General features: G+C 39.9%; 5 protein-coding genes across 6 annotated transcripts; all 5 read left to right on the forward strand.

Moving 5' to 3' along the window:
- Positions 1-41182: 41182 nt before the first annotated feature.
- On the forward strand, positions 41183-148899 carry ldb2a (LIM domain binding 2a; the record flags this gene model as incomplete). 2 transcript variants are annotated; one of them, XM_083890689.1, is made up of 8 exons in its annotated part: positions 41183-41343; positions 65708-65810; positions 106920-107092; positions 120327-120449; positions 129076-129159; positions 134373-134496; positions 139413-139549; positions 148669-148899. In XM_083890689.1, exons 1-8 carry the CDS (start codon positions 41212-41214, stop codon positions 148897-148899), a joined length of 1107 nt encoding a protein of 368 aa, XP_083746815.1. In that variant the 5' UTR covers positions 41183-41211. The 2 variants fall into 2 exon arrangements, with proteins under 2 accessions (XP_083746815.1, XP_083746816.1); XM_083890690.1 differs by having other exon boundaries at positions 139413-139543.
- Positions 148900-154745: 5846 nt separating this feature from the next.
- tapt1a (transmembrane anterior posterior transformation 1a) lies at positions 154746-175012 on the forward strand (the record flags this gene model as incomplete). The annotated part of the gene is made up of 15 exons (XM_083891055.1): positions 154746-154953; positions 156847-156977; positions 159010-159128; positions 159928-159960; positions 162618-162780; positions 162883-163018; positions 163491-163588; positions 163797-163866; positions 164629-164709; positions 165775-165884; positions 165999-166058; positions 166189-166257; positions 166380-166456; positions 167615-167784; positions 172889-175012. The coding sequence occupies 15 exons, from the start codon at positions 154746-154748 to the stop codon at positions 173230-173232; spliced, it is 1869 nt and encodes a 622-aa protein (XP_083747181.1). The 3' UTR covers positions 173233-175012.
- A 5503-nt stretch (positions 175013-180515) lies between these two features.
- prom1a (prominin 1a) lies at positions 180516-269110 on the forward strand (the record flags this gene model as incomplete). The annotated part of the gene is made up of 27 exons (XM_083891762.1): positions 180516-180762; positions 215722-215780; positions 216800-216826; positions 224422-224627; positions 244041-244161; positions 245344-245407; positions 246145-246234; positions 249360-249589; positions 249684-249758; positions 250406-250469; positions 250695-250854; positions 251339-251491; positions 252317-252440; positions 253493-253596; positions 254210-254294; positions 257180-257326; positions 258768-258839; positions 260318-260410; positions 260846-260863; positions 261697-261750; positions 261829-261909; positions 261993-262061; positions 262827-262916; positions 263518-263633; positions 265936-265959; positions 266431-266499; positions 269041-269110. The coding sequence occupies 27 exons, from the start codon at positions 180516-180518 to the stop codon at positions 269108-269110; spliced, it is 2712 nt and encodes a 903-aa protein (XP_083747888.1).
- Positions 269111-274851: 5741 nt separating this feature from the next.
- fgfbp2a (fibroblast growth factor binding protein 2a) lies at positions 274852-275502 on the forward strand (the record flags this gene model as incomplete). The annotated part of the gene is made up of 1 exon (XM_083891421.1): positions 274852-275502. One exon carries the CDS (start codon positions 274852-274854, stop codon positions 275500-275502), a length of 651 nt encoding a protein of 216 aa, XP_083747547.1.
- Positions 275503-279279: 3777 nt separating this feature from the next.
- fgfbp1a (fibroblast growth factor binding protein 1a) lies at positions 279280-279918 on the forward strand (the record flags this gene model as incomplete). The annotated part of the gene is made up of 1 exon (XM_083891449.1): positions 279280-279918. One exon carries the CDS (start codon positions 279280-279282, stop codon positions 279916-279918), a length of 639 nt encoding a protein of 212 aa, XP_083747575.1.
- Between the last annotated feature and the right edge of the window lie 5119 nt (positions 279919-285037).

Raw genomic sequence — 285037 nt, forward strand, 5'->3', positions numbered from 1 at the left:
GTGTGTGTGTGTGTGTGTGTGTGTGTGTGTGTGTGTGTGTGAGTGTGTGTGTGTTTTCCAGTGGAAGTGGCTTTAATCAAGTGGGAGTTAATACTCGGCAGATGAACACTACATACACTGTTAAAAAAAAAAAACATAAACGCACAAAGTTGGAGCCGAGCTCTTTAGTATTCACGCTGCTGCTGCTGCTGCGCCACCGCCGCTGATTGCCGAGCGTCCGGGCCTTTTCACCTTGGAAAATGCAAATCTCCACAGCAGCGACATCTGGGAAGACATCAATTTAAAAGTTGGATTATTATGACGAATAGATTATTTTACAGCCCCTACCTATCCTGTCTTTGCACAAAATGTTGTTCAGCCAAGCCGAGCCGTATATTTATTCACCCTCGGTGTGGAGCAGCATGCACATGAACAGACTACAGGGCAGCTGCTGGGCCGTAGTCTTAAACTCCACTATTTCTCCTGGCCGGGCCACAGTTCCAGGGGACTATATGGCTGTTGACAAGCACACTGCAATAAATCACCATGCCTGGGATTAATAGGAAAGAGCAAAGCACCCCGGCTCACTGTTGCTGATATGTATTTATTCTAGGTGGCATAGCAATTCATCTCACTGTGTGTATGTGTGTGTTTGTGTGTGTGTGTGTGTGTGTGTGTGTACAAGGGGCCTGAGGCAAATTCAACATGTCTATGCATACATTACCTCCCATGATGCCAGCACTATAGAGTGATTGCCCATGGGGATCAAGTCAATGTTTATCACAGAGAGCGTTTCAACTGATCAAAGATTACCGCTGAGACACAGAGAGCGCGTGTCGTCTCTTCCCGCTTCCACTCAGGCAGATAAGTTGTCACCACTATTGTTTCCCTGCGATGTAAACCTATGAGGAGGCAAATTATTTGTGTGTCACAGGTGCAGCGGGGCGCTAAAGAGAATTTATCCGGGGCTTGCTCTTCTTTAAAGCTGCAGCTGTACATATGTATGTATGCTTTTCACATCCCATCAGCACAGGCTCGACTGTGAGCGGGCCCCTAAACGGAGGATAAGTGATTTAAATAATCTGATGTCTCAGTCACAAGCGAAGAGTCGCATCAGGTCGACGGGGGACCACTGGGAATATGAGGAGAACATCTTGATGTGTGTTTTGATACGGTTTTCAGCTGAGAGAATGTGATAATAACCGCATGGGAATAGTTATGTTTCGTTAACTGTGCCAGTTCTCATTCTCATGACCTTTGATATATATCAGGTCACATCACATTATCTGATTATGCTTTGTCTTATTTTTAGAGCACCTTTGAGGTTCCTGAAGCTGGAGCGTGACCATCAGGACATGCAGAGATTATAATCTGACATTGGTCCCAGCAGCAAACGCATGTTTTCAGGAATAGCACGCAGCAGGAGTGAGGTAGGCATTTGAAACTTGGTGTGAAGATGTGTCGTGCCAAGGCGCACAAAAAAGTAATTTTGAGTCTTTGGCCATGTCGAACAGGGAGTCCGCAATTTTGGATTTTGTCCATAATCTACTGCCTTTCAGAATTGTATGTGGTTTGAAAAATCCCACAAAACTGCTTCTCTTCTTTGCGTCATGTCAAAGTATTTTCCATTTTCCCGCTGCACTGGTTACAACACATTAATGCCTATATTTTATGCGTGCAGCTGCAGTTTCAATCGTTTTCAAGATTATATAAATTAGCATGCACACGTTTTACTCGGAAAACCCACAAATGTCACTAATCACATGAATGAAAGCTCTGTTCAGTTCATTTAAGTCAGGAAATTATTCACCACCCTGAAACTGTGGAAGCCAAATGGCACTCAGCCATCGCTAATTTCGTTATTTACACCTGTGTTTCTGTCTTTTTTTGACCTGTTCAGACAGGTTTATATAAACATCTATGTGAAAACAATAAAATACAGATTAGCAGTACACTTCCACAGTGATTAAAAGTTATTCTGCTACAGTTTCTGCTCAGTAGAGGATATTATTGTTCCATTTCTGGAAGTTTTTAGTTCTCAGATAAAAATACTGGTCACAGACGCATGACTTCTTGAAAATGCGTCATAAATTGTCACCTTGCTGTATTGTACTGGCAGGATACAGAGTATGGAGCACAGGAAGGTATTAAAAAAGGACTTGCACCACAACTATACAGAAAGATAGAAAATAGAACGTAATCATATTAATAAACAAAATGAATAGTTTTTCAACTACACTTGATTCCTCAATCCTTTATTTTTCTGATTGTCCTGAATAAATATCTCCATTTTCTCTATATTTGGCTTAGTAGCGTGGATAAATTAAAAACAAATAAAACCAGGTCGCGAGGAGTTGATTGATCCACCGTCGCTTGTTATGATATTTACTTTCACATTATATGGAACTGAAAAATGTATTATACTTAAACAAATTGGCTCTCTCCTCTTACCCCATCCCCCGTCTTTTTTAATTAATCCTGTCACAAGTGTCGCTAATGTTTGAATTCCCCCTCTGTGCAGCCTATTATGTTAAATACAGCACAAAAGAGTGTTTTCTGCACATGGAATTATGGAGTTCTTACAGAGTGTGACCACACTGTAACCGCCTTTCTCTTCACCCTAAGACCACGCAGTCACATATTATCTTTTAATGTTATTGAGAAAAACAGCCAAAATCACAGTTCTGTGCAGAGTGATGATGGAAAGAGTCTGTCTGGCTCCAGAGATGTTTGCAAAATCCAAAAATCATAAATCTTCAAGGTTACTACCTGCTGGCTTACATACATACTGTACAGGCAGCATAATGTTTCCCCTTTTTGGTCTTTATTTGATCATTAGAACATGGTAAACCACAAAGTTTAATATGCAATGTACAGAGAGTGGTGTTAATTTGAGGTCAAACCAGCTTCTTGCTTATTATTTTCTCCTTTAGGCTCAATTTATCCCTATATTTTCTCCTCATACGCGCTGTAGATATATATTGTTATTTTTTAAATTCAATTAAAGCAGCTGTAGGATAAACACGACGTTGTCATGACACAATATTTAAACAGGTAACTGTTATTGTTGATGGTATGTTTGTCATTTCTCTCCGCACGCTGCACATACAAAACCATTTAACAGATTACTTTTCACACAGAGAAGCTGTGATAGCATTAGCTTTATTGACAGTGGATTGAGGCTTTCAAGCACAGGGCTGTCTGAGTGATTCATTGTGTGTGTGTGTGTCTGTGTGTGTCGGGGTGTGTGTGTGTGAAGCAGGGAGAGGAGCATGCAGCAGCACTGGCCAGTCTGGCTGCTTATAGATGAAAAACCCCCGGAGGTGAATTTCCTGATTGAAGCCCCCACACACTCTCTCTCTCTCTCTCTCTCTCTCCCCCCCCCTCCCCAACCCTCCATTCAAATCCAGGCAGCTCTACATGTGCATCTGCATGTGCATGTGGTTTCACTTTTGTGTAGTGTTGCTCACCGTGACAGCGTAGGTACATGCATGTTTGTCGTGGGCGTGCACTTTGCTCGTTTTGTGCAGTTATGACGCTGGAAAGCAATCGTGTGACATGTTTCTCATCATATTTTTCATACCCTTTTATATTAGGTGACTAAACGCTCACTCTGTCGCTTGGTTTTTGTGCGTTTTATTAAGGCCCGACTTGTTGGAATTCCAGGAATTGATTCAGTTTTGGGCAGAGCTAGTGAAAATGTTATATAAAATAGGTAAAAATGGTGCAAAAATGTCCATCGGGACCATGGCCTCAACTCAAGCGGAAGTCCGACATTTTGAATTTGGCATCCCTCTTTGGCAATTTTGCACGTTTATTACATGAACGAACTTGTCTGGGTGCGATAATCATACCAACATATAAAAACTAACATCCTTTTCTACTAGACACATCGAAGATGAAAAGCTGTCAAAAGGGGTATGGCCGTGGAAGCCACCGGGATTTTGCTGTTTTTCGTCCATTCGCCACAAAACAGGAAGTGCCATGTAACTTCGCCGTGCATTGACCGATTGGCTCAAAACTTTGTATGTGACACAAGAGACACAGCCATGAAATCACCAGAAACTAAATCAAGGGCATAGCGCCACCTGCTGGCAGCATAGTGGTTGCAAGGGCCAGCACTAACTTTCTTTTTCAGCGCCGGCCCAAGCCTGTATGGGGATTCGGGCCCCCCCTCCCACCACCTCAGAGTAGTGAGTGCTTGACTATTTTTGAGACAAATATAACACTGTGTTATTTACACCAAACCAGTGTCACTCTTGTTATATTTTTTCAACATTAGGGGGCAGTAAAACCCCAAAAAGTATTAATTTGCACTTTTGTAGTGTGGTGATGCTGAACTTGATTGACACAAGTAAATCAGTTTAATGACTGCTTAAAAAAAACAAACTTAGAACAGATGTATACTAAATGACCAAATGTTCAACTTCAAAATAAACCACATAACATAATAATGCTCCAACACTATTTTGGTATCTAACTAGATGTTAAGATTTATTTAATATGCTATCATGCACATCATTTTTGGGGCGATCAGGGGCCTCCAAGCAGCTGCTTAGTTTGCTCGTGCCTTGGGCTGACTCTGCAGTGAGGTCGTCCTTGTATGCATTGCAGTTTCATAAAATGCTATATAAATGAAGTTGAGATCACTTTAACTGCTACATCTGCATATATTGTGCACTAGTGCTTTTATATATCGTCTTCCGTGTGCATGGCATGTGTATGTCAGTCTTTCGGTGTTTTCTGAATGCATATCTCTGTGTGTTTATGCATTGCAGAGGTTATGTCTGAGATGGCGGGGCGCCATGTGGAAGCCATTCAGACCTGGAGCGGCAGTGAACATGGAAGGTGAGCCCAGATGGTAGTGGTTATCCCTTGGCTGCTCTGGGTAACCTGACCTGCAGGGGAGGACCCCTCTGCCTCCCAAGGACCGGCCGCCACATGTGTTGCGTGAGAGTAAGTCACCCAAAATTCAGGAACCGCCTCTCGGCTTCCTGGCTGCCTGTTCTCATAGCTGAGGCTGTTTTGTGTTTTTTTTGTTTTTTTTTAAACCGAGGATCTAAACCAACAAACGGGATCAGACGGGGGGAACAGTTCAGGGACGGAACCATGAGGTCCTGTTATTAAGAGTCTGATTTGTGTGTTTACGTGTAGTGAGTGGACACATGCTTTTTACCTTTAACCCTCAACAACATAAAGAGCTTTAAAGCACATAATAACATTAACATAAAAGTAATTGAAAAGAATGGAAATGCTTTTTAAAGAAAATACTTAGTCTCGTGTTTGTACTTGTAGCCACTGGTGTGTTTGTTTTGCAGTTGAAGATGAAGGTATCCTCAGCCATCGCTAATTTCGTTATTTACACCTGTGTTTCTGTCTTTTTTTGACCTGTTCAGACAGGTTTATATAAACATCTATGTGAAAACAATAAAATACAGATTAGCAGTACACTTCCACAGTGATTAAAAGTTATTCTGCTACAGTTTCTGCTCAGTAGAGGATATTATTGTTCCATTTCTGGAAGTTTTTAGTTCTCAGATAAAAATACTGGTCACAGACGCATGACTTCTTGAAAATGCGTCATAAATTGTCACCTTGCTGTATTGTACTGGCAGGATACAGAGTATGGAGCACAGGAAGGTATTAAAAAAGGACTTGCACCACAACTATACAGAAAGATAGAAAATAGAACGTAATCATATTAATAAACAAAATGAATAGTTTTTCAACTACACTTGATTCCTCAATCCTTTATTTTTCTGATTGTCCTGAATAAATATCTCCATTTTCTCTATATTTGGCTTAGTAGCGTGGATAAATTAAAAACAAATAAAACCAGGTCGCGAGGAGTTGATTGATCCACCGTCGCTTGTTATGATATTTACTTTCACATTGAGTATAGTATAGTATACATCTGTTCTAAGTTTTCAACAGTGAGATAAAATTGCTCCAGGCTCCGCTAACCGAGACTTAAATTACCATAAATAAATAAATAAAATAACAATAAATAAAGAGATAACTATGTAAATACATAATATGCAGTACAGTTGTGCAATGCCTGCAGGAACTAAACACTCATTCACTGTGTAGACACTGGTCCGTGTCATGATTAAGGTGTTATTCTTATTATTATTATTATTATTACCATTATTCCTCCAAATGAATCACATTTTTGAGCACATGAACATACCCCAAAAATCTGCAGCCGCATTGATCCTGGAGAAAATCTACGTGTGAAAAGGCGTGGGCTAAAAACTGACGCAACAAAAAGCTTCTATTAGATCATTCGGTGTCAGGCTTTAGTACGTGAACGTTAGTAGACACACACGTTCATTAGGTTGGGGCGGTCAAACAAGTAAATGTGGGCCTGTGGTCTCAACCCAACAGGAAGGCCGCCATTTTGGATTGAACACCGACTCGGACACGATCGTTTAGCACATTTGGAGTTTGTTCTTCTCTCGAAATGTCTCCACCGTCTTGACCACTTGACAATGTGATTAAGAGCATTTCTCCTCATAGTTTCCTTAACAATCCAATGTTGAGTTGGATTCAGAGGTTGTAATGGAGTGTTTGTTTACACTGCTGACACTGATACATCTGTTGTTGCAATCCCCCTGTTATGACATACACAATAATGTGATTTAATAACAATAATAGGAATTTCCCCCTCCCATGAAGACCAGTTACCTTGTTTTGACCCATAAAGAAGTCAAAATGTGCAATCCAAATATCCACCACACACCGTGATCAAACCAAAGTAGTTGTAATGGAAAAGAAGCCTTTATTATCATTGTATACTTAATGCAACTAAATTGTGGAAAGATACTTTTAAAAACACACATAAAACACTTCCAACCATAACGCAATAATACAGACTAAATACACTTACGTTCAAAAGTTTTGGGTCACTTGGCAATGTCCTTATTTTTGAAGGAAATGCACTTTTTCAGTGAATATAACATTAAATGAATGTGGTAAGCGACTATTCGAGCTGCAAAGGTCTGTTTTTTAATGGAATATGTACATCGTTGTATAGAGGCCCATTTTCAATGTTCTAATGGTACATTGTGTTTGCTAATCACGTTAGAAGACTATTGGATGATTAGAAAACCCTTGTGCAATGATGATAGCACAGCTAAAAACAGTTTTGCTGGTTCTTTGAAAAAAGGGCAAAATTATTATTTGGAATACAAATCATTATTTCTTATCTTGTCAAAAAATTGTATAGGTGACCCCAAACTTTTGAACGGTAGTGTATAGAATAAATCAAACGATATTAATTAGATAATCTGTCCTTACATACAAGATGATTTTCAGCACATAAATTCTTCTTCTTCTTGTGTCAAACCCTTCACACTTCGCTCGTTGAAAGGCACCACAGGAAGTAACACAATTTTAAAACACTTAAAAAAACACCACACATTTCAAGTAGATGAAAGCAGCCGTACATTTAAATGTAAACACATGTTGTAGAAGAGTTAACACTTCACGCACACGTCCCATTAATTAATGATTGCTCTTGTCCTTTTAATCAGCCGTCTTTGTCTGTTAACGCGACGCCATTTAAAAACCATTCAGTGTATTAAAACATTCATTACATGCCGTATTTGTACATAATGAAGACTAATGTTGTAACATTTTCCATGTTACAAGAGAGTTGGGTGTTTTGAGCTGTTACCACTTTGGCCTCTAGATGGCACTGAGTCATAAGTGAAGGACGTGGCAGCATAATTAAAAAAAAATATATATATATATATATATATATATGTGACTGATAATTTTTTGATTTAATGAAATGCCCGTCACGCAGACAGTTACTCAGCGCAGGCCTGACGTGGACAGAGAGTTTATTTATTTAAAAAATAAAAAAAAATAAAACCAGGCAGCGTCAGGTCCAGTGTCTCATGAGATCAAGGCAGAGCGAGATGGTGCTCAACATCTGCTCAGTGAGGGAGAGGTGAGCTTCTACTGGAAAAATCCATGTCAATGAATAAATGATGGGCTGATGAGAACCTGCTCCACATATTCTTTCAATGCACACACACAGTAAAGAGTGTGTGTGTGAAATTAGAAAAAAACTGCATAGTATAGTTGCAAAAACACATAGAATATAATGAAACACAGGGAACAAAAATACAGAGGCTTCAATGTCTTTGCAGTGTTTTTGATTTGTGATTACACGCAAAAGTTACGTGGGAATGTGTTTTTCTTCCCCTGCTCTGTCAGGAACGTCGCTCCCGCTGTAACGACAGCCTCTGACAGCAGTGGCTCGCTTTGCACAAAGTTTCTGTCAAAACTCTGCTGCAGCATAGGCTGGATTTTATAGAGTTTTCCTCTTCCCTGCACATACAGCAGCGTGCATGCGTGTGTATATATATATATTCTGACATTATTTCCTGAGCACTCAGAAGGACACAGTGACACACAGCACATAGTCTGAGTTTTTCAGGGAAGTTTTCAAATGATTTTACAACAAATCCCCCTCTGCTTTTCAGTCCATGTTTACGAGCACGCATTCAAGGTCTCGAGGACTTTTTATTTGCCATGTGAATGAAGATACAAGGTGAAAAACATGCACACAGAACAAGGGATCGGCATTAAAAAAAGAAAAGAAAAGAAACCATAAATAGTTAAATAAGCTTTTAAAAAATATATGAATAAAATGAAATATGGAATGAAACGAAGAACGAATCCAAGTTACCAGAGTGAAATCACAGTCGAGAGAGAGCGACCTGGATTGTGTTTGGTCTCACCTGTGCCATCTCCACGCAACAAAAGTTTCTTTGTGTTTTATGTTTTTTTTTATTGTGCATCCTTACACCGCACTATTGATTTGGTGCACACATATTCATGCTGTTGCTACACAGTTATGAAGTCATATCTCAATATCTGTATAAGTTCTTCTTAGGAACACACACACACAGAAGTGTCATGCACAGTACCTGATTTGGCCACTGGGGGGGATTTGGGCTTCTAATTGCCTCTTGGACAAATTTTTGACATGAGTCGCTGGAAATTTTAACACAAATCAAATGAACAAGTCTGTTTCTAATGATTCGAATCTGCACTACAGTAGAATGGACTTACATATGTTGTATTTCCCAGTAAATCTCTTTAGTTCTACTACAATGAGTCTTTCAATTGGACTCATTAATCCAGAATGTATCTGTTTTTATCGCTTTAGATGAGTATAATGAAGCTGGTCTGTTCCTTTTTCTGCAGCTCTTTTAATTGTCTAATGCAGTTGTTCTCAAACTTTTTAAACTGACAAGGTTCCAAGCGAGCTGAGGCGATACTAAAATGTGACGTTGTCAGACTGCCGGCCGCTGATTGGTCAGAGAGTGTCGTCACTGGAAGAGTCATGAGCGCAAGAATCAAGCCGAACTGTAGATCAGTTAAAAAGACTTAACAATCCTGAAAAAATGCGTTAATCTTCAACATTTAGCAAAGGAAATGTCTAAATTCGCTATATTTAACAGAGGAGTCAGGTGTATGAGCCGAATCACAAGCTGTTCAGTCGTAGTTCAGTTCAGACTGCTGCCCGGTACTGGACAAATCTTTTTTAATGAACTGATTCTAATGATTCAGTTACACCGAAAACTGCTTTGCTCATCAATAGTTTGTGTCGCGTAGAAAACATCAACACAGTTTGGAGTGTAGCCATGCTACAACGCCCCCGCCCATGTTGAGGAGGAGCTATAGTGATGGAAAACGACGTGACTGATACCAAGCCGGGTAGAGTAGAGACGAGAAGAGCTGGAACGGTATAATGGAAAAGCGGCAAAAGTAACAGCATACGGAAGACAGGTTTACAGAAAGGTAAAAGGTTTGTTATGTGATCAGTTACTTGGACAGTTCAGTTCCTTTTTATTGTATTTATTTAAAATTAGTGTCAAATGAAAGGCATTGGTGACGTTAGAGGGAAACTGTCAGGATAGAAGGAAAAAAGGTGGATTAGGAAAAGTTGTTGTTTAATGACGACCTCAGTGTGACGCTGAACATGGAAGCAACCTTTTTGATGTCTGCAGCTTTTTCTCCCCTGAGATGAACCTCACCCTCACCCCCAACTCCCATCATTACACACTAACCCACACACCCTGGATAAACTGCGAGAAGAAAAAGAAAAGCATATCGTTAATACAGAGAAACATCACCCGTGCAGTCGCAAGACTTGTATTTTTTCTGCTTTTTGAATTATTTTTTTTGGCCTCTGGGCTCCCAGCATGCTCCCTAACTTTGTATGTTCAATATAAATAAATAAGTAAATAAAAGAAAAATACTCACAGCAACAAGAAAATACAGAAGTATCTTTATAAAAGTGAATCTGCAGTCCTGCACTTTTCAATGTTTATCTCATTTTTAGTGAGTCAGTTGTCAGATATCTACGAAACAATTTTTTATTAATCTGATATTTAGAGATTATGATTAAAACTTCACACATCAACAGGTCTACTGGTGTGCGAAGTGTGTGATGTGGATGACAAGCTCCAGATTAGACACAAACATGGACCTTGAGAGTGAGATTAACCGACAACACTTTTGCACACTTTGTGTTACCGTAATTACGCGACGGTTTGTGCTATCAGAGCCAAAGCCAACGCGTGGTTATTACGGTGATTTCACGACAAAGCCAACGAATCAGCGTCTATGTCACCAGAGAGTTGGAAAAACACCTGTACTTACTGTAGTTTCCATTTTGTGGCCTGTTTTTGGACATTTGAGACAAATGTTACTTTAAATATGTTTTATACAGTTCATATTTCAAATTTAACACAAAATCTGGTGTTTTATATACAACTTCTGTGTTTTTCCCAAATAAAACTCATTTTAAATTGTTAATATACTATTTTAACATGCAGTGAAATTGTAAATAAGTGCCAGATATTGAACATTGTTCTGGAAAACTGGGCAAAAGCACTTACTCTGGTTATTTTATGCTTAAAATAAGCACAAAAAAAAGTCCATGGACATTTTGAGGCTTAAGTGTTAAAAGCAGTTGGGGGCTCACACCAGAGTCCCCACTACTACCTTTACTACAATTATTGCTAATATTATAACCTGTACTAATGCTGTTTTACTTCTCTAATACTATACAGCCGCTTCTCCATTTACTTCCAATTTTCATAAATACCTCTGCTTATCGTGCTGGACTTCACTTTTCTATTGAATAACATTTATAAAAAAGTGTACCGAGGAGTTATTTTCCCTCGCAGCTACAACACGCAGACTCCAGGATGTCAAAGTAGATGTGGGTGGATACTGCAGGCAGCAGCCAGTCAAATCCAGGTCAGTGGTGGTGGGGGCAGCAGTGTGTCTGTGTGTCTCTCTGTGTGTGTGTATACATGTATTTGTTACCTCTTTAGGACCTTCTCCGGCATAAACACTGACCTTGTCAGAACCAGTAGTTCCGCCTAGAGACAAAAACCTGATCCTAATGAGGCATAAACTCATTTCTGAGGAACTGGTTGGGGAATCGGTTGTGGTTATGTTAAGGTTAGATATTAACTGGTTGGTGGACAATGTTGTGTCCTAAGAAGAATAGCTGCACAAACCTGTGTGTGTGTGTGTGTGTACTGGGGTGTGGGGGGTTTTACTATACACTGGGAAAAAATGATGTGACTGAATCGAGAGTTTCCACACAGGCAACAGGATCTGACCAAGATAAGCCTCTTGGGAGTCGTGCGGTCCTCTCTCTCGGGGAGGATTATACACGCACACACTCTCACGCTTCTCTCTGTGTGACTGTACACACATCTGTCCACATCTGCACGTCTCTGTCTCTGTCGAACGTCCCAGGATGGAGCCTCGTGCAGATAAACGTCCCAAGTTTTTGGGGGATTTTCTCGCTCTCTCTCAGGTCTTTGTGGAAACACAGTCTCAGCACCCTCCTACACATCTGCTTCTCATTTACATCCCGGGTCTAAGTTCAATGAAAGATGGGGGGAGGAGGAGGGAGGAGGGAAGGGTGTCGGGAAGGTGGGTGGATGGGTGTGGGGTGTGTGGTGGTGGTGGTGGTGATGGGGGGGGGGGGGGGGACAATCAGAAACATCTCAAGTCCTTTTGCATGTAGTTTTTTTATAAACAGTTTCATTAAAAAACAACAACAGATGCTTTTGTTATAATCTGGAATTAGACAAATATCGAACAAATATCTGATGGATTATCAGTTTGGCGGAAGATATCGCGTCTATATCTTTATCACAATTCCAATTAAATGCTGTAGAATGTCCTTTTTGTAACACTGCAGATCTTTGAGAGCAGACGAATCTGAACTGAATCACATACAGGAGATGGTTTAGTGTAATAAAAACCAAGGTTATTAGTAGTTTAATTCAAGTTCACTATCAACACTTACACTAAATTGCAAATTAAAACTTGGTCATTATTGTGATTTTACTGCCCTCTAATGTTAAAAACAACAAGAGTGACACTGGTTTAGAAGATAAGACAAGATTGTCCTTTATTAATCCCACATTGGGGAAATGTACATTGTCCCAGCAGCAAAGACACTAAAGATAAAGGTAATGAATAATAAACATGCATTTTCACATCTGTGAGCGTACAATATAGAAAAATATCGACAATAGAACTATAAAAAAAAATAGAATGTACATTATAGACATTAAGTTACCAGAATATACGTTATGGGCTTGATATTTACAGTACAAACAGGATTGAATGAGATATTCTAGTAATGCATTTTTATTGTGTAACATTTGTATCAATAACTGCCCCCATAAAGGTTTGGGCTGGCCCTGATGCTGTATACTGTAAATACACACCAATTACTGGACTGTATTTTTACCTTTTTGTAATGGGTGAAATTTCATTTCATGTGTAACTGCAGTGTCTCTCTTCTCTTTCTGTACAGCCACAATCAGCCTAGTTAAAACATGGCCGTTATTGTGTCTTTGAACACAGGACGTAGTAGGAAGCCAAATCTGATCATACGTGGTCACAGGAGACGACGCATATTAAGGCCAGTTGTATTTAGCGCTCTCCACAGATTACTGAGAAGATTAAAGATGGTTAATACCAGGTCTGAAGGGGGAGAGTAAGAGTCTAACGCCACGAGGGGACATATGTATACGCTCACAATGACGAAAAATGCTAGTAGTATGCTAGCAAACTTACAAAACGGCAGTTTTGCTGTATAAAGCAGGGTTTCTCAATCCTGGTCTGGGGACTCACTGCCCGACAAGGTACCGGTATCGATATCAGGAATTTGGTACCGGTACCAAACGGTACCTTATTTCGGTACTATTAAAAATGTCTACACTTCTCAGTTTTTTTTATTAAGAAGATTCAAGAATGGAAAATAAATAAACTTTCCAACTACTTATTCACCGAGTTAGTTAGCTCATAATTACCTGAACGTGTTGATGAGGTGGATTCGTTGCTCATTTAGTCGTCAACGTTTCTAGCTTGACCGGCTTCAGGGGTGTTGCTACTAGCAGTGCTAGTAGCCGCACTGCTAGCATTAAATTGAGCGATGTCTGCGTCTAATTGGTAAAATGCAGCCACACTTTCGACCTCTTTTGGCTCGCCATTATTGCTGTCATGCTCTCGTGTAGCGCTCACATTCTCTCAAACATTTCAAGTAGGAAATTTGGCACTGATTCATTAAAAGTGAACCAATACTCGGTGGTACTGACGCGAACCGTCAAAAAGTACAAAAACCCAACCCTAGCTCCAGCACACCTGATTCAAATGAATGTCTTGTTATCAGGCTTTTCCAAAGCTTACATTATTTGCTGAACATTTGAATTAGGTGTGTTAATAGAAGGGAAACATCTAAGACATTAGAGGCAGTGGGTTAAGGTTTTGATACTAGACAATGACTGACAAAACAACAATTGAGTAAAAGTCTTAATGTAAATTACATTTACTGTACGTAAGTAACTTTGTGATGTGAATGTACTTGATTTTTAAGATTTAGAAGTTGAAGTATTAAAAAAAGTGGAGTTGTCGCAAAAAATTGAGCAAACGTAGCTCAGTGGTAGAGCGAGTTATGGTGCAACTGGAAGGTTTTGGGTTAGATTCCCGGCTCCGCTAAACCCCAAATGGTTCCTCATGGCAGTGTGAGGGAATGGGTGTGAATGGGTGTTAATGGGTGTGAATGGGTGTTAATGGGTGAATGGCAAAACTGTAGTGTAAAGTAGCTTTGAGTGAAAAAGCGCTGTATAGATACCGAATATTTACCAACTCTCCTTCTGATTTTTATTTGGTAGTAACGAAGATAGTTGGGGGGAAATGTATTAGTATTTTAAACGTTGCAATAAATACAAATAAGGTATTAAAGTATAGTTACGTGAATTTTGTGCTTTACCCTTCGTGGCAGGTGCAACCTTGGTGAATGGCGTGGGAATAATACACTCATAACTCCTTATATGGACATCCTGGGGTGGGTGTGTTTACAGGTCACATCCTCAGCCAACTTTAAATGTCAGATTCTGAAAAGTTTGAGTACCTTTTTTTGCTCAAATGTGTTTATATAGTTATTGAAAGTGAAAAAAAATATATAATTTTATCAGATTGTCTATAGGTTGTACTGGAACAAAAGGATAGAAGACTCTATATTGTATATATATTCTTAATTGTGCGGGTTATATTTTATAAACGCAGTGTTATGGCGATATTGAGATACATTATTTTACTGCAGCGGTGAACCTTTTGTTCTGTTGGTTTCTCTCCCTTCATTCCATGTAATTGCGGTTCAACCACTCAGACACAACCTTTTACATAATTCTGGACTAATCTGTGACCAACTGGCAGCAACATCATTCATTGAATAATGAAAAAGTAGATGATGTAGACTATTACAGTATATACACGGTATTTATTTACTGAAAGAGGCAAATGAGTTTGATTGGGTGACAAGATAATGAAGAATAAACATAAAAGTAGCCGTAGAACCTTTTGATCTACAATAATGACTGAAATCCTCCTCTGACTTTGACTTATGTGACTCATCAGACAGAAAAGAAAATCACTGCCACAGAGTCGCGTCCCAACGTTTGTGGTGAGTGGTGACAGAAATATAAAATTGGAAATACCATTAATAAATAAATACATTTTGAGGGGTTTTTATTGTCCGGTTGACGACAGAGCTCATTCTGAAAGCACATCTGTTAAGAGTTCCAATATTATTATCTCGATGAGGAACTTTATTTTGCAGGCTCAGGTTGAGCTGACACGGCGGTCGCAGGTGGCCTCACCACATGGTGCTGTTTCTTTTTTTTTCTTCTTTAACTGCCTTTGTTGCAGAAGTGAGGACCACCAAGGCAGGATCAGGTGGGGCTGGAAAAAGTCTCGACACCAAGTGTTATTTCATGTACTGAACACTGCGTATTGTATGAGTGGATTACAGAGTGGTCAGAGATGTTGTATCTGAGCTGTAGAGCAGTAGGAACTGTATGAGAGGCTGCAGTCGATGGTGATTGTTGCTATGTTATTGTCTTATTGTGTTGAATGAGGGCCTAATGATAGTAATAACCAAATATTCCTTGAAATTATGGAAATGGAAAGGGTTGAAATGGCAAAAATAAATTGAAGATTTGATATGTATATTTCAGGCTGAAGTAGCTTTAAAAGATTTACTAATTTTAAGTGGGAAAAAAATATTCATATATAATATTTTTTACAGCAGTCTTTGGGAAGGTGGCGTTTTCTGCCGCTAGGAACAAATTTGTAAGTTTGTAAGGAACTCTTAAGGGTTTGAAGATAGCACAGCTTTAGTTATCCTTCTGACTGAAACAGGAAAGTTAAATGGTCCAGGTGTGTGCTGTAATATTGCAGTTTAGAAATGCTTAATAGTTTACTCAATTAATCTTCAACTATTTTGATAATTGAGTCATTTTTGACTGTTTTTTCCAGATTTTTCAGCTTCTTAAATGTCAATATTTTCTGGTTTCTTTGCGCCACATAGCAAATAAGTAATTTAAACACACTAATTTAAGTTAAGGACAAAACTGTTAACATTTTAGATGATTAGATACATATTTTTATGTCAAATAATCAATAAAAATAACTGAGACGTTGATGAATTATGAGAATTGTCAGTTGCAGCCCTCGTTGAGAGCCTCATATACATACTTTTCTTTATGCTATACAAAACAATGGAGGGTAAAATAATTAAATCATTTTCAATCCGAAAGTAAGTCTTTTAATTTTTATGTAAGTAAACAACACTGTCCAACTTCAATTATTACAATGTCATGAGCTTTATACTATATATATATGTATATATATATATATATATATATACATATATATATATACATATACATATATGTATGTATATATATATATGTATATGTATATACATATATATATAGATGTATGGAGAGAGAGAGTGAGAGAGACAATCAAAATGAATTTTTCGCCATTGATGGTTGCATTTTTCGTTGAGATTTTAGATCAGAGCTGGAGGAATTTAAAAAGAAACAATTATATTGTTTTATATTCTACTTATGGAATTAGCTATGGTGGATTATCAACATAAAAGAAACCATCTGTATCTTTTTTTTTTTATCCAAACCACTGCAAACCATGCTCTACGTTTGCAATAATCCAAATAAAATGAGTTATAAAATAGTTAAATCATGACTATCATCTACATTATATTCAGTTATGTGACTCAGATTAGGACACAGCATGAAGGTATTCAGATTACATGTTAACATGGTGTTGTTTTCTTAGTGGGTTTAAAATCAGAATATTGTCGTCCACGATGAACATAATAACTATCAATATAGCACTTTACAGACACTGAGTGGGTTAGGGTTAGCTGTAGTGTAAACAGTCTGTTTGACTGCACAAAGACATTATTCCTCTCTCTCTCTCTCACACACAATCCTAAATTAGGGGACGTCTTTGAATCTGTGACTTTAAAGGAGCTCTTGTCCTTCATTATTCATGTTAATTTATGCGACAGAATACCCAACTAATAAAAATTTTGGAATACATAAGTGCGTCTTGGTCCACGGTAATGAGAGATGCCAATAATAATATGTAAATTCTGTGAATTATTGAATAGGCATGGCTGAGGATTTCTTATTAGTTTGCATGTTTATCTCAAAAGGAAAAAAAAAAAAGAAAGAAAAAGAATCCATCAATTTTTCAGAGCAAAGTAAATGCAATCAAACACTGAAAATCAATAATTCACATGTTTGTGTGCTTATGTTACAGTAGATTTACTTTTTGTCTCGTCTTGATTTTTTATAAATACAGGAGAGCGAGCATCCCCCCCCCACACCCCCCCACCCAAAAAAAAACTTTCTGAGTGGAGAGCCTGGTTTGTTTTTTTTTTTTTTTTGTCGACTTGGCAACGACACACACTGTAATAAACTCACAAATGATCTGGAATCAATACGGTTAATCAAGCACTCGCCGCCGATTATTGCTAAGTGTGTGTTCTAATTACTCTGCCCCGTCATTAAACACTGAGGGCAGCAGTAAACGTACCAGGAAAATGTACATATACATTATGTATATATATATATATATATATATATATATATATATATATATATATATATATATATATATGGAGAGATATATGGAAACTATGTGTGTGTAAGTACAGTATACAGCAGTGTGGTGATGTTGTATGTATATATATGTACACATATATATATATATGTGTATATATACGTGTATATATATATATGTGAATATATACGTGTATATATATATACACGTGTATATATGAAGAAAATGTGCCGAATGTGTTTTTCTTCTTCTTCTTCTTCCTCCTCTTCCTCTTCTCCGTTCCCCTGCCTCATTTGCAATGATTATGTTATCAGGGCAGCCAGGCAAAAGGGTGGAGCAACCATAATTTCAGCGCCGGGATTAGGCAGAAATAACGAGGTCACCAAGTTACAGTTGCCATGGCAACGACACATCCAAGAACACAGGATGCCATTGCTTTAAAAAAAAAAAAAAAAAATAGAAGAAGAAGAAACAGGGCCCAGGATTTTTCCCCCTCTCCCTCCTCTCCCTCCTCTCTCTCTGTGTGCATCTTTTTTTTCATTCCCCTCCTTCTCCATCTCCCTCTCTCTCTCTCTCTCTCTCTCTCCGTCTCCTGCTTTTTTAAGGCAGTGAGTGAGGGAAGCAGTTCACTTTCTCTCTCTCTGTTTTCCAGAGAGCCTTTTGTTTCTGAACATATTCAGAATAATAAATTCACTGTTGGTGCACATTTGCATGCGTCTCTGGTCTGTTTCCTATCATTTTTAACACAATCGTACCTGCGTCTATAAAGCTCATTATTTGAAAACCTCCCCTTCCTCACCTTCCTCACTCTTACCTCCCACAGAGCTTCAAAAACGACAAAAAAAAAAATACTCACCAAGTTTGCCACATTTTCCCTGCCAGATTCTTTGTTTTGTGTTAAAAAACTACATGAAGTGATCCGAGTCAGGAAATCAGAAAGCATTGGTCCTTTTTTTTTTTTGAGGGGAAACAATTGATCTGATGCCCTGGTCTGAGCATTGATTTGGACTGAAGTTGCCAGAAGCTTTTGGGCTCCTGTTCAAACACTTATCTATTCCCGAGTTACACCTGGTTGCTGGTAAAGAAAAAAAAAAAAAAGAAAAAACCCAGAGCCCAGCAAACTGAATCAGCGCTATGCAGAGTCCAATAATAAGCAGGCCTGGAGATAGCATCCAGTACAGTACACTGTAATTCTGAAGCACTATTGATCGTGTTTGGGATGATGGTGGTTACACAAGAGCCTAAATAAAAAGGAGAAGAAAAATGTGGATAATTGAAGAAAACACAAGGACACAGGCTGAACCTGGTGAGGTAAACACGGGGGATAAATTAAGCAGTGGACCACCATTGGTGTATGTGTGTGTGTGTGTGTGTTACCTCTTTGGGACCTTATCAGGACCAGTAGTCCTCATGGAGACCAAAACCTGGTCCTATTGAGGCAGAATTTCATGTCTCAGGAACTGGTCGTATTAAGAGATAGGATTAAAATGATGGTTAGATTAAGGTTTGGGATGATGCTTTGTTTAGGCTGTACAAATGGAATGAAAGTCAATTCAGTGTCCTGAGATGAATAGCTGTGCAAACCTGTGTGTGTGTGTGTATGTGTGTATAATCTGGTGTTCCTTATGTTGTGGGGACCTAAATATATTTACACAGTCACATTATATGAGGGGCAAAAAGCTTGTCTCCATAAAGTAAGTTTTTAAGGTGAAGACATCTTTTAAAGTTAGGCTGAGGTCAGGGTGAGGGGAAAGTAAGGGTCAGGATTAGGATTAGTTCAGTATTAACTAGGATTAAGGCTAGAGTTAGGCATTCACTGGTTATGGTTAAGGTTAGTGATGATGCTTTTTTAGGTTCTCCGAATGGATGAAAGTTGATGCAGTGTTCTGAGAAGAATAGCTGTGCATTTGGTATTCCTTATGTTGTGGGGACCTAAATCTTTTTAACACACATTATTGGGACTTCAAGACCCCAAAAAGTAAATTACTACATTTCAACATGAGGATGTTTTTAAGTTAGGTTGAGGTCAGGGTTAGGTTAAGGTAAGGGTCAGGATTAGGATTAGGCCAGTAGTAATTAGGATTAAGGTTAGAAATGTAAGTCAATGTAATGTCCTCTGAAGCTATGGAAACAGGTGTGTGTGTGTGTTTGCGTGTTTACCTGTGTATTATTTAAAGCTACCGTGTGTAACTTTTGTGGTTGTTGATGTTGTAATTTTGCCCCCGTTTGGTCTTCATGAACAGAAACAATGTAATTACAGTATATTTATGTGCTGCATCCTTTATATGAAAACAGGCAAAACTATCAGACCTGACTGAGGGAGCATTTGTGTGTATACAGCAGCCAGTAGAATTTACTCCTGGAACTTTTCATGGACGCTCCTTTGTGTTTTCAGTCATATTCCAACCTCTTTGCAGTCGTCTCACTTTATTAATGATTGCTGCCGTTGCTTCTTGCATCATTTCCTGTGTGCAGCGGAGCAGGAATGTCCGGGTGACACGAGATCTGAACACTGCTGTACTGAGAAATACAGAGGGAACAATGTGGAGGTGATAGTTTTAATAAGTGCTCTGTAAACTCATCGAATGTCTTTATTTAAAAGTAGCATAGTACAGCTTTAAAGGACATAACTATTTTACACAATTTTATTTTTTATTTTTTTAAATAAATCCTCAATATATACAGTATAAACATACTAGCAATAATAAGATAAGCAAATTATTTAAGATCAGATTTGTTCAAAGGAATCCTCACTCATTCACTCACAGAGGGATCTGAAAAGCCATACTATAAACATCAAACTCTTGTGTGCTCCCAGCTCTTTGCACTAAAAATCACAAGTAATGATAATTATAACTGTGACCAGGTATAGAACCACAACTAGTAATTACACTCGTGTGTGGAATAGTTTTAGTTTGGCAGCCCCCGTAGTGAAGTGGCGGTCGCAGTATTTTCCGTCCAGAAATGTCTCGCACATTAATGAACGAATTGTAATCCAACAATAGTCTTTTGTGAGTCATAATGCATTAGCATTAAAAGAAAAGAGGAGGAAGAAAAAGAAGCATATATGGTTGTTTTTATAAGTTGCAAAGTAATATTTGCAGAATTCAACAGTGGGAGATGGTGCTGTAGCAGCAACATAAACCTTTACAAAAAGGTCAAATCGGTCGTTTTTTTGGGAACCGTTTCTGTCGTCTGCACAATAACAAGGTTTGAATAAGAAGATGACAATGTGCATTTATGTTATGTCTCAGTTTATAAGCTAATTCCTGCCTGTTCATGCATTTCTGTAAGCACTGATCATCCATCCTGCATGTACCTCAGTGCCTGTTGTGGAGCGCAGATGTCAAACATGCGGCTCGTGGGGCAGATCCGGCTCCCAAATCGATTACATGCGGCCCACCACGTCTTTGTAAAAGCAGCGTGTGTAGCAAAGTGACAGAATTTAATATGTGTATAATCATTATAATGAGATATTCAGGAATTACACTGAATTACACTCAATGTTAAATCATATTTTAGCTGTTGCATATGTCCGTTTTTTTTTTTTGCCATAAATATTTTCTATCATACGTATGTTTTTATTGAGAACTACACATCATTCCATAGCAAAACACACACTTTTACTTTGAAATTCTGTGAAATGACACCATCATTAATATCTTTAGTGTGATATCATGATGGGATATTAAAGGTCACATAGAGTGGTCCTGTTGCACATATATGTTAGTTATGGAGGTCTACTTACATATAGTAACTTATTTTTATAGTCAAAAACCTCCTAGTTGCTGTGAACGAGCCAATTGAAATCCTCTTTTCTTACGCTGTTCGTCAGCCGCGATGTTTCAGAGTGAACTTTCACCCCCAGAAGACAGAGTCTTTTGATTGGCCAGTACTATTCAGCCAGTAACGGTGGATGCACTGCTACTCATTATCAAAACATTGTTTTAACAGTGTTTAAAAATAGCTTCTTCACGACTCCACGCCGCAGTCCCTTTTATGACTTTGACCCGGAGTCAGACCCAGAGTCAGAAGACACTGTCGCTCGTGAAACACCTCCACAACGGACGTTATTCTTCTTCTGCGGTTCAATGTACGCAACCGGATGTGCCCGGACTACCGCCCGGAGCAGGACGATCGTTGTTCAGGAGAACTGCTGATTACCTAACTATTATGGGATTTTCAGAGATCTCGCTGAGCCCCGAGATTACAATAAACACAGCGTTCTCAGCAGTGGCTGAACTGTTTGTTTCGAAACTTCAGGGCTTCTTAAACAAGGTAATGACGCGGACCAAAAAAAATGTGTTAATGGGAACTTCCGGTCTAGATCCGCTTTAATGTTCGCCAGGCGCTCAGATGGTCATTGGCCTTCCATGTCGTTTGAGTTTGACACGCCTGCTTTATATTATAGGAATGAATACAAATGTTCAAAATGTCTTTGATTAAAAAAATAAATAGATAAAAAAATCTCCATGAAACAACCTTGAGCAGGTAGAATGATCCACCGTGGCTGTCAGGACCAGCTCACATCACCACAGCTGCTCTCTGACCTCCATCGCTGCTCCACTCTGCCTCTTTACTTATTCACCGCTATACCATAAACTTTTTTTTTTCTCTCTCCCTCACATTCACTTTATCGTTCTTCTTCTTCTTCCTCGTTTCCTGCAGTAAAATTGATCTTTCAGAGACTATGGAGAGCTGCTTTAAATACCGCGCGTGGATTTAATTTAAATTGTGGACCGTTGCTGCTGCTGCTGCTGCTGTTGTGTGGTTCTCTGTTTTGTGCGAGGAGCAGAGGAACATTCATTGTGTTTGGTATCTGGAATATTCTCTCTGCCTCACATCAGGTAGCAAAGAGAGATGTGTGTGTGTGCGCTTTGTATGCATGTGTATTTGTGTGTCCGTGTGTGTGTGTGTGTGTGTGCAGGCGCATGTGTGCGAGGCTGCTGCCATGCCTACGAGATGGGGGATGGTAGCAGCACAGCCAGCTATTTTTCTTTCTTTCTCTCCTGAACATCAAGTTTGGTCTCCCATCAGCCGTGTCCTCCACAGAACTGGTTGTTGGTTAAAGATGTGCTGCATAGATATATTGATATTGGACACGTGATTATTGATTAATTCTCTATGTGTAGTGATCCATAAACATGGTGATTATCCATAATATTGTAGATGCTGTGTGAGGTTTTCGCTGACATACAGATGTTACTCACGGTGATATTCTTTCATTAGTTGACCATGTCCAGAAACAGTTAGCTAAATAGCTCATTTGCATCTGTTCACATGAAGTTGTTAAAAAATATAAACCTGTATTTGTTAATTGATAAATCTGTTGATTCACGTGTGAAATACACGACAGCGCGTCACTAATTATGAGGGGGAGCGGTTCACAGCTGAAGAAAAAGTATTGGAAATAAAGCAGGTTGTTATTAGCGCTGATAGATGATAGACTCTAATTGTTCACCTCCTCCACATTGTTAACACTCGTTATCCTTCTCTCTGTACCTGCACGTTCTTCTTCATCTGCTGCACAGTCGCTCTCTCCAAACAACCTCGTTTGTAAAATTAAGGCAACACCGAAAAAGGCATCACTCTTCTTTTTCGGGGGTTTGATTGATTCTGTTCAACCTGCTGTGCTGATGCTTTTCACAGTGAGGTGAACCGATTGGTTTTAATGGCAACAACAACAACAAAAAACACAGCAGTAGATAAACACGGGAGTGATATTTTCATGTCACAAAACTTTTTTTTTATAGGGGGGCAAATTAGATTTTTGTCAATATTTATATATAACACCATGAATTGAGCAAAACAAAACAAAATACACAAATTGCAAATAAAATATCGATTTAATCATTTAAAAATATATTTTAAAAAATATTGTATTTTATTTGTTTGAAAATACACTTTTTGTTTGCAATGATCGGAATTTTGTTTTCTTCGACTCTTTTGCGTTTGCTCTCCCTAATTTGTTATTTGAGCTCCCTCACTTGTTCTTTGCACTCCTCACTTGTTCTTTGCGCTCCCTCACTTGTTTTCTGCACTCCCTCACTTGTTTTTTGCACTCCCTCACTTGTACTTTGTGCTCCCTCACTTGCTCTTTGAGCTCCCTCACTTGTTTTTTGTGCTCCCTCACTTGTTTTTTGTGCTCCCTCACTTGTTTTTCGCGCTCTCTCATTTGCACTTTGTGCTCCCTCACTTGTACTTTTACTCCCTTGTACTCCCTCACTTGCTCTTTCCGTGCTCTTTGTGCTCCCTCACTTGTACTTTGCGCTCCCTCACTTGTTTTTTGCGCTCCCTCACTTGTTTTTTTGCACTCTCTCACTTGTACTTGCTGCCTGCTGATTGGATACTGAGTTTTGGAGTGACAGCTCCATGGACCGGAAGTAGTCACAGACTTGTAGTCTCTGTCCATCTGGAACTCGTTCCCCATGTCTTCCCCAATATCTAACGTTTAACAAATGCAAAATAGTCGGAGCAAACAATATTGCAATCATTGCGAACAAAAAGTGCATTTTCATACAAATAAAATACAATATTTTTTGAACGATTACATCGCTGTTTGATTAAAATGTTTGATAATATTGACACAAATACAATTCCATTCTGTCTATAATCTGCTGATACTGTCGAAATGAATACATGGAAAATAATCAAGTAGTCATTACCTCTTATGCAGTCATGAGATGGTGATAGGCTCTGAAGCAAGATCTGCGTCGAATAAATGCATGAAAAGTGCTGAGTTGACAGTGGCGTTGCTCAGGTGTCTGAGTTAATTCAGGACTTTCAAAAGCGCCGGTACATTCTCCAAGCCACTGTGCATAATCAACACGGAATAATTGACGGCGAGCAATAAATATTAAAGAGAAGTGGACCGTGTGCTTCATCAGAGGAGAGGGGTGCATCCCTTATTATGAGCACAGTGACAATTCCTGCAGTTTATTTGTTAGAGGAAAAGTTTTTCACCTGAGTTGAGGTCATTGTGTGGACAGTGTGAGGCTAATGAGCTGGACAGTCCAGCTAAAGTGAACCTGAAATCCTATCAGTAAATATTTGTCACGATGTGGTGCAAAACCTGCAAACACTGGCTGGACCCGTGTGTCCGAACTCAGCAGAGCAGCAACAAAAATCACACAGCGTTGCTCTTCCTGTTAGCCATAATCTCGGCTCAATACTATACTTATCTGTTCTCGGATACAATAACACAGCTTTGAATGTCTACAAACAGCAAAGTCAGTCTTTTTAAACCACTTAGCTGTTAATAAGACATTTGTGCTGATTGTGTTGAGGGGAAATGAACCAAAAACTGGCCTTAAACCTAGGGCCAAACTGGTCAATAGTGTTTGAAGGACTGATTTTAAATGTATCGTGTTTCAGTTTTAAATGTGCTTAGATAAATTATGCACACAAAGCTCCAGTATGTAACTTCAAAACACCGTTATTGTCGCTGACCGGAGACTTAGCCCAACCCCCTTTAGGATAATTCTATAGGTCCATATTCCGACCTTCATTCTCTTTCAACATTCATTTCACTGTCTCACTACCTTGTTCCAGAGAACCAGGGATAATTCCCTTAACCTAAAGTTCACTGATTCCTCACTTTACTCGTGAAGCTAGTCCTAATGCAAAAACAAGATTTAAAAGATACACACGATCTCAACAAATTCAGAACAGGGCTGTCACTTTTTTCCAAAAGTGGAAAAGTTCACTGTGATTCCTCCTCTGCTGCTTCACTCAGGTGGAGCTAGCAGCTAAGCTAACAGGTGCGCCTGCAGGCTTGTTGAGGTTCGGTAGAACCGGAAATATTTCCACACACTCCACTTCTCAGATGTCCTGGTTTTCAAAACAACACAACATCCCTGTCTTAATTTTCTCATAGCACCCTCTTCTGGACCATGTGGTAATTACCTCAGGTGGTCTGGTGCACTTTTAGGCTGTATACATGTATTTTCAACTAAAATTTCGCCCTCAAGTTTGAACGGAGCTTATAGATTTAATGAACTAACAAATGAGAAATCAAATTTAACATAAAAAAAGTCTAACTTTTGTTTGGTTCTTCCTTTTATGGGCAAACTTGAATTTGACTCCTGTTGACCTAACCTCGGTCGGTGAGCGTACGGACGGTCGCCCTTCTCCTTCATCGGAACATTTTGTTAGGACAACCTGACTCTGGTAACGCTCAACTACGTTATCCTTGTCACATGACGGTGATGGCTTTTCTTTTTCACAGCCTGTTAAGTGAAGCATTTATAGATCAGGTTTTTGGTCAGTAGCATCAGATCAGTACTAATGCTAGTATCATGTTAGCTAATGACTTGCGCTCACCAGCGCTTGCATGTCGTGTAATTTAGGATCCTTAGTTAGTGCAAATCGGCAGCCTTCGGGGCCGACCTCTGCTTGACCTCGCTCAGTCTGCGGAATGTTTGGCCACCGTTCCTGCTGACGTCTCACTCGCCAGCCATTGGCCGGCACCGCAGAAGACCGAGGGGCATTTAATCGGCACTTGGCAGAGTGCGGCCGCTTCCTTTCTAAGAAAACACATCCAAAAACATCTGCAGCAGAGTGAGCTGAGGGAGGAGAGAGAGGGGGGGGGGGGAAGGAGGGTGAAAGGGGAGGGAGGAGGAGGTGATGGTGGTGAGAAGGATGGGGAGATGTGGTTGCGAGGTGGTGGTGGTGGCAGCAGCGGTGGGGGAGCAGAGATGTGGGGGCGGAAAGCAGCAGAAGTAACGTCTGTGCTACAAATCTGACGAGGACTTTTGAAAGGCTAAACCCCAAAGAGAACGTTGCTGCCTCGGCTTGCTGCACTACAAACAGCCAGAGCTGAGACAGGCTGGGCTTTTTCAAAAAAAAAAAGAAAAAAAAAATCTACTGAAGGTGCCTCACAAGAGAGAGAGAGAGAAGAAAAAATAATTATAACGATAACCTCTGTATGCTATACCTGACAAATGTTGCAGATGGGAAATATTTACAGTTTAAAAAAAAGTGCAGGAATATTTCATATGTAAAATGTCTGTTTTCATGGAGTAAATGGCGTCTTTGGCTTTTCATAGAGTGGCCCTTATTGAAGGTGGTGGTTGACGTTTGTGTGTGTGTGCGCTTATTACTGTCTCTACCTTCTTTTTTTTTTTACGCCACCATTTCCACAATTTTTCCACCACTGTCATGGTCTATTTGTGGATGGAGAATGACATTAAGTTGAAGAAGAAGAAGAAGAAGAAAAAAATCTCATTTACAATTAGGGTGTGAGTCTTCGCATTACACCTCATATCACCACCTCCATGAATGCAATTTAGGTGGATTATATTTTCTTGTTGAGGCAAGAAGGGGCAGGGGGAAAAATAACAGAATTGCCATGTGTATCATTAGGGTCTAAACTGCACTGAACACAGATTATAATTGCTTGTTATTCAAAGACGCCTCACGAGCCGAACTCTCTCGCTCTTTCCTTCTCACGTTTTTCTTGTGTAACCCCGGGGAAACAGGATGGGGTCTTGTCTGTGAACAAAGCCGATCCTGCAGCGACACTGGTTTACAATCTGCTAATCCCACTGGAACAGTGAAGGTAATCTACACATGGAGTTGGTGGAATCTCTCTGTCTCTGTCTCTCTTGCTTCAGACGCGGTGCACATGCTGCTGCGGAAAATGGGATTAAATCCTTTCACTTTGCTTCACTCTGCTAAATCTCGACAGGAAGAGAGAGAGAAAACATCTCAATCGCTAGAATTGAGCTCATTCTCCATCTATACCATATTAATCTGACATGTGCTTTGTAGCGGTTTGAAAAAAAAACAATCAGCACATCATGATATTAACTAGTTTTTATAAACAGAAAGAGCTAAAAGTAGCAGCTTTGCCACTTTTTCTGTGTTTGACAGTTTTGTGTGATGCTCGTTAATCTGAAAACTCACATTTGTGCTGTTTCCTGTTTTGAAAAGGCTCTGTTAATGTTGGTTCAGCATTTTTCTTTTCTTTTCTTACAGCACTAGCTCAGCGAACACCGAAAATATATTCCCTACTTTTCTAAGGATTGACACCCCGAACCCCACCGACGACAACCCACACATTTAACCCTTTAACACCTAAGCCTCAAAATGTCAGTCTGGGCTTATTTTAACAATAAAAGGGCAGGAAAATGTCCTGTGGGTTAGTAAGTGCTTTTGCCCATTTTTCCAGAATAACCTTCAATATCTGGCAGTTATTTACAAGTTACTGCATGTTAAAATGGTGCATTAACGATTTAGAATTAAGAAAAACACTGTAGTTGTACACAAACACCAGATTTTGCGTTGTTTTTGTCTCAATGTCCAAAAAAATGGAAACTGAACAGGTTTTTTTCTAGCTCTCCTCTCTGGTGACAAAGACGATGATTGAAATTTTCCGATAGCACAAACCATTGCGTAATTACGGTAATGCACAAATGTGTCATCTGCGTAAAACATAGCAATCCTTCATTTATGTATTAAGGCTTTATTCATCCTATAATAGAACTACAATCATCAGGAGGTCTCACTCTGAGTGCTGGTATCGCTGCTTTCCACATCCTGGCCACAGGTGTAGGAAGAGGTTAAATAAATCGATATGATTCCAAACTACGTTTTTATTTAATTGCGTGAGGTGGAAAAATCCTACTCGTATACACACTTCCAACACACAACCACCTGAGCTAAATGTGCGCTGGCTTAAGGCGCTGATTGCTGGAATAGACAACACAGCTCTGGCCAGCATGAAGAGAGGAGAGGGCGTTCAGAGCAGTGGTCCCCTTACAGAGAGATTTTGGCACTGGTGGTGCATCTTAACAAAAGCTACGGATACCCCTTTAGGAAGAAATAAAACATAGGTGAGGTCTCTCTCTGTGTGTGAATGAGTGAACTGAACCATCCAAACTTGTTGTATTTCCTTTTAAATCCGCTTGAACCCACCCTGGCCCGCTGGTTGCATCACTAACCACTTTGCCAATTTTGATCAGTCTGGTTTAAAGTACTTACAAGGGGATACTTGAGTAAAAGTACAAGTATGTTACTGTAAAATGGCTTTGGTAGAAGTTGAAGTCACTTTTTTGTTAATATTACTTTAGTAAAAGTCTTAAAATATATATTTACTGTACTTAAGTATCAAAAGTCATTTTCTGTTACATGTACTTAAGTTTTCAAGATTCAAGATTCAAGATTCAAGATTCAAGATGCTTTATTTATCCCGAGGGAAATTATTGTGCAACAATTGGGAGGTAAAAGTGGAGATGTACAAGAGTTAAAAGATACACAAATGCAACAAAGTGCCAAACAGAAGGAAAAAGACATACAACAGTAACTTACAACAGTAACTTAAATGCAACAATGTCACAAAAAAGAATCAAAAAAAGAATCACAGTCAACGTAGGTTAGAAGCGAATGTATTCAAAAAGTGCTGAGTTAGGATTGCGCCATGGTGGCTCAGTGGTAGGGCGAGTTGTCTTTCAACCGGAAGGCTGCGGGTTCAATTCCTAGCTAGTCTGTCCTTGAGCAAGAAACTTAACCCCATGTTGAAGCGTGTGAATGGGTTTGACAGATGTGTGAATGGCTGAATGTGTGAAAACTGTGGTGTAAAGCAGTTCATCAAGACTAGAAAAGCTCTATATAAATACAGACCATAATACCAACTATTCTTCTGATTTTATTCCGTAGCAACGAGTAATAAAGATTAGAGGTTAGAGGAAAAGAACAAGTTGCTATATATATAGATAAATAACAACGTAAAGTACCGATACGTGAATTTTGTACTTACATTACAACACTGATTTTGAATGCTTTAAACAAGTGTTAAACTGACATAACAACCATGTAAAGAAGGGACATTTTCACCAGTTTAATGACTGTATACTGTGCACAAACACAGTCTCTGTCTCACTCTCTCTAACAGTTTCACCTGCAGCCTCACAGCAGGAGTCTGCTCTTTCCCTTCTGCTCTTCTTCCCGACTTCATTTCCTCATCTTTAGGAATTTTAAATCACGAGGCAAAAAAAAGAATCTTTTCTGCATCGAGGACAGACACATTTTCCGGGACACAGCTCAGTCTCTATAACAACGGCATTACAGTGTAGAAGCAGGTGCGTTTACTCACGAGTGAACAGTAAAACCATCCCTAACGTGCGCTGATAAGGTTTTTATATCATTACAGGCGGGTTTGAGGAGAAGAGTTTAAGCTAACGACGGCACCGGTGACTCATCCAGTCAGCCATGTTTTTAGACGCTGGAGAGAAAGGGAGAGTTTTCAGGCTGTATTTTAACTAGTAAATAGTGGCTGAGAACAGGTGAAGACAATCACAATATTCAGTGGAGTAAAGAATTACAGAGATTACAGAAGGCAGATTTGGATTGTTTGCTCTCTCATCCTCCTCCTCTTTCTCACATATACTTCACACACTGGTATAGTGAGATTAGATCAGATTAGCAAGAGATAAAGTGACTCTAGGAAGTATGTATCCCTTTAGTGGGAGCTGAAGAAGGTTTTTCAGCTGCTGACAGTCACAAAACAGCTAGCTACGCTAATGCTAATCGAACATTAAAAACATTTGCGTTGTGCCTAATGGGGTTGCACAGTGTTTGTATTATGTTAGCCCTATGCTAAAGCTAATGGTAGCCTCGCAAGCTTACCTTTGGAAACAGGTTTGCCAAGTTAGCCGAAAATTAGCCGTCATAGGCGCCGCCCGGTGTAGCGTGATAAATCAGCGAAAATTCAAATTACTCCAAAAAACTTGAAAATCAAGGATGCACACCATCGGGCCAAGCTCAAGCCATATCCAAAATCTTATGGCGATCTGACTAACGGTCAGCGAGAAATGCCTGTTACAGACAGACACAACTTGCTTTATAGATATATTTATTTAAATTTCATTTTCTACGCTCTCTGATCACATAACTTGGTATATACGGCGTGAACAGTATTTCTGATTTTCCTCCGTAGTACCACCAGTGGAAGCTTGCGTACCACTGGTGGGACACGTACCACACTTTGAGAACCATGGTGTATGAAGAGGAGAAACTCTGCACACAAGCTTAAAACACTTCTGTTGTACATGCACCCAGTCAACTTAGATACAACTTAAAAACCTGTAGATAAATCAGATGCACTCTTATATGTGCTAAGAGTTGGGAAAAACCACTTTCTTTGCCCATGTTGTGTTCATGTTCACGTTCACGCTGAGCACTGTGAGTTTTCCTCTTTCCCTAATCAGACTCTACAGCCCGGTTGGAGGCATGAGTAATACTCGGCATCTATGAGTCATCAGAAACTCTCGAAAAATCACGCTCTCCAAAACCCAAATTGGTCACAGACTGTTTTTTTTTTGTTTTTTTTGAATGGCACACACAAAAAACATTTAATACACAAAACCAAATTAAGGGGTGAAAGGTCACCAACAGAAAACATTCATCTCTATTTGTTTTTTGTGTGTGCCATTCTTGTCCGCTTCCTCTTGCAAAGCTGCAAACATGTGTACACCCACTCAGCAAAAACATGTTTACAGACGCTCTCTTGAACGCACGTATAACATGAAGCAGTTCCCCACTGCACCCGCATGAATCCTAAGCAGAGGCTCAGTTCTGTTACCCTCCGTCTCCTGCAGCATGCAACGGGAACGCCGATAGATGGAGCTGTGGGTTTGAGGAGGAATGGAAGGAGGAGGAGGAGGGTGGTGAGGAGGAGGAAGATTCTCTCAGTGCTTGAAGTTAAAACACAAGTGTGGAAAAAGCCACTGTTCCCAAAACTAGTGGGCAACTCATTAGTGGCACTGCGAGCAGCACATGATGTCCCCGCGTTCCTATCACCGCCGTGTTTACATTCGCTGGCGTGAAATGGAGGATCTCGTGTCATCACCTCGTGTCCCCAAAGACTGTGTCACCATTACGTTAATGATGGCTTCTTGATGATTCAGGAGGAAATAAGTGGTTTTTTTTTTTCCCCTTATAGGTAGTGGTCACTTTCCTTAAAGGGATGGGGGGGGGGGGGAGACATCTCAGGAAACACACTCTTGGGACCACTTCTGTTTGTGTTGCAGCACGTGCTGGTGTTCTGTGTTCATGTCTGTGTGTGTGTGTTGTATGTCAGGTTCCCCGCTGTGCTGTGCGGCTGGGAGCCTTAGCGAGGGTAAAATTCCATTCTCTCGGCGGAGCAGCATTCTGCATGAGCCAATTCCCAGGAGACGCTGCTCTGCATGTCCTCCAGACAGCCAAGCTGAGGCACAGGCTCAGGCTCGCTTATTAACTGACCTGGGGGGGGGGGGGGTGTATGAGGAGGAGGAGGAGGAAGAAGAGGAGGAGGGGGAGCAGAGATGGAGAATGGAGGAGGAGGAGGAGGAGGGGGGAGGGTGAGCCCAGGGAGGAAGGAGGAGGTGGTGGGGTGAGGAGGGAGAGAGGGAGGAGGGTGTTGGGAATTATGGTTTTGTGTGTGTGTGTGTGTGTGTGTGTGTGTGGTGTGCATGTGTACGAGTGTGTGTGTGTGTGCACAACTCTGAGTGTGATCGGGGTGATGGGTTGTGGGTATATGAGCGTGCATGAGTGTGTGTGTGTGTGTGTGCTTCTATGTTTGTGTGTGTGTGTGCACTTGCGTGTGTGTGTATGTGCTTCTATGTGTGTGTGTGCTTCTGTGTGCGTGTGTGTGCTTCTGTGTGTATGTGTGCTTCTATGCTTGTGTGTGTGCATGTGTGTGTGTGTGTGTGCGTGCACTTCTGTGTGCATGTGTGTGTACGCGCTCCTATGTGTGTGTATGTGCTTCTATGTGTGTGTGTGTGCCTCTATGTGTGTGTGCGCGCTTCTGTGTGTGTGCGTCTATGTTTGTGTGTATGTGCTTCTCTGTGTGTGTGTGTGTGTGTGCACTTCTGTGTGTGTGTGCTCTTCTGTGTGTGTATGCACTTCTGTGTGTGTGTGTGTGTGTGTGTGCACTTCTGTGTGCATGTGTGTGTGTCAGAGGCAGAACTGGTTGAAAATATTAACTCCTTGCTCGCCGTGGCTGCTTTGCTGCAAAAAAAAAAGCACAAGAGCAGAAAGTGTGGACGTCTAACAAGCTGCAAACCGTTGTCTGCGCGGCCGTGTCACAAACCTGAGCGTGTTAGCGCCTCGTTAAAAACAGTTACATGTTCCACAAAAGCCAGGTTTAATCACTTTAAATATGTAATTGGACGTTTTTTTCCCAAACTTGTAACAATGTGATTTCCACCAGCGACGTCAGTTTGCTCTGCCATTTGTGTCCCTTTTTTTTGTTTTGTTTTGTTCGTGCATGCGTGGCCGTACACGTATGTTTCACCGAGGCTTCACATTGTGTCGTTTCAGTTTATACGAGTGCAAATATTAAATTCAAACTCTCTTGTATTTGCACACAGGCTATTTCTGAAGTAGAACTAAATGCCTCCACTTTCCGTATTAATCTGTTTACATTCATTTGTCGTGTCTGTGCGCAAATATTACGTTTCAGGTTTTTTTTCCCCCCTGTGTGTGTGTGTGTGTGTGTGTCTTCTCATAATTGCTTGACACGACTGTGAGACTCATTTATCACCAGCGTGAGGAAATTGGCATAATTGAAAAGTGCTTTTCAATTACAATTTTGTTTAACTTCAATAATGAAATAAAAATATGCCACTTCAAAGTTTTACTTCTTTTAATACTATTATTATTATTATTCCATACAGCAGCAGAGAGGAAAGAGAGAGACGGAGAGAGTGGGGGTAAAAAAAAAAAAAAAAAAAAGGAAGAAAAAATCACTCACGGCAAAATGCAAATGAGCCTGGAAGCTATTACGATGCTAATGAGATTCTACCATAGAAGTTGCTGCTCCGGCATCCGGGGTATATTTCATCCATATTTGGAAAACAGTTGTGTTCCCAAAATAGGAGACACACTTTCCAGTGTTCACAGAGCAGTTTAGCAACTTTTAACCGTCAATACACTCCAGACCAAGCTGTTTTCAGGCATATTGATTAAAAATAAAAAAGGCGTCGGGCTACACATGCTTAGTTTTACTCAGCAGAATACAGTCATTGTTATTTTTCTGCTCTATTTTTATCTTCTCCTTGTTTCACTCCTGTTTTATTATTAATAATATTATTATCAAATGATCAAAAGAAAAGGGGTTTAAAAATAAAAATAAAGAAGAAAAAGCGAATGAGTGTGATTGCTAACACCGGCAGCAGCATCAGCATCGAACACAGAAACAACGTTATGTTTCCACGCTCGGGCTGTGAAACAGGATAAGACGTGTTGCGGGATCTTCCCGAACAGGAGCGGCGTCGGTGCGTTCAGGTGCGAAACCTGTAGCACGGCTGATCTGATAGGGTGTGTAGTTTGTGCGCTAAAGGCAGGCAGGCAAGGCAGGTAGCTACGTAAAGGGGGAGATAGGGTACGTTGCCATAGTAACACCAAGAGGGAACCCAGCAGAAGCTGAGAGTGTCTATATGTGTCCTGACCCATTTCCATTCTCATCCACAAGTGTTTTGTCTCCCTCACCTCGCTGTTTCCACGACTAAAAGCACCTCTCCTTCTTCATCCTTGATGCGTTCAACAAACAAAAAACGGTTCAGGCTTGAAGCGTCCTGCAAGAACGCGGGACTGAACACTCCAAACCCAACCCTCAAGGTTCATTTGGTTTCCCATTCACTCCAAATCCATTAAATTCAATTCAACTTTGTTGTCCCTGAGAGGAAAGAAAAACAACAACAACAAAAACACACCGGCATGAACATGGGAAGAGAAAAGTATGTGACACCAAGTCGTGAACTTTCCTGCACTAAGATGCAGCTGTGATTGTTAGCCGTGTAGGAGTTCACCTCACTGTTAATTCTTCTCACTTAATGGACAAAAAAGGACAAAAAAAAATTGGCGTTGAAGGTCAGAACAGAAGACACATTTAAAAGCATGATTTTTTATTTCTTTATTATCCTCATCAGTTCGGTGATTATCTGAGCTTTAATATGTGAGCTGTGCTGTTTTACCTGGACTGGTTATAGACAGGGTTTTCATTTCATTTTGCTGCAGCCAAATTCAGAACATGATCAGCTTCAAAATGATCAAATGTGAAGAATTAAACAGAGTTGACCTCAAATCATTTGATCACTAGTCTCAAACATGTCTGCGGTGACAGTTTTTTTGTTTTAATCTGTGTCACAATTTTTTTCCCATTTTTTTCCTCATCAATGACAACTAAATTTGTTTGAGGTAATGTGTTAGCTGCCATAGGTTTTTTTTGTATTGATGCAGTAACACGCTGAATTATGACAGTGGAGACAGTGTTGTGACTGTAGTAAAAACATGTGTAGAGCATCTTTGTTGTATTCAGGGAGTTCTTTAAAGGTGCTACATGTACACATTGTATTATACTAAGACATGAAATGACCATGATGTAACATTAGGGCTGAAGCAGATGCATCAAATTGGCTTTATGGGCAGTTTTCATGGGCAGCTAACTGTGTTTATGTTTGCTAAACTGTCAACAACCCAATAACGCAGCTATAGCACCAGCAAAGTAACTGCTAAGCGACTGAAATACAGAGTGATACCAGACCTAAAAAGCCTCAGTAACCTTCTCAAGAACCTCTCGACCAGAGGAGAAGAACGTGTTTCCCGTACGGTCGCCCACTTTATTAGTGTCTTCATTGCAGTGGTTATTGCTCATCGACATCGTCACGCGTGATTTCCGTATTCCCGTAGCAGCCTATGTGTTGAAACCACTCCAGTCTCTATAGGACAACGACACAGAATATTTATTTTTTTTCACTGCGCTGAGCTCGGCCAAAACATCACTTCCACGGAAACTCTGCTTCTCTGAGAGTCAGTAAAATATAGAATGTGTTAAGAGATCAATATGTCCTTTTTTAAATGTTTTTAAAGTGCCTTCATTGCAGTGGTGATCGCTCTAAGACGTCTTCAAGCGTGATTTCCGTATTCCTGTAGCAGCCTACGTACTAAAACCACTCCAGTTTCTATGGGACAACGGCACGGAGTAGGTTTTTTTTTACAACAAATGTGGAAAAAATGTCACTTCCACAAAAGCTCAGCTTCTCTGAGAGTCACTGGAGCAGTGGTGATGAATGGAGGAACTGTCTGAAAGGTGGAGCCAGTTTTTGACAGTAGAGCCTTTTCCGCCTCAGTCCTGTGTGGATATTGCTGTGGAAGTCTGTGGACAAACGGCTGCTCGTTGTGTGTTGTTTGCTGGCCGATAAAGACCATTTTCGTTCGTAAATAAAAACACTATTATAGTTTAATATAATCATCCTTGTTCTAGTTGTTCCTTCTGCAAAATTTATGTTAAAGTAAGTGGGCCTGAAATGAGCTTCCCCCTGTTTCAAAGACCAGCAAACGCCACAGCTTCATTGTAGATGATCGTAAGAAATCTTTTAAAAAAAAAGGAGAAGAGAGAAAAGAGAGTGAGCAGCACAGCCTCACATGTGTAGCCCCTGTTTACAGTCGTCTGTGCAACACAACCACGCTAATATAGAAATCTGTTAAATGAGCTGTTCTCTTCTGTGTATTGTATTGCAGCCACACTCGAGTGGTAAGCGCTTTAGGCAAACACCAAATCCTGTTAGAAATGTCAATTGAAAAGGTCTTGAGATATTAAAAATGTAGTTTTTAATTAAAGGTTTATTAATAGATTTTTCAAACTTTTTTTTTTTTTTAATTACCCGACCAGATGCCTGAGGCATTTGGATTACAACTTTTATCTCACTCGATTCAGACTGCCTCTTCACCCCCACCCCCCATTCAGCCATTTTGGATTAAAAGTCAGACTCTTCATAAATGCTGTTCATTAATTCCCAGTGTGGGCAGTTAATGTGAGATTTCGGTCGCACGGATATGGTCGGTCTGAGTGTCTATTTATTTTTAGATTCTGGTGGCTACTTTTGCAGCGCAGGCCTAATCTGTCACGCAGCAGAACATGGAGGCAATCTTTACTGATATTATGCAAAAAAAAAAAAGGGGGGCGGTAGGGATTAAAAAAAAAGATTTCCCGGTGCTGTATCCTGTTTAAAAATTCGACATGTAAGTGACACAAACATGACATGTGTTGTGTGGAACATTAGTGACATAATATCTGCTGTGCACACTGTGTTATCACCACACGTACATGCATTTAACCATAAAACCATAACTTGTCAATTAAAATCCGTTTAATATTAAGTGGCTATACAGGAAAATCTTTGCAGGATTTGATCACGTCAACACAACATCAAGTTGAGCTTTGTTCTACGGAGGTCAACAAAGTTATAGAAAATGCATAGAATCTGTAATTATCAGTAAATACCAGCAAGTGCTCAACATATGGTGTGAAAAAAGTACTCGATCGTCTATTGACAGACTTCGAGCATTTGTAGATGACACTGTTATTTTAGCCCGCAGCAACCTTGACTATGATCTCACAGACTTAAAGCCAGCGTGTATTCCTAAGCTGTTCAAAACACTTAAAACGCTCCATTCACTGGGACCAATAAGTACCTTTTCAGTCAGGAAAGTACCACTAAACAGTGGGTGATGAACAAAGGTGGATTACCTGCTAGACAAAGCACGCAGACGCACGTCTTAGAGCGCCAAAACATTCGATCAGTGTTCCAGATCCAAGAGGATCTATCTGTAGAAATTAGAGCGAATATTCAGAATGATGCTTTTATTAGTAATATTGTGTCTTTGTGACTCACTGACTTTGGCTTTGGAGTTTCATGTCATTTTTCTTTTGTTTTTCCTTTATATCAGTGGTCAGCAACTGGCGGTCCGTGGACCAAAACTAGCCCACCAGCATTAATATCCGGCCTGGAAGATGAATTTGTTTGTTTTTCTTCACAAAAAAGCAGTCAGAGCAGACTTCAGAGCCTTTATTCTGAAAAAAGATGAACTGGTAAGTAATGGCGGAACATGGGCCAAATCTGGCCTGTCAGCATTAATATCTGGCCGGGTAGATTGATTCAAATATTAGTTTTAGTTTTTAATTGTTAGCTTTTCTTCACAAAATCATACAAGTCATTCAGCATTCAGAGCCTTTATTCTGAAAACTAAGGCAATTAGAAGTTTTAAGACATTAGTAATATTCTATGGCAAATATAGTCTATAAAGTATAATATAATAGTTAGAATAGATGAGAAGAAAAAAGGTTGAAGATGTGCTGTTTTGGACCCTTTATTCAATGGTTTAGAACAATAATGTCCCTTGGGCAAATTTACTTGCTTTACGACCCCTGGTGTTTATGTTGTACAATCCCAGTAAAGTTGAGCTTCAACAATTAACTACAAACTAACACTAATGAAGCATTATTCTATCACATAAATCCTGGTGGCAAAACATTCAATGGGAACTTGAGGGACTAAACAGCAAAGGTTCTCTACAGATCGGATAAGATAATGACAGCAATTTACAAACAAAACACACTGAAATGCAAAAGCTGAGGCTTATTATTCATATTTGATGTTGCATATTGTTCCCGTGTGTTGCTGCATAAAAACATTCTAAAATTCTATTCACGGTGGCTTTGATTTTGTTCAACGGCCTGATTCGCATGTAGTTATTGAATTAAAAGGAACACCATGAGTTTTTGGTTTGTAAAAGTTCACAGTCATACTGTTCGATTGTGCACTGACTGAGTGACAACACACCATTGGTTTGTAAAATGCCATTTAGAAGCCTTGGGTTGAGTAATTTGGGCAGCGCCATCTTGATAATTTGAGAGTGGAAGTTTCCATGCTTATATATTTTAAATAATTTAAGAAATGTGCATCGTGCTGTATAGAGGAATACCTAAAACTATAGAGATTGAGACCATAATCTCCCAGTAGAAAAATGTTTACTGATGGTTGCGATCATTTATGTATACAAATGTAGCTATGGAAATGCCCCCTGGTGGTAATTTCAGAAAATAGTTTCAGGCACTTCTACTTTGGCCTCATTTCCTAGAACTACTCCAGAAAGTTTGTTTACATGCATGTTAAAAGTCTAATCTTAGTCAGACTAAGACAATAATTTGATTTGCTTAATGTCATGTAAACACATTAGTCTGACTAAAGGCGAGCTAGGCTTAGTCAGACTAACATACCTTTATATTGTTGTATGTATGTAATTCATAGTCCGATTACTCCTGCACATAGTTGGACTAGAGTCGGACTTGACGTTTCCTCCCTGGTCTTTGACCCAGAAGAAGAAGGAGATGACGTAAAAACTGGGGTACTGTTTCTGGAAAAGAACAAACAACGCGATGGCGGAGAAGAAGACCTGCTTGAAGAGACTTTAGAACACGATCTATCTCGTTGTTTGCAGGTTTTTTTTCCTCTGACTTAATGCCGACAGGAAACTGATTCAATACGCACTAGCTTATAGAGATATACAGCGTGATTTACTCAGACTCTGCAAGTTGTCCGATTGCCAGTCTTAGTCAGACCAGGGTCTCTGAGTAACTACATAATCTTTTTAAATATAGTCTACAGTCCATGGGGCTGAAACTGCAGCAGCTATAAAGCTGAAAATATGACCCCCATGTTGAGTCAATCCCAATTTATGCCACTTGATGCATAACTAAGCAGGTACGAGGAATCTGGCATCAGCTCCATTGATCAGCAGCAACATAATCAATACAGGATCATGACGATGAACCTCACATGAAGTGAACCCTGAACAGACGGAGGAGAAACACTGAAAAGTGAAAAGATATTTATTTTTATCCAAGGTCAGTCAGATTTAAACATGCCAGATTTAACGTGAGCACCGAAGATACTTGACCCTCAGCTGCAACAGACTCTCACCTCTTTTTAATTGTTAATGCAAAACACGAAACGCAGTCAGACGCGGGGAGAACACAGCAGATGGTGTTGGCATTTTGTCTGATCTGTGTGAATTATTTAATGCCTGTGAACACTGGACACAAGAGGGGCTTAGTCGGTGTTAGCGGCGCACAGGTTTCCACACCGTTAAAGGGATAGTTCTCGCTTTTTGAAAGTGCGGTTTGTGCGCAAGCGCTATCAGCGCTGACGAGCTGTCACGTGTGCACGGCTGTGTCGTCGAGGTAGAGTGGTGCCGCCGCCGCCGCCGCCGCCGTCGTCTTCGGTCCCTGAGCAGGACACTGGTGACTAAGCTGCTGCTGTGTCTCTGCAGCGCGTGAATGGGTGTGATGGATGAGTGATGGAGAGCGCTCTGTATATAGACGCGCTCTGTGAATCTGTGAGTGAATGGGTGAATGGCAAAAACTGTGATGGGAAGTGCTTTGAGCGGTCAACAAAACCGCAGAAGCACCTTGATAATAAAAGGAGTGTTCACCATTTACCTCACTGGGAAACAGACAGAAGGACAAAGGACAAACTGAAACAAATGGCGGTCTTAATAAAACTGTACATTAAGTTAACAATATTTTTGCCACTTTAACTCACAGTTAGACATCATTTTCTGGCTGCTACACGAGTGACTTCTGCTGCCTTGTTTGCTTCGTTTGAGTCAAACAATGAAGTCACAAAATAACACATTTGGACTCACTGAAGGAGTGGATGAACAGCTCCTGTGTGCTGTCATGTGAAATCGTAGATTTTTTTTTTTACATGGACTTTGGTGCAAAGAGTGAGTGGAAGCGGCAAACAGCAAAATAAAAGGGAAAACATTGTTTTTAAGACACCATTGACTTAAACAGGTGTACATTTTATAAGGTGAGCCAATTGTTGGTTGGCTGAAATCTGTTTTTTCTACATGTATCCCACTGCAACTATTTTTATATTTTTTTTGGTTCACAGAAAGCGCTCGGGTAACACACTCGTGTACATTCACACCAGCTCCTTAATCGAACCCTAGTCCGTTTTCTCGGAAAGTCCGGTTTCGTTAATGTCCAATGACTACAATAAAGGGCATTATGGGTAAACACAACCAAAACATATGCATGTATAACGATAGCCGGGAGATAATGGTTGAGCCCATCGTTGCAAGCGTATGTGTCCATGTTTTGCCTCGCATTAACCAATAGATGAGCGAGTTTTCTTGAGTCATCTTCTCCTTCAGTAATTCTTGATGCAGCGCCACCTCAGGCGAGGAGGGGAAGTCCCCAATTGTACCGATTCTAGCCGACTATTAGGTGTGAAAATAACCTTAAAAAAAACTTTATTATCCCTCCTAATAGAAGCTAAATGTACACATCTATAGGTAACTGTTCATGTATCGTCTTTAATCATAAACAAAACACAACATTAACCAGTGGATGTTAAATCTTAAACGAGTCATTCTTTAAGGTTATCAGTGTCAGTGTAAAATGGAAACGTGCATTAAAAACTGAACTGTGAATCACATAAACACACACACACACACACACACACACACACACACACACACACACACACACACACACACACACACACAGATCTGACTTGAACTTTGCAAGAATGCAAAACTGAGTGTAGGTCTTAAGGGAACAGGAAACCACCTCCCTCCTCCCCCTTCAATTCGAAACCCCCACCACCACCACCACCACCACCCTCCTCCTCCTTCCTCCCACCTTCCCTCCCCTCGCTTCCTCCTCCCCTCCCTCCTCCTCCTCCTCCTCCTCCGGCACCACCACGCTATAGCAGAGAACTAGGCAGGCCAACTTACAGAGTGCAGCTCAGCCTCGACAGCGCTGCTGCTGCTGCCGCTGCTGCTTCCCACTGGGGCTCTAACAGGGAGAGCATCGCGCTCCCATGTGCGCTGCTGCCGCCGCCGCCACTGCCGCTACTCTTGTGCCCGCTGGATGTTGATATCGCGCCGTGCGCCTCGCCAGGAGCCACCATGTCCAACCCGACCCACGACCCGTTCTACTCGTCTCCTTTCGGACCCTTCTACAGGAGACACTCGCCCTACATGGTCCAGCCCGAGTACCGGATCTACGAGATGAACAAGCGGCTGCAGACGCGCACAGAGGTGAGGACAGGAGAACGCCGCACGGTCCCGTTTAGGGGGTCGCAGTGCCGGGTGTGGAAGCCCGGTATCGCGGGGCTGAGCGGGTTCGGTGGCGGGGAAGGGAGGGACGGGATGGAAGAGTCGGGACATTAAAGGGAAGGATTGGAGACAGAGGTGAGGGTGCGTCAATCAGGAGCTATGGATGCGGTGCCAAAAGTGCCAAACATTCCAGAGCTGAAAGTAAACACGCACCGGCGCGAGGCAAGAAACCAACACTGTCTGAAGTAATCTGATTAACCGGCGACTCTTTTAACATCAATTAAGTTTGAGGCATGATGTTTGTCGAAGTGATGCGTTCACGTGGCCAATTAACTTCCTAATCCACGACCTCGAGTCTGAGCGAGTCACCTGGAGAGGCTGGAAATGACCAATTTAGTCATTTTAATTCACAAAATGTCTGCAATTTGTCATGTGGCTCATACATATGATCACTTTTATGTCTTATAACTTGATTTAGATTCTTAAAAAAGCTACAGGAACACCTAAAATCATTATTTTTTAAGTCCTTATGCATAATATTATACTATTTGCATACTGTGCATGTTTATCAGCAAATGCAACAGTTCAAGCCAAACAGGACCAACAAGAATGCAGAGGGTTTACATTCTGTGGCGAAGAGTTTCAGTTTAAAGTGTTCAGACAAATCCATCACTTTCTTCTTTTCTGGATGAACTTAAATCAATGCTGATTTAAAAAAAAAAGAAGAAAAATAAAGACTAAACTTCAAACGTCAGTTTTGTCGCCATGTTCGGTGTGTGTGACTGAACCCTGGCTGATCCCCACTGAGATCTCCACAGTGAACATATGTCCTCAGCATCTGTGCTGTGATCACACACACACACACACACGTGTGTACATTTGCAGATTAAAAAGAAAAAAGTTCATTCTCTACTGTGTGTTATATATGTTATGTCCAAATCCAGGAAGATTGACACATAAAGGGATTATTTTCTTTATTAATTAATCTGACATTGTTGGGTAATTGGTTGATTTGAACATTATTAACACTAGAATCAGGCCTGGGTGATATTTTCAGACTATTTTATCATGGAAAAAAGTTCAGATTTTGATTATTATGGCGATAAAATGTCAGATTATTAAAGAGTGAACGTTAAAAATGAACAAAAAGAGCTAAGTGTGAGATTAATACTTTTATTATATTGATGCAGAAGAAAACTGCATCACGATATATGTTGTTATCGAATAATCGGGACTAAAATGGAACAAAATTATTCACATTCAAAGAAAATATGGAAGCGGTTAATCTGTAATTTCTGATACAGTAACCATCCTCTCTCTCTTGCTCTTACAGTTATCTCACATTTTAAATTAGCAGTTGCTGTTTGAGGCTTTTGATTCCCACTGAGACATTAAAAATGGAGGAGAAAGTACGTATATTAAATAGATTTAATGAGGGGAAAATGTGTGTTTTTTTTTTTTTTTTTGTCTTGCTTTTGGGAGGAGACTCCAACTGCAGCAGCAGCAGCTCGGCTCTCAGAGAGCGATGCTGACTTCTTTTCTCCCCGAGAGGAACTCGCAACTTAAAGCAGAGCAGAGCAATGTTGCTGAGATGCAACGGCCCCAGTCCTCATGCATTATTCATAACGCAGTGGTCCAAGCCCCAGCGGACCTCAACTCCCCGCTCCACACATACCCACACACCGAGTGCAATCACACACACACACACAGACATTTGTGTTATATACAGCACAAACACACACACACAAAAGAACATCACTTCACCTTCATCTCCTCAGACTAAATCGTGTAAAAATAAGAAGGGAAATAATAATATAATTAGTTTTTTTGTTGTGTGTTTTTTTTGTTCCCCTTTCTCTCCTCCGCAGCATGATTGTGTAGCATGTTCGCTTATTGTTTGATTAAAATGCAGGTGGTGAATATAATGAGGAAGAAGAAGAAGTAAGAGAGAGAAAGGGGGGGGGGGGGGGAATGGCTCGCGTTTAAGCAATTTGTTTGCATCCACCACCAAGCGCCACACACAACTCTGGGGCCCAGACTTTTAGTGAAATTATGTCGTAATTATCCGAGTGAGTGCAAGAACGGTGGCCATCAATTTGTACGATGTGAGAAAAAGAAAGAAAGAAACATACAATGACTTATTTCTGCCTTAAGTGAGACAAAGACAGGGTGATTGTGCAGAGACAGGTGTCTGTTGTCCCTTAATGATGATGATGATGATGAGGCGTCTCTGAAGGGTCAGTGTGCTGCGTCTGCGGTCACAGAGTCACTTGAGTTCAGCTCATACGAGACGCCTTTAAGAGTCTGGAAACGAGACGGCGCGGGGTCAGGAGGCTGAGGATGATGATGGCGATGATGTTACAAAACAGGAAGTTAAGGATGTTTCTCTCTCACACAGAGGTCTGAACTGTTCTGCTGGATTCTTTCTTAAATATTTCATCAAGGTTTTGCTGCCAGTGCTCCCTGAACAGATCCATATCTCCTTTTTTGGTGTAGTTGTTAGCATAGCAGCTGCTACATGGAGGCATTACACTCTTAGAAATAAAAGTGCTTAGTAGAACCATATAAGGTTATTTGGCTTGTCCTCATAGGAGAACCCTTTTTGGCTCCAGGTTCCCTTTTGGAGGGTTCTACCAGGAACCCTTTTTAAAACCCTTTATTCAGGAGAGGGGTTTTAAAGAGTTCTCTGGAGCCATTACTGGAACCATTAGTGTTACCAAGAACCCTTAAAAAACCCTTCATTAGTGACATGCAGTCTGGCCTCAGACTCAATTAACTCGCTGTTTAAAAACTACGATATATATATAAACTAATATTATACTTGAAAAAGTAGGGACTATTAATCTCAATTAGGGGTGGGAATCACAGGCTGCCTCGCAATGTGATACGCAATTCATGGTCCACGATACCAATGACATCACGATATAGCGATATATAGCGTTAACGTTAACCTGAAAAGTTAAAAGTCCACAATTTCTCTATATACTCGCAACATACTGTAGAGAACAAAGTGCAAAAAGTTTATGTATTAAACGTGGATGATGAAGCATCTCTTAACGTAGCTTTCTCCGTCCATCATTATCCCGCTGTAAACTCCCTCTTCTTTAGTCGGGTAACTTCCCCTCATTCATTTGAGCAGCACCACTGTGAGGAGACGTGAAGTAATGTTTTATTTATTTTTTAGATCACCTTTAATTGTCAATTAAAATATTAATATTTTGGCCCTGGCGTATCGATTATGGTATTGCACAAGGAAAGGACCTCGATATATCAACAAAATGGATATTTTGACCCAACCCTAATAGTTAAAGATGAAGGTAAACCAGTATCATGATTATTTAACACCTAAATTAATGAAGTTCATTCAAACTGTCTGCATATAACATGCTAACTTAAGTTTGAATGTCCCCAACTGAAGTAATTTCCTTTATTTGAGTGTAGTTTCCCTTCAGTTGTTTGGTTTGTCCATTCAGGGCTACTGTAGATAATGGCACAACAAGGGTCGGCTCTTTTAGCACTTTTAGCGGCGGTTAATGGCATCAACGTTAACGCATGACAAGTTTCCATGACGAAAATGAGTCTCAAAAGTAACGCTAAACTTTAAAAACAGATAATAAACAGACCACTGCAGACTGTAGGTGCGCTAACGGCGCTAAAAGAGCTAATGCAGCTAACTGGTAAACGGTGCCTGGACTTCAGTGCCGCTGCACATAAACATGTCGTCACACACGTCGTTTTCCGGTCAGTCGTCATGGAAACGTGTCATGCGTTTACATACGTTAACCTAGTGCCCGGCACTAGTTATATTACATTTCTACTTAGAAATCTTACATACTGCAGCTTTAGTTTGGGTTGGGTTTTAGCAGTTGAAAGATGGCCAACGCTTCCTGGTGACTCAGTGAAACAAAAACAGCAGTCCCGTTTGAATTATTATTATTACCTGAGTCAATAAGATCCCCAATATCGTGTAAAAAAACCTCTGCCATTGTTGAGGATAAGAATAGCTCGGCACGTTCTCGACATCCTGCTCTTCGGTCATAGGAACACAAAGAGTCTCTGTGGCTCTCCTTGTTCTTGTTGAGTCATTTTTGTTTATATAATTAGTTTTTATGAGAGGAACTGACCAAGTTTCACTTTGACACTGCGTTTTAGGAAAGTGTTGAAGTCTTCTACCAGAAATTCAAATTTATGGGAAATTGTTGTTGTTTTTTGCCTAAAAAGAGAAATAATCTTGGTAATTTGGCAACTTTAAAAACTTAATAAGCTACTACAGCTTTAACTGCCAGTAACAAGCATGACAAACAAGCTATTTATTTAGTTATTTTACTTATTTTAAGAGTGAGAACAACTACACGTTGTTTTTTGTATTGTAGCTTAAAAGATCTTGCCATTTTAAAACCTGGTATACCAGCCAACCCTATTGTTGTTGATTGTTTTAAAACTTACATTTTGGCCAGATGTTTTAAGGCTCATCACAGTCTGAAAGTAACTAGATTTACAGGCTACTTTTAAGAATTCTAGCAGATTTATCTTTAAATCAATGTAAGAATATTTGGCTTATTCCTACAGTGGGCGTGTCTTTGCAGGGTGAGTGTGCTTTATGAAATGTGCTTGGCTGGTGGTGCAGTTCACGCTGGCAGACGCAGAACTCGAGGACTTGACACTTTGGAGGAGACAAAGATACCTCCAGAGGAAACTTTTATCTGTGTGTGTGTGTGTGTGACATCTACAGCACAGGATTGATGCAGGTAATCCTGCGGGACTGAGATAAAACGCTGTTAGAATTAGACTCGGGTGTGTTTTTTTTTTTTTACTCTTTAGATTTAAAATCTTGCGCACGCTGTTCTTGGATCCTGGAACTTTTTGTGGGGACAGTTTTCTGCATCTGCATTTTTGTGTTTCTTGAACCAGTTTAATCTTTATTAAAGTACTTTATTAAGAGAAACACATCTTCAGATGTTCATGTGGCGTTGCGGAAAGTTACGTTTCATTGTTATTGTTTTATGGTCATCTTAATAAGTTATTTGACCTACAACTACCATATACAACTATTTATAACTCGAAAAAAAAGAAATAAAATAGTTTCAGTTACTTTATTTAGAATTTTGGAATATAGTTGATGATGATTTGGTGGAGCGGCTGGAATATTTACATAGGCATAGATTACAGATTAAATCATTTAACCTAGAAAGTCTTAGAAAACTGTACTTTGTGTCAAAGTTTGAGTCTTGTATTGACAAACAAATTAGCATTTAATGTCTCATTTAATCTCTAAAGTCTTTCAAAAATACTTAATTTTCTTTCATGACAGCTCTTTCTTTCTTAAATGTCTCGTGTTGTCCGACCAATCGTCCAATTTTCCAATTATATGAAAAGGAAAAACACATCAAGTCCTTCTAAAAGAGAAATAAGCTATTCTTAATAGTTACTGATTTAATTTCTGTTGATTGACTGTTAAATCATTCACGTAATCCTTTGCCGCAGCAATTCATTATTTTTCCACAGTTAATCTGCCAGTTATTTTCTCAATGAATCAATGTTTTCTCGTTTTTTTTTTTTTTGTCTATTAAATGTCAGAGACAGGCTCAAGGTGAATATCTTGACATGTTCATAAAAGCCAGTGACATTCGGTTTGTTTACCATGGACGGAGAAAAGTGAGGAATAATCAATGAATTGACGATCAAACTGAATACATATCTGAAGGTCTTCGAAGTGATTATTCAGCTAATTGTTTGAGCTCTCCGCTGATATCAGTCCTGCAAAAGAGGATTCTTTTCATTAATTATTAATATGCAGATAGCTTCTTTTTTTCTTGTAACAAATAATCAATTAATTGTACCCAAAGGTCAGTTTTTCATTGTCACTGTTTCTCAAAAGGTCATTTTTACGTCTATAAATCTTGTTTTTCGTGACCAACTAATTTCAAAATTAGAAATTATAGTAAATTAGCATTTTAATTACATTTAGATGTAATTAAAAGGCTGGAAATGTTCAGATACAACCTATAAATTTAACAATTCCCATTGTTTTCAATCTAATATGGTGAGCAAATTCAAATTAAATTCACTAAATTGGGTAAATTCACCAAAAACAAATTCTGAATACGCTCTAATAATTGGGTATAATTGGTTAATAATATTCAAAATGACTAATTACCATTGACCTATTCAGGGAGGTCACATTTACATGAAAACCTAAGACATTTAGACAACATTTTTAGTTATAGTAAACAGTGTTCATCACTTTTATATAAAACTTTTTCTAATCAATCAAAATTAAAGGGCACTAATGACAGAACATTATGTGGATTTGAGGCTGTGAACTGTCTTGAAATTGGTTGCCAAGTTGTTATGCGTCAGTCTTCTTACTCCCATGGTTCTCAAACTGTGGTACGTGTACCCACCAGTGGCACGTGAGCTTCCTCTGGTGGTCCTCTACTGTATATACCAGAGGCTATGTGGTCGGAGTGGAGTTGAGGAAGCTGAAGCTGGTGATACTGGTGTCGACCTCAGAAAATACTTTTTCTGCTTTGAATCATAACGACTAATTGACTTTTTGTGTAATTTCTGCCTTCAGATATCATTATAATCTCCGTGTGACCTCGTGTTGTTGTTTGCATTTGATCACAAGAGGAATACACTTTATTTTTAGATGAGACTCGTCTCCTTTGAAGCTTCTTCTTCTTGTTTTTTTTTTGTGTGTATGCTTTTGGTAACAAACTTCTCACCCGTCATGGACTCACACACACACACACACACACACACACACACACACACACACATATGGAAATGAGGAGGCGTTAAACACTAAAGACACACAAAGACAGACCCGTGTGTTTGTCTGCGATCGGCGCTCACCTTTGAACCGATAACTGTGCCGCAGCTTAAACAGTCCTGCTCCTGTCATGACTCCGGCTCTGTTTCTATATCAACCTTATTACCTGGCTCCGTTCATACTTATTACCTAGCCTGGCTGTGTGTGTGAGTGTGTGTGTGTGTGTGTGTCTGAACCGCGCTGACTGCTATCCCATTACCTTCATTTTACACGACGTGAACCCGCTGTGACCTGGCAATCTAAACAGACTTTGATGTGGATTTGATGCCCGTGCGTACGCTGGCGACCACATTGTTTCCGTGCTGTGTCTCGGCGAGGAGGAGGAGGAGGAGGTGGAGGAGGAGGAGGAGGGGTGCAGCTGCGTACGAAAAGGCAGATGATTTGTGGGGGAATTTGACACTTAAGCGTATGCAAATGAGGCGGCAGTTTAACATTCAGAGGAGGAGCTTGTTCGACCTCAGCCGGTGTAAGGCCATTAGCATAGACGGCATTAATATTCAGCGGCGGCGAGCGAGCGAGCGGGGGACACAGAATAACACTGTAAGTAACACTACGACACAGAGGAGCGAAACAGAAGGAAAACAAAAGCATTTTAATGGAGTAATAATAATAATAATACTCAGAAGGCTGCATTCAAAAACCTGAGTCCAGCTCCTGACAGTGCGTCGAATGGTCACACTCTTCCTCAGCTGATGCAATCAGTAACGGTGATTGACAGGCCATTGATTGCATTCTTTGTCTATTAAACATACTTAGTCTCATTCTCATTATTCAAAATGGGCCTGACTGGCTCGAGCGAGCAACTGGAAGAACTGGAGTGTTCATTATGACACACACACACACACACACACACAAAAAAAAATCCCTTGTTCCTGTCAGGGGCAAAGTGGATCTGTTCCCATCAGCACTACATGTCAGATTGACATGAATAGGCTTATGATGTGGAGGTCAAGTTGGCACTGAGCCGCAAGGTTCATCGAGAGGGATTAAAGATGAGCCACGGAGGCACCGAGCACACGGCGGAGAGAGGTTTCTCCTGCTGCACTCAAGTTTTACAGGCACCCAAAAAAAAATCAAAAAAAAATCTCATCATTAAGATATCTGAGGATTTATCTCGCCGCGAATTGTTCGTCTCGCCTCGGAAAACGAAACGTCCGCGATGAAACGGGGTTCAAACGATTCAAGCGGGGAAGAACCCCCACGATTCAGACAATCGTTTTCGGACTAATCAGTTAATGAATCGACGGCGGTAGATCTTTAAGACGTCTGTTTATCCGCTTTCAGTGCGTTTGTCATCTTAAATCACACTCTTTTATCGAAACGTGCAGCCGATCAACGGGAAAAATAAAGTAATGGCAGCTATTTTCACAATCAATTCATCTTTTTAGACGCACAAAAAGGCAAAGTCGTTTGGGTTTTTACGAGGAAAAATAAACTACTTTACTGGGGGATCACATCAGGCTTCTTGTTATTTTAATCATCTGTTTCCCCTCATTTCTAACCCTATGTAGGCCAAACACGTAGTCAATTAAGCAATCAAGGACATAACTGGTGCATTAATTAAAAATCATGATCATAATAATTTGAAAATAAACCCTTAAACGACGTTTTAAAAGCAAATAAGCAGATGTTTTTGCTGGACTGTATTTACACGTGTAAGTTATTGGGTTTTTTTTGTCTGTGAGTAATTACCGCACAGGTGTCGAACATCATGTTGCCCTTATCTGAACCATTACCGCTGGATTAACCTAGCATCGGGGGAAACGGGGCACTGTACCGTGTGTCACGACTTGAATCTGATTCACTCTTTCTGATGAACGACGCAGAAAAGAAGGTTGTTCAATTCCGTAGTTAAGTAGATTGTTGCCGCGGTAAAAAGGGCAGCAGCCCCACGCTGATGTCAAGATGCTTTTTTCCTTCTTATTCTTCTTCTTGTTGTTCCGTTATGGTCTCCGTAACGCTCAAGTCAACATTATCCATTAAAATGTCAAATGCATTTGGAAGTGAAGCCATATTTCACATTAAACAACACAATGGAGAGAGTCTACAGCGTTTGATATTAACCCCGACTCGGCGACTAAACATATCCTTATTTATTTGCGTTGTTTATGCGCGTTGTTATTATGATTCACAGCCGTATTGACGGTAAACAGACAGCTGCTCTCGTGGACCGTAAAAAACATTGCTCTGAGCTTCGTTCATTAAAAAACCAACACAAAAAGAACACTGCTGCAAAAAAAGGTGAGAGGACAGGCTGATAGGTTTGAAGGGAGAAACATATTCCCATAATACTGTGGTCGGAGCTGAATATATTTACTGTTTATTATTTTCTTCTTCTTCAAAAAGCCTCTCTGTGGTTTAAAAATCACTGAATGTGCAGGACATGAAACACACTTTTCTTGTTTTTATGGGAATTCCTATACTCTGCACAGACTTGGGTAAAAAAATAACAACTGTCCTCTCTTATTCCAAGTTTTGGATGACAGTAATTAATGTCTAATTATGCAGACCTCAGTGAGAGATGTTTAGATAATCCCATTATTCCCCAGGCGGGGAAACTATTTTTGTCTTCCGCCGCGCTCGGTGAAGGAAGTCATTCAGGTTCACGTGAGACGTTGTGTAAGAAAGACTTTTTAAAGTGGCTGAATGGATATATTTATAAAAACAATGGATCAAAAGACAATGTGACACTGTGACGGGGCGGATTATTGTCTGAATCTGCAGATATGCCTCGGCTAGTTAGGGCTTTACAGTGAGTTGCAGCTCACTGTCGGTGTCACTGTGTTGTTTAAAGATGCAGCAGGAAGTTTAACTTAAACGTAGAAAAACCTCCGCGTCACTGATGGTGAGCGTGATAGAGAATTGTGCATATTTGGCTCATTCCCCGCTCCAGTAAAAGGAAACTGTATTTACTTATTAGAAAAGAATGGACCGACAGATGACGACAAAACAAAACTGTCAAAGGTTCAAACCGTGTCTCGGGAGACAGACATTGGACAGTTTCACAGCTGAAGGCACGGACGACTATAAATCAAGGCTGAAGTGGGAGGATGTCAGGATCCCTAACTGGTCATAGCTCACCATCGACGGACAAAGAATGCTTTTTAAAAGATAAAAACAAATTTTGAACTCAGAGTTCCATATGTTATTTACAATTTCGGGTGTTCATTATAGTAACTGGGTCACACCGTGGAGAAACGGCGAGCATTGGAAATTTGGAAATGGGTTCGACCAATGTGTGGAGTTTGCAAGTTCTCCCAATGTGTGTGTGTGTGTGAGTTCTCTTTGGGTACTCCATCTTCCTCCCATAATCCAAAAACATGCAGATTGGGGGATTAGGTTAATTGGACACTCTTTAAATTGACCGTAGGTCAGCTGTGATTGGCTCCACCTCCTCCTGTGAGCCTCATGTAGAGGTTAAAACAGCAGAAAATGGACATTATGATAACTGTAAGACCATACAGTATTGAAAACACATTGAAATGCAACTTTACATGAACAAAAGTACTTAAATTTGACACTTTTTCCTGGTTTGAAAGCAGATTTTTACAACATTTTGTCTATACATGTAATACTTTACTATATATCATCATGCAGAAACATTAAAAATGAGTGTGTGCAGATTTGAACTTGGCCTTTTTCATTACGGAGCCTCTATTATATCCCAAACAATAGTCTTATTGTCAATGTGCTAGTCCAGTAAACGAGTCCAGTACATTTTAGGATGTTTCCAGAAAAAAATCGTTTGAGGAAAAAAAAAAAAAAAAAAAAGACCAAAAAGACAATGAGTGTCAGTCACGTCCAGCAGGATGCACGGACAATAGACCCACCTTTTTCCTGGCCCTTTCCCATGGTTCCTTCCAGGCTGCACAGTCGCTCAGATAACAGAGAGGACAGACCAGGCCTGTTGTCCATCTATGTCCTGTTGTTCTCTGTCCTCCTGATGTGCAGAGACCGTCCTGAAACGCAGAGATTTCTGGTCGGATTATTGCATCTAAAGGGTCTATGAGTCAGACGCTGAACGCTGCCCTGGAATTAAATATCCTCAGATAAAACAACATCATACATGAAGCTGCAGACATTTTACAACAGTAACTACGTTGTTACATTTTTATCGCAGTCCTCGACGACTGAAACCTTTGACGTCTGCTTGTGGGCACATTCAGACAGTGCTAATGCTAGCCATTTAGCTTAGTTAACTATTATGTTAGCGATCGTTTACAGCTTTTGACGCTTGTCAATCTGGTTCATGTTTTGGATTAGAACAATAAATGCTAACAATAGCAAGCTAACAATATCACATTAACAATGTTAACACCCATATCCTCTGTAAATTAATGTTATACTTTTGAACCAGCTAGGTTGCTAAAAGTAGCTAGTAGTGTCCAACAAACTAGCTAGCTGCTAGCTTTTACTTTTTGTTCACTTCTGTGTACTGGCCTGCCTCCGAATATACCAGACATATCTGGGATATATTCTGGATTTTTTGACACATTTTCACTGTAGAAGGAAGTGAAGACTTGACATTAATCTTTATATAGGCTGCAGTATAAGGTATAGGATTGTTTCTCTAGGTAAACATGATTGGTTTTTGGAATTCATGTGCACTTTTGACTTGTTATTAAGCAGTGAATATGTTAATCTGTTCAACATTAGGAGCTTTTTCTGTACATTGTACACAGAACGTTGTCTAGGGGTGGGTCATAATATACATTTTTGTTTGATAATCATTACTTGTGCAATGCGATAAATGATAGACCGCGGCAAATATTGATATTTTAATTAATAAATTAAGACACTCTAAGCCAGGGCTGTCAAACTCATTTTCACTGAGGGCCACATCAACATGATGGTTACCCTCAAAGGGCCAGATCACAGTCTCAAACTCAATTTCACTCGTCGCATGATGCATATATACAATGATGCACTGCGATCTAGTGGCAGGATGCCGTCACTTTGCGGGTAACGCAATCACCGTGCATTGTGGGAAATGTAGTTTATGGTCAACGCACGCCTTAAGGCAATAGACACCTATTTTTTAACACCTGATTTTTAAGACCAATTAATCACTCATGGGCCACATAAAATGATGTGGCGGGCCACATCTGGCCCCTGGGCCTTGAGTTTGACACGTGCTCTAAGCTAACAGTCCCTGCCAGTTTCCCGCCAGGTGTCGCTAATAGAATAGTGAGTTTACAGCGAGATGCGCCATCTGTGTTCAGTACATAGACTTTATGCACTTTGTTCTCTATGTTGTGAATAAACCGAGAATTTGCACTTTTGTATTGCTATACGATCGCCTCGCAATTTATTGATTATGACAAAATCGCTATTGGTATCGCGTATTATGAGGTACCCTGTGGTTCCCAGTTTTAGTACTTTGTTGAATACAAGATGACACATCTCAAGGGCTTAGCCTTCCAATACGAAGCGGAAATCGTAATCAAGTTTGGAGTATTTCATCATAAAACGGAAATAAAATGTTCAGCAGTGGATACAGTGACCGCGGGGGAGACACTGTACTGCTGATTATAGTCACACCAGGAGCCAGACGCTGCACGGTGCCAGTTTCTGGGTGTTGCGTCATTTTACTGATCAGCTGTTTTTCTATGATGTATAGTTTTTCCTCCTTTTTCCCTGTGAGATGAGCTGAACTGTACTACTCTGAACATGCTGTACAGTGTTATGTAGGAAATGAAGAGCAGAATATCAGTCGTGGGGTGGGGGGGACTGTTTTTATTTACTTATCTATGTTTAATGCAAATGCAGTGTCTTGCTGAGCCGTCACAAACTCTTTTTACGGATACACGTCGTACACAAATCAGAGCAAGGCGCTGAACACATACATTATATCTGACCCTGACTCCATCATACTTTTACTTACACAGAGGAAATGTGGTTTTTTTTTTTTTTTACTGCGATTAATACGACTTCACTTCCTCATCCACAGAACAGCAGGCTAATTACTAATTCCACAGCTTCAACATTCACATTCATGACATACGCTCAGTGTGACGCATACAGTTTTTTCCTCTTTGGCTGGTAAATAAAAACACCAAGGAACAGTAAATACAGTATGGCAGCATATGAGAGAGTCATGATTTATTCATCAAATATTTAAGGTTTAGTTAATGGCTCTGTTATGCCTGTTCCTCTGTCTATCAATAAACATTTATTAAAGCTTCTAATTGTTCACAAAGATTTATTTTTTTAGCAGATTATCAGATGAGATAAATGTATAATTTACTGTACAATAAAATGATTTCTTCCTAATTACTGCCAATATAATGGAACAAAGTCAAACACGATCAATTTTACTGTTCAGTTTTTAATTAATTTTCCACTTCATTTTTGCTTACACAAAGGTTTATTTAACAAATAGGTCATATTAAGCACCCGTTTTGCTGTTAAATGTCGAAACTACCACACTGAGAGCAACAGGTGGCCACATTACAGCACAGCTCATTCACTTGAACTGAACAATATCAGTTGATTTGATGAAATCCGGTATTGATTGAGCTCCTTGTTAAGCTGTGAGAGGAAGAGTTCCATGCGCTGATTGTTTATTGGTCTAATTAGCTCGGTGGTGGGGGAGACGGGCCACACCGGTGGACCGGTGTTAGTGCCTCCAAGTCGGAGCCCGAGTGCTCAATAGCATTTTGATTGCTATTCCTCATGGGTGAAGTAAATATTTGTATTCCTCTGCTTTGTCATTCATGCGTTTTGTTGTTGTTGTTGTTTTAGTCTTTTCCACCTGTATTGATATTTGTTGTCACCTAACACAGACCCCCCCTCCCCGTTCCTTGTGTAGTGTTATTGACTTATTTTCATTTGTTCCCATTTTGAGCCGAGACGGTTTTTATGCAGCTACAGGGAGTTTGCTTAAATGTAAAGATATGCAATTTTTTTTTTTCTTTTATTGACTATAAAAAACTATATTGTGAGTGTGGGGCTGGAGCCAATGATTTTGCAATAAATATCAGAGCAGAAAAGCTTATATATTACATACACAAGTTGCAAAATAACATTACCAGTGTTTATTTTTACATACTGTAAATATACTTGACCTTAATAATGTTCTAAAACTTGAACTTCATTTTTGCTCATATTGCATAATATTATTATTGTTAGGGCTGAAAAATGAATTGAAATTGTATTAAATCAATTTTCAATATTTCTATTGTCCTGATCTATATACATCATATTCTACAGACTGAAGAAAACATCCTTGTTTCTCACAGATCTGCACAAATATCACACAGGAATCATTTTGAATGTTGTTATTCAGATGGAAATAATAATAGTTATGTAAAAATGGCCATGCCCTCTCATATCGCAATCACAATTATCAGTAAAAAATAATCACAATCGAATATTTATATAAAAAGGTTATAGTTAGAAGTCAGCGCACAATTACTTTTCCTCAGAGCCAGTTTTAACAATAACCACGTGTAATAAAACATGATATATATGTACTTTTCTTTATTGTTAAGATTCCAGGATAATACAATCTCTTTGCACTGTAAATAAATTCATCACTTTTCTATAAAAAATAATAAATAAAACCGTGAAAGCAACACTTTTGGGAATTAATAGAAACAGAGATGATGTCATTTTTCTATAACTGTGCATGCATCTTTAACATCACACCGACGCTAAGTCAAAGCCAAAAAGCTGTCTATTGTACCGTTTCCTTGCAAATAAAGCTTGAAAGCAGCCTCTGTAATATAGTGAAAGTTTGTCACATTTGCTTGACAAATGACTTTATTTATCACACAACTCGTCCGATTTGTTGTCGACGGACTCTCACTTGTCAGTGTCAGTGCATATCTTGATGAAGGGCACTTGGGCACAGCAGTGATCTTATTGCTGTTTGGGGGGATCAGTCCTGCAGCGCTCTCTGGGCCAGAGCCAGCAGTGTTGAATGCACTCTGCAGTCATTGCTCTTCACGCGTGTTTCTCTGGCACAACCTCTGTGTACTAACCTTGACCTTAAACTTACACACTGAGACACAAACACGCTGGCCTCGGCCCGCTGCTGCTGCTGCTGCTGCTGCTGCTGCTGCTTGTAACTTGTGACGGAGGAAGAAAGAAAAAGGGAGACAGAAAACGGGAACGATGCCAAAGTAAATTGGCACACGTGCAGGCTAACGTGGGAACTCCTTCACTGACTTCATTTATCGGGAGAAACTTCATCTCTTGCGATCGTGCAGAGGCTATTGAAGGGCATTGTTGTTGTTTTTCACGGGCACGCTGCATTCATTTTTCCTCGTTTGCATAATGCTTGGCTGGTGGCTCTGCAGTGGACAAATACAGGAACATGTTAAGTTTATTTTGTACAAAAACACTTAAAGCCCAGGAGGATAAACCTGGGCTTAAATGAAACATTAGTGTGCGCCGACTCTGACATGATTAAAGCACCGTTGTCTGTGTAGTCTTAAGGAATTGCTTGCTGTACTTTGTCATACTAACGACCCTTAAACAGATGCAGTACCTGCGGTAGAGTTTTGTCTCAGGGACCACCTAATTGGGGTATTTATTTTGCACAGAATACATTGGATTTATTTATTTATATTTTACTTTAACAGTTCTTGCATTGATTAAAAATCTGTCTGTCTTCTCTAATGACAACCTAATTAATTAATATGTTACCCCAAGGTGACAGCAGCAGCATTACGCATTTGGTGTCCAGACTGCATGGGTGTTTGCAGAAGGGATAGAATTTATGAGGTTTCTTGAATGCATCTTGAAGCCATTCCTCCATCCTCTGTCTCAATCCGATCCGTACTGGAAACCCTAACCCTTAAAGTAACTTCTGAAGAAGGCTTCTTAACAGGAAGTAACTGCAGATGTAGAACGAATCCAGTTGCCGGGAAATGATCAGGTTGCCACAACCTCAGTTCCCGTAGGACCTGCAGAAGTGATGAAAAATTACCAGGGTCATTGAATGCATCTCGTTAGTAGCAATCCCACACAGTGTGTTGTTCTGGTTTGTTTTCTTAGTGTAGACAATCGGACAATGACTGGAAGATATGCTGCAACACTTTATTTACATTATACACTATTTTCATCATTGATTAATCTGGCGATTATTGTCTTGATGAATTGAGTACTTGAGTTTGGTTCACAAAATGTTGAAATAATGTTTCCCAAATGTTCTTAAAATCTCTTGTTTTGTCCACAAACCAAAATGATCTTGTTCTAATGATGATGTTCTAATTTTTTTTTTTTTTAAACTCTAAAACCGAATAATCCATCACCAAAATAGTTGATTGTTGCAGCCCTCAGTTTATCATAATGGGGATGCATGTCTTTAAATTGGTATCCTCTGATAGTAGTGGATTCCAGTAGGAATGCTGATTTTTTTTTTCTGCCTGCACTGCTTTTATGTATACAGCGAAAAATTATAATACATCTGATTTTATTTGAGTTTTGTTTCAAATTTAGGCCCATTCAAGAAATGTGAAAATGTCATCCTGAAACCTCTCAGAAATAACATTTCACCCATCCATGAGTATATGAAGTGCGCTTGCCAGTAAAAATAAAAAAGTTCAGACTTGAAATATTTCATACATCGATGGCCTTCACCATAGAATGAAACCCACGCTATCTTTCTAAAGACCCTTTCCAAACATTTTGAGTCTTTACATCTTAAGTCGTTGTGCTCCCTGCAGTAACCTGAAGCTGTTTGAATCTTTGACAACAGTGAAGCTACCTTGGCCCACCAGTGAGTCGGGCTACATGCTATTCAGGATCTGAATGGGGATTCAGACATTGGTAAATCTCTGAGGTCAGGCCCCAGACACGCCTACACTCTTGGAGGCTTTTCTGCTACAAGAGGCTGGAATCAATGGTGGAAAAAAATTAAATAAAAATAATACAGATTTACAAAAGCATGCTGGCAAAATAGTTCATGTTAAACATAGAGACATTAGTGGAAAGATGTGGTTTCATTTGATGTGGTGTTGGCATGTGTGTGAATGTACCACATACCGAGTATAACCTCTCCAACAAATCATGAGGAGTGGTTGAACTGTGATAAATGTTGATTGTTCCTTATGCTAGTTTTGTTTGGTCGATGTTTTACCATAAATAGTAGGACATATTTGGCAGAAAAATGGATGTTATTATGTCAAAATTATTTTCATGAGAAACATGTTTATTCAACGACTCCATAGGCTTCTCACTGACTGGGTCTCAATGTTACGGCTAAATCGAAACTGCAGTTTAAAACTACACAAATGGCAAAGGCTGATGGAGCTGATGTCTGACCCAGAGTTTATACCATAATGTCAATGAAAGATGCAATTCTTTATTTATTTATTTAATCCATAAAACCTTCACCATATTATAGAGCGAAGAGAAACCCAACAATGAGCACACACAAGCCATTAGTGGAGAGCGAAAACATCTCTGACAGAACCAGATCGACTGAAGACTTTGCAGCCATGTGCCTCGACCGGTTGCGGTGAAAGGAAAAATGGGGGAACAGAAAAAAGAGGGAAAGAGAGGGAGTTCTGATGTTTGAATGTAGAGAAGTTTATAGTTTGATGGTAACGAGAAGCCTGATTTAAAAATGACACAATATTAGATATTTTTTAGTCCCAAATAGTCCAGGCCTTATTTGTGTTGCTTTTTGAAACTAAAGCTTTTATTGAAATGGAACATGAACAACATCATTTCCGGTATCCAAAGGCCACTGTGGTTCCCTAACGTGCTTGTGAAAGACAGGCGTGGATGCAGGAGTCTCTTCATTAGATTCTACTAATCCTTACACACTGGATCACTGAGTATTTGGTTATTTATTGCAAGATATACTGCAAGTGTGGGCCTCATGGTTGATGTAGTAGTGGCACTCTTTCAACAAGAAGACCTGAGGGATTTGGGGATTTGGGGATTGGCAAATTGGCCACTCTAAATTGTCTGTAGGTGTGAGAGTGAGTAAATGATTGTTGTCTCCATGTGGCCCTGTGATGGACTGGCGACCTGTCCAAAGTGTACCCCCGCTTTTCACCCTATGTCAACTGGGATTGGCACCAGCGCCCCCCCTGAGACCCTTATGTGAAAGATAAAGCGGCAATCATCAACATAACGCAGCCCTAACAAAATACAGCACACAGCAGTGTTGTTGTACAAATCTTTCGTGCTTCTGTTGCCATGCTGTGTCGTCCGCCCGTCTGTCCTGCGTATGGACATTTCTATATGTGTGGACTTAACCCCCGCGGGTCTGTCGCTGTTTACCGAGGATCCTCGCCCATGCTGTCCCGCCAATCCTCTGGATTTCTTGTAAATCCCCGGGGCCTGGCCAATACTCGTGATTTGTGGTCGGCCAGTGAGCAATTGACACATTGATAAATCCCCCTCCGATGGGCCGCGATCCGTTTGAATCAATAGAGCCTTATCGGCTGACGGCCTTCACGGCTGCGAGCGCGTCTCCTCACCCTCAGACTTGGCCTGATTTGTAGCGTTTGACAACAGACATCGTCACGCCACGTGGTTCGTCAGAGAGGAGTCTGCGGGGCGTAATTGAAGGCAGGACGTCGCCTGTCAGTGAGCAGCAGCAGCAGCGGCAGCAGCAGCAGCCGGAGACAGAGACAGAGAGGGAGAGGTGGATATAAAGAGAAGACAGGCAGAGATAAAACAAAGCGAGGCTGATAGGATGTTGGAAGAGCACGGGCTTCTTTTGTCACAATAAATATGTGTCATTTACAATTGTACAACCTGCTTCCACCGACACAATAAAAGTAAAAGCCCCCAACGTTTGCCGCTGTAGACGAGGTGCGACTGGAATTGAATACAACATCCACAGCGACATGAGCTGTCAGTGCGGTGGATTCAGAACCGTCCAGAGGATTCATATGGCTTGTGTCCACTGGCTAGTGTTCTGCAGCCCGTCTGGCTCTGATCCAGCGTCTCCTCTGTCTTTAGATCTGGGCCAAACCTGGCCAGCTCTGGGCTCAGCCGCGCTTCCTAACTTGGCGAGACGCTGCCCAAATCCGGCAAAAGCTCCAGTTTGGAGGATTAATGGTCACAGAATGGAAATGAAACTTTTTTTCCTGGTGGATATAATGAAAAAAAAGTAGTTTTTTGTGCAACAATTAGCTTTATTAAAAAAAAAATGAGTACAATGAAGCTGCCAAGTGCTGTTTGTTTTATTGTCATGACTGCTGAAACTAAATACTACTCGTGCCACGTGCTTGTTATTTTCAGATTCCTCTGTTGTCTAAGTGGGAGGCTTTTCAACAGAGATGCAGACTAAACCATATAATCTATGGTTGAACCCCGCTGTGCTGAGCAGAGCTAATGGAGACAGGACAATACACAGGCAGCACTGTCAGCGCCGCGCTTTGTGAAATACACGCTCTTTATTTTTTAGGGTGGTTTCAGAACCCGAGTCGCACAATAACAGACCAAATGCCCAAAAATTATCTAAATTGAGTTACATCTGAAATATTACATTGGCGAAATTGCACAGTTGAAGCGGAATGACTGAAAACAAGGTGGGAAAAAGCTGCCAGAGAGGAATAATTTGACAATAAGAGCGAGCGCAACAAAGACGTGACGGTGGACCGCAGACGCTGTTTGACTCAGTGTGAGAGGGAGGTTAACTAACCCTCGTCTTTAGAAGTGAACAAAAGAGATTTTTAAAAGAATACGCGTTTCTGTAATAAACAGAGAAGTGGGAGCTTAAGTAAAACACTTTTCATTAAAACGGCAAGAGTAGGCTTAATGAATAACAGAGTCTATAAAGAGGAGTGATGGAAGCCCTTAGGATGACAGCACTTGAAAAATGTATCTCCAGCACTAAATCCAGGAAGTTTATGTCAAAGCGGGGATCAGGGCTGATTCAAGAAATCCCTCAATCTTTGTCTAACGCCAGAGTTCACAGCAGGTGATTTAGGACATTTTTGTGTTTGGCACCGTAAAACATGACGTTGTTGTGTTATTCCGTGTTTTGTTTTTGTCTTTCCATCTCTTCTTGTGAAGACGATACATGTATCTCAAAATATGCCTCAAGGTAATGTCTTCAAAGGTCAAGGTTAACTGTAACCTTAAAAAAAATGTGCTTTTGTGAACGCAACGTCCCGGGAAAATCTTGAAAAACGTTGTCCTCTCGTGTTATTTGTCTTTTTTTTTTTTTTTTAACAATAGAATAATTGGTGCTTTTATTATAAAGATAATATCAAGAGCATATTACTCATGTGAAGGTAAAGACATGGGCACCGTTTGGATTTGTTTATCATCGGCTGACACTTAGGTTTTTAATTTCTTATTTAATATTTACTAGTAATTTACTTTTTAAATAGTTTTACCCAATTTAAAGTATTTTGGGATTTTATTGTGTTTAACAATCGGTTGCCATTTTATGTGATTAAAGGCGCCATATGTAAGAATGTGGCCAATAACGGTTACTACACTCAAATTCACTCAAATGTTTCGTTTTCTCTGCCATTGTAGCACTGACTAGGTTTTTCGTTTTCTGACGTAACTGGCAACCCGTGGTTGCTCGGCAGCTGAGACTCTACTGACTGCAATGATTGGTAGACGGCGGTAGGTGACGCCACATGCCAAAACATGATTTCAAAACATAAACATGATTTGCAGTCTGCAAAACATTTTTTTTAATGCAAATATTTTAGCTGTACTGTTGTTGTTGGTGAGTTCAGTTTGTTATATGAACATTATTCCTGAGTCTCTGTGACATATTAGGAGGATTTTATGGCCAATTGCCTTAGTTTTTTTACATAATGCACCTTTAAATTAGTCATTTTCACCACACTACACAAAAAACTGCGATATTTCATGTATGTCTATTGATTTTTATGTTGAATTTAGCCCCTGACCCCTAGTTGGCAGCAGACCTTTGACCTTTTGTCCTCTTCCCCTCCTCCTATTCCTCTCACTAGACAAAGAACACTGTATATCTGTTATGCATGCATTACTCTATGAGAGCTTTCTTTAAATAGATTATTTAGGGTTTTACTATCGTCGCCTCTGTACCACATGAATCTCCACGTTCTTTCCAACACACACACACAGCCCCTAACACTGTAGCTTACACATGAGCTGAATATGAATGATGATGTTTATATTGGCTTGTTTTTTTTTATGGTTTTCTATTGATTGGAGCTCTCAGCATTCGTGCATTTGAAATATACGGCGTAGGATGAAACCGAAATAATATGCAATTGGAGCCTAAGCACCTCGTGATGGTCTTAATAGTTAAGTAAATGCACTCGATCTACTCGACGGTGTACTTGACTAATTATTGCAGCCCTGATCTTTGATTTATACCTCAGTTGTTTTTGTCAGTGAAAACAGTTGCAGTGAACTCTGCAGAGCAGGTTACGCTGTGACATTGTCGAGAGCTGCTGTGTGTTTATGTGTGTGTGTGTGTGTGTGTGTGGAGAGAGTCTTGTTCACCCTTCACTTGACTGTCAATCCCCAGAGTCCACGCCCTCTGAAAGGTACTGGATTATGGGCTGAACTCAATCTGAATGCTGAGCAGCACCAAACGTCAGTCTCTTTCTCTTCTTTCTTTTCTGTCTCTGTCCGTGTGTCACTCCCTTTTCCCCGTATCTCTCACACCACACACACACACACACACACACACACACACACACACACACACACACACACACACACACACACACACACACACACACACATGTACTGGCTGCTGTTCACACCTGCTGGTGTTCACTGTGTCATATGATCACAAGCATGGTAGATAAGGAAGTACTTTCACACCGGACAACTGGTCAGTCATGTGTCATGTTTCAAAACAAGACAGGACAGCTTAAAATAATTTTAAATTTCAATGAATAACACGTTTTCTTATCTTCAGAATAAGTATTTTACCTGGTGTTGGACCTTACGTTTCTACAGGTTTCTGATGTTGCTGCAATCTGCAGTCTCACCCCTAGATGTCACTAATTATTACGCAATGGACTTGTACAATATGAGGTTAAAACTAAGTGGCAACATGTGATAAGATAAAAAGTGATAAAAGATCAAAATTAATATATATCGGTATCAGTTATTAGCCCAAGTATCCTTGATAAATTGGCACGCTGTATATCGGCAAAAAGCCCAGTATTAGTATAGTACTTTTTAAATTACATTTAAATGGACTGGTTGCTGTTCTATTTTTATTTTATCATCCAGTTTAGCGTTGAGTTTAGTGGTTTTGTAAAACAAACGCACAATTTTCATCATACTATTATTCTAATCTTTTGCCCTATGTCAAGTGGGATTACTATATCATACTGACGATAATGTCAGGTGAGATTAGGGTTGAAACTAACAGCTATTTTAATAAACATAATCGATGAATCTGTCAATTGTTTGTTCCGAAAAATGTCTGAAAAATGTTGATCAAGAGTTTTTACCAAACCTGTAAATGAGGATGTTCTCAAATAAATGTAAATAATGATTTATTTCTCATGTGAGGCAAAGGAAGCAGAACATATTCACATTGAAGAAGCTGAAAAATCTGAAAACTTCAAACAGATAAACTGATTATCAAAATAGGCAACAGTTAATTTAGTCATTGATTAATAATCGATGAGTCAAGTAATTGTTTCAGCGCCTGGATGCATGAGAATTAGATTAGATTTTGGGATTATTGATCTCACAAAAGGGTCAGAGGTGGACAAATAGGGAAAAGGAAACATAAATAATAAAATAAGTAAAAAAATAATAATACGTATGCAACAGTAGTAGAATAAGCAAGTACGTACCTGTTATAATGGAAGTCAGTTGAGTGTGGAGCTGATCTGTGACCAGCACAGAGACCTTCTCACTAACTCATCATCACCTATTGATTGACCAGCGGAATGAAGGTCCAGGTTCAGGTCATCTTTTCTTTTCTTTTTTCCTCTTCCTCCTCCTCTCCTCCTCTCCTCCTCTCCTCCTCTCCTCCCCCCCGTGTCAGACTCATTGGGTTGGAGTCACGTTGACCTGCGGTTCGACCCGGTCGCCGCTCGTTGTGCTTGCCGCTGCTCGATGGTGACAACGCTAATTGTCAACATCTGGGAAGTGCTCGGCCGTGTCTCGGGCCCCGGCGAGGACTGGAACTGTCATAACGTGTCAGAGGAAATTAGCGTCGGTTTAATGTCAGTGGGTGACAGAGGGGAGAGCGAGGGGGGAGAGAGAGGTGGACTACTGTTGAAATACTTCATTTTAAGGAAAAGATGTATAGCTTCAGTAAAACAAATGCCTAGTAATGGACTACAAGATTGATTAATCACATTAAATTGGAATGTTTTATACATATTATACCCATGGTTCTCAAACCGTGGTACTTGGAGGAAAATAACAATTAAGAAGAACCACTGTATTATACTTTATCATATTTTTGTGCTTATCGGTGACTATAAACTGAATAATATTACTTTGATGTCATAATGTTCATGTCTGTTCAATAATAATCAACGCTTTTGTTGTTAAAAAGGTCTAAAATAACTGTGTCCGACACTGTTACTGCCGATAAGTCGACCAAATTTAACCATGCAACAAATTGTGGGCTGAACTATTTGGGTAAAATTACTAATTGTGATATTTCTGATATTCGGGGCAAGGGTTGGGGTTGGGGCAATAACAGCAGATTGTTGCACATTAAAAGAGTGAAAAGTCGAGGTTTTTCTCACCTGCTAAAGAAGCAGCCGTGGCTTTTAAAAGTGCTTTTAAACCTTTAGCTTGTATTTCAGACTCGCAGGAGCCTGAAGCGTGAGCCTCTATCAAGTCCACGCTTAGGAAATGTGAAGGTTGTTACCAGGCTTTAGCTTTAACATCGACCCGTGTTGGAAGCTCTTTGGCCAGCAGCCAACTTTTGACTTTTATTTTTTTCAAACCTGATTTACAGACTCATTTTCATATGCTCGATATGTATTTTTGTCGACCTCTTGTTCTCATCTTCCCGACACGGCCGTGTTGTTTTATTGCCCCCCGTCGAACGTATAACGCACCTTTGACTGTTTTACAGTTCCATCGCGGACGGATCTTCATAAAACATGTAAACACCGTTGTTTACATAAAGCCCGTGAAACGGTTCACGTTAATGAACAGAAACGGACACGGCGACACACACACGATACTGAATTCATATAGCGAAACAACAAAAACAAAATCTCTCTTTTTAATCTCTGTGTAGCCGCTATGTTTTCGCTTTATCAATATTACGGATCGATATTAAATTTATGTAAAAATGCAACAGCGGCAGAGCAGCAACCTGCGTCAAAAGGAAATTCACCAGGTTATTAAATATCAGGAGAAACTTGAGATTCTCATGTTTTTTATTATTATTATTAAAGTGAAACAAACCTGGGGTTCTTGCACAGGCCTGCAGGGCAGATTACTGTAGCATGTGCATATTTTAGGGATGCTGATGAACTGGAGCCAATTATTGTCATCCAAACCAGATGAGCAGCAGCAGCAGTTTAATAAAGATGAAGTCTTTGTTGCCTTTTTGTTGTCTCTGACCTTTGCTGCGTCTTTGTCCTCCGACAGGAAAGCGACAGTCTGTGGTGGGACGCTTTCGCGACGGAGTTTTTCGAGGAGGACGCGACGCTCACGCTCTCCTTCTGCCTCGAAGATGGACCAAAGAGATACAGTAAGACTATATTTATGTCACGGTTCACAGAGTTTTGAAGTTGCTTTGTAACTCATCTACAGTATTTTAATCCTACTCTCTTAGAAATAAAAGTGCTAAGTAGTACCTTATAAGGTTCTTCGGTTTGTCCCTAACCCTAACCTTTTTATAAAGGTTCCACCTGGAACCCTTTTGGAAGGTTCCACCAAGAAAAACCTTTTTAAAACCCTTTATTCAGAAAAGGGGTTTTAAAGGGTTCTCTGGATCAAAATGGTTCTTACTGGAACTATTAGTGTCTTTCCCGAAGAAAGGGTTTTTCATAAGCAAATGGTTCCAGGTAGAACCTCAGCCCTTGTAGAACGACCCTTTTGGAACCCTTATTTCTAAGAATGTAGTTGGTTAGTTTTAATACATAGTATGTTCTTCAAGTAAGCGTTTATGAGCAAAATATCTCAAATATGTTGTATTTTTAATCTCATACTTTTGCTCGCTGATTGCACTCGACACAAACATCATGTGTATTTTAATTTATTTTTTCCACTGAAATGTAGGTTGTTCTGGTTTGTGCTGGCGTGCAGTGACACACGTGTAATGTCACATGACTGCGATGTAGATTATTATACCTATAGTATTTTCCTGACTTGTTTGGGGGGCTGTAAGTAACAATTATTTTCATAATCGATTAATCAAGGGACTGTTTGGTCCATAAAATTTCCCAAATGTTCTTAAATGTCTTGTTTTGTCCACAAACCAAAAATGTTTCAGTTTTAATAATTTTGTTACATGGAGCAAAGTAAATTAGTTGATGAATTGAGTAATTGTTTTCCATATAGTGCATCAGGATCGACCTGAAAACAATAACTAACAATGTCAACACATCTGTCACATGATCTCTGTTTATACGTCGCTAGGAAGAAAACAAACATATTAAAAGTCCATTATTTTATAACATTTTTCGCCAGTTCTGATGTGCGTAGAAATTTTCGTCCGTTTTCACGCACGTTTAGGGGGTCAAATTCGAGTTTGAACTCAGAGAAAATGAATAATAATAAGCATCTGGTCAATTTCAATAGGTTCCTCACACCCTTGTGTGCGAGGTCCCTAATTACACCTGCTCAGTTCTTCGTGGGATAAAAAATAAATAAATTGCTATTTATTACCTTACCATTTCCAAAATACTCCTTTGACACTTTTCAGACTCCAAATGTGTGAAACCTTTGACAATAACAGAGATATTTCTGAGTCTCTGTCAGTGACAGAATGTGAATCTTTTCCTCTTAACAAATAGTTTTCCTGTTCTGTGAAGAGTTCACACAAACCTACTTCTATTTACAGAATCTCCTCATTTGTAAACCACAGTGTGTGGATATTATTGTGTCATATATACATACTGTATGTACTCAGACACTTCAGGAACCGACGCTTTTGTGAGAAATCATAATGACGAGACTCAGACCGACGCTGTACGTGTTGAGCGTCTGTTTTATTTCCAGTAACTAACGCGTGAAGGTGAAGTCGAGTTTAAGTCGTGTTCTCTGCTGAATGTCACTGCAAGTGGCAGTTTGAGCTCTCTCATCATCAAATATCAACATTACCACTCACTCATAGGTTAAAAGGCAAAAAAAAAAAAAAATCAAGTTAAAGCACTTTTATTCATGTCACTTTTGAACTCAACGACATAGAATCGTCTGTAAATATCAAAGTGTAGGAGCTGCTCATCTTTCTGTGTAAAATAGAAGATTATTATAGTTGTTGACACATGTATGGAAACTCGCGTATTTGACGCATAATTATATACTGTAAAGCCACATTATGTTTGACTAATTCCAGATTCCTCTACTTTTTATGAGAGTTAGCGGAAATTGTATGAATCTCATATTTGTTTAAAGGCTACACTTGTTTCATTTATGGATTAACCTGATGATTACATGAGCTATTTGGATAATCTAGGTTTTTTTTTCTTCCATGGTCAAGTCATGATGCTGGTTTTCTTTATTACCCCTCTGACGTGTGACAGAAGGACTTAGAAACAGGTGACCAGAGCTGAAGATGCTTAGATTTTTGTTGGGAGTGACCATGATGGACAGGATTAGAAATGAGCATAATCCAGGAACAGCTGAGTTTGGAACAGTTTTGGAGATAAAGTATAGGAGAGATTTGAGATTGAGTTGCTTTGGACAGAGGATGTTGAAGATGCAGGAGAGACCCACATCCAAGACCCACAGAGAAGGTCCATGGATGTTATGATGGAGGACATCCGCAGTGGCGCCCCCTAAAGTGAGAAGCCGTAAGATTTATTTGCCCGATAAAATAGAACTGCTTAATAATTTATTGCGACATATTATAATAATTTATTGAAGAATATATATGGGCTGTCACTCCTCTCCACTCTACATGCATTTTGTAGTTGCTCTGCAATGTACTTATTGATTTTAGATCATAATAATAATAATAATGTACAAACTATATATTAAAAATGCAAAAAGGTCATTAAAAAAAAAGAGTTTCTGAATTTGTGCTTTTCAAATCGAACAAAAATGTTCATGCAGGGTTACATTTCCTGCTGGATTAATAATAGTTTCTTAGATTAGGATTTCCATTCCGCTTGAATTTGAGGGGAAATGTGCTCCACCCTTGGTTTTCGTGCACTTTGAACTCCGCGGCCAAACGGCGGCACACAGGCTGCGACGCGGTCCTCGGCGGCGAGTGACGGATCGCTGTGTGTTATTGAGTTTTGTTGATATTGTCTCTTTAATCTCATCTGCATAGGTTCATGTTTTGATATGGGAGACATATTGAACATCACACGGGACAGAGATAAGGACGTGACGCGCCGAAATAAGCAGATGTGAGAAGTGTCTGCTGTTTGTGTGCGTGTGTGTGTGTGTGTGTGTGTGTGTGTCGGTGTTTGTGATTCAGCTCAATCGTGGAGGAGGAAGAGAGAGAGAGAGAGATGGGAGGAAGAGAGAGAGAGTGGAGGATTGTTGTGAGCTGAGCCTCGGTCTGCTTTTCAAATGTAAAAATAAAAGTCCCCAGTGGTAGAAAGATGGTAACCCTGTTCCCGAGGGAACAGGAGGCTTAACACCATGGCGATGATGACTCACCGTCAGTCGCGAGCCTTCCTCAATTCACATTCAGGTGCTCCAAGTTACACACACACACAGGTTTGTGCAGCTATTCCTCTGAGGACACTGCATTGACTTACCCTATACCCAAAGCTAGACTTCAGAAATGAAGTTATGCCTCATTAGGACCAAGTTTTTTGGTCTACTGGTCCTAACAAGGTCAGTGTTTATGCCAGACAAGGTCCTAAAAAGGTAAATCCACCACACTCATGTTCATACTCTGCAACAAATTTGACTACAAAGTAAGAAAAACACGTCATGGCTTTGAATTAAAGAAAAAAAAAAAATTCAGTAGGGGGTGGTCAAAATGAGTTTAGGATTATAACCCAATAACACATCATGATATCACACTAAAGATGAAATTTACCAGAATTTAAAAATGAAAGTTTTTGTTTTGATATGGAATGATTTGAACTGTATGTTGTAAATGAATGTATTTATATCAAAAACAGACAGAAAATATTGCTAGCAAACACATTTAGTATCATATCAACTAACAGAATATTATATAACTTATAATAATATTCTGTCACCGCACGCTGGGCCGCATGTGATCGTTTTGGATGCCGTATCTGACCCCTGGGCCTCAAGTTTGACACCCTTAGTACATACAGTATAGAAATCCTGATTGAGATACGTATTTAAGTTAGTTTTCATAAATCTACTTCACTATTAAACGACATTGTGAGTTTAAGCCCTTACGTCTAGAGTCCGCCTGCTGTTCTGTCCCCGTGTCACAGACACTTAACCCCAAGTCGCTCTTGTATGAAAGTAATGGGTGAAGAGCAGAAACTGGTGTAATAAAGCAGCTTTTGAGTGGTCATTGAGTCTATAAAAGCTGCTCTATAACTACAGAACATTTACCTTTTACTTCATCCTAACATGTTCTTTGGTGAAATCATTTTCAGTGACTGGGTTGGGACCCAACACAACGGGTATTTTAAATATGAATCACATTTTTAAAAAGATTTGGTAAAAGAAATCACACATTTACTGTATGTATGTTTGGGAGTTAGTTCACTGAGATAAGGAGTATGTTTTATTTTTTGGTATCGTTTCCACCATTTCCAGCATTCCGCCAACTCCTTTAAAGAAAAAAAAAAAAACTTAAATACAATGCTTTAATTAATAGACATAATAGATCATTTTCTGGTTTTCAGGAGATTTCAACCATTTCCTTTTTAAATGAAATGCATTAAATTAAGATTTGTGCATTCATCAAAATACATTATCTTGGAAGTGGCCTGTTAATCTTTTCAAATTAGTACCAACTTTATCCACAAAATTTGCTCTTGTCAGGACTTATTTCATAAACCGGGTCACAGTAGTTAGTTATTTTGAAGACGTAACTCTGCCGTTACATGTTTCATGATCCTTTTTTTCCCATCCATCCAAACACCCATTATCTCTCTTATCTTAGGAATGCACATCTTGTTTTAGTTCAACTCAGAACTCACAGCCCTCTGCTGCTTCTTCTTGTGATGCACGTATTAACAAAAAAGTGTGCGTTTGTTTTGGAGAGCGGGTCAAACAATTTTCATATTAAGTATATTATACTTAATATGAAAATTAGGCACTTATATATAATAACCTAAAAGGTGAAAATGGGTTAATGCACTAATATGTGGCTCAGCGAGTGTTTTTGCAGTGGTTGAATACGTGAAAATGATTTTTTTAGGAGGGAGAAAGTACAACATGACTCTGTACCGTTTTCTCTCTGCAGCTTATTACTTCACCTTTTCTATTATACACTCTCATTTTTATGGCTCGGGAATATCTGTCCTGTCTCTTATCAGGGAGCCTTGGATTCTCGAATCCTTTGCTCTTTTTTTTTATTTTACTCTGGGCATTTCTAGAATATTTAAGCTTACTCTGCTGTTGCACTCATTGTTAGTCATGTTAGAAGAGCCCCAGCTAACATGCCTCACATATAAAATGTAAATGTGACCCGCAGTGGCCCTTTACGCTAAAATAATCTTGGCTCGCAGCTCTGGGGAAAAGCACAGATATATGTTATGTTGCCTTTGCTATCGCTGCACGGGTCACAACGGTTCTGCTGACCAGTGGAGATGTGAGGGTGGAGGAGGGCGGTTTGAAAAAAAAACGACGATGCATGTGTCAGGGGAGGAACTGCTGCACAACAAAGGTTTGTGTGTAAATGCAAATGCAGAGATTCTCCCTTTTTTTTGTACATTATACATGTGAGAAAATTACACATGTGGAGTAAAGGATTAAGGAGTGAAAACAGTCAGGGTTTGTGTAGGTGTGTCTAAAAAAGATGGCTCGATGATGCACCAGAGCCGCAGTTATTATCAAACACTCAATGATATTAATACTTTCGATATGCTTTAGGGCTGCAACCAACGATTATTTTCACAATCGATGAATATGTCTATTGTTTTCTAGATAAATCAGGTGTTTTTTTGTCCATAAAAAGTGGAAAAGTGTTCATTGGTGTTTATCAAACCTGGAAATGATGATGTTCTCAAGTGTCTCGTTTTGTCCATGAACCAAAATGTTGGATTTTTGTCCATGAACCAAAATGTTGGATTTTTTATGATTTCTTTGTCAAATGGAGCAAAGAAACCAGGAAATTGTTCCATTTAAGAAGATGAAAAATCAGGAAAAAACCCTCTAAAATAATACAAATAATAATTGTTGCAGAACAAGTGCACTTTATCTGCAGATTTCCTGTACACTGTGAGTAAAGGCCCATTTATCACCAACATTAAAACGGAGATTATTTGTATATATGAAGATCAAACAACGCTAATAAAACGATAAGAAACAGCCCTTTTATTTTTTTTTTTTCTTGCGCGTTCGTGCTTATATTGAATTAACACAGTCAAACGGTTGGTTTTATTCATCTGAGACGCTCTCTGTGTGTAATCTGTGGGGATTTTTATTGTGAGAACTCCTCTCCTTGTTAAAACTGCATAATGTTTTTTTTTTTGAGTCACTCAGTAGCTTATAGGATAATTAGAGGAAAAACAATCTTTTTTTTTCCCCCTCTCCATTCTTAGGTGCTTTATTTTCATAAAAGTCAGCGTAAGAATAATTAGAAAAGCCAATTTACCTAAGCTGTTGTTCAGTGTGGCTGCTCAGTGGAAAACACATATTGGAAATACCTGTGTCCTGTGTTTTTACTCTGAAATCGGTTATTATACTGGATCTGACACTATTGATTAAGTATATAATGGACATATAATAAATCTACTCTAATTTTACTGCTAAGTGAAGCAATGTTTTTTCCACAGTTTTATCAGACAAAATAAGGCACCAATCAATTTTAAAATTAATCAATACATTAATTAACAGTGGAAAATATGTCATTACACTTCATGTGGTTTAATAATAGTAGTGTTATGTCGTCATATGTGGTGTTTTCAGTTTTTGACAAGTTAATCACAGATGAAATAAAGCTCTAAGGTCCAGCCTTTTTGAGCCTTTTTATATATTTGACGAGCAATGTCGACTGAGGGTTCTGAACAACAGAGTTGCTAGTTAGCCTGGTGGCTAAGCTGGAAGCTAGCGCTAGCTTAAACTTGGCTATGGGGCTCTTTTGGAGATATATTCTGCTGCTCAGGTACGTCACACAAGGTTGTGAATTACTTGTGTGATTATTTGTTATAAATGCCAACTTTCTGCCTATTTTTCTACATCGACAACTTGTGTTAGGACAGTAAGACAACCTTATACCATCAGTAAATGTTATATGTTTTGGAAAAGCTTCTCTGTCTTCTTGAAACTTGGATTAGCCAAATTTAACTTGATGATGGAAATGATAGTTTGCTTAATTTTGCTGCTTAATCTCCAAAAAGACTCATCTTACAGTTTGCCGGACACCTTAAAATGACAGTCCGTCTGTTTTGCACTGCAAAAAATGGCTCTAAAGGAATAAGAAAATATATTATTAGGGGAAAATGACTTGTTTCAAGCAAAGCTATCTGCCAGTGCAGCAAAATAATGGAGTAAAAAACAAGAAAAAAATACCCTGAAACAAGTAAAATTATCTTAAGTACACTGAATTCAAGTCAATTACGCTAGTACATGTTTTCATTTTTTGCATTTTTTTAAACATCGGTAACAATAACTGTGTCAGAGAACATGATAATATCCTGGCGAGGCCATGTTCCTGTGCACAGATCTGAGAAAGCGCTCGAATGTGAGCTGTGAGGATTTTGCAGTCTCGAGGATGTCGTAACGTTTTATAGCGTCATTGGAACTAGTTATTAAAGTCTCGTACTGTCTTGGCACTATATTGCTTTGATAAAAGTTAATGTTTTTAATGTTTACCTGTTGCTCTCGGTGTTTAACCTTTGGACCCAAAAAAGTATGTAACATGTGCAAACTATTCTCCACGTGCTAATTAATGTCTCCCGCACTAAATATTCAGAAAATTTTGTCTAATTATACATCCAATTGCCGTGGTCTTAACGTCGGCCCAGTACCCCCCCAGTACCTTGTCTGGTCTCTGCAATCTATGAGGCATCTGATGAAAGCGGCGCTGCATGATGCAATCAAAGAGCAAGGCTCATTTCAGAAGTAGTTCAAACAAGAGAGGAAAAAGTCTGCATGTTTAGTGGGCCGGTTCAGGGCAAAATGTGAAAGTGATTCACAACACACTTGCAATTCATCCAGTTATTCTTGCAGTGCAGCATGCAATAATTGCAGCGATAAAGTGACCAGGGCTAATAATCTTTAAGCAAGCATGAGGACGTAATGAGGAGGATGAAAACGGGGTGTTGGGGGGGGCTGCTTTAATATGTGTGAAGGAATGAACCGAGCTGCCTCTGCTGTGAAGTCGGCCTAACAAGGAAGTCGCACGGCGCCGTGAATTAAAAGTGGGAAAATGTTTTAATCAATAAACACATTATGTGCGGTCGGGAGATAGAGGGATGTTTTATATCTTTTCTCGGGGCCAGTCTCGCACATATCAACAACATTATAATGAGAAATTTTTGGCAAGTTGTAGATTAGAATTGTACAGGCTCAAAGTATATACCACTCACGCACACAGATAGACAGTGGTTGTTATGAGCAGGTTTCATTAAACACATCTAATTTTAAGTTTAATTTGTGTTTTTATCAGTGGTTTACATCACACCAGACTCATTTATAAAGTCACTTCTGAATGGCTTTAACATTTAAGCATTATTTTAGAATTAAGGACGTCATGATTTTTTTTACTTGCTACTTGTGTAGGTTTAATGGCAACCATATTTCTTTTTAGTTTCTGCTGTGGTGTAAACGGTAGCAGTCGAGCAGTTCAGCTTTTTTTTTTTTTTTTTTTTTAACTCGGTCAAATTGTGTTTGATTACCAGATCTTCTCAGTGATTGTGTCATGTCAGTAATCATTACCAGACGATGTCAGAAAAAAGGTTGCGAGGTCTGGAGCAGGTTATACTAATCTCATGCGATCAGCAGTAAAAAAAAAAAAAAAGGGCGTAAATATTCTGCGTAATCTCCTGTTTATATGTGATTTTCCCCAGATTTTCAAGCATGGATCGAGTCATTATGTTGATGTGTTGTTTGCGCGTACACTCTTAGAAATAAGGGTTCCAAAAGGGTCCTTCTACAAGGGCTGAGGTTCTACCTGGAACCATTTGCTTCTGAAAAATGGGTTTTTCAAGGGTTCTTGGTAACACTAATGGTTCCAGTAAGAACCATTTTGATCCAGAGGACCCTTTAATAACCCTTTCCTGAATAAAGGGTTTTAAAAGGGTTCTTAAAAAAATAGGAACCTTTTGAGCCAAAAACGGTTCTTTTCCGTCTTCGTTTTCCTTAATATTTTGATTGTGTCGTTTTTTAAATCTATTCGGCGAATAGTAAACTGAATCTCTACGATTGAAATAGCAATGTGTCGCAAACAGTAGTTCCGACATTTCCCATGATTCCATGCTTCTCCACGACCGTGTATCATACGATCTATGTTAAATAACTTTCACTCGTCAAATCCATGTAGCTACGTTTATTTGCAGCTTCTCCTTCTTCTTCTTCTTGACAGTCCCCGCTGATGCTAACGGCCATACCTCTACATATCTTCATAATGTTTACAGCCATTCTTTTTCTCCCGCCTCAGTGTTAAACACTTTATTCCCCCGGTCACATACATAATAATCACTGACAGAGTTCATACAGTATCTGTGTGTGTGTGTGTGTGAAAGAACCTGAATGGAGGTCTGAGATGGAAGGATAAAGTCTATAGCGCTGTGATCTGACTCCCATTCTGTTGAATAAAAGATTGACAACGGAGGGTTGGGAAGGGCTCGTTGGAGGAGGAGGAGGAGGAAGGCGGGTGGGGGGGGATGCATTATTGAATTGGGTGGTGGGATGAAGAGAAGGAGAGGCGGAGTCCCAAAAGAAGATATGGGAGTGGTGCAGTGTCCGTTTCATGTCCGCGTGTGGGTATACAGTATTTATGCCTTATACCTCGCTGTGAGTTTGGAAGCGACAAGCGGTGTTTGTATACGTGCAAACATCGTCTTAGTGAATATATGTGTTTCTGCACGCTGGGCTGAGAGTTAGAGTCTCTGTGCTTCTGTTAGAGAGAGGATTGTTTTGAAAGGAGGAGGAAGAGGAGGAGGAGGAGGAGGAGGGTGATGGTGGCGGTGTGTGGGGGAGAGGAGGGAAGAGAAGCTGCTTTACAGAGAGATGGATAGGAGGGTTTGAAGGTGCAGAGCGGTGATTGGCAGGCGGGATGATGCGGCCCTGGCTCAGCTGCGGCGCTGAGATGTAGGCTGCTGCTGCTGCTGCTGCTGCTGCTGCTGCTGCTGCTGCTGCTGCTGCTGCTGCTGCTGCTGCTGATTGACAGTCGAGCTGAGCCTGGGAACCACAGCACAGAGAGAGAGAGAGAAATTATAGATTTAAACCAAAATACTGTACAGTATGTTCCCCCACAAACTCTGCTACTGCTATATTTGTGCGTTCCGTTCCTGGAAAGTTCGACACTGCCATCTATTGTAAATGACGCTGGTGGCATTTCTTTCTTTTTTTTAATGTTTTTCTAAGGTGACAATGTGCTAATCAGGTTTCTACCTGTTTAATTTAATAGGTAGTATAGAGAGAGAAAGAGAGAGAGAGAGCGATGAAAGGAGAAATGCAGAGAGTTTGGAAAGAAGACTGTGGCTGACAGTTTTCTTCAAGGCAAACAATGAGTCATGAGAAAAGCATAAGCCCATGGTGAAATAATGAAGCAGTATCTGGGAACACAAACATCTCGTGTCCTTCACAGCAGATGTAGCTGAAGGCACAGACTGATGCTTTATGTCCATTGATGATTCATTTTAATCTTTTTGTGTGTGTGTGTGTGTGTGTGTGTGTGTGTGTTTTATAATAAAAAGAAAAAAATCAGTAATTCCCAAACCACAGCCCATTTTAAATACTGAAAATCTTCGACGGTCCACCAAAACCTTAAATTATCTATTTATACCAATATGAAAATTTTATATTTGCAGACTAAAATGTGGTAAGTTCATTTTTAACTTATGAAGATGGGAAACTAATTTTATTGGAAAAGTGTCTTAAAGGCGCCATATGTTACGTCTGACATTGTAGTGCAGATGTATCTGGCAACCCGTGGTTGCTCGGCAGCTTAGACTCTACTGACTGCAATGATTGGTGGACGGCGGTAGGTGGCGCCACATGCCAAAACATAAAAAAAAAAATTATCCTCTAGTGTAGCTCACCTGCGGTACCTACTTATTCCTGCAGGGGCCTACAACTAAGGCACTATTCTGAATTTAATCATAAGTTTGATTTTATTTAGCTTCGATTTAAGCCTTATTAGCTTATATATATTTGAAGTTGAATTCTATTTCTATTTGTACCTTTTTTTTTTCCATCTGATGTTGGACGTCTGTGTTTAAGTGCATGTACGATGCCGCTACCTGACCCCGTCTTGGCTCCGTCTCACTCATAAAAGAGTTTTTAATCTCAAAGTGTCGTCCCAGTGAATTAGAGGTTAAATAAAAATGCTAAAAACTAAAAACCGAGTAAAAATAGGAAATCGTTCAAAAAGGTTGAAAATTGGTCACCGATGCTGATCGCTGAGGTCATTGGAGGCGATAACTGCCCAAATCTGCCTCTAAATTTCTCCGTGTCTCCAAACCCCCGCGTGTTTTGCAACTTTGCACTTTGGCCTCGGAGAACAGACACTTTCTGAATGACATTCCGCTCGTAAATACCGGCTTTGTGGAAGTGGCAGCACACGGGGTTTGATGAGGCTGTTTGACAGTCCGAGGTGCTCATTTTCTTTTCTGCGCTAACACAAAAAACTCTTTGTCTGTCTCTGTCAGTTAAGTTTTGACCTAAAGGATTCAAACAGGACTTTTTTTATTATTTTTTTTTATTTTTATCTCCGTCTGCTTGGTAGGCGTTCCGGCCATTACTGGCCGCTCCTGCAGCTCGGCGCTCTTACTTCTGTCTACTGCAGAAACACTCCCACTCGCAGCAGTGCTTTCTTCTGAGGAACGTCTGTCTGCCTGATTCTGCCAGCGAAAATAACACACAAAGCAGCCCGAGTGGATGAAAAAATCGAAAGGAAAATGCTATATTTGGTCAGCCACGAGCCTTCGTTCATGCGTTTAAATGCAAACAAAGGGTTAAAAGTTATTCTTCATGTCCTTTTTTCTGTGGCTCAGCTCAGTGTTATTAGCAGTACAAATAATATGCACAGTCAGCACATTGGTCAGGCAGGGCACAAGGGGTTAATAACATAAAACAGAACGTACATTTTCAAATGAAAAATTCCATAAACAACCAAGGAAAACGACTTCTTCACTGGTTTTACTGGAACATTTACTCATAATGTTTTAAAAAGTCAATCTGTGGAATCGTACGAACGGATTTCTGTTCTTAGGAGGAAATATTCTCATGAATCTGCAAAAAAACCCACTGTGGATTTAGTCCCTGGTCATGTACTTTGTAAAAAATACTTGCTGTTGTTATTGGACATGCAAGAACGGATAAATTGAAACATTGACTAAATGGCACCAAAATACAAGATAAATTATGTAAAATGTATAGAAATAGTTTTACTACTTAAAATGATTACATTTGTACTGCTAAATGAAGTATTAAAGCGCTATAATGTATGTAAAGTTAAAGAAGCTACAGTAGTAAAATAAGGTGGAGGATGGCTTTTTCTTCATCGTGAGGACTTATCTTTTTCAATCTTCATTTCATCTTCATTACCACACAGATTCTCTCTCATCCTCAAACATTTTCATATAAAAAAGTACTTTTGTCCCACAGTGATTTTCACACACCACAGCTTCCACCTGCGTGATCGTAAAAATACGAATAACACCAGCGTGGCGAACTTGCTGCATGTGCAGCGTGTGTGTGTTTTTTGGCAAAGTGAGACAGCGTGACAAGTTTACCATCCATTCGCTCGTCATTAAAAGTTCATTAACATTCTAATGATATAATTCCGAACAGCATCAGCTTGTGTTGTCATTATTTTATACAACAATATCTGATCTGTTGGCATTTGGCTCTGTGGATTGTTCTCCTGTTTCTCACTGGACCATAAGCCTGTTATTGTTGCCTCTTTACAACCGACCCCTTCTCCTCTCCTCTATATATGTGTGTGTGTGTGTGGTTTGTGCGGCCAATCAGATGTAATGCCACCAGTCTGGAGTCAGAGTTGAGTGAGGTGAACGCGGTGGCGGCAACTTCACATTATCAAGCCGAAAGTGAAACAGACGGATGTTTGTTCCCGTGTGGAAGTTTCCTTGGGCTAAAAAAAAAAAAAAAAAATATTAATCAATCTGCTCGAGACTTGTAGTGATTTCTGAGCGAAGCAGATGGAGGCGGCTCGTGTTACGGGGCAACAGCTTTTTACTTTCTTTCTTTCTCATTTTTTTTTTTTGCGTATTAGTGCTCGCTTACGTTGTAAACAGGTTCCTCGTATCGCGAGGGCTTAAGCTTTCGAGTCCTGTGGCAGCACACTTGTCTCAATCATGTCTTTTAAGTGCATCCGTCATCAATAATTAATATTTGTTTAATTTCTTGTACAGTACATTAAACATTTTATGATGATAAATATTTTAAAGGACTCACTTCCTCTCGTGCACGCCTTTTGCGAAAGTGCAGGCTCTCCGCGCGCTGTAAGTGGAGGACGGATCTTTTTTAATGCTGCGCGCTCGTATGAGGATGTAGCTGTGTGTGTGTGTGTGTGGGGGGGGGGGAATTGTAGAATTGTCCAAAAAGTTCAATGAGTGAGTTTTTCTGCTCCTTTTTCCCCAAGATAACGTTCACTTTCGATATCTGGCACTTATTCAACCGTTTAGGAATTACGGTACTGAGAAGCTAACGTCACAAACGCGTGGCGAGCCGGTGAATGTCGCCAGTGATTGGACGGTCGTTCCGTAGAACGAGTATATGGGCCTAAATAAAATAGTTTACTTCTACTCTGATACATTTCCCTTAACCATCTCCGTTAGTTGTTACTACAAAATGAAACGTTGAGTTGTAATGCCTGTTTGATGCCACTAGTTGTTTTTAGCGACACTAGCTGTTAGCCGCAGGTTTCGGCTCCATGTGGACTTAAAATACCCCAGTGGCTTGTTGTTTACCATGTCCGACACCAAGGTTCTGGTGTCCAGTTTTCTGGGTAAGAAACTTGTACTTTTGCTCAAGTATCGTTTTCAAGTACACCGACAAAAGACGTTGAGTTTTTAAAAAAAGTTCCATCAACTAATATTATTTTGTTAGACAAACTAAGGCTAACTAATCTTGTTCAGATAATGTTGATAAAAAATGTATTAAAAAAATAAAATTTAAAATTTTGAGTTGGCACAACTCTAACATACAAACTCAAAAATTGCATTACAGCAAGTTGCCTTGAAATTTTGAGTTTTCTTTTTTTACAGTGTACTTTATACAAGACTGCTTTCCGGTATCCATCCATCCATCCATCCATCCGTCTTCTACCGCTTTATCCTCCACATGAGGGCGTCTTTGCGATCATGTCAGTCGAAACGGCTTCTGAAAATTATGCAAATCCAGTTGGATTTTTCTGATTTTCCTTCTGATGAGTTTGTGAAACCACTAGATTTTAATCTGAAACAGCAGTAGATGTTGAACTGTTTCACCAGAGAAGAAATAAAAACGACATTGACGCTACTGTACGTGGATCTTTTGAGGGGACTTGCGTCTCTTTTTGTTCTAAAACAACATCCAACACATATAATAACTGACTCCTACTCTCACACACACACTCATGTGATTTGAACACATGTTCACTGTTTCAGTTTTTAACAAAAAAAAACAACAAGGCTTTTCCTGCCTTAAGTGTGACTTGAGGCAGACAACAGACAACAAAAGATGTGAAGGACGAATGAATGTTTAACAACAGACCAGATCATCGCTGTCTATTTTATGTGAGAGAGAACCAGAGAGAGTGGGTTTTGCATGTTTGCGAAAGTAAGAAAAAATATTATTTTCGGAGAAGAAAAAGGGGACTTGAACCCGACCTAGTTTTCTATAGCACTAATATCCAAAAGGACCTTTTCCTTATTGGGATTATGGGCATGACAGTGAAGCAGTGAGCTATGATGTTTAGCCGCTGGCAGGAGGGCCCATAATTTACCATAAAAAACTGTCCTATTAAGTTCTCTGGACTTTTTTTTCTTCTTCTTCTTCTTTCTATGTTTTAGCAGTGCATGACTAATGGCTCAAACTTTTCTCCAGTGGATGAAAGTTCAGAAGCGCAAAGAAATTAGCTTCACAAAAACAAACACACAAACTGTCCTCGTTTGTCAAACATTCAAAGTCAGGCAACGACATATCTGCAGTGTTATTGATCAATAATATTATAATGACATTTCTGCATGATGGAAATAAGATGTTCTAAGACTTTACGCACTTCGTTTTCTATGTTGTGAAGAGTGTAAAGCAGCGATAGGGAAGAAGAAAGTAAAGACGAAGGAGAAGATGCAGAGTCAAGTGATTGAAGAAGAAAAAGATGGAGGAAACTAAAGGAGGAAGGATGGAATGGAAGGAAAAGAGGGAGAGAGGGGACGACAGAAGCAAAATAGGGATGTTTGCAACAGCTATTGTTTCTCAAACTGGAGAGGGAAGCTGGTTTTGTTTTGCTCCGGGGCACAGAGAGTGTTGAGAGACAGGAAGTCAGGGGACCTGCCCATCCTCACTGACAGCTGGTGCCCCGCGATAGCTGTTCCCCCTCCTTCCTGTCAGCCACACAAAATGGTTCCCACCCTGATCTGGGTCACCTGGAAGCGAAAAAACAGAAAATGACCGATGTCTTTATGCACTTTTTTTTTTTAAAATCCAGGCTTTAAAAGGAAACGTCACGCATGTGTAAACTGAACAAAAGCCACAAAAGAGTTTGTGTTGCTGGGGTTTCCCCTGCCTGACGACAGGTCACTGGCAATAACAGCGATTTATCAATTTTATGTTGTTTTTTTTTTAATTTCAGCCTTTGATTGCAAGTCAGCAACATAACATCCCAGCGACTGTGGAGACGGGGAAGAATTCATAAGATTTGTGCAACATAATTGCTCTCGGTGGTTGTGTAACGATACAAGCGGTCACCGAAAGACCACGCGCACGAGCTGACGCGGTCTCAACAGCACACTCTGGCATCGTAAACAAACTACGGCAAACCCCCGCAGCCCACCTGACTCCACTACTGCCGCTTCATTTACATATTTATGCTGAATATAAATAAACGGCAAAGTGTGGAGACGTTAATGAAGAAGGAAAAACCCAAAAAACATAAAAGAGAGCAGCTGGTGAAACTGGCAGAACTATGATAAGAAGACATACTTCCCTGTTCGACACAAAACCTTGTATGTACAGCATTTCAAACTTGTGTGTGTGTGTGTGTGTGTGTGTGTGTGTGTGTGTGTGTGTGTGTGTGTGTGTGTGTGTGTGTGTGTGTGTGTGTGTGTGTGTGTGTGTGTGTGTGTGTGTGTGTGTGTGTGTGTGTGTGTGTGTGTGTGTGTGTGTGTGTGTGTGTGTGTGTGTGTGTGTGTGTGTGTGTGTGTGTGTGTGTGTGTGTGTGTGTGTGTGATCAGCCGACACAGATGAAGTCTTGTTAGTGCCAGTGGCAAGAAAAAAAGCAGCTGATTGTTGAATCACTTCCTTCAGGTCGTAAAAAGATACTCGCATTTTTTCTGTCCGGAGCCTCAAACATATGCACTACATATGTGACAGACGACCCAAGGCGATCTCTCTGTCTCTGAAACATTCCTTACATACATAAACTGTGTGTATATATATAAGGGGAGACAATCACAGAGTACCTTTAGGTGATACATAGTCCACAATACCAATAATATCACAATATAATCATAGCGATGCATCTCGATATCTGTCTAAGTGAAGGAAACAAAACGTTAACGTGAGTAAGTTAAAGGGATTTCTCTGTTTATTTACAACATAGAGAACAAAGGGCATAAAGTCTACATATTGAACGTGGATGTAGCATCTCTTAAACGTAGCTTTCTCCACCATTATCCCGCTGTAAACTCCCTCTTCATCAGGTAACTTCTGCCCCAAGTTTCCTTCATTCATTTGAGCAGGGACTGTTTACTTTAGAGCGCCTCAATTTGCTCATTTAAATATCGAAGGATGACGATATATCACTAAATCGATATTTTGACCCACTCCTACCAGTGACAATGATTTATTTTATGTAAAACCAGACGTGAATGCTACAGCTTGAAAAAAAAAAAAACACTTGTTAAGCACTTTTAAGTGATAAAGACTTCTCGTCCCTGCTGGTGTTTACACACAAAAGCTCCCTCAGTCAGGTCTGATAGTTTTGATTGACAGAGCCAGGTGAAGGACACAGTATAGGAATAAATAAGGTTTTATTATTGTTGCAAAAGTTACTGGAATTTTAAAGGTTAGCTTCATGTGTTGTATGTAGAAGAATACAGTACACACTGTATTTTGGAGGAAAATGGATGGAAATTGCATCATAACGTGAGTAACTTGTATAATTATCTTATTTTGATGATCACAATATAAGTTGTAAAGCAACAATAACGTACAATATCTGTCTTACAAAATGTCCACAAAAAGGTTAATTACAAGGTTTTGTTTTATGTGGTGTCAGCATTGTGGATTGACACTTAGGGATTTGACTCAGGTAATACATTTTTTATGCAAAATGGTTGTTAAAACATGAGTAAATTAAATATACAAGATGAAATTAATATGCTATAACATCTGTTATTCCTGATTTATTCTTTTTTTTTAAATGTCTTAGTTCACTAGGGCCAGTATTGTTTCCAAATCTCCGTGCACTTACATTTCGTCACATGAAATAAACATGACATAAAATTTTTTGAAGCATCCCGGGGAAAGTCGTCCCATGAGGTCCGTTACTGTACGCATCTGCAATTTGTCCTTTTCGCTGAGACGGGGAGTTTGTGAATGTTTTCTCTACAAAGTCCTGATGACAAACATGCAGCTCATGAAAAAATGAAGAGCCAAGTGCAACGCGAGCTTTTAACAGAGGAACGTCTCAGAAAAGGTCAGAAAAAACGAAATGTCTCAGAGAGAGAGCGGCGAAAGAGAAGGTTTTTTTTTTATTAATAATGAATATGAGTTTTCATCCACACACTGGAGAGGAGGAGAAGAATTCCAACTGGGAAAAAACTGGCATATCTGTGCGCACACACGGATGCGAGAGGAAACTCAGCCTAATGCACAACACAGAGTGGGTTTGTAAGCTCTCTGATCTACAAACATGTTGACAATCACACACCTGGTCTTACTGTAGCATCAGTGCAAACACACACACACACACACACACACACACACACAGTCATGCACGTTCATAATGCAGAGTTATTGACACACGGAGAAATCCATATTTATATATAATACAGTGTGGTGGAGAGACCATCAGTTCTCCATAGTCTATGAAAGAGTCTGCACTGCTTTACTTAAGGTATTAAATGTTTATGTGATGCTTTTTCAGCCCTCGCTATCTACACACACACACACACACACACACAGAGAGAAAGAGAGAGTTTTAAGGAAAGTTTACAAAGTTAAAAAGTGACCGTCGTGTCCATTTCTGTACAGAGTTACCATGGCCGACGGAAAAAAGTGGTGCGGTCGGATTTGGACGCATAATTCCTTTAAAAAGAATTGATTATGTCCATTAAATGCAAACAAAAAACTGTGTGTTTCCTATCAACTTTGACACTTTTATCAACCTTCTCACATCACTGGCAGGCTGATAAACAAAAATGTATTGCATAAATTATTTAATAGAATTAAAGATTAATTAGATAGATTAAGCATTGTTAAACCATAATTTTAAGTCAAAAAATATTAATGTACAAAAATAGGAAATGGCTTTGTTACTTGTTACTACCAAATAAAATTAGAAGAAGAAGAGTTGGTATTATGGTCTGTATTTATATAAAGCTTTTCTTTCTACAGTTTCAACATGGGGTTAAGTGTCTTGCTCTAGGACACATATAAACTAGCAGAGCCAGGGATTGAACCCACAACCTTCCAATTGAAAGACAACTCATCCTACCACTGGGCTACCATGGCTCAATCCTAGCTTCTCACTTTAAACTTAAGTACCTGTTATATCAGAAAATGACTTTTGATATTTAAATACAGTAAATGTCATATACTTTAAGACTTTTACTTTGTAATATTATTAAAAAAAAAACGTGACTTCAACTTCTACCAAAGTCATTTTGTGGTATGATACTTTTACTCAGGCTGGCTTTACACGGCAACGCTCCCGGGTGAAACCGGCAAAATATTTTATCAGATGTGCCTTTCGTTTAGACGGCGACGGCGTTTTTGGGGCTTAAAAACGCAAAAAAATTAACCCACCCTCCAGAGTGGAAATCTTAAAAACGCTCCGCTGTCGCTTTCCCGTCTAAAGGGTTGAAAACGCAAAAATGTTGCTCACGCTGGTACAACGCTGAAGTTGGCACCACATTCGTCGTCACGCTGGCTATCCTCCCGTGCGCGTTGACGTCAGATCCATGTGCAGTACAGACAAACAACAACAAACAAGTCGGATTCGATCCATCAGTCGGACATTCAAGTTGCCTTAGCTGCTCTGATACCTATCCAGGAATCATTTCAGCATTTACGCCGAGTTAATGTTGTGGTTTTTCGACTGTGTGCTACTCAGCACTACTAGAGAGAAGTAGAAAGACGTTTCAGGCATTATGGCATGCATACTACATCAAATTTCACACACTTTTGCGTCACCGTGTGCATGCAGATTTCCACCCAAAGACGCTCGTCTCAACGCAAAATAAAAAGTGGGAACGCAACACCACCTTTGCGGTTTGTGTTCAGATCGTTGTCGTGTAAAGCCAGCCTCAACCCTTTAATAAGGTACTTCATACAAGTTACATGGTCAGTTACACTTACATACACAGATTAGGTGATGACTACTTTTTGCGACTTCTACGACAGCCAATATTTACTTTTTGTGACGTCCTTTTTGGCTTGAAAACCCCTTAAAATCCTGGTAATATTTCCTTATAATTCACCACAGCAAGTGTAGCAAGTCATTTGTTCTCCTCAGACTGTTTCACTCGAACAAATCTTGTGAAGCCTGTGAAGGTTTCATTCCTGGCTCATATAAATAAAGACCGTGCACGAAGAGCGGAAGTGTCCTTGAGCAAGACACTGAACCCGTCGTGTGAGCGTAAATGTGTGAGAACGAGTCGTACATTTTTAAAAAAGCGGCTCGAGTCGATCGATGGAGTGGCAAAGCGCTGTAGGAATGCAGTCCATTTACAAATTACCTTTGTTGGAGCGACTCAAGGTAAAGGTGCTGTACTTTGGTCGCAGTTGATTCATCAATCATTAACGGCTGCAAAACATCCATCACGTTTCAATATTCATTTGTGTTGTACGTGTTCATCTAGTGGCACAAAGAAGTGGATAATGTGTAGGCGAATGTGCAAAGTAGCCACACATCTGCTGGCCTGGTGTTTCACAATAAAAGCCCTGTTGAACAAAAAATGCATTGAAGCAAGGACCAAGGAATGCGAGAGAGAGAGAGTGATTTTACGTGGAAACTGGTAAAGAATGTGATAAAAAAAAAAGATAAACGTGTGGACGAGCAGAGACAGAGAGGAGTCACATCGTCAGAGACACTTTAAAAAGAGAAGTGTTTAGTGTATACAAAAAACAAAAAAAATGAGCTAGACTACAAATTGACTTAAAGGAACAAGACAGAGAGGATCAGTCACTTAATCGGGAAGTGAGCAGAAGCTCATGATCCCCAACGTCGTCAAACTAGGTTGATTTCTTTGTTAATATGGTGCAAATAAACCAGAAAATATTCACATTTAAGAAGCTGAAAAATCAAATTAACTTGTTTTTATTAATTGATTATCAAAATAGCATAGAATAAAAAAGAAATAAATCGAAAAAAACAGTTGCAGTTGTTTTGATTGAAAGAGAGAATCACCAGCGACACCACGATACAATATCATTACGCATTCCGATATTATCACGATATTGAAGTCGCAATACGATATTATCACGATATTATTGCAGAAATAGTATTTGCGATATCCTCCTTGAACAGCTCTATTTAGAGTGAGCACTTAGCACCATCTAGTGGACTGGAATATCATTACATTATTGTTTTTATTCTAATCCTCAAAAAGTGTTATGTTTATCTGTAGCATTAGTTAAAAATAATATAAGAAAATATCACCACGCAAAATATCGCAATATTTCACCGCATTGATTTTAACCTCAATAGTGGCAGAAATTACATATTGTGCATTTAAAGCCGTTACGTTGCGACAAGTTAACATCCCTAAAAGGGAACATGATTCTATTATTCCGTTTAAAATCTAGTATTTTTATCAACACTTATGTCCTACTCTCCTTTCCAGTGTCATCTGGAATCATGTCAGAAACTGTAACAACAAATTGTGCAGGGAATTATTATTATTATTATTATTCCAAAGCTTAAATAAAAGAAAATGTTAAAATATAATGTGCAGGAAACAGTTTGCACACTTTCACCACCCCGTGACCTACCTTCCCTCCAGGTGAGCCAGCGACAGCGCAGCAGGTTCTGCAGTCTCTTTTCCTGCCACGGCTCGATTATCAGAGGCCAAACGGTGCAAAGTGATGCTCATTACTGATCATGTTTAAGCTCAGGAGGAGCCGGCGTCGCACAGTGTTTGTTCCACTGAGCTGTTAATTCTCTCTGCGAGGATCATCGATCGAGTCGACAGCGTCTGATCGCTCGCGTACGCTTTGTTTTTTTTGTGTGACTGCATGTAGTTTTGACTTAACTTCTGTTGGCAAATGATTCATCGCTGCACTGAGTTGTGGCATTTTTATTTGCGAGGTTCCTTGTGTGTGTGTGGTGGTGGTGGAGGTGCGTCTTTGTCTTTTCCTCCCCTGCATGTTGTGTCCTCCCTGTGGAGCTGCGCCCTGGGGGTTGGTACGACTAGGGAGTCGAGTGGAGGTGGGGGGAGTTATTGAATTATGGATGGAGGTGAAGAGGGGATGAGGGCTGGCCTCGCAGGGACATGCCAACCCCCCGGCTCTCCCTCCTCCTCCTCCTCTATCCCCAACCCTTCCTACTTCCCCTCCAGCCCTCCCCCATCCTTGTCTTTCCCCTCCGGCTTCCTCCTACTCGTCCGCCTAAACATTCACCATCCACGCGTGGTGTGCGGTTGGATTAGGGTGACTGGAGACGTCTCTCCCCCTCTCTCTCTCTCTCTCTTCCTGACTTTCTGCTCTGCTATTTTTCTTTCTCTCTTGTTACACTTTCACCCTTATCGCCCTCCCTCCCTCCTCCCTGGCAGATTTCACTGGGAAAGTCAAAATGATAGAGGTCCATTCAGGTGAAGCTTGTCTGCAAATGTTGACAAAACACATGCAATATCTTAACCATTGTCGACCCTGGATTAACGCGCTGTCCACGACTAAGTGACGTGTACGTTTTTTACATAGTAGTGGAAAAACGTACGAGATTATATAGATATATAGAGTGTCTTATATCCTTTATTTCTCAGCACAATATATCTGCAATCTTATATATAAACACACCTGAGCAAAAAAGTACTCAAAATGTTAAAAATCAGATTAGATTAGATTAGATTACATTCAACTTTATTGTCATTGCATATGGCACAAGAACAGGCAACAATAAGCAGTTACAATACTTATAGGGAAGTACATTATAGAATAGAATAGTATAGAGAATGTACAGTAGAGCAATGATAGTGCGTAGGTGACAGTCGTGGAAATTGGGAACACAGTTCAAAGTTCGCTTTGGGTCGTTTGTCAACAACAGTCTTTTTTGTGACTTCTGCATCATTAAATACATTTATATTTGACTGTCTCTGCTTCTGTAACACTGCAAATCTCTCCGTTGTGGGACTATTAAATAAATATCTTATCTTAAATCTACAACATAGTAAGTAATTAAGTGTAAGAACTAATTTTTATGACAGTTTATATGTTGGAAGTGAATCCCCTGGTAGTGAATGTGGCATTTTGCACACGAGATGTCAGTTTACCAGCCCTTTGCTTGTTGGTCGTCATAAAATGAGGGAGAAAAGTCTTGTCAAGTGACTTTACTTTCCTGGTTAAGGAGGTTTGTGTTAGTATTGACCAACACAAACCATCTGTTTGCTAACACTTTGCATATTATTTATTTTCCTTTGAATAAAAACCCAGTCGCCTGAATATGTCGTCTATAAACTCGAGGATCCACCAGGTTTCGATGTAATTAAGTATTCCAATCAAACATTTATGCAAAGTTGCATTAAAAAATATCCATGCCCAATAAAAACCGTTGATGATTTTTTTTCCCTTCATATTTACATTTCATGGTCCACTTCCAGCACTTAATTAAGATTAAGTCCAATTTGTGGTCACAGTCGAAGATTTAAAAAGATATTCAGAGTTTTTATATATATATATATATATATATATATTATGGTCAAGCTTTGAGTTGTCGTCTGGTTGATACTGATAATCTTTAAATTAAACCCCAAACTCATCACTGGGGTGCGATAAACAACGTGGCACCGATTATCGACGTTTCATTTGCGTGAGTTTGAGTGACATTAACGCAAATCACACGGGACTCTTTAATGATGTCATTTTTTCTAACTATATATATATATATGAACTGTGGTGTCCGGGCCGTAGTCCGGCGTCTTAATGACGTGTTCAGTCTCGCGCATTTGTCCGGATAAAAGGGGCTTTTTAATTAAATGTATTATTGTTTTCATGGACAAGGCTCTATGTGTGTGTGTGTGTGTGTGTGTGAAAGAGAGAGAGAGAGAGTGGGGGTGTTTACCTCTCATAAATAGAAACCCCCCCCAAAATGACAGGAAATACACACACACACACGCACGCACACACACAGAGAGAGATTGAATTAAAGTTTTATGACTGAATGAATATTTCATGTTCTGGGCAGTGATTCCCACATTCTGCTGCGTGAGCGTGCGTGTGTGTGCGTGCGTGCGTGCGTGCGTGTGTGTGTGTGTGTGTGTGTGTGTGTGTGCGTGTGTGTGTGTGTGTGTGTGTGTGTATGCGAGTCTTCCTCCAGAATATATGTGTAGTGGTGTTTTTTTTAACTATTTCTCCTCTGTATGAGGATGCTACATGTGCTATAGTGTGTGTGTTCTCATTATGTAAACATTACGTAGACTCACACTGGATTTGTTCTTGTATCTCAAAGGGCAGACTCACATTTCAGATTTAATACAATACCTTCATGCCACACGGACATGTGGATAGTTTCTGACTCCTGCACTAGCTTCTCTCGTCCATGTGTGTGTGTGTGGCAGACAAGAAAAGCCACAGTCTCTCTCTCTCTCTCTCTCCATCTCTTGAGTTCACTCATGAAGAAGACGATGCCTCAGCACTTTTTCATTTCAGTTAAACAAATAATGTAGGTTTCATCATGCCGATGCTCATGTGCTGGCTTATTTTGTGTGTTTTTGTTTGGGTTTATTTTTCCCAACAGCAAACACATCCCTCACACTCCCACAGGAAACTCAACTCAAGAAAATTCTTTAAAAATAAGTATTTTATTATGAGTATAAAATGTCTTGTAAGGGTGGGATAATCAGCGTAATGCAACACAATCATACAGTGATGCATCACAATATCTGTCTTACTGAAGAAAACCAAACGCTAATGTTATCATTTAAAAGTGCAGGATTTCTCTATTTATTCACAATAATAAAAAATAAAATAAATTTCTTTAGGAGAAAACTGAGAGGATCAATCACTTAATCATGAATTTAGGAGAAGCTCATGATCCCTTTCTGCTTCCCCACGTTATCAACATACATCTTTAGTCATCGTCTTGACTGAAAGAGAGACCCCTAGTGACAGAAATGACAGGTTTTGCACTCGTGAAAAAAAAAACAAAGTTAACTGCACTTATTTGCGTTAGGGCTACAACGATTCATTACGTTCAGCTTCTTAAATGTGAATATTTTCGGGTGTCTTTGCTCCATATAACAAACAAATCATTAAAGGTGCCATATGTAAGAATGTGGCCAAAAACGGTTACTACAATCAAATTCAAAATACCGAGGTCTTTTAGGTTTCGTTTTCTGACGTAACTGGCAACCTGTGGTTGCTCTGCAGCTGAGATTCTACTGACTGCAATGATTGGTAGATGGCGGTAGGTGGCGCCACATGCCAAAACATGATTTCAAAACATAAACATGATTTTTAATGCAAATATTTTGTCTGTACTGTTGTTGTTGGTGAGTTCAGTTTGTTATATGAACATTATTCCTATATCCCTGTGACATATTGGGAGGATTTTATGGCCAGTTGCTTTAGATTTATTACATAATGCACCTTTAAAACGCGGTCATTTTCATTTCTGCACAAAAGAAGACATTTGAGAACAGACTAATCAACATTTTCTGACATTTTACGGACAGAATAACAGACAAAATATTTGTAAAATTAATCGATTTTGAAAATAATCTGCAAACAAAAGTAGTTGGGTATCATGAGCTTCTGCGCAATTCCCGATTAAGTGACTGATCCTCTCTGTCTTTTTCCTTTTAAGTCAATTAGTGTTATAGCCTTTTTTAAATTTGTATACAGCATTTTTTTTTCCTTTTAAGTGTCTCTGACCATGTGACTCCTTTCTGTCGCTGCTGTCCACAGACAAGCATGAGGAGACGCCTAATCACAGCAGCTGAATCTCAGCTCTGCTCTTCCATACCTTTATCTATTTATGCACCAGTTTCAAAGTGGAAGCACTCGTTGCGGACCAAACGGGTACTCGATTAATCGAGAAAATAATCCACAGATTAATCGAGTATGAAAATTCATGCTGTCACTTTCATTTCCTCCTCCCGTCTTTCGTTTACTCGTCTCCTCCTCCGTCCGTCCGTGGAGTGCTTTGTGTGACAATTCAGTTTGTCACCGGCTTGACAAACAGTTAACTTGAGTTGACTTAATTAGTTTGCCAATGATCTGATACTCCTCCCCGTTGACCCAGTAATGGTCGCTCGTGATGGGTATTTAGATAGAGATATGAGTCGATGGAGACAGACGTGTGTTTGCCCGGGCCAACGCGGATCAATACGTCAGTCTACTCCTCTCTCACTGGTCAGCCAGCAGTAGCTTACACCAACTGGGGCTAATGATCAATTTTAATAGTATTTTTAGCTTAGCTTATTGATCACAGCGCGTATATTGTACTGTAGGTCCAAGCAAACACTGGTTTGTACACACGTCACAGGAAAGACGAAAAATCAATGTCTGAGTCAGTTGATTTAACTCCTTTTTCGCAGGTCGTGTAATCTGTTTGCTTTAGCCTCACCTGATGGTGGCTACAGGTTATGAGGTGGCGTCTGTTACAGAGAGTTGTTCATTAACTGGAAATAAAATCAGGGATTATCTTGGAAGAGGAATTCACCTGGGAGAGAAGTGTGTGTGTGTGTGTGTGTGTGTGTGTGTGTGTGTGTGTGTGTGTGTGTGTGTGTGTGTGTGTGTGTGTGTGTGTGTGTGTGTGTGTGTGTGTGTGTGTGTGTGTGTGTGTGTGTGTGTGTGTGTGTGTGTGTGTGTGTGTGTGTGTGTGTGTGTGTGTGTGTGTGTGTGTGTGTGATCATAAAAAAGGGAAAATGCAGAGCGGACAAAGTGTTGAGAGTCGAGAGATTCCACTGGGGAAAGAAAAAAAAACAGCAACAAAAGCTTTTTGAACAATAAAGAATAACGTTGACATCAGCCGCTTTCTGCAAGTGTCTGCTCATGTTTGGCAAGACGTGATGTAATGTGACCTCACAACAGACATGAGAACATGGGATTATTATGGAAGTAGAGAGAGGGTAACATCCCAGCGGGAACATTTCTTTTGAATTATTTATTGTAATGACATTGGTTTTTTTCTGTCTCTTATCTTAGTTTTTAAGGGTTATTTGTGTGTGAGTGTGTGTGTGATGCGAGTGTTTTTAAGTTTTTTTTTTTCTTAGAAAAGTTAGAAGTTACTTATTTTTTGTGTTCTTTTAAATGTTATTCTGTATTTTTGCTTCACTGTGATAAAATTAGATATAATCATGTGCAATTACATTGATAAGGACACGCAAGAAAGACAGAATAAACTTTGTCTTTATGCTGAGATATGGGGCGAAACAGTTTTGTTTTAGTTTTAGTTTTTTTCTGTCATTTCCGCTAAATTTTTAACTTTTAAAGCATTGTAAAGCAAGAATAAGAGCTTAAAGATATATAATCTTTCCATTATGTATGTATTGCACTTTTTTTAAGTTGGCATAAAACATTGCATTGTTTTAAAAATTGTGATTTTGATTTAAAGGCTAACATTATACAAACACTCTGCAACCTCATTCAGCACAACGCAAATGTTTTAATTTTCGATTAGCATTAGCATAGCTAGCTGTTTTGTGACTGTCGGCCACACTGATGCAAATCGAAAAATTAAAACATTTACGTTGTGCCTAATGAGGTTGCACATAGTTTGTATTATGTTAGCCCTACGCTAATGCTAATCGCAGTCTCGCTAGCTTACCTTTGGAACCAGGTTCGCCAAGTTAGCCGCAAAATAGCCTGCCTGGTGTATCGTGCTGGTTTGCCTACCCGTTGTTGACACGCTGACAATCCTGGCGCGGCGCCAGATGAGAGCTTCAGTGAGGAGAGATTTCTATCGGCTTGTTTCCAGCAATTAGGAGGTTTTTGACCATATAAAAAGTTTATGCATGTAAGTAGACCTCCATAACTCAGATATATGTGTGATAGGTCCACTCTATGGGAGCTTTAAAATGACTCCAAAAAACCTGAAAACCAATGATGCACATCATTGGGGCCGTGATCAACCCATATCCAAAATCTTAGGGCGATCTGACTAATAGTCAGCCAAATATGCCCGACACACACACAAACACAACTTGCTTCATAAATAGATGTGCACAAAAATATCACAAAATTTTGCCATAAAACACAAAAAATGAACTTAAATACTTTTGAAATATGTCTCAATTTTAACTCCAGCAAACAAATCTAGTCATAAAATGCATTAAAGTGATACACATATTGTGCTTTTATATAATATAAAAGTATATAAGAACTTCAGCCCAAGCCTTTTTTTTTCCTTTTACATTAAGCCAAAAGAGGAATTGAACCCCTAACCTCACAAGTGCCTTGCTCCTCAGTGTGGTGGAATGTTTGCAGGATGGATCCTCCACAGTTTCTTCTCACTCTCTCCCCTCGCTCTCATTTCTTCTGCACTGCAGAGAACTGCATTTGCTGCATAATCGCCCACTGAGTATCTCCTGACTTTCTTTGCCTCTTTGTCTCCTCGACTTTTTTCTTTTTTCTTTCTTTCTTTCTTTCTTGTTTTAAATTTGATTTCACTCTGCGAGTTGCACTTCACAAGTATGTGGTTTAATCATCACCTAGAGCCGGACAGGTTGGACGAACAACGCTGACAAGTCTGAGTGGGTCTTGGTTCGACTATAGACTCCTTCCAAATTGAGATAATGTCATTCATGGAGGGGGGGGGGAGGGGACGGAGAAAAAAAAAACTGCATCATCTTTTCATGCAAAGATGATTGATGGCACAAAATTAGACACTAACGGCGGCACTTTTCAAAGGATGGGAGTAGCTTTAATATGTGGCTCATGGGATGATTACCCTTCAGCGCTGTAGATTGTCTATGTTTTGCAGATACTGAATGATGAACTTTAAGTAATGACTTCCAGGTAATGACTTTCTTCTGGAGCAAAACTCCTTTTGTGTTTGCTGCCACTCTGACGATGTTTGGTGACAGCCTGCCTGCCACGCTCTCCCATATACTAATTATTAGTATTTCAACCACCTGCCTTTTACCGTCAACTTTGTGATAAATGAGGATGAGGAGCGGCGGTCGTTTGGTTGACTGTGAAATTTTTGTGCAAGCACTACAATATTTACTCTCCTCAGTCTAACTTCTTAAAGCTTGCTTAATTGAAAATGTGTGACTTTTAACATATATACGTATATATACATATATATAAATATATATGTATATATATATATATATATATATATATATATATATGTATATATATATATATATATATGACAGGGCTGAATTACATGTATGTAAGTTGCATACATAGACATGCAAATATGATCCAAATGTGTCTTTTATGTCTTTCTTTATGATTTACGTCTCATTACAGGTCCTTCAATTCAATCCAACTTTATTTACAAAGCACATTTTTTAAAAAAGGACTTAAACCAAAGTGCCGTACAGTCGAAAATCTGTGTGCGATCGTAATAAATAAATAAATCAACAATATATCTGTTACCATTGTTGCCATAAAAATGCACACCAAGGACACTTAAATCCATCATTTCGTTAAAATAAAGGTATAATCACCCCATCTAAGCCATCTAATAATAATAATAATAATATATATGTTCTGTGTTTTCTGACACATCTCTGTCTGTTTATCTGTGTTCATGTGTGTGGCTGTTTCTGTATTGCTGTCAGTCAAAAACTGGCTCCTCCAATCATCATGCAGAAGCCCAGCATCCGCGCCCCGCCCACTGCTCCACTGACTCCCAGAGAAGCTGAGCTTCCGTGGAAGTGACGTTTTTTACTGCATTTGTAACAATCACTGTGAAAACAAAACCTAAGGAGCTGAGCTTCCTGTTGTTTTAATGCGGAGGCTGCTACGGGAATAAGAAAATAACGTAAGACGATCCGTTGTCTGTGATAAACAGCTTATTCTGAACAAAGTAGTGAAACGCATTCTAGTCGCGTTCTGAAATAAGTACTGAAATAAAAAATAAATACAACACAGTAACATATTTGACTTTGACATTTCAGAAGAAGCCGAGCTTCTCTTGCCGTCTTATAGAGCAATCGCCGCGGCTACCACCTCTAACTCGTTTAGTGGAGTCCCAGTCGTCCCAGGAGGAGTTGGCTTCGTCCAACTTTTCTTTAATGAAATTAAGATTTAAATTGTTTTCCATTATGCGAGCTGGAATTGACTCCAGCTACAACCTTTGAATAATAAGCAGTGTATATAGATGGATGGATTATTTTATAACTACAACTATAAAATCTACTGTTTTCAGCCGTGCTTGGTTTTTCTATATTTCCCTTATCGTCAACACCAAAAAGACCAAAATGACATCGTAGCAATGAGGTATCAAGTGGTGGGAATATCTAAATCCTGATACATATATATATATTATTTTCTGATGTGTGTTGCAGCTCCTTTGTTCTCCAGATGCTGTTAAAACCTCATCAGTGAGCCTCACTGTTGCACTGCATGACCTGCTCCCTCATTAAAACCAGCACTTCATTTTTAGTTTGACTAAATCCCCACATCCACCGTCCTGCTGCTGCTGGAGAGCACATCCAGGAACCAAAATGTGTGTTAATCCGCAGTGGAACTTTGTGTTTAAACGGTGATGTCTTTAGAGTTTAATAAAGGGTTAATTGACATTGCAGTCTAAGACAGAGCGAGAGAAAGAGGCACTAATGCATTGTGGGGTTTTGTTTTGTCCGTTTGGTTTAATTCTCTTAAAAATAAGAAAATGTGCCAGTGCCTTATCCTTTTAATGGTTTGTCATCTTTTTAATGAAACATTATCTGTTGGTTCTGTTGGTGGAGATGTGGACACATGTCCATTAGGGGGAGATGAGAACTCTGGAATCTTGTGTATGTGTGTATCTGGTATTCCTTATGTCGTGGGGACCTAACTCTGGTTACACAGTCACATTGTGTGGACTTGTCTTCCTTAAATGACTACATTTTAAGGTGAAGACATGAGGTTGGGGTTAGACCACTACTAATTATGCAACTAAAGAGAGACAAAACCTGGATCTAATGAGGCGGAAACCTTGTTTCTGAGGAACTGGTTTCAATTTAGGGCTAAGATGTGATTTGTGGTTATGGTTAAGGTTGGGGTTAAGGCTTTTCCAAGGCTGCCATTGCAGTGTTGTAAAGGAATAACTGCGCAAACCTTTGTGTGTGTGTGTCCACATGTCTTAAGTAGGCTGTGTGGACAAGTCGTCAAACAAACCTATCTTTGTGAGGACATTTTTTGGCTTGTCCACACTACTTTAAAGGGCTTTTTCAGGGTTAAGATATTTTTAGGGCCAGGCATTTAGTTGTGATGGTTAAAGGTGCATTATATAATAAATCTAAAGCAACTGGCCATAAAATCCTCCTAATATGTCACAGAGACTCAGGAATAATGTTCATATAACAAACTGAACTCACCAACAACAACAACAGTTCAGCCAAAATATTTGCATTAAAAAAATATTTTGCAGACTGCAAATCATGTTTTGGCATGTGGTGCCACCTACCGCCGTATACCAATCATTGCAGTCAGTAGAGTCTTAACTGCAGAGCAACCACGGGTTGCCAGTTACGTCAGAAAATGAAACGTAAAAGACCTTGGTATTTTGAATGTGATTGTAGTAACCGTTTTTGGCCACATTCTTACATATGGCACCTTTAAGGTGATGTGACGCTTGTAATATTTCTACCTTTTCTGTCATAAACACTGACCTTGTCAGGACCAGTAGTCCCCATTGAGACCAAAACCTGGTACCAATGAGGCAAAACCTAATTTGTGAGTGTCTTTAGTAAGGTGTGTGTGGACCAGTTGTCAAACAAACCTATCTTTGTGAGGACATTTTTGGCTGGTTCAGACAACTTTAAAGGCGTTTTCAGATTTAAGACCTAGTATTAGGGGTAGGGTAAGGGGCTAGGGAATGCATTAAGTCTAAGAGTGTCCCCGTAAAGTATGCAAAACCAACATTTGTGTGTGTGTGTGTGCTGATAGACTTAAAGAAAATACTTCAACACCTAAATTAATTATAGTACCAATTGAAGATTTTTTCGGTGTGTTTATTTATTTGTGTGTGTGTGTGTGTGTGTGTGTGTGTGTGCGCACCAACAACCCAGCTGCCCTTCTTTCTCCCGACGCCTCAGAAAAAATAGCTCTCGCCGTCTCGCTGGCTGATGCTTCTGGCAGGATTCCCTGGCACCGACGCTGGGGGGGGGGGGGGTTAACAATCCCAACAAAGTGGCGTGAATTAATGTGACTAATTAATACGACGATAATTATTTGTAAATTGCATGTTTGGGTAACACGTTTACTTGAGAGGCATATGCTCCTTGTCGCGTTTTCGTCCCCCCCCTCCCCCCCGCAAACGAGTGCCAGCTAATCAGGATCTCTGTGGAGTGGCCCCCGCCACTGAAGACGGGGCCAATCAGCAGGAAAAGGACAACGCGGGGGAAATGAAGACATGAGGGGGAAGGAGAAAAAGAGGAGAAGAGGGTTGAGATGAAGAGGGAAGAACAATGAGTTTACATTCCTCTCAAATATTTCTCATCTCATCAGGGATCGGCGCGTGAGCTTCTCGTGCCTCCGCCGTCGCTTGTGTGTGAACTTTTGTTTGGCGCGTTGCCGCGTTGGTGAGTGTGAAATCTGGCGGCCCATTAACACATAATTAGTCCAGTTTTCAGCATGAGGCTCCTTTCTTTTTTTCTTCTTTCTTTTTTTTAACACTGAAGTGAGTGATTGTGGGACTTTTCTCTGTCCACACTTTGTTGTGCTTCTTCATGTTTGCTTCTTTTGCCGCCACGTTGTTTATTTTGAGTTAACGTAGGACATCTGTGTCCTTTACCACAAGCTGAGTGGAAGCAAAAACTTTCTACTACTATTCAATTGATTTAGTTTTGGGGTTTTTTTGCCAGGCCACATGGGGATTCAGTGGTTTGCATTGTTGCCTGCCAGCATGAAGGTCACCAGTTCGAATCCTGGTTTGACCGAGAACCGTTCTGTGTTTTCTTCGTAGTATTCTGGTTTCCTTCCACAGCCCAAAAACACACAGAATATGGATTAGGTTAAGGGAACATGTGAGTGTGAGAGTGGATGTTACCACAGTTTCCTTGCTTTGTGTCAGCTAGGATCATCTCCACTCCTCCCGTGACCCCCATGTGGAGGATAAAACATTTGAAAATGACTGAAATTAGTGCAATTTCAAATAAAAACAATAAAACAGAATTGAAGAATCATGTCAAACAGGCCAATGAGCATCTAGTCTGGTCAAGAGGGGGCCGGACTAACTGTTCAGTAGCAAGAAGTTAAAATTAAAACATATAATAACAATAATCCATCGTGATATCGCAATTAAGTTATTCATGGTGATGCATTTGACAGAATTTCAAAGTAAATGTGCTTGTTTTGATATGGAACGATCTTTACTTCACCATGAAAACATACCTATGATGCAAAATATTAAAAAATTACACAAATAATGATATTGACAACTGTCACTAAAACACCAAACTAGCTTAAAATGTAATATAATGTGATAATTATGGCCGAATAGCTTATTATTACTGTATTAGATTTTGTCTTTATTCTATATCACCTGAAGAAGGTGAGGCTGTGGCCATGTTTTTATTATAACTTGATATCAAGGTGGTCAGCATGTACTCGATTGGGGGGGCCGCATGTGCCCCGCGAGCCACCACTTTGACACCACTGGGGTAAAATGACAGTGATGTATGCACTTTTAGTTTTGACTCAAATTAATCAAAATTCTATGAAAATGTGCGTCAAAATATCATTTTAGGTTCATTATTGTCTCGATCGCATTCCACAGACTGAAGAGAACATGTTTGTTTCTCACAGATCGGCACAAATCACACAGTAATCTTTTTTTTTTTTAATATGTTTTTCGAATGAAAACGAGAATAGTTATGTTATCGTTGTTGTTCAGCCCTAATTACAGCAGTCAGTGTCCTTAAAAATGCCCTTGAGCAAGACACTGAGAGGCCTGCTGTCTTAGAGCGCGTGAGTTCAAGTGTTTACCGACGCACTGTAAACACGGCGTGCAGTGGTGGACCAGCCGAGAAAGTGTTTGGGCCACAGCCTTGAAACTGTACGAGGAGAAACCCAGGACGAGTCGGACTTGGAAGTGATCCAAAAACCTGCTAGCGTGGCTGTTACGATGACATGCTTATGTGTCACTCTGGCTTTTATTAGGACAGTTTTGGTTGAGAAGCCGAAGCCGAAAAAACTCCTGAGGTGAGGCGGGTGAGGGAGAAGCAGACCTGCACATCACCTGAGCATCCTTCTTCCTCCTCCTCCTCTTCCTCCTCTTTCCCTCCATCTCTCTCTCTCCTTCAATCTGGCTGTCTCTCTCTCCTATTACCCCTCAGTGAGTCCTTGTTCCCACATTGACAAGCTTATTTTTTTCATCTTCCCTCCTAGTTTCTTCCTCCTCTTCCTCTCTCTTTTTCATCCCTTGCTCATTTTTCCCCCCCTTCCTCCCTCCCTCCCTCCCTCACTTTCTCTACCCTCCCCCCTCGTCTCCTCGGAGCTTCTCCGCATTAGCAGTCAGCTCCACTCCTCGACGTACTTTGTTTTTCAACCGTGGTGGAAACCGAGCGAGAGAGAGAGGGAGCGAGATATAGAGAAAGAGAGAGATGGAGAGAGAGAGCGGTGCAAGTAATGGAGGGAGAGAGAGAGGGAGAGAGAGAGCATCATTTACACAGTCATCCACAGAAAGCAGACCCTGCAGCTCGCCCTCCCTCCCTCCCTCTTCCTCTTCCTCCTCCTCCTCTTCCCTCAGCCACTGCTCACGATGCCAAACATTTTATGTGTTATTTAGTCATGCCTGACTTTATCGAATTCGAAAAACATGCCAGTCATGGGACACCCTCCCTCCCTCCCTCCCTCCCTCTCTTACTCCCTCCCTCCCCCTCTCTACCTCTGCTGTACCCAACATCTTCCCAATCTTCCTCTTCCTCTCTCTCTCTCTTGATTGAGACTCACTCCACCATCGAGGTCGAACCTCGAGAGCCTCGAGAGCCACACGTCTTTGGGGACATTTTCAATTCTAAATGAAGTTTTATTCCCAGGCTTCGCCACTTTCCCCTCCATCCTCCTCCTCCTCCTCCTCCTCCTCCTCCTCCTCCTTGTCCTGCTCATGACCACCCCACCACTCTGTGGGGGTGGTGGGTAAGAGGGGGGGACAAAGACCATAATTCTGGCCAACACAGTGTTGACTCCAAAATGGATTATTTCTGCTTGAAATCAGAGGGCCATGTGCTGCCGGATAACGTGGCTGCGCCGATTTCTTCTTCTTCTTCTTCTTCTTCTTTTTTTATTCTCTCCTTCCCTTTCTTCATCCCCCAGCACTGTTCTAATGATGGAGATTTGACAGGCAGGAAAAAGCAGAGGAACAGAGAGCCGTGTTCCACTATAGGAGAGGAACAAGAGGCTAAAGGAAATCCCAGCATGCTCGCTCGCCTTCATCATCATCTTATAAAGTCCGAATTTGTGCTTTGTGGGTTTTATTTTTGTGTTTGTTTCTTTAAAACAGTCCAGCGTGGACGGGGTCACTGACACTTGGCTGGTTTTAGAGGGTTTTACAGTCCCCGTTGAGCTCCTGGTGCTGAAGAAGAAACTAAATAAATGAACAATGCGTTTATGTCGGCTTTCCGCTAACAATGACTCGAGGAAAATGGATGATAAAGCACGGCACTTAGGAGCGGACGCCAGTGTGATTGACGGCCGGTTTCAGGAGTATACGTCCATTTTATATGCAGTTCATAGCCTCAAAAAATGCCCTTGAACATAAGTATATGTATATATCTGTAACAACAAAGATTATTCATTGTTCCAAAACTGCTCAACAGTACTTCTCTGTTCTACAGAATTGCTCCCACAGGTATCAGAACCTCTGACTGGAGCGCACTGATTTTTTTTTTTTAGCGTATACAATAATTCAGCCTCGTATATAACAATGCAGACGCTTTATTTACTCAAATAAAACCACCATCCGGGAGAACTTTATAAGGTCGAGGTTTTTCCTCAATGCAACAAAAGAAATTAAGTTATTTTAACCTTCTCTTCTGTCTCATAAACCACTGTGCCGAATTTCTACTGTAACTAATGGACACTAGTGGACATGGGAGGTACTGCAGGTGGGCCTCAGAAACCGTTCCCCGAAAACAAAAAATGTTGTATTTACCAAAGTCATACAAACATACAGTTTTTTTGTCTTAGTGTTTTCTGGAAAAATTATGTTGAATAAAATCACTTGAATTAAAATAGCCACTGTTCAGCAATGGGGGGTTGTGTACCCTGCCCAAGGGTACCTCAAGCCCTTTTGTTGACCTGGCAACCCTCCGGTTACAAGCCTTTCCACTTGGAAAACATATGCTCCCTGACCGGGAATGGAACCCAGGCCGCGGCGGTGAGAGCGCCAAATCCTAACCACTAGACCCCCAGGGAGCAGATGTTTATGTAATCTCTAGACCTCCTCTAGGATTTTTTGCTCACACGTCTCAGAATTGGCACAATCATTTTTGAACAATATGATTATTTATGATGATTATTCATTGGTAAAACGGACGAGATATTTGTGTTTCAGCGTTATCTGGTTATTTAAATGTTGTGTTTTACGTGAGGAGTTTGTTTAAAATGTAAAAAAAAAAACGATTACGGCCACAACAATTATTGGATTAATCGATTATTAATCTATTACTGAATTAATCGTCAACTAATTGAATAAGTGACTAATCAGTTTGATTTTCAGGCTTCTTTGCTCCATAAAACAAAAAAGACTGAATCATTTTATGTTGTGGACACAAATAACATAATCTCAGACATTTTAATTCCTCGTTTAATGAAGAGAACAGTCAATAGATTAATCAATTATGAAACTGATCATTAGTTGCAGCCCTAAAACAAAAATACCTATTTTGCAATAATAACAAAAATAATCTGTCTCTAGTTAAAGTTGAGTTTTTCTTCTGTTTTGTCTTTTTTCTACTTGTACAGACCTTTATAAATCAAAGTTTTAATAATAATTATTATTACTATTGTTGTTTTTGATGCAGTTCATCGGGTTGTGCCAAGTAAACCAAAAAAAAAAAGGCGAAACAGATGTGGGTTAAAACATAAACCACCTGCGTGGAGGAGGTAACTGATAATAATTCAAACAATAAAATCAAATAAAGAAGAACAATGCAGACTCTTCATCCTTGTGGAGGTATAAATGTCAGATAAAGATCAGACAGTTGCTGGTTCAGATCCCCCGTGCATGCGAGCGAGGCCAGTGGCGCTTTCCCCTTCAGTAACCTCTGTCTGAGCCCTTGAGCAAGTCGAGCCGCTCAGGTGGAACTGCCCAGTGATATTTGGATGAAGCCTGTGGTTTTTGCTGCTGCTGCTGCTGCTGCTGACGCTGTGAGTTCAGCAGAAATCCTATAGCTTGAAAAATAAAGGCTTGGACAAAAAGAAAGAAAGAAAGAGAAAAAAGTACATGGTCTTTAAGGAAGAATGTCCTGCTAAGACGAGGTCTTGGAGACAGTATGGTTTGTTCTCTGCAGATTGTGTCTGCACAGCTTCTCAATGAGCAGCACAAACTGCAATATCCAGCTCTGCAGTTTCCAGAAGAGGCTTCTTTCTTTCTTTCTTTCTTTCTTTCTTTTTCCCTGTTTGATGCAGCTGTTCTCTGCCTCTGCTGCTGCTGCTGCTGCTGTGAATCCCTGATCTACATATTAAGCTGTGTGCATCCACAAACAATCATACTTTATATGCATAAGACTAAATCCTGTGCATTAACTTAACATTCAACTTTTCCACTCACTTTTTCCCCCTCGTGCTCACATAAATCTGTGCCTGCACGCTGCAAAATGTCTAAACAGGGAAACAAAAGCCCAAACAATGATTTAGTAAGATTGTTTTTAATCCTCTGTTAAAGTGAATGAAGTGCACAGTTGTTTTGGAGTATTAAAGGAGTAGTTTGGGGTTTTGGGGGGTCGTCTGTTTTCAAAAATATAAACATAGTCCTCCATTTTCAAAAGTAAAGTCGCAAAAGTAGGACTGTTAGCCACCAGGGGGCGTCTTCATTGTTTGTCTTTGGCGTAAATGACATGAGCTTCGAAATTCTCTCATGATTTATGACTTCAGTGAACATTTTCTCTGAGGAGTTATTGGTCTTAGTCGCTAGTAAAAATTATTTTACATTTTAATGACAGCTCAGTGTGATTGACAGCTGGTATATATAGGAGCCTAGTTGCAGGTGATGTCTGTCTATGTCTCACAGCAGTCAAATCATGAATCCTGAGTCTTTCTTTTATAGACTATGTTCATGTTTGACTTTAATCTCATAATTATGACTTTTTTTTCTCAAAATTCTGATTTGTTTCCCCCTTAAAATTTTGACTTTAATCTCTTACTTTTTCCTCAGAACTCTGACTTTAATCAATTCTGACTTTCTGTCAGAATTCTGACTTTAATCTCTGACTTTTTCCTCAGAATTCTGACTTTAATCTCTGACTTTTTTCCTTCAGAATTCTGACTATAATCAATTCTGACACATTCCTCAGAATTTGGACTTTAATGGCTGGCTTTTTCCTCATAATTCTGACTTTAATCTCTGACGTTTTCCCCAGAATTCTGACTTTTCCCTCAGAATTCTGACTTAAATCTCTGGCTTTATCCACAGAAATCTGACTATAATCAATTCTGACTTTTTCCTCAGAATTCTGACTTTAATCTCTGACTCTTTTCTCAGAATTCTAACTTAAATCTCTGACTTTTTTCTCAGAATTCAGTTTTCAATCTTTGATTCTTTCGAAAAATCTTTTTACACGTGACCCTCATGCTCTTCCGTACAAAAGCGCACACTGTGAGGAAGTCTCATTTTTATTCAAACCAAGCGATTATTAACAAACTGGTCATAATCCCATGATCAGAAGCTAAAAGCCAGATTTTATTTCATAACACAATCAGAGAATGTGAATATTGCATGCATCCATAATGTGATGGGAAACGTTCGCCTCTCTCTCTCCCTCTGTGTGTGCATCATCCATCCTTCTCCTTGAAAGCAGCTCACACAGACGAGGAGATGGAAAGCAGACGAAGCCTGAGGGCGATAAAACACAGAAGACAATCTCTCCCTCCGTGACTCCTCCTCCACTTTTCATCATGCACACTCCTCATTGTCTCTTTAGGCTCCTGCGGAAAGTTTGCACTGCAGAAGTTGTCCGTCTTAATAATTCAGTCATGAAATCCTATTATTATGTAGAAAAATATGATATATATATATATATATATATACATACTCGTTAGTGTGCAGAAAATACTTAAAAGCGACCACGTTATATAAGAAGAATCTTTGGAAGATGTAGATTGAAAAGTCTGAAAATTCACACAAGTGTCAGTTGTTTCAAGGGGATCATTATTCTGCAGATGCATTGGAAATAAGTGAGTTTACCTACTTTTCTGCACCAGAGGAATGTATTTGACGCTTTGTTTTGAGCGAAAAATCAGACTCGATCTCAGAGGAGAGGAACGGAAAGGATTTTCTTCTTCCTTTTTCTTTTTTCTTTGCGGGAGAAGCAGAGCCCAGTGGTTCAATACTCACTCTGTGAATCGATACGCGTTCCAGGACAATCCAATACTTTGTCTACATGTGTAATGTTTTCCTGTGTTGCATTAACAATCTGCATTCATTTATCAGATTATGGGGAAAGTCTGCTCAATCAACAGCGATTTGGTCGAGTTGTCGATTCAGAGGGAATCATATAGGAATAAACAACTTCATTTTTACTGTACATTGGTTTTACAACCTTTTCTCCTAGTCAAATCCCCTAATATATGAGTGTCTCCTAATGTAGCGCCCCCAGTGGTAGGGAGAGATATGACACCAGGCACGAGTGTTAGTGAGATTAGGGTTAAAACCATCTTGGCTAGGTAGTAAATTAAGTAAGTAAATTGACTTACCTTAGCTACGACAGCTATTTGATGGCGACACATCCAAGATACAAGATTGTTATTATTCATGTGACCACTAGGTGGCGTCTACTTAAAAAAAAAAAAAGTAATTATGGAAGTTCTTAACTTCACCCTCTCTTTTAATCAAACTTCCAAATAATCCAAATGGTGACAATAATAATAATAACAATGAAAGATGAAGAAGAAAAGCATTTTCAACATTTATTCACAGGAATTTGCATGTAAGAAGTTTAAAAAGTTGGGCTGCTGAGCAATAATCTAATAATCTTTCTAATCTCTCTGCAATCTGAACTTTTCAGAGGGTCAATGTAAATCAATATACTGTTTAAGTTGCACAAACACAGTTAAAGGAACATGAACACATCAATATTTGTGTTTGTTTGCAAACTGCAGATTAAAGCAAAACTGTGTCTGTAATCATCCAACATTTATCATTATACTGTCTCAAACATTTTATTGTGGTAATCTTATAATATGCTCCAGGTTTAGGAAGAGCCCTGCTCTTTTGTTCCCAATAATGCAGTTTTAAAAGCGGATAAAAAGGTGATCACATCACGGGATTACATGTCAACTAAACACATTCTCACAGTTTAAACCCAGGTTTATGACCAGTGGATCTTTTTTTTTTTTTTTAATATATATATATATATATATATATATATATATATATACATATACGTGTATGTGTATATATATATATATATATATATATATATATAATTACTGTTCACTGTAAACATTCTGTGTTTAGCAGAAGCTCACAGAGAGTTCATGTGGGTGAAAAGCCGAAACTCTTGTTACATGCTGCATGTAATGAGTACACAGGTTAAAGTCAAATCGATAGACGGCAGAATTAACTATCTGTGTGTGTGTGTGTGTGTGTGTGTCTTTAGAAGGCTGTGAGGACCAATGTTCAGACAAACCTATCTTTGTGAGGACATTTTTGACTGGTCGTCACAACTTTGAAGAGCTTTTTGAGGATTAAGGTTAAGGGTTAGGATTAGACACTTAGTTGTGATGTTAAGGTTAAGGTAAAGGGCTAAGGTATCCATTATGTCCACACATAATGCAGCTCCAGTGTGTGTGTGTGTGTGTGTGTGAGGCATTATTGGAATATCTGATCAGCTAATAAAATGTTTATCTTGATTAAAGAATCTGAAGCAGAGGCTCTTGTCAGGTCCAGTTTTTTTTTTTTTTTTTTACAACTTTGGCTTGTGTCCTTTTTTAATTCCATTTTATAATCACAAGTGTATGATAAATATTATAACAGGGCCTTTGTTGAGCCAAATGTAATGTTTCAATGAGAAACAAAACTATATTTTTATTTGTCAGATTTTGTCCTGGTTTAACACCTCAGTTTCATGCTCATCTGCCTTTATTTGCTTTGGATTTAAATGACATGTTATTATTAATTTCATTAGTCTTTCGTTGTATTTTTTTATGACAATGTCACAGCGCCACACACAGGCCTGGCAAACATACTACAGCGTTTCCTGTTTCAAAAAGGAAAGTTCTGTTTGTGTGTTTAATGCATTGAAATATGTCGGGTTTTGTCATCAAATCTTACATAACATAGGCGACATAATGGTAATATTGGTAGTAACAGATGCAGCAGGACCATTCTCAGTCTATAATGGTGCTACATTAGAGTCAGTATTTTCAGCTCTCACTCTTCATTGTCGCCTATATTTAGCCGCTCTCTCTCTCTCTTTCTCCCCCGCAGCGATCGGCCGGACGTTGATCCCGCGTTACTTCAGCACGGTGTTCGAGGGCGGGGTCACGGAGCTCCACTACATCCTCAAACACTCCAAGGAGTCCTTCCACAACTCGTGCATCACCCTGGACTGTGATCAGTGCACCATGGTCACTCAGCACGGGAAGCCAATGTTTACAAAGGTAACACCTGACCCCGCCGAGCGTCTCCCGCCATGAATAATTGATCACGGGCGTTTGATAATAGACCAGGAAAAAGGTGTTTAACTGGGTTCAAGATCAAATCCATCTATAACCTTTAAATTTGCTCTCTTTCATCGGACACAGTGGCTTTACTGGGGCTTTTCTTTTGAATGAATGAATTTTTCATGTTACATACGTCTTAAATCTTTGCCTCATGGTTTTTAAAGGTGTTGATGCCTCTCAGCACTTTTGGTGAATGACTACATTAAAGTGTAATTCTCTTAAAGAGTAACTCATTTTAGGAGGTTATGTTTTCATTCGCATGGTTTTGAACTCTTTGAACCCAAGTATGTTCCCTTTAAATATTGGTTGGAATCCTGATCTCTTATAAAGAGCCAAAGTGTAAGAAATCATATCTCTGTCAAAACTCATCAGATTTTTACTAAATCTGGTCTTTCTATGCAGAATCAGACACTCAACAAGTTAAATTTAGCATGGTTAAAAGAGATATTTCAAAGATTTGGGCTAATTGTAGCGGTTTCCATCGAAGGGTCTTTTGCCGTGATTCCCAGAATGTCTAGTCTCACGAAATCCCGTTTTTTCTCACTAAATCCCGTCCTGTGAGACTGAGAAGGAAGACGGCAAGGAAGCATTTTGCATTTTCCATGGTGTTGGAGCAGTAGAGAGTTTAGGGTGTCTTTGTGTTTTCAGTCATACGCCAACCTGTTTTGTGCCATTTTGCATCACGTCTGTAGGGAATGTCGCCGGTTAACGAGGTTAACGCATGATGCGTTTCCATGACGACTGACCGTAAAAAGACGAGTGTGACATCATGTTTACGCGCCGCGGCACCGTTTGGATCGGTCTGTTTATGAAACGAAAAGAGCAGCGCTACAAATAACCTGCGTACCTGTGTACTGCGCACGTGTGCCTCTGTTTTTAAAGTTTATCGTTACTTTAGAGACTCGTTTTAACAATCCGGAGTCACTCGCATCTTTTTTCCGGTCCAGTATTAGAAGATACTGAGAAACACAGATAGCGTTGTACTTAATCAGCATCATGTGAACTCATGTTGCAATGGTTTCAATGTAATAGACATTTGTTTGGTTTTAAACGCAGTTTTTCTAATGACTTAGGTTAATATATAGTTACTTAGTTGTCCTTTTAACCCGCTTTTTTCTTCATTAGGCTACATTATTTTTGTGTGTGATTCACTTTGTGATTCATTTGAGGGCCACAAGTAACAATAATTGTCATAGTCGATTAATCTTTTGATTCCTTTCTCGTTTGGTCGAAGGAATATTGATCATTGTTTCTCAAAGGTCTTCTTTTGTCCATGCTTTCTCTAATAAATAAACCAGAAATGATCACATTTAAGAAGCTGAAAACTTTGAAATGCACTAAAACAATGAATCAATTATCAAAATAGTTAATAATCAATCAGTAAAGTAACTGTCTCAGCCCTATTTCTTGAATTGATGAAGGAAGTTTGTTCAAACTTCCGTCATAAGTCACTCACAGCCAGCACAGTGCTACAGTAACAAGGACTTAATGTAGAATTTGCTACTGTTGGACCTAAAAATCCACTGGCATTTCACCCGTTAAGGCCGCGGACTCGACTCCTCAGTCTCTCAGATACTCGAGGACAAGGACATGAATAAGATCTGTGGATAGAGTGTGGGGTTTTTTCTGCGCAGACAGAAGAAGCAAGAAAAGCCGAAGAAACACAAATTGTTCAGGTGAGATAATCCGAACCTGACACCGAGGTCTTGTGAAAGCACTCGAGCTGAGCTCATCTGCTTTTGACTTTAGGGAGAGAATCCCCCTGTGAGCCCCGGAGTGAATATCTGCTCGGCTACAGTCTGATCCAGATGGCTAGCTGACTCTTAGTCTCCTCGTGCTGACTCTCTAAATGAATCTGAGGCCAGATACCTTGTCAGTGCTGAGCAGTCGAGCTAAAGGGATTCCATGTTCCCTGTACCATGAACCCTGAGCTACAGCACCGGACCGGATTGTTCTGACATTAAACAGCTGCACGCCCTCTTGTTTTCAGAACTTGACACTCTGTGTGTGTGTGTGAAATTAACTTTTAGGATGACCAACCAAGGGCTCTGATCCTACAAAAGGAATTTATATATAAAATACACAATAGAGGAAAAAGGACACGTCATTTTGTCAGTTATTAAGATCTAAAATCGTATTTTATGCAGAAGAAATGAACAGAATGAGCCACTGAGCCCAAATTATATTAGCATTTTTCAATACAAATGACCTTAATTCACAAGTTGACCAGGATCCAAATTCTCGTGCCATTTTTCTTGTACAACAGGGCAACAATTTGCCTTTTTTCCCCCCGTCCTGCTTTTAGATATTTAAATATTAGATTCCCTTGTCCTCCCCCCCTTAATTCAGTCATGAAAGTTCATCAGAGGCAACGATTTGACAAGAAGGTGTGTTTTTAGAGGCATTTACACAAATTTCAAATTTAACCTCATTTTATTGGACATTTGAGAAATATATAATTGAGATGGATATTTATCAGCTGAAAGCTTAGCTTAGCTTAGCTCTTCTCTTTTTATTTTGTCTTATGTTAACTTATTTTGTCATATCTTAACTTATATTGTCTTGCCCTATCCTGACGTGTCATGTTATGTCGTATCGTATTGTAACGTAACGTAACTTAGCGTAGCGTAACGTAGCATGGGGTAGCATGGCGTAGTGTGGCGTAACGTAGCGTGGCGTAACGTAGTGTGGCATAACGTAGCGTGGCATAACGTAACATAGCGTGGCTTAACGTAACGTAGCGTAGCTTAACTTAGTGTAACTTAGCGTAGCGCAACATAACGCAACGTAGCGTAACGTAACAACATAACGAGTCTTGTCTCGTCTCGTCTTAACTTAAAGCTCCTGTAGGAGTTAAAATGCTGTACTTTTAAACAATGTATTCAGATTATATTAAACATTTGAAAGACAAGTTTTATTTCTTTAAACCCTTAAATTTGACTTCTCGTGAGCTCGAGTGCAGTTTTCGGACGACGAGCAGAAGTCACAGTCACTACGGGTTCATCGTGTTTTGACGTTAATGATGTCTGTGATTTTAGGATGAGTCATTCCAAAAACATATTAAATTTAAAAAAAAAAAGAATTGCAACAGGATTTTCAGTCACATGATTTATTTATATCATGCGTTTACACGTCACATCACGCTAACGTTTTATCTGTACGACGACATGTTTGTGCGATATTTTCAGGTTTTTTATGTGCTAATTTAAAATATACATACAGATACACAAGATGAGTTGTTTTTCAGCTCTTTCTTTTTAAATGTTGGTGTATTTTTTAAAGATTAACCACTGGAAAAACCCCATGTGATTTAAGTAAAAAAAAAAAAACTGAAATGTTTCTAAATGAACATAGAATGTGCAGCGTCTCTCTTCACTGCAAACTCCCACTTAATCAAGAAAAAGCCTCAGTATTTCACATTTAGATGTGATTTTTCTGAGAAACCTTTGTGTTTATTTACATATTCTAAACTTTTATAAGCGCGTGTGCACGTTATTTTCAGAGTGTATGAGTGGCTGCATGTGAGGATCCTGAGGTCACATCATGTCTGTTTCTGTGCATTTTTTATTATTCATGCAGTGGTTGGATGGGGGTGGGGATGGATGTTTAAATGTGTGCATATAGTTGCTGCTGTTGCTGCTGCTGCTGTTGTTGTTGTTGCTGGTTATGCTATAGTAAATGAGCGTAAAACCTTTAGAAAATACAGGAAATGTGTTTTGTTGTTGTTGTTTGGTAAACAAGACTCCCTGCTCCACCCAAAAAAACATCATATACAGAACATATAACACATAATATGGAGATCATATGATTAATCAGCACTGATTTAACTTGTGTAAGTTTCTTTAAAACAGGCAGATATGAAGAGTTAAGTCTTTTATACTCTTTTGACAGTGGTTTGACTACAGTTTCAAATACAGATGGTTGGTTAGAATCAGGACCGAAACTATTACTTCCTACTATTACTAAATTAATCGTCTACTATTTTGATAAAAGATTAATCGGTTTGAGTGTTGTTGTTTTTTTTTATTTTCTGATTTTTCAGCTTCTTAAAGGTGAATATTTCCTGGTTTCTTTGCTCCATTTGACAAAGAAATCATTGAAACGGAATCACTTTTGCGAACATTATTCCCAGGTATGAGAAACATTTTTCAACAATTTGGACCAAACGATTACTCCATTTATCGAGAAAATAATCGACAGGTTAATTATTATGAAAATAATCGTACATTGCAGAGAGTTTGAATGTATGAAGGCTGCATGTTCAAGCTGAAATTGAATATTTAGTTTATTCATAGGGCAGTGACAGGCAGATTATCAGTTTTAAGGACTTTGTGTGGAATTAATAATGTGTTTTAAATACACTTGAATGAATATGAGTCACAATATGGTCTAAGATTTTAGATATCAGGTCTCTGTGATGACTTTAAAGACTGTTGGATTGATCATCATATGTAATGATTTATATATTGAATAAATGTGTGAAATACACAAACGCAGTATACACACTACAAATATTATATATAATGATTAAAAAAATAAATGGAATCTACACAATTCTACATAAAAAGTCACCTTATTCTTTGTTTTACATCTTTGAGATGCTCAAATATCTCAAAATGAAACTTTTTTAATGAGGAATCCAGAGAAGAATATATTAATATTGAATGATATTGATTAAAAAAAGTATATCATGATAAGATTTTGTGTAATTATCAGTTTGAATGCAGTTTCTTCATAAGGCAAGTAGCATGGCAGCATAGATATATATTATTATTATTATTATTATTATTTATGTCGTTCTTACTGTTGAAATGGAAACAGATGATGTTTAGAAAATCCTGCAGTGGTTGGTGGATAAATGGATATAAATGGGTGTAGGTGGTGGGGGCTGTTTGTGTGATATCATGTCAGTAAAACACGCAGAACATACAGGAAGTGTCTTTTGTTGTTGTTTGGTAAACAAGACTCTCTGCTTCCCCCCCCTCCCCTCCTTCTAAAAAACAACAATATAATAATATAACGAGTGTCTGATATTAACCCAAACAGAACTGGTCGAGCGCAGTCAACAACAAAAAAAGCTGCTCTCTTTTCATCTCCACCTAAATTGGATGAGAAGAATTAATTCATTAGAAAAAAAAAGCGGGGGCGGGGAGTGCGGGTGGTGGTGGTGGTGGGGAGGGGGCTGTTGCAGGCGAAAAAAAAAAAGAATTCCAATAACTGAGCGTGTTCTTCTCTGAGCTGCGAGCAGCCGTGAGCCTGCAGCTCTGGAGGCCCCCGAATCTCAATCAGCTCTGCCTCGCCTCGCTTTCCTCAAACACCACCACCACCATCCTCATCCTCCCCCCCCTTCATCCCCTCATCCCCTCACTCCACCACCACCACCACCCTCCTCTCTCTGTCTCATTCCCCCGCCTGACTCGCTCATTCCCCCCCCCCTCTTGCTCTCTACTCCACCGCTCTCTCATCCTCCCCCCCTCTGCACCCTATACCCTCCACACACACACACACACACACACACACACACACACACACACACACACACACACACACACACACACACACACACACACTCGCATCCTTCATCCCTAGAGAAATCATCCCCAGCTCCCAACCCGCTCTCTTGCTCTCCCTCTCCCTCTCTCTCTCTCTCTTCCTCTGCCTGTCTCTTTCTTTGCTTGTCTCGTTCCCTCTCTCTCTCTTGAAAAAGTCTGATTCAAATTTACTTTATTGGCATCAGCACATTTAACCAATTATTCTACTATTATAACTGGGCTCGCTCTCTCTGTGTATACATACATACATGTATATGTATATAAAAATTAGTGCTGGGCGCGTTAACACGATAGCGGCAGTCAACGGCGTCAACGTTAGCGCGCACGGCGCGTTTCCGTGACGACTGACCGGAAAAAGACGCGCGCGACGTCATGTTTACGTCACTCCGAATTGTTAAAATGAGTCTTTAAAGTAACGCTAAACTTTAAAAACAGAGGCACATATTTGTAGCGCTGCTCTTTTTTCGTTTAATAAACAGACCGCTCCAGTTCGACTGTAGGCACGCTAACCGGCGCTAAACGAGCTAATGCAGCTAACGGAGCTAACTGGTAAACGGTGCCTCGACTCAGGTGTCGCCGGGCACGTTAACATGACATCACACGCGTCTTTTCCCGGTCAGTCGTCATGGAAACGCGTCATGCGTTAACCTGCGTTAACCGAGTGCCCAGCATTAATAAATATGAATACATATATATATATATATATATATGTGTGTATATAAAAAAATATATATACATAAATATATATGTACATTTACAGCAGTTTGTGCCTTTGTTTTTTTTCCCTAGTAATAACAACATCGAGTCATTTGCTGAGATTTAAAAATAAAACTAAAAAGGCAATTAAAAGAACAAGAGAGAAAGAAAAATTGCCAGCGGTCGCTCTCTCTCTCTCTCATTTTAGTTGGTTTGACTGACAAAATGTCACTTTCACGTCATTAAATCGCACTCGTGTTGTTTCCTGTGCTGTAAACTTTAGAGAAATCACTTTATAATTGTCGTTTCATTTGTAACAAACATTATAGTTGAAACATGAATTTGACCCACTTCTTTGGACGTAATATGACGGGGGAACAGTTTGACTGCGACACCAGTTACCGTATTTTCCCATATGGTTTCGACAACATGTCGCAGTTTAAATAAGTCATTGCAGCAACAATCCTTTATTCCAGTGTGTTGTTTAGTATCAATAAACGTGTGTATGCAACTTATTTAATAAAAGTAAACAACAGAGGTTAATAAATAGAGATGATGTCTCTCTCAGGTGGATCATCTGTTCACAAATGTTTCCCCCGTCATGTCGAACCTAATTAGAATGGTGATATAAATATTATTATCACGACTGAGCGAAAGAAAAATAAGAGGCACAAAGTAGAGAAAATAGAAATAATGTTCAAATAGATTGAAATTATCAATTTTTTTACATATAAATATGACAGTAATAATAAATTATACAAAAAAGGTAGTTTAACTTAAATAAACATGTGTTTAACAACAGTTTTTGTGTCTACACTGTATAGTGCGTTTAAAATAATAACGTTTGATAAATATTACAAGTTTGTCCAATAAAATGTATGAAAAGTTAAGTTACATTAAAACTTACATTAATGTGTAACATTTGGATTTCATATTTGGAAACAATACAGTATATTGTTGTTTTTCCCCAAACAAGTAGCCTTTTTTTACAACATTTCTCTACATTAACAGTAGAGAATAGAAGAAGAAGAATCTGTCGTCAACTAGTGGTCGGAGGCTGAACTACAACTCCAAACTATTGTCCGTGTCGATACAGAGTTTCACGCCCGTGGTGACATTCTGCAATATTTCAGCGCGCTCATATTTACTTGCACCCCTAATTGGCCGAGGCAGAGTTTAAAATATTTAATTAGGCTCCCTCTGGAGAAGAGGAGACATTTTTTTTTTAATATATAAAAATAAACGTAGCAGTAATTATAAAAAAAACACTGCAGGAAATCTCTGTGCACGAGCTAAAAACAGCCTCGACGACTGTCATCCTCTCTCTCTCTTGCCCACATTTCTCATTACTCAGGTGTGACACACTAACAAAGTGGGCGGGGTTTACAGGCTGTCTGTAAAGAGTGTGTGTGTGTGTGTGTGGGGGGGGGTGTAAGAGACGGCGTGTGAGGGTTCGCAGGGCGGCGAGGTGTTGACAAGGTGACACAGGGCGCCAATTTGACCAGAAACCCCCCCCAGCCCCCCGTCCTCCTTGTTTCCCACTTCCCAGCATGCATTGCTGTGTCTCCTGACCAGTGTGTGTGTGTTGGATCTCGGGGCCTGGCCCTTGTTACCAGTGGGGAGGGGGGGGGGTTGTGCAAGCTGAGAGTGGAGCAGAGAGCAAAAGGCGAGGCGAGTTAGTGACATGGTGATCGCCGCTGCAGCGCAAGTCAATTTAACTCCCTGGGTGGATTTTCGTTCTTTCTTTTTTTTCTTTCTTACTTTCCCCGAGAAATTATTTACCAGTGGACGACGTGTATTTGTTCTGAGCCTCTCTTGAGTTTTTGTAGTGTCTTCATATTTCCATAGATGTTTGAGTTGCTTCTCTGCGGGACGACATGTCTTATAAATAATAATCTGGATAATTCAGAATGTGTCCATAAATCCATAACATATGTATATACTGTATGTCCATGTAAAGCTAAAACTAACTTTTTTACTTTAAAGTAACAGTAAGTACGGAGCCCCCAAAGGGACATGAAGAAAAAACAAAGACAAAAAAAAAACTGATGAAAAAAAATAATAATCTTAACGTTAATTTTTTTTTCATAATTGTTTGCAAACTCGAGATTTCAAAAAAATTATGATTTTTTTTTTCCATATGTTTTTTTTTTTCTATCTCGAGTTTTCCAAAAAATTATGAAAAAAAAAAAAAATGTTTTTCATAATTTTTTTAAATCTCGAGATCTCGAGTTTGAAAGTCAAGATCTCGAGTTTCCAAAAAATTATGAAATAATATTTTTTTTTTTCATTCGTTTTTTTTGTTTGGTCTTTGTTTTTTCTTCATGTCACTTCGGGAGCTCCGTACTTACTTTTTTTTTTTACTTTTTTTTCTACATTTTTTGGAAACTCAAGATTTAAAAAAAATATATGAAAAAGAATTGACCGAAAAAAACATTTTCATAAATTTTTGAGTTTGAAACTCGAGATTTAAAAAAATTATGAAAAAAAACAAAAAAAATATATTTTTTGGAAATCTTGGAAAAGTTTTTTTCTCATCATTTTTTTTTTGTGTTTTTTTTTTTTTCCTCATGTCACTTTGGGGACTCTGTAAGTAAGAGAGTTAAAAACACTAAAACTTAACTTCAAATGAGTTACACTATTCCACCACAACACTTATCCACAACTTATTTTGTTGTAGCTTCACATTAACATCACAAAATAGACTGTGTCTTTGAGATAATTATGGGTTTAACAGAAATTGTACCCTGGATTGATGCGTTAAATTGTGTTGTTAAATGTTTATCATCTATAAAAAGAGAGTTGGGCAAACACATGGTGTATCTGAAATCTATAAAACAATACAACACACATAGAATACAGATGATTTTTGTGTATGTGACATGTTTGTATCATCTCTTAGTTCAGTCACACTTGACTTATTTCCACGTACACAATAACCATAAACAGTGTTGATAACGTGTGTATGTGTGTGGAGTCACAGTATCGTCGCTGCCATAATTGAGGACATTTTAGTCAACTTTGAGCCAATTTATATTCACCAGAGGCGTCCGCCGATGCTCTTAATAATCGATCTAATGACCTTCAGCTACTTCTGCTGTGAAGAGATTGTCATGTCAGAGTTACAGTATTGAACAGTATCTCGGCAGCAGGGACGCTGTTATTCTTTCTCGCTCTTCGGAGCCGGAGATCCCCTGATCTGGAGCCCCGATGTGTGGAAGATTTATGACCCTGCTCTTAAATCAATGAGGACTCTCTGTGAGGGGGGCTGTACCGTTTAATGGAGCACTTTTCTTTATTTTTTTTTTATGTGATTCAACGGGATATTCCTCCTCTTTGGTTTTCATAAGGGAACAGGATTTTTAACCAAAACAGAAGAGAGACGGTGGTCGCACTGTACCACTAAGACACAATCCTGCATGTTTATTTGAATTACAGTGATTCTTAAAACATTAAATCGACCAAGTTTGGATGCGACCCTGACTTTTTGCCAAGTTGCCCCGTTACTGCATTTTTCTTTATGTTTAGTTGATGATAAAACATTGAATAATGTCAAAATAAAACAAAGGAGGGCAATAAATGTCATAAAGTTACAAATGATTATTATTTAATGTATTCAGAAGTTGTATTTTACGGAATAGTTTAACAAGTCAGAATTGAGATTGAGATTAAAGAAAACTCAGAATTCTGACTTTTTCTTAAATTACAGTATTCTAACTATAGTCTCAGAATTATGATTATAATCTCAGAATTCTCAATTTAATCTCAGAATTCTCAATTTCTTTCTCAAAATTCAGATTTTTTTCTTTTACTTTTTCTCTAATCTCAGAATTCTCACTTTAATCTCAGAATTCTTACTTTTTTCTTTGACTTTTTTTCTTTAATCTCAGAATTCTCACTTTAATCTCAGAATTCTCACTTCAATCTCGGAATTCTTACTTTTTCTGTTTTATTTATTTTTTTACATGTGGCCCTCATATTCTAGTATCTGCAATTTCAACAGCTGTTCCGATTTTTGTTGGTCAATTAATAATAATAATTTTTTCTCACTCCTTAGTTTGTTTCACTATGTTTACTAATCACCTATATTCACATTACATATCTATTTATTTTCAGATTGTGCATCATGTATTGAAATTACATGCGAAATAGACCTCTATGGTCTCTGTAGTACAGGCACATCATTTCCGATTGTTTTCACTGTATCACCTGGGAAAGCTTTACGAGACACAAGGTAAACAATATTCAAGTTATTCCGCCGCTGGTGGGTAAAAGCAGAGAACTGCACTCAGGGATTATGTCAATTATAATTTATTTCCTCACATCCACCCAAGTATTCTGTCTTTTTAATAGGTTTTTAGAGGCTCAAGGGGCAGAAAAAGCTCTCCCACTGCATAAAAGAAACATTTCATTTAGAGGAGGAAAATAAAGAAGTTGCAGCTGGATTATCTACAAAAAGAAAAAAAAAATAGAAGATGTCACAATATAGGTCATGTTTATAAAGTAAATCCATCATGTTTTTACTCATTTTATTTCGAAAATAATCAATACGTCTCATTTTCTTTCAATAAAACCACTCATAAAAACATCCCACTGTTGAAAATGTCAACTTTTCCCAAGCTCAGAAAAATATTATTATCTCCGTTATAATGCTTCTTTTTTTCTCTCGAGCTAATCCAGTGGGTTTTAGGAGGTTTGTTTGTCTTGAGAAGTACAGTTTTCTCAAAAACATAAACACTTAATCCTCCTGTCGTGTGATAAATCCATAAATCTCTCATAAGTCTTCTTTTTGTCTCTGTCTGTTCTGTTAGTATGTGCTGCTATGGACTCGAGGAAGTAAACTATTTAAACCTCTATAAGTACATTTATTATTATTATTATTATTATTATTATCAATTTATACTCACTTGTCCCTTCAAGCAGGCAGATTTTAAATGTAAAAAAGTGAAAATGTGAAAAAATTTGAATATGTTCAAATGATCACCTAATTAGGACAAACGGTTTTAGCTCTGGATGAGATAACACGGGGTCAGAGGTTGGACAAACTGCTGTTGAGTAAAATGTTACTAAAAATAAATAAATAAAAGACCATTTTCACTGTCCATTAAACACAGAGGATTACGTCCAAATATTTAGCTTTAGTCTAATCCACACTTATCAAAGCTGCCACGAGCCCGACGTCAGGCCACCACCACGCTGTAGTGCAGACGAACTGTCACAGCACTCGCAGGAAAAATGTAGATTTTTGGTATATATTCCTAAAGAAGATTTGGGAATATGAGGAAAATAAAATATATATATATAATGTAGAAGATTTAGAATAAAGAAAATCAGGGAAATTCATGATAAAACATTTGAAAAATACTAAATAAGTGGTGTTTTTTGGATATATAGTAGTGCAAACATGGTGTTTGTACTCTATAGAAGTGTAGATATAGTTTTAGGTGTTATATACAGTATATATATATCTTTTCTATCACTGTTCTTGACAAAATCGACACCTCAAAAAGAAAATATGATTGTTTTTATTCTGCATTAGCTTTATATCTTGGCGTACCTAATAAACTGGTCACTGAATGCTTGTGTTTTTTAAAAAGTTGCTTCCTGTCCCTGCACGTCCACTGTTACTAACTACAATAATATCACTTTTTCTTTTTGGTCACCTGTGTTTTATTTCTGTGCAACAAAAAGCTGTTCTGCACACACTATACTACCACTGTTTATGTTTATTTCTTTATTTACTTATTAGAATCTCCGTTGAATAAGTCGGTGAACGCACCGCTGCACAAACGCTGAACATTTGTTTTTGGGGTTTTTTTCAGTCAAGTCAGAAGAAAAAACAGAGCAGAGCAGCTCCAGTTTTCTATTTATTCTTCTTCGTTTACTTTTTTTTTTTTTGCTTTATAACTGAGTGTTGGTGGAGTTCGTGGTGGATCACGTGACCATGCTGGGGTGGGTGGGTGTGGAAGTGGAGTGGTGGTGGTGGGGGTGCAGTGTGGCCGCTAGCCTCTTTCTTGTTGATCCTCAGGAGACCATCTGCGCTGGGGGCATTGATTAGAGTGTGTCTGGTGGGATTACATCTTTGCCGTTGCCATGCCAACTAATCAGCTGATTCCCCCTCCCCTCGCCTCGCCTCCCCTCTCTGTCTGTCTGTCTCTCCCTCTTCTCTCCTCTCTTCCTCTGGTTGTCACAGCAACGGAATACGGGAGAAGCGCACGGGCCGCGGCAAACGCTGGATTCAGCTAAAGGGGGGGGGGGGGCGAAAAAAAATTTTTTTTGCTTTCCCCTTACTCTCCCTCTCTCTTTCTCTGTGTGTGTGTGTGTGTGTGTGTGTGTGTGTGTGTGTGTGTGTGTGTGTGTGTGTGTGTGTGTGTGTGTGTGTGTGTGTGTGTGTGTGTGTGTGTGTGTGTGTGTGTGTGTGTGTGTGTGCGTGCGTGTGTGTGTGTCTCTCTCTCTCTCTCTCTCTTCCTAATTGGCAACTCTCTCTGACCTGAAGTTCTTTTGTCTCTGGCGTAAACACACACCCCTCTCCAGATTACATTTATTTTCACATTTTAGAGAAAATAGCGGGATGGTGAAGAGGCCCAAGGACAGCAGACGGCTCTGAATGAAGGAAGTGAGCGGAGTAAATATTGGGAGCATAATAGCTCAGTCATGCTGCCGAGTCCTTGAATAAAGTCCAAAAACATGGAGACAAAAAAAAAAAACAACCCTTCCAGCATTTTTATTTGTCTACTTTATTTCCCCGTTATAAAATCACACCCAGCCAATAAACACTCTTGACTATATATACATATATATATTATATTATATATTATTTTTTTTTATGTTGTTAGCTGACATTTGCCCGGAGGCCTGTTTAAAAAAATAAATAAAAAAAGTGAAGACATCATGTTAAAAGTAACCGTGTGATCTTTGTCCAGGTTTGTACAGAGGGTCGTTTGATACTGGAGTTCGCCTTTGATGATCTGATGAGGATCAAGACGTGGCACTTTACCATCCGGCAGTACAGAGAGCTCATTCCTCGCAGCATCCTGGCCATGCACGTGAGTGTGACCTCACCGACACACACACACACACACACAGGGAGGAGCCGATACCATAATTATGCTGCTTTTCCATTTTACAGTTCCTGCACAACTCGACTCAACTTGGTTTGGTATCGGTCTCGACGTTTTCCCTTATTTGGGCGGGGTCATCATAGCAAAACTGCTGTGACGTCGTTTTATACGCAACACACAAACTAGCAAAGCAGTTGTTTTCAGTGTAGTGAATCATTAGAATCAGTTGATTAAAAACAGTCATTCAGTACTCCGTCTGACACAGTCACTGAACTGAAATGCGACTGAACGGGTCGTGATTCGGCTCCAAGCAGCGCTGTCGCTAAATGCACCAGACTATTGCGATTAAATACATTTCCTTTGCTAAATGTTGGATCTTTTTAAGCCTTTTTAACTGATCACTTTGGCATTGTTCTGTTTGATTCTTGTGTCGGACGTCGCGCTCGTGACTCTTCCAGTGACGACACTCTCTGACATGTTGACGTCACATTTTAGCTTCAGCTCAGCTAGCTTAGAACATGGTACTATCGCTAATGGTAAAGCAAAGAAAATAGAAGAGCCGAGTAGAGCGGTGCTAGAACTTGTTCGGATAGTGGAAAGATAAAAAATATAAACTCTGATTCAAACCAAAACTTATGAATAAAAAAACAGTAGCCGCTTTTTAGCTGAGTCATGCTGTGGCCTGCTTATTTCTGCGTTGTGGCGGAGAAGAATATTTGCGACACAGTTGGAGAATCACATCTTTAAATCTGCTTTAACGTCCAGTTTTCGAAGATTTAGGTCATGTGGCAGAAACCTACAAGACATTCAATTATAATAGAGCTGCGACTACCCATTATTCTCGTAATCATTCGGTCCATAAAATGTCAGAAAACGTTGAATAGTGTTTGTCAAAACTGGTTCTCAAATGTCTTGTTTTGTCCACAAACCAAAATGATTCAGTTTTAATGACTTCTTTGTTATATGGAGAAAAAAATCAAGATTTTTAACACATTTTTTTTTATTGTAAAAGCACCTGAATGTATGAATTGTTGTCACACAATGAACCCTTATTGTCTCCTACATGCTTGGTATGAAAGGATGAGGTGAGATAGACGTAACTTCACTCGACGATTGTGCTAAATCCTACGCACTGTGCCTTTAAATAACTGCATCACACTGATATTGGCATCAGTAGATACTGGAGGTTGTGACATCCACACACACACACACACACACACACACACACACACACACAGACATGAAACTAGTGTGACTTTTTTGATTCCTAACGAGGGTCTCCGCACTCTGCTGCCGAGACACTTTTCTTTTTTCTTTTTTCTTTTTTCTTACAGGAGCTGTTCATGAACACGTGAATTTTAAACGCTAACAAAGCAGTTTGCGAGGGATTCTTGCAAACCAATTTATTTGTAGACATCAAAGGCCGCGGAGGATAAAAAAAAAAAAAAAAGAAAAAGAAGGGCTCTGGTCTGGAAAAAAAAGAGAGAAAAAGAAGAAGAAAAAAAACAAGGTCGAATGAATAATCTGCTTAATTCCACTAAGTGTGGCCCACGTTTAGTCAGTGGAGCTGTGGAGAGCAGCGAGAGCACAGGGGTTTTCTGCTGTCTAATGATTTCAAACTCCACCAAATAACTGTTGTGTTCTAATTAACGAGAGAAGGTAGATGATTATTCTGCTTGTGCCAAGTTCTAAAAGCTATATATAATGTTTTTAATCTGATTTTGATCATTCTTTCTGACTCCACCACACTAGGTGGCGATATACCTCCTGTATAGCTTGTATTATGTTGGATCTATGATGTCAAAACAACATCAGCTGTTATTGGGACCATCTCTTCTGGATCTACCATCATTTTTTTTAAGGCTGACAGAGCATAAATTCAGTCTCTCATGTTTTTCCTGCTGTCGTCTTCTTCTCTGTACTGGAATCTTCTATTATTTATGGGGCTAAGCCCAGTGGCAACAGTTGACCATGCACAGAGCACTAAGACCAAGCTTTAATCACATTCAAATGTAAATATGCAGTAGCACTTCATTATCTGGGTTGTGCTAATCCAACTTTGATACATTTGATCAGTACAATTTCTGCCCCGACTAACATGTCCTGTTTTAGTCATTGACTAAATATTAAAAAAAATACTGTGAACTAGTAAGACGAGGACATGGTGGAGATGCTGTAGAGAGCACAATCATCTCACAGCAAGAAGACCCCTGATTTCATATCTGCTGGTACTTCCACTGTCCAAAAACATGTAGTTTGGTGATCACATTAATTGGACACCCTTCAGGTGTGAACATAACAGTGTGTTTGGCCTGCCAACTGTGTCAGCTGGTCCTCATAGAAGAACCCTTTTGGAGGTTTCCACCAAGAACCCTTTTAAAACCCTTTTAAAACCCTTTTAAAACCCTTTATTCATGAAAGGGGTTTTAAAGGGTTCTCTGGATCAAAATGGTTCTTACTGGAACCATTAGTGTTACCAATAACCCTTGAAAAACCCTTTCTTCAGTAAAGGGTTTTTCAGAAGAAAATGGTTCCAGGTAGAACCTCAGCCCTTGTAGAAGGACCCTTTTGGAACCCTTATTTCTAAGAGTGTACCAGGAGATTTTAAACCGGTGACCTTCTTGCTGTGGGGCAACAATGCTTAGTTGCCACATGAGTCACATGTAAGGAAAAGAATCAGATGTCAGTGAAAGGCTTCACAAACACTAACGGTGCTTTTCCATGATACAGTTCTAGCACGACTCGGCTCGACTCTACTCGTTATTTTTTGGATTTTTCCATTAGTGACAGTACCTGGCGAGGTTCCAAGCGAGCTGAGCCGATACTGAAATGTGACGTTCGACAGACTGCCCGGCCACGGCTTGGTCAGAGAGTGTCGTCGCTGAAAGAGTCATGAGAGCGGCGTCAAAAAACACGAATCAAACCGAACAATGCCGAACTCTAGATCAGTTAAAAAGAGTTTAAAAAAATCCCTGAAAACATGCGTTAATCTCCAACATTTAGCAAAGGAAATATTTAGTGACAGCACTGCTGAAAGCTGGTGATCGTGAGTTTGAATAACAAGCCATTCAGCTCTATTTCAGTGCAATGACTACTGAACGAATCTTTTTAATGAACTGATTCTAATGACTCAGTTGCAGTGAAAACAACTGCTTTGCTCGTCGCTCGTTTGTGTGTTTGTTTCGCGGCTTCACAGCAGTTTTTGTGCAGCCGTGCTGCGACGACCCGCATTGAGGAGGAACTACTGTAATGGAAAAGTGTGTCGAGTAGAGTCGAGTAGAGCTAGAACTGTATCATGGAAAAGTGCCATAATAAATGTATGTCCATCTACATCACATGTCCTGGACTGTGATGGACTTAATTAACGATGGAACTTGTTAAAAAAGAAAAGTATGAGGAGATTAACTCGTAGAGAAGTAGCAGAAATATCCACTGCACATAAAATTACAATCTACAAACACATGTAACTTTCCTTAAATGTAACTGTAAAAAAGACTGTATGAATTACAGCTGCTTTACATGCATTCTTTTCCATTAGCTCCATAAATAAAAGTCACATTTTGTTTGCAAACAGAGTGAAAGGTGAGAGGCAGCGCTGACTTTACAACTACTTTTTCAATTTTTGGGGCCAAATCTTCACATGAATTTTTCGCTCGCCAGCAAATTGGGCCCTGTGGGTTTTCACACTAATTCCTAGAGAGTGGGAGACTGTGGGGTATTGTGGTTTTACAGGCCAGATCTTCAGTGTGTGTGTGTGTGTGTGAGTTCACTCTTTTTGATCGTCGGCTGGATTAATGAAAGCACATTCGCACACAAGGGATTCAGAAGAGGGAAGTTGAGAAAAAAAATGCAGCACTCGCTGCTGCAGAGGAACTTGTGATTTAAGGCGGATTTAAGGGGAAACAATATACTTTTCTGTCTTATTTTATTGTTATTATTGTTAAGAAATGTGTTATATATCTTAATTAAGTTTAATTATAAATGATTTTAAGAAAAATCAGGTGTATTTCTTAAAATCTACATTGTACATTTCAGCACATTGTGAAGCGTAGTCAAAGATACATTTACTGTATAACCTAACAATGACAGCATGATGACGACAAGATTGTCACATTTGTTGAAATAAAGCAAATTTATTGTTGAGAGTTTATAATGTACAGTATTGTCAGTAAATATGAAGATATGACAGAGTTTAGTCATTTGAAGTCCCCACGTAGGACTGCAGCTTTACAGAATGCGTCCGTTTCCCGTTATCTTTAATAATATTTTGTATGGACTATGTGTTTGTGTGCCATAATCAAAGAAACATTTACTTTAAATTAAATATAGTTTGGTTAAAAGGTCGAATATGTAAAAATACTAATGCCTCCAAGTTCTGCTATGTTCAGTGCTATTGCAGTGTTTGATTAAAATAAATGAAGTAAGGGAATTTTCCGGAAACAAAACACACACAGAGAGACAATGCAAAAACACACAAAGAACAACAAAACGGGGGAGAAATATAAACACCCTACAGGAGCGGCTGTGCGTCATTTCAACTGATGTGTGATCTGTGTCTCTCACCCTAACATCTGCTGCACCACCACCTCTTCCTCATCCTCCTCCTCATCCTCCTCCTCCTCCCTCCCACCCACACAGCAATGCATACAAATCCCTCTGCTCACACACACACACACACATGGGTTTGCACAGCTATTCATGTGAGGACAACGTATTGACTTCTACAGCTGAAACAGAACCTGATCCTTTTAACCACACTCCAAACTCAGGCCCTAAACTCATCTAGATCCTCTAATGAGGTTCTGCCTCATTAGAACCAGGTTTTGGTCTCTATGAAGACTAAAACAGGCCAGTGTTTATGCCAGAAACACACAGACACACACAGGTTTGCACAGCTGGCCGTGTAAGGACAGTACATTGACTTCCATTCATTTGGACAACCTTCAATCTAGTTCCTCAGAAATAAGGTTGTGGCTCATTAGAACCAGGTTTTGGTCTCTATGAGGACTAAACCAGGCCAGTATTTATGCCAGAAACACATAGACAAACACGTTTGCACGGCTATTCATGTGAGGACAGTGCCCTGACTTCCATTCATTTGGACAGCCTTAACAAAAGCCAATCCAGTTCCTCATAAATGAAGTTCTGCCTCATTAGAACCAGGTTTTGGTCTCCATGAGGACTAATCCAGGTTAGTATTGACGTCAGAAACACACACACACACACACAGGTTTGCACAGCTATTCATGAAATGACAGTACATTGACTTCCATTCATTTAGACAGCCTTCCATCTAGTTCCTCAGAAATTAGCTTCTTCCTCATTAGAACCAGGTTTTGGTCTCTGTGAGGACTAAACCAGGCCAGTATTTATGCCAGAAACACACACAGACACACATGTTTGCACAGCTATTCATGTGAGGACAGTGCACTGACTTCCATTAATTTGGACAGCCTTAACAAAACCCGATCTAGCTCCTAAGAAACAAGGTTCTGCCTCATTAGAACCAGGTTTTGGTCTCCATGAGGACTAAATCAGGGTTAGCATTGATTCCAGAAACACTCACACGGGTTTGCAATCGCTATTCATGTGAGGACAGTGCACTGACTTCCATTCATTTGGACAGCCTTTCATCTAGTTCCTCAGAAATTAGGTTCTGGCTCATTAGAACCAGGTTTTGGTCTCTATGAGGACTAAAACAGGCCAGTATTTATGCCAGAAACACACACAGACACACACATGTTTGCACAGCTATTCATGTGAGGACAGTGCCTCGACTTCCATTCATTTGGACAGCCTAAACAAAACCCGATCTAGTTACTCAGAAATGAAATTCTGCCTCATTAGAACCAGGTTTTTGATCTCCATGAGGACTAAACCAGGTACAACCAAGAAGTTATTTCAGTAGCTGGATATTAATGAAGAACATGGCATTCCTCTGTCTTAGCATATTATGAGTCTATTACCATGTTTTCACTGTACAATAATGTAAGTTTACGTACAGTTCAAACCTTATATTTACACACAAACATTATCTTAAACTGTTTAAACTTCATATTTAGACGATTGACACGCATCTTAAATTCTGAACATGTGCGTATACTTGCGTGTGTGTGTGTGTGTGTTTTGTTCTGCCGCAGTTTGTTGTGTTGTTGTTTGTCTGTGTTTGGCCTCTTGAACCGAGCGCCTGTGTCGTCCCCGGCACCATATGTGCCAGTGTTTACTCGCATCTCTACAAATTGTTGACACGTCTCCGGCTCCGGCGCGGCTGAGACAAATTTCTGTACAGTGCGTTTAGCCTAATTCTACTTGATGAGTGAAGTAATTCAGAGTGCGGTGTGAGCCGGCTGCCAATAATGCAGCCTCGTTCAATTGTGCCGTCACTCACGTTGGTCTGCTGAAGGACTCCTTTCGCTTTTTCCTCCCTGACTTTCTCCCTCTCTCTCTCTCTCTCTCACACACACACACACACACACACAGATGTGACTGGAGAGATAGAATTATGCATTTTTCATGAGGCGAGGAATGTAAGTGAGCTCACTGCTTCAGTTCAGTCTGGGCCATGTTTTGCTCTGTCAACACCTACAGCTTTTTTAGAATTTGACTGCTTATTCTTGGAGCGGCAAACAAGCTTAGTGAATAATCATGTGTCTATGTGGGGATTTATTTTTATTTTTTTCATAATCAGATGACATCCTATAATTGGAATATTTGCCCTTTTTTTTTTCAGTCGTTGTTCAAATTTAACATTTATTTCACTCCTACACCTGCACAGAATTCTTGTATTTTACTATTAATTGATTGTAGCCAACAACTGGGTTATGTTTTGAGACGTCCATGTGTTAAAGTGGGCTTTATCTGTTGATTATTTTCTCCTAAAATCGATCTTCTACCGCTTTATCCTCCACATGAGGGTCACTAATAAGTTGCCAGTCCCAGCTGACATAGGGCGAAATGCGGGGTACACCCTGAATAGATCGCTGGTCCATCACAGGGCCACAAGAACAACCATAAAAACAGATATAGTCAGCTCACACTGCGTCAAAGGCCAAGGAGAAGAAGTGTGTCTTAAGACGAGCTAACTAAGAGTGTCTTAAGTAAAGGGCCCTGTCTGATGTTAATTGGCAACTCATTCCAGAGTTTGGGAGCCATGGAGGCGAAAAGCCCGGTCTCCTCTGAGCTTCAGCCTAGTTTTTGGGTTCAGTCAGAAGCAGCTGATCAGCAGATCTGAGAGACCGTGATGAAGCACAACACTTGAAACAAGACGGAGAGTCAGAGTGGAGCAAGGCTGTGCAGAAAGCAAACAAAAGGATCTTGAAATGGATCCTGTTATTCTATTCTTCTTTGGGTAACGATGTTAATTAGGAATCACATATTCACCATTAACTAGGTGCTTACTTACATATATAAGTAGCATATTAGCCCTTTATTAGTAATCATTAAGCACATATTAACACCTTATTCTACATAACAGTATTCTACCTCTATCGATTTATCATCAATTAATTGTTGAAGGTAACCCTTACCTTCCAAATGCTTTGGAGAACTTATGTAGCCTACAGTTAGCATCAAAACATGTTTCGTTTGTCCCTAGTGGGCTACTGTACCCTCCAAAATGGCCTCTTTCCTTACAAATGTATTGGAGAACCTATGTAGCCTACATTTAGCATTAAAACATGTTTTGTTTGTCCCTTGTGGGCTACTGTACTCTCCAAAATGACCTCTTTCATTCTAAATGTATTGAAGAACCTATGTAGCCTAGAGTTGGCTTCAAAACATGTTTTGTTTGTCCCTTGTGGGCTACTGTACTGTCCAAAAATGGACTCTTCCCATCCAAATATGATGGAGAACCTATCTAGCCTACATTTAGCATTAAAACATGTTTTGTTTGTCCATCATGGGCTACTGTATTCTCCAAAATTGCCTTTTTCCTTCCAAATGTGTTGGAGAACCTGTGTAGCCTACAGTTAGCATCAAAACATGTTTCGTTTGTCCCTTGTGGGCTACTGTACAATGGCAATGAGTAATAAGAACAACAATTCATACAATTAGGCGATCGTCATTATTGTCATTTTATCTCCAATTTCTGCAACATGGAAATAGTTTGCATTTTTACAAACTGGACCTTGAACATTTACGTGAAGTAGAAATTAGATACAACAATGAAAAGGTCTGGACACATTTCTGTCGCTGCTTCACCACAAACATCATCATCATCTTCTTCATCATCATCACATTCAGTCGAGATGAGGAATTACAATGTGTGGAATTTTAAATGGGACGACAAAGTAATATTGATTAATTAGCCCACAGTTTGACAGTAGCGTGAAATGAAGGCCGGCAAACGCTTCCATTCAGATTAATAGCAACTGCAATAACAATGTTAAGTAGTTTGCGTTTATGACTGGAGGCTGTGAGTGTGTTGATTGTGCAGAACCGATGAACGACAATTAGCCTAATTGCCTATAGACCCTTTTTTTTTTTTTAAATAAAAAATAAAATGGTATTCCGCAGAAAAAATAGAGATACGTGTATGTATGTATTATTTATTTATTTGTCTTTAATATGTGACATTTTCTTCATTTTCGTTTCTCTGCTGCTGACTTTATAGGCACAAGACCCTCAGGTGCTGGAACAACTGTCCAAAAACATCACTCGCATGGGTTTGACCAACTTCACCCTCAACTACCTCAGGGTAAACCCTCCTGTGTGTGTGTGTCTTTGTGTGTCTTTGTGTGTGTTTGTGTGTCGTTTCTGTTCCCTCCTCACACTTAAGACACACAGAGGAACAATTCTTGTCCATTTTTAAGTATGTTGATTCACGTTTCTCATGTGTTTTTCCGCCAACTAAAAGGGCTGATACTTATGTGTCTAGACAGCACGGTTATGTTTGCATCACGTACACTAAATTCATTTTTGTCACTTAACCGCGAATCCGCAGCGTCTTGAAGTCAAAGTTTTAAAAACGACGGTGCTCGGATGTGTTTTAACTTGCATTTAACTTTATTTTTAGATTTGTTTTCCTTCGCTCTCGCTCATAACTCCTTTATTTAAGGTTGTGTCGTGACTTTAAATGTGACTCGTGCAGGGATTGAAAAGCCTCCGTGCAAAACACGCTTTATGACTCTTAAAGCGTTTGGAAAAAGCCAGTGTATAATTTCAAAAGTGCGTGGAATCAAAACAACAAATGAGCACTTATTCCTTTACTATCTGCATATATATATATATATATATGTGTGTGTTTTTGAACCTGACCGCAGCGGCACAATTTTTTACACAAATGGGAAGCGTAAGCTGTCTGAATACATTCGTGATTATTTTACAGGCTTCTATTTGTGTTTTTTTTTTTTTTTTTTCGATGCCACAGTTGACTGACAGCTACGCTCTCCTAACGGGAGAACAAGAGCGAGCGGGAGAGAGAGAAGAATTAATTGGATACAGAAAATTAGCATAACATTAATGAACGCTCCCTGTTGAGACTCATAATTGTGAAATGGCGCGCGAATCGGGGAACGGCACCTCGGCTGCTTATAATAACCGAGGGAAGAAAGACACAGAGAGAGGGAGAGAGAGAGAGAGAGAGAGAGAGAGAGAGAGAGAGAGAGGGCAGGCTGGCCTTTTTTTGTTTTCCTATAACAATGATTTTCTCCACAGAAGAGCAGCGAAAATGCTGCTGGAAGAAGAAGAAGAAATAAGAAAAAAATAATAACACATAATTCAAGTATCTGTAATTACACGCCTCAGATTGAGCTTGTGTTCGTTCTTGATTTCAGAGACGGTCACTGCCAATGAAACAGGGATGATGTGGTGTTTTCTGTAGGGAAAAGATGCGTGTTATGGAAAAAGATTATTGTTTATTTGAATCTAAAGTTGCACAATCTCTGTGGTCTGATGTCGAAATGTGTCTCACACACACACAAAAAAAGATTTTTCCAAAACACAACGTGGTTTTATTTAACATGGTTTTGTGGTTCATTTTCATTTCGCACAGTAAACACACGAGCTGAACGATATAGGGGGATTTTTCTCACAGCAAACATTGGTTTGCAATATACGTTTTTGAATGAAGGTTATAAATAAAGTTGAGATTATGGACCACTTTTTTCTCACGCAAAGATGAGAACTTGATTGCAAAGATATCAGACACGGTTAGTAGTAGTTGTAGAAAGTAAAACAATTGTAACTGCCTTTTTGTAAGCAATCGCGGACATTTAAATAAGAGCTGCGACTAACGATTATTTTGTTAGATTTATTGTCTTTGTCCACAAACCAAATTTATTTTGTTATATGGAGCAAAGAAACCAAGCAAATATTCACATTTAAGAAGCTGAAACAATCAGAAAAAAAAGCTTCAAACCGATTCAACGATTATCAAAAAAGTTGACGGTTACTTGAGTAATTGATCAATAAATCGAGTAATTGTTTCAGCTCTTATTTAAACATGTAATAAAGACAATGAAGGATAAATCCTGTATAACATATCGCAATTGTTATTTTGAATTGACGAATAATCGTTTGTAGTGATATTAACTTTATTGAATTTGTATTTAAAACTTTACTTTATGCCGGAATGGCAGCAACTTCAGGCTCAGTTTTCACAAAAAAAGCAACTTTAACCTTTTTGTTTATTGTCATGTGTAGAGGATGAAAACATGTTTCTCTTTCTTTACTGTCCACAAGAATGCAGAAACTAACAAAAGTCAAAAGAAATAGATAAATAAGAGCAATACTACTACTAATAATAATAAGAAGAAGAATAAAAGAACACACAACAAGGCAGTAGGCATATAATTATAAATGAAATAAACTTATATTGATATTTTTTTTTCCCTCAGTGTTTATCAGTCTTTCCAAAAGAGACTGACAGTTTCCTGGTCACGAGGTTACAACCGGCCTTTCTCCCACTCTCACAAACACACACACACACACACACACACACACTCACACATATGCTCGCTGGTTTTCACTGGCCGTGTTTAAGCCTTCCCATGTATCGGAGCTGCCGCCTTCCTACTATTCAGCCTGAAAATAGCCCTTGTTTTCAGGCAGAGAGCCAGCGCTTGCTGGCTGAGCCGTGCAGGGATATTACAGTGTCAGGCAGGGAACAATCAGAGGAGAACATGGGATTAGTCTGTCGCAGGGATGTTCATTTTTACCTCCAGCTGCGCCGCATGAAAAACACCGGCGTCCCGACGCGGGGAAGAGCGGCAGATATTACCCACGTTTTTGTACGTACGAGGTGATGTTTTTTTGACGTCAGCGTGTTGTGACTGAAACATATCAATCATGTTTGAAAAATAAAAAAGGGGACTTTACAGGTGTTGTGAGTTGATGAGCTCACTGATTAGACCTGACATCAGAAATCTAGAGGTGGCGAGGACACTGAAGGTCAGATGAGATCATTGGTGATGAATGATTAACACCGTTCCTTTTCCCCTCGCAGTCGTCGTGACGATCAAATTGCCCTTGAGAAAGTCGTAGTTTTGACCTTACGGGATAACGGAGACGTAAATTAAAAAAAAGAAAGCGTACGTAAATAATAAAGTGTGTGGCTACGTCGGCTAAGACCTCAGTCCTGTATCTGAATCAGAATACTTTTAAGACACAACAGCATCGCTTATTTCCTCAAAAACTTTGTTGTTATTGTCATTATCAATCAACGTGGCAATGAATTCTTCCGTTTTTGGATAAATGATGTATTTTTTTTCGGCCCAAAACATAAAAATCGCAGTATTTTCTCTTTGGAAAGAGCATTTTCTGTGGTTCCCAAAGACTGGGTCAGGACCCAGAGATGAGACAGAGGGGGACTTTTTTTGGCTCCCCAAAAGGATGTACAGTATGTGTGTTCTTTTTAAATAAAAATGCAAAAAGGAATTTGTAATTCATTTATCCAAAACAGCTAAAGGAAATGACTTGTTTGCCAATTCAAAATTGTATGAAGTGTCTCAGAATTGGCTGTAAATTTGTCGCTATTTTAGGCACAAATTTGCTTTTGCCGTGATTGTCACGACAGTGATTTGGGGTCATGATCGTTTGTCATCTTTTAAAAAGTGGGTCTGCAGAAGTGAAGTTTGGGAAAACGCTGCTGTGACACAAGCAAACAAGAGAAATTAGTTTCTTTTTAAAGAAAAATACACATGCATGACATTCTATAAGCTATTTCTTTGGTTGTTTGGATTGGAAACCCGTTTGATTTGAGATGAACATGGACGTGTACAAAGAGAGGTGACATTAGTGAGATTTAAAGGTCCAGTGTGTAACATTTATGAGGGACTTGTATCGCCACCCGATGGTGAAGTGTGATACCACAGGATCCTGATATAAATCAGTATTTATTGCCACATACATTAATTTTAACCAAATTTGACTTCTTTTCATATGGTTTGAGTTATTATTACGCAAAGAGCCAAGAGCCTTTCTTGATGCCTCTGTGTGTTTCTACGGCAGCCAAAATGGACAAACCGGAGAGTGTGTGCGAAAGAAGCAAACGACCGTAGTTCCGTGAAACTTTTAATACCCTGGTATAGGACGCAAATTGCTAGATCAACGTGCAGGCTGCACATGATTTTGGTATCGCACGCAAGAGAGTACGTTGGGCGCGTTGGGTGTGCGTGGACAGCGCATGCGCGAACTGAACTTCTGCCCCACCAGTAGGTGGAGTATTATCACCAAGCAGAAAAACGTAGTTGCCAAGGAGAGTCATCCGAGCCTCGACCTGGCGACCCACGAACCGGCTGACACCCTGACTCCCCCTGCCCGACGGGAGCTGTAGCATCGTTCCCTTCTTCTTGTTTGGTAGAAATGCATTCCACTGTATTCCCAGACTTCTACCGCCACCCGATGGTGAAGTGGGATATCGCAGGATCCTGACGCTAACGAGTGTAGCAGGGTCCACGGTATGCGACGCACAAGTTATACCGAGGCCTTCAGAAACAGGAGAGTGAAACAATCTTCAGTCTCACCACTAGATGTCACTCATTCTTACACACTGGACCTTTAAGAGAGAATGACAGTTTACAATATGCATTTTTTTTTTTTTTAAATTGTCATATAACGATACATTCGTTAAAAAAGAACGTAGCTCTAGTTTAACAGAGCAGAACTTTCTCATGAGCAGAGCAGAGCAGATCAGGCTGCCTGGAGTTTGATCCTGGTGTTGTCTTGTTATTGCAGATGGACAGTGATTGTCCACAAACTTGACCGCACCATTCTCGGATGCATGTGGGATGATTGCTGCATGTTGAAGGCGGCCGAGCCGCCCGGCGTGCAACGTTATCCAGATGTTATCTGGATAAGCTAAGCCTGACGTATTAAAGATGACAGCCTGACCCCTGGTTCCTCTCACTGCAGATCAGCAGAGATTTACAGTTTTTTTCTCCAGACTGAATATTGAGCTTAAGGTCTTTTAGCTGGAGAATATTGTCGGAGCGCGGTGTGGGAATGCGTGTTTGTCGACAGAAAAAAAAAAAAAAAAAAGAGCTAGACAAATGTTTGTGTGTGTGTGTGTGTGTGTGTGTGCGTGTGTGTGTGTGTGCGGGCTCTCGTACGTGTGTCATTCACATTTTTATTGTGAGTTGTAAACAGCTCGACAAAGGCTGCTCATATTAAAATGTATCATCCTGCCCATCTCCCTCTCTCTATCTGTCTCCTTGTCCTTCGATCTGAAGCACTTGACAATAAACCTGTTTTTTTTTTTTTAAAGGTTCTTTATTAGCGGACGTCTATAAAAAAAAAAAAAACTGATTTACTGCGCAGCTAATCACTCAAAGTCAGTCTGCGGTGATTAATTAAGCAACAAATTCAATTTTTTATGGCCCTTGTTCCTGTTCTCTCATCAGATATTTAATAAATCGGCTTTAATTGAGTGTGCGTGTGTTGTTTATTCTCTGTGTGTGTGTGTGTTTGCAGTTGTGTGTCATCTTGGAGCCCATGCAGGAGCTCATGTCGAGGCACAAGACCTACAACCTCAGCCCGCGGGACTGTCTCAAGACGTGCCTGTTCCAAAAATGGCAGAGAATGGTCGCCCCACCAGGTAACGACCCACTGCCCCCTGCTGAGAGATCACGGTTTTACGGTCTCATTTAAAAAAGAAAATGCAAGCAATGTTTTGTTTTTTTGTGGAACCCAAATCTTGTCTGGAACAATTATCTTTTTCTTTTTTTTTCATTTCAGCAAAGATAACACCAGATTAATTTCTATTTTACTTTTCTGCAAACCATGCAAACATGGGGAAAGTTTGAATGTGACATTTTTGGCAAATTGGCAAATGTGTGTCATCTCAAAAATGTTCAAAGTGACACACTATTTGAAGCTGGGATTAAAATTGTGTTAATTTACTTTAATAAGGCATTTTTTTATAAGATCATATCTTTTCTCTTTTTTCCACATAATCTGAAAAAAAAAAGCTTTTTTTTTTTTTTTTTAGATTTTAGGTTTCATCTTATAATTCTGTTAGAATCATCCACTGAGAAGGGAGATACAGTTTTATTAATGACATCATTTTTGTTTTCAAAATTCACCATTACACGTCTTAATCCCTTACTAAATGCACTTTGAGGGACTGTCAGGTGAGTGAAATTAATCAGAATTCAGGTTTTTGCCTCTTGAGTCTAAACCTGGCAGAACTTAAGGGGCCTCTCAGCCTTTTATGATTGATGTTTTAAGGGCAGTTTCTCAAAAGTACCAGGGCTTAAATTGGCTGTGTGGTCTTAAGCTGGAGGAGAGAAAGAATAAGAATAAGCTGAGATTTTTTTTTTTTTTTTGGACACATTGGAGTGGCTGCAAATTACTGCAATGCTTAGCGAGCCGTGACGAGATGTCTTTAAAAACCAACACCAGTCAAAAAGCCTTTGACTCAGACCTGTGTAACTTTAATTAAGGGTGCCGGGTGTAATCAAACTAGTAGATCCAGCTCCCCCCCGACCAGCAGCTCCCCAGTGTCAATGACGTTCTTCAAAAGGAAAGAAGAAAAAAAAACAGGGCAGAGTCGAAGAAGAAGGAAAAAAGAAAGAATCGTTTTATGAATATAAATCTGAGCTGAGAAATAGTGTCTCTATGAGGAAAATACATATGAAGCCATTTAAGGGAGATGTAGTTTCATATTTAGATTTAAATATGCTTTTTTTTTGTTGCCTCCTCTGTTCTCGTTTCATCTTTAATCTTTAATATTTAATCTAGTACTTGTTTGGTCCGTAAAAATGTCAGAAAATCTTCAAAAAGCAAATGTTGATCGGTGTTTCTCAAACGTGGAAATGACGTCGTTCTCAAATGACTTGTTTTTGTCCACAAAGCAAAATAATTCAGTTTTAAAGATTTATTTGATATGGAAGATTATTAGGGCCACATGTGAGATTAAATCAGACTTTAATCTCAGAATTTTGACTTTTTTCTTTAATCTCAGGATTCTGACTTCAATCTAAGAAATATGACTTTAATCTCAGAATCATGAATTTTTCTTTAATCCCAGGATTCTGAACTTAATCTCAGAATTCTGATTTTAATCTCACAATTCATGCTATTTATTTATTTATTTCTAACCCCACTTTAATGTCAGAATTCTGACTTTAATCTCAGAATTATGACTTTAATCTCAGACATATGACTTTTTCTTTAATCCCAGGAGTCTGACCTTAATCCAGAATTCTGACCGTAATCTCAGAATTCATGCTATTTTTCTTTCTTTCTAACCCCACTTTAATCTCAGAATTATGACTTTAATCTCAGAATTATGACTTTTTCTTTAATCCCAGGATTCTGACTTTAATCTCAGAATTTGTGCTGTTTTTTTCTCTCTTTCTAACCCTACTTTAATCTCACAATTCTGATTGTTTCCTTTAATCTCAGAATTTGGACATTAATCTCAGAATTGTAACTTTTTTCTCAGAATTCGGACTTTAATCTCAGAATTTTTACATGTGGCCCTAATGCTCTTCCGTACGTTGTTATACGGAGCAAAGAAAATATTCACATTTAAGAACCAGAAACCGCTCCAAACGATTAATCTATGATCAAAAATAATTGACGATTAATCTCGTCGTAGCCCCACACTCTGTAGGGCCAAACGATATTTTTGTCCAGACTTCCCTTAAACTCTGGACGTCCCCAGTTTCTCCTTCTCACGGGTCACTCGCTGTCACACGTCCACACGATTCTTTTTGCAGTTTCGCTGGATTTGCAGTTTTCCTCGTCGCTAGCGTGTTATCCCCCCCCCCTTCCTGCAATTCTTCTCCAGTTTGGAAACTGGTTGGGATTGGGCCAGGAAGGAAGCCACAGGCGCATTTATGCTCTGATAAGTCCTGGTGGTGGAAATGGAAGAGATTTAAAGTGCGTCACCGGTCCAACGTCCAAGGAAACCGGTTGGATAACAGAAATGATTGTTTCTGACAATAGGCTTTTTTTTTTTTTTTTTTTTTTTTTTTAAAACTCATTCACACACGTCTGTCAAAGTCAGGAATGAAAAAAGAAGGATAGACGCTGATAAACAACACAAACAAAAATCCCCCCTTATTGTTTGGCCTCTGATTTATAGTTTCAGTTTTGTTTGTATCATGAGTCACCGCTCGCTCTAACTGAATATGAAAGCATCTCCCTCAGTGTGATTAGTAACAATCTCCAAATATGTATTTCATTTTCAGGCGACTGTTTGAAGATCACAGCCATGTTTTCTTGTCTCACTTGAGATTTAAAAAAAAATAAAAGGAATAAGCAATGGGAGTAAGCAAGGGTTTTTTTAGGTTTTTTTTTACAAATGTTGGCAGAATTTGGCTCATAAATTATTCACCACATAAATTCCTTGAAAGAAAAAATACTAGAAACTCTGAGATCTCTATTAACCCGTGTCGTCATTTCATATCTGTTTTATTCTTTTTCTTTTTTTATTGATAATAATGATTTCACTCATGGTTTAATTGCACCTTTAGGAATAAGGGGGTAGCTCCTAATTGGAAAAAGCATTTCTCACTGTAGCATACATGTCTGCTCTAAATTGTAATTGAAAATAACAAACATAAACCTGGATTAGATTAAACTGATTTTAGCTCCGGTTTCAGCTGGACACCCACAGAACTTCAAAACGGAAATATTTCCCACAAATCACAAAAAAGGTATCTTTATTTTCTCTCTTCCACCATTTCACTGTCTGGAACTATGTCACAGAGTATCCATCAACTGCATGCTGAACAAAGTAGTAGTACTAACTGACTGACTAAAACTGCTTATGTGTGTCGTGTAAATTGCTGACAGAAAGTTTACGTGCTCTCAACTCTGCAAATAATTGCAGCAAATGTTCAAGAATGGACGCCGTTTTTTAATCTGCCTCGTGCCATCGAGGAACGCGGCAATCGCTGCCGAGCTGAAATCATCATCAGTGAATTTCCATTGCGTCGGGCAATCGCCGGGTCCATTGTTGAACATTTATGCAAATGAAACAGGGGCTTGTTTCTTACCAGTGCATGTCTGGGGAGATGTTAACGCTGGTGCGGTTTCACCTCTGCTCAAAACAAAAGCATGGATCACTGTGAACTCGCCCGTGTTACTTATGTTTCTGTGTTTGCACGTCTCTGCTCTCTTGGCCTCAGTCTGTGTACGAGGGGGCTGTCATTTGTTTTTTTCCTCCCAAAAATCTAGTTTGAACGGATGTTTTACGCGGCGCGTCATCCCTTCGAAAGATAGTCGTGTCCCTCGCTCACACACTGGCAAAACACGTGAAGACATTATTCATTATTACTTTTATTATGAGTCATGCGAGGTTAAACGCTGTGGTTTAACAGCTAAGCTAAGCTTCCAAAATCCTTCCACTCGCTGTTTCCACTTCTGTGTCCTGACTGTCCGCTCACAGGGAAGGATTAGCTTTTTTAATCCATCCATTTTCACAGAAAAACAACAAAACACCACCATCGTCGACATCAGCCAGCACTCACAGCGCCCTCTGCTGTTCAATATGGTAATCACTACAGATGGTCTGCTGTGCTTCTAGGGTTCTCAAATCTGACCACAGACAATGATTTTCTACGTTTTAATCCAGAGAAAGCACAGTCAAGACGCAGGAATGGAGGAGATTCGAGTTCACGCAGAATCTCGCGTGATTTAACGTGATTTCAGAATATAAACGGACGTCGTCAGCCAATAGCTGTTGCGTCTGCGATGTTTTGTGCCGAGAAACGCCAGATGAAGTCATGGCGTCTCGCTAGCATTTGTTATTGCGGGATTCTGCTCACGCCGCACCCAATCGCTGTTCAAGCCGTAAAATATCAAACATGTTGCGTGTTACACACAGATACTTACGATTTGACACACAATGATTTTCTACATATTTAATCCTGAGAAAGCACAGACTAGACGATCCAGTCACGCAGGAATCACACACTCAGGTTCACACATAATCTCGCGTGATTTCAGAATTGAAACGGACGTCGTCAGCCAATAACTGCTGCGTGTGCGATGTTTTGTACTAAGAAACACTAGATAGATTTGTTCAAGTTACAGTTCTAAACAAAAGTGCGTAACATCCGTACGCTTTTCTCCGTCGACTCGATTGCATTCGTTATTGCGGGATTCTGCTCACGCCGCACAAAATCGCTGTTCAAGTCGTAAGTATCAAACATGTTTGATACTTACGACTTGAACAGCGATTGAAATCGAAGACTCTGATGACGTTAAAATCGCGTCTGATAATCCCTCACACTACAGGATAATTTGTTTAAATAATCTGTTAAAATTAGCCTAAAACTGGGACCGAAATCTGGCCAATTATCCTCTAGTGTGGTGGCAGGCTTTGAAAGTGTTTGAACAAATAATTTTGGATGAAAAAGTGACAGCCCTACTGCACATCTGTGTTCTCCACATGTACGAGCCTCCGCTGCATGACCTCCGCCCGCACAAACCTGTCCCAATCTGTATGCGTTATGTTCTTGGCATTGCCTCTGTTTCTCTTTGCTGGTCGCGCCAAAGCTGAGCCTGCCCGACAGACGACCACGAAGAGGAGGAAACGGAAGAACTCGGCCAGCAGCGCCAACAGCAGCGTGGGCACCGCTGCCAGCAAGAAGCGCAGCCCCGCCACCAACTTCAGCCTCTCCAGTCAGGTACCTGTAAGCATCAGCTCCACTTCTGGTTTGACTCTTATTTCTTTCGTACTTTTATTCCTCTATGCGTCTCTGCACACACGACTGTTTGATTTACACAAGAAACTCCTAATGGTTCTGCAGCTAATGGGTTCAATTTATTTGCAAAGTCAAACCCTTTTATTCCGCTGTGAGACAGACGAAAGCTCCGGGGACCAGTTTGATGAAAACACGTCGCTCCCCCCAAAAAAGACAGAGAACACGGAACAAAGCAGCTATCATAAAAAGTGACACAACTGACGTTAAAATCATCAAAGCAGCAAATAGTACAAGAGCTAAATTTATAAATAACAAGTAGTAAAAAAGGTGAGGAACATTTGTTCGCTGTGTTGCTTTGTTGTAGGTTAAATCCTCAGAGTATTTACAGCAGGACTCTCAAACGACCAATGAGTGTCCAGTATGATCATAAGGGGGCCGGCCATCTGAAAAAAAAACAATATTTCATAGAATTTCAAAGTAAAAGTACTATAAACCTATTTATGATGCAAATTGAAATCAAAAATGAAATAATAATGAAATATATATGTATCATTTTACGTTAAATACATTTAAAAGTGTCATTCATATAACCTTAAGTATAGTTCCGCTTTAGTATATTTAATATTCATAACACTCCTTCACCTTAGGTAATGTTTTGGACACTCTAATTTCCCAGTTTGGTATTAGTAAAGTACATACTATACATATTATAGTGTTATTTAGTATTATATTCTGTCTGTAAAGACTGTGGGTTAGTTTTTTTATTGCATCTTTATATCAAGTGACAGAGTGGAGGGCCACGTGTGGGCCACGCACCACGTGTTGGAGACCTCTATATGTACAGTATGTATAAGAAGACCCAGCTGACCCCAATGCTCAACCAAGTGGCCATCGCCTAGAGGGTTATAGAGAAAAAAAAAAAAGAAATCTCATGTGGGCGCAGGGGGGGGAAGTGACACGCCACACTTTCTCAGACACCATGCTTTACATTTTTTTTTATTTTTTTAAAGCCCTTGAGCAAGACACTGAACTCACAGGAGCTCACTGGAATCGCACTCGCACGCTCAGTCGAGCTTGCACTTAGCAGCTCGCTGCACCCAGGAGTGCAGGGGGAAAAAGAGCAGGTAAAACCTTCTATATTGTGTTTACATTAGTTCATCAATCAAAGAAAAATGTCCCATCTGTTACAGTCAGTTTATTCATAAAGCACATTTAAAAACAACCTAAAAGTGCTTTAAATAGTGCTTTAAAGTGCTTCGATAAAGTTGAAATAAACAAAAACAATAATACAACAACAATAAACTTAGTAAAAGTACAGCAATATAAACAACAAACATAATAACATACATAATAAAAAGGGGACAAAGTTACTTGCAACCTAATTAGGATGAGAATAAATTAATAAATAAATAGATAGATAATACCAACAATTAAGTCATGTAATGTACTTTATTTCTGTTGCCCACAAGTGCTTTACAAAATAAAAGCATCACAGACACACAGCATTAAAAACAAATTCATGAAACAAAGCATGAAAATACTGAAAGAACAAAGAAAACAAAGAAAGTAGAACATAAATCAAGGACATGTGACATTTTATGTACTTGTTTCAATCTAATATTTGCCTCTCGCATTAAGTTGAGTGATGTTGTTTGTTTGTTTGTTGTTGTCATTTCAGTCACGTCTTTCCCCAAACTTTATCCTTTATTCACTGAATCCGTTTCCCACTGCTCTCGCGTTAAACAAAAGAGTTAATTTGCGTCATGCAACACGCTGTGTTTTTATTATTCTGTGATTATATTCAGAGTATGAATGTCTGATTTGGAGCCACTTGACACAGTTCGAGGTTAAGCAGCCGCTGAAAGGGCCGAGTGGTATGTGCCACATGTTGTCTCTGCCCCCTCGAGGATTCTGTGCCACAGAGTCGAGTCTTAGTCCTTACTCTTTATATCTCATTATATATACTATATTTATACATGTTTATGCTAATGATTCAGATTGTCTTTTGAAAGTACCCAGTCTGGTGCAGGTTTCTAGTGCAGCTAAGAGTGTGTTGATACAAGAGGATGTTTCAATAAAGCAGCAGTTAATGTAACTATTTATAAATTATACATATATATAATAGGATTTAAAAAAATACAAAACTACAAAGTGATCACAAGGTGGCAGCAGCAGCAAGCATTTAGTGAGTGGACTGCACGTCCCTTTGCAGAAGTGATGACATTTACGAGGTTTCTTGAATGCTCCTCTTAACTCAACAGACCCATGGTTCTCAAACTGTGGTTTGTGTACCTCCAGTGGTACGCGAGCTCCCTCCCTGTGGTACTTCAGCGATATAACAAAAAAATTATAATAATTTGTCACCTTATCTCCATGTTAATCTCATCTCACTTTACCAGTTATTTATCATTGGTTATAATATATTTTTTAAGACGAAATGTTGTCATTAAGAGAGTGTCTTTTGTGAACTTTTCCTCCTCGGTGTGTTTATATTAAAGTGACGGCCGACGTTCAAGGTCCCGTCGCTGTCATTGTGAACGTGTTGACACACGAGGAGAACGGAAAATGTGGTACGCAGCTCCAGACAACAGTCAAGTACAGTATTCAGTCGGAAAATAAGAAAAATAGCAGAAATATAGTCTTTTTTTTTTGTTTTCTGGAATATATGAATGTCATTATTGGGAGCTATTTTATGATATGGACTAGTTTCTGACTAGTTAAGGGTCACTCGTGTGCACTTGTGGCTAGAAAAGCAGATTTTCCTGGCATTTTTGGCAGTAATTATAAATAAGGGACACACACTTTTGCTCCCATCTACACACACACATTCTATACCATCCCTCGTAGTCACCTGTCCTGTCAGCTTTTGAGATCTTCTGGCCTCACTCTGTTCGTTTACCCATTTCTCTCCATCTCACACACACACACACACACACACACACTCATTCAGCATGTGCAGTTGTTTTCTCTCAGGAAGGCAGTTTGGCTCAGCTCCAGCTCTCATTATCACCGATATCTGTATACACCCTCCACCCCCGGTCCAGCCCTCCTTCACATGCACAAAATATACCCCCCCCCCCTCATCCCTCTACTCCCTCCTACACCACACACACACACACACACACACCAGCCGTGGCACTCATGCCTTGCATTCACACGCCTCTTAAAGACTGGCAGCGTGGCTGGTTACATGCTGGTTACATATGTTGCGCGCCTGCTGTCTTTGTCTGAGAAGTTGTTCGTTTGTGGCTGAGCACGAGGCTACGTGAGCCCAATGACAATCAGGAGTGGACCCTTACAGGGGAGGGGGGGGGGGGGGGGAGTGGGTGAAGGAAGGTGGGAAAAGGGGGGGGGGGGGTGGATAGAATGATCAACACTGACCTCTAGTGGTTTGAGCGAAGTGTTCAGAGTGAGTTGTTCCTTGTGAGCACGTGGGCCTGTGAGCAGTGTCAGTCACTCAGTGGGTGCAGACATATTGTGGACTAAAGTGTCCGTCTGCTGTGGACAGACAGACAGACAGAGGAAACATTCAGGTTGTTTAGTAGGGATGTGAATCTTTGGGTGGCTCACAATTCAATTCAAAATCGATTCTCGATTCATACGATTCTCGATTAAAAAATGTATACAATGCCTAGTGTGTTAAGGCAAATTATGGCATCAAAACAATACAGTTTGTATAAGATAATGTGATAATGTGATCACACAAAGGCAAACTTAAGACAAAAGTTAACATTTATTGATTCAAAACAAATAAAAACTGACTTACTGTACAAAAAAATAACTTGCATAAATAAAAGCTTAGGCTAGCTGCCTTTTTCTCCCAGAAATTACAAAAATAAACTTTACACAAATAACACAAACTGGTGTTTTGTGTGGTTTTTCAAAATAGAAATGCAAAAAAAACCAAAAAACTATTTTTTTAAGTTTATGAATCGATTCAGAATTGTGGACGATTAGAATCGCGATTCCTATGTGAATCGATTTTTGCCCCGCCCCTATTGTTTACGTCAAGTGAAAGCAGCAACATTTTCCGCTACTGTAGGAAACACATTAAATAGGTGTCTATTGATTCCCTTGTGGACATTAAATAGGTTTAAACTTACTAAAATAAATCAAAAACACCAAAACGTCATGTTTTTAATGTATGGAACATTACAGAACTTAAATGATAACGCTGAATTTTTTTGTTATTGAATGCCATGAAAAGGCAAAAATCTTGTAATTGATAAGATAAGGTGAGATAAGATAAGAGCAGACGCGATAAGAGAACATAAGGTAAAAGTAAGATAAGACGATCTTTATATTAAATTCCCATCGGGGGAAATTCAGATTAACACAGCAGCACAATGTTACAAGAGAGAAGTAAGTAGAGAAATAACGACGGGAACAAAATGTAGGATAAATATGAGTAAATAAGATGCATCATATAATAACAGTATTTGATAAAATAAGAATAAGTGTCGGTTGAATACAAAATAACTGTGCCAAAAAAGGTCTTTAAACAACAACAAACATTTTACTAGCACTGAAGCAAATTTTCAGATATTCAAAAGTATTTTCCTTAAAGCTCTAAAATAACGTTTATAAAGAATTGGAATGAATTCAAATGTTGCTGCTAATTAACTGTTTTCTATATTTCTATCTGGGAGCCACTTTTCAAAGATAGTAAAGTGTTCTTACCCAAATCACATTTTAAATCATGACAAGAGCCATTTTTGCATGATGTAGAGACTAATTCACAGTCATATCTGGAACATCTGATATTATTTTTAATTGGTAATAAACAAGTTTTTCAACAGATGTTTTTGCTAATTAATTTAAACTTAATTGTATGTAAGTGAGTTAAAACATATACACAAATTGCAAATTTGTTTGGGGTCCCAAAAAAACCTCTCCCGTGACCCATCTGCGGGTCCCGACCCAGTCTTTGGGAACCAAGTGCTAATTACCGCTTAATTAATAAACAAGTAAATAAATGAGTAAATGGCTCAAACCCACAGTGAGTGGAGAGGAGAGCGAGGCGTTCACCGCTACACCGGCCCATTCGAAAGCCTCGCCACTTAGCCTAGCGCAGAGGCTAACTCCTAACGAGATGAGTAGACGAGTAGACAGCATTAATTAGCTCACAATTAGCGCTCCCCTGTCTCTGACTCACCGCCAGCTGTGGTTGTCGGAGATATTTTTTTTTTTTTTCATTTTCCGGAACCCAGAATTGGCCAGAGGTAGGTTGACAGTAGGTTGTCAGGCCTCCTCAACACAGGAACAGATGGCGAACGCGAGGCTTGTTGGCAATCAGCACGTTTTTAGCTAATGACTCAATTAGCTATGCAAATTGACAAATCAGTGTGGATATTGTCATTTAGTTGAAAAGCTCACCTAAATTAATTAGCCTGATTAAGGCATAGTGGGGTGTGGAAGTGGTCGCTGAGGGGTTTTTTGGGGGAGTGGCTTGTATAAATACAGAAGCTGCTTCCCACCCCACCCACCATTGGTGGTCTTCATCACAGTGTGTGTGTGTGTGTGTTAGTGTTGTTTGTTCGTTTAGTTACATCCTTGTGTGTTTTGACTGATCAAATCTGGGTTTGTATGTCTAAATTCGAACAATAATTAATGTTTTGTTTTCTTTAAAGTTTCATCCATTTTTTTTTTACACTTAAAATCATTATGATGCTGCTGTTTTTTGTTTCATTCACATTTTAATACAGAGTTGGATTACATTTTTAACAGATTTGTTTATTCTTTTACTCTACTAAAATGTGTTATTTGTTCTTTTTGAGGGAGGTGACTTTAGGTTGTTTTCTTTCTTTCAATCCCAACTTCCTCTATTGTTGTTAGGATGAGATATGCATCTGATGATCAAATAACACATTTATTTATCTCTGGAAAAGAGTAAAAAAGAAAACAACTACTATATATTCTATGGGTGAAGTGGCCCTTTAATAGCCAACACTAATATTTATGGGTTCCTCAAATCCTTGAAGGCCTAAATAGATATGGGTCATTGAACTGGTCATTAACTGAGTGTTTAGGAGTGTGTTTGTTGGTGTTTGTGTTGAAGTGTATGATTGTATCATGTGAACTTACTTGGGTCTGTACGTGTGTATTTGTTACTTTAGGATCTTCAATTGTCATAAACTAAACTACTAATTTAAGGCTAACGTTTGAATTGTATTGAGGTTAGCATGGCATTCACTGGTTATGGTTGAGGTTATGGGATTGTCCAAATGAGTGGAGGTCAACACAGTTTCCTGAGAAGGCTAGCTGCACAAACCTGAGTGTGTCAGGTCTGTGTTACTGAGGAGACGGGCTGAGGTAAGGGGAGCAACATCTCCCAAGCCAGGCAGCATTGACACACATGACCAGCGAAGCGTGCGCTCCATTTAACTGTAGCTAGCTTCTTCCCAGGATACTGTTGCCGGCGCTGCATGGGGCTAATATGTAACGTATACTAGCAAAATGTCTTCAGTAGTTAGCTGTGGGTCACTGGACTGAACTCAAACACGTCCAGTCGCCTCCAGCTAGCTACTGAAGATGACTGAGAACCTTCACTGACATGCTACTAATAAAACGTTTAAACAGCGTTCCCACGCGTCCTGGAAAACCTGGAAAATGTCATGGAAAACGTGGAAAAATTAGGAAAAAAAGTCCTGGAAAAGCTTAAGCTAGCCTTAACCCTCAGAGCAGCCATGCTACCCAGTTTTTCCATTTGATGTTAGCGCTAGATTTAGCTACTTTTCAGCCGTCGTTAAGGACTTAGCGTAGCATACTGTACACTGTGGGGTTTTTTTTCTCTCCGTGATAAACTTTCATACTGAAGCAGCTGAAAATGTCCTGGGAAGGTCCTGGAAAATAATTTCAAGAAAAGAGAGGGAACCCTGCTAAAGATATCAAATATTACTCAGTGAAAAACGTTTAGAGAAGAAAATAAATGGACAGAACTTACCAGACTTACTTACCTTTATGTTATGTTGTGTTACTGTATTTTATTATAGAGAAAGCAGCAGGTATTATCTGAATTTCCCACAGACAATTATGTACAATAGGCTCACATGAAAAAAAGGGGGAAATAAATAGGATTTCCACTCACTGTGAAAGGAATTCCTCCCGAGTTACGTAAAAAAAAAAAAAAAGCGCACACTGGAGCACGAGCCTCTGAAGTGTTATCAGGAATCCTTCACATCACGAGAGTCACAGAGAGCACTGGATAATGGATAAATCTCTCTCCTTCCCTGCGTTGACCCCGCTGTGAGAGGACCATCCATGTGAAATATGTCCGACATGATGAGTATTGATCAGGGTGGAGGGAACAGAGCACCGGGAGAATCCATCCACGTACGGGAAGGTTTCATTTGCACAAAGTGCTTGGAGAGGGTTTTGACTGTATGGATGGGTTCACTGGATACACTTAAACACACACACACACACACTCCTGCTGGTGTTTCATCACAAGCAGCAGCTTCCGTGTTGATGCAGGAACATGCACATAAAACAAATAAGATACTGAAGTGTAAAAACGTCAAGAGTCAAGTATTTTGTGGCAGTTTATGACCTTGTGGTGTCTTTGTTGATGAAGTTATTCTTCACAAGCAAACGGTAAAAATGACCCAACTAATAATGCAAATGTTATTTATCGGCTGCACACGATGGTGATGTCTCACTAACTTTAAGTTCATGTCATGTTTTTCTGCGTTACACCGAATTATATCGGTGTACTATATCTATTATATATACCAGGATTATTAAAGGCTACATGTGATTTATACTTTTACATTCACCACCTAAAAAAGATGACTAATCCTTGGGCTCACATTCATGACAGATATTCTGAATAAAAAGTCGACTGTACATCCAACAGACTGTCAGTAAATTCCAAGGTGATCTACGGCTCAAAAGAAAATCTTCATTTTTTTGCCTGAAAAGATGATTCATAAAAGTGATTTAACTGCATGTGAAAGACGTTAAATATAAAAAATCATTAAAGGACTCATATTATACACTATTTCTTTAAGTTAAACCAGTTCCCTGGTGTCATAAAGAACATGTCTGTGACATGCTTTGGTCAAAATACCATAAGAATGAAGCACCACAGCAGTGAAAATCACCCTGCTAAAACAGCCCTGTTCAGAACACTCTGTTTAGTAGTTAAACAAAACTTAAGGGACAGGAAATGACATCAGCCACAGAGGCTACTGGGAGCTAACAGCAGTTAGCATTTGGAAAAGTGATCATTTTCAGGCTCTGGCAGGCACATTGCCGTCATATATAACATGTATCCACTGGACAGATAAATCCTCTGAGGCTGGAAGTTTGTGTAGAACTCTGTGCTGCACTGTAGAGCCAAGAATATAACTTTTCATGGTCTTCCGTTTTTCGAAAACCGTTGCCCTCACCAGCACTCTTGCGTGTTTTGCGGACAAAGTGGAGCTCCAGGAGACAACAATTCCAGGAATTTATCGCATTGTGACATCCCAAAGTCAACATCATGTGTTTTATCTCCTGTACTTAGACTGAGGAGGACCACAAAAACATCAGAGTCATCTTTTTTTGACTGGTAGGGCCTCTAGAGTCCCAAATATAAGGATTTAAATGATTAAAAAGTTGATTTTGCATAATATGGGACCATTACATAAAAGCTCAACTTTAAGGACACAGTGTGAACATACTACTACTACTTTTCATACATAAACAATATCTAAAAACCTCTTAAGCTTCATGAGAAAGCACAATTGGGTAAGAACATAGTGAGGGATGTTTGCTTCATAATGTCTTTTAAAAACAATCGTGTGTAAAAGGCAAATAAATACAGTTAAAGGTATAGCACGTTTAAAAAAAAAAAGTGCTGCACAAACAATATGAGCATAAATATGGAATCGGGGGATAAATATACAACTTAGAAAAACAATAAAACACAATATCAAAAAAGGTAAATTTAAAATAATCCATGCATACACAAAAACAAAAGCAGAGGTTTATTGCTCGAGCAGAGATGTGACCTTTGCAAATGTGCGCAGCCACAAACAACAACATTCATAAATCTGTGTGCCTCTCTCTCTCTCTCTCTCTCTCTCTCTCTCTCTCTCTCTCTCTCTCTCTCTCTCTCTCTCCAGGACGTGATGGTGGTGGGCGAGCCGACCCTGATGGGCGGCGAGTTCGGGGACGAGGACGAGCGCCTGATCACGCGCCTGGAGAACACGCAGTACGACGCCACCAACGGCCTGGACGACGAGGACGACTTCAACAGCTCCCCGGCTCTGGGCAACAGCGCCCCCTGGAGCAGCAAACCGCCCGCCGCCCAGGACAGCAAGCCCGAGAGCACAGCGCCGCAGCCCTCGCAGTAGAAAAAACAAACACACAAAAAACAGAAGACGGAGAAGAAAGCAACAAACAGAAGGACGTTTTTTTTAAAAAGAAACAAAAACACTTTTACCCGTTTGAGCAAGCGCTTCAACGCCTCGCAAACATTTTACTGAATCAGAAAAATCCCCCTCTCCCTTCTTCTATGAATCGCTGTAACATCTTGGAGACGTTGCACAGCAGCATCCACAGACATGAAATGCATAGCAGTCGTATGCAGCTGTAATGTAAAAAATAAAGGGAGACTCTTCTTCTTCTTCTTTTTTCCCTCCTCCTCCTCCTTTTTGTCTCTCGTGAATGAAAAGTCCAGATCAAAATCACCTCCTCGGACCCCGGCCGTTACGAGCCTCTCGTCTCGTGGAATAACGGCAGCCGTGATTGGTTGACCCGCAGGTCACGAGTCATCACGCCATCAATAGACAGTGGAAAGAAAAGAGGAATAAAAACAACAAGCAAAACAGTCAGCTCAACCTGAAGGAGGCAAGGTGTGTGTGTGTGTGTGTGTGTGTTTTTCATCGGAAAAAACCTTGGCTGTCGGTTTGTTTTCTGCTGTCGCCGTTTTAGTGGAGAGGAAATAAAAGGTTTCTACGGACGACCTAGGATTGAGAATTTTTTTCGTTTGTTTTTTCGCCCACATGACTGCAGTCGTCACAGGTTGCGATTTCATGCAAACTAGTCTGATTGTGTTCGTCGTCTCTTGGTATTTTTTGCTTCTCTCTCCCAGAATCCTTTGCAATCACGTCGTAATCTTTTGCCGATCAGTATGTGAACTTTACCGATTATTTTTTCTTTTCTCTCTCCCATTCCTTATACAAATTTCAATTCTTTCCCTTTAACGACCTACTCCCAAACTGATATTAAAGCCTTTTCCTGCATGATTTTATAGGGTTTTTAATTTCCTTTGATATGTGTACTTTTTAAAAAATTGCATCGGTCTGATTTTCCTTTTTTGGGTTTCGTCAGTTTGGGAAACACTGTTACAAGGTTTGTAGCTCTGTAAATAGAGGTGGAATCTATTGTGTCCACTGTAAATCAGCCACTGAAACCAGTTTGGATAATGGCAGCTGTTTTTGTTTTGTACAGGAGGTTCAGATTTCTGTCGGGTGGTTTGGATGGACGCTGGGTTTTTTTTTCAAACTCTCTTAAGTGTTCATCGTTCCTCTTTTAGCTAGTGCACAACCAAAGCCACAAGTTTAACACGTTCATATTTCCCGTCTTATTCCGGGGACACCGATTATTTTACACGAAGAAAAGAAACAACGCACAGATGAAATCCCATCCACCCCACAGAAATGTTGTGAGATCCCTGCGTTTGTGTTCACGATTTGTTCTTTGATCTTTAATCAAAACTGATTCTATATTCCTGATCTGTTCTGTTGGACCTTTGTTGGGGAGCGAGAAAAACAACAGCGAAACGGTCTTTATACAACTGGATCACAAGGGTATTTATTTGTGCATTTGTAAGGAAGCTAACACATTTCTAAATATGTTTGAGCCTAGTATTATTAGACACCATTTGTACATTATATAGCAGAGGTGTTCTGTGTCATATCTGATGTCTGGTATGTATGCTTTACCATTTATGTGTGCCAATAAACCGTGCTTACAAAGGAAGTTGGATTTAGTTTGGCGACATGCGTTTTATAAATATGTGCATGTAAATATCATCGATTCACTTTGAGGAGTTTGAGTAGTAAAGTAGATGTTCCCTCATATCGAGCGACCTTCCCCCTGCAGATGAAGTGGCCCCCTTTTGTCGAGAATATTGTCCTCTTTTCTTTTTCTTTTTTTGTCCTGCCCAACATGAGTGAAAAGTCCTTGAAGTGTTCAGGAAAAAAAAACGACAGTCAACATTTCCATGGCAACTGGATGTCTACATCTGCCCCAGGAAGACGTGTGCGTCATGACTCAGAGCTCCAGAAAAGCTGGGAGGTGGATGACGAAAGATCTCTGTGGCACCGGCGTCTTGTGGCTGGTTTGGTGGTGTTTTTTTATTCCCACTTTCAGTTTTCTAAGGAAGGAATGGCACCTGAGACTGTGTTGTTTTACTTGTTTAACTATTCCTCTATGTGTTATTAAAGGTGCCATATGTAAGAATGTGGCCAAAAAGGTTACTACATTCAAATTCAAAATACGGAGGTATTTTAGGTTACGTTTTCTGACGTAACTGGCAACCCGTGGTTGCTCAGCAGCTGAGACTCTACTGACTGCAATGATTGGTAGACGGCGGTAGGTGGCGCCACATGCCAAAACATGATTTCCTAACATAAACATGATTTGCTGTCTGCAAAATATTTCTTTTAATGCAAATATTTTGTCTGTATTGTTGTTGTTGGTGAGTTCAGTTTGTTATATGAACATTATTCCTGAGTCTCTGTAACATAATAGGATTTTATGGCCAGTTGCTTTAGATTTATTACACAATGCACCTTTAAGTCTAATAGAAAATGAGTCCAACCTAGCATCATATTATGACGGGGTCATGGAGAGCTGTCATTTTCTAAATAACCGTATTTAAAGACATTCAAATATAACCAAAGAATCCATTTAGCTGATACTGAGTCGGTCACTGGAAACTTTGGAAGTTATTAAAAAAGCATTCTGGGAACTGTAGGACATGATAAATGTTTAAAAAATATCTTTAGATGTGTAGCTTCACTGCTTGCCAATCTTTGATACCAATGCCTCGCATTTGAATTTTAGGATTTTGGACATTTGAGCTTCATGTAACGATGTCTTTAATTTGACACCAGTGTCTGTGCCTTGACATGTAAAGTAAAGATCTGTGTTAAACCGCCGAGAAAAAGTTAAGTACAAATCTGGAACAAGAAGTTGAGCAAAGTTTCTCCAGAAAAGTAGAAATGTGAGCCTCTCTGCTGTTGTTGGGTAGACTTTAACCTCAGGATGGTTTGGTGGAGCTTTGGCGACACCAAGTGGACAATATGGTACTGCAACAACATCAGACTGTGTAGACAAAGAGCACCAGAAAAGTCCATCATATTGGCATCATATCAAAATAAATAAGACACTAGAAAACGTTTAAGTTGGATTATAGATTATATAAATCAGTCACTGACTCACTGTTTTGAGAATACCACACACTTATATTGATTATTATTTAAATATGTTTTACTGCGTGAACAGGAAATATTGTTGGGAAAAAAATAGTTTCTGTTGTCTGTAAATGTTAAATGTAAGGTGAATATGGACATCTGCTTCTGTGAACAGCACATACATGGCAATCAACAGAGGGAGAAACTGTAAAAATGGATTAAACTACTTCTCTCTCCTCTGCACCAGCGAGTCGGAGGTTGGTGAGCATAGCTTTGTGAATGTCCTGTCCAGCAACCAAGGAAAACAGTTGGTTTGACTGGACGCCTGATTTGCTCTGTGCAGGTGGAGTCTACACACACACACACACACACACACCTGCGCTGCTTATTATATGATGTGAGGCCACTGGACTGGAAAGAGAAGAGGGGGTTGGGGAAGCGGGATGAATGGATCAGGAAAGATGGAGGACGGAGAGAGACAAGGGAACGAGACACAGATGACAAAACAAACAAGCGTACAACAACAACAACAACAACTGTAGAGTGTGATTGTCTGTATCTTCTGTATTATTCCTTGTGTCTGTGAATGTGAGTGTGTGTGTGTGTGTTTGATGAGCTGTACATGTGTGTGTGTAAGTGTTCAGGTGGACCGTGGGAGCGGACTGGCCCAGCACAAAAGGTTAAGAGACTGGAATCTCCAAAATCTCCCTTAAGGTTTCTTTAAACCCAGTCGCAGCCAAACTGCCAGTGGACTCCTTCTAGTTTTAAACAGTTGAAATGGTCTCCTATCGTTATTCTGTGTCAAAACCCCCCCAGGCCTGGAGATAACAATAACGGGGCCTCAAGTGGGGTCCGTGACACGTCATTGTGTTATAGCTGACGTCACCTGGTCTGAAGCGGTGCCCCGAGTTCGACGTCTAAAGCCGCCTTGAACTTGGTAATCCATTGGGCATCGGGCGTGTTGTCAATCTTAGTAAGTATTGTATTGTACCCTTCACGTGATGTAATCCACGTGTGAGGCATAAGCGAACTAGCCCACTGTTTAGGGCCCTGTGACCACTAGAGGGCCCTCAAGAGCAATTAACTATAAAAAATAAAAGTTTGGCTTGCTGTAGTTTATTTAGAAAAAATAAGATTGTTCACATTTTTAGATTTTCAGACCTTAATATCTTAATATTTTATTTATACACCGTTTGGTTTTATGTATTGATTCTCTGTGTCGCCAGTAGGGGATGTTGCTGAGTTTGCCAAATATGAATTAAAAGATTTTTCTGTAAGTTTGCAAATCTGGTGTCCATGCAACAAAAAGTTCTCACATTTAGTTTTACAAGTGTATTCATATTCGTGACAGAGTAGAATAAGTAGAATACCTTTAGTATAGTAGGTGTGTGAATGATCAATAATCATTATTATCGGCAGTAACAGAGGGCCCCAAAATCAAATGTTGCTTAGGGCCCCATGGATGCTTGGGCCGGCCCTGGTGTGAGATGACATTTGGTCTTGTTTACCCAGGCCAAATGAATCCCACAAATACAGCAATTCGGGTTTCCAGAAAGAGCACCTGTGTGTGAGATTAACACAAAGACCCAGCAGCACTTCCACTGCATTGCCCTCAAGTGTTTGGTTTTGTTTCAGTTGTTTTGTGTTTGACTTTGAGTTATTTGTTTTATTATTACGTTTTAGTATCTGTGCCCCATGGGCACTAGCCAGGTTTCCTTCCTGGCATTCAAAATAGGACAGTTTTTTGTTTTTGTCCATATTTTAGTTGTTTTGTGTTTCCTTTGTGGTATTCCAGTCAGTCGTAGCAGCCAGTTATCTTTTCTGGCAGTCAAAATAAGTAAGGGCTTTTTGTGTGTGTTGACTTTTGCTTTTTGTTGTTGTACTCAGGCTAGCAAACCCCCGAATCCAGTCCAGTCAGTTGACTATATCCATCCAATCCAGGGTTGGTGGGAGACCTGCCGTAAACAGATAAACGAGCGTGAGAAGAAAACCAGCAATTTTCTTTGGTTACGTAAAAACCGCGGCACAAATTATACCGCTAAAGAAGTAAAGTAGTAAAGAAGTAAAGTTCTTCTTTGAACCAGCATGAGTATAATGCTATTTTACGGAAGCTGTTTATAAGGAAGTTGAATATTGGCGCGTGAGAGGGGGCGTTACTGTGGGCGGGTACTTCCTGGTACCTGATGATACCTGATCAAATCAAGAAAATTAGTATTTTTAGTACAAAGTTAACATGGTGAGGTTTTTTCAAACGGTGTTTGACTTATCTTTCACAACAGACTCTGTGTTGCATATCGCAACGCCGGAGATGCCATAAATCCAACACGTCCTCTTTGTGTTTCAAAGTAAAAGCACTCTACTGTTTGCGTTTCCCTGAAACATTTGTAAACATGGCTTTAATTGTGAAACATATGGTAGGTTGACAGATACAGTCATGTTACTAACAAAAGTATTTGTTTGGCTGCTAATAATATTATGTGATTATTTTACACTTTTAATTTTAGTCCTCAAAATTATGTCTATGGATCAAACGTATTTCTTCTTTGTGTTTTTCGGGCCTGTTAATAGTTTATTATCATTACAAAATAAAAGTTGTATAACCCTGCTCCAAAAAAAGTCAACATATTTATTTCATGATACTTAATTCGATTTAAATATATTCCAAATCGATTTACAATATTTGCTTGGACGAAACCACTGGTTGATTTACTGATGACGTAAGCGCTGACGACGATGACGCAGCACAGAGCGACGCCGCTGTGGCCAAAGCAGCAAAGATGGCGGACTCGTCGGGGACCGAGCTGTCAGAGGAGAAAGATGCGGACATTGAGCACCAGAAAAGGCCAAAACGGCCGTGGGAGGATTTACACAAGTCGGGCAAAATGGGCCTGACTCCGCCGCTGCCAGAAACGCTGGGGGTTTACGACATTAGCGCTGTCAGGAGGAGGGAGCAGCAGAGGGAGCAGCAGCGGGAGCTGACAGCAGGTAAACGACGGGTCCTCTGCTCACACTCTGCCCCGACTAAAAACGTCTCTGCCGGCGCTGCAGCAGCTGCCGTCGTCGTGTGTCGAGTCTTCTGTTACTTTACTTTAGCTCACAGCGTAAATAAACATTACAGTGAGCCTTTACAACTGAGTCATAGCGATACGAGTGACGTGTTCGCTGAACTAGTTAGAAAGTAGTTTATTGTGAAGAGTCGCGAGGTGACGTCACGCGTGTTGTTGTTGTTTACAGTGGTCAGCTTTGTACACAGTGTGGAGAGAGACTAGTTCTTCGCTTTCACCTTGTAGCTGCTGTTATAAAAACCACGTGACTCAAGGTGTTTAGATGCTCGCGATATATGAATTAGTAAACAACAGGGGCGTAAATATTGGTACACTGAAACACTGTGATATTTAATGGCACGATAATTTATTCATTCTGTGAAGTGCTGTATTGACATGGAAATATTCTTGCCAGTGTATTTTGTGTTGTTTTTAAGCATCTGACCACTGACAAGGCATCATTCCCATAGCCCAAATAGTTGTTTTCTCCCCTTCTTCTACTCTTTTCATAAGGAAAAAATGCAATTATCTCAATTAATCACAAGTATTTTAGTGTAGTTACAGGAATTGGACACGTTGAGTCAGTCTGGAAGGTAAAGTAGACAATTTTGAGTCTCCATGTTATCTGGACAAGGTTATGCTACACTGACAGCTGTAAATGTTGGAAAGAATAAGCCCATAGATAAGATTGAAAGTGTCACACCTGTAGGACATATGTTGTGGAAATGATTGCGCTTTTTTTTTTTTTGTCCCTGAACTTTGACCTTGCACTTTATGAATCACTTTCTCTGTATTTCTCAGTACAGAGATGATTAGATGTTGTTGCTGCTCAAAAAAAACAGGGACAGGGTTGTTCAGCAGTTTTGATGGACAAAATCATCTCACAACCATTCAAAGTTCTTTGCAGTATTTATACATAGATTGTACAGGGATCAGGCACAAGAAAATGGTACATCTAGTGTAAGGCAATATTGGATGCTATGATAAGATAAATGTGCATATTCCCACCTGAGGGAACTGTATATTCAAACAGAAAACTCACTGGCTGATTGCTATTGTAATTAATTTATGCTTTACTGGAAACGGTGGGACATCATTTTTGCTTTGACTCCATAAAACCTCCCCTGGCGTCATTGTTACTTAAACCTTGGCAGCAAAACTGCTGGCAGTTGACAGCGCAAGATTTATGAGATCAAAAGATATTTCGTGTACAGTAAAGCTCACCCTTGTTTCCAGTTCATAAAGCCTGACATGTTTGACAAGTTCTCACAGGTTGAATTCGAGTAGAAACATTTTGAAAACAGCATGGGGGCATTGGGGTTAAACTCAGAGCATGAGAATTGAGTTAAACAACTTAATAAAGCCACAAATACATCTGAAAAGAAAATGTATGTTCCTCTCTTGTCTCTGTTTTATTTCAGTGGTTAGTTTAAATTGATTTAGATTGAGTGTGTTACTGTGCTTGTGTCAATGCTGTATTTTATCAAAGAAACACCTGTAATTCAGCAGTGTTTTAAGTCATTTGCAAAGTTAATAATCCTGTTTTAATCACTTTCCCCCCTATAGGATTACATAGGGGGGAAAAAACGACATAATGTAAACTGGTTTTACAAGATATCCTCACATAGCACTGACTCAAACTATATACTAAAATATACTATAAACCCCCTCAGTCTTTATCAGTCCGAGAAGTTTACTCCTCTCATTTTGTGCATCTCTTCAATGGTTGGCCCTGTCATTGTGTTTGTAGCTGTGGTTGTATTTTTGTTTTGTTTTTGTTTTTTTTCACAGACAATGGCCTCATGCTAACCCTGCTGCTCTCATGTTGTTCCAGATCCGTCGTTGTCACGGTTTATATGCACAGAGCTCACCAGAGGATACTTCCTGGAACACAATGAGGCGCAGTACACTGAGCGCAGAGAGAGGGTGTACACGTGCATGCGTATACCCAAGGAACTGGAGAAGGTAGCGTATGATACACGTCCAGACCTCTGATTACATGTTACACACCACTGCTGAACTGATGACGCTTAGATTTATATCAACTCTGCATTTGTAATGATTTCATTATTTCCCCTTTTGTACCAATTTCTATACAAGTGAACAGCTTCATTCATGTATTTCTTTTTTATTTATTGGTAATCAATGAGGAACATACAAATAAATACATTGGGTAATGTTATATCAGTTACACAACAGGTGTAATGTGTGCATAATTTGTTTATTTGGCTTAATTTTTGACACTCTACACTATTGATCAATATTTTAGTTCAAATCACAATGGAGAAAAAAATATCACGAGGTGCAGTCTCAATTATGAACAAAGGGTGATGAAGGCACACAGAATTTAGCTTGTTATTGCATTCTGTAAAACAATATTACCCAGGAAAGGTTATTTTCCCATGATTCACTGTCGACAGTCTATTTCTGTGCTTCTCCTAATGAATCAATAGATGGCAGTGTTGACTTTTTGTGTGTGGATTCATCTGAGCTGCATCACATTATTTTACAGTAAGGCATCATGTATACACACACACAATGCATGATATATAGAGCCTTAACAGCTCCCACTGGTTTGGGTCAGACAGAATCCACCAATGAGGAAACAAACCCCTCCCTCCAACGTGCAGCCGTGCTCACCTGAGGCCATTTAATGTTTGCCATTAATGTTTGTTATGAGTGACACGGATATTACACAGTTGAAAGATATTTTTTGGAAACGGCAAGGACAAGACAATGACTCTTCCTCTTATGTATGACACAGCTACGGTATGCCTGCTTTGTATAAATTTTAGTGTCACATGGTGGTCAGGAGCTTTAAGCTTTTTTCTTCCAATTGGTGGAAAGAGAAATGTTTTTAAAGCTTGAAGTTGTTTTTGGAAGTGGCACAGATTTACTTCCATACACCAACAGGGACTTTAATGACATATCCAAATACAATACTTTACAGGGCTCCAGACTTGCATAGATTACTAGGAGCACAGTGGGCCCCTAACTGAAAGCTTTAGGTGTGCAAGCAGAATATTGATATTTACTTTAAGAAATGCAGAAATGACAGTGTGCTGTTGTGTCAAAAATAAAATGCATCTCTAAAAATGAACAAAAGACTGCATAGCAAAGCAAAAACAAATAAAAAACAATATTTTATATTTAAAAATATTAAAAATTGACATGTGGTTGTGTTTCTTAACTTTCTGAACCCTTACTTGAGTAAAGTCACAGGAGTAAACAGGAGTCCCACTCAACCCTAGTTTATATTAAAAGAACTGGCAAATTTCACACAGAAGTGCGAGTATATGTAAAATCTGGTCCCCCCTTTTGCAGCCATAACAGCTTCCACCCTTTCCTCAAGTGTTTCTATGTGAATTTGAATGTGTATCCATTCATTCTGTAGAGCATTGTCGAGGTCAGCAGGAGGAGACCTGACTCACAATCTCTGTTCCAGCTCATCCCAAAGGTGCTCAACGGGTGTGAAGTCAGGGTTCTGTGTGCGGGCCAGTCAAGTTCTTCCACACCAAACTCAAACCGTATCTTTATAGTCCTTGCTTTGTGCGCTGGGACTCATGTTGGAATAGAAAAGTACCGTCCTCAAACTGTTGCCACAAAGTTGGGAGGATAGTGTTGTCCAAAAGGTCTTGGTATGCTGAAGCGTTAAGATTGTCCTTCACTGCAGAGACTGAAAGACACCTGAACTCTTTTGCTCTTTTGTTCAAATACTTCAAATACCCTGTGTCCTTTAAGATGACTTAACAGGCATTGGGCATGCAACCTAAGGGTTGCCGGTTCAAATCCTGGGGTAGGTCAAGGATGCCCCTTAGCAAGGCACCCAAAAAAAGGATGTTTTAAATACAGAGATCACTAATTGGTGTGTGTGCGAAAATTCTAATTCTAATAACATTGTTTAACTTGGAGGTTTTACCAACACAATATCATGAATTTGAATGAATTTTTGACTTCGAGGTGTTTTTGTGTGTGTGTGTGTGTGTAACCTTTCCAGCTGATGATCTTTGGCTTATTCCTGTGTATGGACGCCTTCCTGTACCTCTTCACCCTGCTGCCCCTCAGGGTGCTGCTGGCCCTGCTCCGCCTCCTCACCCTGCCATGCTGCGGCATCAGGTCAGAGCCTCTTCACGCTTTAGTTCACATGTTCCTGCCGGGCACTTGTGTGAAAAAATCTCAATTACATGCAGATTCTCTGTGTTTGCAGCCGCTGAATAATGAAAGAAAAATATGACAATGAGGAAGAGATAATGTATCGCTGTTCCATAACCAGTAGTGAGATACAATTACAAGTTATACACCCACATTATTTATTATTTTATAGATATTTTATTGCTAATTTTCATTTTTTAAAATATTGCTGTTGGGGTTTTAAAGCTATCATTTGTAATTACCAACTACAATATTTCTGTTGTAATTACTAAATGGAATATCATGATTTTCTTTTCTGTTGCCCATCTAAACGTGTATTTTATCAATGAAAAAAAGTAGATAATGCATGATGTATATAGCTTAACCTTGCATGAGAAAGGTTGTGCATGGTTTTATTAGATGTTTTTTTGTGATTATTTTCCTACAAATATCTGGGAAAAACAAACAAGAAAAACAAATGACTGGTTGTGCATCCCAGTAATCTGTGTTGACCGAGTGCACAGAGCGTCATTTTCAAATTACAGCTCCTAGACTTCCCGTCAGTTGTTGTTAAGGGGTAACTTGGACTTTTTAAGGTAACGTTAGCGATTAAAACGTTTATATTGTCGTGTAGTTGTCGTGACAAAACATTTAACGTAAAAAGCAGTGCAATGCAGCTGTAAGGCGTTTGTATTCAGAGCCTTATGATGGACTCTGCCTCCTCTCACCCTTTGAATCTGTCTGATTGTCCCCCCCTTGCCTTCCTTCCTCCTCCCCCCTGCAGGGCACGCACATGCCCCTACTGCAGAAGAAGCAGGTACGCTAACACCCACCCACCCGCCCACCAGCCGGCCATGGCTTCGTGAATATCACGTCATGCCGTGAACCAACATTATTCACCAGTTCATCTCCATTGTGTCTGTTAATATGCAGCTTGGCACTGCTCACCCTGTCCCATTGTCCAAGGCAAAGCAGCCGCGTTGGTTCCTCATAAGTCCTGTTATTTTTGGTCCTTTTGCCCCCCCCCCCCCCCCCCCCCACACACACACACACACACACACACTCTGCTCTAGTAGGCTTTGCTGAGAGTGCATGCTCGTTGTTGTCATCACTGTGTTGACTGAGTGTCAGTGGCACATGCCTATACTGAAAGGCTGCCTCTTCCATTGCCGGTCATCACCACACAGCTTTTCTGGAGCAGTTTGGATCTCAATTGTGCTGTTAGAGCATTTATTTAGATTTTTAAAAAGAGCCTAAAACTTAAATCCCCCCAACTGCAAATTGGCAGCCTGTTTCTCTTCCTTTCTCTTTTGTCCGCCTCTGAGTTTTAATATCATGTTTCTCGCTCATACAGTATGAGAGGCACACAGCCACGCGCTACTTGAAATGCAGCACATACTGTAGCCGACTGCACTGCTGTTGGTGGAGATAATGCCCGTAGAATAGAGACAGCGAGGGCTGCTTTGTGTGCGCCGCAGTAGCAGCTGACTGCAGCAGCTTTGCAACCAGAGATTTGTGCGTTTGGAATAAGATGCTGTGTGGGGAGGTTGCTGTCTGCTGACATGCAGTATCCACTTCTTGATTATTTGAAATGTATCTCTGTTGAAAGCAACATTTTAAGTTGTTTTCTCTTCCTTTATGACAGTTATTATTATTAACCTATAAAATATATATTATATTATTTTTTAACCAGTTTGTCTGTATGCTGCTACTTCACTTGACCTTGGATTGAATCTTTAAAGCCTTTCTTTTCATTTCCAGCCAGCTCTTTACATGATTAACCACTAGATGGAGCCATAACCTCAGAAACAAACCATAAAAATGTCAATATCCCTGTAACATATTCCTCATATTTTGCATTTTGTTGACTCTATATCTATTCCAATAATGATTTGAGAGGAACCAGTGTTTATCCAGGTTTGCCTCATTGGTGTACCAAGCGAACGACACGGTTCTATGACGAGCTGTTGTCTTTATCCTCTGCGTGTTTCACGCTCATTTCTCCTTTGCTTATGAAACCAATCACTGTCTTTTATTGCGGAGACAAAAGGCACAGATGCTCACGTCGTGCTGTTCTCTTCACAGCTCCGCGCTCAGCTGCACACGGACTCGGGAGACAGTGAGAGACTTGATGAAGCTAATTTACACGTTTTTGTCTAAACTCGGGCCGCCTCTCTTACTCTCTTACTACATTTGCTCTTAAAATAGTTCACACCAGCCGCACCCTTATATTGTTTAAAATATGATCTCATGGGTAAGAATCGAGTATTTTCATTGTTATTGTGCAAGAATAATAAACAGCAGTTAAACTAATGAAGGTAATGATAGCTTTTCAGATTAGTCGGTGTTCCCATGCTGTCTTTTTCAAGTACTGCTCTTTAGGCTTTCGTAACCACGAAGTAGCGCTTGCAAAATTGTGTTTTGGTAATACTGAGTGCCCGTCTTTGGTCAGTAAACAGTCAGTGGTGGTAGACGAATCAGATTTTCACTGCTGTACTCTGGTATGTTTGTAGATGTAATGACTAGGCACACAGCTGACAAGGGAAATATGCAGGATATGTCGGAAATTAAGCTCCCTCTGGCTCTTCCCAGTTATCTCCACTGTCATAAACTCTAAATAACCACTCCTATGGATTTGTCAGCCCTCTCCTTTTTAACATTAGCTCACAAGCTGCCACTGCCATTAATTAAGCGGCACATGTTTGGAGCATGTGTGGCTTTTATTTTCTGTGTTCATTCACTGTCCAGCACCACTTTGAATGTTGTCTTTTATATATATCTTGAACAGATATTAGGTTTTTCTTATGCAGTCTGTTTCATAAGAACAACAGAGATTTAATCTCGTGGGAGCAGCAACAGCATCGACCAAAAACAGAAACGTATTAGAGGGAGATAAACCTCATGAACGAGATAAGGTTTAGAATAAGGTAGACACTGGCTTTAATATCTCATGATGGGTGTTTGGTGTTATCACTGCTTGTTGTTGTTTATGTCTTTTTGTCAGTCATCTCTTTTTAATCAGAATTGTGTTTCCACACTGTTTTCCTCACATGGTATAAATGGCAAAGGTCTTTCAGAGCATTTAAAATGGTGTAGTGTTGTGTTAACTTAAAAATCCATTCCTTCTTCAGCTCGTCTTTGGACTCACGTTTTACCAGGAAAGTTTAAATAGGACAATGTCTGAGGGAAATGTGTGTAAATATAATATACGTCTGTTCATGCAAGCATCCGTTGTCATTCTGCTGACATGCACACATACATTACATAATTTGTGTAACTTAACATACATACGTGCATGTAACCTATAGATAGTGTACTCTGTGTTGCAGCATGCAAGTCTGATTTCATAAATGCAAAAGCAAAGATAATTATTTGCCACAAACCTCTTTAAATCCACCACAAATTGACTAATTGTTTATTATCTCTGTGTGTATGTGTGTGTGTGTGTGTGTGTGTGTGTGTGTGTGTGGTCAGCGGGTCGCGGCTGCTGCAGCCAGCGCAGGTGTGCGACATGCTGAAGGGCCTCATCCTGGTGTTGACCCTCTCCATGATGCATTATGTGGATTACTCCATGATGTACCACCTCATCAGAGGACAGTCTGTCATCAAACTCTACCTCATCTTCAACATGTTGGAGGTACCTCACAGTTTATTATAATAATTATCATTATTATTATTATTATTTACACCATTCGAAATAAACTTGCAGTATCCTCGCACCTGTGCCTTTCTCTGTCAGGTGGCAGATCGCCTCTTCTCCTCCTTTGGTCAAGATATCCTGGACGCCCTCTACTGGACGGCCACGGAACCCAAGGAAAGGAAAAGAGACAGTATAGGAGTCATCCCTCATTTCTTCATGGCTCTCTTTTATGTCTGTATCCTTCCAACTCAAATATTTGGTGTTTAAAGAGCAAAAAAAACAGATACGACCGGGACAGATAAATAATGCCTTTTCAAGTACAGTAAGTGCATCAGAGCATTTCTGACAGACGCTTTGTTTTGATGTTTAGCAGATCTAAAAGCCAAACATTGATTTCTGCTCAGGTTCCGGAGCAAAGATGACTAACTGCAGAGCTTTAGTAAATGCACTATAACTTGTGTCTATCTTCTTCTATTTGTATTTTTGTTAAAATAATAACACAATATTTGTTTATAGTCTTGTAGCTGAGTGAACATCAGTGAATGAGCAGGGCAAAGGTCATGCCCGAGAATATTTTAAAAGAAGGAGTTGCTGAAAGGTCACAGGACGCTTTAGACTTTTTGGTGAAGTTTGTCTGTAAAACTTCTGAGCTGTTAAAACTGTAAAAAACAAACAAAGGTTGCTTTTCCTCAGTGACTTGCTCTCAGTCCTCCATGCCATTCTCATCATGGTCCAAGCCTCCACGCTCAACGTCGCCTTCAACTCCCACAACAAGTCCTTGCTCACCATCATGATGTCCAACAACGTCAGTAATATTCAAAGTCATTGTAGTGCATAATAAGCTGCTCGCAGCCTAAATTATCCTCAAGTACTTATGGATATGTGTTGCAGAGGAATATTTAACTTGTCACGCCGGTGATGAAATGTAGCTGCAACGTTTTCGTATGCTATGTTTGTTAAGTCCTGTTCACTAACGCTCCCGTCATTGTGTTTCTGTTCCATCTCAAACACAGTTTGTGGAGATCAAAGGAAGTGTGTTTAAGAAATTCGAAAAGAACAACTTGTTCCAAATGTCCAACAGTGGTAAGTAAGAACGTCCGTTTCATGTTTATTTAATGCAATTGAAAGCATTTTTTTTAATGTGTTTAAGAATCCATATTGCTTTCAAACGAGTAAAAGAGCAATATCAAAGCATGAAACGTGCCGTTCAATTCCTCTTCTATCCCCAAAGGCTGTATCTTTTTTATCTCATTCATGCTAATTGTATTCTAATGACAGTAGAGTACAATAAGCTTAATTGGCTGCCATGTTCACTGATATGTCTTATCTTGGCTCATTGTCTGTTTGTGGAAGTTGAGTTTATTGCCCAGAGATGGCTCTTTTTTTTCTGTTGTGAGAGTGTGACACTGACTTGTTACTTACCCGCATGCTGACGCGTCTGACAGTTTCAAAGACGCTTGTCGCACCTTTTAGGATCGTGTGTTCTAACACAGCTTCAGCTTGGCGATTTGTTCCTCGTTTGGTGCACAAAATACGCAGTGCACTAAAGAGGGGAAAGCAGGTCCACAGTTACTGCTTACAGGTGTTTGCAGATCAGAATTTAAACCAGAAGACCATAGAAATATTTACGCAATATATAATAATTATATCATTACATCTAATTGTCAGCTACTGCTGAAAAATACTGAAAATATGATCCAAATATTAAAAAAGGAAGTCAATCTCCACGAATACTGCCACTTTGGACTTGTCGCGTCCAAAAAGATGATTTAATCAGGACTAATAATCACATTTTGTTAGTCAGATTGCTTTAAGTGTAATTTTAAGTGTGATTATTTTCTCCAGATATCAAAGAGCGGTTCACCAGCTACGTTCTCATGCTCATTGTGTGTCTCAGGAATATGGAGCAGTTCTCATGGAACCCAGGTAATTACATGTTTTCCAGTTGCCTTTTTTTTTTTTTGTACATTATAGTGCACGAATATCACGCTACCTCAGGGGTGTTTACCACGGTTTTACAAGTGTTGCTGCTTGTTATGAAGAAAAAAAGAGGAATCAAGAAAGCAGCGCGCGCCTCTTTCCCGCAGTTTCAGATGACCCGCTGCGACACCTCGGGGGAGTTTAACCTCCCGCAGTCCCCGTGAATGAGACAAAATAGAATGAGAGATGAGAGCTGGGCGTTTTCTGTATGACAGCTCTTTGAAAACAATCAGCTTTCCCCCCCTGACAGACTCAAAGCCAGAAACACAGTAGATGACAGACGTGGCCTGTCAGCTGAAATTACAACACCGCAGAGCTACAAGCAGCGCTAAAGGCCCGTGTCGCTTAAGAGGGATACAAATGACAAGTCCCCAGTAATTTATGTGTTTTATATGCGCGGTGCATTCGTGGCACTTGCTATTCTTTGGCTGGATTGGAAAAACATGAAAGGTTCTCAGCTAATTACCTACAAAACAAGTCGTTTTAGATGTAGACACAAAGGCTGGTACAAACATATGTCAGAGAGTGTTCAGACCCTCGTTGTAAAGGTGCAAGTTCAGATACTCCTTTCAGACCGTCACATTGTTCAAATGTTTTCATCTAATATGTGATTCTGAACGTAGCAATTAACACCTGTTAGTAAGAAATGAGTTATCATCCTATGACTGCAGTTCTCCTTATATTAACTTGTTTATTATTAGCATCTTCCACCTCATTGTTCAGGTTGACTATTCTGGTTAAGGGTCATGAACCTAAACTAAGTGTCTCTCCCAGAAGTCTAAATAAACATTAGAGTTGCATTCATTAGCTGGACAGAAACATAACTCCGCATGAGCTATCGTGTTGCTACGTGTGCTCTGTGTATAAATAAGGAGGTTTTTCCCCCGACATGGTTCATTTTTACACAGTGGCTTTCTCTGACTTCAACTACTACAACTACAGCAGAGGATTTAGAAGTGTTGTTTCACAGTGGTCAGCAGAGGTGTTATCTTGTGTTCTCTCTGTCTTCAGATCACCTGTGGGTGTTGCTCCATGATGTCTTCATGGTCGTCACCTCGGAAATTGCCGTCGACATCATCAAACACGCTTTCATCACAAAGTTCAACGACATCCCTGCAGATGTAAGGGCCGAAATGCTGCTGCTGATGACTTCTTGTCACACATTGTACATGTATATCACTCTGTATGCCTGTGGTTCTTTTCATTCTCTTGTATTTATTTCCCCTTCTCTCAAGGTGTACAGCGAATACCGAGCCAGTTTGGCCTTCGATCTTATCAGCAGTCGACAGAAAAATGTAAGCTAACGTCTCCCCTGCGTGTCACCGTCATTGTACTCACACAAACGGCACAAAGCCTGCGATGCTAATCGATGAAATTTTTGTTGAATGCTGTTCTCTGTTGCTCATTCTCGGTCATTGTGCGTAGGCTTATACTGACTACAGTGATTCATTTGCCCGGAGGATGGGTTTCATCCCACTGCCTTTGGCCGCTCTGGTAAGAGAGACTGCTGAGAGTCTGTTGCGTTACACAAACTAAGTCATGGGTACATTTCCAAATCAGATTTTTATTTCAAATTATGAATTCAAATGTATTCTTGCCTTGTTGTGCCTCAACAGCTTATCCGAGTGGTGATGAGTTCAGTGAAGGTGCAGGGAGCTCTGTCGTACACGTGTGTGTTCCTCTTTTATCTCGGGTAAGTTTTCTATTCCATTCACTACTCAGCATCCAGAACTGAGGAAACCTCACATAACTCATGTATGTCTTAAATCTTAAATCACTGTCTAAATTTCCATATTTCTGCATCATTTAGTCATGGACAAGTGAATATTTAAGTGTTATTTGTTTATTTATAGTGTGACAAGTATGCACAGAGACTCACAGGCATGCTTGTGGAGACCCTTCTCATGCAGGGACTGTCATACACACACACACACACACACACACACACACACACACACACACACACACACACACACACACACACACACACACACACTCAGATTCAGCGACATGCAAAGTTATGTAAGCATTAACACTGTGGCCTCGTGTACTCCTGCGCTGAGCCGCCCGATGGCCTCGCTTACTCTCGTTTGCCAGATCCCATTGGCTTGGTACCGCTGAAGAGTTTCCCTCAGGGTGAAGAATACAGTGTTGTCATTTCTCGTGCCATCTCTCTCCCCTTACCCACCCCCGAGTTAAAAATAGCTGCAGCCTGACCAGAACGCTGTGCCAAGGCAAAAGATTCAGCTGTGCTTGAGACAAACACTCGCTCAGACACATCCTGTCACAGCGGGCAGTGGTCCACATACCCGAATGTGTCTGTCTCTCTCTCATCTCAGTGTCAGGACTGTGGTCCAGTCCAAGGCAGCAATGTAATAACTCGGCTCCATCCAAAATGAACAAACCTAATAGCTTTGTGCTAAATCCATCAACCAAATCAGTGGAGAGGTGTAAAAAGAACAGGATGGAAATGTCATTTATTAACTGTAGAAAAGCAAATTACGAAATTCCTAATGCCTTATGAATGTCCATAGAAATCTGTATATCTATTCAAGGTAATAGACCGTTTTATCTTTTAATCTTGGAGTTTGGAAGGGAATATTCAGTACTACTAGCCAGGGTGTACTACTTATTGCTTTCTCCCACCAAAGCATTTTCCTTAAAGCACAGACACACTAGAGACACTAAGAGACCCTCATAGTAGTAGAAATTTCAAAGCAAATCAAGCTACATCTAAGCTTGCATTCCAGAGTGTTGGAACTCCACAGTAGCAGTTAAAGGAAGGGAAATAGATGAATGACTCTACAAGTCAGAGATACAATCTTCTAACCCCTGCTTTCTCCCTCCGTAGGCTGGTGACACTTCAAGTGCTGAACAGTATTGTGCTCCTGGGAAAGTCGTGTGTTTACATCAAGAGGGCCAACATGGAGGACAAACTCTTCGAGGAGCCCAATGCCACGGCATCTTCCTCTGCACAGAGCCCCAGCGAAGCTGACCAGGCCACATGTCCCACACCTCCAGGTAAACCAGAGACACTTAAACCGCACACTGATATCATTATTCCATAAAGCACCATTGTTGTTTAAATATCAAATGCACTGCAGCCCATTTGAGTTGCAACAAGAGTGGGTGTGTTGTTCTAAAAGGGAAGTGTGATCAGGCATGGTGTTACACTGCTACACTGAGGATCATCACCTGAAGCTTCATAGAAGGTTATTCTCTCTCTGCCACCATCATTTCCTCATTTTCCCCATCACTGTAATGGGAACAAAATATTATCCAGTCAGCGTTTTCTGGGAAGAGGAGCACACAGGTTGACCCAGTTATTGGCTGTTGAGTGTTTCCAATCACTTTTCATAATTATTCACATCCCATCTCAGCTTGATAACTGTCGACCCCTTTCACTAAGTACACTGTGTGGAACTGTCAGAGTTCCTATGAGCAAAAAGGCAAAATAAGTGCTGAATTATTGATGAAGTATAGACTTTACATTTGGATTTCATGTAATTCTGTTAGTTGTGTCGTGCGTTAATGACAAGCATGTGTTTTTGTGCCTGGTTACTACTTAGAGTAAGCAAATAGAACACAACATGTTGACTTTGTGCCTAAATACTTACAGTGTGTTGATGTAGTGCAGTTATTATTGTTATTACATAGATAATGAAGCCATTGCACTTTGCACACGAACATATACTTTACATAATGTAAAGTGATCAAGACCTAAAATAGCCAAATGGAATTTAATCTCCCTCATAAATAATGTAGCGTGTTGCCCTCTGACTCTGTTTTTTTTGTCTCTTCTATGGCTTCTGTGTACATAGGAGAAACATGCGGTTTTGTGATAGATAGATAGATAGATAGATAGATAGATAGATAGATAGATAGATAGATAGATAGATAGATAGATAGATAGATAGATAGATAGATAGATAGATAGATAGATAGATAGATAGATAGATAGATAGATAGATTCAAGTGTGTGAAACTCCTTCAAAAAATGCACAGAAATTTGATGCAGTGCAAACCCAACTAAAGCTTGGATGTGACAATTACCACATGCATTGAGTGAAAGTATTGTCTTTCAGTGATGCTGCTTTTGTTGTCTACTGCAGTTTCTAAACAAAACTCAATGTTTGATTTACCCAAAAACAAATACATGTCCTCATAATTATTGTCTTTTTATACCAATTACTCACTGAAGCAGAGTCTTTAAAACGTTGTCATGATGGAAGGACTGCAGCCAATTTAAAATTCTGTAGCCCTTCCATCAGACCAATGAGTCTCCAGAGTGATATCATCCCTCTATGACTGCACCAGCAACACTTCTTATTATTATTATGTTAACAAACAACTTAATATTAACCACAAAAAGGACAAAAAAAATCATCACTGATGCTAATGAGCACTGTGAGACATTAAACCCTTCACTGCAAAGTCTATCCGTGCTGTTTTGTAGATGTTGCAGATAAATTAAATAATCGTTTTTATTAATCAGTTAGTGGACATAACCTTAAATCACTAGTTTAATTTATGCTACCATTTAGAGGCAAAGTAGACAATAAAGCACGACAAAACACTTAGGAAGTCGCTGTCAAGTAAGAGAAATCCTTGTTTCCCAATTCAATTCCACAGATCTGTCAAGGTCTCTGCTGCGTTAATTAACGAGCAAACAGTTGTTGTTGTTTTTACATTTTATTTTAGAGTACAAGATCTTTTTACACCACACTGGCACTGAAACCGGTGTTGTCAGTGAATTTGTCGCTCTGACTTGAGAGCATCTTGTCGCAATCACATCATCATCACAATTCAGAAGCGACGCCTGTATTTCGTTCTGTTTTGCTGATGTTACAGATTAATGAAATAATTACTTAGTCAGTTGACATACATGAACTACACTGAAGGATTTCTCTCTGATGTCAAATGTTGTCTTTAACCCTTAGAATACAGATCATTTAGGCTGCTTTTTTCCATTACTATGTCGAAACGTACAGTACATACAGAAGAATGTGCATGAGTGTTGTGTATCCTTTTTTCAGCACAACCTAGGCAATCTGATGAAAATTAGCCAAATATATAAACACACCTGAGCAAAAAGTACTCAAAATCTGTGAAATGTGGACATACGTCACAATTCAAAGTTCACTTGGCTCGTCTTTATGAACAAAAATAAAAGAAAAACGCTCTATTTTGTGACTTGTGATATTAAATGAATCATAACTTTGACTCAACAACACATAAGAAGATGGAAAAAAAAGACTTTTTTAAAAGCCTGACAATGTGACCTATACACACACCCCCAGCATGACCATATAAGGAGTCGTATATTATTCCCTGGGCAATTTACCAAGGGTGCACCTGCGGCACAGATCTGTGCCACGTTCAAATATACGTCCTGAATATGTAAGCGATTAATGAACAATACTGTTAGAACTGCCATGTATCATGTAAATATCATACAAATGCAAACCTACAACACTAGATCTGTTAAACAGGCCCGGTACTTTAGTACCACACACATAATCTGCTCCACTGAGCCAGCATCTTTAATATAACAGAAGAGATCCTGATGCTACATCATGTCATATCAAACATCAAAGCTCCTGCCACTGCTTCTACTTCAAATGAAACTCGTTCCTCTGGAAGATTAGCGTCCCCTGCACCAACATACAGTCAATAATAAGTGCTTGAAAATGGTAGCGAAATAAACACCAGCCTCTCTCTCTCTCTGCCTCCCACACATGCAGTGTGATTTGAACCCGCTGACCTCAGATACCACGCTCACTCTCCTATCATTAAGCTGGTCTGATGTGTGCTTCCTGACTTACCTGCTGCTCCAGTGGTTTCACTGCACGTCTCTACAATGATCTGGATTCACACAAGGCTAAGATTTGCCATCTGTCTCTGCGCTGCATGCCTTTGCCCAGAGGGCAGAGCCTGGTCGGGTGATGTGCAGTTTCCACTCTGCCACATGGTGTGCAACATTTATTAAGGCTCACATAACGAGAGAAGAAGAAGAAGAAGAAGAAGAGGGGGAAATGTGTTCAGTGTCATGTGACAGGTCTAAATATTTAGAGACGCTATAAGGCAGTTTCGCTGACATATGTAAATACTAAGCTTGTCTGCAGGTGAAACCGAGGAAGTAAGTGGAAAATAGAAGTTAGCCAACAGGGGGCGAGTCCACTGGTGGCTAATAAAACCAACAGAGTTGGAATGAGTTAATGGTCTCAATTATTAGTTTAATTTTTATGCTACCATTTAGAGGAAAATAGATGATAAAACATGGTAAAACACTTAAAATCCTTGTTTTCCTACTTATAAAATACGTATTTCACTGATTATGTGATCTTTTCACACCGTATACTCCTTACTAATGCTACCACTAGCATGCAGTTTATTAAAATGACACACAAGCCATGGCGTGTTGGACTAAAATGGCTTTGAATTTAGTTTCACTGGTGTTTCACTGGGCTTTGACGAAAGTAATACCAGTATTTTCATGCGGTCAATTTATATTAGAGCTGCAACTAACAATTATTTTCATAATCGATTGATCTGTCAATTATTTTCTCTGAATCGAGTAATCGTTTGGCCCATAAAATGTCAGAAAACGTTAAAAAATGTTGATCAGACCTGGAAATGTTGATGTTCTCAAATGTCTTGTTTTGTCCACAAACCAAATTGATTCAGTTTTTATGAATTTTCAGTATTGATTTCTTTGTTATATGGAGCAAAGAAAGGAAGTCATCATTCACATTTAAGAAGCTGAAACAATCATAAATCTTGTTTTAATCATCAAAAAGCTTCAAGACCGATTAATCGATTATCAGATTGATATTTGAGTAATTGTTTCAGCTCTAATTTATATACATTTTCAATTTTGAGAACCATCTCCTGTCACTGTTTTAGCATTTTCTTCATGCAACCATATATAAGAATATAAACTGAGCAAGTGGGCAGCGTTACACCTCTCAGTGTACAGTTATTAGAAGAAGAAGTGAGTGGATATACTGCCCCATAATAACCCCACAGAGTCTGCTGGTCTGCAGTGTCTCTTTTCATTGACCCCCCAGTATAGCCGAAATCCTCTTTAATGCATTAATCAAACACACCCATACACACACACGTTCTGTACGCCCCAGTGTGTTGCAGTTTTCCCTGCGTCGTACAGTGTTGGTTCAGCTCTTTGAACAGTAAAAACAGCAGGTTTGTTGTAGCTTCATAGCCCACGGCTGGACAGTTGTCTCCGTGGACATGCCTAATAACCAGCCCTTGCTTTGCTCAATTCTCTCTCTCTCATATGATAAATTATTCCGTTTGCTTGATTTTTTCCTCATGTAACACACTGTGTATTCACAGTCAAGAGGCTCTGCAGCGTTTTTTTTTTTTCTGTGAACATAATGCGGTGGATTTTTGTCATGGAAACCGTGGAACCGTGCCGCAGTGCGTTCAGTGTCCGCTTCCTTTTGTGCGGACATTTTTTGTTGGTGGTTCTTCTCTGTGTTGTGTTGAAAGGGAGCAGTCAGGAGGGTGCAGGTTAATCTGAGTCGGCCGCTCCTATAATCTGTCCTTCTTTTTCCTGCTTCTTGTATTGTTCTTTCACGTAATCTGTTTTGTTTTACGATAGCGATGATGAGTCACAATCAGTCCGTCGTCAACTTAACACTGATCCACAACAGGCACTGGACTTTGTTTGTTACGCACAGTTGAGCACCAAAATAATTCAGCTCATCAGTTAGTTGCTGGTTTGTGTTTATCTGGAGATCCTCACAGGGATTTCCCATCATTTTCCCGTTTAAATTCCTGCATGAAATGAAAGAAAACAATCAAAACAGAACTGAAAAAGACTTCCTGGTTCCACCTTTTGCAGTTTCCTATCTCTGTGGATTTTAAATGATGGGTTATGAGAGTGATATTACTCCCAGATTCCCTTCCATGTTAACATCACATCTTCCTTTTCTTACTTGATTGTTATTTTGTTATGTTGTGTGTGGACCTCAGAAGGAGTAGCTAGTTTGTGTCAGTTAATGAGGATCCAAATAAATACATGTACTCATTATCCACACAGTTCTATGAGTAAGAGCTGTTTAAGAAAACGATTAACTCATTCGTATGTTGTCCTATTCAGATGAACCTGACGTGGAACAGGTCCTGACCACACCCAGCAGTCCTCCATCATCTTTCTCTCCCTCCTCCACCTCTGTGACCACCCAGCCAACTCCAAGGGCTGACTTGCTTCTTATGCCAACCACTGATGATGCTGCTGCTGCACCACCACCACCAGCAGACATCCCTTCATCTCCACCACCTGACGCTGAACAACCTGCAGCCTTACTCTCCAAAAAAGAAAAGGACATGGAGGAGGTAGAGGAGGAAGAGACGCAAGCAGCCACAGAGCTGAAGTGTAGGACTCCCAAAAAAGACTTGCTAGAGATCGACCGTTTCACGATCTGTGGCAACCGCATTGACTGACCAGCAGCAGCAGCAGCTCCTGTGGATTGTGGAAATTACCCTCTCAGGAAAGACAGACAGACAGACAGACAGACAGCAAAGGCCTCTCAGCGCAGCTCTCCAGGCCAACAGCCACAGAAAGCCGAGTATTTATTCGAGTCAGTGGTGACACAGTAAGTTATTGTGAATAAGGACACAGTCTAAGAGGACCCTGCTGATGCTGAAGCCTGAAGTTTTATAAAGAACACTTCAGCAGGATTTAACAGCAGGAGTGAAACAGTGCGAGTTGTCAGGATGAACTGGCACAGGCGCACGCGTGTGTGTGTGTGTGTGTGTGTGTGTGTGTGTGTAGGTGTTAGGATTCAGTATTTAGAGTGCGAGTGTGTGATATAGCGTATGTGTGAGCACACAAGCACTTCCCCCCGGGTTAGCAGCGCTCCGAGCATGAGGAGAGACGTTTCTCAGTTTGCCCGGCAGCCAGAAAGTAGAATCATTTCCAAACTACTGCATCAAGCTAATCCTGGGGTTATTTATACTTGCATCAAGTGTCTCCTTTGTCCTCTAATAAGCTTGAATAAGTAAGTGTCCGTTTTTGCTCTTTGTTTATTTGTTTTAGATGTTGGTTGTCCATGCATCATCAGCTTGAAGTAGAAGAAAAACTTTTTAAAATCTTTAGATCTGGGGGTTGTTAAAGTGTGAAAAGGCAGCACCAAAAAAAACACATTTGGTTTGTGGGGCTTTAGGGCCGTGCTCTTGTGGCGTCCATCGTTACTAAGCAACCACAACCTGCCCTCGGTAAAATCAACACACCAGAACAAAGGCGGTGTATTATCAGCACAAGCATCTTTGCTGATCGATGAGTTCGCCAACTTATCCAGGAGCTTCATCAAGATGACGGATGTACACAGTTCATTTCAGAGTCAACAAACAAGACCAGTTTATTTGACCCGAGTAGCAAAAGACGCAATGAAAGAGTTCCCTTTGTTCCCAAAAAAAAGTTGACACGCCCAGAAAAAAAACCCCAGCACATCCAACTGCAGACAGAAGGCACTTATGAAAACACGTCCATGGAAAGTGAGACTGTAGAGAGTTAGGGTCAGGGTGATGGTTGGTGGGTGGAGCAGCAGTGAATGAATGCACGTCACAAAACGTGTTGCTCTCATTAAAATAACTTCTTGAGACCTTCAGAAGTTCTTCTGCAAAAAGCTTGCATGAAATTGGTGGTTTCCAGCTCCGGGTCTTGTCCCCTACGGTGAAAAGTGATTATTTGATAAATTTGGTCGATCACGTGGTGATTAATGTTAATTAATATTTTTGTGCCACATTGAGTTTTTTTTAACTTTCTCTATACACTTGATCATTTCAAAGTTCTTCAACTGATACACATACGATGGTGTTAAAGGGTGTCAACAGGTATTTATTTGTTTCAAAATGTCACACGGCTAAAAAAAAAAAAAATAGTCCAACACTGGTGATAATACAGCGTCTTCACATTTTGCTACTTCAACTTCAAGTTGTGACAAAATGAAACAGGTTATTGTATTTTTTTTACTTTGATTAATGTAAAACAAATGTGATGTAAGAGCACTTCTTGCCCCCCACCTCATACAGGATTAACACGCAACCTAACATGCTCTAAATGAGAAAAGTATTTCACTTTTGGCCTATAGAACCATATGTTTGCACTGTTGGACCGCATTGTCTTAAATGAGGTCACATTTCACATTGGACTCTCGAGTAATGTTCTAATGTTTACAGCTGTTAAAAGAAGAAGAAGAAGAGAAAAGCAATATTTCTGAGACAAAATGCCTTTTTTTCATATTATGCATGATATGAAAATTATTTTGTTGATTAATGTGAATTATCATTATAATTTTTTGTTGTTTGGTATGATTTAAAATGGCCTTTTAATGCAATGAAAATCTATATATATAACAGAACAGTGACATATCGGCCTACTTTGATTCTGTTTTTAATGGAGTGTTTAATGACTTTATATTATGTATTATTCCCGACGTTATATATGAATATATCAGAGAGCTATAATCAAAAGTTAATATGCTGTAGCTGCACCAAATATTTCTAATGTACAGTATAATGTCACTTATATTGTTTTTTCTTGAGGTTTTTTCTCTTTTTTTTAGTATTAAACACAAATATATTTGACTGGTACTATAATAATAATAATAATAATATTAGGGTTCACTCAAAAAATGATCTGTGAAATTAAAAGGTACTTTTATAAAAGTTTTATTTTAATATTTTACTTTCTGCAGAAAGATGTATGTACTGTATATAGTTTAAATCTGGAAAACAGCTCTTTGTTATAATGAAGATTCTTCTTTTTTGGTGCATGAAATCTGTTGTTGGTCCTTCATTTGTTTTTCTGTCAAATGTCTCGTATCCACTGGCGTGAGCTCTGCTTCTTTTCACCGTCAGCTTGGTTCAGGCCTCATTGGTCCCAGTCTGTTTTTGACAGAACCATAAACTAGGTCCAGCTGAGCTTCACTGTGCTAATGGGGACGAGACAAAAGTGTTCTTGACGGTCCAGTACACTGCCTTGCTAGGTTTCATCAGTTTGGTTCCTTATTTAATTGTATGAAAATGCTTTTGTTTGGTTGTTAATAAAAAGTTGTTTTTTAATTATGTATGTTTTTTTTTTAAATCTAATGATTCTAGTTTGTCATTGTCATTTTTGAAGACAATGTGTTGCTGCTGTAGTTTCTCCTCTTGTCTTTCTTTCTCCTTTAGAAGCTGAGTTTATGTACAAAAGAGGTTAATGCTGAATCTGCAGGTTGCCTGGACTTGGAACATCCAGACAAACTTCCTCCAGATGTGATGCAACGATGTCTGTAAGTGTCTTTTACTTCCCCTAACACGGACTCTAGGTTTGGTCGGAGTGGTCAATCAGTTATTTGACTTCTCTCCACAGGTGGAAAGAGTACTGAAATACGATTTATTTTTCAAATTTTACAAATTGGTTGATAAAAAATAAAAATTTACTCAAGTTGATCTAAAAAAAAAAGTAGCTTGTTTAAAATGTACTCAGAGCAAAAGTTATTTGTTGTCCTTATTGTTACTTCTTCACAAGGATGGGGTTTTTCTTGTGACATCCAAAAAGGACAAGGGAACACAAATCTCACATGAATTGTTTTTAATTAAAGGCAAACCATTACAAATTAAAATACTGACAAAATAAAATATGTAAACACTTAATGAATCGGCCAAAATGGGTTGAAGGTCACAAATGCTTTAACTTTCTCACTCACTCAGGGACCTTAATAAATGCCAATTCACCTGTCCTCATCGTTTACCTGTCCTCATCATTCACCTGTCTTCATCGTTCACCTGCCCTCGTTGTTCACCTGTCTTTATCATTCACCTGTTCTCATCATTGACTTCTCCTTATCATTCACCTGTCCACATCATTCATTCACCTGTCCTCATCATTCACCTGTCCTCATCATTAACTTGTCCTCATTCACGTTCTCATCGTTCACCTGTCCTCATCATTCCCCTGTCCTAGTCGTTCACCTTTCCTCGTCGGTCACCTGTCCACATCGTTCACCTGTCCTCATCATTCACTTGTCCTCATTCATGTCCTCACCATGCATCTGTCCTCATCGTTCACCTCTCCTTGTAATTCACTTGTCCTCATCATTCACTTGTCCTCATCGTTCACCTTTCCTCATTGTTCACTTGTCCTCATCGTTCACTTGTCCTCCGTGAGTAAATGTAATTAGTAATTCATTACTTTCCACCTCTGTTTCTCTCTTCAGGGTTTTCATTCACATCTGCTATCAAGGATAATGTTCTTAAATCTTCAAAACATCTTATGCTACACAAAAAAACTACTAAATGTGCACAAACCACTGCCTCTTAACAGTAATTATATTAAGCCCAAGTGCACGAAAACAACTGAACTTTCCCTGATCCACGTTCTTTTATAAATAGCTGAAGCTAATTCAGTCTAATGTTACAGCACTGCAATAAACCCTGCCTTTATGGAGGTCATAATGTTAAGTTGTGGGATGCAGTTTCTGGTGCTGCTGAACTGACTTGGATTGTACGTAACAGTATTTTAATGGTCAGTTAACGTTATCCTGACAAGCTGAACATTAAAACTGTCAAAGTTTGCTTTATCCTAAGCTCCATTACTTATGTTATCTGTAACGTCAACATGTGTACACATTTTAAATGTGGAAAAAGGTATGAAATGTGATTTTCACATTCTTAAAACCTTAAATATGGACTTGTCATAAATCATAACCAGACTACACTATAACATCCCTGTCCTATGTGAAATGACTAAAATCTAATGCAGTTTGTACTGTTATTTTTGTAATAAATCACATGAATCTCTCCCATTTACTCCCATTAGAAACATGTCAAATGGAGGAAAAAGGCTCTTTGCAGTCGTGCTTCACCTGTGCTGAAGCTGAGGCAGAGCTGTGCTGTATGAGCCGAGGAGAAGGAGGTGAGGTCAGGTGCAAAGTAAATCTGCAGCAGACATTCTTAGACGCCTAATCTTCTTATACTGCAGAGGACTGAGACGAGCTTCAGCTCTGTCACTGCTACCGGGAAGTTGTCTCCGGGCACGATGACGGTAGTCCTACTTGGAAAGATTCCAGTATGTTAGGGTTAGAAGAAGAAGGAGCATTAATGATCCTGTTGTTGTTGTTGTTGTTACTTGCTTTAATTGTCCATCTAATCCCAGAAAGATTTAAAGACACCAAAGTTGGCAGATACTCTCAGAAAGGGAGTTAAGAATGATGGACTGAAGTCTGACAACAGTTTTCTCTTAAATGTTCTGTTGAGTATGGTTTAGGTTATGACTAGATACGTGTTCTTGTCCTGAAAAATGTGTCTTTACCCCGATCTAAAAACATATTTTACCCCACAAATTTGTGCTGGTAATTTGCCATGGGAATAATAGACAACTCCTAATATGGACATCCTGGGGGTGTGTTCATAGGTCACATATTCATATTAAAAATAATGGTTTTTTTTCCGTCTTCTTATGTGTTGTTGAATCGAAGTTATGAAGTTATATCATTTTATATCACACTGGTCATTTTATATCACACTAGTCACTAGTTGTGATATATAGTAGCGATGATTGTGCAGAAGTCACTAAATTAAAGTGTTTTTCTTTTGTTTTTGTTCATAAAAATGAGTGAAAGTGAACTTTGAACTGTGACGTATTGCCAGATTTCACAAATTCAATCTGACTTTTTGCTCAGGTATGAAAATCAGATTGCCTAGGTTGTGCTGAAAAAAGGATATACGACACCCTTTACTGCACATTCTTATAGCAAGTTCCACTTTCCTCTTTTCTTTTCCTTTTAGATCCATCACTTGATCAAGAAGCTCAACCAGTCATTTGCATCTTCTCTTCAGCGCATCAAACAGTTGTCTGTGAAGCTTCAAGCCACCATCTGCCTCTCTGCAGGTCTAATGAGTGTGTGATCAGTGGAGGAACAGCGCTCGGTAACGGTGATCAAACGTTTTTTCTCCAGACAGGGGAGCCTCTTGTCTCCTGGAGGCCCGGGGGGCCCCCCGTGCTCACCATGCAAGGAAGGAAGGAGGTGGACAAGGCTGTCATTGTCCGCACGGGGACAGAAGCAGAGCCCAACCTGTTCACTGCTCCACCAATCACGACGCACCTCTGCGCCGCGCCGCAGGTATCCTCTGTCTGCCCTCTGGGTGGGGGCAAGGGTCAAAGGTCAGGGTAGGAAACTGAGAGCACCTGTTTGAGGAGAGGTTTTATTGGGTGCGGTTGGAGAACAGAACCATGAAACTCCACACATTTAAGCATCACTAAAAGTGTACCTTATATCCACTTATATTGGTGAGACATATAATACAACAAAATAAACTTATTATAATCTGCACTTTCACTAAAGCTGTGAAGAAGAAGACGACAACGAGGAGTCGAGGAGGTGAAGTCTGCCAACCAACCAGAAGGTGGAGAAGAAGAAGAAGACAAAAGTGACTGAATCTATCAAAGCTGATCATGAAGAGGCTCAGAATAAAAGGTGAGGAGAAAACTGAGGGCTTGAAACAACTCATCCTGGTTAGAGACGGTGCTATTTGTGCCTTTGTGGGTGAGAAGAGAAGAAGCACAGAAGGTCAAATTAAAGTCAACCCGCCAAAAAATGGGGAAAATAATCGTTGGTTGCAGCTCTACACGCTTAGAAATAAAAGTGCTAAGTAGAACAATATAAGGTTCTTTGGCTTGTCCTCATATGAGAACCCTTTTTGGCTCCAGGTAGAACCTTTTTATAAAGATTCTACCCGGAACCCTTTTGGAGGGTTCCACCAAGAACCTTTATAAAACCCTTTATTCAGGAAAGGGGTTTTAAAGGGTTCTCTGGATCAAAATGGTTCTTAGTGGAACCATTAGTGTTACCAAGAAGTCGAAGAAAGGGTTTTTCAGAAGCAAATGCTTCCAGGTAGAACCTCAGCCCTTGTAGAAGGACCCTTTTGGAACCCTTATTTCTAAGAGTGTAGGGTCAAAATAATTGGTCTACACTTAAATGTACAGTCTTCTCCCCTCTTACCTGTTGAATTTTATCAATCAGAGGAGCCTTGGATCCTTGTTCCCAGGATACTCTCACCACTGTCTTGTCCCAAGGGTCAGAACTTAGTCTCTGATTATATGGCACACTTGGAAAAGAGACTTTTAATCTCAATTTGGGTGTTTTTCTTGGATAAATCAAGGTTTAATAATATAATAACCAATTTATACAGATTACTACCAGGAATTTCGTTTAACTTGAAGAATTTCCTACAAAAAATGTAAAACATCAACCCGCGCTAACTGAAATACAAATTCACACCTGACTCTGTGAACTCCCTCCTCTCCTCCCCTCTTCTCCTCCTCCTCCTCTCCCGGCAGGAGGAGCGCTTCCCTCCGGATCCTCCCTGCGTAAATGGACGCGGCGGACGCGCGCACCCCCGCCCGCCCCCGCGACGCGCAGATGCTGCTGGAGCGGCAGAGACAGTCGCGCTCATCACGGTGGGACTGAAAGAGCGGAGACTGTGTGTGGTTGTGTGTGTGAGAGAGAGAGCGAGAGAGAGAGGGGGTAAGATCGTCCGGTTATCGTCCATCCATGAGCCCGAGACCGCGGGGAACGATGCGCAGAGAGAGTCTCTCCGCGGGCAGCACGACTTGATCCATCCGGACACTTTTTGTACTCAACGGAAAAAGAAGAAGAAGAAGAAGAATCGCGGATCCTTCACACGGCTCATCTCTCATTTAACCCCAGTTTGATCCAATCTGTCAGCTGGTTTTGGACAAGATGTGGAAGACCGGGATCCTCGTCCATGTGCTGGGGCTGCTCCTGCTCCTGGCCTCCGCTGAACTCCGGCAGGAGACGCAGGAGACGGAGCCGCGGAGGCTGCCACCGCCGGGAAAGTTGGATTTCGGTTATGTGCCCGCGGGACTTTACGAGACACTGGCCCACTACGAACCGGGACCGATCGGGATCCTGTTCCACATGGTGCAGACTTTTCTGTGCGCGGTGCAACCCAACGCTTTCCCGCAAGGTAAGAATCCACATCATAACAACACAAACATGGAAATGTAGTGGTTTAGTTTCGCAGAGTTGATTTAAATAGAGTTGTGCTGTGTGTCAGCTGGTTTTCAGGTTTAAATACACTGTAAAATATTGCTCAGATATTGACTGGTCACCAAGTTTCATTATTTTCAGAGCAAATTACCCTGAGTATAATAACTACTGTGTCTTATAGGCTACTCTGTATCTCCATAGAAGGTGTCATTTTATAGTTATTTACTGCACAATCGTTTGATTTAGTGTGATTTAGCAGCATTTTCTGACTGTACTTTAACAGTAATCACATATATCATTGTGATTAAGCAGTATTTTCTTGTGTTTAACTGTAATTTCACAGTATTTGTGTCATACAGTATATATATTACTGTGATTTCACAGTATCTCTCCTGTAGAAATGCTGCATTTAACTGTAAAAGTCACACTTAAATGTGGTCACATTAGAGATGATCACAGTCGAGGCCTGTGAAATGATAATTGTGTAATTTATTGTGAAATGCTCAGTCAATGCCTGTGAAATCCTGGAAATAATTTACAGTGTACAGTGGGTTTTATCTTAACAGATAAGAACAATCTGATGTGCATCCGATGAATCCAAAAACCTCTATCTTTATTTTAGCTTTTCCTGACCATTTTGCAACCAGCCAAGCCAGATCCTGGTTGAAAACTGTTGAAAATGGCTTATTTGTGGCTTATCACGTGACTCACGTCCTCCTTCCACGCTGGGCGAGTTTTGATTGGCGCTCAAACTGGATCTGACAGCACACTTGACGGTGGCGTCTCTGCCCGCGGAGCACTTTGTGTCAGCTTGATTACAATTAATGAACTCCTCTCTGACAGCATCTTCTGCTTCTGTGGTCGGTTTGTGCTCACGGCCTCTCTTTTGCTTAAATCAGGGAGTAAAATAAAGACTGGAGCTATAGGGTGTAGCAGTTAGCCACCAGGGGGCGACTCCACCGGTTGCAAAAATAACTTTTTTCTTTGAGAAAGTCGGTCTAGTTTTCACTTGATTTATCACAAGTTAACATTTTCTTTAATCGTTAGTTTCAGGTCGCCTTAAGTCCCACGTCCACATTTATACACCAGACCCAGACAGGGTCAACATGGCTTCACATTTAATGCTATTAAACCTGACGTCTTAAACAAACAGCAGTATGTGTTTAATGGGGCTGCGGTGTGCACAAAAACATGCGGCGCCCTCCTCCATGTGTCACAGCCGTCCGCACGTATTGTCCATACACTCCCGTGGAACATTTTGCAGATTAGCAGCTCCCTGACTCACCTTGTTAGTTGCGTAATCCCATAAGCCACTGTGCCATATGTTGTTGGCCCTTTTAGTTTCCAGTTTGTCACCAGCACTCAGGGGCTCATCGTGGTCCTATCTAATCCTGCGGAGAGAGCGCAGTCAAAGCAAAACTGGGGCTCACACAGTCGACTTGGTGCTGTCGGTTCATTCATGGGTGCATTAACTAAATGATGCCGAGTGGAAATCATGTGGAAACTGCTGGGTCGTACAAAACAGTTCAGCTTCTAGTGCACACTTATTTTTAATGACAAATAACCCTTTACCGTTAGTCCATGAACCTGTTTAATTAGTTAGAATGGGGAATGTTGCTTTTTTGAAAGTGGGAATGTGTTTAATCAGCTTTTCACTTTTCCCAAAAGTCATGTTTGAACACATTTTGCACACGTTTGCCGCCACTGACAACAGGAGGAAGCTCCAACAGCTCAAATATATCCATTCCATCTATCTGTCCATCTTCTACCGCTTTATCCTCCACATTGTTTGTGGCAGGCGCTGGTGCCAATCCTAGCTGACCACATAGAGACAAAGTGTCACACCTATGGTCAATTTAGAGTGTTCAGATTACCTAATCCCCACATCTGCATGTTTTTCGACTCTGGGAGGAAACCGGAGAACCCGGAGAAAACACATGCACACACACAGGGAGAACATGCCATTTGTTCCAACTGGGTCACAAAACCATACACCTAACACATGACACACTCAGAGTATACATATATCTTTGGAACACGTGTTATGTTTCATCAGCAATACTTGGTCAACACGCTAATTTCTTCTTCCTCTGGTTCAATTTTTAACAGCAACACATATTCCCCACATCATTTCCATGCACAATGCTAAGATGGATTCACCTTCAAGCTGTTAGCGCAACTCTTAGTGAACTTTACTTTTGACAGTATTGGGACAGCGCTTATTATTTTTTAATTCTTCTCATTTCATTTTCTTATTTTTAGGCGTTTTCAGTCTTACTTAAATGTCATTAAATCGCACACGGTGTACCTTTAACAGTGTTCTCTATTGGAGTACACATGGGAAATGACTGCAATGTTGTCACTCCTCTTGTTTTGTTCACATCAGCAGAACAACCATTTGTCTATTGGATCAAAATCCATAGGTGCATCCACTAATGCTAGTGTTAAAGAGGCTTAAGTATAGAGTCTTTCATTATTATGATTAGGTTCAGATTGACTAGTGCACATATGGATATTTATCCTGATACATCCAGTGCTTTGTCGTTTCTGGTTCGATGTAACTCATAAGAGTTATATCGCTTGTCGTTTTGGTGACAGCACGTTTCGAACAATTCCCTCTGCATTTGTTGGAAAACATAACTCTAAGAGTTACGTTAAATTCTACGAGACAAGTGAGGGGAAAAAATCATCGGCGAATAGTTTTCCCGCTCGTGGTTTGTGGCTGCAGGGGGGACGCACATGTCAGAGCGGAGCTGTGTTTAGGTCGGACGGATGCTCAGTTTGCGGGTGAGCGCGGCGCTGTAGCCTTCATCCAGCAGGCATGTCGGGAATGAATCACAGCCAATCCTCCAGCGGAAAAGAAAAACAATAAAAAAAAAAAACAGCAACATCAGCATATGGACAGTTTGACCTGTTTTTGTCTTCGCTGAGATCTAGATTATTGTGATGCAAGCTTATTATAACTGTTTCAATTATAAAACGTTCTTTCTTCAAGTTGAGTCCATAATCCACAGATACCGACTTTAAAATGAGATAAAAATCAGCCCAATTGATCAATCAGCTATCTAAACTGTAACTGTTATTACTGTTATACGGTATTTTCCTGTGATTCCTGTGTTTATGTGGTTATTTGATGCATTCATTAGTCAGTCAACATGTGTATTTTATTAAGTAAAATGTGGGAGAAAAACACTCATAATTGCAGACATTGGCTTCTGAACTGGTTTCATTTGTCAGAGGTCGCTGTAAAATACAACAATACAAAATAAAATAGGCGTTTCATGACATTTAGGCTAGAGATTAGCTGATTTTAAAAAAATATCTCAAAAGAAAGAAACCAAAAAAGTATTCCTTATGTACTTAAAAAATAATAAGCAATGTTGTCATTGTCAGAATGTTTGATTGCTGCTAAGTGAACTGACTTATGTCTGTTGTAAACAGCTTCCGAGGTTAAAACACCACAAAACTAAAGATCCATCAAGCACAGTGTTCACCGTCAGCTGCATGAAGCAGAAAAACCACCTGCAGGAATGACTCATAAAACAGAGTCAGCCATTATGTGCCAGTTGTATCAATGCAACCTCAGAAACCACTGTGTCAAACCACCTTTTTCTCGCACTATATTAAGCGCTCACTCCATGACATTTGCCATTGTAAAGAAAATCTTAGTCTTTTTAATCTCATGACGTGTCTGACGCAGTCGAGGATTCAGGCTTCCCGAGCTCGTGGGAGGCGTTATTAGCGAAGACAAACACACGACTGACACCTACACAAAGCAAATCAACACTGACATATACTGTCTTTTTTTTAAAAAGGTTTTTCACTGCAGTGTGGAAGCCTCTCTCTCTCTCTCTCTCTCTCTCTCTCTCTCTCTCTCTCTCTCTCTCTCTCTCATACCCACCCACACTCTAATATTACATGATTCATAGCAGCATCAAAAGCCCCACTAAGAGGTTGATAATGTACCACTGCTGCTTTTGTGAAGCTGCTAAAGAATCATCGTTTTTGTCTCAGTCAGACACAGGTGACAGTTTTATACTGTATGTAAACGTGTAACACGACAGCTGTTATGGGACTTTTGGCACGTAATGTAAATGTGTGAGAGAAAGTAAGGTTTACGAGTAGTTTAACGTCGCACGTGCAATCAATCACCGTAGATTAATCTGGTGAAGTAACGGCAAGCTGTCTGCTGTCACTGCTGTCTTTGTGTTGAGCATGATTTTGCAAGATTATTCTGAATATTGGGAGTTATTTCAAGCAACTTGATGGCATAAACTGCTTGGGATATATCTTTATTGCAATAATATTTGTGGTACGATATTTAAAGATACATGTGGGAATAAGTGGGAGGGATACGTCATTTCTGAACGTCCTCTTTTATTCCCTGAAATTGTTTTCCTCGCACTCATCGTTAATTTACTAGGGTTAGGGTCCGCGCAGTTACAGCAGCGGAACGTCAGCGGCGCGGTTTTGCAACGTCCTCTGCCCGGCGTCAATCCCCACCAGGCACATTATGGCAGCGCAGCGGTATTCATGGAAGATCACGCGATAATCCTGAACGGACGCGAGTTCACGAGATCCCATCACAGCTTCTTTCATTCTCCGACATGAAAGAACTGTTGATCTGGTGTCATAAATGATTCTGATCAATTGACTCTGTTGATCTGGTAGCACCGGTTACGACGTAATGTTGATGTGAAGTGGCGATAGGCTATATGACCTGCGTATTGTGTTTTATGTATGGAACTGCTACCTCGAACGCAGCTGAGACGCAGCGCGCCCTGTGGAAAAGCTCACATTGATTAGAATGGAAGCGATCATCTGCTGCGTGCATTGTGGAAATCCAGAGTAATAATCTCCCATGCCTTAGCTTTCTTTTGAGACCAAGATTCTACATACAGACCCTGTAATTGCGAAGATATAAAGTCATTTTGGACAAGAGGTAGAAAAAATAGGCCTCGCGTCGAAGAGGTTAATTGAATTCCCCCGCTCCCTGAAGCGTTTATGTAATATTCTTATTATTTACTTGATAACTCAAGGTAATAAAGTTGTAAAAAATCCTAAAAAAATGACAAAAAGAAAGATTACTAGGTCGTCAAAATGTGTTGTTGCAGCCCAAAAACTGGATGTGGAGGCAGTTTCCCTTTGATACTCGTGTCAGAAGTGTTGCTGTGTTTTGCTCAAGGACACTTGAGAGGAAAAGCACGACTGTGGGAGAAATCTCATCAGAAGCCGGTGACCTTCAGCTCCTGTGCGCTGTCCAAACTAATAAACAGACAAACAGTCAAGTCAACAACAGCATTGATGCGGTTCAAAAGCTTCTCCCCGTCGAACTGCTTTCACGTCGCGTAATTAATCTGGGTGTAAGTCCGTCACCGCTTGAGAATAGAGGTTCACTAATCTCCCTCTGCAGCTTCTTTAAGTGTATCATCTCTCGCCTGTGGGGTGAGTAAGCGCGGCTGGGGAGACGGCGGTGCCAGCCACTGCTGTGCATCACATCCCTGCTGGAAAGTGTTTGGCTCATTAGTGGCTGCACTCCCCTTCTTCTCAAGAAAAGGTGGAATTTCAGACAAACAGTTGACAAAAATCTGGCATCGATTCAAGGAACAGCAGCCGTTGCCAGGGAAACCCATCATCGGCAGCGATCATGTTCTGGCATCTCTTGGTTCACCTCGCTGTGTTGATGTACAGTAGATCTATCCGAGAGCCAAATATCATCACACTCTCTGCGAGGCAGAGTCAGGCTTTCAACTCCTGCCTGTTGCTTCACTCTCATCAAAAGAGAGTCTAGAGACGCAGTGCCGTGAAGAGACTTATAGGTGAAGGACGCGAATGAAACAGACATGAAACGAAATTAAAGAGGGAACGTTTCAAAAGATTTCCAACCAAGGACAAAGCAGAGATGTAAGCGCTTTGCTTTGCAACGGAGATTTGACAGAATTATAAAGTGGCCGGTATTTTTGAATTGTTGTCTTTCATCTTTTTTAAAAAGAAAGAAAGAAAACAGTGATGGGACAGATTCTTTTTGAGGTCAAATTTTGATTCATTTTGATTCATCTTTAGAATGAAAGTCCCTCTGTTTTTTTGGAAGGTTTCAGAGTTTGTTGAGTCTGCAAATATGCAATTGAGCGGTGTCTGGAATTAGATTTGGGTCAATGTTTTCACAAAGAAAGCAACATTTTATGAACCGAGCAAACAGAAAAAATGAACTGCAAAGTCAAAATACGCTCAAAAAATATGGATTTGATCATTCAAAAATAGTGTATTTTATATGTTAGAAAATACGCTTTTTGTTTGCAGTGATCGGAATTTTGTTCGCGCCGAATCTTTTGCGTTTATGTGCTGCCTGATTTGTTCTTTCTGACGATGGGTGGGGCCTTAGGAAGCTGCCTGCTGATTGGCTACTGAGTTTTGGAGTTGCTGTCCGTCTGGAACTTTTTCCGACAAAATAATTATAATAATAATCTAACGTTTGTCAGTTGGACACAATTATTTTGTCGGATGATGATTGATGTTGATTTTTGTGTTGCTCAATTGTTGTGGTGCAGTGTCACATTTACAAAAATGTAAGGTAAACATTAAAATCTTTAATATAAAGAGGCTAAAATGCAGTCACCGGAGGCAAACTTGTTTCTGAGGTGGGGGAAGTTGAAGCAGCTCAGTCAGTGCATTTACATGTATTTATGTTTATCCTATATTTAGCCAGGAAGTGTCCCATTGAGATACAAGATCTCCTTCCTGCAGGGAGTCGCGGTCAACATAGCAGCAGCATAAATAGTGCAAATAGTTACAGAGACGAGACATTTTCAGATATAAAAAGTCACAACAGAATATAAAAGGTAAAAGGAAGTTGTTAAAGGAGAGTAAAAAAAGAGAGTGTGCAGAGAGTGCAGATGTGTACGGGCCATTCTAACAAGATCAGAACCCCTCACAAAGGCGACGTAAAACAAAAACATGTTAACCTAAACTGACTAGGAAGCTGGTGTACACACACACACACACACACACACGAGAGGAAGACGTAGTCGGCAAGAAAAAACACGATGAAATCCAGACGATGCACTGATAAGGAGACTGAATTTATGCTCTGTCAGCTGGTGGGAAAGACATGAAATAGCTCTCACCGTACAACTGAACAACTGTAGCTGTCAGGGTGTAGTTGTCTTGGTCAACGGGAAACAACGCTAACGGAAAGGACACACTTCATTTAAATTGAGTCGGTGCCAGTTGCTCGTACGCTTTGGACAAGGACAAGAGTCCATTTAATGTTAGTTGTCAGGCTACAACTGTTATGTGACGGCGTTATTTATCGTTACACTTGCTTTTTCATCACACGAGGCTGCTCAGTTGTCGCGCTCTGCTCGTCTGTGATGCCGCTCGGCTGCTTCACTCGGACGCAATTGTTCATATTTCTTGGCATATTATTTTGTTCCTTATGTTCTCATCCACGGTGAGGAATGGTTTTCAAGGGTTGAGTTTGGCGGTGAACTCTTAGAAATAAGGGTTCCAAAAGGGTTCTTCTACAAGGGCTGAGGTTCTACCTGGAACCATTTGCTTCTGAAAAACCCTTTCCTCAAGAAAGAGTTTTTCAAGGGTTCTTGGTAACACTGATGGTTCCAGTAAGAACCATTTTGAACCCTTTAAAACCCTTTTCCTGAATAAAGGGTTTTAAAGGGATTCTCGGTGGAACCCTCCAAAAGGGTTTCTCCTACGAGGACAACCCGAAGAACCTTATATGGTTCTACTTAGAACTTTTATTTCTAAGAGTGTGGATGCATCCACTGTAGTTGTGACATCATGTTCTTAGATCTGATCAGGTCTGAATAAATGGTGGAAATCACAGGTTTCCTCACGATACAATGCAACATATTGCGAGACAATCATATAGCGAGCGATACATTGCAATATCTGTCAATACCTTAGCTTTAACGTGAACAGTTAAAAGTGCAGGATTTTTTCGAATTTATTCGCAACATAGAGAAGTGCATAAAGTCTATGAACGTGGATGGAGCATCTCTTAATGTAGCTTTCTCCACCATTATCCTGCTGTAAACTCCCTCTTCTTCTTCGGCCAGGTAACTTCCACCCCCAAGTTTCCTTCATTCATTCATTTGAACAGCGCCGCTGTGAGGAGACATGAAGTAGTGACCTCCGACGAGTGAAACTGACAGGAACTGTTTACTTTAGAGCAGCGTCTTAACTTAATTATAATTAAAACAGGCGTGTCCAAAGTCCGGCTTGTGGGCCAATCACGGCCCTCGGTCACATTTTGTACGCCCTGGAGCTCCGGTTTTATAGATGTACACTCATCTCATGTTATGTTATTGTGTTTATTTTACTCCCGATGTGAAAGAAAGGCAGAAAGGCAGTGATTTTTTTCACTCCTGCGTGGCTTAGATCTGGTGACAATGAAAAGTTAACTGTTCTAAAACTTGAGATTATAGGGTTGCAAATTTGCGGGGGAAAATTCACGGAAAAATGTCCGGTACATTTTTCCATGGTAACTTTATTTTGGGAATTTTGGAGATATTCAAAATTCAAAACTTTCCACGGGTATTATTGGAATTAATGGGAATTGACTGGAAATGTGCGATAATTTAAAGAAACCGAGTCATAGACCAACATAAGTATAAACATGTCATAAGTGGACCTTGTTTTTACGTTTCCAAAGAAAATGACCTTATTAGTGCCTATTTAAAATGAGGTATTATACACTATTAGTATAAGTAGTATTATTAGGTAAATATATTTGAAGTCACAATCTCATGAGAAAAGCCTCGGCTCTGTCCACAGTGTAGAATATGGTTTCTCACTCCTGGTCCTGGGAAGCCACTGTCCTGCATGTTAGATGTTTCCCTGCTCAAACACACCTGATTCAAATGGTCAGCTCATCGCTGAGCTCTGCTGAAGCCTGAGAACAACCCATTTGAATCAGGTGTGTCGGAGCAGGGAAAACACCTAAAACATGCAGGACAGTGGCTCCCCAGGACCAGGAGTGAGAAACCGTGGTGTAGAATAAGTGTCGGGATGAATTGCGAACAGTAAGTGAAGGTGCGTCTGTGTAAAGACGGTGCAAACCGGCTGAGCGGCGTGCCGTATCTCGTGTGCGTATCCGTCCGTGATTGCCTCTTTAACACCTGATGAAAATCACAACACGGCGCTCGTGGCAATCAGCTGACATTGTGTTGCGCAGGCGAAGAGCGTGTCCTGAAGCGCGAGAGCCTGGACCCGGAGGCCGTCACTGTCGATTTTAATCACGTGACTCCACGTCTGACGGCACAGGAAAAAACAGACTTCACCTTCTGTTAAACAGATGCTCACCACAGAGAGACAGAGTCAGGGGGAAACATGCAGAAGTTACTTATTTGAATAATGTAATTTGTTGGGACAAAATTATGTACGGATCATTATAATGCCCGGGTGGTTGGAGGGTTACGCGTAATTAGATTATTTCAGATTAACAGTCCGGCCGTGCGTTCGTAAATGTTTTCGACGATTATGCTCGATCTTGTTTGCAGAGATGAAGTTTAGAGTATGGAAGAGACAAATGTGTTTCTCAGTTCTATACGGTGACATGTTTACGCCTCAGGGCAGCAGCCATGGAAGCCTCCAGAAGAAAGAAGAAAAGCAGCAACGTGATCCTTTATTCTTTTTGTTTTCTGTGTCACTGTTTGTGGACGTGAAACTTCTCTTTTACCCCCCCCCCCGCCAAACAAAGAGCATTTTGTGGAAATAAATGGGACAAAAACAAATGAATGACTGCAGATACTGCTCATTTGTGTCCAATAACACTCGTGTTTTAGCCCCTCCTCCTCCTGAAGACAAAAACAAAAGCATAAAATATGCCTCGGCGTGGTTTTAATATTATGACGCACAGCTGCGACTGTTATTCATTAGACGTGGCAGGTGGTAGTAAAAGCAGGAGAGCAGTTTACCGTGTGACACGCTGAGTACACACACACACACACACACACACACACACACACACACACACACACACACACACACACACACACACACACACACACACACACACACACACACACACACACACAGTCCAAGATACACAGCGACACGGCACAGGCCTTAAGACGAGCACGGGGTCAGTCAAACAGAAACGCTGACTCCAGGTCAGTTCAGCCGTCACTATAGTGCTGCCACAGCAATGTTTCTCTGTCAATACACAGAGAGTTGGTCATTCAAATTATGTCCGAGTGTCACCGTGAGGTTGTAGCAACAGCCAATTTTACAGCTTAAAATGAACATCCATCTATAAACCATCATCCATAAAGAACAACTTGACAAAATTATCAATTTGGTGATATAAATATATCTTCTATATATATCTATGAAATCTATGTGTGAAGATTTCCAGGGGCCAATAGTCCCTTCAGACCTTTTTTTTGTAACAGTAAATGTTACCTATACACTTGATACCGTGTCAATCACGTTGAATTTCATAATCGATGAATGTGTCAATTGTTTCCTGGATTCATCCACTAATTGTTTTGTCCACAAAATTATTTGTTTTGTGTGCCCAAAGAAACCGGAACATGTTCACATTTAAGAAGCTGAAAAATCAGAAAACTTAACTGTTTCAGCCTTTGAAACATCCCATCACTGCAACACATCCAAAACTTAGAATAGGGATTATCAGTTGCATTTTTTACATGAATAATTCTTGAGTTATACCCTCTAAATGCTACAAAAACTTCATTATTTTTGCGATATAACTGAAATAAATCTGTTTACAGATTCTCAATTGTTAAAATATCCCATTTCTGTCACTGTAAAACTGAATCCGTCTGCATGTTTCCCTTAAATATAATGTTTCACGGCCTCAGGTAATAATTGATATTCCTACACTACTTTCTAACATAGGGCAGGGACAGTTATGTGCCATATTCCGTATTCAAGTGAGGGGATATTTATAGATGGATATCATTTGTAAATGTCAGTTAATAGAAATGAACAGCTCTTCCTCAATATAATTCATTAATTACATTATAATTAAAGACTAAACTCATTAACGTTTTACAATCATTTAGTTGTTTTTCGCTAACTTTTAGGCAGCATATCTTGTGGAAAATATAGTCAATTATACACATCACTAATCCACAATAAATCAACAGATAAAGAATACGTTTATTGTCAATTGAGGCAGAAAATCTCCCTGAATGACAAAAGCGTTATTAGTTCTCTCTTTGCTTTGCTTGACCAACGCAAGGTTTGTCACTTTGTGCAGTTTCCTGTCGTCGTAAAGTCTTTCAATTATCATCTGAATTGATGTTGTTATGATTCAAATCTGCAATATCGTGTCCAATTTGGTTCTTCACGGACAAACAAGTTTTGGCCACTGCTACAAACAGCTTTCATTACTCTCACATTTTCACCCCGGCGTATTTTACATTCGGTCTCTCTCCGCCCGGGCTTTATGTGAGAAGAATATGCTGCATAATACAAACACACACAAAAAAGTCATAATATTCTACAGCACGTTTAATTCCCTGCCTGCAGCTTCACTCCTGTGAGCAGACATCACAACAGCCTTCAGCCCTTTTCTTTGTTATTGTTGTTAATGGATCCACAAATCTGGGATTAGATTTTTTTGTGTGAAGGCTCAAACAGGCTAAACAGCTGCAAATTAAACATCGACTTAATGAGCTGACAATATCATGGGCGCGATATGAGGATATTTAGAGTATGTTCAGGTTCAGATGAAGGGAGAGGAGTTTGTTTCTCGGCTCGAGAGATGGACGAGAGCTAAACCTGTGAATCTCCAGGTGGTTCCACGTTGCCTTCAGCTGCAACTCTGCACCAAACTTTAGAAGATCGACTCACCTTCAACTCACCAAAGTCAATATTATCATTTATTTTTCATTAGAACATCCAACCTAGCATTAAACAGTGAAATCTTATTGACCTCTTATACCTTTATGTTCACTTATGACACATTTAATGTTCACGTTATGACTACATTCTAAAGTTTGCAAAATGTGTAATATTATTACACGTTCTGCCAACTTTTATATTTTGATCATCCAATATTTTTCTAATTTAACAATTACAATAAAAACTCCAGACACTAGAAAAATGTTTAAAAAAAGAGCTAAGAATATACCAAATATATATGAATACGCATACATACAGTACACAGCCTGTGCATATATACACATGTATTCAGATGCATTTTTAAACAACAGTAGAAAAGTATGGATGTAGGTGAAGTTGCATTTAAAAGGCATTTACATAATCCCTCTCTACCACATAAAATTAGAATCTCTTTTAAACATTTCAGGTTACCCAAACAAAATTCCACGTACGTAGCAGATACTAATTAGCCAGTTTCCCTCTATTTTGTTAACACCACTCTTTCCTTGTCTGTGCACAGTAATTGTGGAAGAAAGTGTTATTTTTGCTTCAAACGGCTCGTTGTCATGCAGACTCACAAACCCCCCCCCGCTGTGGCAAACTGCTTCTACGTTGAAGTAACCCATAAAAAAAGGCCCTTTTATGTACTAATTGTGTCAGTGCGGTAGTTATGGAGGATGTGTTTTTTTTTGTTACTCATATTCCTGAGTGCCCTTTCAGAGAAAGTTGGGTCGTTCTCTGATACACCACAAGTTCACCGGTCGAATGACACTCTGCGTGACTCCATCACAGTGAGCTCCCGCATATGAAGTTGAAAAGCCGTTCACTGAACCGCGGAGTCTTTTTTTTTTGTTGTTGTTGAAGTGGGTTTGTACCGTGTGAAAGCAGAAGAATAGATCAATGGAGTGAACACACGGCTCCTGGATTCCTGAGAGGAGAGGAGATGCATCTCATCTGGAGAGCTCGCCTCACGATGGGGGCTGTCATATTAGCCGCGTATGTATGGCGAGATAAGAGCGACGGCACTTAGATAAGTTAAACGGTTGAGACGTTCCAAGGTAATATTATAATGCCGCCATCAGCTTAAGCCTCCCCGTGATCTGACAGAGAGCGGTTGAGGAATATGGCAGACATGCTGAAAAGCTCAAGTTGGGGAAAATCTAAAGATTACGGGCAGCAAGAAAAGCTGAGAAGATATCAACTTATTTTAAGGTGAAATACAAAGAAGGCTAAAGGAAATAAATGGGCGAGTGTGAGGGAGCTGCTAAATCTGTGTCTCACTCAGGGGCGTCGTCATATTTGGGTCAACCCGAGAGGTCGTGGTGAGCCGAGGCGAGCGGACGACAACTCATGCATTCTCTTGTCTCTTTGTTCTGCTTCACTGGTGAGCGCAGTGATGTCTGCGACAAGTCCACTCTGGGGACATGGGGAGGTTTTCATTGAAGATGTGCGACATCAACGGGTCAGTGTACAAACACAGGAAGAGGGCAACCCTTCCCCCCCCTTCCCTTCAACCCTTCAACGTGGCATTTAGCCTCGCCGCTGCCCGTCACAGCTTTATCATCAGGTCCTTGAAGCCTTCACTCAGTGTGTATCTCACACAGCTCCCGGTGAGTGGGATGTGTCACGGGAACGTGGCCCCTGTCACAGCTCGGAGAGGATTTGAGGGTTTGTAATGCAGCTCGACGACAAGCCGTGTGTCAAATACGCACCGTGAAGAAAGGTAGTAGAGCTGGTGCGATATCATTGAGGATGTCTGCAGATCTCCGGGTAGCTGACAGGTAACCCCTGAGGATACTACGCTGTTCACCGCTATCGATGTTCTCTAACTTTTTTATACCAAGTACCACAGGAGAAAATATTGAGCTCTCAAAGGGTATGTTTCCATCGTGGTACAGTTTGGTTTGGTACGGTATGTACGGGGCGGCAAAACCCTCGGTCAGGCTTCCAGCACCTTCACTTGGTAGGCGGGGTGGGTGCTGTGCCTGATGGCCACGCATCGTGACGTTGTACCGGTGCAGCGATCAACGTCATTGAACTGAAACAACAGAGCAAGCAACAAAGGAGGACATCCAGCAGCTCTTTTTTTCTGCTTGGTCTGTGCTTTAAAGCGGAACTAGACCGGAAGTTCCTATTATCGCTGTTTTTTTTGGTGTGTATCTGCGTCATTACCTTGTTTATGAAGCCTGACGGTTCGAAACAAACAGTTCAGCCATTGCTGAGAAAGTTGTGTCTTATTGTAATCTCGGGGCTCAACGAGATCACTGAAAATCCCGTTAACGTTACGTAAGCAGCGGTTCTCCTGAACAACCGATCGTCCTGCTCCGGGCGGTAGTCCGGGCACATCCGGTTGCGTACATTGAACCGCAGAAGAAGAATAACGTCCGTTGTGGAGGTGTTTCACGAGCAACAGTGTCTTCTGACTCTGGGTCTGACTCCGGTTTAAAGTCATAAAGGGACTGCGGCGGGGAGTCGTGACGAAGCTATTTTTAAACACTGTTAAAACAATGTTTTGATAATGAGGAGCAGTGCATCCACCACTCCAGAGAGGGAGCTGCGCTTCTGAGAGCTGACGTGATAGATTACGTCACTTCCAGATACCTGGCCAATCACAACACAGGTGGCAAGGCTCTACGCTGGCTGGCCAATCACAACACACTCTGTCTTCTCGGGCGAGGTTTATGGCTAAAAATAGCTCGACTGACAAGCGCTTCGAAAAGGACAGATTTCAATCGGCTCGTTTACATCAACTAGGAGGATTTTGACCATAAAAACAACTTAATATATGTAAGTAGACCTCCATAACTCACATATATGTGCAACAGGACCACTCTATGTGACCTTTAATTAAACTGGTTGATGGCACATCGACAATGAAACAAATTGTTGCAGACTTACTGTTAAGGTTGCAGTACAAAACATAGCCACACAATATGGAGGCCTTTTGGAAAGCAAGTCCCTCGCCTAAAGTACATAAAAGGCTTAGTCTATAGCCGTGTTTCCATTTTGGTACAGTTCGGTTTGGTACAGCACCTGGCGGTTTGGACTAGTAAAGCCCTCGGTCAGGCTTGCGTTTTGATTGAGAACAGTACCTTTACTTGATCTGTGGGGTGTGTGCTGTGCCTGATGGTGCCGTCGGCGAGATACGTAGTGTGACGGAGCTTTTGTATAAGAATAGACTACGTCAGCTGACTCTTGTGGGTCTAGCTACACCCGTTGCCACCGTACCATTACTTTGGTACCCCAAGGGAAGGGTATCCAAAAAGTTGAGGAGTTGGGGCCGGTTATTTTGGTACTATTCCTAATGGAAACGCCAAAAAATACATACTGTGCCGAACAGAACCGAACCGAACCGAACCACTCGGTGGAAACAAGCCAACAGTAACACCATTATAACCAATGTTAAAATACAGGTTTTTTTGTTATTTGTTATATTTCCTACACACTCTGGTCAAAAATCCTCACCTCCTCTCCCATCACATACCCTGGTATATACAGTAGAACAGTAGAGCTCCACCAGAGGAAGCTCCACAGTTTGAGAACCATGAGTCTAATAATTGATAGAAGATGAATTGTTTGGGACAAGAAGGTATAGCACTGACTCTGAATGTTGAGCAGGAGTGATGGGTGGTTGTGCGGTGGTGTGTAGCAGCAGCAGCAGCAGCAGCAGAAGCAGCAGCAGTCGTGTGCAGTCTTCCAGAGGAAATTCTGCTCCAGACATTTCAATAGTATGTCTATTTTTTTCCTCCTGTCTATGGGTGGGTGTTAGGTTGTCTCCTCTGATTGGTCAGAGTCTCTGCACTCTGCGGGCTCCTGTCTGTCTTTGTCACCTTTGCAGCACGGCTTCAGCCTCGATTAGCCGATGGTAATCTGGGATGTTGTTTACCCGGGTGGAGACAATCCTCTTGTCTGTGCAGTGGTCGGCTTTCGAACCAGACTCCACAGCACAGACGTGTTTGTCCTTTTCGTCCCTGGACTGTCACTTAGCCTAAAGGTTAGAACGGGAGGCTTGTGCGCAAAAGATCACATTACCTGGGTTTTTCGGGGGAAATACGATTTCTCACTCCTACTGGCCACTTTGTACAAAAACAGTTGATTGAAATGTCCTGTGTGTAAGAATGAGCGACATCTAGTGGTGACACTGCAGATTGTAACAAGTGGTGGACACACTCTGGCTGCTTTTGACGGCTGAAGTAGAGAAGGGTTGAATCGTTGTCGGTTCATATTCATATACAAACATACTTCAGGGTTGTAATTTCAATTTCTCCCAAGATAGACCCCTGAATGTTACACACTGGTCCATTAAGATCTAGAAAAACACAAAACAATAGCTTTTATTGAAGTTGTACAATACCTTTGGTAGTGCTGTTCTAAACTAGTGTTTCCCAAACTCCCTAATATTATTTTGAGTCGGCAAACCAAGTTGTGTATGATAAAGCAATCACGACATAATCGTTATTCATGTGTTATTTCTTCATTTCCAAGTGAAAGGCTGGAGAAAAATTCAGCGAATTTATTTGGCACCCCCCCCAAAATATATGTCCCACGAGCGTCCGGGAATGGATTTTTACTGAACTGATCTGAACAACCGAATAAATGAATAAATATTAATCAAAGTTGTGCACAGAGGCAAACACACTCTATAGTGACAGCCGGTGAATTATTGTACTTATCTCAGAAGGCACATCACTCACAGTGCACACGATTACTATTGTCATTTCTGTGTCCGCGGACAAGACGGCAGCGAGTCCCTGTGCGATATTACAGGCTTTATTAGTGTCTGTTGCCATGTCACCCAGATTTATTTTTATCCAAGTGTGTGCAGTTGCCCTGTCATGCATTACCTCCCATCAATGTGATTTCCACTGAATAGGCAAACTGTCAGGATTATTAAAACTGTAACTGTGAACACTGGGTTGTATTTACAGCATATTGTGTATCGGTGCATGTGAGCAGGTCTGATCAGATTAGAGATGAGGATGTTTATATTCTGCCTCTCATCTCACCCGTGGCTTCATCGTCGGCCACTGTGGACAGATGAAGGCGGCGTTATCGTGGAGGGGCCGCGTCTCTGGTCGTAAATGTTGCCCAGCAGCTGTTTAACGTAAGACGGCGACATCAAGTGATGTGTGCACTTCCACACATGTGCTGTGTATACTTACTGTATGCACACAGACAGTAAACTCCCCCTCTCGTTTGGAGCATTGACGCCATAGTCCAACAAGAGACAGTGAGATTGACTCAGTTTCAGCAGATTAAGAATAACATCTTGACATGAAATAATACCTTCTTTATTAGTTACGCCATCTTTGGCATCCACACACACCCAGAAACCCTAACCCCTTATCCTAAGTGACAAACCCTAACCCTAATCTGAGCCCAATGCTAACCCTTAAAGCACAATTTTTTGGACCTCACAAAGACATAATACAAGTATACACACACACACACACACACATTCTTGTGCAGTAACCTTAGCGATGACACTCCTAAACACAATGCATTCCCAAGCCCCTTACCTTAACTTTAAACTTAACCATTACAACTATAATATCAAACCCTAACCCTCACATAAGCCTAAATTGTGAGGACCGGCCAAAATATCCTTGATTCCCATGGTTTGTATGGTTTTGTCCTCACAAAGATATAAATACTCTCTCACTCTCTATGTGAAGGCAGCTCAGTTCATTTCAATGTGATTGGTGGGATCATTGTTACGAGGAGATAATGGCACAAAAAGATTAAGTGTTTTAAATTAAATGCCTTTACACCATGTGGTTTAGTAACGGTGTGTCTCTATCTCTGTGTGTGTGTGTATAGGTGTGTGTGTGTGTGTGTGTGTGTGTGTGTGCGCCCGTCTTCCTTTATTCTAGTTGTGATAAAAGCCAATATACTCCCCTTCTTAGTTACGGGTTCCATGGTAACAGTGTGTTTACCTTGTGGAGGTGTTTTTCACACCAGGCTCATGGGAAGCAGTCAGCGCTGACACACACACACACACACACACACACACACACACACACACACACACACACACACACACACACACACACACACACACACACACACACACACACCCAAACACTCTCTACTTTATCAGAATTATTTCAGTTAAAGGCCAAGTCACTGGTGCGTGTGCACTGGATGACGAATATCAACGCTGGATCTAATTGTACCGCATATTTCCAAAGCCCCTTGTTTATTACTATACATTTTTGTAATATAGCTTTAAAGGTTATAGCACATGTGTAAAGTGACAACTTATACATTTTTTTATTATTAAAAACTCACTTAAACTGGTCAAAAATGGCTGCAGTGGCGTTTAACAATCAGTTATGCCGCTGCTAATTATTCCTAATTAATAGCAGTAGATCTTGCAATAAAACAAATAAGGAAAACCTGCTGTTGTATAACTATAAGAGAGCTTTTTTCACACCTTACTTCATCTATTATACTATTATATATATATAAATAATGTAGAGGATTATGACAGATTATGTCATGTTACAAATCCATATACACCAGGCAACATACAACGTACATATGTCGAGCATCTCATCTACTCACAGCTGTTGTATTCAACTGGTCAGGATAATCGTGATGGGAAACTTTTATATCGTCCCGTTCTGCAAACAACGAAACAAAATGGAAGAATATTTGACCTGATAACCAAAAGTCCTTGGATCACTTCATATTAGCCATGGAATCCAACACTTATTAACTATGATATACAGGTTATTTTACATGCTTTTATTGTGACGTGTATCTGGAATATGATGAAGGCGAAGTTTATCAAAAAAGTTTTAAACTGTAGGATCACTGCAGTCTGAAATAATCTCATCTCAGTCTGTTTCCGTACTTGTGAAAAGACCCGTCTGCATTATATAAGCGTTAGATATATTCAGTCTAGTCAGGTTGTGTGATTATACAGCACGAGCTTCACGGATTTAGAGTGAGCGGTGAACTCTGACGGGCTTGAAATTGGCACGGCCGCGGTTCATCTTAGCAGAACCTCTTCTTGCCGCCATTGTGCTTTTAAACAAACCTAATCCCGTGACGTCTGTGGCTCCAGAGGAGTTTTCTCGTGTGTGCGTCGGTGTAACGGCTCCTAGCTGAGTTTAATATCGCGACACAAAGCTCTCCCTCATTTTGTGCGAGTGTCCTCGGATAACTTTCGCGACGTGCATCATCTCACGACCGGGCTCACGTTATTTATTTCATTCCTTAATAAGCCTGTTATATTAGCAGTGGTTGTGTTCGCAGAGAACTGCTGATGCTTAGCAGCAGGAGTTTTGTTGATTTGTTGGTGATTGGATTGGATTTTTCTCTTCTTCTTCTTCTTCTTCTGTGCAGATCATATAGATTTTCCTTCACTTAATGTGGAGGAAAATCTATGAGGAGAGGGGTAATGCTGTAGTATCGCGAGATTCAGTGAGATCAGTGCGAAATCCAACATGGCGGCGCGCATCTAATACTAGCATTTCCTCTGCACATCGCCAACTAATCCGAGGCCAAAATAGCAATAACAGCCGTAATAAAAAAACAGTGAGACAAACAGAAGACTGGATAACCTGGAGGAATACATCGACGAGTGTTTTCACCGATTTGTCATGGATAAAACACCGAAAACACCCTCGTCCAAAAGAAGCCGCCAGAAGGACTCACCCGGAGCGGCTTCTCCTCCCGAAACAAGTGCTGCGTCGGACCATGACTTTTTGGAGATCCTTAACTCCATTAACGGGAAGCTGTCGAGCTTTGATGCTCGACTCTCGTTGATGGAGTTACTCCACAAAGAGTTCCAGGCGCTACGGGAGTCACTGGAATTCAGCCAGCAACAGGTGGTCGAACTCGCGGCGGAGAATGTTTATTTAAAAAACTCAGTGGCGTCGCTCACGGAACAAACCAGCCGTCTCTCAAATGAAAATAAAAACATTAAAGAAACAATCATTGATCTCCAAGCGAGGAGTATGAGAGACAATCTGGTTTTCTCTGGGATTCCGGAAAAAACCGAAGAGGATCCAGAAGTGACGGTGAGAGACTTTTTACAGAAACAGCTCAAGGTCCCGGCTGACACCGTCAGGAACATCACCTTCCACCGGGCACACCGCATAGGAGGAAGGCGGCAGGACGGCCAGCGCCCGCGTCCCATCATCGTAAAATTCGAACACTTCAAACAGAAGGAGCTGGTGAAGAGCCGGGGAAGAGAGCTCAGAGGAACGGACTTCAGCGTCAACGACCAGTTTCCCAAGGAAATCCTGGAGCGACGCAAGAGGCTGTTTCCACTGAGAAAGAAGCTCATGGCAGAAGGATCCCGGGCAGTTGTTGCAGTGGATAAACTGTACGTCAACGGGCAGCTATACCGGGATAAAGAGGTAACCCCCTGGCTCTTCTAAACAGGTCTGTATGTATGTGTACAATATGCATAATATAAATTCGAATTATCACCATCATTTATCCAGAGTTTAATAATAATAGGCCAATCTTATAGTCGCACACCTCAGCACAGCACCCCCCCCCCCCCCCACCACTGTTGTTAAAATGTCTTACTTTCTGTGTTACTTTTTTCTATTTGTTTGTGTATTTTGTCTGTTGTGTCTCCCCGTCCCTGAATGTATACTTGTATCTTATTCATATTGTATTGTTACACACTTGTTCACTATTGAGACGTATAACTTAGCTATCACTGTTATTCATGATATGTTGATTGTACTTAGCAACCACATCACGATAAGGACCTTGCATATACCGGTACAAATACATGCACACACACGAACGCGCACACACACATACGCGCACACATACACGCACACACGCACGCACGCGCGCGCACACACACACACACACACACACACACACACACACACACACACACACACACACACACACACACACACACACAGATAGTCGGGCAACTACACATACACTCACAGACACACACCCCACATACATACATGCACACCAGGACTTACACCTACACCCATATATAGGATTATAATACTGATTACACAGATACACACACACACACACACACACACACACACACACACACAAACAGACAATACACACAACTACATTACACAATTAGATAAGCCAGGATGACCACACTGAAGCTTGTCACTTGGAATGTACGAGGAATCGGCTCTAAAAATAAAAGACTTAAAGTTCTTAATCACCTTAATAAGTTGGAAGCAGACATTGTCTTACTACAAGAGACTCACCTGCCTAAGTCAGACTGCCAGTTAACTTCACTACAATTCCCTCACATGTACCTAGCAAACTATAACTCTAGACAGAGAGGAGTAGCTATTCTGATCAATAAGAAGTTACATTTCACACATAAAAACACTATTACAGATCCAGAAGGCAGGTTTATAATAATTACCCTACTAATCAATAGTACAGACTTCTGCATTGCCAACATATATGGACCAAATGTTGATGACCCTTCCTTTTTTCACTCCTTCTTCTCCTCACTATCCACTCACCTGGACACAACAGTCATATTGGGAGGGGACTTCAACATGACACTCAACCCAGAATTAGACAGGCTCAGTATGACAGAAACAACACGAAACTGGCAGTCGACGGGGATTCTTAAAAAATATATGGAGGATTGTGGTCTCTGTGATGCTTGGCGCTCCCGGAACCCAGCTACGAAAAAATACACCTTCTTCTCACCGGTACACAACTCATACTCACGACTTGACTTCTTCCTGACCAGCAGCTCAACTTTAGCAAATATTGCAGACACCGATATCCACCCTATCACTATCAGTGACCATGCACCAGTCTCACTAAACATAACTATAAAGGCAGTTACCCCACCAAACAGAAACTGGAGACTTAATACATCTTTGCTAAATGACCCAAACTTCATCAAATACATCGAGGACGAGTGGGCAACCTTTCTGGAGTTCAATAACCTACCAGGAACTTCGCAATGTATCCTGTGGGAAACAGCTAAAGCAGTAATAAGGGGTAGAATAATCTCCTTCTCCTCATTTAAAAAAAAGAAAGACAATTCACTAGAAATAGAATTAGAACAGAAAATTAAAACACTGGAGACTGCTTACACCACCTCACAAGACGAACACCTTTTGAACAATATACGACAATTAAAACTTGAATTAAATAAAATAATTGAAAGGAAAACACAGTTCCAACTGGAAAGGCTACGCTTAGAAAACTTCGAACATAGTAACAAATCCAGTAGGTTTTTAGCTAACCAACTTAAAATAAATAAGGAAAAAACAACTATCCATTCCATAAAAGGTCCTGACGGGAACTTAACCCACACACCGGAGGAAATAAATAACGTCTTCAGAGATTTCTACAAAAACTTATATTCTTCCAATAATACCTCATCTAGTACAGAGATAGACACATTTCTAAACTCTATAAATCTGCCAACACTTAACAATGAACAGATCAGCACCATAGAATCTCCCATTTCAATGGTAGAACTCTATGATGCCCTCCACCACATGCCAAACAGGAAAGCCCCAGGACCAGACGGATTCCCAGCGGAATTCTACAAAACATTTTGGCCCATACTGGCACCCATATTTCATAAAATGGTAATGGAAATTAAGGAAAGTGGCACTCTCCCCCCACACATAAACACAGCACATATCTGTCTCCACCTTAAACCAGATAAAGACCCCTCACTCCCATCCAGCTACCGACCAATCTCACTCATAAATGCAGATCTTAAAATCATCTGCAAAGCCTTAGCGAGGAGACTGGAAAAAATCACCCCCTTCATAATTCACCCAGACCAGACAGGATTTATCAAGGGCAGACATTCAACAAATAATACGCGCAGGTTAATCAATATAGTAGACTATTGCACAATCAATAAACTTAAATCAGCAATTATGTCACTAGACGCAGAAAAAGCATTTGATAGAGTAAACTGGAAATTCCTTCTTGCGACAATGGATAAATTCGGATTCAAACAAAACTTTGTCTCCTGGATCAAAATTCTTTATAGTTCACCCAGTGCCTCGGTCAGGACAAACGCTCAAACATCTCCAAGCTTCAAGCTCCAGAGAGGCACCAGACAAGGTTGTCCACTCTCCCCCTCACTGTTTGCCATATTTATCGAACCGCTTGCAGCTGCAATTCGAGAAAATGGAAATATCAAAGGTATTCAAACAGAAAATCTGCACCACAAGATAAGCCTATATGCGGATGATGTATTACTCTTCCTTCAAAACTCACAAAACACTCTCTCTGGTACTATCTCACTCATCAATAAATTCTCAGCAGTCTCAGATTACTCAATAAATTGGACAAAATCGACTATTCTACCGATCAACTCCGACTTCAAAACATCTTTACCGACTCCTTTGAAATCAGGCAACATTAAATACCTAGGAATTAGTTTATCCTCTAGGATCTCAGATCTAACTCAACTAAATTATACACCGCTACTTAAAACAATTGAAAATGACCTCCAACGATGGACCTCTCTACCCATATCACTTATGGGTAGAGTCGCCACTATAAAAATGATGATCTTACCAAAAATTAATTACCTCTTCTCTATGATCCCTACCAAACCTTCACCAACCTGGTTTAAATCATTAGATTCAGCTACCACAAAATTCCTGTGGAAAAATAAACCAGCACGTATAAGTCTAAAAACCCTTCAAAAAGTAAAAACCTGTGGAGGATTAGAACTTCCAAACTTTCATAATTACTTCCTGGCTAATAAACTACAGTATGTCCATAAATGGATGAAACCTGACCCACTGGACAATCAATGGTTAGACATAGAAAAAACATTCTGCAAAGATATCCAAATCTGTGATCTACCTTTCATCAGTACAACCATTAAACAGCACCAATGTTTTAAAAGCATAACTATAAGTAGCTCCCTCTCAGCCTGGTGGGAATTTATTAAAATCACTAAGTCCTCACATATACCCTGTAAACTTACCCCAATCTGGAACAATCCTGACATCCTGCGAAATAAAGTTATGTTAAACTTCTCAACATGGCACGAAAAAGGAATAAGGCACCTGGAACAAATACTCGAACATAATACATTCATCCCGTTCCAGAACCTGATGGAGCAATATAACCTCCACAGTAGTAAGTTTCTCGAGTACCTGCAAATTAAATCTGTAATTAGAACAAGGTTTAGAACTAGTAAATGGGAACTAGAACTACCTCCAATAATAAATCAATTTCTAAACCTCACATCTCCCAGAAGATTATCAAAAACGTATGCTCTACTGACAGAAAATGACACAATAATCTCCTTACCAACTAAAAAATGGGAAACAGACCTAGGCATCAGCCCAGACGAAACTTTTTGGAGACAAATATCAGCTAACATGTTCAAAATGATTAAAACCCCAGACTTACAACTCATACAATACAAAGTTCTACACAGAATACACTACACAGGACAAAGAATGTTCAGAATGGGGTATTCACAATCAAACACCTGCTTAAACTGTAATGAAGACAAAGCCGATAATTACATGCATGCTATATGGATGTGCACACCTGTACATACATTCTGGTATAAGATATGTGAGGACCTATCAGCATGCCTAGACCACACTATACCACCTTCTCCTGCACTGTGTATACTGGGAGATTTAAGTCAAATAAATATAGAAACAGGAAAAGAACGCATGCTAATTACTAGCCTAAGCATCGCCAAGAAAACAATCCTCTTAAACTGGAAAAACAAACAAACAATAAGTATAAGCCAATATAGAAATCTTCTGCTTGACCACATCTCTATGGAGAGAATGTCTGCCTCACTTAAAAAACAGTTGGCCGACTTCAATTCTACCTGGGCACCTTTAATTAACTATATTACTTAGGGCAGTGGGGGGCTGGCGTCTCTGCTGGCCGGCCTCCTGGGGTGGGGGCCGGGGGTCCGGGGTACTGGGGCTGTTTGGTGGCCTTTGGCGTCTGGTGGTCCCGCTTTCCGGCTGTCTCTCGGTGGCTATGGGCCTGGCCCGTGGGGACTGGGGGGGGGGTGGCTGCGCGGCTGCCGCCCTCGCGCGGGGGGGCGCTGGGGGGGGGTTGGGGCCGGCGGGGCTGCGGGTGTGGGCTGGACTGTCCTGCGTCGTGGGTGGGGGGGGGCCCTAGGCCTCCGTATGCTGGGGCTCGCTGGGCCCCTATGGGTGGGCTTGGCCCCTGCAGGTGGCGGGGGGGCCCCGCTGGAATCGCTCCCCAGTGAGGTGGGGGGGGCGCTCGCTGCGGCGCCCCGGCGTTGCCCTGGGGTGGACCGACGCGTCTCTTTTCCCCTGGGCGGGTAAGGTGGTAGAGGCGGGTGGGCTTCCTGGCATGGGGGGTCCCGGGGACTGGGGGGGGGGGGGGGCCTGGCCCGGCCTGGGCTGTCTCCGAGCGGTGGGTGGGGCGGGGGCCTGGACTGTCATGGCGGATGCCGTGCTGACCTGGCTACGGGTCCTGCCGGCGTCCGGGGTGCGGCGCTCACTGTTGGCTTCCCCCCCCGGGGGAGCGGGGGCGGACCTGGCCCTGCCGCACCGGTGGTGCCTGTGGAGAGCTGCGGCGTCGCCCGGTCTGAGCGTACTGGCCTCTGCTGGGCTGGGGGGCTGGGTGGGCGGGGATACACGGTCTGCTAGTCAGGAAGCTAGCAGCCGGCCCGGGTGGCCAACCTTGCCTGCCCTCCGTACTCCCCCACCAGATCTGGTATATCACTCTCACACACACAACTAGGGTATTGGGGGAGATACAGGAAGACCATTGGGGGGGTTGGGGGGCGGGCCCACCAAGTAGTGGGCCTATCCCCCATCTTCCCCTCCAGGGGTCTCCGCTCTCCCCCAATATTTTATGGCATATTAGACACTAGGGCCTGGGGGTGGGGTGGGGCATATCGACTACCCCGCTGTCAGCAAGCAGCGGGGTGTTGTCACCTCATCCTCCCCCCCACATTTTTAATGCATACTAGATACCAACATCCGCCATACACACATCCCACAGCACACATACATACACACCACACCACATCCTGGTGGGGGATGGGTGGGGGGGGCCTCCCGGGTACCTGTGTCCCGCCCGCCTCCCGGCTGGGCTGGGGTCGGTGGTTTGGGCTGGGGGGCGGTTGTGGGGCTCCGGGGCGCTGGCGGCTGCGGCGGGTAGTTGGGTCGGCTGTCGGTCTGTCGGGGGGAGCCCCGGGGGACCTGGCCGTGGCTCTCCATGACTCCTGGGAAGGGTGATGGTGGGCGGCGGGCTGGTCGCTCGGCGGGGGCTGACTTTGGGCGCCCTGCCCTGGGTGGACGGTGGGTCCCTGTGCCGGGTGGGCGTGGGGTCCGCTGTGACAGGTCTTACGGCCTCTGACCCATACCTGTGTGAGGGGGCTTGCCCGGGGCGGATCTGGGACCCTGCTGCCTCCTGTTCCTTGGGGGCCCCCGGCTGGGATCCCTACATGAGCCTCTGCCGGCTCCCCTCTGGGGGGGAAGTCATGTGGTTGGCTCCGGGGTAGGCGTCGGGGATAGCTGTGGCGGGCTCCGGCCTGCCTCCTGGGGGGGCGTTCTGGGGGAGGCTCTACTGTCCCTGGTGATGGGCTGGGCTGCCCTGGGGGCCTGGGTGGGTCCCGGGTGTGGGGACCTGGGGCCTCAGGACCTGCCTCGGCGTGTGGTGGGCTGGTCTGTGCTTGTGGTGCCGTCGTCTCCTGCCCCCTCGGGGCGTGCTCTGCGCGTGGGGGGCGCCGGATCTGCGGCGCCCTGCCCTGGTCCTGTGCGGGGTGGACTCGCGGCTGGCCCTGGGTCGGGCGGTGGCGGGTATCTCCGGGCCCGGGGGGCTGGTGGACGCCCCGTGTGCCTGGGTTACCGCCGGTCTCCTTCCGGGGGGCCGGGGGGGCGGCGACACGGTTTCACCACCGATTCCCGACCACACCAAGTGACAACCTCCGCACATACATATATATGGATGCGCGAATACACAGACATACAGATACACACACAGACAAACTCTGGTTCATGATAAAACCAATATAAACTGATACAACCGTTATAGACAAGATCACCTTATCTATATGTGGTTGTTAACAAATTCTAATGGTACTGTAATACAAATGCATATCAGTGTTATTAATGTTGTAATGTTGTCATTACTGCCTTAGTGTGTTATGCTACTAATTTCTATCTAGTGTCTCTCTTTCCCTCCCTCTCTCCCTCCCTCCCTCCCTCCCTCCCTCCCCCTCTCTTATCTCTCCCTCTTTCTCCCCATCTCTCTCACACCTCCCTTGTCTGTCTACCCACCCTCACCCCCACCCCCCCTGTCTGGCCCGGTCCTCCCACACAACCTAATAAATAAAAACATAAATAGCAGGACGGGCATTACAGCGCTGTAATCACTCGCCCTGCAAACAGCAAAATCTGTTCAACACCAACAGACATGCAGTCAACCATAGTGCATGCCCAAGGTACTGGACAGGACAGGTTAAAAAAAAAAAAAAATGTGGAGCAGCGTGAAAACCCATTTTCATCAGCCTCTCGTCTTTGCATTGCATCACCTATCATTTATCAGTCTATTTATATTCTCCATCTGACCATGTGTTCTTCATCCCTCCATCTTTACACCATTCTCTCTTGATTCTCATTCTCTGATTTGCTCTTTTTATTCATCCATCTGTCTCAGTCTGTTCCAGATCTATTTCCCCCCCGTATATTTCAGAGCTCATTCCTTCTCGTTTTTTTTTTTTTTTTTGCTCTTCTACTTTTCATTTCTGACGTTTAAAAGTCTAAATATAAACATAAAATGAGCCTCAGTCCACCTCGGCGTGTGTCCTCTGTCAAGATCAACCACAGTCTTATTTTACTGTCTTTACTTTACTGCACTTATGGGTTTTGTTCAGCAGTAATCCACAGTTAATCCAATAGATTTACTCTGTTTCATCTAATAGTAAATGCTAATATAGAGAACATATTGGCTTAAACTAAACCAAATAGTTTCTTCTTGTTGTTCATCTTCTTCTCTGTCCTCTTGTTCTTCTTCAGGTTTCTTTTCATTAGTTGTCTTCATCTTCTCCATCTTCTTTGTTGTATTGTTTGTGTTCTTCTTCGCCTTCTCCTCCGTTTTCTTCTTTGTCTTCTTTGTTGGTTGTCTTCCTGGTCTTCTTAATCTTCTTCTCCTTCCGTCTTCTTGGTCTTCTTCTCTGGTTTCTTCATCGTCTTCTTCTTTTTTTTTGTTTCATCCCCATGCTTTTTCTGATCAGCCGAACCGAAGCTCTGCTGGATTTCTCTGGGCGAATGAATCCCTTCCAGTAAAAGTAAAGACAAAATAAAAAACCTCCCCCTCTTCCTTGGTTCGTCTTTATCTTGAGCTCCCTCGAAAAGCTTGGATAAATCCCCTTTAAATGCTCTGCACTTGATCTGTTTCAGTGACGGAGGAAACCACTGAAACCAGCTCCTGCTTCTGCGTTTACATTTACATTAATCTCAAAATGTGCAGTTACACTTTAATACTGTACATGCATCTCGCGCAGCATGTGGCATGTCTATTTTCAGTACTGCTTTTGGAAGAGAGGAGGAGGAAGAAGAGGAGAGAGTTAATGTGGGTGGACACTCATGGAGTGAGGGATTAAATGTCTCTGACTGGAAACAGAGGTCCACTCGAACCCTTCCTCCTCCTTATAGCTTTTCACTCTTTCACCTCTCCTTCATTTTTCTCCTCTCCTCCTTTTCCTCCTGTCTTTGTTCTTTCCCGTGTCCTTCCTTTCTCCTTCCGCTCTCTCTCGCTCCTTCATCCTCTCACGGCTCCTTTATCCGTGATGCTCTTCAGTCTTGGCCGACGTCCCAGCCATCACTTTGTTCATGAGACCTTTTTTCAAGAAGACCACTTTTCATTCATTCATCCATCTTGGAGGTTATGTTTTCGGTTAATTTGTCTTTCTGTACGATTGTTAGCAGGATTGCGCAAAAATAACTTTTAAGATTTCCATTCAAGTTGGTGGAAGCGATACGTGGTCCACGATACCAATAATATCACGATAAAGTGATTCTGTGATAATCAATAAATGGCAAGACTGTCCGTGAAAAGTCAAAAGAGCAGGATTTCTCTGTTTATTCACAACATAGAGAACAAAGTGCATGAAGTCTATGTATTGAACGTGGATGGAGCATCTCGTAATGTAGCTTTCTCCAATATTATTCCACTGTAAACTCTCTCTTCTGTGGCCAGGTAACTTCCATCCAAGTTTCCCTTTAGTTTACTTTAGAGCAGGGGTGTCAAACTAATTTTCACCCAGGGCCACATCAGCATAATGGTTGCCCTCAAAGGGCCAGATGTAACTGTAAGACAGAATAAATGTAACTAAATGTAAACACACCCTCAGAAAAAGACTTTGAAGCACGGGTGATTTCTTCAGCCACAATAAAGCTAACTCTCACTGCCACATCGTTTTTGTTTATGGCTTTTGTGAACACTTCTTGAAGGCTAACTTTGATATACTTGGCTCCTTGTTTGGTGTCAAAATGCCGACGGAGATTGTAGTCTTTGACGACCGACACCGCCTCATAACTCAAACACGTATTCGCCTTCCCATCTTTCTTGAAACTGCCTTCCATCTGCATCAATCTTTCACTTCCTGGACATTTTGGGATCATTTGTGGATATTTCAATCTCAATTTCATCCGTCGCATGATGCATATACAGTGATACACTGCAAACTAGTGGCGGGATGCCGTCACCTCACGGGTAACACAATCGCCATGCATTGTGGGAAAAGAGAAAACACGCCTTAAAGCCGTATGGAACTTGCAGGCCACATAAAATGATGTGATGGGCCACATCTGGCCCCTGGGCCTTGAGTTTGACACATGTGCTTTAGAGTGTCTTCATTTGTTAATTAAAATATTTAGATTTGCCCTGGTATACGACACACCCCTCACCTCTCAAACTTCAAGTTTGCAGATGACATAACCATCCTTGGTGGTCTTCATAAAGAACAATGAGGACAAGGAAGAGGTCCGGTCACTGGTGTTCTGGTGCACTAGCAAGGTCGTGATACACGAAGAAGAAGAAGAAGGAGTGGGATTAAGTGGAAGTCAGTCTTAAGTTCTAAGTATCTCTGTGTGGATCTGTCCTGGGCAGTGAGCACCAGAGAACTGGTTAAGAAGCTACAGCAAAGACACTTTTCCCTACAAACCCTCAGAAAGAACAGACTCCCTCTGGAACTCCTCCAAAACTTTTACGGATGCACCATCGAGAGGTTTCCTGACACATGGCTGCACGGTGGAGGAGACAAAAGGGCCTGCAGCAGATCAGTAGAACAGAGGATCGTCAGCATACCTATCCTCCAGCCGTCCTCTGAGGAGCGGAAAACATCAGAGGAAACTCCTCACACCCTGGGCGCTGACTCTTTGACAGTCTTGCTTCAGGCAGGCCCATAAAGGCACGGACAAAGTCATCGACTTTTCCCGCAGGGCAGTGAATGCACTTCTGAGCTGCTGAACCGGACCATCCCTCCTTAACTGTGTTGCACTTTAGTGACGATTATTTACTGGCCCCAAGGGAATTTTTATCCCTGTACTTTGACTTCATTCTTTTTGAACAAGTACTTTAAAATGCTGCTATGGTGGTGATTGTGGCCAAACAGAACTTCATTGTGTTGGAATATGCAATGACAAGAAAGCACCTACCTACAATGAGAAGCTTGAGATAGGCCAAAGATTTAATGAAATATTTTCATCTATGTATGTTGATGAACAGGGTCATGAGGTTTTTTGGGGTCTTAGATCATTGTCCACCCTCACCTGGGTCAGGGATGATCAGTCCATGGATCACTCCTCTTGATCTACCTAGAGATTTCTCTGCAGTCTCTGTGATGTCCTTGGTGTCTGAGGTCTCTAAGCAGTTATTTGGCCTACAGAGGGGCTCACATCTGTGGTCACCCCCCCCCGTTCTCTGCACTCCTCTGCCAGTTTGAGGTATTTTTTTTCCGCCTTATCATGCTCTCCGTGTGCCTCCTCCACACAGTCTTCCCAGGGAACTGTGAGTTCAAGTATCACAACTTGCCTTGAGCAGTCAGATAATAAGACTAGCTCAGGCCTGAGTGTTGCATTTGCAGTGTGTTCTGGGAACTCCAGCTGCTCCCCTTCATGGATTTAAAGTCAAATAAATAACAAATATCAAACAAAGGGATAAATATTCTTCAAACAAAAAATGTAACACTGCTTGTAAGGATACGCTACATATAGGGGGATATTAGAATTGTCTCTATTTTTGAGGAAACACAAGACAATAGTTGTGTTTCCATTACATTTTATCGCAAAATAAAAGCAATATTTCTTAAATTTTAACCGAAGTACAAGTTCTACTTGAAGGGCGTTTTGTGTATAAGCCGTAATTCTCGTAAAAGTCTACACTTGAGACATCCCATTTTTCTCGTAAAATCTCGTACCGTGAGACTACACTTTGAGGACGATGGCCGAAAGCATTTTGCGTTTCCGTGGTTACTCTGTCCACACATACCGCACTGATGTACGTCGTGTCCGATGATGTGTAAATGCGAAAAAAAAGTGTTACGGGCACGTTAACGCCGGTTAACGGCGTCAAGGTTAACGCATGGCGCGTTTCCTTGAGGACTGACTGGAAAAAGACGCGTGTGACGTCATGTTTACATGACTCATTATTCTTAAAATGAGTCTCTAAAGTAACGCTAAACTTTAAAAACAGAGGCACACATACGCAGTGCACAGGTACGCTGGTCATTTGTAGCGCTGCTCTTTTTTCGTTTCATAAACAGACCGCTCCAGTTCGACTGTAGGTGCGCTAAAGTTGCTAAACGAGCTAATGCAGCTAACGGAGCTAACTGGTAAACGGTGCCTGGACTCCGGTGTCACGGCACGTAAACACAACGTCACAGGCGTCTTTTTCTGGTCAGTCGTCATTGAAACGGGTCATGCGTCAACGTGCGTTAACCTAGTTCCCAGCACTAGTTCCGATAAACCTTTATATCTGAAAAACCACCTCATAGGAGAGTGAAAATGTTTCAGGTTTTCCAATATGTTGGTGTCTCCATTACCAGTTTTTTTTAATTGCGATATTTGGGTTTTGCACATTTCTACATGGTAACGAAAACCCAACTAATGACATTTTGTTGTACCCTGACAATTCAGATCAATCTCACATTTGACAAGGAAAAGCATCACATCATCATATTTTACACTATTTAGGAAGCTGACAACCAATAATTGAGGTTTTTTGCTGTAAAAAAACGACCATAAATGATGATTTAAAAGATGCCAGCTGATTCACCCAAACCTGCAGCCGTCACTGAGGTCAGTACAGAATCATAACACACTCCTCTATCGCTCAAGGCCGTGCGCACCTCGGTTACTGTTACCTGAATCGTGTGAGAGAGACAAAAATAGTTAACCACAATGTCAGGGTCGTCTTTGAAACGCGCACAAAGGATCGCGGGGGAACAAGCAAAGATGATAGCTCTGCTCAGCTCAATGTGCTTTTATATTTTTTTATTGAGAAAGTTGGATTATTTTACAGCTCGACCATAAAGGCACAATAGAGACTTCCTATAGCCGTTACAGGGTGGAGGGACTTTAACCTAGATGTGGGGAAACTGACTTATATAGGTGAGATTTGTTTTTGCACGAACATGGTGGGAAAAAAATCGGGCAGGGAGAGTGGATTACAGGAATGGGGTCATTGTTAGGTCATGAAGAATTCATTATTTTCAAATCAAATGCAGTTATGAAATCTCAAAGGCTGCAATTTGTTAAGGGTTCTGACAGAAAGTGCAATAAAACAATTAAAAAAAAAACACAAGTCAAACACGTGTGGAAGTTTTCACTTCAAAAATGTATATCAGCAATAAAAGCATTGCAATAGCAATTTCTGTCACAAAAATCCAAATTAGATGTTGTTCAATGGTCGCCCAAACCTCAAAATGATGGTGATGATGTATTTTTTTTGTTGTATAGAGCAAAAAAAACAGAATAAACCTAACATTTAATAAGCTGAAAACTCTTGTTTTAACTTTTAAAAAGACACTCAACCAGATCTCATATTTACTGTATATTACATTAGTTTGCTTTGTGATACGTCAAACAATTCATTTCCTCCTTCAGAAAAAGAACATTGTGCTGCAGAAGACAGAGAAAATGTTCTCTTCGTTTTATTTTTGGAAACCTCTCACCTCTGAGAAGACTTGCGCTCGCTGTCATCGTTCTGAGATGAGTCACATCCACTGCAGCGCTGCTCCATGTTGAGATGAGAGTGAAGAATGCATGTGGTCGGTTGATTCGTTATCTTTCAGGGAAATAATGTATAATTGGGATTGGTATAAATTAGATCAAAATATAGTCTGTGGAAACCTTAGCCCAAGCACTGTCAAGGTATTTTTTTCTTTTTTCTTTTTTTAGTTTGTTTGTTTTTATCCCAAGTTCATATTTGGATATGATTCATGAATTATACATTATTATTATTCCAGGAGCGGAGCCACAATAATCCAAGTGAGGTACACACTACAGTATACCACATGATAATACCCATGAAAAAGTTTTATATTAAGTTTTTATATTTATAGAAATAACTGAAAGCATAATGCACAATATAAAACCTTTTATTATGAATATCAGCACTAGAATCTTGCATTATGTCACTTAATTATCCAACATCAAATAAATTTCATATTTTTAATTTTCTTTAGCAACATAAAAAACATAAAAAAAATATTTACCCAAAAATACCCAAAAATAAATAAATAGATAAATAAACATTTCCAGTATTAAAGGTGCATTATGTAATAAATCTAAAGCAACTGGCCATAAAATCCTCCTAATATGTCACAGAGACTCAGGAATAATGTTCATATAACAAACTGAACTCACCAACAACAACAGTTCAGACAAAATATTTGCAATAAAAAAAATATTTTGCAGACTGCAAATCATGTTTATGTTTTGAAATCATGTTTTGGCATGTGGCGCCACCTACCGCCGTCTACCAATCATTGCAGTCAGTTGAGTCTCAGCTGCAGAGCAACCATGGGTTGCCAGTTACGTCAGAAAACCTAAACCTAAAAGACCTCGGTATTTTGAATTTGAATGTAGTAACCATTTTTGGCCACATTCTTACATATGGCACGTTTAAATATATCTAAGTTTCTAAATGTGTGAAAGTTGCCATTTTAAGATCAAGATATAATAGATCTAAAACAATACATATTTAGCCTATATAGTATATATAGCATACATAAAATAAAGTATAAAATATCATTTCCAGGTTAACATTCATTTTAAATAATTATTAAAAAAAGAGAAACACAAATACCACCAACATAAACATCTAAATTATGGTAAATATAAATGTACAACTTTTCTGCAGGATAAAAATATTAATTAATAAATAGAAAACAAATAATGACACAATATCCAACAGTAAAATGTAAAATCCGGGCTCTTATATAAACAAGAATAAACTCCACCAACACCCGTGTCACTTTTTATCTGCCATTGCCGTAAGTTTCACCAACTCGACATAATTCTCTGACGTTGTCATCCGGTGGCTTCATCAGGTCTCCCCGGGATTTAGCAGGAACCAGGGTTTCAGCAGCACCAACAGCACTTTTGACAGGATGTCAGTCCACTGATAAATAATAGACGAGCTGCTCAGAGTGTCAGACTTGCCCTCGGCCTAAACCCAGAGGGGGGAAGAGACAGGGATGAAGGGGACACAGCGGTGTCACTGTTGATGCTGAATTTCATGACACCGTCTCCTCAAAAAATGTCAAAACTTGCTGCTTCAGTTTGACAGAAATACTTTATAATACTTTATGATTTATTTAGAAAATGTTGAACAATGTTGATCAGTTTTCCTAAATATTGAAATATTGATGTTTTTAAATCAACAATCCAACAAATTTTTTGTTTTTTTTAGTGATTTAAGATTTATTATACTGATTTATTAAAATTTACTTTAATAAACGATTATAGTGAATTAGTTCTTGATCCCTACCTGCTCAAAATACAATTTATTTTAATTTTGTTATTTTTATTTGACAAAAACAGAAACAGATTTTTCCTAATGTGTTGTTTCCTCCATGTTGTTTCAGATCTTATTGTTAAACTGGCAAAAGACAAGTTTGGAGCTCTTCACACGGAATATCAAAAGGTAAGAGTGTGTGTGTGTGTGTGTGTGTGTGCTTAGAGGTCAGGGGTCAACTTTTAGTATGAAAAGAGACATTTTTCATTTTTCTTCACCCAAATAAAATGAATCTGGAGCCACAAAAAACCCATTCGACCCCTAAAATGAAGATAATAACTTGGATATTTATACAATTTAAGAACTACAAAAAGAAAAAACTGTTGACATTTCGTTGCTGTTTATACCCAAAAATAAAACACTAATAATGTAGACCTGGTCTTTCCACTGTTTTTGGAAAATGTATTAATGGAGTTTATGCTTTAGAAAACCTGCCTGGCATACTGTAAGTATTTGGATCTAAAGTCCAAATGTGCACATCTTTGTGTGCATTTTACTTCCTTTAAGTGAACATCTTTCCATATTTCAAACTAAAGTTTGTTGAGGCTTTTTAATATCACTTTTGACATTAGACATTACTGTGAAATCAAATATATAAATAAATAAACACATGGCTCTAGAGAACTACAGGTTGTAGAACCCTCCTATATGGGAATTACACTTTTTTTTCAAATTTTCTCCAGCCATTCTGACACACGACAAATGTGCCTTGGAGATACTCTGTAGTCCGTGACTCCTCTGGAGGAAGGTGTTAATAGCTTTTCCAAACCTGGCCAATAAGGTCATCTTTTGACTGTCACCCCCCCCCCCCCCCCCACCAGAAAAACACGGTAATTGCCTCTGGGCACAATGTATGCATTTAAAGAAGGGCACAACATTTTTGCACAGTTTTTTTTGGGCGACAACATCGACAAACAAAGACTTTTCTTTTTAAAGCTCTTGACCATTCTTGACACCCTTATGAATACATTTAGTGTGTCTCATTTAGGGTCTGTGTACGATGTGGATATGCATGCTGATGACCAAGTCTTTCATTTCTCTTGTTTTTTCATCCACACGTCTCTGTTTTGTGTGGCTTTGCTCTGTCTTTGACGCTGAGTTGCCTTTGTCTTCTGCATGTCCTCTCCATCTCATCTGGCCTCCTTCAGCCAGAGAACATAGTGCTGACCCTTCAGGTAAAGTCTGCACACTGCATTTACTGTCAAACCCGTCCATCCCCTCTCGTCATCCCCCTCTCATCCTGAAGCAAGTCAGTGGGGTTGCACAGCAGTAGCGACCACTTTAGTGTCTGAATTTTGATTTCATGGCTCAAAATCCCATTTTAAACCACCATTTTGTTCATTTTTGTGCAGGCAGAGTGTGTCCTGGTTCTTATTTGGACAGGGTGCAAGGACAGACTAAATAATTAAAGTCAAATTAAAAATGTATTATTAACTGGTCGCCCTTCAAACTGAGCCTTTTCAGGGACACACTTCAAACGGAGAATGGAGACTGTTAGCTACCGTCTTTGCGTTAACTTCCATTAGCATGTTGCGTCGCTACGGTAGCCACAACAAAACTTGTCTCTTGGAATAAACCAGGTTTCCCAGGCGTTCTGTTTTCTAACAGGCGAGTGTTTAATCGCCCATGACCGAGATAAACCGGCCATCTCACCTGTAAGCGGTTGAGAAGTCAACTGAAACACTTGCGCACAAGTTGAGGAATGTTCAACTTTCCAAGCAGCAGCGCAAGTGTTAGCCATTAAGTCTTATATTACAAATAATCAAATCATGTTTTTGTGGTTAGCTGAAACGCTTCACAGCGCAAACAGTTGCTGTTGCTGATGTTTTAAATCAGACAAAGTGCGTCCAACAATGGACATCACTTTAGCAACATTAGCAACTCTTGCTACTTACGGCGCTTTTCCATGATACAGTTCTAGCTCTACTCGGTTTGCTATCAGACGCGTCGTGATCCATTACTACCTCCTCAAGATGCGCAGGGTCTTCATAGCACGGCTGCACGAAACCTTTTATATACGGCACAAACACACAAACTAGTGAGTTGATACTAAACGGGTTGTGATTCTGTTCACGATCGCCGGCTTTCGGCAGTCTTGTCGCTAAATACACCAGACTCCTCTGTTAAATATTCCGAATTTAGACATTTACTTTGCTAAATGTTGGAGATTAACGCACGTTTTCAGGTTGTTTACGTTTCCTGAAGAAAGGGTTTTTCAAGGATTCTTGGTAACACAACCATTTTGATCCAGAGAACCCTTTAAAACCCCTTCCCCGAATAACGGGTTTTGAAGGGGTTCTTGGTGGAACCCTCCAAAAAGGTTTTTATAAAGGTTCTACCTGCCTTTATAAAAAGGTTCTACCTGGAGCCAAAAAGGGTTCTCCTATGAGGACAAGCCGAAGAACCTTATATGGTTCTACTTAGCACTTTTATTTCTAAGAGTGTAGGGGTAGGCGTAAAAATTAAAAAAATGTGATTTGGAGTTTACATAAACAGTTGTGCAGCCCTCTGACTTCCACTGAACCTTTGTTATCCAACTCACAACTACATTAAAATACCACCTTTGACCTTAGAGTCCAAACTGTAGCTCCTGTGCTTTGTATTCGATGTCTTTTCCCAGTTCAGTCCCTTTGTAACAACAACTCAACGTACAGCAGCCGCACTCTCAAAACTCCCCTGCTCTTTGAGGTGTGTAAACTGTAATGACTTGTAGTGATGTTGGTGAACATGGTCACTGTTCAGTTCACAGCTGGTCATTTCTGGCCATTGATTTTGCTTTTTCAGCTGTTTTTTCTTCCCCTGTATCTCCCACAACCACAGCAGATAACAGCCACGTTTACACAGACACACAATGCTCATATTTTGTTGTCAGAAACGCTTTCTACAACCTTAAATCTACACATAAGCTGAGTGAATACAGTATGCAACAACACCACAGCGTCATAAACGCCTCAAACTAATAATCGTCGACACAAATCCTCCCCGTGTCGCCGTGCATCCCGCTGCCTTTTTATCACGTTAATAAGTCGGAGCAATTACTTCTCCAGTTTCTCCAGAAATATTTGATTTCACTGTCATAAAACCGAGCTGAGAGGAGAAAAAAAAGGTCTGCTAACCTGATTCTGCACTAGAGCTTTTTTAAAACTGCATAAGATTTATGACTCTGGCTGGTTTATCAAAGCAACTAAATCCCAGAAGTGACTCTGGGAAACTTTTCTTCAGGGAACAAAAAAAGGAAAACAGGCCCTGTACCTGCGCGATGTGCCACTTAAGCACAGAAGAGAAATGTTATCCGGTATTATTAAGGTTGGAGCTGCTACCGTTGTGTTATAAAAAAAAAAAGTTATAATCCAGTGTACTTTCAAGCAACTTTGAATCACATCATTAATTTACTCGCAGTGGCTCTCATATCACAGGTAGATCAGACCTTTATTTTTTAGTGTGGAAGTAACTAGAGTGCTTCCTCAGCAACACTCATGGAAACACTCAAAATTAGTGGGAGGACGGCAAGAGGAAGTGCTTCTACCTGCAGCTGCTGACATCGCAGTTGTACCTCTTCTCCAGTACCTGATGGTCTTCTGTAGGTTTATTTTCAGCAGTCAAACAAACAGGAAGAGACACTTTGGTAGCTTCTTCAAATCTCCTTATTCCTCGGACACATGATACCTGTTTTCTAGAACCCATGTTGTCTGTCATAGTTGTAGTCACTGACCAGAAAACGTCAAACCAGATGTCAGTCCGCTGATAAATAATAGACGAGCTGCTCAGAGTGTCAGACCAAAATATGGCGGACGTCTACTAACGTCGGATTTTCACTGGGCACATACGTGCCGCGGTCGCTGTTGCAAATACCTTCCATTCTAATCAATCTGAGCAGCGTCCCAGAAGCGGCTCTCCAAGCCAAGCCCTATTTTTGCCGTTGCTGCTGCTGAATCGCGTACATTTCAACGGAGCAGATCGCACCAGACAAGAAGTCCGACACAGAATCAAAGCAAAACACATCCGCCTCCCTTTCAAAATAAAACACAATACGCAGGTCATATAGCCTGTCACAACTTCACATCAACATTACGTCGTGACCGGTGCCACCAGGTCAACAGTCAAATAATCAGAGGGTCATAATGTACGACGAGAGACTAATTGTTGAAGTGGAGAAACAAAATAAAATAATTTATGACACCAGATCAACTGTTCTTCCATGTCGGAGAATGAAAAGAAGCTGTGTTGTTGTATATGTTTCCTTTATACACACAGTCTATCGCGGGATTTCGCGAACTCACGTCCATTATCGCGTGATCTTCCGTGAATACTGCTCTGGCTCCCAAGGCACCGCGCTGCTGCCGTAACACGCCCGGTGGGGATTGCCGATGGGCAGAGATCGAAGCAGAACCATGCCGCTGACGTGCCGCAGTAGAAATCCGCCGTCAGCGACATAGTCATCCCTCTGCTAAAACAGCATATCAGCCATTTAGCCAGCCCTATGCATCCTTGACTCTGCCTTTGAGCAACATTCTGAACAGTTCATCAAGAACTGTTTCTTCCATCCCCGTAATATCTCTAAATTGAAACCCCCTCGTGTTTTCGGTTGAATTGGAGATGATTGGAACTAACAAACGGTGCATATCATGCCTGTTTTAGCCGTCCTACACTGTGAACAGGGAATTTTAGAATTCATTTTAAAATCTTGACCCTAACTTTTAGAGCGTTGCATGGTCCATACATCTCTGACCTGCTACAGCTTCATTCCCCCAGCCCGGTCAGATGTTACTTCTAGTTCCAAAGAGCCATCTTAAGATGCAAGGTGATCACTCCTTAGACTGTGGAACGCTCTCCCTTGTTTCCCTTGCTGCTTAGACACTGTTGTCACTTTGAAAAAGCAGTTAAATGCTTTCTTCGAAAAAATTATGTCTATAGCATATACAGTCTTACTGTGTCATCATTTTGCTCAAGGACACTTACGGCCGCCACCGTGTTGTTGATGGACTCTGACTTCTGAAGCTCCATCAAATGCCCGCCTTCCCCACTTAGAGACATGCTGCCAACACATCATTCATTGGTTATTGGTGGAAGGTCACCTTCTTCTTTCAGGGCAATTGTTCAAGATAAAGCTCTGGTTCCAAAAATAGTCTGAGCTGCGGGCCATTGAAGAGCAGTGGGTACATTTTTGACCTTCTTTTGTGAAGATTCGCCCCATAACAAGCAGAGCCAAGCAGTGTTTAGACTGTTGAGGTACACACACACACACACACACACACACACACACACACACTCAGGTGCTCAGTGTGTTTGGTTTTTTTTTTTAACCCTCAGGAGATACTGGATACTGAAATGTCAGGAATTACCCCCAAAGTGTCCGGGCAGATGGGATTTCTTTTGTGGGTGGAAACACACACTGATACATTTCATATATTGTGCTGATGGAGGGAGAATGAAGTGGTTGTGGCATGAATCCAAACAGGAGAGGTAACGGCTATCTCAGTGACATCCAATCTGTAGGGAGGAGAATTTGTATGTCAGGTGCTCTTCAAAAACGGGAGAAACACAATGCTGGTAATGACTCAATCATGTTAGAAAGAGGTCATAAAGACCCTTATTTTTCAGCTGATTTAACCATTAGAATAATGGCGTCGTAAGTGCAGGGTGTTTGGATAACCTTCTTGGACCATTCACATCTCCTGCAGTACATTTTTAAAACATCTTTACAAGATGCGAGTGTCATTTCTGCTGCGAAAATATGACCAAATGCCAAAATAATCATGGATGTTAGCACAAAAGGTGCCTTTTCCGCATTTCTTGATTGATTAATAAAGTGTCGAAGAGAATTGGGCAGCGTTTGACAGCACCTGGTAGCCCATAGCAGTGCGTCCCAGTGGTTTAGTCCATGTGTTCTCCCTCTTTGTTGTCTCACCCTGTCACCGTCACTGAGTCGTGACATAACCCTAACCACCACCTTTTAGATTAGACTCACTGCTGAGGGTTGCCAAGTGTTCATCAAGATTTTTCAAAATGGACCAGAGAAGGTTTCAGTTCTCTTTGGCCAAGTGAAAAAAAGCTGCAGGTCCCTGGAGAAGGCAGATCCACTGACCTACGAGGGAGATTGAGATTAGTGCGAGTCAGCCGGGAGAGCAGTCGGTCCGTACACTCAGCCGCTCCACTTTGATCCTTTTATAATGAGAAGCTATAGAGCTTCATCGTGACAACTTACCTACAAACGCCCCCATTCACTGTTGCCAATTTCCAGTTCAGACGATGGGGAGATTAAGCAGCAGCGCTGTGGTACATGACAAGAAGACGTATGGGGAAGCTGAACCTGCCTAACTCTGTCATTTTAGCAGTCACCTTTAAAGATTTTAAATATTTAATCAAATTATACAGACGTTGTAATGAGAAATGCAATTTCATAGGCGAGTTGTCGACGGTCACACAACTCAGCAAAGTTGTCAGCGTCACTTCACTCACCTCGGACTTTACTTTTGCTCAGGCTATGTCCACATTACTGCACTTTTCCATTTAAGAAATGTACATATTCTGCTGTATTTTACAGCTCTGTCTGGATTTAAAAAACTCTTTAAACAAATCTTTAAACACACTCACTTTCAGTGTCACTCACTATTTGTACATTATGTTAGGGGAAAAAACAAATGATTTTCTTAGTCCGACTTAAACCGGACTTTTAAAATACATATCAACGCGTTAGTCTGACTGATACATTTGACACATAACGATTGATGATTGATTTACAATCAATTGGATCCAAACTGGCCTGAAAATAGCACAGAAGAAGAAGATGAAAACTGCGAGAAAAACATTGTTAAATCCAGTTTTACTCCATTTTTGGACCAATGAGGAGACCAAATGTAGGCTCTGTCGGCTTAAAGGTGTTAAATAGTTTGAAGTTAATGGATAGTAGAAAGTAGGGTTGCAACGATTATTTGATTAATCTGTTTGTTTTCTGATTTTTCAGCTTCTAAAATGTGCATGTTTTCCAGTTCCTTCATCATTAAATCATTAAAACCAAATAACTGTTGGTTTGTGGACAAAACAAGACTTTCATCATGTCTAGGTTTGGGAAGCACCAAACCAACATTTTTCAACGTTTTCTGACGTTTTACAGACCAAACAAGTACTTGATAAATCGTGAAAATAATCGACAGATTAATAGATTATTAACCCTGACCCTAACCATTGCCCAAGTAAAAAGACTCAATGTGGTACCAACTAGTCGCTAGCTTAAGTTGTTTTGGTCTGTGACGTAATAGATCAACTAGAAAATGCCTAATACTAACTTTTTCGGACTTTTCACTAAGTTGTTTCTTTTAGCTAGTGTTTATTGGGTCTGATTTTATGGATGTGATCTGAGCTGTAACGCTCCTGTGGAGTCAGATGTAGTCGGAACGTTCTAAGAAATTCCAAGATACCGTATGTTTGCATCTCCAATTTCTCAAATGGAACGCGGTAAACTCGGGGGTGACATCACCTTCTAGTTCTGTCTTCCGAGATCGAATGCTTATGGAAGTCAGCGTTAATCTCAGTAGCATCCACTGTAGCCACAGTATTAACTCTATCACCTGCCTTCACTCATTAACGGCTTAACCAATTAGTTTTGCCCTTGTCTGCATGTGAAATCAAATTTAACAGCCACACCTGCTATAAACTAATGCAGTTTCTAATACAAGGTAAAAATCCTCACTTTTATAGTTTCAAAGTTATGTTGTGAAGAAGCATTTTCTTCGTCAAGAGTTGTATGACCTTCATTAAAGTAAAGTGTTGTAACCTCTGTGAAGGTGAGGACGTACGGCTGTTACATTAGAGTGCATCCATTTGCACTGGCCGTCCGTAGCACTTCATAATTCTTCAGTGTAACGTTGATGCCACTAAAATTTCACAGAAAACTTCCTGTGCCAAGAGATACTTTAACCTGTTTTGTTTCCCTCTGTCTTCCCCCCTGACTTCATTACCAGCTGAGGAGATCACCTCATATTTGTGAAACGGGCAGACACTTTCTTTTCTGGCGATTAAATTATTTTGTTAAAAATGAAGGATGGAATTCATGTTATCATCTCACCACCCCCGGGGGCTTATTTGTCTCCTTTATTTCCAGAAAATTCAGGATTTCATAACTCGGTGCCAGTTTAAAGTGCTTCTCACATGGATTGGTGCTGCAGTGCACGATCCGCCTCGTAGTCCGTTCCCAGGGAAGCAGGTTTTTCATTGTTCTGCTTCATTAGAGAAGGAGAAACTGCATAGATGGCTCAATCTGACTCCGATATTGTTGTTATTCTTTACCTGGCATGTTGAAATTGAAAGGAAATGTCTGTAAAAAACTATTTTTAAAACAGAAATTGCGCACAACCAGCACTCATCGTATTATATCCTGTGCAACAATGTGGTTAAAGAGTCGATTATTGAATTTGAGAACGGGAAAGAAAGGATTCTCCCACAGTGATTAGTGTTATATTGTTGTTTTTCTATAAATCCCTTTTGGATAAAGAATAAAGAGAGAATTTTTCGGCAGTGGGATCCAGATATTTTTAGATGTGTTGATCCTAAACCTCCTAGTGTGTGTCTTCCCTTCTTCTTTTCTGTTATGTTGCTGTTAATCTATCCTTTTCTTCTCTCCTTCACTCCCTCGATCCAATCGTGTTTTCTTTCACCTCCCTCCCTTTATTTTCCACCTCTTTCTTATCATCTCATTCTCTTGCTTGTCACCTTCTTAATCCTCATCTGATTTTTTTTTCTTTTCTTCCTCCCTCCCACCCACTGACCCCAGGTCATCTACTACGAGATAGGCTTCCTGGTGTGTGCGACTGTGGGCCTGCTGTTCACCGTCCTCGTGCCGATCGTTGGCCTCTTCTTCTGCATGTGCCGCTGCTGCGACAACTGCGGCGGCGAGATGCACCAGCGCCAGAGGAAGAACGCGGACTGTCGGCGCGGCCTGCTGGGAACGCTGCTCTTCTCCACGTCGCTGGTCATCACGTGAGTGTGACACCGTTAGCTAAGTGCTACATTTGAGTAGAGCTAAGTGACAGAGTGTTAACATGCTAACTGGAGACTAATAAGTCTAGATAGCAAAATAGTGAACTGTTTTGTCTTCCTAGACTTATTAGTATCTGCCGTTTGAAGCAGGCGTCTTTCATAAATGTGACGAGCAACGACTTATAATCGTGATAAGAGTGCTAATTTCAAGTCGAGCTAAGTGACAGAGCGTTAATATGCTAGCAGCATACTATAATAAGTCCATAAAGGCAAAAAAGTGAACTGTTTTTCCGCTGACGTTTGAAGCAGACATCTTTTAGACGGACAATTAAAAATGTGACTCAACGACTTAATGCTACATTTGAGTCGAGCTTTGTGACAGTACGCTAACGTGCTAACAGATAATTAGCCCAGTGAAACAAAATGGCAGAGTATAGGTTTTCAATCACGTTTTGATACTGAAGTTTTGACCCTTTTTGTTTTAGAATGATGTTTATAATCATGATTAAAGTGTTAATTTGGAGTTGAGCTAGGTGACAGAGTGTTAGCATGCTAACATGATACTATTGAATCTAGAAATACAAAATAGGACAATAAAAACGTGACTAGCAATGACTTAGTGCTACATTTGAGGTAGGCTAAGTGACAGTGCGCTAACATTGTAAATAGCTCATAATAAGTCTAGATAAACAAAATTAAGTTTTGATGAAGTAGGGTTTTGACTTTTTTGTAGAATGACAGTTAATTTTCTGACTAGCCACAGCCATTAGCTAACATGCTATATCACAGATAATAGGCCTAGTGAAACAAAATGGCGTATCTATAGGTTCTCAATCACCTTTTGATACTGACGTTTTGACCTTTCTTTAGAATGATGTTTATAATCGTGATAAAAGTGCTAATTTTGTGACAGAGCGTGCACATGCTAACACGTGCACATGCATGCATAGGCAAAAATGTGAGGAAATCAGCTCACATGATGGCGTATGCAAATATGTAAACACTGCTTCTCTTCTCTGCTGTAACATGTTCATCCAATGTGTCCTTTCCATGCACATACACGCACAAATGTTGGTCATCAGCCTCATCATCCCCATCCCCCCATGCTGTTTGCTATATATAGTAAAGACCTACTGAAGATGTGGCAGCATCCTTCATATTCAGGCTCAGTGGAAGCATTTGTCATCATAATTTGCACGGAATTCACGCTACAGCTTAATATACTCCAGAGAATATAATGATCATCATTATTATATTAGCATACTATATATATTTGCTAAAAAATAACCAAGTGACAGCTCGAAAATACATGATATGAATCATAATTATAGGAAGTTTACATGGTGGAGGCGTTTTTTCTGGAAAGTTCCGTCTTCACCTTATTATTGTGCTCGGCTTTTTTTTGTATAATACATCCTTCACCAGCCTCCTGAGTTTATTATAATAATGTTCCAGCTGTCATTTCCCCAATTTAAATGCACCCATGACAGTTTGGCTGATGACTGTATCCAATGGGAAATGCAGCAGCAGAATTAGCAGCCAGTATTATCTATCATTAACTGTTGCAATATAGGGATTTTTAAGTATATATAATATGGCTGAACTGTTTGCTTGGTCATTAATGTGCATGTGGCTTTAGTTGGTGTAGCTTCCAGTATTGATCTTGATTGATTCTCTTGTGTCAGAAAGGTCAGAAACCTTGTTTTTGTTTGTGTGGTCCTGCGTCTTGACTGGGTCGTCTAGTCTGTGTTTTCTCAGGATTAAAACATTGAAATTCGGATCACAAATGTTGTGTCCGTGGTCTTTAAAATGTTTTTGAAAATCAAGTTTTGCAGTCTGTTATGGCTCCAACTTTGTGATAAGTATTTAGATAGTTAGATTGCATTTAACTCATTTTGCAGAGGTTTGATAATTTGATTGGTGTGTAGTTTTGGAAAAGGCTAGAAACTTAAGTACAATATCAGTATCACAGGATTTGATCATTTGATATTTGCAATATTGTGGTAATATACAGTAGCTAATGAATTCCATTGGTGAATGAGAAGCACTCTGGCTTCAAGAAACATTAGCTTTTGTCTCTTTGTTTGACTGAGTATGTTTTCTTGATGCGTCATATAGATGTGGGTGATATGTGCAAAAAACAATATCTTGATATTTTGAGGGGATTTTGATAACAATTATTAGTCGATATCCTTCAAAATTGTGATTTTAATTGCTCACTAAAATAGCTCACTTAAATGTGACATTCAAGTACAAATTCAAAGGCTTATAAGTGAACTACAGTGTAGAAACATTGAACTCTGGGTAAACATTCAGATGCTCCACTGTTCAGGTAAATTGTACAACAAACACACAAAAGCAAATACTAATAAAAAAGAAAAAAAAACTATTTAAAGATAGTTTCGGTGGCTGGCGTCTCCCTATTAGCATAACCACACACGGCTAACCTGTGTGGCAAGGAGGATGCTAGCAAGAGGTCATGTGATCACGTAGGCCCTCTAGTGGTCATGTGACACTCATTTTTTTCAGAATTTTTGTGGGTATTTTTAATACTCAATAATGACAATTAGCATATCTAACAAGAATAATGATATTATCTTACATGATAGACTTGAACAGTTTGCATGTGTGGATCATTTGTGTTTAAGCGCTCAGGTTCTGTGAGTAAATGCAGATCACTCACCTCAGGCTAATGATAGAGCAAACAAACACACAACACTACACTTTCAGTCCGGGAGACTTGTTTTACGGATAAGTGTGATGTATGGTTTGGTGGGTGAGTGTATGGCTGTATATATAGATGGATGTTAGTAGTCTTTTTCTGTACATGCAAAGGGACTAAACTATAAACTAAATAAATTCTAGGACTGAACAATTTGGGACAAAATTATTATCATTATTATTATTATTGAGAATTTTTTATTTATTTATTTATTTATTTATTTTCTTGATTAAGTTCAGTTTAAAATTCATGCTGCTGTTCTTTTATACCAGGGATGGGCAACATCTTTTCCAGAGGGCCACCCTGACATTTAAATGATCAAGTAAAGGGCCACAAATAGAAAAAAAAAGAGCCTAATAAGCATTAACTTTATATGTTACATGCATAGCATTTACATTTTAAAAGTAAAAATTTAATAAAACAATTTGTTTCCTGCAACTATTTCAAAATAAAAGTCTCTGTGTTTTGAAAGTTCAATGTAAAGGTGCAAAACTGATGTTGTTTCTCATCTTAGCTCCGATTGTGTCAGTATCACAACGTTGATCTGTCACTTGAGCTGAGCAAGAGTCAACTTGAGGTGACCTGTGAGGACGCTGCGGGCCGGATAAATGTGGTTTGTGGGCCAGATGTGGCCCTCGGTCCTTATGTTGTCCATGTGTGTTCTATACTCTTAATTACAGAATTATAATTTACATTTAATTCACATAAAACAAACAATAAATATGCACTTGAAAATGACGAGTTTGTCAGCCCTGTTTAAGATAAGATAAGATAAGATAAGATAAGATAGTCCTTTATTAGTCCCCCAGTGGGGAAATTTCCAAGTCGTCTGTCATATAAAGCGGGTGCAAAACGTTTTCCCTGGATTTCACCAAAATGACATGTTTATCCTACGACATGCTTTTCATTTTCTTAACATGCTGTTGCACAACCGGCCCGGAAATTGAGGAACAGTTTTGATGAGAAGGATGAGATTTGGCTCCAAATGCAAAATCAAAGATGAAGGAAAACAATGAAAAACGAAGCAGGAACAGGCTGGAAATCTGTTGAACATTCTTCCGTATGAGCTGACATTAAATCTTCATCTGTATCTCTGTGGAATAATCTCACTGAAAATGAACAACAGGAAACACAATCCACTCTCTGTTTCGCAGTCTCGGTAGGAGAAGAAACAGTAGCCGCGGGGAATGTAGCCACATCACGAACAGCTCAGGAGGACGTTCTCATCTTGTACTTGACTGAAGGGATGCGCGAATCTATTTAGTTTGATGTTCTTTGACTTTCTGTCCTCATTGGAATGAAGCCCGGATATTAGAAATTCCACAGCAATATCCTAGCAGCAGTTTGAGAGCATCCTCTGAGCTCTTATTAAATCTCCCAAGCTACCAGGCAGAGATGCTGCACAGGCTCTAATGAAGCAATTACAGGAGGGAGAAGGATGAGTACCCGAGCTCCGAGTCCACACTGCTTTTTACTGCCACTAAAGAAAAGCTAAAAGCCAGACCCAGAGAAGCGACAGGGGTGAATTATTTTCCAAGATGTGTTAAAATTGGATTAAGTGGGGAAAAAAAAAGAAAAAAGAAAACAACAGGACATACAGGTGAAAGGGTGAGGACAATAAAACTGCAGGAGATGAGATGAAAACATGAACCCAGAACAAACTAAGTGGTTCCTACAAATGCTGTGTTCCCTTTACACTGAAACTCACAACTGGGAGTTGGAATCACACATAATATCTGGATTTACAGTTGATTTGTTTTTGTTTTTTAGAATGCTACATGACCTTCCGACTACAAATGGAACGCTCCACACGGCTGGTCATTAGAGCCTTTTCCACCAATATTTCCAGGAACTTTTATTACAAGGAACCTATTTACCGTGGAATATGTTCTGGTTTCTTTGCTATAAGAAATATATCATTAAAACTGAATCATTTTGTTTTTTGGACGAGACATTTTTAGTCCTGGATTAATCAAGATAATAACCAAAAGATTCATCATTTATGAAAACAAGAGTTAGTTTCTGCCCTTGATTACGTGACTAGGGTTAATTTTAAAGAACATTTTAACAAAGGTAAAGTGTGGCAAAGTGTGGGATCAATAAAGTCAAATCTAATCCAAACTCTTTATCTTTGTCACTTTTTTTGACATTTTTTAATAAGATTTGTCAATTGCTCAGTTTAGAGTTCCTGCTTATCTAAAAAGTCCCTAATTACAAGTAGATTTCTTTGGGGGAACGTTTGCGGTTGAGGGAAAGTTTTTCTCTGGGTAATTTTGGTGGAAACGCGCTGAGGTTTTTCAAAAAAATCCCAGGTAAATGAGAAATGGAAAAGTTGCTATTGATATTTGTGTTTGTAGAGTAACAATCTATGAAGTGAAGCCAGTGTTGTTTTGTGTTTTAATAAGCAAGACAGTAATATAGTTTTAATAAAAAGAAGAAGAGTCGTAGGTGAATTATATAAAAGCAAATGCTCTTGCTTTCCATTTCCCTGTGAACTAAGATAGACGGGAAAAACTGTGATACTTCCTCTCGATGCAGTATTTTTCCCACACCTTTTCCAAATCAAAGGACAAAACTGACTCCGTGTCCTTCAGAAGAGGGAAACCTGAAGTGCACTTTGTCGTTAAAAGGTTCAAGAGTTTACTTGAGCTGTCCTTTTCTTACAGTGGATGTCAATTTTCCTTCAAAAGTGCCTTTTAAAAGTTATTTTAGACCCTGGTGCGGCGTGGACTTATCTGCTCTGCCAGAAATGTCACATGGGCCTGTCACTGTGGTATTAAAGGTGTTTTCTGATTTTGCACGATATGACAAATGCAATGTAGTCGTGAAATGTAGGATGTAGGATACTCACTACACTTCTTAATTAAATTAAATAAAACACTGCTAATTTAAGTGCACAAAATCAATTGACCCTTTAATTACAGTCTCCTTACTTTATATCGATTGATCCTGAGAGCCATTTCCCATAAAAGTCCCAAATACATGACCATTACTGACAGAAACGTGCTCGTGTAAAGGATAAACCTTCTCTTTTAATTCATGCGCACACACGTGAGTGTATGTCCAAGACTGTCAGGACTCGTTTTTGTTTTGTTCTTGTTGTTATTCTGCTGGATGTAAGATTATTTAAATATGCCGTGTCCTTCATCGTCCTTCGTCAGGCTTCCATTTTATTCTGCGGTAAAACTTTTCGTGGCCACTTTTCTGCCTTGACAGTGATGAATGAATGACATGCTGTGCGTGGTGCGATAATGTCACCGGATGTGATATGTTTCTAAAATTAAAGTGTAAAAAAAAAAGGTTTTAATTTAAAACAACACAATTTGCATTTCACACTGAAGCACACTGCCTTCACTGAATATTCAGCACAGGTAGTGAACTGAAAAAATAATATGATGAAGGAAATATTAGGCCATTATCACACATATTATTGTTCACTGCAGATGCATAATTACATCCACCAGGGTATCAGGTTAGAATCAGTGCCAGCGAGGTTTATAATTACACTTTTTTCACAACAGAATCAGAGCAGGACAGGATTGATTGCAACCAACGTGAAGGAGACAGAACGGGTAAAAAAGGGGCCGTGTGTGAAAGGGGAAATCTGAGGATAGGAATAAGATAAGATGATAAATAAAACGTTCCCCTGGTGCATCACCTTCCACTGTGAAGGTGATGTTCGGTCACGTCCCAGGGGAACGCTACCAAAAACCTGTGGCTGTTAGTGTGAATGCTGACAATGCCACCCACTGCTGCTCAGGCTGCAAATGTTGCCCATTAAGAAAATCACACTCATCTTTGTCTTGTATGTTGAAATCATCAAATTAAGCTGATACTCACACACCTTTACCAGGTCAAAGCAGGCGAATGGAGATTGAAGTCTTTAATTGTGAATCTCTCTGGCGTTTTAAGACTTGATTTGTTTTCCGAGCTCAGAGTGTGGCCACATGCTGGGAGGAGACGCATGAAACATGTCGGCAGATTCTTATTCAAGCAGCAGACAATTAAAGTCAGGGCAAGATGAAGTGGAATCTGTGTAATGATGATGTTGTAGTAATAATGAATGTAGGGAAGAAAAAAAATGCTGTTGAGATGATGTTTTATTTGCAATCTACACCAAAACTCGTTGTCCTTTGTTAGTTAAAATGTCTGTTGTGTTTTTTTTTAGTAGGATTAGTGCTCATGTGGCCTTTGCAGCAAGAAGATCAGGGTTTGATCCCCGGTTGGAACAGGGGCCTTTCTGCATGTTTGCATGTTCTCTCCCTCTGTGTGTGTGGGTTTTCTCCTGGTTCTCCAACTTCCTCCCACAGTCCAAACAAATATGGGGATTAGGTCAATTGGACACTCTAAATTGACCGTAGGAGTGGATTTCTCTCTTTACTCTTCGTCTGAGAGCTTGTGGTCATGTGCTTGAGTAAGCATGTGGCATCAATACAATTACTCTATTTTCCTCAGAGCTAAAATCAAATATATCGTCCCGAGAAATATGGAATACTATTTTAAGATAATTTCCACTTATTAAAGACATCAAAAATACAGAGGTTTAGGAAATATGTGACAGGTTTTATGTTTTATTAAATCATTACATTATTAACTTAAAATACTACATATGCATATATCGTATGATAAAAATCATGTAAGTGAAGGAGTTCGTACTGTACGTGTCTGTGTAGTACACTGTCGCTCCAGTAAATTGTAAAATTAAAGTGGACCAGCAATGAAAATTTGTTTTCATGCATTATTTGGGTCTCTTTTATTAATAATTCAGAGTAATTCTTTTAGTAATACACTGTATCTTGTCACGTTAATATAGAAAATGAAATATTGCGTGTCTTGCGCAACATAAGAAGTTATTTTTTAAGTATCAAAAGTAATTTTCTGACAGTCTTTAGCCATGGTGGCTCAGTGGTAAAGGTGAGTTGTCTTGTGGGTTAAATTCCTGGCTCTGTTAGTCTATACAGTATGTGTCCTTGAGCAAGACACTTGGAAGTACGAGTAACAAAAACAGTTAGAATAAATGTAGTGGAGTAAAAGTACAAGTTGCTAGAACTATAAACAAAGTAAAGTACAGATACGTGAATTTTGTATTAAAGTACGGCAATTAAGTGTTTGTACTTTGTTATATTACAACACCCTTTATTTCCAAATGTCAACTTACGTTTAAGTTATCGCCATTTTGATCCTCGAGCGCAGCAGATGTTTTTGAATCCGTACAAGATGTGAAGACAGTGAACCTGTGTGTAAGGTAAGGTTTAAACTGATATATATATACAGTATGTATATAAATATATATATATATATATGTATATATATATATATATATATATATATATATATATATATATATATATATATATATATACTGATATATAAATATGTAAGAGCCTCTATGGTCTGTACAGTTTAATAGAATAGCCATCTATTGTTCGCCAGTTCATTTTACCGACTACATTTATGAACGTCTCCATCAGTTACTGGTCTCGTCGGTGCAGAGAGAACATGACAGAGGCAGTACCATGAGAATAACGCTGACACAGCACACACACACACACACACACACACACACACACACACACACACACACACACACACACACACACACACACACACACACACACACACACACACAGAACAACAGCTCAGTCTGAGCCGCGGGCAAAACAAGTGCGTGAGACACAGAAGCAGCTTCTGTACACAATCTAACAATCTCCATCCTCTTCTGTCACTTCTGCCGTCACGCAGAAATGATGCTGTTATCAGGCCGTATCTTGAAATTGACTTCAAGACGTCATTATTTTAGACAAACAGACTGAGTAAAACATCAATTATGAATAATTTACAGACAATGATAAACAAATAAACCTCTGAAAGGCTTCAGAAACAAAAGGTAGCCAAATGATCCATTTTTTGACGTCATAAGTGCATTAGAATATTAATACATTTAATACACAACATGTTTTCTTCATAATCATTCAATCAGATTCAAATTTAAATCTGCCGACCTCAAGGGCGAGAAGTGAAGGATTTGCATTTACAAATATCTTTTCTGTCACTTTTAAAAACATCCATCAATGTTCAAGGTTTTTCCCTTTTCTTTTTCATTGTGGTGGAGATATTTTTTTCTGCAGGCTTTTATGGGCATAAAAACAGGAAAGGAAAGAAACTGAATAATAAACAGTACTAATAAAAAATAGGGCCCTCGCTTCCCCATGCAAGCGTGCAAATCGCCCAAATTGTCGCCAAAGTTGACACCAAAATGCAAAATGGCCAACTTCCTGTTGAGTTGAGGCCACGGTTACGGTTGACTTTTTTGTTCGTCTTGGTCTATAACATCCTGCCACCAAGTTTCAGGAAATTCGGTGGAACTTGGTGTATTCCGAAGTTATTAGGGCACTTCCTGTTCTGTGGCGATTGGTAGAAATTGCCCAAAACACCGATGATGGCTGCCGTGGTTACACCGTTTTGAATCAGCTAATCCTTTTGACAGCTTTTCATCGTTGATGTGTCAATAACAAGTTGGTGTGTGTGGTTTTTTTTTGGTTTGTTTTTTAAATGTCAATACGACAAACGCGTTCGTACGAGTTTGCTCATTTACGCAGGGTGCAAATCAGCTAAATGGACGGCACAAATCAAAATGGCCGACTTCCTGTTGAGTTGAGGCTACGGTTACGATTGACTTTTTTGTTGGTCTTGGTCTATAATGTCCTCCCACCAAGTTTCGAGAAATTCAGTGGAACTCAATTTTGCCTCTTTGAGCAATACATGGGTTTTTAGTTTTAAAGTTTAGAGTTTTTATGCACATTAACCCCCAAAAAATGACCGGAAAACCAGATATATAATAATAATCTGAAGGATAACAATAACTGTGAGTGTCTGCATGATATACATATGCTGTACACCCACATCATAGCATATATATATTATATAAATGAGTCTTTATTTTGGTTCCCATTATACGTTTATGTCAGTTTGTGTTAACTGACCTGAGCGGACGATGACTCTCTGTCTTTGAAACACGATGGACGCTTGTTTAACTTTGCAGCTTTACACAAACCACCGCCAAGTTAATTAAGTGGAGAGCTCCATCACAGATTCTCTGTACATCCCATATTTTATCACGTCTCCTGTAGAGACATCACTTTCACTAATTGTTCCCATTCTCCCTCATCGCTGGTTTTAAAGCCAGAATCCACTATTTGATTATTTTCTGTAGTTCTGAGTGAAATATAAACAACTGCTCCGTACAGTTGAAACATACTCATGTTTTGTTATGTTTTATGTCTCGGTCAGGACCTTCTTGTTTTTTTTCTGGATTTATTGGGACACATTTGTGTTGCAGCAGTGATGATAAGGCACAAACTGTAATATATAGAGAGGAGGAGAAAGACATGAATAAGGCAAAGCCGCAGGTCTCAGTGATGTGGTTTTTACGGCTCAGAGATGTTCACTGTCATCGGCTCCGAGGATTTACGAGCCCAAATAGCAGCGTTTCCGCGCCGATGGAGCCCTTTTTCTTGGTTTTTGTACATCAGTGGCTATGATTTAACCTTGTATGTGAAGGTCAGAAATGCATCGGGTTCAATTCAATTCCAATAAAGGTAATGTGCGATGACTTAAATAGACAAATACATACTTATTGATTTATTTGTATAGCTTTAATACAATTTCAATTGAATATAGATGAAAGAAAATACAGTTTGTAAAAATGTAAAAGAAAAATTACATACATCCTTATTTATCTACAGTGTTCATTGTATAATGATAATTGTAAACATCCAAAAAAGAAACTAACAATAAGACAAATATTTATATACAAACCGATTTTTATTCTATAAATTGGTCGACTTTGCTCCAGTGATTTAAAAAACTTTACTTTTGATCAGTCTCACTGAGAAACTCTGATTTCTCCTCTTTGTAGATTCTGTGGAAATCCTTTTTTTTTTCTTCTGTCTTCTCCATGCCCACGCAGACACGGTTGAACCTCACTCTTGTTGTTTTCCTGCTGCAGCTTCTTTGGATCTTTGCGTCAACGTGTCCGATATTATAGTGAAGTATATGTCGGCTGCGTCGGCTCTGAAACATGTTTTACATCACAATCGGGGAAAAAAGAAAATGTGTTTGAGGCAGCAGGGGGGGAGACGGAGAACGGTGAACTTCACAGCTCATTTGTTGCTTTCCATTACTCTGCGAGGAAGCAGGGTGTTGTTTTTGTGCCTGAGTGTGTGTGTGTGTGTGTGTGTGTGTGTGTGTGTGTTTTGACTATTAACTTTTGGAGGTTATTGGTCAAAGATGTAGAAGTCAAAAAATTAATAAATAAAATCGGACTGAATCGGGATGACACGATACAAGTTTTTCCTGTCCAATACCAATACGGAGATCACAAACACGAAACTTTTTAGCCACATTTGTGCCATTTCAATCTATTTTAAAGACATAATTCTCAAACTGAGTTCCAAATATTCTTCTGCCATAATGCAGAAATAAACATCTGACAACATGACTCAGCTAAAATGCTGGTACTGATTTTTTACACTCTGTGCAGAGTGAAGCATGCGATCTATAGTATCATATCAGCTTATCCCTAAGCCTGAAACTTATGTTGATCAGAAATTGATTATCGATCAAATGATGATAAGTGGCATCATGAATAAGTGTCCAAAAAAGTCAAATAAATCACGTCCTGCATAGTTTTAGAAATTAAACTTTAGAGCTATGTCAGCGAGACGAGGGCACATTTATTGGGATTATGCAGATGACATCAAATTAAAATGTATAATTATTCATAAACACTATATATGATATATAAGAAAACAGAACAAAGAAAAATACCATGTTTTGATTAAGACATGATAATTGTGCACCCATATAGGCTATATAGTTTTTTTTTGTAATTAAATGTGTGTTTACTTTCTTTTTCAGAAAGCTAACCTGTTAAGTTTACCTCATCACAGCTGGTGAGTGCAGTCATTGTGAGCACAGATGCTGCAGGAGACTGAGGGCTAAATTAAAGCCATCACTCTCGCCTTGTGTTTTTTGCTCCTTGCTAATCTCACTTAATGGGCAAAGATCTGTGCTGTTCTAACCAATCACTGTCCATGAAAAAGCATGTGTCCCTGAGAACTGACTTTTAGTGCTGACACCAAAGAAACCTTTAAGTCTGTAAAGTCAGGAGCTTAATAATTTAAAATGCAAATCAAAGGTTGACTGGTCAAGGCTTAATAAAGTGCAGGTGGTTGTTATGGAAACTGTCCTTACAACATGTGCTTTATGCAAGCAAATTACAAGAGTTCTGGCCAAAATCTGCTACATGACAATGGAAGTGTAAAATCTAGACAATAAAATAAGTGAGTAAAAAAAAAAATCACTGGATGAGTAAAATAGGATTCTGCTTCACCTGCATAGACACACAGGACTGTAATCCCATAATAGCATGGCGTTTAGACGGGGGTGTTTCAAGGGACAATCTTGACTACATTAAACCAGCCCAACTACAGACAGGTCTAACCAAAGCATCAGTGCTTCTGTGCTGCTCTGATTATGGAGTTCAGAGTTCTTGCAAAGGTCTGGATTAACAGTCGAACGAAACTGGATTTTTAAAGACTGATATTTTGAAGCATGAAGAAAGAAATACTCGTCAGAAAAATTTAACAAACCTTGGCACGTTTCCACCAAAATTACCCAGGGAAAAACTTACCCTCGACCCCAATCTTTCACCCAAACGAGGAACTACTTGCCACTGGGGACTTTTCAGATTACCAGGAACTCTAGAGGGGTGGAACACATTTTGCAGCTGAGTAAACCAGAGAGGCTGCAATCCACCTTGTTTAATGGACTGTTTGCAGAAGTAATAAAACACATGAGTTTCCTGAAATGCATCATCATCTGCAGAGGTACTGACATTTCTGAGGGTCACTGAATGCACCTCGAAGCATTTCTGCGAAACTTAACGCGCCTTTTCTGTTATTTATCGCACATTTCCTGCAAAAGAGGCCCTTTCATAAAGCAATGGAGACTCATAGTCAATAGCAGCATCTGTGGCTGTGGATCCTCCACGTGGAGCAGTGATCTGTGTCTCCACGCGACAGGCAGAGTTAGATCGGCCATCGGCCTTTATCGGAGCCAGGGTCTGCATATGCCGATAGGTTGTGAAATGTCCTATTGGAGACGATTAATCAGTCGACCTCCACTGTGGACTAAAGCTGTTCTCGCTTGCTGCCGTCTGAGCTCAGGACCTCAGGCAACTGCCTGCTTTTCCTGCTAGTTGGAAATGCCCCTGATTTCAGATTTTCCTTCTTTTATCTTTCACTCCTTCCCTGTTTTTTTTTTTTTTTTTAAATAACAGTGACCTTCTGCGGCTGTTTGCGCAACCCTGAACCCTACGGGCTGTTTGGCTCATAGTGTAGCATTCATATCATTTCTGGACTGTTTACTTTGTATATAATGGTCTGTTGTGTCACACTTAGCTTATACATCATCCTTATGAGGCCGGGATGGAAAAAGGAAAAACAAATTCAGCACAGTCTTCTTCACAGGGTTGTCAGACCCAGAGTAAAAAGGCCCTGGAGTCAGAAAGCTTAAGTATTCATTGTCTGGTTGAATCCTTGTTAAGACGCAGTGCTACACTTGGAAGCTGGGCTCAGACGGTGACCTGGCCAATGCCGGAAAACAAAATTAAACAGTGGATAAAAGGAATTTAAGAATAGCTACTCGAGGGGGAAAGTGAAAAGAAAACAGGCCAGGCAGAGGTTTCGCTGAATAAAATGAATAAAAAACACATAATATGAATGTACAAGCATGAGTTTTATATTTACAGTGTAAGTAAGGATACACAAGTAACCACGGTAACGACTGTAATCATTCTCCGACATAGAGACAGGATAATAGAAGTCCAGTTCCAGCAGTGTCAAAGCAGGGATGGGCTGAAAGACGACTGTCCCAGCCTGGCTACTACAATCACACTGAATGAAAGCCATTGTTGGGAGTTTGTAAAAAGCTATGGAGGCACCAGACCATGTAACACTCACTACCCAGCCCCCAGTAGTGGCCTAGATTCTGGGGCGCTTGCATTACTTTGATGCTGTTTGCGGGGTTTTCCACCCTAAAGGGAGAGTTTCATGTGTCATTTGGCTCTTGCTCAAACCATAATTACGGCTCTTTTTTACAAAGTTGTTGGAGGTGAACTGTCCTCCTGCCGCGTTTTAATTGTCTCCCGTGGTCAATTATAGGGCGGCTATATGGCCGTTAGCCATGACAGTTTGCGCTAAAGGTCAGGTCATCACTTAAAGAGCTGCTGATGTGGCTACTGATTGGTCTCAACCTTTCCATGTCGAGCCTTGACGAAATGTGATGGTGTCATTTGAAACTGTGCAAATAAAATTCAAGGTAAAAGGCTGATTGAATTTGGTTGAACTTGGAACAGTAAATCTTTGTTAAGTACATAGTTAAAGTCATACATGACACTTTTAAAGACCAGTGGCCTTTTAAAGAAGCTGATGCTACCTGAAAATTACTACCCAGTGTTTTGGAGACGAGGATGATTCAGCAAATCAAAAGCGTAAAGAGAGTGTGAAGCTAAACTAGCAAATGTTTGCTAGTTCAGGCTTCTCGTATGTGAGGATTCAACGTGTACTTTAGTCGGAAAATGAATATGTTTGGGTTTTGGATGGTTGAATTTTTTGTTTAACGATTTCAAAGTTGTTGACGTTGCTTTTTTTTTGTTAAAACGCTGCTGTCAGTGGTATTGTCTTGGCTAACTTCCTGTCTGTTGCTGCTGTTAGCGTACCCACTCAACATGGGTGGGGTCGTCGTAGCATGGCTACATGAAACCTCCGTGATCGTGTTTTAAACACGACACAAACAAGTGACGTATCAAGCAATTGTTTTCGGTGTAACTGTAACTGAATCATTAGAATCAGTTAATTAAAAAGAGTAGCTCAGTAGTCGCAGAAATACAACTGAACAGGTTGTAATTCGCCTCACGATTTTCCTTGTTAAATGTTGGAGATTAACGCATGTTTTCAGGATTTTTTTAAGTACTTTTAAAGGCACCATATGTAAGAATGTGGCCAAAAACTGTTACTACACTCAAATTCAAAATAACAAGGTTCTCAAAGACTCTACTGACTACAATGATTGGTAGACAGCGGTAGGTAGCGCCACATGCCAAAACATGATTTGCGGTCTGCAAAAGATTATTATTTTTTTAATATTTTGGCTTTTTGTTGTTGGTGAGTTCAGTTTGTTAAATGAATATTATTCCTGAGTCTCTGTGACATATTAGGAGGATTTAGTGGCCAGTTGCTTTAGATTTATTACATAATTCATCTTTAACTGATCTACAGTTCGGCATTGTTCGGTTTGATTCTTGTGTCGGACGTCGCGCTCATGGCTCTGCCAGTGATGACACTCTCTGTCCAATCAGTGGCCGGCAGTCTGACGACGTTGCATTTTAATATCGCCTCAGCTCGCTTGCAACCTCGCCAGAGCAAGTACTAATATCACTACTGGAAAAGCACAGAAACGAGGCGAGCCGAGTCGTGCTAGAACTGTATAATAGAAAAGTTCCATAAGAAATTTCAGAATATAGAGTAAAAGTATTTCATTGACTGCAGTTTTTTAGTATGTGTAGTGTATTTTTACCATTTAATACAAAGACAAAGGAAACAAATAAATGTATCAGGATGACAAGAGAAATTGTGTTAAGTTAAAGCCCAGGGTTTAAAAGGAGCTTTTTCATAAATCACAAATCACTTTTTTCCACTTTTTCCAGGAAAACACTGACAGGTTTTGTTTCAATTATTTTATGCCTGAACCTCACACTCTAACTTAAATCCTCTCTTCTCTGCTTTTATGCAAAATTCATGAGACTTTTCCCCCCCGCATACAATACTCTAGTGGGTTTTATGATGTTGCCTTAAAAGTATTTATTTATATTTAATTGAATGGAATATTGAAGACACCATTAAATGTTATATAGAGTGAAGGTGGTATTTTGGTCATGATTAGACCACAGGGGGATTCAGTCCTGGATTCAAACTCTGCAACATCACTTATTTCTTCTCTGACATCCATCTCTTTTCTATCTTCCCCCTCAAATTTTGTTTCATCACGTGTCAGGTAGCAAAACTCAAAGTTGGTGAAGGTGGGTGAGGTTTTTTTTTCGTACCCGGGCAGGTCGCTGGAAACCGGTTGGCGTGTTTCCCTGAAAGAGTCTTTGTTGTGCTGCAGATTCCTGTGACCTTGTGGGACACCAGCGGGGAGAGGCAGCGAGCGAGAGACAATGAATAATAAGGGGAGGTGAAGGAGAGAGGGCAGAGAGGGTGCCGGAGGAAAGTGAGAATAAACTGTGAGATGTTGAAACAAGGTAAGCCTGAGGGTGCAAGAATGAGAGATGAAGGTGTAGCAGAAGAGAAAGAGAGACAGAAGAAAACATGGACTTTTAGTGATAAAGACACATGACCAGGGACATGGCGTGAAAAGGCAGAGAAACTGTTGGACAAAAGGCTTTTGTTGTCAAAGTGGCCATTTTGAATCTTCCCCTGGTTCCGGATGGCTCCACTTCACTGTGTCCCAGCCTAGTTGTTTGGCCTAGTTTCTCATCAATGTCTCTGCATAAGCGATGACAGCGTTTACTCACACACTCACTACTTATGGCCAACGTCATCACACCCCAACCCCCCCCCCCCGAGACCAGACCAGACACAGCACGAGCAGTTTCTCTCTCAAGGGCAAGGCTGAGAAGTATTTGCCCTTTAAAGGACCCACAGTGGTGAAAACACACTTTTTTTTTACGCCAAAGTGCATTCACTTAGTTAACATACAGTCTGTGCCAAAGCATTTTCTGGCTGGGACTGTTATTCAGCTCAGCTCAGCTCAGCTGTTGTTTACCTGACATTGATTATGTTTAATGAGCCATTCCAATTAAGTTTCCTCACGTTCCTTACTGGCTATCAACCAATTTATTTTTTGGTTTAAAATGTAAATGACCCCCCAGAAGACGTTATTACCCAATCCTAATGACAAAAAGTGGTTCTATGCTTAAACTGTGTTATAAATGAGTCATTATAATAATTACAATTGCATACATTCACACCAATTACAACACAATTACAACAAATCATTACGACACCATTTTCAGCAGGCAAAGTCTTTGTTTATTCAGTATTATTTTAAGACATAACTGCTGATAACCTGTGTGTTATGAAAGGCTCACATCTGCTGAAAAACTTCTCCCAAGTAGGGACATTAGATATAATCTGATTTAATATCCTTACTTGGCTTGTAAAGGAAATTAACCCTACTTTTTGTCTGACAAGTCTTTCAGAGAACCTGGAAAAATGGTGTGAAAAATCAGTCAAAATGCACAACATTTGGTGATTTGTTTGTTGTTGATGTTATTGCTATGCCTCTGTCAAGCAAAACTATCAGACCTGACTGACTAACGAAAGTATTTATCCGGGTTCTACTGCAGACATGCAGATGTCACTGTCTGATTATACGCCGAGTCACAGCAGTTTAATTCATCTTCATTGATCGAGTCACTTTACATCATTGACACAGACGCTTGTGTCTCTGAAGTCTTTCCAGTAATGAGATTTCCCCGCGTGCCGACTTCTTTTCCACCATCCACAGCCCGGTCGATCCTCACCACAGCATACGGCACAAACATACAGTACAGTACATGCACGCACGCGTTTATTAGCGAGCAGAAATTCAGCTGGGATGTGAGTGAGTCATGGAAACGGCGAAATATTATGGGCTGTCTTTCCCCCTTGATGTTACCCGGGCTAATTAAGCCTCGCACCGAGCAACTCAGGTCTGTTTGAAGTGTGTGTGTTTGTGTGTGTGAGAGAGAGACTCGCTCAATTTGAATGTGTTTACATGTTAGATTGTACAGATTGTACTTTAATGTAGCCACACCTGTGTTTCCTGCTGTGTGTTCATTTCTAATTTGCTTTTCCTTTATTCCTGCATGTCCATCTCGACACAAATAAGTTATGAAGCATAAAGTAGTAAGTGTAAATGATCAGCATCTCTGCAACAGATGTGTTGCTATGAAACACAGTGACTTATCAGTCCGATACTGGTCAAAATCATTGGATCAGATAATGTAAAAAGACTATATTACACTATATATTACTACACTCTTAGAAATAAGGGTTCCAAAAGGGTCCTTCTGCAAGGGCTGAGGTTCTACCTGGAACCATTTGCTTCTGAAAAAATGGTTTTTCAAGGCTTCTTGGTAACACTAATGGTTCCAGTTAGAACCATTTTGATCCAGAGAACCCTTTAAAACCCCTTTCCTGAATAAAGGGTTTTAAAAGGGTTCCTTTTTACCTTTTTATAAAGGTTCCACCTGGAGCCAAAAAGGGTTCTCCTATGAGGACAAGCCGAAGAACCTTATATGGTTCTACTTAGCACTTTTATTTCTAAGAGTGTATACTATATATAACACTATATTCAGTCATGATATTGTAGTATTTTAAAAAAATATGTATATTATTTATGATTCAAATTAATCTATAAATAACAAAAACAGACTGAAATAAAATAGAATCAGCTATTAAGTAGATAATAACTGTAATTTAAACACTAAAACAAGCGTATTTATTATTTATGAATGTGCTGAATATAATAAAATATACCATTTTTATAAACATATTGCTAACAAATAAAATTGTCCCTAATGGGACTGATGTCTGTCTGTGTCGTCTCAAACACGAAATAAATTGCTATCGAGCCATCTCTACATCTGCCACCTCGAGCTGTTGTTATATTAAAGTTTCATGAGCATCCATTTGTTTTGAGGGGTTGTTTTTGGTCTCTTTATTAAGATTCAAGCAGAAAACACAGGAAACACTGCCTCAGTGTCAGCCACATAGTGTCTCTCTGGTTATTCTTCCTCTCAAAATAGGATTCAATTGCATTTGCAGTGTGTTTGGGATTCGTTGTCATGCTGAAAAATAAAACCAATCCCAGTCAAGCATTCACAGAAGGAATAGCGAATATTTCTTGAATCCCACCATCTTGAGTTTGTTTGCAGATTTTTCTCTGACAGTGGCACAGTGGACAGTGCTTCTGTCATATTTGGCCGAAATTGTATATAAGCAAGTTTTTAATAAACCTTTATACATGAAATAGTCAGATAATTAATAATAATTAGGTGCTTTACCAATGACCGTGATTATGATTCCACTCCATTTACTGTATAGGTTCAAAACAACCAGGTTCCTGCTGTTTTTCACATTTAAAGGGAGGCCACAATCGAACAAGACACTTGTGTGGTAGTGTACATAATTCCTGTATTTTCAAGGTTGTATCTTGATAAAAAGACAGAAATATAAAGATGTAAAGTCTGTTAAACTCTGCTAAATCAACAAAAAGTAGGCTACAGAATTCTCAGGCTGCTTTTCTGGTTTTTATACCTTTTAAATATTATTTGACGATATCAATGTGGTTTGATGTGATCTTCCTCCTCCACAGCTCAGTCTGCAGGCTCACACTGTGTGGACCATTGCTATGTAAAAAACAGTGGTGCATACTGCCCCCTACTGTTGAAGACATGTTATCACCTGGCTGAGTGAAGCACACCCTCCAGGCTGCTGCTGCTGCTGCTTTGATGGATGATGGAGAGGAAAGGTCACGGCGCTGACAGAAAGGTCACAGTGATTGTGTCTGTGGTTTATTTATAGGATGGGCGTGCTGTGTGCGTACGCCGCCAACCAGAACCTGAGCTCGCAGGTGAAGAACATTCGCAGACTGGTCAACAGCAACATGAGGGACCTACACACCTTCGTTAATGACACGCCGATGGTAAGAATCAGTGTGAGGCAAGCGTCGTGATCTCTGTGATTTGTCTGCTTTTGTTTTTAGGAACAATCTCATAAAATGTTTACTGTCAAAACAAGGTCATAAAGTATTGTGTCACAGTTACATTATTTCAGAAAAAAACCAACTTGATTTTAATTATAATAAAAGATATTGTTTGATAGTGTTGTGGAAATTCTCTGCTGCTGATGAAGAATGAAATAGAGAAACTTCTGCCGGCCGACAAGTTTTTATTTTTCATTGCAAGGAAAGGTCTTCACAGGAGTGATCCTAGCTGGAGAAAGACCCAGAGCATAGTGGGCTCTCCACATTTATAACTGAGCAACTCCCCTTTTGCATTCCTCCAATAGACAATAAGTCTACTTTTCCAGGCGGAGTTTTCACACCTCTTTGTCCACTGTAGGTATCGGGGAGCAGACTCCCTGCGGATGCTGTAGGAAGGTGCAAGTTCAGGCCAGACATGCTAATTACATAATATACAATACACAATACATAAAAGGACCTGGTATTCTGTGCTGGGCAGGTATAGGGTGATGGGCAGCTGTAGCTCTGAGTCAGAGAAATTAAATTTATCATTACAATAGTTAGAAATTATTTGAATGAATCATGAACAAAAGGCTCAGTCTTTGCTTGAATTTTAAGTTAATTATCTGATGTTTTTAATGACTTATGTGTGGCCCGTGAGCAACTATTCACTGTTGTGAGGGATGTAGGAGGAACTTTTCAAGTCTGTTTTCTGTGTGCAACAACTACAAACTACTACTCAGTGTTTTTGGTGGCATTATTAAAACAGAAATGTTGCTTATAATTCAATTCACTAGCTAATATTTTTTGCCTTTTTCCTCCACTGATACAAACATTTTTGCAGCACTTTTTGCTGCAGTTGCTGTCTGTGACTCGTTTACCAATTTACAACTTCTGTTTTCTTAAAATTGTCAATCATTGTAGAAACAATAGGTGACTTTTTGAGAAACTCAAATCACTAAAGAAACAATGCATCATTCAAATACGATCTGATCCACAGATGTTGCAGTCATTGTGTTATATGCTGTCATTCTCTGATTCTCTTTATCATAATTATTATCGTTTTTCACACTGGACTGCTATTTCTCTTAAAACCTCTTTTAATTTAAAGTTTGCTCTGCTGTTTTTTTTTCTGATTTGCAGCAAATCGACTACGTCATATCCCAGTATGCCACAGCCAAGAAGAAAGTCATCTTTGACCTCAATAGTAAGTAGACTTTCCTCTTTGTCTCTGAAAGGAAGTTAAATGGGACAGAGAGTTTCTAGGAATTGGCATTTCTTGAAAAAAATAAAAAAAATACTATTTATCTTACTTTTGTCAAATATTTGAATATTCTAAACATCAGCTTGTGAAAGTAATGCAGAATTTACAGTGTGCTCAGCTAACGTGATGCGTTCAAAGACTCTTCTGCAAAGTTTGTTAAAATTGTAAGTCTAAATATCGCCTTAAATAGACACTGGTCATTGGAAAGTTGTAGTCCTTAAATTTGATGTCTCAGTGTGGGAACTAAATGCTTGCTGCCACCCTGTGATCGCAGATGCACCACAAATTAGGTCATCATTGTAGAAAGATTTGCTTTTATAAATGCAGTCATTGATAAAAACAGTAACTGATCGACTTTTTATATTCAACCAAGTAATGGAATACTCGTGTCCATCCCTATATACATCCCTGAGGGTGTATATAAAACGTATTGTGTCTTTGTGACACATCTAGGTCTAAATGTCTCCGGTGGTGACTCTGACATTCATCCTACTTTTCTCTTTATGCAGTTAATCCCTGAAAGTTGGCACAAGCAAAAGCAATACTGTTATTGTTATTATAATATAACACTGCCTGTGCAATAATGGCAGCAGTGACATAATAATAAAAAAAAAAGAAAAGAAAAAAGAGAGACTTGCACTATTTAACATCCTGCTGATGTGATGCTATCTTCTCTACAGATATAGGCCCGTTGTTGGGTGGGAGGATCCATGATCGGCTGGATAAGGAGGTCCATCCTGCCTTGGACAGAGTGCTGAACATGGCCGGAGGTACATCTGCCCATTTTTGTTTTAATTTCCTCTTTCAATGACGATACAATCATGTAGCTGTAGGAGTCTGACAGTTATTGGACTACGCTGTGTGAGTGTGAGGCACCACAGTGTCACAGCGGTACAGAGGCGTCAGAGCTGATATAATTCACTTAATTGCAATTAAATGTCAGCTTTTTCACCCTTCTCTTTGCTTTTTATGTTTTTTTGTTTGTTTTATGAAGTGAAAATCGAGAGAGCCATCAAAGGTAACAGTGAGTCAGTATCCGAGCAGTGACTCGTGGTCCTTTCACCCCTGACCCCTGTGACCTCTGACAGTGATGGTGCTCCTGTGATTTGTTCTCTTTGTGATCTTCCTCGAAAAAAAAAACAAGTCCTGACCAATTAATACATTAAAACTGCACTAAGCAACATCAAGTGTGATTTATTTGAACTCATAGAGACTTAAGGGAAAGACACTAAATCACTAAAGATACTAATCAAATTCAAGCCCTTTGAAGACCTTTCACTTAGAGTGAAATGTAATACTAGCTGCTCTATAACCTTTTACATTTTTTTTCATACATCAGACATTTTGAACTTCAGTAACGTGATCTGCTGTTTTACTTACTTTTATTTGAATTGAGGAATTTTATCTATAAACCTCTTCATATTCTGTACACAAGTTTGGCAGTAAACGTAGCTCTCAGCTTGCTCCCCTGGCAAACTTCTGTGTGCTTCACTTTCCAAAGTTAACTTTCTATCTTACCGAGGCATTAAACCCCCCTGTCCTGCATCTGTCAAGGGCAATTTCAGATATTTTATGGGAATTTTGCCCTAAGCCCACACTAATTTCTGACCCTGGGAAGGAGCTGGTAGAAAAGCATTTTCAAGGCAGCCTCTGTCTTTTTTTAATTCTGCTGCTAGATATATCATATATTGATTTGGTTGTTTATTTGTCTCATAAGGTCAAATCCACCCCCACAGCCGGAGATTACAACATACCCTGATTATTGTCTGCCGTTGCTCTCACCAGATGCATTTTAATGGGCAAACACATGAAAACTTTTACATTTATATGCTTAAAGCAACACTATGTAACTCCCATTTTAACAGCGTCATAGTCATTTTGGTGCTACACTGATACGTGGCATTTGTTTATGTCTCACTGACTTGACCGTAGAGCAGTTTATTAATTATTACAAGTAAATATGTGTTAATCCCTTTCACTTGGAGTTTAACAGCTCAGATATCTCAGCCCAAAGACAAGTAATTATCCCTTTTGCCTACAGATGGTGCTGTTTTTGAGTAAAATGGCATAGTGTTGCTTTAAATGTACTTCTTTAAATATTTGCTGTGTGCAGTTTTAAATTAATGGTTTCACCAGATCACCTTATACCTGGATATTTACCTTTCAGCATCAACTGTGTTTACCCCCCCCCCTCAGTGTGAAGTGAGCATAAACACTTATGTGTAACCAGTCCTGTTACTTTATGTTAATGTTATATAGCTTATTTAAAAAATAAAACTACAGTTCAGTCCCATTAAAACATCAGTGGTTAAGGTGGTAATCATCATCATGCCTCTTGTTACACTTTGTGTTCCTCATGTATGTTTGTGTGTACTGTTGTGTTTTGTACCGGAGCTGAGCCGAGTCAAAGACACTGATTGGGTGCAGACTGAGGTGTTTTACCAAATCGATAAACCCAGTGAAAAAAAAAAAATCAACATCCACAAATCGAAGTAAATGTGCCTTTGGTCTCTCTTGTGCTGCAGAGCATTTAAATTCACGCTTTCCTCTACGCTCGTGCATCTTTTATGATCCAGAGCTTTTGCATTCTTTATCATGTTTGATAAAAAACAAAAAAACTAAGAAGGTCTGCTGCAGGATGCTCAGATTCAGTTTCTGAGAAAAGAGACATTTTAATGCTCACAAATTCACATTATCTTCTTTGCTATTGTTTGGAGTCTATGAAACTCGGCTCAGGCCTAGTCTTGACAATTAGTATGGTGTTTTTTTCTTTGTGTAACATTAAATGGGCTGTCATTTGCTGACGAGATAAACCATGGTGTTTTTTTCATTAAAGCTACGATATGTCATTTGTTTCCAAAACATTGGTTATATCTTATTTGCTGAAATCCTCTTCATTTCCTGATAGCAATCAAATAATATTGGTGTCTGGAAAGAAAAAACAAACAGAATTAAATGACTAATTAGCATACCTGTTTGTCAATAACCTGACACTCTTGTAGCAAAGAGCATTGGCTCTTAGCGCGTGATTCAAATTCCAGTATTTTCAGTGTAGAGCATTTATGAAGGGGCCCATCTTGTAGCCTACTATTGCTAGGATTTCCAGACCCACAGACCTTTACTTTAACCGATCAATACATAACTAGCTACTAAGGCTCACTCCTAGTTCACCCCTCGCCTCTTACCAATTAGCCCTGCCCGTCCATTTTGCTTGCTCATGTATAAGCGTAGGGATTTTTAAAATTAAATTAATCCAAAAAAAGTAATGTTGTTACTAACTATTCATCAATTAATTTAGTGAATTAAAAAAGACGGGGTACATGAGTGGTTTTCAACAGCAACAGTTTGCTAACCTGCAAAACAGTAGCGCTTCCTGCTTTCACCCAAGGCTTCATGGGTAATGAGGTCCTTTTTATGCGAACAAAATGTACAGTCTATAATGTTTGACTTATTATTTTCATCTATCACTCACACATGACAGAACAACTAAGTCAAATAAAGTCCGAACAAATGCTATTGTCATAAAGCTAACATTAGCAAGCAAGTTGGGCTAACCATGCTAACCACAACAAAACTTTTTAGCAGTCCTTTGTACATACCATAAACATATTTCACAATAGTAATATAACAGCTGATTCACATCATATTCTTAAAGGAGTGTCCCATTTCGTAGGGCTAGATATTTAGATCACTACCAAGGGATTAAAAAGAGAATAGGATTGTGCCTACTACTCGCTTGTTTATGCCCCAGAAATGTAATCTTTACATGATAAAGATATATTTCACTGTTCTAAATATAAATCTGTATTTATGTACTTCAACAATCCAGCAGAAATCCCCACAGGAGAGCTGATGGATCTTAGCAAAGAATGTTTCTTCCTCTCTTTTCATGCAGCCATGCGAGAAACAAAGGAGGCCCTGGAGAACGCCAACAGGTCTTTGGAGGTCCTTCAGGAGGGAACAGGCAAACTCAACTTCAACCTGAGCCTGGTGCGCAGCAGTATAAACCGCACCCTCAACGACCCGGGTTGTCATGACGACGACTCGGACACCACGACTGCCCAGCTGTGCCTCAACATCCGGCAGTCGCTGTCCCAGCTGCAGATCAGCGCCAACTTCACGAGGGTATAAAACCGAAACGTTCCTACACCCAGAAAGTGTGAATGCTGAGAGAAAGACCATTTTCAAACATGTATTGTTGTGTGTGTTTATATTGTAGCTGCCCGGTGTGGACGCTCAGATGGAGAAGATGAACCGAGTGTTGAGAACGGACCTCAGCAGTATCGTTCAGAGGGTGAGTTTAAGGCCAGGACATTCCTCAGAGTGATGGTCAGCCAATGGCTAAGAGTGAAATGTTGGGCGATGGAAACCTATTCGGCGGCACACACTCAGCATTTGTTTTTCTTGTCCGGTCATCACACAGATGGACAAACTCATAGTTGCACAGGTTCTTAGTTCTATTTGTGTCTGGGTTGCAGGGGCAGCAGCCTTAGCAAGGAAGCCCAGACAGCCCTTTCCTCTGCCACTTTCGTCAGTTCCTTTGGGAGGATCCTAAGACATTGCAAGGTTTTGCAATGTTTTGCAAGACGTTGCAAGAGATTTAATCCCTCTAGCGTGTCCTGGGTTGGCCCTGAGGTCTCCTTCCGAAAGGACATGCCTGAAAAACACCTCCCGTCCAGGAGGCATCCTTGGACAGATGTGTCCAAATGTCCAAATGAATAGCGAAACTCAGCTTTTTGTTTGCTTTGTCAGTTCCCAAGTCTATTCCTGTTCGTGGAGACCTGACGGCCAAGTGTCAGGGTGGTGTGTCTCAGGCATTTATAATCACAATGGTGTCCACGTACATTTGTCACTCTTTATTGTGATTGTGAGTTCTTTTTACACGCAGTGAAAGCAAAAAAAACTCCATTGATTTAACACTCTGTCCTCCTCCTCTCACAGGGTTTTTCCTCGTTGAATGATACACCACATGTGGTGATTGAACAGACCAGAGGAGTCGTGGAGAGTAAGTGATTTTCATTTTGAAGCAACTCTTTGAGATTGTTTCTTTCCTTTGTTTGTTTTGTTTAAACTATCTTTCCTCCACGTGTTGTGGTCTCATTTAAAACTGTTAGACTGAATGTCTGAGGAATTGAATCAAACATTTCACCTTGGTTGTTATTCATTTTCCACTGTGTTTTCACAGATAAATCAATCACTGAATTGATTGTTTGATTGTTCTGTTGCTCAGGTGTTCAGAACCTGGTGGATGGGATTGGCCAAAACATAAGCAGCTTCTCCAAGAAATTCCCAGTGCAGAAAAGCCTGTCCAACTTCAGCATCTTCGTTAACCATGTTCATGCCAAGATTGAGGACCACTACCCTGAAATTGACAGAATTGACTTTTACAGGTAAAATGACCTCCCAGCTCCTGACATTAGACATATTTTCAAAACATTATGGCTGCAACTAATGTCTCCTTAACCTCAGTGTGTACATTTTTAAACAATTACTAATGATTAATTGATGCGTTGTTGCTACCCTCTTCACGTACTACAAAGTTCATGAGACATACAGATTTAGAAAGTGAAACCTCATGGGAAACAACGTCACAACGAACTTGAGTTACATCGTGTCTGGCTCGTCCAGACTCTTTTCCAAAGCTACTGAAACATTTACAAGTTCCATATTGGTCAGAGCTACTACTGTGCATTTATGAAATATTAATGTCACTTTTACATTATTCAATTTAAAATAAATATGTTTTAAAAGCTTTGCCTTTGCATTTTTATGTTACCACCCGTTTTAAGCAGGTGGTACTTTCACCATCTTGCTCAAGGGCACTTTGAAACGTGCACGCTGCGGCTGTTGATAGTCTCTGTCTGCTGCTCACAGGTGGATCGGCTGCATTACTCTGTGCTGCATGATTGTCCTCGTCCTGGCCTTCAACTACCTGGGTCTGCTGTGTGGCACCCTGGGATACGACAAGCACGCCTCTCCCACCACGCGAGGCTGCATCTCCAACACGGGAGGGACGATGCTTATGGCGTAAGTACCACACAAATACACCCATCGACAGAAAATGTCGCCTCAGCCCGAAGGTTGTATAGTCTCCTGAAATGTGTCACTTTTTATTTGACACGCTCCAGCGCTTCTGCAAAGGTGATGTCTGCCATCAGTGTAGTCGTAATCATATAAAATGTATGAAAAACACTGCACTGAGTTATATAGGTGCTTCTATAAAGGGAAGCAGTATAAAACACGACATGAAGAACATGTTCCCATAACAGTGCTGTACTTTGTTTGTAGTAACGCAATATTATAATACAGAATATTAATGGGTCTCCCCAGGATTTAGGATACATGTAAAACCTTTTTGAATCCCATTTATTTCAAGGGCTGCGACGATTAATATATTATGAATTGATTTCTGAGTTATGTAGCAACTGTTTTCATAATCAGTTTGCGTGTTTGATATTTGTTTTTTGCTTCATAGAAGAATAATCAATTTAACGAAATTATTTCGTAGTTTGTGGACAAAATGAGACATTTAGAGAACAAAATGTCATTTTCTGACATTTTATGAACCAAACAACTGATCTACAGATTCATCGATACTAAAAATATTTGTTAAGAGCCCGAGCAAACAAATCCTGCTCCTTTTAATCACCTTCCTCCTACATGTATACCATGTGTATTTCCATGTATCTGTGCAGTAATCCTGTGCCACTGCCCTTTCAGGTACTTTCCATAGTGACAGGTCTAAATTGTGTTTTGTATCTCATATTGCTTGGGTTTTACGTGTTAAATGACTCGTGCGTAAATCTTCATTTCTGTGGCTGCACCTGAGAGAATCTCTGCTTCTCTCCACAGCGGCGTGGGATTCAGCTTCATCTTCTCCTGGGTGCTGATGGGAGTGGTGAGCGCCCTCTTCTTGGCTGGAGGCAACATGGAGAAACTTGTTTGTGAGCCGTTCCACACAAAGGAGCTGTTTAAGGCAAGTCGCACTGCAGGTCCAAATCCAATTGTCTGCCTTCCATAAACCAACAACCTACTTTAAATGTCAGATAATTAAGATAAGCAATACTATGGTAGAGGAAGTGCTTCACTGTGGTTTTGTAGTGTGAAGCTTTTAAATATAAATACACAGAATGCTGATTCTCTGTGTTTTCTCCACAAAAGCCGTGTTTATACGATATGACATTTACGCACTGCACGCACAGAAGGTGATTTGTAATGTGTCAGGACAGACGGCGGCAAACAGCCACATTGTGCTAATAATGCAAGATGTTGTTCAGCAGCAGTTTGAAAGTATGCTGTAAATGCCTCTTGTCCCCGCCCGCTTGCGCTGCTGGTGTATACACACAAACACACTCATCGTCAGGTCTGATAGTTTTGCTGGACAGAGCCTGTTTTCAGACTTTTTTAGCCACTCTGCTGGGTGCGGGTGAAAACCTGTTTTAACGCGCTTCAATGAATGGATGACCAGGCAAACTTTGTTGACCTCCTCCAGGAGGTATATGTTTTTGCCGGGGTTTGTTTGTTTGTTTGTCTGTCTGTTAGCAACATAACTCAAAAAATTGCGGATGGATTTGGATGACATTTTCAGGAAATGTCCGCAATGGGACCAGGAAGAAGTAATTCAAATTAGGGCGTGATTCATAGACGCTATCACTATTTTTATCACTATTTTGTGGGGGGCTGAGATAAACTAGTATTTGTAAATGTGTTATTAAGACTCGGACACTCCCCTGTGCGCCATCACCATAACCATAACAAATAAGCATGCTGTAAACAGGATAAATGATCATAATGGCTCTTATAGTTATATAATGTCACTTCAGGGAGACCAAACACAGGCAGCATGAAAACATCAGTAGCAAAAGTGACCAAAAAAAGCATGAAATAGAAAAATATATATATATTTTTTAATCCTATTATAAAGGGGCAAAGTTAATTATTTTAAAATGTTGTACTTAGGTAGGCAGACATGTATTTTGCATATTATTGTGATCAGGTGTCACATTTATCCCTCTTCCGACTCTCCAGGTTGTGGACGCTCCATATCTTGTGAACCCCGAGTGGAAGAACTTCATCCCCGGCTACATGTACGATGACGCTGACCTGGAGCTGACAGCAGAGAGCTTATACAGGCAAAGCAAAACATTTTCTACATATTTATATTATGACGGTTATGTCTGCCACCTTTGAAAAACAATGCCCTGGTGGTGAGTTTCCTCCTCACTGTCTATTCCCCGAGTGTCTATTTGCTCTTCCAGATGAGTCCATAAAATCACTGTAGACGAAATCACCGCAGACATTAGGTCTTGCATCGTGCATCTAAATATTTTATTTCCGTTGATGCGAATGCAAATTAAAATCCATTAACATTGAAGTGCTAATTTGTCTCTACATTATCTCCAATGCTTTTTCTGCAGTCGCCTCTTTCTCTGTGATTACATCAGCTTTCACCATGTTCCCCTCCAGGGAGACGCTGCATATCCTCAGTAACTAGGATGGCAGCAGTTTACAAACATGGAAAAAAAGCAAGCACTGCTATAACTGTGTGGACACTCTAAAAGAAGTCTTATGTGCCTTTATCTTTCCAGATGTTAGCAAATATTCCAGTCTTTCTGAGGAGGATTGTGCTGTTTTTCTATCAGGCACCTTGTCAGTCAGTGCACTGCCAATCATTTTCACTGGGTGGCAGCAAATGTTTTTCACTTGTGTTTACATTCCTCTCTGCTGTGTCTTGGCATTTTTCAGCACGTGCAAAGAGAACAAAGGCATCTACTTGGCGTTGCGTCTGGACAAAATCTTCAACATCTCCTCTTTGCTGAAAACCACAGCGGTTAGTGAACTCATTTCACGTCATAATTACACGTCGTTCTGTACATTATGCATCATCTAAACGCTTATTATTGCATTACATACACACTAGGAATGGCCACTTTTTTGTGTGTCCCATACCAACATAACCACGACTTATATAATATTTACCAGTCACCATTTAAGTCCAGTACTTTCTTCTTTTGTACTTTTACTCCTTTTTAAAAAAAACTTAACCGTTCCTAACACATTCTTTTGTACTGATGCCTTTACCAATCAGTCCTAAGCAGCTATGTCAATGACAAAATGTTAAAACTATATACTGTAGCACACATTCTGCTCCAAACAGAGGAAGAAAACAACAACATTACTTCTGTTTATTCCACACTGTGGTCACAAGATGGCGGTGGCAAATGTCCATTTTTACAGCCTGGGCTTAATGACGCATGTATGTTATATTTATGGTTTACAGATTGTGTCAGTTTTCATTTTTTCTTTTCTTTTTTTTTTGATATTTATATATCTTTTTATATCTATCTATTTATATTATATATTTTACATATATATATATATATATATATATAAAAAAATGACAGATTCTTTCCTCCTGCTGTCAGGAGCCTCCTCTCCATACACATGACTCCACTGTGAGTCCTGTGTATCATAGCAACGGAGACACTGCAAGATGTAAAGGTGAAATGTCGACAGGAGGATTCTGCTCAGGCAGGAAAAAAAAGAAGATTGCAAAAATATATTAAAATAATATTGATATTTAAACTCATATTTGGTTGATAGAAAGTTACATGCATAGAAATGCTATGGTAAAACAGCAAAATTGCATCTTTTACTCAACTGTGAAAGTGTGCAATGTGTAAATATGTTCCTTATTTTCTCATCAGGAAGTTGGCACCACAAAATAGTATCCACACCTGCAACCGTATCTCCACTGCAGACTCTTTTAGTCTCCTTTGGTCAATACATTTTTGAGAAGGGTTCTGAGACTTTCTAGGTTTGGAAACATTCTCCATTTCTGACCCATAGCTGCCGTTTCCTGCGCTCAACTGTGTGCGTCCCACACTGGCTGCATCATTGTTATGAAGCCAGTATTTCAGTTGAACTTGTTAACGTTAATCCCTGACGACACATCATGGTCATTTTTATGACTTAACATAATATATTTATTACATACAGCCCCCATAATAATATAAATTACACTCTTTGGTAATCTTCTTAAAGTACTGCTATGGCGATAAATCAATGCATCGCAGCACAAGCTCACACCAGGGCTTTGTGTTTTGACAGCGATGTAGGCTCCAGACAGCCGCATCCTTGGCTCCAGCATTTCATTAGCATTACTCACCGTGTGCTGACGGATGACAGCTCTTACCTCGGTGTACGACTGAGACATTACACTGATATGTGCCGGGGAGGGTTTTTTCTGACCCTGAGCCACTCTCGTCTGCCCCGCCTGAGACAGCTCTGCCAGTTGGCACGAGTGTCCTGGCTCGTTTCAGTCAGCAGCTGATACGAGCTCCAGCTGCATCTGTTTCATTTGTCTTGATTTTAAGCCGTGCGTATGTTTTACAGTAATCCTCCAGAAATCTGTCACTCTACGTCTGAACGTGTCACAGTAAAACAAACTATAGGTCAGTTACTTTGATAGATATGAGCTTTAAGTGCAAAAAAGAGGATAAAGTGCTCTTAAAACATAATGTCAAGCACACTGTCACTGACTGAATCATTGCTCTCTCAAAATGTGAACACTTATCTACTCCATGACATTGACAGTTTTATTCCCATAGTGCGCAGTGATTCACCGGGAAAGTAAAGATTCTAGTAAAGAATGGTCTATTTCTTCTTGAAGTTGTCCATCCATCCATGTCTACTGCTTTATCCTCCTCATGAGGGTAAATAGGGCCAATCTAAAGGCAGGGTTAACCCTGGACAGGTCACCAGTCCATCGCAGGGCCAACATATAAAGACAAAATAATTCACTTTCACTCTTACACCCAACAGTCAGTTAAGAGTGTCAAATTAACCTCTGGAATGAAACTGCAAAACCCAGAGAATAACCTATACGCACACATGAGAAACCACTACTCTGCCGCGTGAACCCTTCTTGAAGTTGCCCTCAGATAACCTTAACACAACCTGACACAAACCTTCCATGAAGTAAGATAATAAACACAGTGCTACGCTTTAATTAAAATGATAAATATCTGTAATTTTAGGCCTGATATTCATTAACCAAACCTGTGAATCTGAATCTACAGTCAGTATTACATCAACTGAAGAACAACTTGTTTCTGTTTTCTGTTTTTTGTGCAACACAAGCTTTGTTGAAATCATATTGATCAGCCTTTGTGTCTCTGTGGTCACGGTGTTTTCTACTCTGCTGAGAAGGAATCGTCATTTCTGTAATCTTATGTTCACTCTTTGATCAATAACTTCTTAGATGCAAGATGTGTTTTATATTTCTGTCTTACAATTTATGTTTTTTAGTGCTCAAATGCAGAATTTAACAGCAGAAATCGGAAAAAAAAACAAGGATGAAGGAATAAAACATCATAGGAAATGTAGTTTTCCAGCCAAACCGCGTCTTTAAGATCTTTGGTCACTCCTGTTCCAACAGTTGTTTTGAATATTTCGAAAGCTTTTCATTATGTTAACAATGTTTTTTGTGTATGATGGTAAATTCCATGTCTCTACTGGACAACAACTTGTCCATTTCTTTAAAAAACTGACATTTGAGGCTTAGCTGTATAATCCCACACACATTTTTTATGTCCGTTTCCGAAATGACAAAAACAAACAACACAATATTCACATTGCTCTGCAGGATTAGAACAAGGCCCATTTGTCAAAGCTGATTTCTGGATCTCTGTTTGTCTAATTGTTTGTTTGCAGTTCACTAAGGATGTGGTGAGTCAGATGGACGGCATCAAGGTCGACCTGAGAGGAATAATCCTGTTAGAGGAAGACGGGAAGCAGAACCTGCGGGATTTCTCTGAGGCAGGACTGTCAGAGATCAACCATGCGGACTATCTGCAAGAGGTAACTCTCACACACACAAACACAGAGTCTGGTTTCCATCACTTCAGAGGACATTGCATTGACTTACATTAATTTCCTGGAGACTTAATCTAACCTTAACATAACTACTACAGGCCTAAATCTAACATTTACCCTAACCCTAACTTAATCCTTACCTTAACTTAACCCAAACATCATCCTAACCAACATGTCCTTACTTGAAAATATAATAATATACATTATGGGGATCTTATGTTGCCATACAGACAACAGATTTAGGGCCCCACAACATGACTATTACGTGGAACACACACACACACACACAATCGTTCTAAACATAAACATAAACAGGTGCTCACTGACATTTCAGTACGAACATGGACATGGAGTCTGAAGGCGAAAAAACAGACACTTTCACAAGAAAAACACACACAAATATAATGGGACGAAAATCGAGGACACAAGCACAGAAATACAGTTGCAGAAATATGAAAGGTTAAGAATGTCAATGAGCTTTTAAAAACCTTGCATATTCGGTCATTGAATCAGAACAGACAAATATTCAGATTCTAGAAAAATGTAAAAATAATGGATAAAGACGGAAGATGTACCTTAAAGGTCGAGATTATAACAAAAGTGAGGACTCCTCGTATTACTGCTCCCTTTACAGAGTGCATCAAGGAACTACGGTGGCCTTCACATACCAAAAAGGGTTGTTGTTCTTCGTTTTAACCTCACAAGTTGTCATGGCAGCACAAAATTGCAGCCTATATATGCAGTACATATAAAAGGCTTCTCAAGGCTATAACCAATCCATTTTTATTCTGAACTGATTATACCCTCATTAAAAATATATACTTATGGGTAGTTTATTCAATTTCTGCCAATAAATCCTCTTAAATCTCACACACTGGACCTTTAATTGGTGCAAAATTCAATTCAGATACAGTATAATTGTAATAATAATAATAATTGTAATAAGTTATTGTGCAAAAGGAAACTTAGAGATAGAGTCAGAATCCATTACTAAAGATACAGCTGGAAATACCACCAAAAGTTCATTTATGAAGCATTTATATAAAACCAGTCATGTTGACATATAGACTGTTAATATACAAGTGAATGCAATACTACCCTAAGTAAATATTTAAAATGTAGATTCATACAATTTATATACCGTTTTCAATTAAATACAGTATGAGAAGAACTGTTATTTTTATCATAATTTATATTAATTGCATAAGAGAAGAGGAAAAAGGGGGACTTTAACAGATAAAACTATTAAAATCTAATTTTCCTTTATCATCTGCGCAGCCTTCATTAATTATTCATTATTCATGAACACAGAGTTCTATTAAATCATCAGATATATTATTTAATTAAAAAAACACTTTACATTTCAACTGAAAGTATAACCAGACTGTTTCCACTGTTTCTTCCTCTGTGTCGTGTTCATCTGCAGGTGAATAAAGGAGTGACTGAGGTCGACCTGCTCTCGTTTGCCAGAGACCTGGAGGCTCAGACCGACCTCATGGTGAGAAACCACTCACTCCTTTGCCGCCACTGGGTTTATTTTGCAGATTTATTTTTGGAGGCTGTTTGAACACCTGGTGGCGTTGGCTTTGGCCACGTCTTTCTTGCCAGAGTCTTTCATCAGATAAACACAAACAATACACAGAGGGTTGGACTGCTGCACCGCTGCCTTCAGGTGATTCGGGGGAAAACAAAGCACATTTATTCACCTCCAGTTGTAGAGTCCTGAAGGAGCCTCCAGAGACGTGGAGTTTGGAGTTACAGTCTATAAATGTCTGTCTTTTAAAGCACTATTTAAAGGAAACGAGTGGATAGGAACACGGTGTAACTTAGGCTGCAGCCGTACTACTATGTTTTCATTTGGGAAATGTTATTTTCAGATCTGTGTTCATACTAACACTGTTCTATTGGTGTCGACAGGAAACTGTAGTTGTTTTCTTAGTTTCAGAGAGTGCTGTTAATGAGTTTGTTGAAAGTCAGAGCTGAGTTTTCTTTGATGGCACGATTTAATTTAAATTAAGGGATAAAGTTGTTTTTTTATTTACAACTGATAGTGAAGTTGTGACCTCCATTTTTGACCTCCAAATGCAGCTGTGCAGTTTTTAAAATGACATGGAGCCTGCAGCAGTTTCCCTTTCTTAACTGGCTGAGTTCAGTGTGGACAGTAGGCTTAATCCAGAATATAATTCATGTAGTGTGGATGTTGCTATAGTCTAAGAGCCACAGTGTTGCTTTAAACATTCAAACCAGTTCCGTGTTATTATGTCATTCTTTTTAGAGCCAGTATTTTTAAGCATCACGTCTACACATATGGCACTTTTCCATTGAGCAGTTCCAGCACGACTCGGCTCAGCTCAGCTCGACTCTTCTCGGTTTGGTATCAAGCACGTTGTTTTTTCCATTACTGTAGTCACTCCTCAACGTGGGCGTTGCATAAAACTGCCTCAACGTCAATTTATATACGAGCTAAACAGTTGTTTCCAGTGCAACTGAATCATTAGAATCAGTTAGTCGACACAGTCACTGAACTGAAACACACTGAATCGGCTCTCGATTGTCGGCTTTCAGCAGTACTGTCACTAAAGATTTAAACATTTCCTGAAAAGTTTGGTTTCATTATTATGTCGGATGTCGCGCTCATGACTCGTCCAGTGACAACACTCTCTGACCAATCAGTGTCGACATCATAGTATTGGCTCAAATCGCTTGGAACCTAGCTAGAGCAGGTACTAAAAAAGCAGCAGGTACCATCACTATTGGAAAAGCAAAACAATAAAGATTTGAGCCGAGTCGTGCTAGAACTCTATCGTGGAAAAGTGCAGATGGCTGAAATTGTCAGCATGAAAATCTCATGAACTTAAAGTCACATGTTTTGTGTGTGTTCAGGTCACAGCACCAATTCTTTGTTATGACTATTACTTGAATAAATGACTCCGCATTTCCTGTTCAAAGTTTGTTGTGTGTCTGACTGTTTTTCAGCCCAGCGGTTCTCTAAAGTCCACTCTGAAAGGCTACTGTGGCACTCTGAGACAGATCCACAGACAACAGGTCACCCCCATGGAGAAGACCACGGTAATGTCACAATTTCACAATGATGAAATTATATTTTATATATTTACAGATAGAATTGTGCATTTCAAAACATCTTTTCACTTTACAGTTATTGCACATTTTCTTAGAATACCATGACAGTGTCTGACAATTAATTTTTTCTTGGAAATGAGGGCATGAGCCAATTACTCATCTATCAGCTTTTCCATGCCTCAGACTATTCATCAGCCTTTGTGTTATTCACGTGTAAACGTCCACGGAACTGACAGAGAACGTACTCTGTATTTCATTTAATATCAAACGCAGAGAGAGCGAGCGTTTTTGATTGTCGGGCATGTGACATCAAACCATGTTTCTCTCTAATACTAAAGCGAATGCTTATTCTTCTGAAGTTGTTTTATAGCATTTTTTTTCTTTCTTTCTTTTGCTTTGTTTTATTTCTCTTTCAACTTCAAGAAATATGTTAGAGCAAGGGTAAGCAAAGACGTGTGTCCACCCTGTGTTTTTATTATCCCTGTGCTTCGTTCTGAACGCTGAGAGAAGCTGTAACCTACCGTAATCTGACACTAGACAATTTAGCTGTGCTTTGATTTTGCTTGTGTGAGCTTGTATTTTAAAGTTTATGTCAGTAAATAGTGTTTAACGGGAAGGATTTTGTACCAAAATATGACAAAATATCCACAGTCAGTCATGTTGAATTGTTACATACAGTAAGAGAATGATTTTATTCCCTTTTCCACCAAATGGTCACAACTGAAACCTGAAGAAAACAACCACAATTATATTGTTGTATTGTATGTATTTTATGTTTCTGCCACAGGTGCCTCCCTTATATTACATAGTTTAGCTTTTTAAGTGCAAGTTTAAACTATAAAAAAAGAAGAATTCAACACTTATATTCTGTCTTTCACTAAATAACCAACTGTAGTGGACATGAATTCCAGATTTGCTCTGCTTTTATTATTCTTATTATTATTCTTACTAATAATAATAATTACATTTCTAGAGCGCTTTTCTATGCCCATGCTTTACACACAGGAGCATTTCTCGCTCACAAAATATTGGACATATTATTAATTTTAAAGACGGACCAAAATAATCCCTTACGCGGGCCAAATTTGCCCCCCCCGGGCCACACTTTCCTTCCTGCGTTACAGAGTGGATATTTAATTTTGGAGCAAAATTCTCCAGCATGTCTGTAAATCAAACCTTCCCTCTTACTTTGAGTTTCACAGATATATAATTTCACGTGTCAAAATTTAGTCAGTGTGTTAATTTCTGCTCTAAATATTTTTTTTTTTTTACAGAGTTCATTGAACCAGAGTATGAGGTTCCTGGAGCGAACCACGTCAGATCTGCCTGTAAGTAAATCTGACTACATTTCACATTTAAATTCAACTTTAACTTCAATAAAATCACGACTTCTCTCTCCCCCGCAGAACAAAGTCTCATCCGTTCTCGAGGCGATTGACGCCGCCCAGTATCTCATCTCTGATAATTCCACGCACATAATCAACTGGGTAATTTGATTCATCGATAATAACTTTCTTATTTAGTCGTATCCTCTGTGTGAGTCACATAAACGTCTCTATCGTGTCTTCAGGAAAGAGAAAAATACTCAGCGACCATCATTGGCTACTTCCACCAGTACATCGAATGGATCAAAACATCGGTAGGTTTTTTTTCGCTGCCAGTCAAAAGCCAGAGTTTGAGAGTAAATATAACAATTATAACGTCTATAAAGTGGAGAAATTTACTGTGTGGCACTTTGGTTTCTGCTGGAGTTCATCTCAGGAATTCACAGTGATGAATAAAATAAAGACATAAACGAAAATGTTTGAAGCCTGAAGCCATTTTTCTGTCAATATAACAACTTTTCTGAGAAGTTACAGTGCAAAGGATGACTACTTTTTTCTTTTATTTCTTTGATATTTAAGTTATACTTTCAGATAAATTATATTTAAGTTTATTTTTTGATATTTTACTTTACATGATCATGTTTTACCATGTGTACTGTAGATGAGGTCTTGAAATAAGCCCATATTTTGTTTCTAGCTATTTTTCCCTGATGTTTTTATTCAGAAATGTCCAAATAAACCAAAACATCCAACAGTACACTCTTAGAAATAAAAGTAGAATAAAAGTAGAACCATATCAGGTTCTTCTGCTTGTCCTCATGGGAGAAACCTTTTCGGCTCCAGGTAGAACCTTTTTATAAAGGACCCTTTCAAAACCCTTTATTCATGAAAGGGGTTTTAAAGGGTTCTCTGTATCAAAATGGTTCTTACTGGAACCATTAGTGTTACCAAGAACCCTTGAAAAAGCCTTTCTTGGGGAAAGGGTTTTTCAGAAGCAAATGGTTCCAGGTAGAACCTCAGCCCTTGTAGAAGGACCCTTTTGGAACCCTGATTCACTGTTTATGTCTCGTTTTCCGTAGGTGGCTATGGAGGTTGCGCCGTGCAAGCCCTTCAGCAACATGGTGGACACAATGGAGATCATGGCTTGTAGTTTCCTGGTCGACTCCATGGTAACGACGAACGCTGAAGCTGCATGGAAACAAAAATCTAACAAAATATGGGTTATATGGGACACTTTTACTAGGATTTATTTTGGTCAAATACTGAAAAATCTATAAGAACCTTTGATCCGCTGAATTTCGAGCAAAAATAAATAATATAAATGAAAAATGTCACCACTGTTCATTTACTGTGGCTGCAGCCATTTGTTTGACTCCATTCCTTTGAGATAAACCTGCACATTATTTTATGAATTCATCATTTTGGTCTATAAAATGTCAGGTGATAGGGGAAAAAATCAACAACAAAAAAACTAACCACACATTTAATAATAATATAATTAATTATTATATGATATTATTATAATATATATATATTAATATATGTCAATTTACTGTTTAAATTGAATTAGTTTCAACAGCTGCAGCTCATTCATAACAACATTATTTTTAATGAAAGCTCAATGAAGAGTTTGGTCATTGTAGACCAAACATTGACCAAATATACCATTTGTATCATATGAAAAAATTATAAAAAGATAAATAAATATGTAGATTAATTTTCTTTGAGCGGATTATTTCAGGTGTGACGTGTGTGTGTGTTTGTCCACAGAACACTTTCTGGATGGGTCTGGGCTGCAGCACTCTCTTCCTGCTGCCGAGCATCATCCTGGCCGTGAAACTGGCCAAGTTCTACCGCAGGATGGAAACGGAGGATGTTTACGACGAGTGAGTAGTTTTTCAATTCTGAGTACAGCATTGTTCTAGTAGTTGATTAGATCTGATTTTAAGCCTTGATTGGATACTTGCCCATTCGTTATCAGTAATACCAGTAATTATTGAAGATTATTTGCTGTACGTTATGGAAGCTGAGAGCAGCTACGGTCGCCACTGTGTTTTTCTATATAATCTCAAGATCGCAAGATAATCAGGCTTGTATTCTCATAATTTGCTCATAATTGTGGAGAGACTGAATAGTGTCAGGGTCATAATCACACAGATTGGACCCTCAAACTCTGCCACTTGTAGGGGAGGAGACACAAGATTATGAGTATGGTCAACCCACATGATGGGAGACGAACTCACACAAACTCACACTTTTATTCATCAAAAGAGTTGCAAAATGAATAGAAAACATAGTCAAGACATTGACAAGATTAGAAATAATGATTTTTATTCCAAATAATAATTTTGCCCTTTTGTCAAAGAACCAGCTAAACTGTTTTCAGCTGTGCACAAGGGTTTTCAAGGGTTTTCAAGGGTTTTCTAATCATCCAATATCCTTCTGACGCGATTAGCAAACACAATGTACCATTAGAACACTGGAAATGGGCCTCTATACACTTATGTACATATTCCATTAAAAACCAGACGTTTGCAGCTAGAATAGTCATTTACCACATTAACAATGTATAGAGTGTATTTCTGATTTGTTTCATTATGTTATATTCATTGAAAAAAAAGTGCTTTACCTTCAAAAATAAGGACATTTCCCCAAACATGACCCCAAACGTTTGGTAGTGTATATCATATAGTGCTGGGCACTAGGTTAATGTGCGACACGTTTCCATGACGACTGACAGAAAAAAAACTTGTGTGACGTCATGTTTACGTGCCGCGTTACCGGAGTCCGGGCACCGTTTACCAGTTAGCTCCGTTAGCTGTATTAGCTTGTTTAGCGCCTACAGTCGAACTGGAGTGGTCTGTTTATTAAACGAAAAGAGCAGCGCTACAAATAACTTGCGTGCCTGTGTAATGCGTATGTGTGCCTCTGTTTTTAAAGTTTAGCGTTACGTTAGAGACTGATTTTAACAATCTGGAGTAAACATGACGTCACACGCATCTTTTTCCGGTCAGTCGTCATGGAAAGCGTCATTGCGTTAACGTTGATGCCGTTAACGCGCCCAGCACTAGTATCATATATCAAATAATCATGGATGTTTCTGTGAGCAGCGAACACAAATAACAAGGTTTGTTATAGCAAGCTAACGTGATAAATTAGTGTGTTATCGCGAGCGAAAACCAACCTTATTATCCCGAGATAACACATTCATTTATCCCAGTACTACAAGAAAACCAGCTTTGTTATCCAGAGACGACACGTTCATTTATAGTGAGAAAACCAGCGTTGTTGTACAGAGATAAACACGTTCATTTATCCAATCATTACAATCCAAATTTATTTCTATAGCACATTTTAAAAAGTGCCGTACGTCACATAAATACATAAAACAGACAGGATATTAAAAGCAGTGTTAAAAACAATAAAACAATTTGTCTTGTTATTGTGAGAAAACGAGCCTCGTTATCTCGTGATAATGAATTGATTATCTCGTGATCTCGAGATAGCGGACTGAAAAAGTGTAGCATCAACCATGGCTGCTCTCAGCTTCCGTAGTCCATGGATGCAGGACACCCTCCCTCCCTCCTTTGCTCTCTCTCTCTTTTCTACTCAGTGCAAACAGTGTCCAGATTAACTGCATGGATTTTCCTCTTTGAATTTATAGTTTGTTACAAATGTCAGTCTTCAAGGTTTCTAATTTAAACTTTTTAGATGAATAACCTTTTCTTTTAGCCGCTGGTTTGTTTTACGATATTATTTATTTGTTTCCTTCTCTTTCCTCTCGTAGTTCCTCTGTTTCTGGGACTTGGCATTTTACTTTGTGATAACCATTTCTACTATTTCCATCTTTCCTCACCCTGTTTATCTTTTTTATTTCTTTATTTATTCATTTCTCTCTCTGTCGAGCACTTTGCACTTTACGAAGAAAAAGAAAAAAAAAAACACTGCGATGCATTTGTACGTTCGTATTTCTTCTTCTTTGTCGTTCATTCGGCTTATTTATTCATAACGGTGATACCGTTGTTAAAAACGTTGCCTCAGTTCATCTCAGTGGCGTCTTCTCTCGCCCGCGTGATGTTTGCAGAATTACAGGGAAACTTTCTGGTGCATTTTTTTCCTATCGTCCAACTCTTCAGTAACGTTTTCTTTGTTATTGTGTTGCTCTTTTTTGTGTGTGTATCTTTATAGCATTGAGACAATTCCCATGAAAACGTAAGACACTCCACTCACCTCCCCCTCTCCAACTCCTTTTTCTTTGTTTTTCTTTTGACTTCAATCACTTCCTGCTTCTCTCTGGATCGTGTACATAGAGCTGTGTTTACTAAATTCTTGGTGCTGGTTAACGTTTTAAAGCTCTTATGGGTGGATGGTGTGGCTTCTTTGTTGTGTGCTACCTTTGGAAAAAGTGCCCCTTACTGTACATGAAGGGCTCGTGCAATCATTACCTTACAAGTCCGCCTGGGTTTTTGTAAGTTTTAGTGTAAATAAAACATTAAGGTTTGTACTATACATATATACATATATATATATATATATATAAAGAAGAAAGAAATGTGTATCTCTCATTACATCCTTGCAAAGTTTGGTTACTCAGATGTCATTTTTACTCAGCATGCCATATCTCACTACATTTTCATCCCTTTTTTTTTGTTGTTGTTGTTTTATACAATGTTTTGTTTTCAGTATGGAAATTGGTAATAATGGTTATCATAGTGAGCGTACACAAGGTATCCCCAATCCTATGATGGCAAGGTAAACACATTTTATTTAATCCTCTTGCCTTGCATGTGATGGGAAGTGGACGCATGCCTTTTTCTTCTCAAACATAAACACACACACACACACACGCACACACAGTGCATGGCTTTAAAGCTGATACACACACACACAAATATAGAGGTCATTGAGTTTGAAGGATAACATAATAAAAGCTGACAAGTAATGGTTGCTTTATTTAAAATATGCACGTAAGTATGTTGTCATTTGGAAAAAAAAGTTTGTTGTGCATTCATTTTATTTGTTTAAAAGAATTATATGAGAAGATTATAAGGGATTATTTTGTCCTTTCTTAATCTAACATAATTGCTGGCAGCAATAGAAAAAAGAACAGATGATAATAATGATAAATCTGTACATTTTCTGTCTTTTCCATCGCAGCAAATGTAGGATTAATGACTGTTGTGTCAACAAACTATTCCAATCTGAGATTTTCTATTCACCTTATAGTTTTCGGGTAAAATTCTAGCTTGGAACATTATATTTTCTTTACATATATTACTGTATGTCTGGAAAAAAACCATATAATTAGTTTCTAATCACAGGAAATATAAAGAATAATCACATTATTTCATTTATTTTCTAAATTCCAAGCACAATTTTCAAAATGAATGCAATGTGAGAAATGTGAAAATATTCAAAGGAATTTATTTTTAAAAATTAATAAAATTTCCTAAAATAATTAGAACGTTATTGTTTCATCATTCTTTTCATGAAGTTATTAGGAAATGTAAAATTAACATGAACACAGGTAAGGCATCACTGTGCCAGACTGCAGATTATCATTAGTGTTCATTTATGTATACAGATTATATATCAGTCTTCTCATCTCATTCTTATAAACAAAGCAAATCAAATGCCAAAGTATATCTCAGATACATTTGCATAAACATTGACAACACCATGATAGAAAACAAGAACAACATAGCGGGGAATTTATGATTGTAAATGGTTTGCTGAGTCAGCATTTTTCTGCGACCATTACTTCAGTCTCTGCTGCTGCTGCCAAGTGTTCATCTCTGTGTGTGTGTGTGTGTGTGCTTTAGGGTGAATTGATGGTTCTTTACTAACTCTCTCTGGCTGTTCTGTGCGCACACTGGTACGACTGTGTGTCTGTGTGAAACAGAAAAACAACGACAAAACACAGAAGAACGATCCCTGTTTCCTCTCGTCCGTAGAGTCAGCCAAAGTCCGATGAATGTGCACCTGATCATTTTGTTCAGAGAGAGGCAAGCATGTCAAAGCTTTGGTGTGATGCTGCTGAGAATCTTTGATTTTTTTTCTCCTTAACTTAACACATATACACACTAACTCTGCATGTTTGTTTGTTTTATTATTATTTTTTAAGTTGCATTTGGGCCGGGATGCATTTGACCAATCGACTTCCTGTTAACAGAGGCAGAGAGCGAAACAGACGAGTCACAGGCAAAATAATGACTTTTTACGACGATTCACCACGTCATTCTTTAACCTGAGTGAACTTGACTCTGACATGAGTGAAACTTAAGTCCATGAAGAACTACTTTGAGGGGAATTCCGGGATTTTTCAACCTGGGATCTATTCGGAGGTGCAACTGCAACATAACCCAGGTTGAAAAACCTTTTTGCAGTCTCTATCTAGAAATCACATTTCTAAAAGATGGGTTTGCTCTTTTCTAATTAAAAAAATGTTTAAAAAAATGAGGATTTGGATTCAGTTTTTATTGGAGCAAGATCTACTGACTAACTGTTTAGTCAGACGTTTAAAGAGGCACTGGGTAATCTGTTGCACAGTATGACCTTTAAAGACCTTCCTCAGCTGCTCTCAGTAAGATCAACCCCTTGCTTCTTCTCCAGCTTCATTTTCTCACCCAATTTATTCCAAAAATTGATGGAAATTGTTGTATTTTTCCTTCAGCTCTTCCAAATTTGCAGTTTTCATTGGTTCTTCAGTCCAAATTGTTGATTTGACACAGATTTTTCAAACATGCAATAGTAGAAATTGGACTGTCATACTGCGTTATCCAGGTGCGACTTTGAGACATTCGACTTAGTAAAATTTAATTCAGTGTGAGATGTTGCAATCCACATTTAAAAAATACTGGAGATTCATGCAGATCCAATGTGCTAAAATGTTGCACAACATAAACATAAATAGAATTTGTGAATGTGCTGGCTGCACCAATCAATGTCATTTAATTACTTTTTGCATCCTGTATACCACCTTTAAAAGTCTGATTAGAGGTTTAGTGAGGATATTAGATCCTCAGTAAACCCCTGATATTAATAAACACCACCAGAAACCCCCACATATATATTAATATCATCCATGTTTGGTGCTTTCAGAGACTTACTTAGTGCCTCTTTACGTGACCTCACAGTTAATCTGTGTCAAACAGAGGATGTCGTCGTTGTCTCTGTTCTGCTCTCTGCCTCGTTTGCCCTCCTCCTCTTCAGTTGATGTTTGAATTCATGAATTATCTTTCCTGTTAATGTTGTGCTCCCTGTGTGTGTGTGTGTGTGTGTGTGTGTCATTAGCGTCCCGACCTGTGACACTATGAGCAGGTTCCCAAGGGCCTCGGCTCCTCCGAGGCACATTGACTGGTGACAGAGAGCCGGCTCTTGATTTTGGCTCCTGAAAGGTATTTGTCGAGTCAAACGGAATCTAACATCATTTTATTCTATTCCCTCCTTTTTCCCTCTCACACAGCCGCCGCATTATCGTCAGCTGTCGTCACATCTGTCTCTGTTTTTAATCCCATTCCTGTGTATTCGTCATCGTCATCTATCTCACTAACCCGACTCTCCCACCACTTCTTTACAGCTTGTTTTAGTTCTTTTCTGCTCTGAGCGACTTTGCGGGGAAAAAAACCAGCATGGTGAGAACGGCTTCTTAATTAATGAGCCATAAATGTCTCCAAGATATTTATGTGTGTGACTGTTCTTAGACAGAGAGAAATGCTGCACGTGCTCCTTTTCCTCCTTTTCCTTTGTTTCCTTTGTTTGTTTGATGCTGATTGAGAATAATTTGGTTCTGTCGTTAGAACATCTGTCCAAACCGTTTCGTGTCATCATTAAAATAGTTCTGAATGTACAGAAATTCAATACTTTTACTTTTTACTGCTTTCTTTTGACATGTATTTGCTAGATCCTAATGATGCTGACAAAACAAACACAACAACATATTAGATGTTGATATTTAATGGTTAAAGCAAAAACAACATAATTATATTAGAATTATATTATTATATAAGAATAATTGCCATAGGTCAACTATAGATATAAAATAGGGAATAAAAACTTGATAATAAAAAATTGAGTCGCCCAATGTCAAATTATGACACTTTTGCTGCTTGAGATACTTAATAAGAATATATTATCTGTGCTTTTCCTCAAAAATGCCTCTTTAATAAGGTTTATCATTGTCCAGAGCTTTTGTTTCAAAAGGAATCTGAGTCACTACAACAATAATAATTATATCCACAAACTGTATAGCCACAAGTTACAATTAATAGTGGTTGAATATGTTTTATTTAATACGCAACTAAATTAAAAAATACTGTTATAACACATCATATAAGGCTCTAACACGCGACACAAATTATTATTTTAAACACAAGGTGTCGTTTATTATGTGTGTGTATTGAGACCTAATTGGCTTTATTTGTCTTCACAGTGCCCATGAAAATTGGAACTAAAATAATGAGTTTTTTGTTTTTTTTACAATCTTGAGATGAATCCAGCAGCAGCAGAATGATGTGCTGCTCCCTGATCGCTCATAAAGAGCATGTTTTTTTTTTTACAGCCTTTGTTGTTTATGTGTCAACTAATTTATACTTTGTGTGGAGTTGCCAAATGAAGTTGTCCTTATAACGAGTGAAACGAGGAGAAAGTATGCAAAATGAGTTTGGCACTTTGTTTTTTTGGCAGCTTCACATAAATTAACACGAGTAAATTACAATATTGGAACAAAGGCAAATAATAAAAAGCGAGCATTTTGTGTGTATATGTATTACGTTGGCAGCCGTTTTAGATTAAGATAAGATCATTATTGTTTACACAAATCACCGTGTGAGAGAAAGAAGCAGCAGAAATTGCACAACTCATGCACCATCACACTTAATGTACTGTATATTGGATTTTTTTAAACAAATGACGTCCTTCTTTTTGCCTCTTTTCTAGCCACGTGTTTCACAATCCCTCGGACCAGACGTAGCTGGACTCCTCGCAAAGAAGGAACAACACACAAAGACGAGCAGGTTTTCCTCAGTCATCAGCTCATCCAGGCCGATCATAACCTACAGTGAAGACACACTGTATAGAGGGGGGAGTAGATAAAAAAAGATATAAAACTCTTACCATTCAGGGTCAATCTGAGCCAGAACTCCAAAGGGAAACTGCGACATGTCTGCGTTTACACTTGTTCAGACGCAAAAATCGAACTGAAAAGACAGTTGTGGACAAGTACTGTGTGACCTGAAGGTTGTGGAAAGCAGCTACAACAAAGAAAACACAACATTATCCTTCACTCATCTACAAGAAAGGACAGAAAGTGCAAATGATCAGTGTTAAAAAAACACTGTTTTGTTGAAAACTGTATGACCCTGCTGGGTGTGTGGTACGTTAGTGATCAAACAATTTGGTAAAAAAAATACAAAATAGCTTGTTAAAGTCTTAGAAAACTTCTAGAGTTGGACATCTGTGCTGGTTTTTTAGCGCATTACAAATGATTTGTTGCCTTTTAGTTGGAGTGTTTGATGCTCCTTTACAAAGAGAAAATCCACCATCAGATGTTAAAAATCATGTTCTGGTATCGTGTTTAAAATGTGTAGCTACTTTTACACAAATACCACTATTTTCATTTATCCTGCATCATTTCATTTTTGGTCAGACATTGACTTCCTACATTTCCCACAATGCCTCTAAACATCTTACAATCCATTTTCTAAGTCAATATGTCACTTTTTTTTTTGTATTTTTAGTTAGTTGAATAATAGACAAAATGTGGTTCAGACACTAACTCAAAAGCTTAACTTACAGATAGACATCTGAAAGCGTTGATTATTATATTGTGATATATTATACCTCAACATCCTGTCGTCATGCTGTAATCCTGGACGTTTATCGTAGTCCAATAACAACATTTTGAAGCTACATCACCAAACTGTACGTACTGAGATTGGGTGGATTTTCCCTTTAAATCACACAATAAACTCAGAGCAAGATTAGAGTTTACTAACATGTTCTTGCTTTCTTAGTGGTGATACTTTTAAAGTGAATTATATTCATAAGCCAAATCATTTTTTATTATTATTTTAACTTTAGTTCTCAGGTGTTTAATAGACTAACATGCCACGTTTTTTTTGTGGTTTTTTTTGGGTTTTTTTAATGTTAGCATGAGCTAGTTTCTGCTTTTCAAACTCCCCCACAGTAGCTATGGATACATATATGGAACAAATGAATGTATTCGAGAGGAAATTTGTTTTAATTAATTTTGTCTGGTTGACATAGTTGTTGCCTGACATGTTTGTTTGTTAACAGGTTGGGTTCACACATGCTGTCAGTGTAGTTAACAAAAAGACTGATGAGACAATCCATTCACGGTACAGGAAAGCACTGCCAATCAAATATACACAGAATAATGAATTAAGTATGGTTTGCATGACTGATGAAATAATGTCCATAACAATTAAAAATAAGGATTTCATATTTCATATATATTTACATGTTTAACAGTGCATCAAAATCTGATTTCAGCATTAAGTTAACACTGTTAGCATGTGAACACATAATGGTGGAAGCGTTTCACCTCCTTATGACCATGTTTTAACGAATTCACTACAATTCTTCCGCCACATTAACTCTATTTTTTGCTTGATTAGAGTGTTATACCTCTAAGCCTTACTTCCATTCACGTTCTGTTTAGCCACAGCAGGCCAATAAAGTTGCTGCAGCTAATTAGCGAGCCCCTTTTGGGGTCGTACGTATGTTCCCCGGGTCTTATGTTCCCTGTTTTTCCCAAAAAAAAGGTCCTATGTTCCCGACTTTGTATGTGACAGGGGAATATGTCACACATCGAACCATTTTTTAGAAAAAGGGTTCCCAGTCACATACAAAGCGGGGAACATAGGTACGGCCCCCTCCTGTTGCTGTAGCTATCTAATTAGCTGTAGCAACGTATTAGCTAGTCCACTAGCTAGCTGTCGCATCTCGCTAACTATCTCATGATAACCCCGGACAGTTTTAGGTTTAAATACATTCTTTCAGAAGAATTATATTTTTGGTCATAAATAGGTGTTGAAATTACTGTGGTTGACATCACTTGTACTACTTGTAGTAGTATTTATATGAAGTAAAGGGAACTATATACCCACTTTCTGGACAAAGCCTTTTAAACGTCGTGCTCTGTAAGTAAATTCAAAACACCCACTATTTGCATAAGATTGTTTCACCGTCATTTTTGTCCCACTAGTTTAATTGTTAAGATGGATATTTTTCAAAGCAGTTGTGCACAAACCGGTGTGTTTTGTCTGCTGTAGAGTCTGGATGTGACCCATGTCGAGAAACATATTTTTTACTAAGTGCTTAATTAATACTACATATGTGTATCAAACACTGGACGTATACTGGCAGGACAGATACTCAGTGGTAACTGGTTTGAAATGAGACGAGCTCCTATAATTGGGCGATGATGGAGCCACTGAAGAGGAACTATTTATGTGGCGCGGTGAAAAAAAAAAGAGAATAAGAGTGTACAAAATGTGAATAAACTTCGGTTCCTTTCAGTTTGTTGTAATTTCACTGCCTCCTCTCTGTTTTGTATATGGTCTTTAAAAATGCCTGATATTTTCTGCCATTATGAAAAGAAAATGATATCGTTCCAAATAAGCATTTTTGATTGATTGGTGTGGGAAGCCAAAAAATGTAAAGCTATAGTATAAAAGATTAAATGGAAATTATTCAAATTGAAATGTGTGTTTTTAGGCTTGATTGTGGAAAAAAAAAAAAACAGAGTGATGTGGAACCAAAAGTACATTCTTCAACTGCCACTTCTGGGTTGTTTTACTGGTCTGCTATTTTCAACAGGTGATGATTATCCTCTTCCATCTTCCACTTCTGTGTTCTGAGGTTTTATCCGGCAGCAAACAGCATGTGAATAAGCACCAGCAACAAAACCACAAGCCGACTCATTGCTGCTTCTAAATAGGCTGTGTGACACATCAAGTCAAAAACAGAAGTGATGGTTTGGAGATTTATTTGTTGTTGCTTTTTGCTGTCCAAGATTTTCACAAGTTGTACATTTCCTTAAATACAATCCATCCTATGTCTTGATGAGTGAGACCTCTGTTGGTTATTTTATTCCAATGTTCCAAGCTGCTACACATACTGAAATGAGTCTATCGGGGAAATGAAGTTCTATTGAAGTGAATTTTATGCACAGTGCAGATGAGATTCTCACATCACGTGAAAATTATGCAATCTGAGGGGAATACAAACACTAAAGGGGAACATTTTCATATGAAACAGAAGTCATTTGGTGTTCAGCAAAGGATGGGACTGCAATTAAAGCACTTTCATTCATCCATTACCTGTGATGTTAACAGAGGTTCTTATCAGAATCCATTATTGCCAAGTAAAGCTTACACAATACTAAGAATTTGCTCTGCTCAGTAGTGCGCATATATAGAGAGACTTAGAGAAAGACTTGGAACAAATATTACACATTTGACTGAATATCTGAAACTGACAGGAAACATTAGGTTTTGCACCAATACTTTCACAGATCCAATTATTTCTACTCACGCTATACTGTCTTCTGCATATTTGCTGTTTTTCAGCTGTAACATGAAATAACTACCACGCAAACACCACACTGATCTTGGTTGAACGTGTACCCTCTGTTCACATTTCTCTGCAGTCTGATCACGCACATGTTTTTCGGGGGGGAAATGATGGGTCGCCCTGCACAGTTGTGAGCTCCATCTGCCTTTTAAAATCAAGCCTGAACATGAGGGGCATGAGATGCTCATACTCCCAGACATGCCATGTTTCTTTTTTAATTAGGAGACACATTTGGCGGTTACGGAGAAGTATGGTGGTGGGGTGCATGACTGCACAAACCAGTCAAGAGTTGATTGCGGTGCATTCCGTCTCCATGTGTGACAGAATGTTCTGTCTCTACAGCCAGGTCTCAGCTGGTTGCGACATGTGACCTTTGTTTTCCCCCCAATTGATGTCCATAATCCGAAGTTTCCACTTTCCCTGCTTAGCCAATAAATAGCAGGAGGGACCCTCAGCTGCACAGAACTTCTTCGTTCCTCCTCTTGCACTCAGCATCCATCTGACACCATGTGGACACAGGCCAGCACTCCACTACTCCTGCTGCTGCTGCTGCTCGCCTGCTGCGTCTGGGCAGCACGGGCTCAGAGCGATGGCAGCAGAAGACAAAGCATCTGGGATGACCCCATCAAATTCAAGACCAAGGCTAATGACTTGTGTACCATGGTCATCACCGGTCAGGCGGAACACACCAGGCTGAGGCTGTCGTGCCAGAGCACCAAGGGGTCCTACTGGTGTGAGTACGTGGGGAAGCCTCACACCTGCCGCCCTTACAACAAAAACCCCCGACACTACTTTGTCCAGATGATGTGGGGCCTGAGGAAGCTCCACAACGCCTGTGAGGCGCCAAGAAGGATCAAACCTCACATGTGCAGGAAGGCAACGGATGACTCTCAGATGGTCTTTTCATCATGGACAGAATCTTCGCCAGGGACAGGAGGGAAACCAGTAGCTCAGGAAGAAGAACTTCAACCTCAGTCAGTGGGGAAAGCTGTCACCGAATCCACCCGCGTCCCACTGACGGTAAAGACCACGCAGAGAACAACTCCACGACCACTGACTCCACCCGTGGAGGGCAACGCCAAGAAGGTGGCTCGACAGTACTGTTGGAGGTCACTTCAGCGCATCTGCTCCTTCTTCATTGGGCTGTTTCGGATTTAATCATCAAGGTTAGATGGCCTCAGTATTTGTTAGGTTTTATTAAATCCACCAAGGAGGTTATGTTTTTGTTTTGTTTGTTTGTCTGAAGTCGAAAAGTAAAGAATGGATTTGGATGAAATATTCTGGGGATGTAGGTTATGATATGATCTGAACACTGACAAGGATTCAGGATATTCTTTTGTTTACTTTTAAAGAAATTGTTCATCTTGTGAGACAGAGGTATGTGAGTGGGTTCTCTAGCAACAGTGGCAAGAAAAACGTGAATTCTTTGGAATGACTATAGTTTTCTGCATGAATTTGTCATAGAATGTGATATGTTCTTCGTCTCAATTATTAGAAAACACAACGGGCTTAATGGTGCCACATGTAAGAATGTGGCCAAAAACAGTTACTACATTCAAATTCAAAATACCGAGGTCTTTTCGGTTTCGGTTTCTGACGTAACTGGCAACCCTGAGTTGCTCAGCAGCTGAGACTCTGCTGACTGCAATGATAGGTAGACGTCGGTAGGTGGCCCCACATGCCAAAACATGATTTCAAAACATAAACATGATTTGCAGTCTGCAAAATATTTTTTTTAATGCAAATATTTTGGCTGTACTGTTGTTGTTGGTGAGTTCAGTTTGTTATATGAACATTATTCCTGAGTCTCTGTGACATATTAGGAGGATTTTATGCCCAGTTGCTTTAGATTTATTACATAATGCACCTTTAAGGATATTTTTATCAGTCGAAGTATAGCAGCAACCAACACTTCCAAACTCATTATACTGACAGGACACCAATTAGCTTTTGTTTAGTCATTCGTTTAATGGTGAATGTTTAACGACTGTGTTTAAAAACTGAAGCATGAAAGTTTCATATTGTTTGTTATCAGCCAAAAAACACATCATGTTTGTTCATTCTTAGATGAAGAAGAGATTAGTTTCATGACAAATGAATGCTTTCAAAAGTTTTGGGTGAAAAGTTTTTCTATATACTTTGTTTTGTTCTTTTTTTAAACTCAAGATGTTCTCTTGTCTGCACAGAATCACGTTTCTGCCGAGTGTCTCCTCACGTCTGATAATAACAACACCTCAGATGGACACTGGAGTAGAAAGGACAGTACTGAAGAAACACTGAACACTCACGCGTGTCCTCATCCACAAACTCGTCTCAGATCACAGCCAGAAGAGTGTCACTACCTGACCTGATGTATAAGAACAAAAAATACAAAAAATAAGTATCAAAGTAACAATGTCACATATTTGTCTTTATGTTTGTTCCCTTGTATATAATACACCACTACATATATTACCTTGAATGACACAGTACATTTGTCGTAATTATGGTTTGAAACAGTGACAATTTATTTTCAAGACATGTTTGAAATACTAATATATGGAAGAGGATGTGAAAATTAGTTAGAAACCCAGAATTCTGACAGAAAAAGGGCTCTAAAAGCTTGATTAGAGTGTTTTACCTCTAAGCCTTAGCCTACCTCCATTCACGTTCTGTTTAGCCACAACAAGCTAATAAATTTGCTACAGCTAATTAGCTAGCTCCTGTTGGGGGGGTCGTACCTATGTTCCCCGGGGGGGGTCGTACCTATGTTCCCCGGGTCCTATGTTCCCCGTTTTTCCCAAAAAAGGTCCACTTTGTATGTGACCTAGATACGGTCCCTTCCCCGGGTCCTATGTTCCCCGTTTTTCCAAAAAAAGGTCCTGTGTTCCCCACTTTGTATGTGACAGGGGAACTTTTTTTGAAAAAGGGTAGGGTTAGGGTTAGAGAAAGGGTCCTATGTTCCCCGGTCACATACAAAGTGGGGAACATAGGACCCGGGGAACATAGGTACGGTCCCCTGTTGGGGCTGTAGCTATCTAATTAGCTGTAGCAACGTATTAGCAAGCTAGCTAGCTGTAGCAACTAGCTAACTATCTCATGAACCCTGGACGGTTTAGGTTTAAATAAATTCTTACAGAAGAATTATATTTTTGGTCATAAATAGGTGTTGAAATTACTGTGGTTGACATTACTTGTACTACTTGTAGTAGTATTTATATGAAGGGAACTATATACCCACTTTCAGGACAGAAAGTTTGTTAGAAACCCAGAATTCTGATGGGAAAAAGTGCTGAAAAAGATATTTAGAATTAGAATTCAGGCTGTTTTTATATGCCTTCAGCTTCCTCTATATCAAATAAAAAGATAATATTCTGTAATAATCCCATATGTTCATGTATTTCCTTTCCCAACGAGAAATAAGAGCAATATAGTCTTTCAGTAAACACTTAATCTATTAAAAATATAACATCTAACAGGCAGTGACATTGTAAGCCTGTGCTTTATTCACTGTTTCATATGACAACAATAATCTGCTATACTGTGTTTAACCTTTAGGTGTCCCTGTCGCCTCACGTTTGCGACACCGTTCAGTTCAGTAGATCACTGTCTCATGCAGGGACATCTGGCATGTTTCATTTTGGGTGTGTTTGACACACTGTAGAACCAGATGGTCCAGTGAACGTCTCCAAAGACCCAGTCGCCTTAAACGTCATCATGAAGCAGTCGGTGTTTCTTCATGCAGCACAAATCTGCCCGCCACAGATTTCCTGTGAGTCGAGACAATTCATCGTGAAATTCACCCAAACATGCACGTTTCATGTCTCGAGAGCAAGATGAAATGGTGAATGGCTCGATTTCACTGATTACATGACAATTTAGTCGATGTGTGTTTGAAAAATTGAATCACAGGCTTTCAGTGTTTGTCTTTATTTGTGATTGAATCATTTAAATTAGCGGCTTTACAGGAAGTTAAATCGGTCATGGTCAAGTTCAAATCTTGTGTGTGTGCGTGTGTGTGTGTGTGTGTGTGTGTGTGTGTGTGTGTGTAGGGCAGGGGAGGGGAGGGGTGATCCTGCAGCAGAGTTCTGCAGCTGCATGTACAGTAGAGGAGACTTTAAACTCTCAGGTGTGAGGAGGACAAACTCAAGTTTTACTCTCTGACTCCTTCAGGTGAGTCTTTTTTTCACATGGTATAATTACATGTATGTACGGTGAAAGTATAAATTTGAGATACTTTGGGACTTTTATTTAATCATTTGTACTTCTGTATACAGAAAAATACACCTTTTCGATCACAATGCACCCATTTGACTTCATCTGTAAACCACAGTTGTGTGATGCAGACGTGTGTTAAGTACAGAAACGTCTCTTTGCATTGACAGGTTAACAATATCCAGTCGAGTCTCGTGAATTTTGAGTGCTTTTACTTTGAAAGGTGCAAATATTCTGAGTATTCTGAGACTTATTGAAGGTATTTCAGCTTTTTTCTTACTTAAAGGGTCTGAATACTCTCTTGTCAAATGTTCTACTGAAGGATTTTTGGCTATTTGTTACACTTGCATGGTCACAATGTTATTAAACTTTAACTTTCTGTGCTTGCTATCATTTTTATGTTCACATTGACCTTTTTCTCTGATTATTTTGACCTTGGCTGTGTCTTGATTTAATGCTTAAAATTCTGCCACTGGCGGGTTTTATTAGATTTAATTTATTCACATCTTTTATTGAAGTATAACTGTTTGTTCTCATGCTCCCTCTGATTTATTCCTTTTTGTCCCAATTTACATTCTACTTAATGACAAAACACACGTATTTCTTATTATTTATAATGTCACAGGTGAAGGTCTCTGAATTGTTAAAGAAAACCTTGCCAGAAACCCAGTTGTTTCTTTCTTTCTAATTGATTCTAAACCCTAATTTATCCTCTCGCAGGCGTTTTGATCTGCTGATTTCATGGCTTTCTTCACCAACATCACCATCCTCCTGGTCGTGGCGTGCATTTCCCATCAGCTGGTGTTGGGCAGCTGTCAGAAGGGACATGGACGTCGGGGACGAGGGGTGGACAGGGGTCAACACAGGGACAGGTCAGGGCTGAAGCTGGGCCGCCAACCCAAATCTGTCTCTGCACGGCCCGTCAAGGGAAAAGTGGTCACGCGGGACAAGTCTGAGTGTACGTGGGCAGCGACGGGTGAGGATCTCCTCGTCCTCGGTGCCACCTGCAAAAAGGAGGGCAGGAGATTCGGCTGTGAATACGTCGCCAAACCGTCCCTCTGTCCTGAATACGCGTCCAACGTGAGCTCTTACTGGAGGCAGATAGTCAGGGCGATGAAGAAGCAGAGGACACTGTGCCAGGACAGTGGTGCTCTGATTAAGGCTGGTATGTGCAGGAGAGCACCTGCAGAAGCTCATTTCAGACTCCGTAAAAAAGCTCAGAAGGAGACTGTCCCACCACCGCCTACGCCTCCATCTCCGCCTCCAGCTACAGCTGTCAAAACATGTCAACATGCGAACAAGAAGTTGGCAGAAGAGTACTGTAATCACTCCTGGTCGAGTTTTTGCACGTTCTTCTACGCTATGGTGCAGGATTGTTAGGAGAAGAGATGAGCTCTTTCACATTCAAACGTGTTTTTATTACAGATTTTATATGAGCCTGCTGAAGTAAATCATTCCCCTGTGAATACTTTTGTATCTCTAACAGTATTTTTTCTCCATGATTTTATTTTTTAGTTCGAGGGAGAAAAATACTGAAGATGAAAGAAACGACGCATCACAAACACACAAATCGATAAAGAGAGAGTCGTAATTGCATGATTCATGGTAAATACAGGTGATCTGCACAGAAAATCAAATCGAGAGAATAAAAAGGTCAATAAAAGTGATGGAAGTATTTTTTTGTATTTTTTGTATAAAAACTAAAACACACAAACACAAAGTTCTGTTAAACAAACCTTTATACGTACACTGTGTGTTTGCTGTATACCCTTCCCCAGACGTGTGCACACACACTCCTGCTGAAAAAGGTATTTGCTGGATGATTAGACAGCGGTCATGCTGGGTATTGACTCAGAAATGTAACTAGAGGGTGTGTGTGTGTGTGTGTGTGTGTGTGTGTGTGTGTGTGTGTGTGTGTGTGTGTGTGTGTGTGTGTGGTTCTTAGAACGCATTAGCCTGCATACTTTGGCACAGAGCCTCTGAATCCACACTCTCAGTGTGAAACCGTAAAAACCTTCACATGCTCCACTTGCAAAATCAAAGTCAAAGGGCAGTGAGGATTTCACTTTGTCAGTGTTTGGGGCGTTTTGTTGCCTGATCAGTGGAGATTTCCACACTCTGTCAATAAAGCAGTGGAATGAAAAGTTTAACACTTTCTGTGGACGTACATTAATTCACAGTGACGTTTTAGATCAATGCTGTGGTGGCTGGAAATGGTGCTTCAGTGTGGGAAGGTTTAACGCTGTGAATCAGAGTGGTTTTTCACTGTGGAGAGTTTCAAGGTGTCTGTATTATACGTGAGGGGCAATTAGGGTTACAAGCAGCATTCATATAAGCATTATTAATTAATCATCATAGGGAATATTAAATAGAATAGAACAAACGTAAAAAAAAACCCACACATTTGATAAAACGAGAAAAACATTTTCACAAAAATGGTGTCGATGAAATAGATAGATAGATAGATAGATAGATAGATAGATAGATAGATAGATAGATAGATAGATAGATAGATAGATAGATAGATAGATAGATAGATAGATAGATAGATAGATAGATAGATAGATAGATAGATAGATAGATAGATAGATAGGATGATTAATAGTTCCAGTAGTTAAAAGCAAAAGTCAGTCTCCCAGTGACACATGGTGTCACAGCAGGTCAGCTCGTCACACACTTGTGCTCTTAAAGAGACACCGCACATGTTTAGCGATTACCGCAGTGGGTATATTCAGATTTTGGATATATTTTACTATTTTCAATCCTTCATTTTGCACCTAACTTCTTTCTAAATGTTCACACTTTGAACTTGTCATTTAAACGTCTCTTTTCTTACCACCCACTGCAGCCTGTGAGCTTAAGACTTCTGAAATGTTAAGAAAACAGACAGGGTGCATTGTTTTTGGATGATCTCTAGCTTTTGTTCTTTGATATCATTTTACACAAAGAAGCAGACCGATCTTCCCCCATCGTCAGTGCAGCCTGAAGGGAGAGTGACTCTCTTCTCCTCCTTCTTGTTGATGATTTGAGCTTCATCTCCTGCTGTAAGCTAATGTATCACACGCAGCTGAAATCCATCAAACTCAGACTCTCAGCAGGATGCATTCTGGGTCGTGCAGGGCAGAGAAAGCAGAGTGAAGCAATGTGGCTGCAACTGAAAGCAAATTAGAGGGCGGTCTTAAAAAAAAAATCACCGCAAGTGTACGATTGTACGTTTAGGGAGGAGAATTCCTTCGAGCAAGACTTTTACAACGGCAGCTGCTGAAAAAGACGAGCTGCAAGGCACCATTTAAGTTCAGTAACTCAGTTCCTGTGAAAGCATTAAAACACCACCTGTTCTTTCTGAATTTCTCAAACTTTTAAACACATAATCATGCAACAGAGTAACCTCAAATAAGCAACGACTCGCTTCAGCTGCTGGAAGTCTGTTTCACAGCTGCGAACAAAACAAATAGGAATGTAATCATTTGCTAAATATGATAAAGATGTTATTATGATGTTGAAAAATGGAAAGTTTTGACCCTGCTCCATTTCAGTGAGCTCCCGTCAGGACACCCGACTGTGCTCTGCTGCCAATATTCTACTCCATCACAATACTAACGACGTCCAATGGAAAGGCCTTCAGTGACCTGCTGTTAGTGCACACTGCATTCATTTGAACACTGTGAGGATGATGAGAAGCACACAAGTCCAGATAAAAGCATCAAGCACACGGTGTGTGAAACATCTGTCATCATCAACCTCATCGTGAAAACATTCAGAGATACAGCAAAATCACAGTAATTATATTAATATACATCTATATCTGTTTTTTACCCTGTTTTTATACTAACACATTGTTCCTCTGCTTGTTTTTCATGCTTTATTTTACTTTACTGATCATTGTATTCATTCCTTATTATAACAGTTGTGTTTTTGTCACATTGCTGTACAATCCTTATGATAGTGACATTTTGAGACATTTTTAATGCCAAATGTTCTTTTCCGCCTTTCTACAATTTTTTGTGCCTCATGATGTTTTTGAGACCCTAATCCATCCTTATTATGCTGACATGCTGCAACATTTTTCATACCTTTCTAATCTATGACATTTTTTCCCATGCCTTATGATTTTTGTGACATAATATGTCTAGTTTTATGTTGTTTTCCTGCCTAATTATACAGTGACTTTTTTTGTTTTGCAACATTTTTTTATTCCTTACTATACAGTTATGTGCTTGTCACATTTTAATGCCTAATTATGTTTTTGAGACCCTCATTCATCCAAATATTCTGACATTTTGCAACATTTTTCTTGCCTTATGATGCCCTGTGTTTTTTTTTAATACCCAATTATACAAATATTTTTGATTCCCTATTATAAAAATATGTTTTTGTCACCTTTTAATGCCTTGTGATGTTTTTGAGACCCTCATTCACATTTGTCATGCCACATTTTTTTGCATCCCATGAGGTTTTTGCCACTATTTTATGCCTTAATATACTATGATGAGATTTTATCAGACCGTATCACATTTTCCATGCCTAATTATACAAGTTTTCATGCAACACGTCATATGCCTTAGTATACAATGATGTTTTTTTGTGACACTTTTTAAGCCTTATCACACTGACGTTTTTGCAATATTTTTCAGTCTTTACATATGTTTTTGTGTCATTTTCCAATACATTACTTAAGTGACATTTTTTACTATACTTAAGTATGTAACATATTGCAATATCTCAGTCAATAACAATCAAGAACTTTCCCCAGTCTGCAGCTTCCTCACGAGTTCTATACTTTTTGGCTTCATATTTTTTTTAAATCCTGAAGTGTTTGCCTAAATCTCATCATTCCCTCTTTGTTTGCAGAGCCAACGCATCCTTCCTGAGACGCCGTGGTGAGGATGGATGGTGTGTGTGTGGCCTCACAAGTGGCCTGACTGCCTGTGGCTCCTGATTGGCTGAGAGATGTGGGCCTTGTTCAAACTGAAACTATGGAGAACACAACCAGGCACCAGTGATACTAAGGAGATTTGGCACAGTGTGTGTGTGCGCGTGTGTGTGTCCAGATTACACACTCGTATGAATACGTCTGTATGTGTGTGAATGGGTGTTTGGGTCATAAAGAGCTTTACCTAGATTACAGAGAAATTATGGGATTTAACAAAACGACACAAATATTGCATTGTTAGCATGAAATGATAATGATGAGTGTGTGTAGTAAGTTGTGACCAAAGAAAACTCTGCCCGCCGACGGTTCTCTTCTAGTGGCCTACAACTGACAAACAACTTAAAGCCCCTTCTTCGAAAGAGAGACGAGTAATCAATAAAATTAGAGCTGAGAGTCAAGAAAAAGCACTGAAGTGGAAAAATCATTTCTTTTTTTTTGGTTGTTGGAGAATGAAATGTGACACTGCAAGGCTTGTTCACAGCATCTTCCCGCAGTGGAAGTGAGCATCCAGCACAGCGAGTGATTTATGACCCACAGAGCTCACAGCCACTGGCTATAAGCACTGAGTCATGCTTGTATTGATTAGTAACAACCAACAACAAAAAACCTGCAAAAATAATACTGATATTTTTTGATATTTGAATGTAGTAACCGTTTTTTGGCCACATTCTTACATATGGCGCCTTTAAATGAATGGATTGTCGATAATCCTGTTTTCAGGGGCTAAAATTTATGTTCAGGGAACACATCATTGCATGGATTTATTGCTGAAAGATGAACTAAACCCTTAAACCACTTTTCAGCTGAAAACTAGTGCATATGGGTATTCATTAAATTCAATTTTATGTGCCTAGCGCTGATTAATAACATACATTATCTCAAGGTATTTTACATCGTAAGGCAAAGCTATTCTGCAAACATCAAGTACGCCAAGTTAAACGTACATTCTCGTGTACAAATCATCCAACAAAATTACATAGGAGCTCAACTGCAATGAAAAGCTCAGGCAGTGTCAAAAAATGCAAGTGTGGCAAATTACTGTAACTACCAACTGTGTAAAGGTTACATCAGTTTGTCATTCTGGGTGAATTGTGGTGAATTCATGTCTCTGAGGAACAAGTCACGTGTGTTCTGCACCCAATTTTGAATATGTTTAATCAAGAAATTCTCCACTATGATTTTATTATAATTTTTACATAATTTATTAATGTAGTTTATGTATACATACATACATAAATAAATAGAATACGTAAGTAAATAACTAAATAACCAAAGTGTGTTGTTTATTTCCGCTTTCTGTTTGATTACTTCCGCTTTGTGTTGCTTTACTTCCGGCTTAGCGGCGGAAGTCAAACGAAAGCTAGTATAGCACAGCAGCGTTAGCGTCGTACTCTTCAAGCGGACGTTTTCGTGTGTCGCGGGTAAATATTCAAATTGTTGACGGAGCCCCGATGTCTTCACGTCGGTATTTGAGGGATTTCATCGTCGAGCGACTGAAAATGTGTTACTTTTCATTCGTATTCACATGCATGAATACGTAAATAAGTAAATGAATAAATAATAAAA

Source organism: Microchirus variegatus, assembly GCF_963457635.1.
Source record: "Microchirus variegatus genome assembly, chromosome: 6".
Classification (NCBI taxonomy): domain Eukaryota; kingdom Metazoa; phylum Chordata; class Actinopteri; order Pleuronectiformes; family Soleidae; genus Microchirus; species Microchirus variegatus.